Source organism: Kogia breviceps, chromosome 17 (assembly GCF_026419965.1).
Source record: "Kogia breviceps isolate mKogBre1 chromosome 17, mKogBre1 haplotype 1, whole genome shotgun sequence".
NCBI classification, from domain to species: Eukaryota; Metazoa; Chordata; class Mammalia; order Artiodactyla; family Physeteridae; genus Kogia; species Kogia breviceps.
Genome location: NC_081326.1, coordinates 17284522 through 17572879, shown reverse-complemented (window position 1 = coordinate 17572879; position 288358 = coordinate 17284522). Strand labels below are relative to the sequence as shown.

The 288358-nt window shown below is 41.3% G+C and overlaps 2 protein-coding genes and 1 long non-coding RNA gene across 10 annotated transcripts; 1 reads left to right on the top strand and 2 right to left on the bottom strand.

Moving 5' to 3' along the window:
- Nucleotides 1–94702: 94702 nt before the first annotated feature.
- GDAP1 (ganglioside induced differentiation associated protein 1) lies at nucleotides 94703–114524 on the bottom strand. Of its 2 annotated transcripts, none has more exons than XM_059042854.2 (6): nucleotides 114034–114524; nucleotides 112923–113115; nucleotides 103464–103637; nucleotides 101400–101494; nucleotides 98907–99021; nucleotides 94703–97914 (listed from the first exon to the last, which is right to left on the bottom strand). In XM_059042854.2, exons 1-6 carry the CDS (start codon nucleotides 114148–114150, stop codon nucleotides 97532–97534), a joined length of 1077 nt encoding a protein of 358 aa, XP_058898837.1. In that variant the 5' UTR covers nucleotides 114151–114524; the 3' UTR covers nucleotides 94703–97531. The 2 variants fall into 2 exon arrangements, with proteins under 2 accessions (XP_058898837.1, XP_066874256.1); XM_067018155.1 differs by having other exon boundaries at nucleotides 113068–113115; nucleotides 114034–114217.
- A 26565-nt stretch (nucleotides 114525–141089) lies between these two features.
- On the bottom strand, nucleotides 141090–144394 carry LOC131743765 (uncharacterized). 4 transcript variants are annotated; one of them, XR_010837605.1, is made up of 3 exons: nucleotides 144061–144394; nucleotides 143144–143289; nucleotides 141090–141825 (listed from the first exon to the last, which is right to left on the bottom strand). It is a non-coding gene; the product is annotated as an uncharacterized lncRNA (long non-coding RNA). The 4 variants fall into 4 exon arrangements; XR_010837604.1 differs by lacking the exon at nucleotides 144061–144394 and adding an exon at nucleotides 143663–143960; XR_010837603.1 differs by lacking the exon at nucleotides 144061–144394 and adding an exon at nucleotides 143707–143944.
- Nucleotides 144073–279102, top strand: JPH1 (junctophilin 1). Of its 4 annotated transcripts, none has more exons than XM_067018154.1 (6): nucleotides 144073–144759; nucleotides 149346–150105; nucleotides 204717–204835; nucleotides 215037–215677; nucleotides 222360–222455; nucleotides 279089–279102. In XM_067018154.1, the coding sequence occupies exons 1-5, from the start codon at nucleotides 144381–144383 to the stop codon at nucleotides 222438–222440; spliced, it is 1980 nt and encodes a 659-aa protein (XP_066874255.1). In that variant the 5' UTR covers nucleotides 144073–144380; the 3' UTR covers nucleotides 222441–222455; nucleotides 279089–279102. The 4 variants fall into 4 exon arrangements, with proteins under 4 accessions (XP_066874255.1, XP_058898907.1, XP_058898906.1 ...); XM_059042924.2 differs by lacking the exon at nucleotides 279089–279102 and adding an exon at nucleotides 223061–224912; XM_059042923.2 differs by lacking the exon at nucleotides 279089–279102 and adding an exon at nucleotides 222910–224912.
- The last annotated feature ends 9256 nt before the right edge of the window (nucleotides 279103–288358 follow it).

Sequence of the window (288358 nt, the reverse complement as noted above, 5' to 3'; positions counted from 1 at the left end):
TCCTTATAAACCAGTCCTCTTCTGGCTCATTTTTTTTCTTTTCATTTAATCTCTGTCATGAAACTTCCTCTTACTTGTTTTTCTAATTTTGTCTTTATCTGCAAATTCTCTTAGTGCAAACATCAGCTTTTCTAAGTTTAGGGTTTTACATTCCATTCAGCCTCTCATATACACAGTCCTCACTGTGAACAAAGAGTGACATGGGCCACTTCCTTGGACTTTTTGACTTTAGACAAATAGCCAGGACTAGAAAACTATCACCTGGAGCTCTACAGTCCCTTTTGTAGAGCAGGAGGCAGCCTGACCTATTCTCAGGTGTGCTTTCTCATCCTCCTCCTGCACTCAAATTCTTTCTTTTTCTCCATTTCTCCTGCCACCATTTTGAATTGCTTTCACTTTGTGTCTCCCATCTCACACTGTCACTCTTTTAAACTCACACTTTCATCCTTAACTAATGTGATGAGTCTTTTTCCCATTACACATATAGTCCATCAGCTATCTTCCCTTGCAAAGGGGTCTGTACAGATAATCAGAAGCTATTTTGATTATTTCTGCTTTCTGAACCTTCTTTCCTCCTACTTTTCTAGTCATAAATCTGGGCAATTAGAGAAAATATTGCCTTACAAAATTACCCAGCATATTTAAATTCTACCTATGCACATGTCTCACTACATACTTTCTATAGCCAATATAGCAACAAATTTGAGGTGCTTAATAAATATGTTGAATGAATAATATATGTTCACTCATAACAGGTATATGACTGCCTCTACTACCTCAGAAAAGTATTATAGGCGATAACATAAGATTTGGGCCTAGTCCCTCTAACTCTCTCACATTTACCTTTACACCTAAAATTTGCCAATATATTACTCAACTAAATTGTAATACTTAATTCTTTTAGCCAAGCCATCTCAAGCAGCCATTGAATTTCTGGATGAGGCAGTTTCTTCCCTTGGCCTGCACAGAGGTATTATTTCAAAGTAAGCCATCTGTTCTCAATTCCATTCCACATTTTTTCCATATACAGCTTTCACTGCCCCACTCTTAAAGTTTACAGCATTTACTTTATTCCTGACACTGGCATCATCTCATATAAGGCCAACCCCTGTGCATCTTATTGGCTAGCGAGCAGTCCCTGATAAGGTATTCAATCTTTTCTTTTTACCTGTAACTATTCTGTAAGGTCTGTTCCTCTTTGAAACTTCCTTTACTTTTTCTGATTACTTAGAAAAATGTGGTAAATAATCAGATACTAAAATGTTCCTTCTCAACCTATGATTTTAATTGCAATGCCAAGGGAGCCCATGTGCTTTAAATAAGATCAGGTGAGAGAATATAGGTAATAGAACAATTGACTGTAATGTGCTACAAAACAACAAGTTATAATTATTACCTGTTGGAAAGAAACCAAAACTCAGGACCTCAGGTCTTTCTTCAGGAACCATGGTAAGAGTCGTAAGTTTCTTCTAACACATTAGCATCAGGAATACCCACTATAATTACCTGTTATCTAATGGAGAGCAGGGGTTTAAAAAAATCTACCATTTGATGAGTATTTACTAAGTATCAGGCACTCTTAATTAATATATATACTTTTTTTTCTTGCTTATTCCTCCCCAAAACCTTAAGATGTAGGTATAATTTCCATTTTATAGTTAAGTAAACTGAGGGTTAGAGAAGTTAAGTGACTTGCCTAATATACTGAAACTGCTAAATGATGCAATTAAAATTTGCACCTATGTCTGTGTCTAAATATGGTACCTATTAGACCCTTACTCTTAATTACAATGCCATAATACTTTAAGAAAATAAAAACACATATTGATTAAATTTTTGAAGAGTAAAAAAGAAGAATAGAAAGTTAGACTGAGCAACTAGAAGGCACCAGGCTCCTGGCGAGCAGGGACAAGCTTACGGACTTGGAAAACTTCATATTCTCATATATAGATCCAATACTCATTTTTTTTTTGTTTTGATTCTCTAAAAATAAAACATCATTTTCAATATCCATCATTGCAAGCACTTTGTTTGGTGACCTAGTCTTTTGCTTTGTGCTTACTGGCACCATATTTGAAGAAGAGAAGGATAACATCTCATTGAAAAAACGGAGTTCATTGAATAACAAAAAACTTTTTTTGACGGAGTTCTTATTAGATGTAAAAAAACAAAAACACATTGAACATGGAGTAGCATGTATTCACAAGTTGGCTAAAGTATAACCCTATAAAATCTTATCTTCAAATGGCTAAAGGATGGAAAATGACTATTCTTGTTCTTTTTACAATACCTCATTGTTCCACAATATCTCTGTGAAATAAGATGCAATATGTGGATATCAAAGTAGAAATTCAAACTCTGACTCAGAAAAAAAGAATTAACATAGCTTTTCCTCTAGTAACTGCTTATCCTAGAGATACTTCATTTTTGTCCCAATTTTATGTGTTTTGAACTCACTGGACTCTGAAGACAGTAAAGGTATATTACTTTTGGCTCAGCATATGTAATTCCTGCTGCAGTAAGTTTTCATCCAACCACAAAGGCAGCATGAATAACTTTTAAATGGAGATTGCAAGGAATACTTTTTCAGGTCAAGATTTAATATTATCTTCTAACTATATTAACCCAGAAACCTTCAACCAATGTGAAATTCCAATTCATAATTAATTTAGAAAGCAAAGGTTTAGCTTAAATATCCTTTTTCCAGAGTCATTAACCTTGCAAACATAATTTCTAAAAGTAAGAATAATCTCCCCTCTTGTGGAAACCGTAGTTCATTTTTCCAGGCAAGTTGACTCTGTCCTGTAGTATTCTATTTATCCCTTCTAGTCATATCGAACAAGGGAACATGTCTATTTTCTAGTGGCATTCTTTAGTTTCTTTATCTTGAGAAAAGGAAGAAGTAATTTGAACTAACCAAACCAGCAGAAGAAATTTTTAAAGAAAATTACATTTCATTTATTATATCCTTGCTATATCTTAAAATGAGGCAGCCCAAATACGAGAGAACTGGCTGGACAGTATTCCCTAGACTGTAAAAGCAACATCTTCCATTTTAATTACTTTAATCATGAACTTTATTCATTATATTTTCTCTCTCTTCTCAAGTATCTACAATTTAAAAAATAAGTAGCCAACAACTTATTGATTTCTTTTTGTCATTGTTCTTTATTTTCCTTAGTGACTTCTTGTGCTTCAATTTCTTGGAAGCCTTTTAAAAACGTGTTAAAAATGTACTTTCCAAACTACACAATGTTATTTTATACCTTTCCAATTGGGTAATAATCCTTAGGTATTAAACTTTACACAAAAAGTAGCCTTTTCCATACAGAAAGACCTATTATGGTATGGCTGGAGCACATTTTAAGAAAACTTTCTGTTAAATTTGCCTCTTTACCTGTGTTCAGTTCAAGAAATGGAATTCCTACACACTCATATAACTGGACAAAAAAGTTTCTGCCCTGAGCCCAGACACAGTCACTTTTATTTCAATCATGTCAGCACAGAATTTACACATCTAAATTATTCCATCATCTATCCCTAGATCCTTCCTTTTTCTCACCTCTTTATTATCCAAAGTCAATTCATAAACAAGTCCTGTCACCTCTACCACTAAAGCAAGGAGTCAGTAAGCTTGAAGGGGCAAAAAATTACATCTTTATTTTCTGTATCTTCTAACCGAAATTTAAATATCCTTCCATTATGAATGTAGTCAACATAGAGCAGTGTCTTTGACTTCATCACCCAAAGAAATTACAGATATTTTCATATCACATTGCTATTATATCAGTTATGTTAGATTAATGTTTATGTTTATCACTACTTTGAAATTACAATGATTATCAGATTCACTGCTAATTCTTACCATTTAATGTATGACTAAAGCTGCACACATATTCATATTTCACAAATTTATTTTTTAATGTTTTGATAACTACATTTGAATACAGTTGATTTCCTTTGTATTGTATGTTATGCATTTAAAACCATTATTCTAAAAGGTTTTATAAGCTTCACCAGGCTGCCAAAGGGAGAACGAAAACTGTCTTGAATGACAACATTTTTCACCATCTCCACCGTGACCAGTCCATTATCATCTCCAGCCAGGTTCATTATGATAGCTAGACTCTGCTTCGACTCTTGCTCCCTCCAAAGGCTGTTTCCCACAAAACAGCCAGAGTCACATTTTAAAAATATAAATTGGGGCTTCTCTGGTGGCGCAGTGTTTGAGAGTCCACCTGCCGATGCAGGGGACACGGGTTCGTGCCCCGGTCCGGGAGGATCCCACGTGCCGCGGAGCAGCTGGGCCCGTGAGCCGTGGCCGCTGAGCCTGTGTTCCGCAACGGGAGAGGCCACAACAGTGAGAGGCCCGTGTACCACAAAAAAGAAAAAAAAAAAAAAAATATATATATATATATATATATACATATATATATTGAATAGCATCACTCTCCTATATAAAACTTCAAATGGCTTCCTATATACCGTATAATGATGTCCAGGCCCTGTAGTGATCTGACCACTGCCTACCTCTTCCACTTAATTTCAGCCTCTTCTTTCTCATTCACCTCTTGTGAGAGGTCTTCTCTGACCAACACATCACAACACGCATGCCACCCACCCACAGAGGTGCTGTCTCACTATAGTGTTCTCTTCTGCAGAACGCTTGTCTCTATTCTGAAATTAAACTCACTTGTTTGTTGTTTGGCTCCTCAAGCAGAATATAAACCAAACGCTCTGTGAAGGCAGAGATTTTGTCTATCTCTCTTCCTTTTCTCAAGCTATACCTCAACTTGTTGTGAACTCCATGCATGCATGTGTTAACTATGAAAACAAAATGAGGATATCCTGGCTGTAAGCCTTTAGGAGTAGTACAGAATTCTAGAACAATCAAAGCACAGAGCAAATCATGTCTGTAAGACATGACACTAGACTGTTAGGCATCTGAAATATAATCTGTGTGCATCTGTTTGTATGCTTTCCTTCTAAAGATACCCATAAACTCTAACAGCAAGTGACCTTATGTTAGGTCTTTTCAAACCTATGTGTTGGTGCACCAAAAACATGAACCAGTAGAGGGCAAGATAGAACAGGCTACAGTTCTGAACATATACAGTAAAACTCATCTGGGTGGCCAGAAAAAGAGAAAGCTATGTATGAGACAAAGATGAGCTCTGGATAGGCTTAGATGAAATTCACAGTAAGTGGAATTGTTAAAATAAATCTATAATATTATATGCTTTATTTTGTTTTAACTGGTTTAAACCATGTCTCTCTACTTTTCTCTCTCAAAGTGTTTTCATAATATGAATGAATATATAAAATATCTTTGCACATTAATTTCACAAAGTCACCTAAGTGTTGCATACAATTTAAATAGGGATTTCTCAGTTGTCTCCCTTAATGTAAGTGAAGAGTTGGGCCAATATTTAAACCTCATGTATATTACTCTTTAAAACGGAGGACATTCTAAATGGATGGATGTGTAACACATTTATTTTCCCAAGAAAATTCCATCTAAAGCCAATATTAAAATGTCATTATGTTCCTTATGCGCACATAGACACTGGCTGGGGAAGAAGGCATCTAAATGATTTCAGATAAAGTGCTAGATTTTTACTTGTAATTTTCAATTACAGTTTTTTAAATTCTCACAAATTCATGGAACATAGGTATAATTACGATTAAACTGAGACTCGTGGAAATTATTATGATTAAACTGAGACTTGTGGAAATTAAGTAACTTGCTAATGCTAGCCCTTAGGGAAGCTGAGATTAATATCCAATCTACCTATTCTTCCCACTATGGCATAGAAAAATACTAAAGTCTACTAGATTTCAGAAGCACTGGTTAGTTGTAGTAACATGAAAATTGAAATGATAGGGAAAAGACATAATTTATGGTTGATTTAAGCCAGAGATTGTAAATAAGTGCAACAAATAATCTCCCTTTTCTATGCCTTTTTCAAGCATGGCTAATCATTCACAACACTTCCCCACCCCCTAAATCCAGATACAGCCTTAAAATCTTCCAGAAGACTCCATGCAAAGTAACACATTACCGAACACTTGGAGATGACAGAGGAAAACTAAAATATTTGCCATGTGTCTTCTAGGTAGCAGTGTACATAACTGAATAAAATTTCACTGCAGCTAATTAAAGATAACCTATTTTCCAAAACAAAGATAGGACATGCATCAAACACACAATGGAACTCACTGCCACTTCACTCAATGTTGACTATTTCTCACCAACACCTTCAACTGCTTTACCTCACTCAACTTGCAGAAATAGTCCTAACTTTGTAATTAAACCATTTAGAACATACAAAATTAAAGTAATTGCCTTTCTTTTTAAATGTATAGTGTTATTTCCAGTCTAAATATTCAAGTTGTCTAGCATTCCTGAGGATCTAAGTACTCAATATAGACATATTCTCCAAAAACCTAAGGTTTATAATTTAAAGGACCAATATTTAATTTTTTTGAAAATCACCATTATAAAATATAGGGCTTCCCTGGTGGCGCAGTGGTTGAGAATCCACCTGCCAATGTAGGGGGACACGGGTTCGAGCCCTGGTCCGGGAAGATCCCACATGTCGCAGGGCAAATAAGTCCGCACGCCACAACTACTGAAGCCTGCACACCTAGAGCCCATGGTCCGAAACAAGAGAAGGCACTGCAATGAGAAACCTGTACACTGCAACGAAGAGTAGCCTCCCTCACTGCAACTAGAGAAAGCCCACGCACAGCAACGAAGACCCAACCCAGCCAAAAAAGTAAAATAAATAAATTTTTTAAAAATAAAATACATTATACATCCCCCAACTTATTTAGCAGAATGTATTGAGCATACTTTGTGTTCTTTGGGATGAAACAAAGTCAATATTATAAATTGCATAGTTCATTGTTTTTATGCACAACATCATTTGATTTTCTTTGCCATTTATCCATTAGCTATCAGGTCTTGCTCTTACTATTGTTTCTACCTCTGTCTTCTCTAGATGAATGCCTCTGACTTATTAAGAACTGTATTATTTAACACTCAATTACTGATTCAAAATGGTCCATTTACAGTTGTTGCATTCAAAGGAAAAGAAAGCTACGTATTCGAAGGTCCTTAGTAGTTTGAATTACCCTCCAAGAAAGCCCAGTAATGGAAAAAGATTATGAAAGGGCATCAGGGGACATAGAGTTGACTCCTCTATCTACTGCACAGAGAGAGAAAATTGGCGTGATTCCTCAGGTCTGGCAGAGAAGGAATAAAAGAGTCGGGAGGATTGGTTCAGGATCTGAAGGAGACTGTACCCCAAACTGGATACCTTCTACTTTTTGACCAGTGATGCCTGTCTCTAAACACCTTGATCTTTAATATTAGAATTTTTGCCTCTACGATATGGAAAATTGAGGTAACTTCCTCTGGATTTGAGCAGTCTAAGAAATCATTGTAAGTGTTCAAGCCAAAATGCCTGGGATTTTATCCCAATATTTAATATAAATGTGTGGATAATTGCACGAATTCATTATTTAATTCTTCTATACACAGTCAGACACTAGTGTATGGGAACACTTTGTACATGAATATCAAAAAAAAGCATAGAGTATACAGTCCTATCAGGTGGGGAGAGTTTGGGAAAGCAAGACTCTTCCCATGGTTAAACTGGAATTTCAACTTGAAGTGACACAGAAGTATTTTTTAAAGTAGTTATACAGGGTAAGCGATTTTCCCAGTGTGAAAGCTGAATTTAAAAAATACCTTTTACAGGGAGGAAATTTCTGACAGAACCTCAAGTTTAATCAAAAGTAATAAAATTAGTGAATGAAGAGCTTACTTTTCTTTAGGGAGAATTTGGCAAAAGAATGTATTTTCAACACAGGATTAACATGTGGTAAGGGAAAAAATGAAGCATTGTTTCCAGACAAAACTTTACATTTTAACACAAAATACCTTTATTGTTTTTGATCCAGCTAGTAAATTGCACTGTAGACAGATTTAGACCATTAGCATCAGTCAATAGTACATCATATGGAAACACTCCAAAGGCCAGGAGAGCAATAGAAGCCTTTAAGAAAACCAGGAATCCACAGACACACTTTCACTTCTATGAGGTACCATTGAATCAGCAAGAACTGTAGGTTGATAAAATAATTATGTTGTCCACAGCTATATTGTCCAGGGCTAGGTTCTTTTCCAACCTTTTTTTAATAAAACAAATGAAAATAGAAAATGGATTTCCGATGAATGGACTGATTTGTAGATTTGTAACTGTTCCACTTGCAGTTATATTTGGCATAACTTCATGCTTTCCTATAAGGTATACTATTAAGTTAATCTCTAACCTTACCCAAAACCAAGAAAAGGAAAGGAACACTGACTAGAATTAGGCATTCAAATAAAGACTTTAATTCGAATACATGTACAGCATATATCTGGCATCCTAGTGGATGCTGCCCCACCCCCACATTGTATGCCTCCAAGCTGGTATTCCAACTGGGTTTTCAGCAAACCTCTGAACTGCTGACAACTTCTGGGTGGTACGGTACGTGATTAACAAGTGAATCTCGTGGTCATGAGTCTACTCCACTCCTGTGCCTGCTTTTTTGCAAAGTGGGTCCCCTGGTCCAAAGCAATGTTCTCTGGGATCCCATGCTGGTGGATCAAGCACTCTATGAGTCTTCAGTTAATGGGGCAGGAAAGATAACTCCCCACCTGAATGTACCTATTTCTGGGAGAACACGTCACTAATACTTCCAGGATGAAAGACTCCATTGTAGTCAATTTGTCATCAGTGGTCAGCAGGTCTCCTCAAGGAAAGCTGCCAGATTGGGGGTTGAGGACGGTCTCTGCTGCTGGCAACGAACATTTCACAATGGCAGTGGCTAGATCGACCTTGGTGCTGGGAGTGTGTGCTGTTGGGCCCATGTATGCCCTCCATCTCTGCCATCTCAGCCCCTTCTTTCATGAGACCATCATGCCAGCACTAGATGGCCAATTACAAAGGCTGACAAACATCAGTTAGCCATGTGGTCTTGTCTGCTTTGTTGTTAACTCCCTGTCCTAAGAAGGATGTCCTCTGGCAGGTGTAACATGTACAAAGATCTCCACACTTCATGCCCACTTCCATACGTTAGTCTACTTGCCTTTACTCCAAACTTCCTTGGCCCTCATCCTTCCTTTTTTTCCCTTCCAGATCCCTAGCCAGACATCTATATATCTTCTAATTTCCAACTATCTTTCTTTCCCCACAAAGTGGTTCACCAGGAGAGCTTTTCCTTACCACCGTCTTGCAAGACCACCCCTAAAGCCTTAGTGCAGCTGCCATCCATTTTCACCTTATACCCACATACTGAGCCAGCCCCTCTATAAAATTAAGCTCAGGCTTTTCAGGACTCCCCATATGGCCATAGGCACAACCTGAAGAAAGAGCACTGGTGCAACTATGGTGGATGATGTCTGGGCTACCTGCCCATGCAGTTTGCTTCCCAACAGAGTTCGTGCCTCATTCTTCATGGTAAGAGGATCAAGATGCGCTCATTTGTCTTTTATTGCTAAGGGGATATCCTGTCATGACCCCCGCTGCAGATATGTAAACATTTTTTAAGAAATGGATGGTCCTGAGTCTTTGAAATATTTATCTCCCCACTTTCTGGAGCTCATGTTTCCCCTCAGGGTTTCCAGTGTGGCTACCTTTTGCTCATCTCACTAATCGACGTAAAGTCATCAATGGAGTGAATGGATATGATGATCTGCAGGATGCCAAGATGCTCCAAATAAGTTTGGACTAGGTTACAACAGAGGGGAGAAGATAGCCCTGAGGCAAAAGTGCAAATGTATATTGTCATTCATTCCATCTGAGTACAAACAATTTTCTGATTATGATTTAACAAGTAAAATAGCATGCATAAGCTCACATCGATGGCTCCATACCACTATCTGATGTCATATTAATCTGTTCTAGCAAAGGCACCAGATATGACTGGTATGAAGATCAGGGCTATAACTTGGTTGATCTTGCTGTATTCGTCAGTCAACCGATAGGATCCATTAATTTGCTCCAGGGGCCAAACAGGTGAAGTAAATAAACGTGATAGAACCACCCCCCCTGCATCCTTTAGATAAGGAGACTCAAATGGTAATTATTTTAGATTTTTCAGACCACATATAGTCTCTGTGACACGTTTTATTTTTTTTAACAACACTTTAAAATGGAAAAACCATTATTAGCTTGCAAAAAATAACCATGCACCAGTTTTTGCCCATGGTCTGTAGTTTTCCAACCCTTGCCTCGGATCTTAAAATTAGCACTAATAGCTGCCACCCCTTCACACTAGGATGTGATACAGTTATTGATTTACCACCTTGGTTCTTAGTAGTAGGTAGTTTCAGAGGCTTCCTGTCTGTGGGCTTCCCTACTATCATAGATCGTATCCCTCAGATCAAGATCCAATATGGGGATTATGACAATTGCCAAACATGTTAATCCCAATTTACATTTGAGGACTGGGGAAATGGTCGTTGGGTGGATCTTCAGACCCACTGAACTTTGTCCAGGATTCCATTTATTATCTGATTCCTATAATTTACTAACCTTGTATATTATTTGATTTTTAAGCTATGATTGTATATGTTTGATAAAAAATAAAAAAGTTAATTAAGGAAAAATTCAATTGTGTCTTTCAGTCAGTATTTGGCAAACTAGAAGTAAATGAGCAAAAATGCTGGATAGGATGTATACAATATTTTTTTGTAAATTCAGAGTCATTCTTGAAAAACAAAAAAGAAAATCTACAGGTGCCAGAATGAAGATGTGTCTCAGTGTCAGAATCATAAGAAAAGGCTTAAATAACTGGAATCCAAGCAAGCATAGGAACTAGATGTAAATATTAGGTGTTGGTGGATGGGATTTTTAACTGGCTTGTAACATTATACATTTCATGTACACAATATTATATTTTGATGTCTGTATACATTACAACTTGCTCACTACAAAAGGTTTAGTTTCTATCTGCCACAATACAGTTAACCACCTTTACCCATTTCACCCTTCCCCCACCCCCCTTCCCCTCTGGTAACCACCACTCTGTTCTCTGTATCTATGTTTGTTTCTGTTTGGTTTGCTTTGTTCATTTATTTTGGGTTTTTTTCTGTTTTTATAGTCTACATATGAGTGAAATCCTATGCTATTTGTCTTTATCCATCTGACTTATTACTTAGCATAACCTTCAAGTAGGTCCATCCATGTTGTTGCAAATGTTGCAAATTCATCTATTTTTATGGCTGAGTAGTATTCCAGTACTACTGGAGTATGTATCTACTGCATCTTCTTTATACATTCATCCATTGATAGACACTTAGGTTATTTCCATATCTTGGCTATTATAAATAATGCTGCAATGAACATAGGAGTGCACGTATTATATTTAATTAGTGTATTCATATTCTTCAGATAAATACCCAGAAGTAGAATAGCTGGACATTATAGTAGTTCTATTTTTAATTTTTTGAGGACTCTCCATATTGTTTTCCATAGTGGCCATACCAATTTACATTCCCACCAACAGTGTATAAGGGTTCCTTTTCTCCACTTCTTCTCCAACACTTATTTCTTGCCTTTTTGATAATAGCCATTCCAATGGGCATCTCTCTGTGGTTTTGATTTGCATTTCCCTAATAATTAATGATGTTGAACATCTTTTAATGTGCCTGTTGGCCATCTGCACGTCTTCTTTGGGAAAATGTCTGTTCAGCTCTTCTGCCCATGTTTTATTGCTATATGAGTTCTTTATATATTTTGGATATTAACCCCTTTCAAATATGTCATTGGAAAATTTCTTCTCCTATTCAGTAGGCTGTCTTTTCATTTTATTGACAGTTTCCTTTGCTGTGAAGAAGATTTTAATTTGATGTAGTACCATTTAGTTATTTTTGGTTTTGTTTTCCTTGCCTGAGGAGAGAGACTGATGTCAAAGAGCATACTGCCTATATTTCCTATGAGGAGTTTTATAGTTTCAGGTCTTATATTTGATTTGCTTTTTGTGTATGGTATAAGATAGTGGTCTATTTTTATTCTTTTGCAGATGGCTATCCAGTTTTCCCAAAACCATTTATTGAAGAGATTATCTTTTCTCCACTATATGTTCGTTGCTCCTTTGTCATAAATCAATTGTCCATATATTTGTAGGTTTATTTCTTGGCTGTCAATTCTGTTCCATTGTTCTAAGTATCTGTTTTTCTGCCAATACCACCCTGTTTTCATTGCTATAGCTTTGTAATAATATAGTGTGAAACAAACGAGTATGATACCTTCAGATTTGTTCTTTTTTCTCAGAATTGCTTTGGCTATTTGGGGTCTTTTGTGGTTCCATATAAATTTTAGGTTTTTTTGCTTTATTTCTGTGAAAAATGGCATTGGGATTTTGGTAGGAATTGCATTGAATATGTAGATTCCGTAGGTACCATGAACGTTATAACAATATTAATTCTTCCAACCCAAGAGCACAGAATATCTTTTCATTTCTTTGTGTCGTCTTCAACTTCTTTCAACAGTGTCTTATAGTTTTCAGTGTCCAGCTCTTTCACCTCCTTGGTTAAATTTATCCTAGATATTTTATTCTTTCTGTTGCAATTTTAAATGGGATTGTTTTCTTTATTTCTATTTCTGCTAGTTTGTTGTTGATGTAGAAAAACCCCAAATTTTTGTGATCAAAATTCACTGTATTCCTTTATTATTTCTAATGTTTGTGGGTACAACTTTATAGTATTTGTTTATTATTTTGAATGGTTTTTTGGTTCTTTAGAGGTTTCTATATATGAAATCATGCCCTCCACAAATAGTGACAATTTTACTTCTTCCTTTCCAACTTAAATGCCTTTTATTTCTTTTTCTTGCCTAGTTGCTCTAGTTAGGACTTCCAATAATATGCTGCATGAAAATGATGAGAGTGGGCGTCCTTATCTTTTTCCTCATCTTAGAGGGATAGCTTTCAGTTTTTCATCATTGTGTACTGTGTTAGCTGTAGGTTTGTCATATACAGCCTCTATTATGTTGAGATATGTTCCTTCGATATCCATTTTCTTAAGAGTTTTTATGATAAATGGATGTTGAATCTTGTCAAATGCTTTTTCTGCATCTATTGAGTTAATCATATGATTTTTATCTTTCATTTTTTATTGATGTGATATATCATGTTGATTGATCTGTGGATATTGAAACCTTATTGTATCTCTGGAATAAATTCAAGTTGATCATGATGTATGACATGGGTCCCCAACCCCCCAGCCACAGACCGGTACCAGTCCGCAACCTGTTAGGAACCGGGCCACACAGCTGGAGGTGAGCGGCGGGCAGGCAAGTAAGTGAAGCTTCATCTGCTGCTCCCCATCGCTCACGTTACAGCCTGACCATCCCACCCCCCCACCCCACCCGACACGGTCCATGGAAAAATCGTCTTCCACGAAACCAGTCCTTGGTGCCAAAAAATGTTGGGTACTGCCGATGTATGATCCTTTTAATGTATTGTCTTATTTCATTCGCTAATATTTTCTTGAGGATCTTTGCATCTATGTTCACCAGAGATATTAGCCTATAATCTTCTTTTTTGTTGTTGTTGTGCTTGTCTGGTTTTGATATCAGGGTAAGTTTTGCCTCATAAAATGACTTACGAAGCATTCCCTCCTCTTCAATTTTTTGTAAGAGTTTGGATACGTTCTCAAATTAAATCTTCTTTGGATGTTTGTTAAAATTCACCAGTGAAGACTTCTGGACCCGGAGGTTTTGGTGGAGATTTTTTATTATTGTTTTAATCTCCTAACTAATGATTAGTCTATTCAGATTTTCCATTTCTTCATGATTCAGTTTGGAAGGTTGTATGTTTCTAAAAATTTATTCATTTCTTCTAGATTGTCCAATCTGTTGGCATATAACTGTTCACGTCTCTTATAATCCTTTGTATTCTGTGGCATCTGGTGTTATTTCTCCTCTTTCATTTCTGATTTTATTTTTTCTCTCTTTTTTTCCAAGTGAAACTAGATAAAGTTTTATCCATTTTATAATTTAAAAGAACCGTTAGTTTAATTTATTTTTAATTTTCTTTTTAACTTCTATTTTGTTTATTTCCACTCTGATCTTTATTACTTTCTTCCTTCTACTGACTTTGGGCTTTGTTTGTTCTTCTTTTTCTAGTTACTTTAGCTGTATGGTTAGATTTTTTATTTGAGATTTTTCTCATTTCTTGATGAAGACCTGTATTGCTCTAAACTTCCCTCCTAGTACCACTTTTACTGCACTTTACAGATTTTGGTATGTCATATTTTCATTTTCATTTGTCTTTGGGTGTTTTTTTATTTGTCCTTTGATTTCTTCACTGACCCAATAGTTTTTCAATAACATATTGTCTATCTCCACATATCTGTGATTTTTCCAGCTTTCTTCTTTTTAGTAGATCTCTAGTTTCATACTATTGTGATTGGAAAAGATGCTTAACATGATTTCAGTCTCCTTAAGTTTATTGCAACTTGTTTTGTGTCCCAACATACGATCCCTCCTTGAAATTGTTCCATGTGCACTTGAAAAAGATATATATTCTGCTGCATTTGGATAGAATGTTCTTTATGAATCTCTCAAGTCCAACTGGTCTAATGTTTTATTTAAGGCCACTGTTTCCTTGTTGAATTTCTGTCTGGATTATCTCTCTGTTGATGTAAGTGGGGCTCTAAAATTTTCTACTAGTATTGTGTTGCTGTTGATTTCTCTCTTTAGGACTGTTAATAATTGCTTTGTATATTTTGGTACTCCTATGTTAGGTGCATATCTATTAATTACTGTTATCTTTTTGATGAATTGTCCCCTTTATCATTATATAATGTCCATCTTTGTCTCATTACTCTTTTGGCTTAAAGTCTATTTTCGCTGATATGAGTATGGTTACCTGCTCTTTCTTTTGGTTGCCATTTGCTTGGAAAGTCTTCTTCCATCCCTTCACTTTGAGCCTATGCTTATCTTTATGGTTGAGATGAGTCTCTTGGAGGCAGTATATAGTTGGGTCTTATTTTTTAATCAAGCCAGCCCTATGTTTATTGGTGAATTCAATCCTTTTACATTTAGGGTGATTATTGATAAATGAGAACTTGGTACTGCCCTTTTATCTTTAGTTTTTGGTTGCTCTTTATCTCCATTGTTTCTTTTTCCCTGTGTTTCTGTCTGCCATTTTAGTTTGGTGGTTTTCTATGATATTTTTGATTCCTCTTTCTTTATGTTTCATGTCTCTGCTCTAAATTTATGTTTTGTGGTTATCATAAGGTTTGTATAAAATGTCACAAATAAAATAGTCCTCTTTATGCTGATAGCATCTGTTCTTCATTTGCCTATTCTTGCCTGTTCTTCATTCTATCCTTTTCTTCTTTTATGTTTTTGCTTCTCAAAATATCCTTTTATGTTGTGAATTTGTTACCAAATTGAAGTAGCTATAGTTATTTTTACTGCTTTTTTTCCTTTAACCTTATGCTATAATTAAGTGTTTAACAACCTGTGATGATACAGAGTTGTAACTTCTGATTCTACCTGTCTATTTATCACCTTACTCAAAGTTTTGTGTACTTTTGCCTTTTCATTTCAGGTAGAAGAGCTCCTTTCAACATTTCTTGTAAATCAGATCTATTGGCAATGAACTCTCTGAGGTCGTGTTTGTCTGGGTAAGCCTTTATTTCTTCCTGATATTTGAATGATAACTTTGCTGGATAAAGTATTCTTGGCTGACAGTTTTTATCTCTCAGTATTTCAAGTATGTCATTCCACTCTCTCCTAGCCCATAGAGTTTCTGCTGAGAAATCTGCTAATAGCCTAATGGGGATTCCCTTGTAGGTTACCATACTTTGTACCATGGCTGCCTTTAAAATTCTTTCTTTGACCTTGACCTTTGACAGTTTTAATATTGTGTCTTCAAGAAGGTCTTTTTGCATTGAAGTAATTAGGTGTTTTCTTTGCTTCATGGATGTGTATATCTAGTTCCTTTTCCAGGTTTGGGAAGTTCTAAGCTATTATTCCTTTAAATAAATTCTCTGCTACCTTCTCCCTCTCTTCTTCTTCTGGGATGCCCATTATCCTCATGTTGACCTTCCTATTAAAATTGGATAGTTCCTGTAGAATTTCTTTATTTTTTTTTAGATCTTAATTATCTCTCCTCTTCTACCTGTATCATTTCTAGATTCCCATCTTTAAGCTCATTAATTCTCTCTTCCGTATGGTGTGCTCTATTTCCAATGTTTTCTAATGTGTTCTTCATCTCATTTATTGTGTTCTTCAGCTTCAGAATTTGTTTGGTTCTTTTTTAGAGTTTCAATCTTTTTGGTACAGTATTCCTTCTGTTCATTAACTTTATTCCTGACCTCATTGAACTGCCTTTCTGAGTTTTCTTGCAGCCATTGAGTTTCTTCATGACAGCTATTTTGAATTCTCTAGCAGTTAGATTACAACATCCCATGACTTTAATTTTGGTTTCTGGAGAACTGTTGTTTTCTTTTTGTGATACCATATTACTGTGGTTCTTCATGGTCCTTGATGAGTTGTTCTTCTACTGGTGCATTTGAAGTAGCAAACACCTTACTTCTTTAGGTAAAGCTTTTTTTTCAAAACTTGATTCTAATGATTCAATAGGTTAGTAATTAGAAGCCTTTGTTTTGTTTTCCAGTAGGTAGCGCTATAGCACCAGTTTTTTTATTTCTCTTACCTGAGCTGCCTCTGGTTATATTTGAGTCAGCACTTTCTACCCTCCACCCCCTCTGACAGAGGTGTCACCCAGTACCCTGGTTGTCATTGCTTGTGCCTCCAGGATTATTGGTGCCTTGCTGCTGTCACAGTCTGGAGCACTGGGATGAGAGGCACTTCCACTGTGTCTGGGGTCTCCTAGGTGACAGGCTGTACTGTGTGAGGAAAGAGGGCAGGGGGGGACACTGGAGTCATGGGTATTTTGGCCATGACTGGAGTTGTCAGGTTCACGGACACCACCCCGAGGGGAGTTGGGCAGGGGTAGGTGCCAGAGTCACAGGAGCCCCTGCAGCTGAAGAGAGTGTTGCAGGTCTCACTATCACTGCTAACCAGTTCCCTGTGGCCATGGATGCTGCTGCAGCCAGGAGACCAGTGTTGTATGTGCTGCCTCCCCTCATGCTATCAGATTCTCTGGGGCTGCAGGCATTACCTCTGATGTTCCCCCACTTCTGCCATCTGTATGTGTTCCAGATCACCTACCTTTAGCTGTAGAAATGTATGGAATCCTCCAGCATCCTGGTGGTTGAGCACAAGCACCTTTGTTGAGTTATGGATGTTTTACTGGTTGTAGATTGAAAGGGAGCACCTCATACCACCATGATGTTGACATCGCTCTCTGGTGGACGGATTTTAATAACCCTCTGGACATAAGAGATGGGGCCTCCAGGCTGTATATTTTTGAAAAATGCACTCTTGGTTAAGCTGGAAGCCTCACAGAAGTGTCCTCTTCATGAAACAGAAAAAGTCTGCTATCTCCGCAGTGCCCTGGGGGTCAGAGTCTGCCAAGAATTGTCTCTTTGATTGTTACAGTCCCATGAGATCCAGAAATGTAAGCCTCCCTGGCCTCAAGAGTCAGGCAATCAAGGGGCATCCCTTGGCTTGCAGCTACAAAAACCGGGTCACCAGATATTTTAAAAAACTGGGGCACCAGATGTGTGTAGAAGCTCCCCTGCAGCGAAATGCTTGTGCTCCAGAATGCAGTACAGAGAGAATATGAAGATGGCACCACTGGCTAGAGTGAAGCAAAAGGGGAGTGCAAAGATGGCCCCTGTTGATAAAAGGGGAAAAAAGACAAAAGAGAAAAAGAATGACAAAGAAAAAGAATAGTTTTTTTTTTAAAAAAAGATAGCATCCACTGACTTTAGCAAGGCAGGGTGAGAGCAGGAAGATGGCACCTACCAGCCTCCATCCCTGAAAGTGTATCCCAGCAGGCCTATGCCCCTCAGACCAATGCTTTAAAATTAGCAAATGAGTCTTTCTCACTTAAAGTCTGGGTTCTTTTCAGAGGGCTGCTTCTAGCAGGGCCTTTGTGTGGGTATGTCTATGTACAGGCCCTTAAGAGTTGTTTCTCAGTTTGCTACAGCTCCATGGGTCTCTGGGCAGGAGGTCCATTTGTCTTTAAAGCCAAATATTTGGGGGGCTTGTATTTAGGTGTCAGTCTTAAAAGTTGTGGTGGCTGATAAAGGGTATAAACCCTTTGCTCCTCTGGGAGAACTTCTGAAGTATTGGGTTCCCTCCCAGTTGTGGGTTGCCATGCCAGAGGTAGGGTTTCTAGCAAGTCTGTGTCTCAGCCCTTCCTATCCACTTCCATGTGGTTTCCCTCTTGTTTGCTTGATGGAAAGGGATTGCTTTGACAGTTTTTAGGGTTTCTTCAGAGGAAGTTGTAGCATATATAGCTGTAGATTCCATGTGTCCATGGGAGGAGGTGTGTTCGGGGTCCTCTTATGTCATCATCCTGAAACGGAACAAGAACTTACTTGTCTTATTAATCCCTTCCCTGATATAGCGGGTTCCCCATTACTGCTGATCACACAACATTTTTCCAGGCTCTAACACGGATCACAAAACTATTGTTAAATTAGAAAACCTCAACTCTGAGGGAGGCTTATAGGGATGAAGAGACAGAAAGTCATCAGACACTTCTCCCTCATATATGCAAGAGATGATTCTTACGCTGCATGCTTGTGGTATCATGTACCTGCATCTGCTGGCACATATGTGTCTTTCTAGACTGTATGCCACTGATATTATTATTAACTGTCATTTGACAAATGGATTTTGCTTTTCTGCTTTCTCTCAAGTCATAGAAGTTGGCATTAACTTGGTGGCAAGTTTTAAATTTTTTTCAGAAATTGTATCTTTTATATCAGATTTTGCCATGGTAAATGTAATTATGGCAACTTGGGAAGTTTGGGGTTCATCACTATCTTTAGCAAAAAAATTCTTATGTTTCTTACTGCAGATCAATGATATGTGTTTGTTTTGAACCTGAGAACCCATTCTACCCTGATTTATAATTATGCAAAAATTTCCAAGGCGTTATTCCTCTACTTGACAAAGGTTTATAACATCATTCAAGGAACAAGGGACAAATGGACTACTGCTGCACCAACATCCCATTTTTAGATATTTACCATGCATCCTATTTACATTTTTTTCTTGTGTGAAACATAACACTTGCAGATTTACTCCAGCCCATAAATATTCATATTCAATATTGATATCAAAATGTGTTTACTATTTATGTTTAAAAGTTATTATTAATCATAGTGTTTACTTTACTATCTGTATCATTACTTTTATACCTTAATGAACAGCTTTTGAGCCACCAATTCATTTTTGTGGATAAGAACTACTATAAAAACAACAGTAACAACAATATATATGCAAACATAACTAATAAAAATGAATACATTGCTTGAAAGTATTAAACAAGATAAAGTGACCAATATGATCTTTATAGTAGATCGGTATCTTAAAAGTGAAATGATTAAGACTTACAGTTTTTCTGGAAAAATGCCAATTCTCATGTTTCAAATATGGGCAAGGTATGTAACTAAAATTATGTAATCACCCTTTGCTCTAAAACTACTACTTTCCTTCAGAACATATACATAAATCATAAGCAGGGACTCCAGCAGTATCCAGACCACACTTTGAGCAACACAATTTTAAGAGAACAGAGGAACAGGATGATTGTTTAAAAAGTGTCTGTGAAAAGGAATCTCTGCTGTTGAATATATAAAAGCATTTAGTAGAGACAGTAATATCACCAAAGAACTTCTGTGATTCAAAATTTTGCATTCATCTAAGAAATACATATTCAGACTCCATTCTGTGCCAGCCCATGGGATTGGAGGTGAAAGAATAGCATTATGACCTAATAAGACAGCAAGTGCAGATATGAATGGTTCGATTAAACATACTTCAGTGGAAATTATGGTTTGGAAGTTGGGTCTTATTTCAAAATCAAACCAAGTAGAGATTGTTTAGTACTTATGCTTATAGGGACTCAAAAATCTTAAGAACTTTAAAGGACACTTGGAGATCATCTAGTAAATACTCTCTATGACTATTATATATCTACATATCTACACTCTTCTTGACTACCTCACAAGTAGTAATGAAAATACCTCCTGAAGCAGCCTAGTACAGTTTTGGACACATATAATTTTCAGGAAGTTACCCAGTATAAATATAAAGTATTTCTTTATATAAAGATAAATGTCGGTCTCCACTTCCAATGTCCTCTCGATCACACATCCACCCTCCAAGTGCAATGCAGGATACATCTGTTCTAACTTCTATATGGCAGCCCTTGAAATATTTTAAAACAATTATTATGTCTGCCTTTAGCCTTTCCATCTGCAGGCTACTCATAGTTTCCAAGCCTTCCTCATCTATTCTTTATCCTCCAAAAGCACTCTAGTCTGTCAGTATCCCACTTAAGCCATGATATCAGAAGTGAGCACCAGGTCCAAGTACGGTCTTCACTTTGCTTAGTAAAGTGGGAGTATCCTTTGCCTCTTTCTGGACAAAAATCTTTTCATTAATCTGTTTAGGATTACATTGCTCTGGGGCAGCCAGGGCTTCCCTGGTGGTGCAGTGGTTGAGAATCCGCCTGCTGATGCAGGGGACACGGGTTCGTGCCTGGGTCCGGGAGGATCCCACATGCCGCGGAGCGGCTGGGCCCGTGAGCCATGGCGGCTGAGCCTGCGCGTCCCGAGCCTGTGCTCCGCAACGGGAGAGACCACAGCAGTGAGAGGCCCGTGTACCACACACACACACACACACACACACACACACACACACACAAAATTCTTAGGCAAAGCAGTTGAGGTCAGCTGGTGTATCTTGAAGTAATAAATCCTCTGAAATATGGATGGAACACTAACACTAATTACACAGCTTGTAGTTTACTAAGGAGAAGTTAGAAAATAAACACAACACACTGTGAATAATGATACATGTGCATATGTATTTGGAAGTTAAATTTTCTGAGAGACCTGTTGAATATCACCATTCTGTACTCATTTTAAAGTGATCATCCTGAAATCATAGCTAGTAGTGTTTGAGTATTTATCAAGTAATTTACTTGGTCCTAGCTTTCTCCTCTGAAGTAATTAATCCATAGAGTATTTTCCTTTATCCCTATTATTAATATTCTCTTATTCTTTACTCCTAATTATGTCATTTTGCTGTATTTTGTGGCCATGTTAAGACACCATAAATTGTATTCTGAAACAGAGAGAAAGAGATTGCACTAGTGAGCAAATGAGGGAGGGGAGTGAAATTGGAAGAGAAAATAGAGAATAGAAAGAATAAAACATGTCTTTTTATTTGATGCAGTGGCCCTTTGAGAAGCAAAATATTGAATAGGGTTTGATAAAATCTGCCTTTTGCTTCCACTTGTATGGTTTCCTGAATTGGTAAGGAGATTTTAGAGGATTCTTTTTGCAGGGAAATATTTATTCTCCCCTTAGAGAGTGCCTCTTATATAAGTCATTAGAAAGTGGATGGACTTCCTAGAGTGGCTGATGAAAAGTTCATACCAGGTAGAAAGGATATAGAACGCTTTACAAAGAGTAAACAAACAAGTATATGAGTCATTTGAATGCTCTGGTTAGAAGTATTACATAAAAAGAGAAATGTTGAGTAGTGTTGAAAAATGGTTTCATGACCCCAGAAGGCATGATGATTGAAATAACAGACAGACTTGGATGAAGAGCTCTGTTCTCTTCCCAGAACCGACTTGATATACTTGGAGATCTGAGAGGAGTTCTACACGGAGATGAGATTTCTTTATGGAAAACTTGCAGGACTGATTCAAAGCATGTGCCTATTTGTCAACAATGGTGTCATTTTTCACAACTGTTTATGGAACTGTCAGCTAAGAGAGACAATAATGATTACAAAGAGAGGCATAACTAGAGAGTGAAAAAAGCATATCAGTTCAGTTAAAAGGCAGGTTCAAATCCCGGGACTACATCCTAGAAATATCTTGGTTACTTTGGGCAGGTCATCTCATTTTTCTAAGCCTCAATTCCTAATCTTTAAAATGAGGATAATCACAATAACTAGGATTTGGGATGACTGCAATAATCAAATGAGGTAAAAGCTACAAAATTAATCCAAATAATGGTTGTGAACAATTTCCACACTGTCAAATTAATCAGTGAGATGTTTTGTCTAGGGTCCTAACATGATTATAAGAGAATATAAGAAGATCTTGAATTATAATCAACCTTTTTATACTGTCCATATCTCACATCTATCTCTGTGAAACTATAAAGTTTTAACAAGTAAAAATAGATTCAGAAATAGTGGTCTTTCTCACACTGTACGAGCTTATTTTCTAATACCCTGAAATCAGTATAGTATTGATATCTGAAATGCTTCTGATGTTGGAAGAGGAATTTCTTTTCTGTCAGCTGCACATAATAAATGTGTTTGTTTATCATATACAAGGTGTGTGAGACCTTATATGTACCTCAACCTGAAGCATTGTTCTGTTACCAAAAAAGATGCTTGGCATGGCATGGCATAGTCTTATAAAAGACTTAAACCTACTGTAATGACATGTGCTTATATATGCCAGGACAATACATCACTGAGTATATGTAGGTCTCTATTCAGAAACAAGCTCTCTGGTTAATATTCCTCAAGTTACATGTATTACTACCACCTTTTCTCCTGAGCCAAATTGCTTCAGTTTGAATTTACTGTACATTTAGTAAGTCCTAATAACCAAGGTTTTCATGCTTGAGATCATTGGCTTCCTACTCAACTTTTTAAGTCACATCCATAACCTTCTATGTTTGGCCTGTAATCACAGTACAATTTGAGTCAGTTGTGAAGACTTATTGACTACTTTACTTTGAAAACACTAATATGGGATCAGAAAGACAGGAAAATTCCACACAATGTTGATTAAATAAAATAAGAGAGAGAAAGGGAGGAGAAATCTCCAAACCTATTTATTCATCATTGGCTAATAAAATTTTATTAATGGATTTGTTGAAATGAACCCAACTGTCAGGTGCCAGATCAGCTCTCTTGTAGATACACTGTCAAAGCACCCAGCTCTGCCAAGTCCTCTGTTACCTTGGGCACCAGGTGAGGTGTTCTTCTATTGGTATACCGGATGTAAGAAACTAGAAATAGAAAGCAAATAAATCAATTGGTTAACGACATCAAAATAAATCATGGTCTTCAAACATCCAATTAAGGTTTGTAAGAAGACATTAACCAAATTAAGTCTCAATGCACATGTAAAGAGAATACTTGTGTCAGTAGCAACTAACTCACTCTAGGCACAGAATTGCCATTACAAACCACAGCCATAGTGACTTTATTAAAGTCCAAGAAATGTCCTCCTTGTGCCCAGGTGCAATTAGAGAGTTACACTAAGAATTGATGAGTACAGGTTACTTCCCAAACTCCAGTGGGTAGGAAAAAGTCCTAGGAATTATATTTCTTAAGAGCTTGAAAGAGCTTCACAAAAGCAAACAGTGATTGATAGATAGATGGATAGATAGATACAGATATATATCATATATATATGCCTTAAGAGTTAAAAGTATATATTCTTTTTTCTAAATTGTTAAATTTTATTTTATTTATTTTTTTATACATCAGGTTCTTATTAGTTATCCATTTTATACATATAGTGTAAATATGTCAATCCCAATCTCCCAATTCATCACACCTCCACCACCACTCCCCTCCACTTTCCCCCCTTGGTGTCCCTACATTTGTTCTCTATATCTGTGTCACAATTTCTGCCCTGCAAACCAGTTCATCTATACCATTTTACTAGGTTCAACATATATGCATTAATATACATTATTTGTTTTTCTCTTTCTGACTTACTCCACTCTGTATGACAGTCTCAAGATCCATCCACGTCTCTACAAATGACTCAATTTCATTCCTTTTTATGGCTGAGTAATATTCCACTGTATATATGTACCACATCTTCTTTATCCATTCATCTATCAATGGGCATTTACATGGCTTCCACGTGCTGGCTATTGTAGATAGTGCTGCAATGAACATTGGGGTGCATGTGTCTTTTTGAATTATGGTTATCTCTGGGTATAGGCCCAGTAGTGGGATTGCTGGGTCATATGGTAATTCTATTTTTAGTTTTAAAGGAACCTCCATACTGTTCTCCATAGTGGCTATATCTATTTACATTACCACCAACAGTGCAAGAGCATTTCATTTTCTCCACACCCTCTCCAGCATTTATTCTTTGTAGACTTTTTGATGATGGCCATTCTGACAGGTGTGAGGTGATACCACATTTCAGTTTTGATTTGCATTTCTCTAATGATTAATGATGTTGAGCATTCCTTCTTGTGTTTGTTGGCAATCTGTATATCTTCTTTGGAGAAATGTCTATTTAGGTCTTCCGCCCATTTTTGGTTGAGTTGTTTGTTTTTTTGATATTGATCTGCATGATCTGCATGTAAGTCTTGGAGATTAATCCTTTGTCAGTTGATTCATTTGCAAATATTTTCTCCCATTCTGAGTGTTGTCTTTTCATCTTGTTTATGGTTTCCTTTGCTGTGCAAAAGCTTTTAAGTCTCATTAGGTCCCATTTTTTTATTTTTGTTTTTATTTCCATTTCTCTAGGAGGTGGGTCAAAAAGGATCTTGCTGTGATTTACGTCATAGAGTGTTGTGCCTATGTTTTCCTCTAAGAGTTTTATAGTGGTTGGCCTTACATTTAGGTCTTTAATCCATTTTGAGTATATTTTTGTATATGGTGTTAGGGAGTGTTCTAATTTCATTCTTTTACCTGTAGCTGTCCAGTTTTCCCAGCACCACTTATTGAAGAGACTGTCTTTTTTCCATTGTATATTCTTGCCTCCTTTGTAATAGATTAGTTGACCATAGGTGCGTGGGTTTATCTCTGAGCTTTCTACCCTCTTCCATTGATCTATATTTCTGTTTTTGTGCCAATACCATACTGTCTTGATTACTAGAGCTTTGTAGTATAGTCTGAAGTCAGGGAGCCTGATTCCTCCAGCTCCCTTTTTCTTTCTCAAGATTGCTTTCACTATTCGGGGTCTTTTGTGTTTCCATACAAATTGTGAAATTTTTTGTTCTAGTTCTGTGAAAAATGCCATTGGTAGTTTGATAGGGATTTCATTGAATATTTAGATTGCTTTGGGTAGCATAGGCATTTTCACAATGTTGATTCTTCCAATCCAAGAACATGGTATATGTCTCTATCTGTTTGTATCATCTTTAATTTCTTTTATCAGTATCTTATAGTTTTCTGCATACAGATCTTTTGTCTCCATAGGTAGGTTTATTCCTAGGTATTTTATAATTTTTGTTGCAGTAGTAAGTGGGAGTCTTTTGATAATTTCTCTTTCAGATTTTTCATCATTGCTGTATAGGAATGCAAGAGATTCCTGTGCATTAATTTTGTATCCTCCTACTTTACCAAATTCATTGATTAAATCTAGTAGTTTTCCAATGGCATCTTTAGTATTCTCTCTGCATAGTATCATGTCATCTACAAACAGTGACAGCTCTACTTCTTCTTTTCCGATTTGGATTCCTTTTTGTCTTTGTCTTCTCTGATTGCTGTGACTAAAACTTCCAAAACTATGTTGAGTAATTGTGGTGAGAACAGGCAACCTTGTCTTGTTCCTGATCTTAATGGAAATGGTTTTAGTTTTTCACCATTGAGAACAATGTTGGCTGTGGGTTTGTCATATATGCTCTTTATTATGTTGAGGAATGTTCCCTCTATGCTTACTTTCTGGTTGGTTTTTATCATAAATGGGTGTTAAATATTGTTGAAAGCTTTTTCTGCATCTATGGAGATGATCATATGGTTTTCCTCCTTCAGTTTGTTAATATGGTTTATCACATGGATTGATTTGCATATATTGAAGAATCCTTGCATTCCTGGGATAAACCCCACTTGATCATGGTGTATGATCCTTTTAATGTGCTGTTGGATTCTGTTTCCTAGTATTTTGTTGAGGATTTTTGCATCTATGCTCATCAGTGATATTGGCCTGTAGTTTTCTTTCTTTGTGACATCGTTGTCTGGTTTTGGTATCAGAGCGTTGGTGGTCTCATAGAATGAGTTTGGGAGTGTTCCTCCCTCTGCTATATTTTGGAAGAGTTTGAGAAGAGTAGGTGTTAGCTCTTCTCTAAATGTTTGATAGTGAAGCCATCTGGTCCTGGGCTTTTGTTTTTTGGAATATTTTTAATCACAATGTCAATTTCAGTGTTTGTGATTTGTCTGTTTATATTTTCTATTTTTTCCTGGTTCAGTATCAGAAGGTTGTGTTTTTCTAAGAATGTGTCCATTTCTTCCAAGTTGTCCATTTTATTGGCATATAGTTGCTTGTAGTAATCTCTCATGATCCTTTGTATTTCTGCAGTGTCAGTTGTTACTTCTCCTTTTTCATTTCTAATTCTATTGATTTGAGTCTTCTGCCTTTTTTCTTGATGAGTCTAGCTAATGGTTTATCAATTTTGTTTAACTTCTCAAAGAACCACTTTAGTTTTATTGGTCTTTGCTCCTGTTTCCTTCATTTCTTTTTCATTTATTTCTGATCTAAGTCAATTTTGAAAAGTTGTATGATTCTAAGAATTTATTCATTTATTCTAGGTTGTCCAATTTGTTGGTATATAGCTGTTCATAATATTCTCTTGTAGTCCTTAGTATTTCTGTGGTATCTATTGTTATTCCTCCTCTTTCATGTGATTTTTATCTCTCAGGGCCATCTCTTTATTTCTTAGTGAGTCTAGCTATCAGTTTGTCAATTATGTTTATATTTTCATAGCTTTTATTCATTGATCTTTTCTGTTGTCTTTTTAGTCTCTATTTCATTTATTTCTTTTCTAGTGTTTATTATGTCCTTTCTTTTGCTAACTTTATGTTTCGTTTGTTCTTCATTTTCCATTTCCTTTAGGTATAAGGTTAGATTATTTATTTGAGATTTTTCTTGTTTTCTGCAGTAAGCCTGTATTACTATAAACTTCCCTCTTAGGACCACTTTTTCCATATCTCATAGATTTTAGTGTGTTATATTTTCATTTTTCTTCAGCTGTGCTTGTGGGAGAAGGTGAATTCAGAGTCTTCCTACTCTGCCATCTGGGCCACACTATAGTTGTTTTTAATATTTTTTAAAAGTTATTAAACTAGAGCTGTAAGTGATTTATGCACCATCCTTACAATATTAAAGAATTTGTCTTTGACTACATATTTACTTTTACTGGTGAGAGTTACACACCTGTATGTTCTTATGGTATTAATTTTCATCCTTTTAATTCAGTTTAAAGAACATCCTTAAGCATTTCTTTTAAGGCTGTTCTAGTGATGAACTCCCCAGCTTTTTTGTGTTTAGGAAACATCTTTATTTCTCCTTCATTCTGAAGAAGAGCTTTTCTGGATATAGTTCTTGGATGACAGGTTTTTTTTCTTTCAGTATCTTGAATATATCATCCCACTTTCTGCTGGTCTGAAAAGTTTCTTCTGATAGTCTTCTGAGAGTTCCCTAGTATGTGATGAGTTGCCTTTCTTTTTTTGCTTAAAAATTCTCTTTGTCTTTCACTTTTGACAATTTAATTATAACGTGTCTCAGTGTAGCCTTTTTTGGGTTCAATCTGTTTGGGGAGTTTAGGTTCATGAATCTGGATGTCAATGTCTCTCCCCAGTTTTCAGAAGTTTTCATTCATTATTGCTTTAAATAGACTTTCTGTATTTTTCTTTCTCTGCTCCCTCTAGGATTCCCATAATATGTCATTTATGGTATCCCATGAGTCCTGTAGTCTTTTTTCACTCTTTTCAGTCTTTTTTTCTTTTTGTACCTCTGACTAGATCATTTCAAGGGCCTGTCTCCTTGACTTGATTTTTCTTCTCCTTGGTTGAACCTGCTGTTTATGCTCTTGATTGAATCTTTCATATAGTCATATCCTTCAGCTCTAGTATTTGCTTGACTTTTTATTGATGGTTTCTGTTTTTTTGTTGAACCTCTTATTTTGTTCATGCATTATTCTCCTAATTTTGTTTAGCTGCCTGTCTGTGTATTCCTGTAGTTCACTGAACTTTAAGAGAATTATTCTGATTTCAGACATTTCATAGATCTCCATTTCTTTAGGATCAGTTATTGGACCTTTATTAGTTTCCTTTGATGGCATCATGTTTACCTGATTCTTCATGATCCTTGTATCCTTGCAATGATCTGTGCATTTAGGTAAGTGATCTCCTCTTCCTGACTTTACAGGTTTGCTACAGCAGGGAAAGACCTCACCTTCACCAGTTGACTAAGCTTGGGGCACTGGATGGGTCAGCTGGTAGCATCTACAGGTAGGTGTGGCTTTATATAGGGGTCTCTAGTTGAGTGTGGCCACTGCCTGTGCTCTGAGCTTGAGGGTGGAATGTAGTGCTGCTGGCTGTGCATGGTTTAGTGAGCCTGATGGCTGAGTTCTGTGTTCAAGTGAGGCCACTGGATAGACTGTCTGATTTGGCAGGGCTGCTGGCTGTGCTGTACAGTCAGGTAGGGCCACTAGCTGGGCTCCAGGTTTGCCTCTGGCTGGGTAAGGTGGCAGACTGTGTTCGCTGGCAGGGCAGTGCCGGTGGCTGGAATCCACAATCGGATGCGGTGGAAGTTGGACTCCAGAATTGGTCTTGGTCAGGTGGATTCTTAAACTCTGCTGCCAAACAGGATGATGCCACCAGCTGGTCTCTCTTGTTTAGGCAGGGCCACAGTCAGGGCTTTATCATCAGACAGAGTCTCAGGCTGTGCTCTGTGATCAGGCAGGGTAACAGACTGTGACCCAAAGTCGGGTGGGGCCCCAGGCTGTGCTTTGAGATCAGGTAGGCCACTTGTTGTGCTCTGTTGTTAGGCAAGGTCACTGGCCAGGCTCTCTGTTCAGATGGGGCCTCCAGCTGTATCCCACAGTTAGGTGGGGCTGGAGACTATGTTCCACAGTTGGGCAGGGTCAGTCAGGGCTCCCTGGTTGGGTGGAATCATGATTGGGGGTATCACTGGCTGGGCTCCCTGCCTGGCTGAGGCTACAGACTAGGTTGGACTTCCCTGGTGGCACAGTGGTTGAGAGTCCGCCTGCCGATGCAGGGGACGCGGGTTCGTGCCCCGGTCCGGGAAGATCCCACATGCCGCGGAGTGGTTGGGCCCATGAGCCATGGCCACTGGGCCTGTGCATCCGGAGCCTGTGCTCTGCAACGGGAGAGGCCACAACAGTGAGAGGCCCGCGTACCACAAAAAAAATAAATAAATAAAAAATTTAAAAATTAAATAAAATAGTCTTAAAGTTATGCTTACTGTACTACATTAATTTGTTTCAGCCCACAATTGAGGACCAATCTAAGACATGTTATTTATTCATTTGCTGCAATTTATTGTCTTAATTATGTACCTCTTGCAATTACATTCGTCCTTCAGTATCCGCAGAGAATTGGATCCAGGACCCCTCCCCCCAAGGGATACCAAAATCCATGGGTGCTCAGGTCCCTTATATAAAATGGCCTAGTACAGTCGCACCTCTGATTCCATCCACGGTTGATTGAATCCACGGATATGGAAGCCATGGATAGGGAGGGCTGGTAGACTGTACTTGTTATCCACCATGTATAGCTTAGCTGTCACGTGTTATCCTGCAGTTCTCTTCCTCAATGTATCAGAACACATCGATATTTATGGATTTTCACTTTGCGTTTGATCTTTTGATAACTTGATCTCTTCTGAATGAATCAATCCATCAGGTTGTCATTTGTATTGATTTGCACTTAACATGTTATTAGCACTTTTATCACTCAAATCCTTGCTAATTTTCTAGAATTCTTGAAGACTTCTTTTAATATTGGTATATGCTTTGAAATTATACAAGTATAGAAGAAATCCTGTAATCCTCATTCTCTGCTTTTATTTTGCTCCATTTTCTCCTTAATGGTTTCTGTACCATATAGAAGCAGGAAGAATAAAATTTCCTTAAATAATCCCTAATTTCTATTCCATTTCCATAAGAATATGTTAGTAACTTTTAAATTTCAGAGTCTCAAAATATTAATAATTGATAATTAATTTCTATTTGGTAGGCACCATTTCTTCCCTACAGTGTATTTTTATCAAATTTCTTGCTTCAGACCAATATTCTCTAACTTAGTCAATTGAAATGTAAGGCTTTTCCGCTATTTAACTCTATGTCCCATGATACTAAGGCAAGTGTTCTTTAAATGGAAACAACTCTTTAAATGGAAACAACTCGGTCAATATTTGTTGAATTAAGTCATTAGACATATTGAAGAAAAGGCTTACAAGCCCAAGTCTCTTAAATTAAGGTGAATATCTCTCTGTGGTAGCTCTCAGGTCCCTAAATTGATCTAGCTCCATGCAGAACACACAATCAATTTAAAATGAGTAGCATAGCCCAGCTGGGAAATACTTGACAAAAAATTAACTCTAGGCAAACAGAAAGCGCAAAGAGTCACTATTTATAGTGAAAATTAGCCAGCCATTCTCCTACTTCTTCTAAATCTTGATGTGCTAAAGTAATAGTGTTTAGATATAATTTAACTGAAAGTACTTTTTAAAAAAATCTCATCCTCTTGTTCTGCCTTAAAAGAAAGAAAACAGTCAAGTTTTGATGTTTATTCTCAGACTTAGCAGTATTATGATTTCATGGATTTTTATTGTTCATTTGCTGGAATAAAGAGAGGAAAATTTTATTCCTTGGGGTGAAAAGCTTGCTGTTGGAACAGAATTATTTTTCTTATTCAAATCTTTTAGTACTTTGAGATTTAAAAGCAAGAAAATATCTGTACCTGCCTATTTGTGGGACTAAAAAACACGAGTGAAATTAAACTGTGTTTATGGGCATCAAATGGGAAAAATCCATTTGACACCATTAGCTTTGGGGTCCCAAGAGAACACATGAAACACATTGTATTTCCCTATCTGAAAACATAACCAGAATCTATCTATACAATGCCAAACATGTGGAATATGAACAACCTAATCAGTCACCTAACAATCTGCATGATGCCAAACATCTGGCCATTTGGAAACTTCCAGATGAATGAGTGAATTTTTCAACTTTCTTCTGAAATTTTTTGGCAGCATGTGAACACAGCCAAGTGTGGCACTTTTGATTGTGTTGTTACTTTCAACTATCAGGTTCCAAACTGTCATAAAAGTCCTAGCCCTTCAATATCCAAAGAAAACTTCTTTAGAATACAGATTTTTTTGTGATTCATTTTGAAAAAGAACTTATACTGAATGCTTTTACAATGGCAAAATTCAGGTCCATTCAATGAATTTGTATGTTTACTCCATAGATTTTAGAAAGCAGAGCAGTAATGTTCTACTTTCCAGGGAAAATATCTGTATTGACATAATCTGTCTTAAGCTTCCAACGTACCCCATTTTTAACTCATCATGTTATTGTGCCTCCTCTCATCCCTCCCTTACTGTCTGAGATGTTTCTCAAGGAAGCATGTGGGAAAGAAAAATACTTTGTGAATGGGAGCAGAAAAATGAAAAAGTTAAGGCTCAGACATCCAGAGGCCAAAATGGAACAAAACTTTGGCAATGACCTGAGACACAGAGGGAAAACAAATGACATCAGGTGCTGGCAGGAGATGCTCGTTAGGGGAAGTCAGAGAGGATGGAGATACCCTCCCTCCATACAAGGACCACATGGAAGCCATGTTGGGAATCCATTGAGAATTTAGATCAACTTTAAAGAAGGAAGAAGAGACTAAGAGTCTATGACTAGAAATTTCAAAACTGCTATCCTACTTCTCTTCCTTTTTCTTTTCCCTCCTCCTCCCCTTCCTTTGTCTCTTCCTTCTCCTTCCTCTCTCTTACTCCTTCCTTCCCCCGACCCTGTCTCTGTATATTCATATCCCTGAACTTAAAAATGCAATCCACAGATAGAACCTTTTCATGTAGTACAACCCCTCTTTCTAACCACCACTCCATCTCTTCTTTCTTCCTGGCTAAATGTCTCTAACCTCTCAGGCTCCTGTAAGCACTCTGCTGCCTATCCACCAGACACCCCTTTTTTGCTCTCTACAGGCCAGCTTCTGTTGCAGTTACTCAGTGCTACATCTTCCATTAAGCTAATGAAGCTTAAGCTTCAGGACCCCTTCTTTTTTATTATCCAAGACCATGCGTATATGTTTTGATAAAATTTGCAGCACAGCATGAAGTTGCAGGGTCAGAGGTTGTATTGCAGTATGGCACCTGACACCAGAAATATGTTGAGATGAAAGAGAATCAAGATTTGAAAAGCACACATCATCAAAAAATCTACAAACAATAAACTCTGGAGAGGGTGTGCAGAAAAGGGAACCCTTTTGCACTGTTGGTGGGAATGTAAATTGATACAGTCACTATGGAGAACAGTTTGGAGGTTCCTTAAAAAACTAAAAATAGAACTACCATATGACCCAGCAATCCCACTGCTGGGCATATACCCTAAGAAAACCATAATTCAAAAAGAGTCATGTACCACAATGTTCATTGCAGCTCTATTTACAATAGCCAGGACATGGAAGCAACCTAAGTGTCCATCAACAGATGAATGGGTAAAGAAGATGTGGCACATATATACAATGGAATATTACTCAGCCATAAAAAGAAATGAAATTTACTTATTTGTAGTGAGGTGGATTGGCCTAGAGTCTGTCATACAGAGTGAAGTAAGTCAGAAAGAGAAAAACAAATACTGTATGCTAACACATATATATGGAATCTAAAAAAATATGGCTCTGAAGACGTAGAGAATGGACTTGAGGACATGGGGAGGGGGAAGGGTAAGCTGGGACAAAGTGAGAGAGTGGCATGGACATATATACACTACCAAATGTAAAATAGATAGCTAGTGGGAAGCAGCCGCATAGCACAGGAAGATCAGCTCGGGGCTTTGTGACCACCTAGAGGGGTGGGATAGAGAGGGTGGGAGGGAGATGCAAGAGGGAGGAGATATGGGGATATATGTATATGTATAGCTGATTCACTTTGTTATACAGCAGAAACTAACACACCATTGTAAAGCAATTATACTCCAATAAAGATGTTAAAAACAAAAAAAATTTGAAAGGCACAGAACCAGAAGCTAGTCTGTGGAAAGTTACAAACTGAAGATAGATTCAGTTCTCACTAATGCTTAGTCAAAATGAATGTTCTCTTTTGTCAAAAAGTTCTTGATCACTATAAGAAACACAATAATAAATGCACTATATATTTTTTCCTTTTTTTTTTTTTTTTTGTGGTATGTGGGCCTCTCACTGTTGTGGCCTCTCCCGTTGCGGAGCACAGGCTCTGGACGCGCAGGCTCAGCAGCCATGGCTCACTGGCCCAGCCGCTCCGCGGCACGTGGGATCCTCCCGGACTGGGGCACGAACCCGTGTCCCCTGCATCGGCAGGCGGACTCTCAACCACTGCGCCACCAGGGAAGCCCCTATTTTTTGCCTTTTAATGGAGGTCATAATGAATGAAATTAATCAGAATTCCCATTTGTAGGGCACACATCTATAGCAAGACTACAAAGAGCCACTGTGTCTATGTTTAAATTAATATGATTTATGTATCCCAAATTATTAGATACCATCTAAGCATATCTGTACATCTTGTCCTGATAAAAGATTAGGTATTTCACTCAAAGCTACACATAAAATCACCACCAACACAGATACGTTGACTGAAAAAGCAATTGTTCCAATGACAAAATTCCTATACATGTTCATTGGGAAGTCATCCAGTGGTAGCATAAGAGCAATTTATTCACAGTCGTGTGGCTCAGCACGAGGTCGTGACAATGCTTAAATGCATTTGAGTGGCTCTTGAGCCATCTTAATTTCACATTAATTTTTCACATTTTTCAGAATCATCAATAATATTCAAAATCAAATATTTTTTGAAGATGTATACTAGTAGGAAGCCAAACATGTAAACTGAAGTAAAGAAAACTGGTAGAATCTTCAAAGTGTCTTTAAAGTTTGAGATAACTACAGTATTTAAAATATGTAATTAGTTATTTCTTTTATTATTCTCAATGAATATTGCCTTTGCTCCTAAGTTTGTATTTATAATTTTGCATTCCTTTTCTTAGAGAAAGCCCCCCAAAGCATATGAGTTTCAGGTTCCACAAACCCTGGTTTTACCCCTCACTTCACCATTTTAGCATCATTTCACTAAGTACAAGAAGCTCCTGCCTTGGAATCATCTGTCAAAACGCAGAGTCATGGACCCAAATCTACATGTACAGAATCAGCACCTGCAAAGGTGATTCTGGAGACTTGCATTTTTGACGAGGTCTGCGTGTGATCCTTCTGCATATTCAAGATTGAGAAATGCTGCTCTTTTAGAAATGTTTTCTTGGAAGTCTAATAAGCTACTTCTTGTCAACCCCATTTTCCTAGTTCTCATCTCCTCATCTCTTCCATTACATTTGACACAATTGAAGCTCTCCTTTTCTGGAAAGTAAAGCTTGTTTGAGTTATTTCTGGTACTTCCTGATTTTTCTCTCCTCCTCTCTTGGACTTCTATCACCTAAATGTTGGCATATCCAACAAGGTTCTGATCTTAACCCTCCACTTTTATCTACACTTTCTTATTCCATTAGTGGTCCAAGTCACTACCAGACCCAATTATCATCTGTATGAATTTCCTAGGGCAGGCATAACAAGTTACCACAAATAAGGTGGCTTAAAACAACTGAAATGAATTACCTGGAGGCCGAAAGTCTGAAATCAACATATCAGCAAGGTGTCTGGAGGCGCTGAAGAATTTGCTAAATCCCTCTCTCCTAGATTCTGTTGGCTCCCAGGACTCTTCTTCAGGCAGTCTTTGGTATTTGAGGCTTGTAAGTGCACCACTCCAATGGCTGCCTTCATCTTCACGTGGCATTCTCCCATGTGTGTATATCTAAATTTCCCTCTTTTTAAAAGGACACCAGTCATATGGGATTTAGGAGCAACCTAGTCCAGTAAGACCTCATCTATACTTGATTACATCTGCAAAGATCCTATTTCCAAATAAGGTCATATTCTCAGGTCCTGGGTTTGGGGGCAGGGACACTATTCAACCCAGTACATCATCTCTGTGCAAATGGTTCCCTACAACTAGAGAATTAGTCTTTGAAATGTCCCAATATCCCATTAAATTCAAATTGACCAATTCATCAAACTATCTATTTTCTTTCAATTCACCCTATAAAATAACTCTTTAAGTAGTGAACGAACCTCGTACTTCTTCCTCATTTAGACCCTGTTCATCTCAGCATAGTCAGATCGATCAGGAATCAGGACACTTATTCTACCCTAATGACAGAGTGTGTACATGAAACTGTGTCATGGGGCCAACCACTGTAAACACTGTCCTCACTTTGCATGTGTCATTTGTAATGGCCTCACAAAGTTAGATTGAGTGCTTTGGTCCTGAAATGATTTGGTCTTGATCATTTACTCTCAGCTTAAAGAAAACTAATATTTCAATATTATAAAATAATTTAATCTGCATTGTGGATTAAATTGCTAAAGTATAGTTACACATTGGAATTCACCATCTCAGTAAACAGTTAGCAATGCATTAATAGAATTATTTAATAAAAATAGGAGCATACAACATCAGTATTGTGTCTGTTATCTCCCCATAAAACTGTAGTGATATTCTCAACTCCATGTTTTAGAGTTAACAATAGCAGTTCATTTAGGGACAGTGAACAGTTAAATTTTTAAATAAAAGTGGATGTTATCATTTGAAGAAGGAATTATAATTCAAATAAGCAGTATACTGTTTCCAAGGAGTAAAAAGATTTTACAGATAATCTGGTAATCATGACATGTTTAGAAAAATAAATATGAAGAGACTGATAACTTAAGATACTGGTTTCTAATCACTGAGTTATAGTGCCTTGTAGCTAAAACACTACTCAGAATGAAAGTGAATCTGAGTAATTGTGGTCATTCTTTTAACCTTTTTTGTCAATTGCCAAGTAGCCATAAATTTTCTCTGAGTCTATTTTGGAAAAGAGACAAGATAAAAATCTCTACAAAATTATTTAAATATTCTTTGTTAAAAAAATAAAGATGCTTATCATATATTTATATCATATATTTTCCATTTTCTGTCAAGCAGAATAATATAAGCACTTCCTTAATTATTACATCTGTGGAAATCAATGTTTATTCTGCATTAATGAATTGAATAATGTGATAAATTGCTTGAAATAATGCGATAACATTCTGAAATCATGTTTTTCTTTCTCTCTATACAGAGAGAGAGAAGTTGAAAGCAAAACTGGAATTATCCAAGGTTGAATGGCTGAATTTTAGTTCAAAATTCAAAATACTATGACCTTTAATCTTGTGGTTGAATAGGTGTCCCTTGTAAACATTCTATATCTAAGCCACAATATTCCAAGCAATTACAGAGTTACAAGGCCATTGATTATATTAGATATAGCTCATTATATTAGAAATAGGATATATTCACAGGTAATTAAAATGGATTATGGGCTCATCAAAGGTTATTTTGAAATGGTCTGTGGAAAGGACATACTGTTCTGTCACTCACTCAGAAATTATTCCCTCAGACACTTGCCAGTTTTTTTTAAAGGCAATTCAAGAGCCAAGAAGGGTTCTCAAATGTAATTTTAAGACATAAAGAAGAATTACAGCATAAATTTACAATGAACAGATAAATTGTACTGAGCTCCCAAATTTGAACACAGAAGGGGAGTGGGTAGCCGTACGGCAGAGGCCACCCTTCTACAATACAAAAAGTTATTAAATCTCCTGGAGTTGACTATAGGAAACCATAATTATTTTCAAATGGAAAAAAGCCACAAATTTCCTTTCCTTCTCCTTATAGACCATTTTCTTATCCCAAATTACATATTTTCAACTTTATCACACATCAGAATGTTAGGTCAAACCCCCATCCTAAGCATATTAAAATTCTTTCCTACCCCTGAACCTGTGGCACAAACAAGACTACTATTTCAGTATCATGATTATTTTATAATTACCTCATGATTTCCCTATCAGTTGTTTATCAGTGTTAATATGAGCAATTGAGAGCAAATACACTATTCATTTGAATTCTCTCCAAGAAAGAGTTAAGGCTATGTTTCCTGTTTATATCTATTAATATTTCCACAAAACATTGTAAGTGTTTCTCTGTTATCTCTGATGATGTGTCAGCACCATCCAGAGAAGACATTTAGAAGTGAAGGGTGTGGAGAAAAGGGAACCCTCCTGCACTGTTGGTGGGAATGTAAACTGATACAGCCACTATGGAGAACAGTATGGAGGTTCCTTAAAAAAATAAAAATAGAACTACCATACGACCCAGCAATCCCACTACTGGGCATATAACCTGAGAAACCATAATTTAGAAAGAGTCATGTACCACAATGTTCATTGCAGCACTATTTACAATAGCCAGGACATGGAAGCAACCTAAGTGTCCATCGACAGAAGAATGGGTAAAGAAGATGTGGCACATATATACAATGGATTATTACTCAGCCATAAAAAGAAACAAAATTGAGTTATTTGTAGTGAGGTGGATGGACCTAGAGTCTGTCATACAGAGTGAAGTAAGTCAGAAAGAGAAAAACAAATACCGTATGCTAACACATATATATGGAATCTAAAAAAAAAAAAAAAAAAATTAGTTCTGAAGAACCTAGGGGTAGGACAGGAATAAAGACGCACACGTAGAGAATGGACTTGAGGACACGGGGAGGGGGAAGTGAGAGAGTGGCATGGATATATATATACACTACCAAATGTAAAATAGATAGCTAGTGAGAAGCAGCCGCATAGCACAGGGAGAACAGCTCGGCGCTTTGTGACCACCTAGAGGGGTGGGACAGGGAGGGTTGGGGGGAGATGCAAGAGGGAGGAGATATGGGGATATATGTATATGTATAGCTGATTCAGTTTGTTATGAAGCAGAAACTAACACACCATTGTAAAGCAATTACACTCCAATAAAAATGTTAAATAAATAAATAAATAAAAGAAGTGAAGGGGGCTTCCCTGGTGGCGCAGTGGTTGAGAATCCGCCTGCCGATGCAGGGGTCACGGGTTCGTGCCCTGGTCCGGGAGGATCCCACGTGCTGCGGAGCAACTAAGCCCGTGAGCCATGGCCGCTGGGCCTGCGCGTCCGGAGCCTGTGCTCCGCAACGGGAGAGGCCACAGCAGTGAGAGGCCCGCATACAGAAAAAAAAAAAAAAAAAAAAAAAAAAAAAAAAAAAAAAAAACAAGTGAAGGGACCAAAGTGAGTTTTTCTAGTGTAGGTCATAACCCAGTCTTCTCACAATCCAGATCTTCATTTCATTTACCTTAAAACGTCCTAATTCTCTGTACATGTACAATGGATACTAAGCAGTGGGAAAATCTACAAATTAATAAAAAGGCATTTTATGTTTCTGGTAGAGAAATTTTCTTAATTCAATGAAACCTCACTATAGCAATTTATGAACATATGGACCTTTCAGGTACAAAAGAAAATGCTTTATAAAAAATTCCAAAATTACCTCTTTATCAACCATCTCCACCTACTCTCTTCCAGGGACAGAATTTTGATGCACTTCAAGTTAGTTTCTTTGTATTTTGCAATGCCAAAAATTGTAACTGTACCAACTAGGGAACTTGAGCTACAATAGAAGACTGACCAAATGCCTGTCACTGGGGTAAAATACCGAAGTCAGTAGTGAAATACTAATGAGAAATGTTTAAGGATTGAGCTTGGAAAAGAGATTGCCTTACTTTCTAACAAATGTGGCAGAGATTTTCTAAAGAATTTCAGCAACTCTTTTTGAGAAATACTTGAGGAAATATTTAACAGAAATTTGAATTTCTCTTTCCTGTTTATGATCCCTAAACACATCCCCTGTTACACTTTAGCTTTTTTTTTTTTTTTTGCGGTACGCGGGCCTCTCACCGCTGCGGCCTCTCCCGTCGTGGAGCACAGGCTCCGGACGCGCAGGCTCAGCGGCCATGGCTCACGGGCCCAGCCGCTCCGCGTCACGTGGGATCCTCCCGGACCGGGGCACGAACCCGTGTCCCCTGCATCGGCAGGCGGACTCTCAACCACTGCGCCACCAGGGAAGCCCGTACACTTTAGCTTTATAGAAAGGACACTACGCTTGTGAACGCATCGAGCAGCACCAGGTCCCCCTTGCCAACGTTAAGAAGCACATCACATATGTTATGGTGGTTTTTACTTGGCTATTCATCCACTGAGCTGTGTATGTTTGAGACTACAGAATGGTTTGCATAGCTGCAGAAGATGGCAAAGCCAACTTGATATAGTTATCAAATGAGAAATGTCTAAAAATTATAACTTGAAAAACTTCAACATTTTAAGGAAATTTTACACTGGAAAGAATGAAGAATATGGGACATAATTTTATGTATCACTCAGAAACTCTTCAAAGCCTAGACTCAGGTACTTTGTACAATGAACAAATAGGAAGAATACTGAGTAATTAACTGTGTTAAGTGAATTAATCTTCTTTATTCAAATCATACACTATATTTCACAGATCCTTAGGCTTACATCTATATAGTTTCATATATTAAAAATTCTGATAGGAGGATGCACCTTATTACTGATGGCATGAACCATTATGAGGTGGGATGTTTTCCAGCTTAGTTGTGTCTAAAACAATGGATTGTCTTACAATCAACAGAGACGTAGTTTTGATGATGACATTCCTGTTTCATTTTGTAAATGCCCTCACGCTGTTCTGAAGAAGCTAGCTGTACCTTGAATTTAAATGACTTAGACTCACTTTTTTAATGAAGAGATTTATATAGGGTTATTTACCAATTTTCATTTTGCCAAGAAAGGTGATTAAAAATACACATACCAATACTATCTTTTCTTTTTCAAAAAGGATATTCTAAAAGCAAAAATATAGAAAGGTCTTAATCTCAAAATTAAGGTAAATCCTTTACTTTTAATAAAATTAACTCTATGAAAAAACATATTGTCCTTATTTTTCCCCCCTTTACTATGTGCATTTGTATAAATCTATGATCTGCAATTTTGGAATCACTCTTCCAGGATATTGTTGCACAAACTCTCACATTCATTCGCAGCCCTGTTCCTATAGATGAGAGACATTCAGAGCAAAACATGGCAATTATACTATCTAGAGAACGTGGAGACATTTCCAGAATATTTTTTTATTGATTTCAAAAATCAAAAAAACTTCTATCCCAGCTTCTTTTAAAAAGGCACAAGTGTTCTATTTGATCTGAATAGTATAAACTTGAACTAAACTTCATTCACATCACTATTTTAAAGCCCAGAGCTATGTCTGAGCACTGGCCTTTGGTTATGGTCAGTTTCATATCTGATCTCTCTGTTCAAATGTATCCTGAGTTGGCAGGAAATGCGTTTGGTAATATTATCCTGTGGATCTTTTCCGTCTCTAATGTCTGAAGTCGAAACTTAACTTGCTTTAAATCCTCACACTTTGGCTCCGTCTTCTCAACCTGGCCCCCTCTCTTCCACAGCCAATGGAAGCCAAACCCAAGTCATGCACACTTCTGATCCAAAAAGTATACTTCCATTTCTGACTCACCCGTCCCCAATCTTACTTCCTCTTTCACTACTCTGAACTCCTCCCAGGTGAACACATTTGGAAAGTGTTAAGGTGCACTTCTGTAGTTTATATTTTGGCAAACCTTTTCCCTGGTCCAACTCTTACTTAAAAAAAAAAAAAAAATGTTTAACCACAGACCCAAATAGCAAGTAAATATTTGTTAAAAAACAGAACAGGGGCTTCCCTAGTGGCACAGTGATTAAGAATCCGCCTGTCAATGCAGGCGACACAGGTTCGAGCCCTGGTCCCAGAAGATCCCACATGCAGTGGAGCAACTAACCCCGTGTGCTACAACTACTGAGCCTGCGGTCTAGAGCCCCCGTGCCACAACTACTGAGCCCATGCACTGCAACTACTGAAGCCTGCATGCCTAGAGCCCGTGCTCCGCAACAACAGAAGCCACCGCAATAAGAAGCCCGTGCACCGCAACAAAGAGTAGCCCCCACTCGCTGCAACTAAAAGAAAGCCTGCAGCAACGGGGACCCAACGCAGCCAAAAATAAAAATTAATTAATTAAAAAAACGGGACAAAAACAGAACTAGCTGATAGCTCCAGTAATTCGTACTCACGTACTGTACTTAATAAATATCCTGATTCCCAGGTTTGGCTTTAAAAGGAATTTTCCCTGAGGTCTTTGGAATACTTTCTTATGCTCACATTTTCTTCGTATGAGTAGATAGTAAGATAACAGGGACTGTCTGCAAGAGGATGACCACAATCCTTATCATCTAACTTCTCAATTAACATATTGGTAGGGTGTGGGACTAAAATTGTTTCTTGACATGGGACTTCTTCAACTTTTAGAAAATTATCATACTGTATACACCTATTATAATGCTCTCATTTTATAGATGGGAAACTGAGAACTGAAGCGAGGAAATGGCTTGTCACAAAATATACTGAAGAGAAGAGTAAGTGGCAAACCTGAACTAAAACAACTCTTGACTTCAATTTAGGTAGCTGGAGGAAAGTAAATACCATATACAAAATCAAATTGAAATGGCCTGGACTCCACCGAAAAGCTAAAACTATAAAGCTTCTAGAAGAAAATAAAACAAGAAAATCTTTGCCACCTTAGGGTAGGCAAAGATTATTTAGCACTGAACATTTTTTTAATTGCTAATTTGGACTTCATAAAAATTAAAGTTTCTACTCATCAAAAGATATAATTAAAAGTATGAAAAGGCAAGCCACACATTGAAGAAAACATTTGTAATACATATATCCAACAAAGAAATTGAGCTAGAATATATAAAGAACTCCTACAAATAAATAACAAAAGACAACTTAATTGTTAAAATGAGCAAAAGACATGAAAAGCCACTTCATGTGCCTAATAAGTACATTAAAAGGTTCTAAAAATCATTAGTCATCAGGGAAATGCCAAGTAAAACTATAATTAAGTACCGTTTCATACCCACTAGATTGGCTAAAATAAATAAGACTAATAAAACAAAATGTTAGTGAGGATATGGAGTAGCTAGAACACTCATTTACTCTGCTGGTGAGATTGTAAATTGATACAACACTTTACAAAATTATTAGAAGTTTCATCATAAATACCTAGAGAAATGAAAATATACGTCCACAAAAAGACTTGTACTGGAATATAACATAATAGTTCTTTTCAAAATAATTAAAACTTGTCCAAATGTCCATCAATAAGAAAACAGATTAGCAAATCGTGACGTACTCATTTAATAAAATACTCTTTAGCAATTAAAAAAGAATGAACTACTGATACACAGAACAACTTGGGAAAACATCAAAAATATTATGTGGAGCAAACTAAGCCAGACATAAAAGATGACATACTGTATATCCATTTATGCAACATTCAAAAACAGGCAAAACAAATATACAGTGACAAATCAGAACAGTGGTTGCGTATGAGAGATAATGACTGATTGGGAAATTTCTAGGGAAAGGAAGTAGTTTTAAGATCTGTGCATTTCACTGATATAAATTTTACCTTTATTACAAAAATGCAGGAAAGAAAAATATGCTCCAACTTATTTAGGAAAATAATGCTTTCCCCAAATAGGTAATATCTTTATTTCTACAGAAATTTTCACCTAAACATAAAAGTAGAAGCAATTGAAAAAGGACTCCATTTACCCATTTCTCAACTTCAGTAGTTATGAACTTTATGCCAGTCTCATGAAAGAGCTTTGTTAATGAGAAAGACATACTGGCACCTGTAATAAAATTATTAAGTGAATTAAAGACACAAGGCAAAAGGGGTTTCACCCTCATGATAATTAGCTTGGTCTACCATGTATTTAAGTTATTAATTTATACCTTTATCACCTATAAGGGCTATTTAAATTCTTAAAGGCATGGCTCCTCTCTGATCCAATTTTTTTCCATTCCAACTAATTTATTTAGTAATGTGAAAGAAGGCCCATGTAGAAAAATTGCATCTGCATTTTTAAGTGCATAATTCAGGGGTTGTTACTATGTTCACAAGTTTGCACTGTCATCACCACTAATTCCAGAAAATTTCTATCATTCCCCAAAATCCCAGTACTCATTAGTAGTCACTCCTTATTTCCCTCCCCCAGCCCCTTGCTATTACTAACCTACTTTCTGTCTCTATGGATTTGCATATTCTTGGCATTTCATATGAATGGAATCATTTAATATGTGGTCTTTTGTGTCTGGTTTCTTTCACTTAGCATAAGGCTTTCAAGCTTCATCCATGTTGTATATCTAGTACTTCATTCCACTTTATGACTGAATAATATTCCATTATACGAATATATCACATTTTATTTATGTGAGCCTGGCACAAAGCAATTGCTCAATTTACACTAGCTTTCATCTTCATTTTTTAACCAAAAGAAAAATTTTAAAGCTTTTCCAAAATTGTGACTTGGAAAATACAGGATTTCACTATGATCTTGTTTTTAATTGAAATATAATTAATTTACAACATTAGTTTCAAGTGTACAACATAGCGATTCAATATTTTTATAGATTATATTCCACTTAAAGTCATTACAAAATAAGGCTACATTTCCCTGTGCTGTATGGTATATCCTTGGTTCTTATCTATCTTATACATAGTAGTTTGTATCTCTTAATCCCATACTCCTATCTTACCTCTTCCTCCTTCCCTCTCTACACTGGTAATCACTAGTTTGTTCTCTACATCTGTCAATCTGTTTCTGTTTTGTTATATACATTAATTTGTTTTAATTTTAGATTCCACATAAAAGTGATAACATAGGGTATTTGACTAATTTCACTAAGCGTAATACTCTAGGTCCATCCATGTTATTGCAAATGGCAGAATTTCATTCTTTTTTGTGGCTGAGTAATATTGTGTATATAGATGTACATACATTTTCTTTATCTGTTCATCTGTTGATGGGCAGTTAGGTTGGTTCCATATCTTGGCTATTGTAAATCATGCTTCAGTGAACAACGGGGTGCATGTGTCTTTTCAAATTAGTGTTTTCATATTATTTGGGTATATACCAGGAGTGGAATTACTGGATCATATGGTAGTTCTATTTTTAGCTTTTCAAGGAACCTCCAAGCTCTCTTCCATAGTGGCTGCACCAGTTTACATTTGTATCAACAGGGTACGAGCGTTCCATTTTCTCCACATCCTTGCCAACATTTGTTATTTGTGTTCTTTTTGATGATAGCCATTCTGACAGGTGTGAGGTGATAGCTCACGGTGGTTTTGATTTGCATTTCTCTGATGATTAGTGATGTTGAACATCGTTTTGTGTGCCTGTTGACCATTTGTATGTCTTCTATGGAAAAATGTCTATTCAGATCTTCTGCCTGTTTTTTAATCAGGTTGTTTTGTTCTTGTTGTGGAGTTGTATGAGCTGTTTATATATTTTGGATATTAACCTTTCATTGGTCATACTATTTGCAAATATTTTCTCCCATTCAGTAGGTTGTCTCTTCATTTTGTAGATTGTTTCCTTTGCTGTGCAAAATTATTTAAGTTTAATTAGGTCCCATCTGTTTACTTTTGCTTTTATTTCTTTTGCCTTAAGAGACAGATCCAAATAAATGTATTGCAATGATTTAGGTCAAAGAGCTTTCTGCCTATGTTCTCTTCTAGGAGTTTTATGGTTTTAGGTCTTACATTAAGGTCTTTAATTTTTGTATGTGATGTGAGGAAATGTTCTAATTTCATTCTTTTACATGTAGCTATCCAGTTTTCCCAGCACAACGTATTGAAGAGACTGTCTTTTCTCCATTGTGTATTCTTGCCTCCTTTGTTGTAAATTAATTGACCATAAGTGTATGGGTTTATTTCTGGGCTCTCTCTTCTGTCCCACTGCTCTATGTGTCTGTATTGGTGCCAGTTCCATGCTGTTTTGATTACTGTAGCTTTGTAGTACAGTCTGAATTCAGTGACCATGATACATCCAGCTTTGTCCTTTTCTCTCAAGGTCAATTGCTTTGGCAATTTGGCATATATTGTGGTCCCATGTAAATTTTAGGATTATTGGTTCTATCTCTGTGAAAAATGTCATGGGTATTGTGATAGGGATTGCACTGAATCTCTGAATTGCTTTGGGTAGTATGGACATTTTAACAATATTAATCCTTCCAATCCAAGAACACCGAATATCATTCCATTTCTTTGTATAGCTTTCAAATTTCTTCATCAATCTTTTATAGATTTCAGAGTGTAGGTCGTTCACCTCCTTAAGTTTATTCCTAGGTATTTTCTTCTTTTTGATACAATTTTTTGATACAATTTTAAATGTGATTGTTTTCTTGTTTTCTCTTTCTGATAGTTCATTATTTGTGAATAGAAATACAACAGATTTCTGTATATTAATATTATAACCTGCAACTTAGCTGAATTTATTTATTAGTTCTAATAGTTTTTTGGTGCAGGCTTTAGGATTTTCTATATAAAGTATCACATCATCTGCAAATAGTAACAGTTTTACTTCTTCCCTGCCAATTTGAATGCCTTTTGTTTTTCTTTCTGATTGCTAATTAGGACTTCTAATACTATGTTAAATAGAAATGGTGAAAGTAAGCATACTTACCTTTTTTCCTAATTTTAGAAGAAAGGCATTCAGCTTTTCACCATTGAGTATGATGTTGGCTGTGTCATAAATGGCCTTTGTTATGTTGAGATATGTTCCCTCTATATCAAATATGATGATAGTTTTTATCATGAATGAATGTTTAATTTTGTCAAATGTCTTTTCTATCAAGATGATTGTATGATTTTTATTATTCCTTTTGTTAATGTGGCATATATATTGCTTGATTTGTGGATATTGAACAGTCCTTTCATATCTGGAATAAATCCCACTTGATTGTGGTGTATGATCCTTTTTATATATTGTTGAATTTGGTTTGCTAATATTTTGTTGAGGATTTTTGCACTTATATTCGTCAGAGATATTGGCCTGTAAGTTTCTTTTTTTGTAATATATTTGTCTGTTAAATTGTTTCTGTTTCATTATTTACTTTTTTCAGGGGCTGCCTCTTGCTCTTTCAATTGAGACACATTCCTCTGTCTTCATTTTGCTTAACTTTCACTATCTTTATAAAATTAGGTGAAACAGTTACCTATTGTGGTCTTAAAGGGATGTCCTTATGTGGGAGTGTCTCTATATGGTCTGCATATGCCCAGTGGCTTTGGTGGGAGAGCTGGATATGATGTGAATACAAGTGAGGTCTTTCCTCAGGGTGTGTTGGCAGCTATCACCTTGGTAGGAGGTGGGGCTGAAGATGGAGGAGGTAGTGCTGGAGCCAGGTGTGAGCTGGGGTTTCCCTTCTGCTTGGTGGTACTCACTGTCCTATCGGGGGCGGAGGCAAGTCTCAAGTTGCTGGAACAGATGTCCTAAGAGTCAGGTCTGAACTGACTCTTTTCCCTTTAAGTGTGCTCTCTGGCTCCCAGACCAGTACCCTTGACCCAGAGGAGAGAAGTGCTGGAACAAGAGGGGTTGGTGTGGTCACTCAGCTTGTTTTGGAGCATAGGCTGTGGTTTTCCATCTGGGGACAGAGATCCAGACTGCTTCTGATGTGCCGCCTGTGTAAGTGCCAGTAATGGCTGCCCCCACCCTGCTCAGATGCCACTTCAAGTTTGAGATGACTCTGTGTCTCACAGCGAAGCTCCCAAGTGGGGCTGAAGCATTTGCTTGGCTCAGATAGGGGCATGTGCTGGGGCAGACACAAGAAACCAACCAGCCAGTCATGCAGTTTTCAATCCATCCTTTCCACCCGGCTTCAGGTGCGAGCAAGCATGCGTGTGCCCCTCGTGAGCAGAGGCCAGGCTTCCCACAGCCCTCCTGTTAGTCCCACAGGCCCTCCGGCCAGCCAAGGGGACTCATCTCCCCTGTGTAGGAACCCAGGGCTGGGGCACCCAGTATGTGGCTTGAACTGCTCAATCCCCAAGGAGGATCTCTGCTCAAGCAATGTCCCTTTTCCTCTGAGTCCCTCCTAGGGACACAGGTCCTGACCTGATTGTTTCTTTTCCCTTCCTACCTGATTCCGTGTGGATCTTTCCTACAGCTTTGGTTGTACGGGAGTCTTTCTGCCAGTCTCCAGTTAGTTTTCAGTGAGAATTGTTCCACATGTAGATGTATTTTTGATGAGGATATAACTTTGATCTTTTAAAACAGGGGCTTTAATGCCAATTTCAGGAGGTTTTATATTACAAGCTAAACTGTTTCTAAGAGAAGATTCCTCAGAATAGTTTCTATCAAAGGATGCTTTGTGGTCTGAAAAAGTAGATACTTCATGTTCTCTGGCATGGTCTCCAGCACCCATCACAGATAGTTCAGCATTTCTACATTACAAATTCCAGATTCCTGCACTTTTCCGGCAGAGAAGAAGTACATCACAATAGAGGAAAAAAACGGATTGATTTTTTTCCATTGTTTTATTATTTCTCTGTTGATCATGTTACCCTAGGAAATACCCTAGGAAAAAGTGAGGGCTTTTTCCATGGTATTTTTATGTTAAAGCATAAAAGAAAAAGAAATTACTTTTTTGAAAGTCTCCAGGACATTGATGTTGCAATCACCTCTCTTAATCTACAACTTGGATCACAGTCTTCCAATAGTAACTGGCCCATGCAGGGTAGAAATAGCAGGAGGCTTATTTCAGGTCAGGCAGGTTTTTGCCATTTTGGGGGACAGATTTACTAGAAATTTAAAGTTCGCTTGAATCTGAAGACCAGCCTCTTTCCTCTAAAGGGTAACTGGTTGAAAATCCCTTTTAAAATTGTTCCTAATACCTCTGTTTCACTCAACATGAGTGAATGCGGCATTCACATTGAAATGCCACATTGAGGAGACTCTGACAGCTTGAGACTGTCTTTGATTTCAGAATAGTATCTGATTTGATGCCTTCTTAAACTATAGTCTGTAGTGACTATAAAGTATTTTGATCTACTTGTATAATGTTCAATTTCTGTGGGTTATAACAAATGGTATATGTCCTTTGCTACATTTTTTTGTCAGTTTAGAGAAAGTGAAAATAAAGAGGTAAATAATAACTGGAATGATGGAGAACATTTTGTTAGTCTTTTTAAAAAATGCTGTATAATTTAGCATGTGTGTATAGCATCAGTACCTAGAAGAAATTATAAATCATCTAAAGGAAAACTGATTATATATAGATAAGAACATGGACTATTCAACTACAGCAATGATCATATATTTTTAGGAACCTACTACTGTCTTTGGCTATAATAACACTAGCACATTGTTTTGCTAGATGGACTGCTAAAAAGTACCCAAGCTAAATATGTTAATTCTTAAATAGACTTATACAGTTTGCAAAAGAAACAAACAACCTCATCTATTTTTACTTATTGATCTTGATTCAGAAAAGGAGGTTATAAGAGATGAAACAATAACAACAATTAACTTTATGGTAAGTATTTCAATCATCTATCCTAGATTATTTTATTTCATTCTTTCATATTTTACAAACAGGGTAAAGCATGATTCTGATATCTTGCCTGGGAGTAAAGGATAGGATTAAATTACTTTTGGATGCCCTTCCAACTCTATGATTCTATGATTCATTGAGGCTTAATGGAGATACTTGCTTGTTGACTAAGACATTGAACTTGACACCCCCAAAATACACAAAGGAAATTTTGTTATGACACAGAAGAGAAATTTACCAAAATATGTCAGTTCTCTGGAAATCTGAAACCCCAGAAACAAACTAATAGATTTATTATTCCTGACTAGCAACAGCAAATTATGCTTTCTGATAAGAGTGAGCAATCGAAGCCTTTAAAAAACAGAGGAAATGGGAAGGATGTTCTCAAATATTTCTGATCTTTAGCACTAATTTAATTTGCAGTATAATTTAAGTATTTTCCTACTTCAAGTCAAAGAAATACCACTCATTTAAAATAGATAAACACTTTTAATTTCAAAATACTTCATACAAAACCATAACCCAACATATATTTTGTTTCCTGTTCTTTTTTCCCTTCAATTTTGTCTGAGTTTTTCTCACATTGTGTAGAGCTGGAAATTTTACAGATCTTTAATTGAAATAAACGTGACCAAAATTCAAGTCTGAAGTTATTTAGTTGTATAATCATCATTCTCTAATTCTTCTGTTTAATTCTTACCCCATTAACTGACCACAATTGTTGGTATTGGCTTACTAAGAACTCCTTCTGGACTTGTAATACCCAAGAACTCAAAGAAGTTCAATGAGTACTGACAACCCAGAGTTTTCATGTAGATTTCATCCTTAATCTCAAGAAATTTTCTGGCAATTTTATGCAAAGACTGGACCATGCTAAATGCCACAAGTTCTATATATGCTCAATGTATCTTCACTTAAAGGTGAAAATAGCCTTGTGTCAGCAGAGAGGGGAAAGGGTATGGGTGTGTATGTATATTAGGTAAAAATCTCTGGCTATAAACTCAAGAATGCAAGATGTGTACTTTTCTTTATTTTTTTTGTAATTAAATTACTTTTCTTTATTAAGATCCCTTTCCCCAGACAGAGGAAACTTAAATTTTGGTCAATTCAATGTTTAATCCCCTAATGAATCTGTAAATATATGGACTTTAATCTCTCCATTGAAATGTAAGAGACTTTGACTCACTCTTAAGGACTCTTCTAGGTCAGGCATTCTAATAATGTCATAGGTAACCCTCAGAGCAGAGCGGTCACTGGTGCTGAGAACAGGGCATTTTCCACAGACATTGCCACCAGAACTACATGGAGATATAAAATTATCTAAAGTCACTTGACTTTTAACCTTCATTGAAATTAACAGTTTCTCACCTTGGATGTCAAATAGGTTCTAAATGCAAGAACCTAATGGAAAGTATAAAAGGATGGTAAATCTATTATTTCATTTAGTTAGACTGAGCAGAATTTTTTAGAGACATTTAATTTAATGTTTAGGAAGGATATAATATATGCAGAGGGAAGAAGAAGAAGAAACACAGCAGTGTGTATGACTTTACTCCACATGTATTCAGAAATGTGAAAATAAATGGAATAGATGCAAGAGAAAAATCCAAGGAAGTGTAGAATCACCAAAATCATGGCAGGGAAGCAGTTCAGATAGAAAATGCCCAGAGTGACTGGGCATTGGTGACTCTGGTGACCATGGTTTTAATGGTGGGAGGCAAACACAAGGTTGAAATGGGTTAAGGAAATTTGTGACTGAAGAAGAGGAGAGAAATAAGTTTGAATGTAATAAGACTGAGAAAGGACAACAGCTAAAGGCAATTGTGAATGGCTGAAATTTGATGGGGGAGATTGTGAGAGCACTTATGTGAGGAGAAGGAGTGCAGAATATCAAGAAGAAATTGATGAAGTTCCAGGCCTGAAAGTTCAATCACAGTAACCAGTCCTGTGGCTGGGGTCCTTGATGGGTGGGTCTTAGACTAATATGATAAATCCTAGGTTTTGAATTTTATAGGCCGACCAAATTTAAAAAGAAATAGATCATCCAGATAGAGTTACCAACTTTTTTAATTTTTCAAAGACTTTTTTTCCTGGATAAAGTATTTTTTTGGTTGGCAGTTTCTTTCTTTCAGCATTTTGAATATATCATCCCATTTTCTCCTGGCATGCAAGGTCTCTGCTGAGAAATCTGCTGATAGCTTTATGGGAGTTCCCTTGCATGAGAGATTTTTTATCTAATTCTGCTTTTAAAATTCTCTTTATTTTTATCTTAGACAGTTTTATTATAATGATCTTGGAGAAGATCATTTTGGATTGAAATCTGGGAGTGACCTGTTAGTTTCATGAACTTGGATGTCCAAATCTCTCCCCAGGTTGGGGAAGTTCTCAGCCATCATTTCTTCAAATAATCTTTCTACCCTTTTCTCCTTCTTTTCTACTCCTGGGGTTCCAGTGATGTGTACATTGTTTCTCTGGATGGTATCCCATTAGTCTTGTAAGCTTTCTTTATTCCTTTTCACTCTTTTTTCCTTTTGCTCCTCTGATTGGATAATTTCAATTGGCACGTCTTCTGCCTCACTGATTCTTTCTTCTGCTTGGTTATGGCTGCTGTTGAAGCTCTCTATTGAATTCTTCAGTTCACTTGTATTCTTTAGCTCCAAATTTCCCTTTGGTTCTTTTTTACGTTTTCTATCTATCTCTTTATTGAACTTCTCAATTTGTTCTTGTATTGTTTACCTGATATCATTAAATTGCTTATCTGTGTTTTCTTGTAGCTCTCTGAGTATCTTTAGAACAATTATTTTGAATTCTTTGCTGGGCAATTCCTGGACCTCCATTTATTTGAAACCCAGTTCCTGGAAGTTTACTATATTTCTTTGGTGGAGCCATGTTTCCCTGATTCTTCATGATCCCTGTAGCCTTACATAGGTGTTTGCACATATGAAGTAGTCACTTCTTCCAGACTTTAGGGACTGACTTCAGTAAGGGAAAAATTTTACCTGCAGGTGGGAGCATGCTGAAGTGTGCTGTGGCACTGGGTCTAGAAGTACAGAGTGACAAGGATGAGGGTGTGTGACAACACCAGGTTTGGGAAGTGTGACATCTCTTTGGCTCAGGCCGCTGAGATCCACAACATCCACAACTGTGGGGTCTTTAGAAAGCACTGTGGGGTGTCCACAGTGGCTGCAAAGCTGTTGGGGTCCTCAGCAGTGGCTCCAGGCCCAACAGCTAGTGGCCAGGGCAGGCAGCAGCAGTATCTGGAACCAGTGGTATGTACACACTTAGCTGCAGGGGCCAGCTGCATGTACCTGTGTAGACACACACACAGAGTTGGAGGCCAGTGCAGGCAGCAAGGGCCAGAGCCAACTATGGGCCAGCAGATGTAGGGGCCATGGCTTTTGGCGTGTTTTCCCACAGCTGCACAGTCTCCCCTGAGTGTATGCATTGCAGTGAAGGCTGGTGACAGTGTCCAGCTGGGGGCATGCAGATGCACAGCTGGAAGGGTAGCTGCAAGTGGGTGCAGTGATGTAGGCCAGTGACACAAAACAGAGCTTAATCCAGGGCCACAGGCAGCTGCGGGAGCCCTGGCTATCAGTGTGCTCTCCTGTGGCTGCCCACCCCACAGGCATGTACACTGCAGTGGAGGCCAGTGACAGGTATCAGGCCAGCAGCATGCAAGTGCACAGCTGGAGGGGCACCAGCCTTAAGCACACACAAGGTGGTGGGGGTCAGCCATGGGGGTCTAGGCTGGCATCTTGCACTTGAGCAGTTGCAAAGGCCTGAGCTGGCTCCAGCAGGGATAGAGGGGAGCAAGTAGGGAAGGAGACTCGGGTGGCTGGCGTTTGTGAACGTGAATACCTGTTGAGCCAAAGCTGGAGAAACCTGCAGGTGTCCGTGGCTGCTGTGCTGGCCATGAGTTTCTTCAGCAGTGAGATCTGCTGGGTTTGCCTGCAGAGCTGGTCACTGTGAACCATGATTCCTCCCGCTGTGTTGCTGCTCTTGGCAGTCCCTGCTTTTCTTCCTTGTTCCCAGCTATCTCTATATATCTCACCTTTGCTGGTCTGAGTGGGGTGAACAAAAATGGGACCCTTGTGAAGTGTCTCACACTCGCTTTCCTGGTGAGGGGAAGTCTTTCTAGCTGGGAAGTTCCTTCTTGGTGCTGAGCAATGCTGGCTTTGAGGATGGGGTGATGTAGGCAAAAGGAAGTTGTCTTTCTTTTCTTCTTATGCAGTTATTCTTAGCTTTTTTGTTCCTCTGTGTTGCTAAAATTTCTCTAGAGTTCTCCCAGAGCTGTTTTATTTGTGGATAGCTAATTGTTGATCTCCCTCGGAGGACAGAGTCTGGGATCTCCATTTTGATGACATTACTCTCCTCAAAAACATTTTTTTAAACTGCCTATCACTATTATCTTTTAAAAAGTAGAAAAGACCTAATATCAGTGTGAGGGGGGAGGGGAGGCAGTTTCTTAAATCTGACAAAGTTCACTTTATGAAGCTGTCACCACACTGGACTAACAGAAAGTTCATTACAGTCTGCCCTTGGCCCAAACCCAGCACTTAAAATCCAACCCTCAATAATCATTATTCTGGGCTTGTTCTTGATTTGACAGACTAGTACTCCAGGCTCACTGGGTTCTGCCCTTCTTCCTGTACTACTAAACCTCTCCCTGGTCCCCTAGTCCACATAGGAAATTACGCAGTTTCTCTATAAAGGAATCAAGCCCTGCTTCCATATTCATTAACAGGCCTCTAAGCTCTTTGAGACCAAAAATTGCCATTCATTTTAATGTCTGGGAGACCCAGCTCAGATGTGGTGTTCTGTTTGTTTCAATGGATGAATGGACAGAGAATAGCTGAGTGAACAAATGGAATCCGAGTGTTGATGACTGCCTGCTAATCAGAACTCCATAGAGCACTTGCCGCATTTGTGCTTGGACATTCTGGAAAATACATACATTTTAAACTTTTGACTCTGCATGTTTGCATACAACCTTCCTTTGATACTACTCCTCCAATGGGTTTAGACTCTTCTTCCTATATTTAATCTTTACATTTTCTCTCCTGTGCTCATGCCTGTGTTTTTCCCAACCTTGACTATTTCAGTTATAATCATTGGAGAACTCACTGTTTTAAGAAGTCTCTTTCAGTTTTTTCTCTAAATGACTAATCATCCCCAAAGGTTTTTTCTGATTGGATTGCCACATATTGAAATTGTGTAAAGATATATTAGAGACTCATAAATCAAATTATGTTTAGTTTCAGAAACCAGTTAGTGAAAGGTTTGGGCCCTCAATCAAATTGTGGTCTCACGAATGGAGTGACAAGTCAAACATAAAGCAAAATGAGCAATAAAATGCTGAAGTTCAATACAGTAGGTCCCCTACATACGAACCTTCAAGTTGTAAACTTGCAAAGATGCAAACGTGCATTCCATCAACCGCAGGCGTGAGTGACATTGCAGCCTGCCCTACGTCTCCTGTTGCTGACGATCCTTCAGCTCTACCATCTCCCACCTCGTCTCCTCCCTCCAGTCAGTAACTCTTCTTGCCTGTTCACTCAGTGCCAGTCCCTGTATGCCAGCTGTTGTACTGTACTACTGTACTTTTCAAGGTACTGTACTGTAAGATTAAAAATGTTTTCTTTATTTTCTGTTTGTTTTTTATGTATTATTTGTGTGAAAGGTATTATAAACCTATTACAGTACAGTACTATATAGCCGACTGTGTTAGTTGGGTACCTAGGCTAACTTTGTTGGACTTACAGACACATTAGACTTACGAACGCACACTTGGAGCAGAACTCATTCGTATGTAGGGGGCTTACTGTATTGGACTACCCATTGGAATTGAAGAAGTGAAAGAAAAATCTAAAGATGAAGCTCTGCATGTTGATGAGTCCTCAGTAAAGTGAACAAAGGAGGGGAAGGCACCACAGTGTGAGACTGGAAAGGGAAGCCTGGAAGTAACCTGGGGCTGAGAGAAGAACTAAGGCTTTGAAAAGCCATGGCATGCCCCACATCCCTTCAGAAGTGACTGACTTCCCCATCCACTGACTCACCCTTTGGGATTACTATGGGCATCGTCATTTGCATTACTTTTGAAATGCAACTCTCTTAGCCAGAGGTAACACATTATTATGAAAACTATCGTTTAACTTAGTTTGCTCAGTTTTTTAAATCTGTGCTAAAAGTTTTAAAATGGTAGCATGAAAGTGCAGGATATGATTATGAAGAAACTTGAACAAAAAGAAAGAATTCTGAAATTTTAAATAGGAAAGTGTACTTCTACCACTTCGTATTTTGATCTGATAAATCAAGATATGGTGGATGGGTGTGAGGGTGTGTGAGTTTAAATAGCTGTTACATCTGTAAATGAAGGTAGCACAGCTAAAAGATTGTTAAATAGAGCTACTTTCCATGATGAGTAAAATTCTCATAGCCAGTCTTAAATAGTTTAGGAAGATGATTGATAATTTCCTATCAACAGAAATCCTATTTCAGAATGTAACTTTAACTTCAATTCATGCATTAAAATGTAAGCTATGAATCCCTAAAAACTGTAATGTTAAGGATCATTCCAACTTGGAGTTAGAATAACAAAATGTGGAAATTGTGACGACTCTACTGGTTCAATGGGAAACATTTAGAGTAAAAACTATAACAAAGTTTGTGCTAATTTTTTTTTACATAATGAGCCCCATCTCATTAATCTTTTCAAATTCCTTTGACTCATGAGCACATGGCCATAAAGTTCAAATAGCTCTCTCATTCAGTCTTTTTTATTTTATGCCCCAATAGTTCAAAGTTAGAACAAAAGGAAACCAAAAGTGAGCCAGCCTGTTTATCAGCTGCTAAATCCATATGCTCTTCATCAACAGTTTGATATCCATGGTACACCCTTACTAAATGAAACTCATGATAGACTTATAAAGCCATAAATCTGTATATTCATAAATCTGTCACATAGCAAAGTAGAAGTAAACAAAACGCACATGTCCTGAAGACAAGTGGCTTAAGTCTTTCATTATTTCATTATTTGTAGTTCATTACAGCAATTTCCTTGCATCAAATATCCTACCCATTGAGCTCAAACCCTGGACTTTTCAGGAAATACAAAGTGGTTGACTTGAACTCTAGTAAAATATGAATTTGAAGTTAGAAGAGTACTATCAGGATACTTTCATATTACTAACTTACTTTAAAGACTGGCTAATTAAAGTTTCTAAAGGCCAGATATTAACAATACAGATTTTCAATACAGAGGTTTTAAAGCATCCTCTTAAAAAGTACATAAACAGATGGAAAGATATACTGTTTTCTTGAAGTGGAATAACTGATATTGTCAAACTGACTATACTACCCAAAGTAATCTACAGATTCAGTGCAATCCCTATCAAATTACCAATGACATTTTTCACAGAACTAGAACAAAATTTTTTTAAATTTGTGTGGAAACATGAAAGACCCCAAGTAGCCAAAGCAGTCTTGAGAAAGAAAAACAGAGCTGGAAGAATAAGGTTCCCTGACTTTAGACTGTACTACAAAGCTACAGTAATCAAAACAGTACGGTACTGGCACAAAAACAGAAATATAGTTCAATGGAACAGTATTTAAAGCCCAGAAATAAACTCATGCACCTATAGTCAGTTAAACTATGACAAAGGAGACAAGAATCTACAATGGAGGAAAAACAGTCTCTTCAATAACTGGTGCTGGGAAAACTAGATAGCTACATGTAAAAGAATGAAATTAAAACATTCTCTAACACCATACACAAAAGTAAAATCAAAATGGATTAAAGACCTAAATGTAAAACTGGATACTATAAAACTCCTAGAGGAAAACATAGGCAGAACAGTTTTTGACATAAATTGCAGCAATATCTTTTTGAATCTGTCTCCTAGAATAATGGAAATAAAAAATAATAATAAACAAATGGAACCTAATTAAACTTAAAAGCTTTTACACAGTAAAGGAAACCATAAACAAAACAAAAAAATAACCTATAGAATGGGAGAAAATATTTGCAAATGATGCCCCCAACAAGGGATTAATCTCCAAAATATACAAACAGCTCATACAGCTCAATATCAAAAAACAAACAACCCAATCAAAAAATGGGCAGAAGATCTAAATACACATTTCTCCAAAGAAGACATACAGATGGCCAAAAAGCTCATGAAAAGATGTTCAACGTCACTAATTATTAGAGAAATGCAAATCAAAAGTACAATGAGGTATCACCTTACACTGGTCAGAATGGCCATCATCAAAAAGTCTACAAATAATAAATGCTAGAGAGGGTGTGGAGAAAAGGAACCCGCCTATACTGTTGGTGGGAATGTAAATTAGTACAGCCACTATGGAGAACAGTATGGAGGTTCCTTAAAAAACTAAAAATAGAGCTACCATATGATCCTGCAATCCCACTCCTGGGCATATATCTGGAGAAAACCATAGTTCAAAAAGATACATGCACCCTGATGTTCGTTGCAGCACTATTTGCAATAGCCAAGACATGGGAGCAACCTAAATGTCTATCAACAGATGAATGGATAAAGAAGATGTGGTACACATATACAATGGAATATTACTCAGCCATAAAAAGGAATGAAATAGTGTCATTTGCAACAACATGGATGGACCTAGAGATTATCATACTAAGGGAAGTAAGAGAAAGACAAATGTCATATGATATCACTTACATGTGGAATCTAAAAATATGATATAAATGAACTTATTTATAAAACAGATACAGACTCATAGACATAGGAAACAAACTTATGGTTACCAAAGGGGAAAGGTGGGGCAGGGGAGATAAATTAGGAGGTTGGTATTAACATATACACACTACTATATTTAAAATATATAATCAACAAGGACCTACTGTATAGCAACATTCTATAATAAACTATATGGCAAAAGAATCTGAAAAAGAATGGATATATGTATAACTGAACCACTTTGCTGTATACCTGAAACTAACATAACATTGTAAATCAACTATACTTCAATTAAAATTCTTTAAAATAATTTTTAAAAATTTTTAATTAAAAAAGAAGCATAATTTGGTACAACTAAAACTTTGGACAAAGTCTAGTTAGGTTGGAAGTGCTCCAAATCATTACTCAGTCCTTCTCTTCCTACATACCATAGAGTGACTCCCATATGTGTAGATAAGTGCACATGTACAAGAATATTTATTGCAGCACTGTGTGAATAATGAAGTACTGGAAACAACCTAAATATCCATCAATAGGGGAATAGAAACATTGTAGTATTTTAATACAATGAAATTGAATAAATGGCAGCTACATGTATCAGTGTGGCCAAATCTCAAAAATATAATGTTGAGTTATGGTGTGATTATATAAATTTTTAAACATGCAAAATGATACTATATATTTTATTGGCATACATTATACACATGTAGCAAAAAATATGTATCAGAAATGATAAATAGGAAAATTCATCATGGGAAGGAAAGATGTAAACAGAACTGGGGAGGCACATACAGGAGGCTCCAATATATTTGTAAAAGTTTATTTCTCTTTAAATTTTTTTCATAATACAAAAATAAATAATAAATCAATATGAATTTAAAACAAATCACAAAGCGAATCCTAATTAAAACCAGCCAACTAAGATAGCATGAAAACGTATAATTCACACAACTAAGTAAATAAAAGCACTGGACCCCTAATTTCACTGACTGATAGCTGTAGATGTTTAACAAGCAAGTCACTTAAATTCTTTGGGCCTTACTTCCCTCATCTGTATAATGAGAGAGTTGAACCAGATCACCTCTAAGGTCCCTTTACAGCTATAAAATTCAACTCGAAGCACTCTACAGGATTTGCAGTAACAAAAGCATGAATAATAATTTGGATCTTAAACAATAACTTGAAGCTGAAGACATAAAGTTATACTTGGATATTTCATGACTTCTTCTGCTGTTAAATTGTTCATCCCTAGGTTTGTGGCCATTATTGTGTCAGTGTCCTATTATTCCTTTATTTCAGCCATATCCACCTTTTATTCTGACTGGTTGTCAATAGAAAAATCCCCTCTCCTTCTGCTGCCACACCAATTATTCCCAGCCTGGGCAGACCTATCTTCTGCTGTATTATGAGGGATATTTAAATAATCTTTTACTTTTTGTGAAATGTTTAAGTCCAAATTTAATCACAGTTTAACGTTTCGGTTCTTTTGGTGTAAGAAACAGCAACCGATTCTGGCTGGATTCTGGGGAGTAGGAGCCAGGAGAAAGACAATTATTGGAAAGACTCGAGTATCTCTTGGAATCAGAGGAAGAGATAATTTAGAAATGGGAAGTTTCAATGATCTCTGCTTCAAATTTATTGGCTTTCTCCCAAGACTTCTACCATTTACAAAACTTAGTCCCAAATACACTCAGTCTCCTAGTCACTCTTTTCTATTCTTTAATTCTGGATAGAGGTGCTAATTGGTCCACCTTTGGTCAGATATATACTTTCAGTTTAATTGGTTGTGTGGACAGAGCCATGGAGTACAGACAGGGTCAGTGGGGGTCTACACTTAGTATTAACACCAATTTCCAGAAAGCAAAAATTGGGGGCATGAAGGCAATACCAAAAGTAGTCTTCTATGAGCTGCGTCATGGGTCACATGAGGAGAATGTGTTTGCTTGCTTTTCATTAACAGCTGAAAGAGCTTCACCCTGGAATCAGCACAGTGAGACGCATTTTGAAGATATTTTCAAATATTTCTTCTATTCTTGACATCCTGGGGATGTCTGGAACTCATTAATATTTATGTGCTAATACTGAGCCACAAGTTCGAGTATTTTCTCCCATTGGTCTCATAATATACTTGTTCCTTTTAAGGTCTAAAAACATTTGATGATTACTTTAAAAGATTACAACAAAATTTTCTATAGTCTAGCCTAACTAAAGAAAATGTGCAGTGAAATCGAAGAGATGATTTATGATATTTGGAGGAAGAGAAGTAGAAATGCTTCTAAAAGTCTCTTTTTGAGACATGCCACTGAAGATTTCTACTCTTTGATTTGAAAGCTAATGAATTGGCTTATTTTTCTAGAGACCCAGAATCCTTCTTCTGATACAACCTACTTTAATTGTATGATTTAAAATTCAGATGTGTTCCAGGAATTTTTACAACCATGCAAATTATCCTCTTTATAATTCAAGCTTCTCGTTTGAATTGGATGGAATAAGAAGCAAAGACAGGGACTGACCCTGTTGAAATGATTTCAACCCTTTCATCACTCTGTATATTGACTCTGAATTGCCACTGAAAATACACTCCTGTGTTTTCCAGTTGGATGTTTCTTAGTTCTCTTTGGAAAGAGCAGAGTCAGCTCTTGAGTATCAGTCAACCTCTGTCAGGATTCATATAATATTTTGTATCACTCCTCTCTCCGGCTTCAAACTGTAAGTTCCTTAAGACTACAGACTGTCTTTTTATTACTTAATATCTCTCAGTCTTGGGTTCCATGTATATCATACCAGAATGCTTTGAAGGAAGAGATTTCCAGGAACTTACTTCCAATAAGTGGTGTTCGAATTTTTTTATTTACAAGTAATTTTGTCTCACATTACTTTCATGTCAGGAGAATAGGAGTTGTATCGTGTAAAAAAAGTGACTGCCATTTAAGATGTTTTAAAAACATCTGATTTTAGGAGAGGTTACTAATGGTTGATCGTAAATATAAAAATATTTTTTTAAATCTTCATTTTCTGCAAACAGCAGAATGGAAGTTTGGATGCATTCTAGAAAAGGTAAAAACTTGGAATATCCATGTTTAAGCTCAAATCTATTAAAAGGTGAATGTTTCACACTTGTGTGAAGTCACCTTCTGCTCTCTATACGGAGTCACCCAAGTGTCACTTGCAAAGTTAACTGTCACACTGAAGACGTATCATGAGATGACTGTAATTCCTTATGGAACTAGGGATAATGAGAGCAGTTTGTAAGATTATGGTTATCATTGGGAAGGTTTATGGTTGAGGGCATGGTATGAGATCTGATTCCATCCATGAGCAGTTAACTCAAAAAGTTTTGGCCATTTTACCCATGTGTGATAAAGACCAGGTAGAATGAGAATTCGTGCCACATTTTATACCTAGATCCACTTCAAGTCCCATCTTCGATATTGATCTTACTTTGTAATAACAGGTCATAACACAGCATTTTCTGTACCATAGATTTTAGCACTTGATTACATTCAATTCAGTACTGCATCATAAACATTAAGTATATTCTGGTGGTCTAATCACTTTATGAGAGCAGTCCCAATGAGTATTTATACAGGTTAATGCAGAGAGAAAGTCTCTAGAGCTTAAGTAACTGATACTCTCTCAGTACCAGTATGTGACAATACAACAATACCAATCCAGGAAGTCCATCCAAGCCTTTGTTATCCAGACTTTTTATTAAGACTTGATTACATACTGCCTGTATGTCTGACCTTTGCCAGCCCTTTTTAGAGGTTGGGGCTAATACCTTTAGTCTCCCATTCCTCTGGAGTTTGGAACTGATAGGGCATGTCCCAAAGCCCCAGTCACAAATCACATTGTTAGACTGTGAGGTGTCCAAAGCCCCAGGCAAACAAAGACACTCCTATCAGGCAAGACATTCAAGACATGTACACATCACCTCCCAGGAGCCAAACGCAAAGGCCAGTACTCTCTTTAGGTAAGGTTAATTCTTCGGAAAACAGCTTAAGATTCAACCATAGGAAATTGCTGATATTCAACTATTTTTGATATACGAAAATGACAATTTCATATGGTTCAACATAATAAGGAAAATTTGTCTACTCATCTGATAGTCACAGTGTGCATGACCTATAAAAAGGATTATGATAATTTATGTAAACTAGGAAAACAGGCTGTGCCTTTGTTGGTACAGATAATCTTGTAAAGGGGTTTTAAAGTGTTCCTTCAGCAAATATTTATGAAACACCAATTATGTGCTAGCCTCTGTTCTAGGTGATGGAAATGCAGTATTAAGACCAAAATGATCCCTATTCTCATAGAAATTTTAATGTAGTGGAGTTGGAAGGAGAAGGGGGCAGAAAAGACATCCAAGGATTAAACAAATAAACATGGTAATTCAAGACACTTGAAAGTTCTACAGAGAAAATAACATAGTATAATACGATAGGGATTCCAGGGTAGGGGTTGGGCTAATTTAGGTAGGGTGAAGAGGAGAGGCCTCTTTGAGAGAGGACCTTAGATAAAGCATAAACGATGAGCAGAGCCCCGCCTTAGGAAGATCTCGAAGTAGAGTCTTACAGACAAATGGGGACGGCTACTCAATGGCAAGAAAAGCTGGATTTTCTGAAGAATATAAATAAGGCCTATTAAGCTGGGGTATATTGAGGGGAGACAATCATCTCATAGGCCATCAGAGAAGCTGGAAGGAGCCAGATCATGTGAGCCTTTGTACACAAAAGTGATAGGATTTTATTACAAGTATAAGGGGATTCATGATATCCTATGAGTTTTTTAAACATCCCAATTTTTAAACTAACTATAATATTAATACCAAAATATCAATGATGCATGCTGTAGAAGGAGTAAAGCAAAGGGTTATAAAATGTAGGACAGCCCTTCCAGCACCTAATAAAGCAAATTTTCAGAGAAGAGTGACATTTGCAAAAGACCTTGAAAGATGAGAAGTCACTTATTAAATGGACAGGCAAGGTGTTATATTCCAGGTGAGAGGCAGCCAAGCCTAGAGGCACAGAGCAGCATATTTAAAAACTTGGTCACTGCACCTGGTGGTCCAGTGGTTAAGACTCCGTGCTTCCACTGCAGGGGGCGCGGGGTCAATCCCTGGTCAGCGAACTAGGCAGAGTAGAACATAAAGCTGGAAAAGTAAATTTGGACAAAGTCAAAAAGGATGTTAAATACCAGGCTGAGTGGTTGGCTTTTATTTATTAAAAAACTAGGCAGTCTGTTCATATTTTGAGTAACAAGTATTATAAGTAGAGTCGTGCTTTAGGTAAAGGGTGGGACACTGTTTAAGATATATTTGAATGTGTGGAAATGACTAGAACAACTTCACTTGCTAGTGTCAGAAACCCAACTCAAATAGACTTAATAAATTATTGCCCCAGTAAGTGGGATGTCGGGGGGTATGCTAGCTTCAGGAATGACTGAACTTAGGACTTCAGTGTATGTTGCAATGGCTCTGCCCATCCAGTGCCTCTGCTTTCCTGAGCTATACCTCAGAGTCCCTCTGTCTTCCAGTTTTCATTTATTAAAGCTTAGAGAAAATAATAATAGTTAATGATGATTACTAACATTTCTTGTATACTTATTATGTGCCGGGATGTACCCCAATCACTTCACATGTATTATCTCATTTAGGTGGCTCAAGAATCCTATGAGGTAGTAATACTATCAGCCACAGTTTTCAGATTATGAAACAGAAAGGTAAAATGATTTACCTACCACCACTTATTTACTAAGTGGTGAGGTCAGAATTCAAACCCAGGTGAATGGACTCTAGAGACAGCGCTCTTATTATAATTTTTTTATAATAAAGAATTTTGAACACATTCAGGATTAGTCAAACCCATATAGTTTGATTTATTCTTCTACTTGAGTGAGCTCCCCAGCCAATCCACAGATCAATTGCCCCTCCAAATCATTTGAAAGCAAATTTCAAACATTACATCATTTGCATTTGTTCCTTATATACTTCAGCATGTATTTCTTCTTAACAAGACCACTCTACACTATCACCCTAAGAAATAAACAATACTTTCTTAATTTCATCAAATAACCAATCCATGTTTGCTTTCGCAATGGGCTCATAAATGTCATAAATCTTTCTTTTTACATTCTGGGAATGCAACAGCAAAATACAGACTCTGAGGAAAACTATAGGATAAACAGTATTTGTCAACAAGAACATGTCAGACAGGCAACGTGTTGGACCTTTTTTGGATCCTGAGTACTGAAAATGGTTTAAAATTCCTTTTTGTGCACCAGGGATGAACAGTCAAATTACAGTGTATTAAAGCCACTTGGACTAGTTCAGTTCTGTGAAGTTATATCCCCAACTGAATACAGAGGATATTTAGGAATTGATTTTTGTATTTTTTTTTGTTTTATAATTACGTGATTACATAAAATATTTACACAGTTCCAAAATTAAGTTTACAAGACATATTCAAAAAGTCTAGCTCCCGGGCTTCCCTGGTGGCGCAGTGGTTGAGAATCCGCCTGCCGATACAGGGGACACGGGTTCGTGCCCCGGTCTGGGAAGATCCCACATGCCGCGGAGCAACTAAGCCCGTGAGCCATGGCCGCTGAGCCTGCGCGTCCGGAGCCTGTGCTCCGTCCGCAACGGGAGAGGCCACAACAGTGAGGCCCGCATACCGCAAAAAAATAAATAAATAAATAAATAAAAGTCTAGCTCCTGTCCAAATTCCCTTTACCCTATGTCTTCCCTCCCTTTTTAAGTGACTCTTTTTCATTTTACAGTTTATCGTTCCATTGTATACCAGTACACCCCACTTTTCTCTGATAAATGATAAAATACACACTTTTCTCCACATTGCTTTCTTTCACTTGACTGTACATCCCAAAGATATTCCTCATTCCCTGTAACAGCCGCATAGAACCCTGCCAACACCTTGATCGTGGCAACAGCTTGATCTTGGATTTCTAGCCTCCAGAACTGGGAGGAAAACATTTCTGTTGTTTATCCCACCCAGTCTGTGGTACATTGTTATGGCAGCCCTAGCAAACCAGCATACCATATAAACTCTTTTGAAGACTGAATTTTTCATTCTTCTTTCTATAAGAAAAAAAATCACCATAATTAGCAATTTATCTATTCGATTTTCACCTGTTTCTGATTTTCTTAACATACATCACATAAAACATAGACATCCTTTCTCCCTACTCATTTAGGAGGTGTTCTGGTTCTTCTGTGATGGTCACGGAACTGCTGTGGATCAGCTTCTTTGTGTTTCACCACTGTTTGGGGGAACATCTATTCAAAGATGGTGATAATCTTTTCATTTTTCTTCCTAAGTGACTATTCCTTAGAGACAATTAAAAGCCCATGCAACAGAAGCATTGACAAATATTGAACTGATCTTTAGGTGCTCTTGCCTCTGGAGATTTAGAAGAAGGATTTCTTGAAAATGTTCTTGCCACTGGACATTGGTAAAGATAGACCAAATACCACAGACTGGGTTGCTTATAAACAACAGAAATTATTTCTCATGGTTCTGGAATCTGGGGAGGCCAAGGTCAAGACACCAGCATGGCCATGTTCTGGTGACAGCCCTCTTCGTGGTCCACGGCACCTTCTTGCTGTGTCCTCACATAGTGGAAAGGCAAGGGGTTTCTCTGGAGCCTCTTTCATAAAGGCACTAATTCCATTCATGAAGCCTCTGTCCTCATGACTCAAGCACCTCCCAAAGGTGCTTCCTAATACCATCATCTTGGGGGGTTAGGACTTCAACATATGAATTCTGAGGGGACAGTTTCACACCATGGCAAGCGTTCAAAGTGTAGTTGTTCTAACTGTAATGTGGTACCCTAGAACAGAAACTTTTCATTCAAAGGCTCAAATACAGCTCCACTTCTAATCAAATTAAATCCAAAATACTCAACCTTCTTATCTGACTTAAGCCTAATGTTCTAACTGCTCCTACCTGACCGACTTTCTCCCAGTGTTCGCATTAGCTATGTTTCCAGGGCAATGGCTTTATTCCTGTGCTTCCATCCACTTCCACTTTCTGTCTCCTTCCAGTTTGTCCCATCCAACTACAGTTAACCTTTTAACATCTGGTTTTTCCAAAATGTCTTTGGTGAGTTATTACAAGTTGCTATAGAATATCTCTTGTTGAACCCCAACTCAACAAATTAAAACACGGTCACCATTACCTGTCTTCACGTTCTGATTTGAAGAAGGCTAAGGCTAGTTACAATATTTTCTGGAGCAAATAAGAGAGGAATGAGATTACATATAGCAAATGGTACTAATCCACAGCAGCTTCAGAGGCCTCGGTGCTCAGAGGCCAAGGCAAATACGGGGAAAGAACAAGCAATGTGCTGTGCAGTTTGCTTTGGGAGTTAATATGGGACTTTATCAGGGTCATGCACAGAGCATCCTCCAGAGGACCCAAACCAAATACGTGTGCCTGTAAGGAATATACCATTTGACCCGCTGCTGGGGATATTCCAGCTAGTTTGAGCAGAATACAGTTTGCCTTTAAAAAAAGAAGGATCCAAGAAGCCAGTATTTATATATGCTTATGCTCATCATGCAGGATAAAGAATTCTTATGAGTATAAGACAATATAAGAGGGAAGTTTAAAGATTTTGAATGCCTATTGTAAACCTGTGGAAACTGCAAACTCAGTATGTGTTAGTGTGTGGTATCACCTAGGATGTGTAAAATAGATATTGATCAGTAAAATCCACAGACACAACGTCCAACACCTAGACCAGACACTCTTAACCATTTTTGTGTCATGGACACCTCTGGCAATCTGGTGGAGTCTATGAACATCTTCTCAGAATAGGATAAAATGAAACACATTGAGTTGCAAAGACAACTAGTGACATTGCAAGATAGCTATCAAAATATTTAAAACATAAATGTGATGTAGCAATACATGCACTCCTTTACTAGCACTTTAAATAACAAGATGTGGTTATGGGGTTAATAATTACCTTAGTGAAGAGCGTACATGATAGTAGATATCGGTAGATACCGGCCACTCCTGTCAGGAAGTGAATATGTGCATGTTTTCTGCATGGTTAGGGTTTTCTGAGCAAACCGTGCTGGAACCTAGATTAAAGGACAAACCTTGGAAGCTGAATGGTGACTGAATAAACAGTGGGGGAACTCAGGAAAGTTATTTATCTCCTCAGAGGGAGAGCTAAAAAATGGAATCATGAAAACGTTTCAGGGGTGTAACCCAGAGAGGTCTATTTTATCTTACTCCAAAGGGTGAGAACCCAGGGACTTTCCCCTCTCTTCCCAAGGAGGCTTCGTCTACATTAGAGAAATTCGGTTTCGCTTCACTCTCAGGAGAGGAGGGAACAATGTGTATATAAGCTCCTAGACTCAGAATTTGGGGATTCCTCTCCTGTGGATCATGAAATCCCTTTGGCACAAACAGCGTGTCTCTTTGACACTCATCAATTTACCCCAGAAGGGGGAACAACTGAAGCATGGATAAACAATGGGGTTATTGCAGTAAGTAATAATAGTAAGTGTGTCTTAATGCAGAAACCTCATGTTTACATCCAGGATAATATAAATAAATATAGATCAAAATCAATACTTATCAAGCTTGTATTGGGTTTATAAAAACCAGAAGGAGGGCTTCCCTGGTGGCGCAGTGGTTGAGAGTCCGCCTGCCGATGCAGGGGACACGGGTTCGTGACCCGATATGGGAGGATCCCACATGCCGCGGAGCGGCTGGGCCCGTGAGCCATGGCCGCTGAGCCTGCGTGTCCGGAGCCTGCCCTCTGCAACGGGAGAGGCCACGACAGTGAGAGGCCCGCGTACTGCAAAAAAAAAAAAAAAAAACAGAGGGATTAGAAAAATGCAGAGTTAGGTATGAGTCAACACCAGTGACAGCACCATCAATTCATTTATCAAACATTTGTTGAATATGTAATATGTGTAAAACACTGTATTAAGTGAGGCATTTATTCCTGAATAAAACAAACCTTATCCCTGTCTTTTGTAACTCTTACAAGTCGAGTGAGCCCAGGAAATGAGAAGTGAGAAGAAAAATAATAATAAACTGTTTTCATAACACAGTAGAAATTGTACCAATTTATTTTAAATTTAAATAGAGAATAATAGGATCAGAGCGAAAGGCTGCCCAGATTGGTAGCCAGGGATATATTTTTCCATTAATTAAGATTTGCTGTATGGCTGACTGCAAGAGCCATGGAGGCTAGGAATGGTGCTGGCTCACTAGTGGGCAGGGTCAGGTCCCTGGCACTAATAGACTAGAGAGAAGATTCTAAGATAGCACTTACCAGTGCTGGTGTTATCACGGCAGGATAAGCTCCCCAAAATGGACAGTGTCTCCATCTCCAGGGGGAATCCCAGTTGCCTCCTTCCTTTCTAGGAGGTTCTCTAAGATCAACAAGTGGGTCTTACCCAGGCTTCTTTCAAACTACTCCCTCTGTGCTGGGACTCAGAGTGTGTGAGATTTTGTGCATGCCCCTCAAGAGTGGAGTCTTATTTCCTATAGCCCTCTTGCTCTCCCAAACATAAGCTTCTCTGGTTTTCAAGCCAGATCTTCCCAGTGCAGGATCGCCAGGCTGGGGAGCCCAATGTGGGGCTCAGACCCCTCACTGCTTGAGGATGACCTCAACACTGTTGTGATAACACAACAATAACAGTTGTGTTATTTCTCCCATTTCTGGGTCATTGACCTGGGGGTATGGGTTCTGACTATGTTGAGTCTCCATCCCTCCTACCCATCTCATTGTGGTTTCTTCTTTATTTCTTTAGTGTGGAAAATCTTTTCTTCTTCAGGTTGTTCTCATAGGTAGTTTCTCTGTAAATAGTTTAATTTGGGTGTGTCCTTGGGACTCCTACCAAGTTCAGGGTCTTCCTACTCTGCCTTCTTGACCACCTCTTCCCGGAAGAAATGGTTTTAAAATGGTGTGAAAAATTTTGCTTTTAATTTTCAAAACTATTTTAAAGAACTCAATAGTTGAAGAATGGTATGAAATTTTTACCCAGATATATACTTTACTGCTGCTCTTCCATCATTCTTACTATTTCAGATTTCCCTCTGGTACCATTTCCCTTCTATCTCTCCAAATTTTTAAAGCAATTCTCTTAAAACAAGTCTGCTTTCAAGAAGTTCTCTTAGTTTTTCTTCATCTGAAACTATTTTTGCTCCTGGAGAATATTTTTGCTAGACTTAGAACTTTGAATGTATACAACAAAGGAGCCAAGAATATATGACAGTATCTTTAGTCATTTCTGGAAATTCAGGGGCATTATCTTTTCCAATATTGCCTCTCTCCACTCCTCTCTAGTCCTTCTGCAACTTCGCTTTGACTTTTATACGTTGAACTTCTTTATATGTTGAACTTCTTCACTCCATATTTCATATCTCTTTAATATTTCTCATCTCTATGTATCTTTGTGTTACTTTTGCAAAATTCTTCAGATATATTTTCCACTAATAATTTTCCCTTTGGCCAACTATAATCTGTTTTTCAATCTATCCAATGAGTATGACTCTGACACACGTTATATTGTTATATTTTGTAACTGTGGATTGTGAACTCATGTTCAATGAGGCTTTACCTGTAGGAATACTGAATGATAAAGAAAATTCCTTGGATTTTATCTCAATTTTTTAAAATGTTTAAAAAAGAAAAAAAAGAAACTCTCCCGTAGTGTTTCCAAATTCCTAACAGATATTAATGTTTCAGATTCAGAAATGAAAAATCAGAATTCTCAAAATCATAAATATTCTTAAAATACTTTTAACATTATCATGCTCTTTATTTACTGTTATGGATATATTTAAAATGTTTTAAATTAAGAAATATTAATTTTACAAGGAACTGTAGACTGTAGCAAACATTACTGAATAGTATTTTTGTAATATAACATTTGGATCTCCTAGCAGACTTAGCAGCACTACACAGAATCATGAGTCAAAATTACCAATATGAGGACTTATTTTGATTCCCAATTTGTAATTTCTTAGAACACCACTCACAGGAGTTTTATAAAATATTCTATGTGTAAAAACATATTAATATTTACTTAATTACAAGAATGGCTCACCATTACCAGTAGTCAGGGCCACAAGCAGATGCTTATAACATGATAACAGCAAGAAGCAAGCCTAACTCACTCCTGACCCCACTAAGCTGCTTCTTCCCTACATGCCTGCTCCTGCCCAGGTTCCCACACTTGTCCACTTTAACTTTAGGCCCTTCATGTCTGTAGGTTCCGCTCTTGTTTTTGACTTAACATCAGTGGATTTCTTTGAACCAGTAATGTTGTTATGTTGACTGTTAAACTTTAATTCTTGCAGTGAATTATGATACATTTTCCCCATTTCTCTACTGAGTTTTCTCAGGATTCTAAACAAAGATCATTTAACTATCCCAAGAAACTCTGGGGAGGAATTTCCAATGGGAAACACAATGTAGAACTATAGATATCTATTTTAAATTATATCCAGCCTTATTGGAGTAGAGTTGATTTACAATGTTGTCAAATGTTTTTGATAAACAAAACATAACCAGTAAATGACTGTTTCTCCCATGACTTCATGGTATAAAATTCACTTCTATTTCAATACATTCTTTGGCCATTATGGTCATATATGTATTTGTACGAAAATGTCTATTACTATATTATAGAGATTTTTCTATTCATGTTCATGTCTACATATCTATTAACTCTTTTTTCCATTAACTTTTGAAGAATGTATACATTGATACCAAAATTTTCTTTACTTAAACCAAGCTCAACAACGAAAGAATAAGGAAAGAATAGTGTATCTGTTCAGATAGATAATTTTATGAAATATTAATTTCTATTAAATTTCAGTTTTAAAGATTAACTTCAAGAATTTTCACGTGTGCAGAAGTCATTTGTTTGCATTTTTGAGGAAAAATTATTTTTGCTTTTAGTGCAAAACTTTTTAATCTTTTTAAAATTTCTATGAGATATGTTACATTGGAATTGTGAAAACTAATAATTGCATGGACTTTTTTTGAATTTGTCTGACATTTAAAAATACCTTTCTTAGGAATTTCACAACTAAAAATCTGCATGGGGAGATGGTCTCCAGTGCCCCAAAGATTATCATGTAAATTCCAGTGTTTCTATAGCAGAACTCCTTAAGCAGTGGCTCTTAAATTCTTTTGATTGTGATACACAGTAAGGAATCTCTTTTACATCATGACCCAGTACACACATGCATACATATAGAATGGGAGGTACTCTATTTATTCTGTTTTATTCTATACTGTTTCCTTTCTTTCTTTTTTAATGCCAATCATAACCAACTGAATTCATTTCATTATTCACTACTAAGTTGTTACCACTAGCTTGAAAATGCTGCTTTACACCTAAACTATGTCTTTCACTTCTTTTAACCAGGTTCTCTATCACTGTAAAATCCAAAACAGTGTGGTACTTATATAGATGCTAAATAAATATGGGTGTGGGTGTACGCACACGCCCGTGTGCATGTGTAGTTTTTTAAACAAACTTTCATGAAGCCTAAGACCAAATGACTAGAGTTACAGGTACAGACATGGTAAAAATTTGCTTTATTTAGGTTTCACTGAAGATGCAGTTAAACCCACTGCCATTGTTAAAGCATTGTAGTCCTATGCCCACATGCAATAGGGCATCAGGAAATGACCCAAGGCAATGTGCCAGTATCATTCATTTGAAAGCAGGATTATGTGACCCTAAGTTTCATCCACACTCTCAACAACATGGTCTTGGGACTGCTATACAGTGAAACTGTCTTGTGCACAAAACAGATTCTTTCTCCTCAGCCATGTCACTCATTGTTCTGCAAAAGAAGAGAGGACATGAAATTAAGATTCCTGTCTTCTGTGCATTTAACCTACCTCTGACTTTAGATTCTCCACCGAGACATACTGGGGCCTTTACATATAAATGAGATACAGTACTTATAAGGCATAACCAGGTTCCTGGACTTACAAGTAAGATTGGTAGACACTGAGTTGCTTCATGTTCTAACTAAAGTATTATTGAAGCAGTGTCCATACTCACTAACATGCTTAAAAGCTTTGACCTACCTCTAGGTTGATGATCTGTAAATTAAGCACTGTGAACAGAAGATGCAACAGAAGTTCACAGGCTAAAACAGAAGACAGATATGGTCAAAGGACACCCCACGGGGATGAAACAAGAAGCAAATCCCAGCTAAAGCAATATCTGGGCCCCACGCATGTGTTCTTTGCAGTTGATGCAACTTCAGGGATTCTTCCACTTTGGGTTTCATGATTTTACTTCCTGACCTGACCCTCTTACCATGACAGCTCCCTCTAGTTTTGAGCACCCTTTGAATTCCCATTTCCAGATGGAATTGGGCTCTTCTTCTGTCTTTTGGCTCTTCACCTGCAATACTTCTCCTGGTCCCCAGCTCAGTTTAACTCCACCGACCTCTCGGTGCCCTCTCTGAGTCATCACCTCATTACCCTCTTGTACTCAACCCTCCAGTCAATATCAATGCATATGTGTAACTGTGTGGATAACAGAGTTAAGAATCAAATGCTTTAGAAAGAAAGGGAGGAATAATTAACTCTGCCTGGGGAAGTCAAAGAGTGCACTTAACCTGAACATTGAGGCTGAGAAGAAGAGGACCTATAAGAAGACGCACTGGAGGGACAACTACTAGAAGATTCTATCCAAAGTGGTTGATTACCTCACATCACTCAAGGCAAACATTTACATGAGGATTATACCAGAATTTGCTATGGAAAGAACAGAGTCATAGAAGAATGAGGGAGAAGAGAGAATGTACAAGAAGGAGAAAAAAATAGGCTTCAAAAATATCCAATAGTGTGACCACCGTTTGATGGTTCTACTTTCTTCAGGTACATCTCTCAGTAGGTAAAGAGCTATTTCACACGTAAAAGTATTTACAAATATATATGTCTTGTTGAATGACATTTGCCCCCATTTAAGTGCACTTAAGTGTTAATTGAGAGGTTTATACTAATTTTAAAATTATCAGTTATGGTAATTTTTAATGATCTGCTTTTTGTTGATAGGAGTTTACTTTTTAATCAAACATACAATGTATTTTTTTATTTCCTAGATCAACATGAGGCACTTGAACAATCAAATACATGGAAATTTGTTTTTAATTTCTGCCCCATATTTTTTCTTTCCTTGGTACCAATAAAAAAGACCTAAAATAGTCCTTATGTTTCTTGGCTGTTCAGGACATTTTGATCCAGGATACTTTGCATAGTTTATACACATTAAACAAAAATTGGGGGCCAAGCTTTTTCATCTAAAATTCGCTGAGTCCTTTTATTCATCCCTTATGCCCATCATCCCTCATCCCAAACTTAGCTCACACAGCAAAAAAAAAAAAATAGGGAAACAACAGGTCAAGATCTCGAAGCCAGTAGTGGAGAAAGCGGAGAGCAGGAATTAAAAATAGGGTTTTTTCTCACCTTTTGTCTAAGCCAGAAAGTTGCAGGTTTTCTTTTGTGATTTTGTCAGTCTCTTTACTAGAAAGGAACCATTACTTAAATTATTTAAATTATTTAGCCCCAACTAGAAAATTTAAAGATGGTCTATGTCAGGACTTCCCTGGTGGTCCAGTGATCGAGAGTCCCCCTTCCAGTGCAGGGGACGCAGGTTCTATCCCTGGTCGGGAACTAAGATCCCACATGCTGCAGGGCAACTAAGCCCGCATGCCACAACTACAGAGCCCGTGTTCCACAACTACAGCACCCATGAGCTCTGGAGCCCCCGCATACCACAACTAGAGAGAAGCCCGTGTGCCGCAGGTGGGACCCAATGCAGCCAAAAATAAATAAATATATATATTTTTTTTTTTTAAATAAAGATGGTCTATGTGCTGTAATATAATTCTCATGGTTGGTAAAAATACTACCTTAAATGATGCAATTCTAAAGCACTGCTGATTATATATTAAATTTTCTCCCTATAAATTTAAAGTTCGTTTTAATACCATAATATTTTTGGTATGATAAAATAACACACATAGAGATTGAGTGTAAAATACCTTCTGTATTAGTAAGAATAATGCTAACATCTGCAACAACAACAAAAAAAAAACACCCAAAGGTTCATGTCTTAAGCCTGTAGATTTTTCTTGCTAATATAAGTTCAGTGTGGGTGTCCTGATCAGCAACAAATTTCCTCTGGCCTATGTAGAGCCTTCTGTCTTTTGACTCTGCCATTCTCTGAGTTTGACATCTGTGTCTGTTCCAATGGGAGGAGAAAGTATATGGGAAGGATCAGGGAAGGTTTGTAAGGGCCAAGTCTCTTTATGGCACAAATGACTTGGATTTGGTAATACCTAATTTCTACCTTCAGAAGTACCATGGTAAAAAAAAAAAAAAAAAAAAAAAAAAAAGAATTCCCTAAATCCCTTTTACTTCTATGATTCTAGGTCTTTTGGAAGTTGATAGATTAATATTTAGCTAATTAGCATCCATATCATTTGTCTTGTTAATCTTGTCATTCGAGTATGGTTTAGAATAGATCCATATCCATATACATGTTCTTTATTTAGTACACTGTTTTGTGTAATTTCACAATGTAAAGCCAATATTTGAATTTTATCTACAAATAAAATGTGCATAGTTGCATTTACTGCAAAACATTGAGTGGACTTCATTCAAGACTTAAAGACATAAATTAGTACCAGTATGCAATGATACATAAGCATGACATTTTGCTGGAAACAGATCACTCCATCCAGTATTGCTTAGTGCTTTTTTAATAAGGTTATATTAAATTTTTGTAGTGAAACTTGAAACCAAATGAAACTTTCTTCTTGGGGTTTATTTCTAGAGGTTTGGGTTTGTCTATAAACTCCAAATCCATGTGTGGTTCATAGAAAATGTTGGTAAGACTCAATCAACTTTTAGAAAACCTGGATAGAATTTCAAGCAATTAGGAACAAGAAGATGAATGTGCTTTGTTTACTTTAGACCAATTCTGTGGCTTTGAATTTAGAATTGAACAATTGGAGTTCAAGTTCCATTCACAGGGAAAACATGACTTCCTAGTGGAAAGACCTGGAGAAAACAACTTTTACTTTGGAAAAATATAAAAATTGTTCATGCATGGGCTCTGGAACAAAACATCGTGGTTGAAAAGAGGTCGCCTGAGAAGAATTTAAAGAAACTGTGTAATACAGTATGTTACTGCTGGTTGTTATTCTCATTACTGAAGTGAACTCCCAGAAGCCATAAGAGGTGTCAACACATATAATCTTCTTGGGCAAGAAAATGTTAACATAAGTCATATATTAATGAACAAAATTCAACAAGTTGCTTTTAAAATAAACAACAGAATGTTTTTAAAAGCAAACAGTTATCAGTGCATTGTCTGAATTCAGCTGATTGTATTCCAAATAATAATTCCTGGGAGGTAAATAAATGAAATCATTATCCTCATCATTTCAGAGGCAGGAAATCTGCTACTTGGTGTTAAGGGTTGAATTCGTGTGTGTTATGTGATAATGTGAGCCTTACAACCTTACTGCTCAGACAACTACCACCAAGACCTGGGTTGATTCACATGGTTGAAGAAAACTCTGTTATATTTGTGTGCTTATGCTTTTCCTTTTGGCCATTTTTAGATTTTGATTGGATAGCTTCATGGAAGAAGTGAATTTTCAAGAGATATAGCTAAAAATACTGGTAAACTGGAAAACTAAGAGAAAAAATAACTTCTTCCAATTATATAGAGTGTGGAAAAGAGATACATATCATGAATGTCAGAAGATGTACTTAAAGGGATGATTAAGCCCCAGACCTGGGGAAGATGAAGAGACAGACTTAAAAATGAGAAAACTTCTGTCATAGCTTGTATACGGTGTTGGACTCTCTTTTGCTAGAAAAACACATTTTTAAATTAAGAATGGAAATACTGTAAAAATCCAAAAACAGGCTATTAAATCTAAAATTTCTGAAATCAGTTCTACTCCTCGAAATTCAGCTGGATTCTTCTCTCCCAAGAGAAAAAAAATGAGATTTCTAGAGATAAGTTTTGGACTAACCTGGGCTGCTATTTGAGTGGGATCCGTTTGGAACAAGCTGGGGTCAATTCTAAAGTCAATGCAATCTGGTTTTCAAATAAAACTGGACTGAGTTAAAGGTTGGGATGAAAGCCAACAGAAACCTGCAAACAGGTGAAATTTAACAAAACAAGCTAATTTGAATTGATTTTAAGATTTCTCCTGACCCAGTTCTGGAGGGACCAGCCAAAATATTGAATGGTTATTCTGGATTTGGATTTGTTTAAATAAGTTTGTATGCAAACACCCAGGGAAACAAAATGTCACGTTTTGTGAAACTTTGCTTAATCTGAAAGCCATAACCTGAAAAGACCCAGACTTAACCCAGGTTTGTAAACAGCACTGGAAATTTTAGATTTTGCAAGCTGATTGATTTGTAAGCAAATTGAGGAAGAAGCTTATGTTTTTGTTTTGTTTCTTTTTTTAGTTGTTGTTTAAATGTAATTCAGATTCCATGAATTCTAAGTTTTTAATTCAATAACTGGGGGTAAAAACCTTAGAACTGCTGGAAAGGAGAGATTCCAAATAGAGAGTAATTCAAATAAAAGGTAAACAGATTTAATAATCCAAAATTCTCCACTTGGATAATTCACACTCCCAAGCAGATACGTACACAGAAGAAAAAAAGTAGAACTCTAAACAGAAAATATTTGTTACAATTTCATCTAGATTACTGATGACAACAAAACTCCAGCCTGCCATTTTCTCCTCATTAATTATTTTTCTAAATAAGGTCCCAATCATTAGTATAATCATCTGAACCCAGCACTGATGAAGAGAACTCAAAAGCAGTATTCACCTATAGAAAAAAAGGATGATAGACTCGGGATTAATTCAAAGCATGTTACTCAACATTTTTTTAGTTCTTAGGCAAAATCAGTAAACTCCAATTAAACTGTAAACTTACAGAGAACCAGTGACAGTATTTTCTATATCCTTTTTAAAGTACTCAAGATATCTAACAAGGTGTTAGCTAGAGAATAGGTCCTGTTAGGAGTTCATGCTTTTAGAACATACAAAGTTCTATCCACTGAAAAGATCTAGAAAAAAATATATCATCCCAATAACAATAACCAACCCTCACATCAATTTCCCATTAACAGGGATAAAGACTCTGAAAAAAGAGCTGATTCCAAGTCTGGGGCAGGAAATGTAAAACATGTGCTTGAAGCATTTTATCATACCATAAAGCAAGGGAGCTATCAAATTATATTATGCACATAATAACTCAGAAACCAACTTGAATAGACTTATAGTGGCCAAAGATAGAATAATATGAACATTAGTAAGATAATAAAGGCAGTGAATTGAAACATATGTAATATGTTTAAATGTCTGCAAAATATTACCAAAAATCCCTCATTGTTCATCTTTGGAGAATACTAGGAAACCAATCCACTATTTTGAAAACTAGAAAATAATAGAAAAGGACTAAGTCAATGTACACGTCAGCATGGTAGCCAATATTAGGAAGTGAAGGAAAAAGCAGAGGATAGAGATCGCAAAGATATGCAAGCTATATTGATTTAAACACAGATGGTAAGTAAAAAGTTCAACTCCTCTCCCTCACATACCCCTTCACAATTCCAATTCCCTCTCCAGATTCAACCACAATTAAGAGCTTTAGTGTTACATTTTTCATATGTGCTTACATATTTCTGTACATAAATGGAATCACACATAGTAATACACATATACTAATCTTCAGTTTACTCTTGACAATCTATCAACTTACTCTTTTAATTGCTACATATTATTATGGATGTGCAATAATTTATTTATTAATTCTCTTATTGATAATCAAGATGGTCTCCAGTTTTTATGTTCCAACCCTGCTACCATGCACATCCTTATAAATATGTCTCTGTATTCATATGCAATTGTTCTAATAAAATGGAGTCTTAAAGGTCAAATAATTGGGTCAGATGATACATGTAATTATAACAGCCTTATTTGGGTATAATTAATATAAATAAATATACAGTTTAATAATTTTGGACATATGAATACACTAATGAATTCACCACCACCCACAAACACATGCAAAAACTATCCATCACCCCCATGTTTTCTCATGCCCCTTGGTAATACCTCCCTCTCACACCTTCCCCAATCCCCAAGCCATCACTATCTGCTTTCTGTCACTCGTCAAAGGAAATTGCACTGGACTGAGTTAAACAAGCTAGGAAGACTTTATTCAAAACTATTGCAATAGAGGCAGGGGAGGACCTTCAAGATGGCAGAGGAGTAAGACATGGAAATCACCTTCCTCCCCACAAATACATCAAAAATACATCTACATGTGGAACAGCTCCTACAGAAAACTTACTGAACGCTGGCAGAAGAACTCAAACTTCCCAAAAGGCAAGAAATTCCCCCACGTACCTGGTTCTGTGGCTGAAAGGGTCTTGGTTTTCTGGCCGGGTGTCAGGCATGAGCCTCTGAGGTGGAAGAGCCAAGTTCAGGACATTGGTCCACCAGAGACCTCCCAACCCCACGTAATATCAATCATCGAGAGCTCTCTGAGAGATCTCCGTCTCAGTGCTAAGACCCAGCTCCACTGAACGAACAGCAAGCTCCACCGCTGGACACCCAATGCCAAAAAAACTAGCAAGACAGGAACACAACCCCACCCATTAGCAGAGAGGCTGCCTAAAATCATAATAAGTTCACACACACCCCAAAACACACCACAGGACATGGTCCTGCCCACCAGAAAGATGAGATCCAGCCTCATCCACCAAAACACAGACACCAGTCCCCTCCACCAGGAAGCCTACACAACCCACTGAACCAACCTTACCCACTGGAGGCAGACACCAAAAAGAACGGGAACTAGGAAATGGCAGCCTGCAAAAAGGAGACCCCAGACATAGTAAGTTAAGCAAAATAAGAAGACAGAGATACACAGCAGATGAAGAAGCAAGGTAAAAACCCACCAGACCAAACAAATGAAGAAGAAATACATAGTCTACCTGAAAAAGAATTCAGAGTAATGATAGTAAAGATGATCCAAAATCTTGGAACTAGAATGGAGAAAATACAAGAAACATTTAACAAGGACCTAGAAGAACTAAAGAGAAGACAAACAATGATGAACAACAAAATAAATGAAATTTTAAAATCTCTAGAAGGAATCAACAGAAGAATAACTGAGGCAGAGAATAGATAAGTGACCTGGAAGATAAAATAGTGGAAATAACTACAACAGAGCAGAATAAAGAAAAAAGAATGAAAAGAATTGAGGAGAGTCTCAGAGACCTCTGGGATAACATTAAACATACCAACATTCAAATTATAGGAGTCCCAGAAGAAGAAGAGAAAAAGAAAGGAACTGAGAAAATATTTGAAGAGATTATAGTTGAAAACTTCCCTAATATGAGAAAGGAAATAGTTAATCAAGCCCAGGAAGCACAGAGAGTCCCAACAGGATAAATCCAAGGAGAAACATGCCAAGACACATTTTAATCAAACTATCAAAAATTAAATACAAAGAAACAATATTAAAAGCAGCAAGGGAAAAGTACCAAATAACATAGAAGGGAATCCCCATAAGGTTAACAGCTGATCTTTCAGTAGAAAATCTGCAAGCCAGAAGGGAGTGGCAGCACATATTAAAGTGATGAAAGAGAAAAACCTACAACCAAGATTACTCTACCCAGCAAGGAACTCATTCAGATTCAACAGAGAAATTAAAACCTTTACGAACAAGCAAAAGCTAAGAGAATTCAGCACCAGCAAACCAGCTTTACAACAAATGCTAAAGGAACTTCTCTATGCAGGAAACATGAGAGAAGGAAAAGACGTACAATAACAACCCAAAACAATTTAAAAAATGGTAATAGGAACATACATATCAATAATTACCTTAAATGTAAATGGATTAAATGCTCAAACCAAAAGACATAGACTGGCTGAATGGATACAAAAACAAGACCTTTATATATGCTGTCTACAAGAGACCCACTTCAGACCTAGGGACGCATACGGACTGAAAGTGAGGGGATGGAAAAAGATATCCCATGCAAATGGAAATCAAAAGAAAGCTGGAGTAGCAATTCTCATATCAGAAAAAACAGACTTTAAAATAAAGACTATTATAAGAGACAGAGAAGGACACTACATAATGATCAAGCAATCACTCCAAGATGAAAATATAACAATAGTAAATATTTATGCACCCAACATAGGAGCACCTCAGTAAATAAGGCAAATGCTAACAGCCATAAAAGGGGAAATCGACAGTAACACAATCATAGTAGAGGACTTTAACACCCCACTTTCACCAATGGATAGATTATCCAAAATGCAAATAAATAAGGAAACACAAGCTTTAAATGACACATTAAACAAGATGGACTTAATTGATATTTATGGGACATTCCATCCAGAAACAACAGAATACACTTTCTTCTCAAGTGCTCATGGAACATTCTCCAGGATAGATCATATCTTGGGTCACAAATCAAGCCTTGGTATATTTAAGAAAATTGAAATTGTATCAAGTATCTTTTCCGACCACACTGCTATGAGTCTCGATATCAATTACAGGAAAAAATCTGGAAAAAATACACACACATGGAGGCTAAACAATGCACTACTTAATTACCAAGAGATCACTGAAGAAATCAAAGAGGAAATCAAAAAATACCTAGAAACAAATGACAATGAAAACATGATAACCCAAAACCTATGGAAAGCAGCAAAAGCAGTTCTAAGAGGAAAGTTTATAGCATTACAGTTCTGCCTCAAGAAACAAGAAACATCTCAAATAAACAACCTAACCTTACATCTAAAGTAATTAGAGAAAGAAGAACAAAAAAACCCCCAAAGTTAGCAGAAGGAAAGAATCATGAAGATCAGATCAGAAATAAATGAAAAAGAAATGAAGGAAACAGTTGCAAAGATCAATAAAACTAAAAGCTGGTTCTTTGAGAAGATAAACAAAATTGATAAACCATTAGCCAGACTCATCAAGAAAAAAAGGGAGAAAACTCAGTATAATTAGAAATGAAAAAGGAGAAGTAACTGACACTGCAGAAATACAAAGGATCAGGAGAGATTACTACAAGCAACTATATGCCAATAAAATGGACACCCTGGAAGAAATGAACGCATTCTTAGAAAATCACAATCTTCTGAGACTGAACCAGGAAGAAATAGAAGATATAAGCAGACCAATCACAAGCACTGAAATTGACACTGTGATTTAAAATCTTCCAATAAACAGAAGTCCAGGACCAGATGGCTTCACAGGCGAATTCTATGAAACATTTAGAGAAGAATTAACACCTATCGTTCTCAAACTCTTTCAAAATATAGCAGAGGGAGGAACAGTCCCAAACTCATTCTATGAGGCCACCATCACCCTGATACCAAAACCAGATAAAGATGTCACAAAGAAAGAAAACTACAGGCCAATATCACTGATGAACATAGATGCAAAAATCCTCAACAAAATGCTAGCAAACAGAATTCAACAGCACATTTAAAGGATCATACCCCATGGCCAAGTGGGATTTATCCCAGGAATGCAAGGATTCTTCAATATACACAAATCAATCAATGTGAAAAACCATGTTAGCAAGTTGAAGGAGAAAAACCATATGATCATTTCAGTAGATGCACAAAGAGCTTTTGACAAAATTCAACACCCATTTATGATAAAAACCCTCCAGAAATTAGGCATAGAGGGAACTTACCTCAATGTAATAAAGGCCATATATGACAAACCCACAGCCAACATTGTTCTCAATGGTGAAAAACTGAAACCATTTCCACCAAGATCAGGAACAAGAGAAGGTTGCCCACTCTCACCACTATTATTCAACATAGATTTGGAAGCGTTAGCCACAGCAATCAAAGAAGACAAAGAAATAAAAGAAATACAAATCACAAAAGAAGAAGTAAAACTGTCACTGTTTGCAGATGACATGATACTATACATAGAGAATCCTAAAGATGCTACCAGAAAACTACTACAGCTAATCAAGGAATTTGGTAAAGTAGCAGGATACAAAATTAATGCACAGAAATCTCTTGCATTCCTATACACTAATGTTGAAAACTATGAAAGAGAAATTAAGGAAACACTCCCATTTACCATTGCAACAAAAAAGAGTAAAACACCTAGGAATAAACCTACCTAAGGAGACAAAAGACCTGTATGCAGAAAACTGTAAGGCACTGATGAAAGAAATTAAAGATGATACAAACAGATGGAGAGATATACCATGTTTTTGGATTGGAAGAATCAATATTGTGAAAATGACTATACTACCCAAAGTAACCTACAGATTCAATTCAATCCCTATCAAACTACCAATGGCATTTTTCACAGAACTAGAGCAAAAAAATTTCACAATTTGTATGGAAATACAAAAGACCCCTAATAGTGAAAGCAATCTTGAGAAAGAAAAACAGAGCTGGAAGATTCAGGCTCCCCAACTTCAGACTATACTACAAAGCTACAGCAATCAAGACAATATGGTACTGGCACAAAGACAGAAATATAGATCAATGCAACAGGATAGAAAGCCCAGTGATAAACCCACACACGTATGGTCACCTTATCTTTGATAAAAGAGACAAGAATATACAGTGGAGAAAAGTCAGCCCCTTCAATAAGTGGTGCTGGGAAAACTGGACAGCTACATCTAAAAGAATGAAATTAGAACACTCCCTAACACCATACCCAAAAATAAACTCAGAATGGATTCAAGACCTAAATGTAAGGCCAGACACTATCAAACTCTTAGAGGAAAACATAGGTAGAACACTCTATGACATAAATCACAACAAGATCCTTTTTGATCCACCTCCTAGAGTAAGGGAAATAGAAACAATAATAAACAAATGGGACCTAATGAAACTTAAAAGCTTTTGCACAGTGAAGGAAACCATAAACAAGACGAAAAGACAACCCTCAGAATGGGAGAAAATATTTGCTAATGAAGCAACTGACAAAGGATTAATCTCCAAAATTTACAAGCAGCTCATGCAGCTCAATATCAAAAAACAGGCAACCAGGGCTTCCCTGGTGGCGCAGTGGTTGGGAGCCTGCCTGCCAGTGCGGGGAATGCGGTTTCGTGCCCCAGTCCAGGAGGGTCCCGCGTGTTTGGGGCGGCTGGGCCCGTGGGCTGTGGTCGCTGGGCCTGCGTGTCCAGAGCCTGTGCTCTGCGACGGGAGAGGCCGCAGCGGTAAGAGGCCCGTGTGCCACAAAAAAAAAAAAAAAAAAAAAAAAACAAGCAACCCAATCTAAAATTGGGCAGAAGACCTAAATAAACATTTCCCCAAAGAAGATATTCATGTGTTTCATGTGCCAACAAACACATGAAAAGATGCTCAACATCACTAATCATTAGAGAAATGCAAATCAAAACTACAATGAGATATCATCTCACACTGGTCAGAATGGCCATCATCAAAGAATCTACAAACAATAAATGCTAGAGAGGGTGTGGAGAAAAGGGAACTCTCTTGCACTGTTGGTGGAAATGTAAATTGATACAGCCACTATGGAGAACAGTATGGAGGTTCCTTAAAAAACTAAAAATAGAACTATCATACGGCCAAGCAATCCCACTACTGGGCATATACCCAGAGAAAACCATAATTCAAAAAGAGTCATGTACCAAAATGTTCATTGCAGCTCTATTTACAATAGCCAAGACATGGAAGCAACCTAAGTATCCATCAACAGAAGAATGGATAAAGATGTGGCACATATATACAATGGAATATTACTCAGCCATAAAAAGTAACGAAATTGAGTTATTTGTGGTGAGGTGGATGGACCTAGAGTCTGTCATACAGGGTGAAGTAAGTCAGAAAGAGAAAAAAAAATACTGTTTACTAACACATACATATGGCATCTAAAAATAAAATGGTCATGAAGAACCTAGGGGCAGGACAGGAATAAAGACACAGACCTACTAGAGAATGGACTTGAAGACACAGGCAGGGGGAAGGGTAAGCTGGGACAAAGTGAGAGAGTGGCATGGACATATATACGCTACCAAATGTAAAATAGAAAGTTAGTGGGAAATAGCCGCATAGCACAGGGAGATCAGCTTGATGCCTTATGACCACCTAGGGGGGTGGGATAGGGAGGGTGGGAGGGAGGGAGATGCAAGAGGGAAGAGATATGGGGACATATGTGTATGTATAAATGATTCACTTTGTTATAAAGCAGAAGCTAACACACCATTGTAAAGCAATTATACTCCAATAAAGATGTTTTTTAAAAAAAGGAAGAGCTTAGGGGGAAAGAGGACTTTAAAAATGAATTGAAAACAAACTCAAATGCACTGGACCTTCATTACAAGTTCCTCCTGCTGGGCAAGAGGCTGTTAAAATGAAATAACTAATTTAAGCAACAACAACAAAAAAAGAAAGTGTGTTCACATTACTCTATCATCATGTTGAATTAATTTCAAGATAGACTTGTCCTGAGTAAATTCAAATTAATTAATTTTAAATGTTAATCTTTTATGATTATAATATTAGTACATGCTCGTTCTAGACAATTTGTAAAGAAGAAAAAATGAACAGAAGGAAAAAATTGAAAAACAAATTCTGTATACTTTCTGATTAACAATTCCATCTTTAAGTCATTTCTCTCTTCTCTAATTTTACCGTAAGCAGTCAAGAGAAGCCAAGCCATGTCTTCAACACCAGGCCTAGAAATTTCCTCAGCCAAATATTCAATTTCATTGCTCACAAGTTTTACCTTCTACAAAACATGAGAACACAAACATAATCTAGCCAAGATCTTTGCCACTTTAGAACAAGGATGGCCTTCCGTCCATTGTCCAATAACATGACCCTCATTTCCACCTGGACCTCATCACATTGGCCTTCACTGTCCATATGCCTATCAAAAATCTGTTAAGATTACCAAGGTATTCTCTAAGATTCTCTGTAGCCTTCCTCTTTTATTTCTGGGCTCTCACCAGAATCACCCTTTACAGTCTACTCACAACTAAGGAGGCTTTTTCTACCATGTACCTCAAAACTCATCCAGCCTCTACTCATTACCCAGATCCAAAGCCACGTCCACATTTTTAGGTATCTGTTATAGCAACACCTCCACTTCTCAGTACCAATTTCTATCTTAACCCATTCGGGCTGATATAACAAAATACTGTAGACTGGGTGGCTTATAAACAACAGAAATTTATTTTACAGTTCTGGAGGCTGGGAAGTCCAATATCAAGACAGCAGCATATTCAGTGTCTAACAAGGTTCCATTTCCCTCTTGATGGCTATCTTCTCATTGTAACCTCACATGGCAGAAGCGACAAGGGAGCTCTCTCGGGCCTCTTTTATAAGGCCTACCCATGGGTAGGACTCTGCCCTCATGACCCAACTACCTCCTATAGGCCTCACCTCCTAATACTACCACATTGGGTTAGGATTTCAACATATGAATTTGGGAAGGAATATACACAATTAGTCTATAGCACCTGTTAAAGGAAAACCTTAAGCAAGGAAAAGACATTCAAATTAAGGAAACAATTACAATGCTTAGAATAGAAAATTTATGCTATGTATTTTGATTATATGAAATTATAAGTCAGGACTTAATATTTTAATTGCAATATTTTCAATCTCACAGACTTTAAGTTGAAAATATTTAAATCAAAATCATTCTTATTTTATCTTTTGAAAAATTTCCAATGACTTTAGACTTTACCAGAAAAAAAGAAGTAAATTAAATTGAAATACTTCAACATTGTCTTTAAAAGGATGAGCTGTGAGCCAACAGCTGCCATGTGTATACTTGCCCTATAACTTTTTTGTATACATTTCTATACTTTCTTGTAATGAAAAGGTGGACCTGGCCACAGGTCCCTTGGTGAAACATTTGTCAAAGAAATATTTGTGGCAAAGAAATATTTGTCATGTACTCTTGTGGTGAAACTGCAAGTTTGTTTCTCAAAGGGACATAGTATGGCCTTCAGACAACTCGGGGTCTGAGAATTTCTTTAGATCTGGAAGCTGAGTGAAGGATCATGATTTTCCATTACAACAACTGTTAGACTTCTCACCCACACTCAATTTTTTCTGCTTATACAAGCCAAGTAACCCCCTAGTGGGTTTTGCCCATATAGTGTTCCTCTGACAACACATGATCTGTTAGCTGCCCAAAGGTCCCTGTGGGTCAAGGATTAAGACTCCCAGTTGCTCCTCATTTTGGTAATTATGTGCCCCTTTTACTCTGTTGATTAAATGCTACCAACTAGCCTCTGTCAGCTCCGAATTCTTTGGAACTGATACCAGTTTGATGACACTGATAGTTTGATAGTATCTTCCACTGTAAAGACTGGTCAATCAAGATAGCCACTCCCAAACTTCTCAAACATCTCACTTGTCAGTATTGCCCTTAAACTCAAGCAAGCAGTCTAGGCACCTCCAGGGTACACCCCCAAGGCACCCCCTGGGATTGCCTGCACTTTAGAGGGATATGTTTACATTTTTCTAAGTTCTCCTCTGGTGCCTGGGACTGGCCATGACCAGCAATTCCATGCAAGTGGAGAACTTCAAACTTGGACCTGGACTCACATCCCTCTTTCTCCCATTTGGGACATTCTCCAACTACCTAGCCTACATGTAGGGTCACCAGATGCCCTGAGGAAACCCATAATCCACAACTATGGGACTCTCCGGATCAGAGCCCAGTTCTAGGAGAGCAGCCTACTAGGCAAATCATTCCTATTGACCAGTGCAGTTTTTCTTTCACAGGATCTCATGAGGTTGGTTCACCAGAATAGTGTTGACACACTGATTTGAGGTGACTCTCACTCACGTCAGACACAGGACAAGTTCAGGGCTCTTGGCTAGTGATGGTCACTCTTGGGTTTAAGTCACATGTGTGAACCCATGCCTTCTTTCACATAATGTGATTTTGAGATTCATCTATATTTGTGTATGTATCATTAGTTCATTCTTTTTATTGACAAATAGTATTCCATTGTGCAAATATAGCACAGTTTATCCATCTATGATGTACATTTCAATGGTTTCCAATAGTTGGCTAGTATTATTAAAGCTGCTATAAACATTTGTGTATAGGCCTTGTACATAAATGTGGATATTGGTTGTCAGTTCTTTGGAATAAATACCTAAGAGTGGAATTGTTAGATATGTTAAGTACCTGTTTAATGTGTAAGATACTGCAAAACTGTTTTCCAAAGTGGATGTAAAATTTACCTCTCACTGAAAATTTATAAAAGTTCCTGTTGTTCCATATCCTTGTCAAGAATCAGTATCATCGGTCTTTCAAATTTTGCCCTTCTAGTAGATACAAAGTAGTACCTCATTGTGGTTTTAATTTGGATTTGGCTTAGACTGTATAATGTTAATAGCTTCTATATTGGCATAATGATTGGTTTATTTTATTTCCAGTTGAATCCAACTATCTCATTGGATTTGATGAATAATGGTATTGAGCATTTTTCATGTGCTTGTTGACCATTTATCTATCTTCTTTTATGAAGTCTCCATTCAGTTCTTTTCGAATTGAACTATTTGTTTGTTATTATTGCATTGTAAGAATACTTCATATATTCTGGCTTTAAGTCTTTTGTTAGATACAAATATTGTGAATATTTTCTTCCATTTTGTAATTTGCCTTTTTATTTTCTTCATGGTGTCTTTTGGAAAGCAGGCAGTTATAACGTTGATGAAGTCTAATTTATCATTTATTATGATGAGTACTCTTCTGTGTCCTCTCTCTCTAAGGAGTCTTTGCTCATCACAAAGTAGCAAAAATTTTCTCTTATATCTTCCTCTAGAAGTTTCATAGTTGTAGTTTGTATATTTAAGTCTGTGCTATATTTTAAAGTAATTTTTGTGTACTGTTTGAGATTAGTGTTGAGGTATATATATTTTTATATAAATATCTATTTGTTCCAGCATCATTTTTTAAGAGACTGTAAAAAGATAATGTAAGTCCTGCCTCCAGCTTTGTTCTGTCTCAAAATTGTTTTTATTCTTCTAGGTCCTTTGTATTTTCATATAAATTTTAGAATAAGATTGTCAATTCCTTTTTCAAAGGGGAGCAGGGTTACTGGGTGTCAGCTGGCACTTCACTGAATCTATAGATAAATTTAGGGAGACTGGTCTTCTTAACAATATTGAGTCAGATCTTCGCTAACTTCTCTTATCAAATATTTGAGGTTTTCAGTGTAACTGTCTTGCACATCCTCTGTTAAACCTAAGTATTTTATCTTTTTGATGTATTGTAAAAGGAATTTTTTATTCCATTTTTCAAATGTATATTGCTAGTACATATCAATACATTGAGTTCTTCATATTGATCTTGCATTCTGTGACCTTGATAACTTCATTTAATATTTTTAAGTTTTTTTAGAAGATTCCTTAGGACTTTCTATATAGACAGTCATATCAATTGCAAACAGAAACAGGCTTTTTTTCTTCCTTTCTGATTTCATACCTTTTATTTCTTTTAGAAGTTGCCTTATTGTACTATTTATTCCAGTAGGATAATGAATAGAAGTGATGACAGTGACATCGTTACCTTATTCCTGATCTAAGAGGGAAAACATCCGTCTTTCACCATTAAATGATATTAACTTGGATTTTTTGTAGATGCCTTTATCAGGTTGAGAAAGTTTCCTTCTCTTCCTACTATGCTGAATGGTTTTATCTTAAATGTGTGTTGAATTTTACCAAAATCTTGTTCTGTATGTGCTGATTTGATCATATAATGTTTCATCCTTGTTCAGTTAATGCAGTTAATTATGTTGTGTGCTTTTCAAACATTAAAATAAGCTTGCATTCTGTAAACAAACTCTACTTGGCCATAATGTAGTTGCAAGTCTTTTGTATATATTTGTGAGTTAATTTGCCTGTACTTGTCTCTGATCTCTTCTCTTATAAATCTTTGTCAGATTTTGGTATCAGGCGTATACTGATCACATGATATGACTTGGGAAACATTCCTCTCTCTACTTTCTGAAGGAGAGTTTATATATGATTGGTATTATTTCTTACTTTGTGCATGATAGAATTTACCAGTGAAACTGTCTGGGCCTTGAGTTTTCTTTGTGAAAAGTTTTTTGATTATTATTACAAATTCAATGTATTTAACAGTTATATGGCTATTCCAATTGTCCACTTCTTCTTGAGTCACTTTTGGAAAGTTGTATTTTTCAAAAAACTTATCCATTTCATCTAATTGCCAAATTTGTTGGCATAATTTGTTCCTAATACTCTTTTATTTTCCTATTAAAATCGGTAAGATATATAATAGTATTTCTTCTTTTTTTTGTAATATTGGTAATTTATACTTATTCATTTCTTGGTTTGTCCTGTTGGGGCTTATTGATTTTATTACTCTTTCAAAGAATGAATTTTAAGCTTTGTTAATTTTTCTGTTTTTAAATCATAGACTTCTGTGCTGACTTTATTATTTTTTCCTATTATTTTTTCCTTCTACTTATTATTTTTCCTTCTACTTATTTTAGGTTTAATTTACTCTTTTTCTTTACCTCTTAAAGTGGAAACATGTCAAATTTTTTAAAGCTTGCTTCTCTTCTATTATAGGCTTTTAAAGCTATAAATTTCCCTCTAAGCACTACCTTTCCTGTATCCCACAAATTTTGATATGTTGTATTTTTACTATCATTCAACTCAAAATATTTTATTATTTTCTTGTGATTTCATCTTTGAGACATGGGTTATTTAGACATGTGTTATTTAATGTCCAAATGTTTTGACATTTTCTAAATAATTTAGTTATTGATTTCTGATACAACTCTATTGTGGTCATAGAATACGATCTGTAATTTACAAATCTTTGGAAACATATTGAGATAACTTTTATGATCTAACATATGTCTACTTTGATGAACTTTCCATATGCAGTTGAAAAGAATGTTTATTCCACAGTTATTGGGTAGAGTGTTTTGTAAATGTCAATTAGCTCAAGTTGGTTGAGAATGTGCTCAGATCTTCTATATCTAAACTAATTTTTGTCCACTTGTTTATTAATCACTGAGAAAGCGGTGTTCCAACACTTCCATTATTCTTTTCCATATGTTCTGTCAATTTTTTCTTCATGAATTTTGAAGCTTTGTAATTAGATACATATACATTTATGATTATGTCTTCCTAATGAATTGGTCCTCTTTTGACTTATAAATGTCCCTTTTATCCTTGTAAAATGCTTTGTCTTAAAGTCTACTCTTTCTAAAATTAACATACACCAGCTTTCTTGTGCCATTTGGTTGCTATATTACTTTCTGTCTTTTTATGTTCGATTTATGCATATATTTAAATTTAAAGTGCATCTTTAATAGATGCATATACTTGTGTCTTCCATTCTTATCTAATCTGACAATCTCTGACCTTCAGTGGGAACATTTTACATTTAATATAATTTATATTACATTTACATTTAATATAATTATTGCTATAGTGTGTTTAAGTCTACCACCTTGCTATTTGTTTTCCATTTGTCTCTTCTGCTTTGTCATTTTGTTGTTCATTTCACTGATATTTTATTTCTATTACTTCTATTGGTTTCTTAGCTCTTCTTTAGAATTTTTAGTGTTCTTTCAGGGCTAACAATGCATTCTTAATTTATTAGAGTCTGGTTAGAGTCAAAATTGTACAATTTCACACATTACACTTGACAACACTTCCTTCTTCACACTTCTCACTTGTTACTTGACACTTGACACACCCCTCTTCACATTTCGTACGTATACTCCACAAATCTAACAGCCTTACAATATTATAATTCCATTTATCCAATGTCCCCAACTTCTGTGCTTTTTTTGGTCATATATTTACTTCTACATATATTATAAAATCCACCTTATAATGTTATCATTTTTGTTTTAAACAGTGATGTGCCTTTTAAGGAAATTATGAAGTGATAAAAATAATCTTTTATACCATCCACATGTTGCCACTTCTGGCAAACTTCTTTTCTCTTTTGTGTAGATTTGGGTTTTCCTCTGGTGTCATTCCCTCATCAGTCTCAAGAATGCCTTTAGAATTTTATTGTTTTGCAGGCCTGCAAGATCCAATTCCCTCAGCTTCCATTATCTGAAAATGTCTTTATTTCACTCAGTTTTTAAGAGATATTTTCTCTGGATATAGAATTCTGAGGATTTTTTTTTCCCATCAGCACTTTCAGGACATCTCTACTCTCTTCTGACATCCACTGTTTCTGATAAAAACTAGGCAAACTTTCTTATTGTTGTTCACTGGTATGTTATATGTCCTTTTTCCCCTCTGGCTGCTTTCAAGATTTTATTTTTATGCTTAGTTTTCAGCAGTCCACTATGATGTGCCTAGGTGCAGCTTTCTTGTTATTTATTTTTCATTGAGTTCAATTTTCTTAGATTTGTAAGTCAATGTTTTCCATCAAATTTGAGGAAATTTGACATTATTTTATTATATATTTTTCCTGCCTCATTCTTACTTTCTTCTCTAAGACTCCTATAACACATATATTAGACCAGCTGATATTATCCATGTGCCCCTGAAGTTCTGTTCCTTTGTCTTTCCTTTACCATCTCCTATCTGCTGTGAAGACTATCCAATGAATTTTTCACTTCAGTTACAGTGCTTTTCTATTTTAGAATTTCCATTTAGTCCTTTTCATGGTTTTTATTTCTCTGCTATGAATCCTTATCTATTGACTCAATCAGACCATATTTTCTTTTAATTCTATTAAAAGAATTAAAAGATCTATTGGTTTTTATTTTTTCGAGCCTTCTGTTCTTAAAAAAAACAAAAAACAAAAAACCTTTCTGCCAAGAATATTTATCCATGCATTAACTTTGGAAATCATTGATTTGTAAGATGTATATGAAAAACAATGGAAAGTGTGGAAGTTGTGAGAATGGGCTGGCTTGTCTGGGGCATAGGCTTGACTATCAGATCTAGATGCAGATCCTGTATCCTGGCTTTCACACTTAATAGATGTATTAGCTTGCATCAGGTACCACATCTCACTGAGCCTTGGTTTTCTCATCTGTAAATTGCAGATGAGAACAAAGTTCTCTTGAGAATAAGAGATACTATGTGTAAAGGGCCTAGCATTGTTCCTGACACATAATAGGCTCAGTAAATAGTAGATCTATTGGTCTTTAGTTGCTTTAAAATCTATACTAAATCCAACATTTGAGTCATATCAGATTGTTTCTATTTACTATTACTTTTTTGATTGACTATATAGGCCTTATTTTCCTGTGTTTTTGCATGTTTGGTAATGTTTTTATACTGTGCACTGGACATTGTTAGTGATAAACAACAGGCTCTGGATTCTGTTATCTTTCCTCTAAAGGACGTTGACTTGTTCTGGTAGGCAGTTCATTTACTGGCTAATACCCTTCATATTGTGTAGGTTCGGTTTTATGCCTTGTTACAGAGGATATGTGGAAACCCAAGACGTTCCCCAAGCACCTCTAACTTGGCAGGACCTAACCTCCAAAATCTGTCTCCCCTGCAGATCTTGTCAGGGCTTGGTTTTAGGCTTTGTTAGGGTGGGTGTAGAGCAGTGGTCTTTGAAAGGAAGTGATTTTCTCCCCAGGTGACATTTGTCAAATATGAAGACTTTTTTTGTTGCCACAACAGGGGAGCAAAGGGGAGTTACTCGCGTTTAGTGGGTAGAGACCAGGGATGCCGCTAAACATCCCACAGCACATGAAACCCCTCCACGTAAGAATTATCTGTCCTGTAATATCAATAGTGCCAAGATTGAAAAGCCCAGGTCTAACTTAGGGCTTTCATTAGGGCATGGTTTTGCCTGGGGGTTAACGAGGTGTTCAGGAGGCCCTCCACTCAGCCTGGAATGGACTTCCAGTGACTTTCTTCACTCTCTGGTAGGTTACTCTCTGGTAAGCCTAATATATCATGCTCTGCAGATGCTATTTCTTGAAGGAAGATTGCAAGGAAATGAGTGGGGAAATGAAAAGAATTTGTGGCTATTTTTACAACATAGCTACCTCTGCTTTTAGTGCTAGTAATTTTTAGTTCATATAAGTTTCTTAATGCAAACCTTTAGTTTCTTTTGAGCACTGAACTTAATATAGAATCTCTGAAATTATATCATTATATTTTTGATATAATGCATATTTGATAATGTGTATGTGTGACTATTGACTATCAGAACCTTACATTCAAAAGATAGCTTAATCTGATAAAACTAAAAGTTATACCTGCTGGCCATATGCCTCAAAAATTACCTGACACTTTGAATTACATTTCATTAGCATCTCTACATTTTCACCCATATTATTGGCTTTTCCTAGTAAGGGAGTTCAATGACAGCACATTGTAATTAAGTAGCCAATATATAAATAATGAATAAAGGCTTAAGACAAAAAAAAAAATTCTATCCTTCCCAAAGGAGTTTTTTTTTAACATTTTTATTGGAATATAATTTCTTTACAATGGTGTGTTAGTTTCTGCTGTATAACAAAGTGAATCAGCTATACGTCTACATATATCCCCCATATCTCCTCCCTCTTGCATCTCCCTCCCACCCTCCCTATCCCACCCCTCTAGGTAGACACAAAGCACCAAACTGATCTCCCTGTGCTATGCGGCTGCTTCCCACTAGCTATCTATTTTACATTTGGTAGTATATATAAGTCCATGCCACTCTCTCACTTCGTCCCAGCTGACCCTTCCCCTTCCCCGTGTCCTCAAGTCCATTCTCTATGTCTGCATCTTTATTCCTGTCCTGCCCCTAGGTTCTTCAGAACCATTTTTTTAGATTCCATATATATGTGTTAGCATGAGGTATTTGTTTTTCTCTGACTCACTTCACTCTGTATGACAGTCTCTTGATCCATCCACCTCCCTACAAATAACTCAATTTCATTTCTTTTTATTCCCCAAAGGAGTTTTATGACAAGGTACTATGGATGAGATATGCCACCCTACTTGAATCAGAGTATATTAAGGCCCATAATAAGCATGAGCTGTCTCCAACTCCACATGGTGGTGTCGCCTTGCACCTCACAGCCTGCTCTACCCCACTGCCTCATGACACACATGTCAATCTTCTTCCTAGGACAAAATCCAGGGCTCAACTCAGGCACAAGTAATAAAGTCTATTGTTTTCATCAATGTACTGCATTTCTAACCCATAACGTGAGTTCGCCTTCTCTTTTCCTGTCCTCATTTTCATAATGTAATAGACAATTAAAACAAAACCATTATCCCCACTCTAGAAATTATACTTCTTCACTTGGCTTGGAATCTACTACCCTACTTAGTAAAACACAGGTGTTCTGGAAAATTAGAAAACCAAGACATTCTGGTATGACTCAGTAGAGAACAACAATATAAATGGGCCAAATATTTGGCATAAACAATATGAAGATTATGTCTAAATACTAAGTTATTCACAGTGTTAATTTGACTCTTCTGTCATTACCATAGTGCCTTTTGCTTTCTGAGCAGACTATAGAGTGGTACATGCACATGATGTTCCATGGTATTCAAAATTGTTGCCTTTTGTTTGCAAACTTAGGGAAAATGAGGTCAATTCGATTCTCATCTAGTTGGCTTTGTTCAATGTAAAACAGAAGTAGTACTCAATTTCTCTTTGATGATTAGAATAATGGCTAAGCTCACCAAGGCTAGAAATATGGATAGTAATTTGAATATTCATAATCCATGACTCGGTAAAAGGAAAAGAATTCGCTATATCAAAAATATACATAAATATCATAAAAAGAGTAGTATTTGAAACCCAGTGAACATGTAACAAAACTTTTGAAAAAAAAAAAAAATCTCTTGTGTTTACCATTTTCATGCTATATAACCTGTTAAGTGTCTGGCTGCAAGAGAACCCCTTTAATGATCAGGATCGATATGGTATTCTTTAAGCCACCATTCATTTTAACCATAAAATTATGTGTATTTAACTAAATCGAGAGTCAGTAATTTTTTTTTTTTTTTTTTTTTTTTTTTTTTTTTTTTTTTGTGGTACGCGGGCCTCTCATTGCTGTGGCCTCTCCCGTTGCGGAGCACAGGCTCCGGACGCGCAGGCTCAGCGGCCACGGCTCACGGGCCCAGCCGCTCCACGGCATGTGGGATCTTCCCGGACCGGGGCACGAACCCGTGTCCCCTGCATCGGCAGGCGGACTCTCAACCACTGCGCCACCAGGGAAGGCCGAGAGTCAGTAATTTTTATGTTACAAGGAAAATATGACATCCTATAGCTAAATATTTTGAATACCTAATTTCTGCTTATTTTATCTTAATTACAACATTATGCTTTGACATTAAATGGAAAACATAATCTGATTTATCAAAAAAGATTACAAAATTAGTACTTTCAGGACACATATTTATTTTCCAATTAATTTCATTGATCTTACAGGCGGAATAGTATCTTGATCTATTACATTCAACAACACCAAAAAGTCTACAACTCTGGTGTCAATATCAATAATTACTAAAAATCAAGCAAGCAATTTACAACTATCTGCAATTAAGGAAATTAGATCCAAAAGGCATGTAACAGCAACAACAATAAAATAGTATTTGTGTTAAGACATAAATAGCCAACATAAATTTAGTACCTCAGGCATTTTTCTAATTTATACAAATTTTGCAAATTGAGGAGCACATTGGCCAGGCCACCAATGATCATGAAAGAGAAAATACATAAATGTGCCTATTTTGCTAATAGTATATGTTCAGCACTTTAGCTTGACATTGTGTGGTACAGTTACCCCTTCCAAGCATTAGACGTCAATACTACAAATGCCTCAAGCTCTTTTACAGATGAATGATCTGATGAAGATGCCCTCATTTCAGAAACTAAGGTCATTAATGTTTTATCTTCACTTGTAACATTTCGGAAGACTTGCTGAACCTAAAGAAAGCCCAATCTCAGTCTGCTGGATGAACAGCGACACCTAGTGGTCATTTTACCCCTAAACAAATATCTTAAAAGTATAAACTCAAGGGTATCCATGAAACAAGTGAAATTGCCACAAATGCATCATCTTTGATAGCGACACAAGCCTATTTCCAATGAAACTGTATCTGAAAATCATAAATACTTTTAGTAGATTTTTCTCTTGATCAGTAGTAATATAAATTTAATGAAAAGCCAGCATTGGACTTTGAATCTTTATTCTTAATCAACAACCCTTATATAGGTAAATATCCTCCTTTGTAGATTTTTGTAAAAATCCAATTTCAATTTCTTCATGTCTGAGTTCTTGCTTCTAAATGGATGACATAAAGAACTCTGAAACACTCTGACCTACTGAATAATCAGTTTTGTGGCTCTTTTATGAATACATGGTTTGGAATGTCCCAGAAACAAATTCAGACACTCTATACAACAATGCACTAAGGTTCAAAATCAAGACATTATAAAAGCTGTCACTCTGTTCATTATTATTGGATTGAGTTTACACTGGAGATGTTCCTAATTTTTTGGAAGCAGAGAGTATCCAGTTCAATAATATTTTCTAACACAACTGATTCATGAATTATAGAATTCTTTTTCCATCAAAAAGTCATTGTTTAGTAGGTATGACTGTTTCCTGTTCATGAAAATGTTGGTAGGTACATTCTTTGGCCATCTGCACAGCCCATCTGAGGCAGTCCAAGCAAGCTTCTGCTGTTTGCTGGAACCTTAGCTCACCATTCCCCATACATACTTCTCGTCACACCTAACACCGCTCCCCACACCTTTCTGGCCAACTCCAGAGAAATTCCACCTTTCTGTCACCAGGAAAGATTCTTCCTGAGCACAAACTGCATCTTGCAGTTCCATCATTGTTCATGGGACACACAGGGGTTTTCCCTGCCAGATGGACTGAGGCACCCCCTACAGTGCCCGGACATACATGAAGGAATATGGGTGGAATCACTATCTATCGACTTATTTCATCTCCCCTAAATTAATTGCCAAGGATCAAGACTAGATCTTCTCCTTCCCTGTAACCTTTTAAGGCTTTGTTGATGATAACAAATAGATGCAAGGTTTACACAACAGTTTTTCCATTAACACACCAGCCTCCCTAAATGCAGAATGGGCCTATTTAACACTCCCAGACCAACAGAATACCCAGTCCCCAGCCACATGCCGTGCTAGCAGTTACCTGGAACATTCACCTAGATGCCACCTGTGGGCACAAAAGGGCTGGAGAGGCCAAGACTCCCAGTGACTGTTCACAACAGTCCATGGGAGTGATATCTCACAGGCACCTTCGAATTGGGGAACCATGAGGAAATTTAAGAGTTTCACGTAAATGCTAGGCAGACATGTTCCAGTAGGCGTCTCGTGCCCAAGTAGGTAATCGGTTAATTTTAGTAAATTAGTGACTGTGATTTATGTGCATTTAAAATTAACACTAAGGTCAGATTAGGCGCTATAAATGTAAAGCTCAGGGTTTTCTCCAGCCAACTCCCCACAGTAACTCCCCAGTCCTCTTTTTCCAAGGTCCTCAGTTACAGGAGGATGCATGGGCTGTAGCCACAAGTAGCCAAATAGAATGTTTACTAAGGGGACAGGCAGCCCTGAGTGGCAGGGGGCACCTGGAAGTTGCATTCTATTGTCCTCACTATACAGACTTCATTCCCCCTTTCCCCCCTTCTTTGTCCCTTTGCCTCCCTTATTTCTGCCTAAAGCTAACGGTGAGAGTATGAAGCGCTGTTGTGCCCTGCTGCTGTCTGAACTCCTGTGTTGAGTAACAAAGATGATTTCTGAATTCCAGGAGAAAATACTGCTAACTGTGCAATACTCAGCACACCCAGATAGCGTCAGATGAAGAGCTACGGGCAATCACAGGTTATTATTACTGTCTGCTCATAACAATAAAGTTCTCCCCCAAAATAACCCAGAACTTGAACTGACATTTTGAGCGAAAGGTCTGTTCTCTACCTGTCAGCATTCACGTATCTTGACTTTGCACATGTTTTAAGGATGAATTAGTTCAGGTTTGCAAATAAGTCCTCTCAAAGTTACCAGCCCACAAAAACATCTTCATTGCCTCCTCTCCCTGCATAAACTAGCCAAAGAGTGAAGTAAATTATGCTTTTTACTAGCTGCCCAGGGTCGTTCTTCACTGGGCCTGGAAGAGTGGAGAAGGGTCTAGTTGAATGGCTAGATGAGTTGCCGCCACTAGATCCCCACAAGCCTAGAAATAATTTGGTCTGGGTCTGAGGACGAATATCACGCTGCCAAGTCTCTTTCTGAAAAGCATAAAAGCAAAATATCCCATTCCTGCAAGGAAACCAACCACGAGGATGGTGCCAAGAACTTTTGGGGCCCTTTTCTTGGCCACCCGGAATGCGGTTGGCAACACCGCAGAGATTAATATATTGTTGACATGTCCTAAAACCTTCTTAAATGTTCTTCTCTTCAAGACACGCTCGTAATAGGTTTCCAAGTTCGGTCGCTTTCCATTTCCCCAGTTTCTCCTTGCAAACCCCAGGAACTTCAGTCGATGCAGTGTAACAGCAAGCGAGATGTCAGCCAAGGTGAAGGATTCCCCGCAGAGCCATGGCTGGCGGCCCTCTTCTAATTAGAGAAAGGGACATGGAGGATAAGGGACAAGCACTGTACAAATAGACTTTGGTTGGCATCTTTGGTCTTAGTCCTAACAGCAAGGGTGAGTGTAGCAAAAGATGAAGGCCATGGTACATTTTCTTGACAATACTCAGCAAGTAATTCTATGCTTTAAAAAAAAAAAAAAAAAAAAAAAGTCCATGCAAATGTATCCCAAGCTAAGGGAGACTTGCTTGACATCTGTCAGGCACCTGCGTCCCTAGGTGCCACAAGAGCCACTTGAGCTCAAAGCCTGTCTATCATTTTGAGGAGCTGAGAGCCTCCAAGCCAAAGGAGTTAACAGATATTTCCTTCTGGGTTAAGAAAATGACAGGTGTACTTTAGGAAAATCCATATGTCACTTAGTAGTTGCCGCTTTTAGTTACTAATTTAAAACAGAAGAAGTCCCTATTGTGAAGCAAGTTTCAGGTAAAATGGTCTTTAACTTTGTTGTCAATCAGAATAGTGCAAATGGTCCATATGTCTGCACCTGGGCTTCACCGTGAAGCTCGGTTCACAGGTGCAGCGGATGCATGTTCACCAGCCAGCCTGCACATACACACAGACTGGCTCCCATGTTATACTTTACTTCAATTTGCAGTTTTTCTCCCTGCCTAAGGAAAAAACTAGAGGGAGCATTCAAGCAGGTACTCAGGTTATTCAACCAAACTAACTACTTACAATAAAATTCGTGAAACAGGCCAGGTAGGAATCTATGAAGCATAACTTAAGTTGTGCAGAAAAATTCTTCACCAGTCATATTTCACATAGATGCAGAGTTACAATTAGACACCTGGGTTTTGCTGAATTTGACACCTATTATTGTTGCTATCATAATTTAAACTGCCCATGAGTACTAACAATTAAAAACAGATTACAGAATGTTTTTGGTGAAACCTAAGCATGTTCCCATAAATACTCCCGATGTCCAGAAAAAGAGAAAAAGGACACAAATGAGAACCTACCTGGGGTTTCTTCATTTCTTCTTTGCAACTCAGTTTCAACCTGATCCAAGACTTTCTCCAATTCATCAAGAATTTTCTTCAAATATTTGACATTGTCGTGGTCAAGGAGCTTTGACTAATTAACAAAAATAACGTATAGGTTATTTATGCCTGTAAAAGTCATCAGTGTAGAGCAGAGCAGATACAAACGCTTACAGAGTTGGAGCCTGTTTATTCTAGACAATGAGAAGAAATAGAATAACTTTGTTAAAGCAAAAGCAAACCTCACAGAAAATGCCCTGGCTGTGAAAATATCCCAGGGGTCAGACCCACTGTTCACTAGCAACTCCTGTGGAACCAAATGATCAGAGAGGGCAAAGAATATGAGAGGCACAAAGAGACTCCTCTCATGCCCAACTCCAGAATGGAACGTCAGCAGCCTTCAACAAATGAATAACTGAGGGCTCAGAGATGAGAGAGGAATCTGGATGCAGTGAGTTAAAGAGCAGGTGGAGAGTAAGGAGTGCTGTGTCTGCAGGCATTTCTCTTGGAAGCTCATTTATTCAGCTCATGTAGGATAAAGGAGGCTGGGAGGTGGAGGGAAGATTGGGAGTGCTGACGTTTGCTAGATTTTCAACATGGGAGCAGCTTACACAGTTTGTTGGAGCAAAGAGTCAGCAGAAAGAGAAAGGCTGACTCTAACTGATGAAGGAAAGACCTCCTCCTCCTCAGGAGGCAGACACATCCAAGTGGGTTAACTCAAAACGGATTTAAGACCTGAGAGTAAGACCCAAAACCATGAAACTACTAGAAGAAAACACAGGCGGTAAACTCACTGACTTGGTCTTGGCAATGATTTTTTTAATCCGACACCAGAGGCAAAAGCAACAAAAGCAAAGATAAACAAGAGTGACTACATTAAACTAAAAAGCTTCTTTCTGCACAGTTAAAGGAACCCGTGGACAAAATGAAGAGGCAACCTTCTAAGTGGGAGCAAATACTTAAAAATCATATATCTGATAAGGGGCTAATAGTCAAAATCTATAAAGAGCTCATATAACTCAATAGCAAACAAACGAACAATCCAATTTAAAAATGGGCAGAAGATCTGGATAGACATTTTTCCAAAGAAGACATACAATGGCCAATAGGTACAAGAAAAGATGCTCAACATTGTAAATCATCAGGGAAAACAAATCAAAACCACAATAAGATATCACCTTACCCCTGTTAGAATGGCTATTATCAAAAAGTCAAGAAATCACAAGTGTTGACAAGGTCGTGGCGAATGGGGAACACTTGTGTTCTGTTGGTGGGAAGGTAAATCGATGCAGCCACCATGGAAAATAGTATGGAGGTTCCTTAAAAAATTAAAAATAGAACTAACATATAATCCAGCAATTCTACTTCTGGGTATGTAGTCAAAGAAAAACAAAAACACTAACTCGAAAGATATCTGCACTCCTATGTTCATTGCAATGTTATTTACAATAGCCAAAACATGGAAACAACCTAAATGTTCATCAATAGATGACGGGATTAAAAAATTGTGATTTGTACATATAGAATGGAATATTTTTCATCTATTAAAAGACTGAAATCTTGCCATTTGCAACAATGTGGATGGACCTTGAGGGCGTTACGCTAAGTGAAATAAGTCAAGCAGAGAAAGACAAATCCCATATGATCTCTCTTACTGGTGGAATCTAAAAACAAACAAACAAATAACCAAGCTCATAGATGCAGAGAACAGACTGGTGGTTGCCAGAGGCAGGGTGGTGAGGGGTTGGAGAAATGGGTGAAGGGGATCAAAAGGTACAAAGGAAAAAAACTGAAAGGCATGTGGGGTATATATATTAAAAGAAAAAAACAAAAAAAACCTCAGTGGTAGCTTTATTGGTATAAAAAAGTCATAAACAGAGGTCAAGCTGCCTCAAAGTGGAAAAATACCTGAAATGACAGATTCCTAGAATATTTTGTTAACTTGCTTTTACATTTTTTAAGTTTCCTTGGCAACCAGCATGAGCAATGACTGCTTTTTAAGCAACTGTCATTACGTCTGAATATCAAATCTAATAAAGAAAAATTCTTTCTAAAAGCAGAGCATTCTTTCTAAAAATTCTTTCTAAAATTCTTTCTAAAAATTCTTTCTAAAAAATTCTTTCCAGGGCTTCCCTGGTGGCGCAGTGGTTGAGAGTCCGCCTGCCGATGCGGGGCACAGGGGTTCGTGCCCTGGTCTGGGAAGATCCCACATGCCGCGGAGCGGCTGGGCCCGTGAGCCATGGCCGCTGAGCCTGCGCGTCCGGAGCCTGTGCTCCGCAGCAGGAGAGGCCACAACAGTGAGAGGCCTGCGTACTGAAAAAAAAAAAAAAATTCTTTCTAAAAGCCGAAGGTAACATGTGTTCTGATGACTTGCGATATTTAAGATGTTCTTAAAAATAGTGATACTGTACAAAAAGTAGAACATTTAATACAAACAGTGGATGTCAATTGAGGACAGCCCGGTTTACCTACCTGAAGTCGCTTCTGTTTTGCAATGTACGCCTCTTGTAAATCTGGGTTTTCTTCAGCAAGTTTTTTCAGTTCAGACTCTGTGTTACCAATTTGGCCTGATAACAAAATCATTTTTGAAACAGAAAATTATTTCCTCCCTTCCATACAAGAAACAAAGAAAAGCAGGGAAACTCAATGGTAAGAGCATAAGCCCTGGGGGCCATGCCCTTCCTCTGCCTCAGACGCCCCCTCTGTGCCTCAGTTTCCTCACTTTTAAAATGGAGCTATCCGGTGCTTTGTGACCACCTACAGGGGTAGCATAGGGAGGGTGGGAGGGAGATGCAAGAGGGAGGAGATATGGGGATATATGTATATGTATAGCTGATTCACTTTGTTATATAGCGGAAACTAACACACCATTGTAAAGCAATTATACTCCAATAAAGATGTTAAAAAAAAAAACACTACAAAGTCTACATAAATAAATACTGCACTCTGTTAAAAAAAATGTTTAATGCATGAGACCCCCCCCATGCATACACGTTGTCTCTCTCTCTCTCTCTCTCTCTCTGTCTCTCTCTCTCTCTCTCTCTCTCTCTCTCACACACACACACACACACACACACACACAAACACACACACACACTGGAGCAACCAGTTGTTCTTTTCTTCCTAGTGACTCTCTACTCTTTTTCTTAAGATCCTCTCTCACTTGTAACATTCTGACTTTCCTGAACTATAAGGGTGACCTTTCAGCTATTATAGTACCAAGAAGAATGAATCAGGAAAAGAAGAAAACTAATCACCCATCTTGATCCTTTCATTATCCTCTTAAAAGGGGGTTTCTACCTCTACATTGTTCCTCTGCATCAAAGGACCCTGCCGCTTATCTCAGTAGGTGGGAGCTGCTAGAGAGAAAGACCGGGAGAAGCTTGTCATGGCAAAGCCCATTAACAATTCCCAGGAAATAAAAATAGAATCTGGGTAAATAAATAAATAATATAATAAAATGGAGCTCTCAGAGTATCTGCCGCACAGGCTGAGAATGAAATGGGAGGCACCGTGGAAAAGCACTGAACGCAAAGCCCAGCACATCGTAAGTGCTCGAGCAGGGTTCAACCTTTCAATACCTTCCAAGTTTTCTGTAATAAATTTCTATGTAAAGGGAAGGAAAAAGTCTTATTTAGAGAAATATTTACTCTAGGTAAATATAGTCAGAATACTTGTTTCAGATCATTTAATGATATAATGAGTATTTCTGAGAAGGAGGAGGAACAAGAGAAAGGTGAGAAACTGGAAGAGAGAGGAGAAAAACGGAGGGAGAGAGAGCAGGGCAGGGAAGGCAAGAGGAGAGGAGCGAGGAGGAGGGTATCCAAAAGAAAGTAAAATAGCCTAAGTAAGAGAACTGTAAAGGCGAGGTATGATGTAACAGAAAGAACGTGCTTTCTGGAATTGAAGCTCTGGGTGTGAGAGTTCCTGGTCAAACACGCCCCGGTCTGATCACAGCCCCTTCCCTTTCCTTCCTTTCCCATCCCAATCCCCTGGGCCATGGAGCACACCTCCTCCTGAACCTCATCCCATGCACTGACCCTTCCCTATCCTCAGGGCAGGAGGAAGGAGAGAGCCGGAGGTCACAGCTCCACCTCAGTGAATCTCCGATCACTAAACTCAGAGGAAGAGTAATGGCTAGACAGCCTGTAGCCCAGCTCTTCACATAATGAAACAAAAATTAAGGACCAGAAATGTGAACTCAGTCACCCTTAACTCCCAGCAGATCCCAGCTTTCCTTATTCCTAGTCCATTTGTCCATGAGAACATGTTATGTTCTCTACTTTTCCACAGGCCACTCTTCTGAGTTTTATTTAAGCTTGGCCCTCAAGGCCAAGAGCTGGAAAATCAGGTCCTGTAGACAATAAATGTCCACACAGATTCATCTGACTGGTGCGTGGATCGATATATAACACGCACGTCCATGAAGCAAACTCAACAACCCTGCCTCCAAGTCTTCCTGAGGTGTGCTAGGTCTCAAAAATGAATTAAAAGAAACTTGAGACAGAATTCCAGGTCTTTAAGATCTTTACATACTGCGAATCCTTGTTGTTGCATAAGCTGGGATCATGGAGTCCACAGTTAGCTCAGGATGTAAAATGCAGCCGTGTGTATAGGCGTCCATGGGCAAGGAGTCAAGTAGTTCTCGATAATGTTGTACCCGTGGGTAATACATGCTTCCTTTATCAGGCATTAACCTGGGTGTTTTTTCTAAAATACGCACACAAACACATACAAAAACATTGAAGGAAAAGTTACAAACAAGATGTTACATCCAAAAGCAAGAAACAAAAACTCCAGCCCCTCAACATGAACATTTTCAGTATTATATGAAGGCATTTAAAGGATGATATCTCTCCAGCCCAGACATTCAAAATTTGAATTGGACTGAGGTACCAGACCAGATTCCCACACGATCACACTTCTCCACCTTGTAAATCACTACCCTCAAGGTCTAGTTTTTTATGCCAACTCCTCTGCGGAAATTTCCCCAACCTTCCACAACTACCAACATCCGACTAAGTCAACTGTGCCTTCCTCTGTACACGCAAAACACTCTGTACATACTCCATTATAGCCCTTATCACCTTAATTAGTTGTTTGTATCTTTTTGCCCCATAAACCCCTTCAGGGCAAGAAACGTATGATCCAGAGTCTAGCATAGTGTCTCATACATTTTAGGCCCTTGGTACATGTTGGTTAAGTGAATGAAGGCTCATTACGGAAAGATGATCAGGGACCACACCTTCCCAGGTTCCAGTTAATACCAAGAGTGATCCCATTGATGCTATCTGAATGGGAATTGATAATCTTCATGGAATTCACCAGCAATTTATAATATTTTATCTCTGGAAAGTGGGTTCTACATCAATCTTCATTTGCTGGTTAAACTCTAGACTATAGACTCCTTAAGGGCAGGGACCATGTATTGTTCTTTGTTGAATTCCAGTGCCCAATATAATGTTTGGCTCATAGTAGGTGCTGAATAAATTTCAATTAATGAATTAATATATTCCCAAATTGCTAGTTATTATAGAATATTTGAGCTGCAGAAGCTCTGTAGCAGTGAAAGAGGACACTGAGATATGTAGGCTGAGACATTCTCCCAAGATCCCACAGCTAATTAGAGGCAGACCAAGAACCAAAGTCATTAACTCCTAATGCAGTGCTCTGCTTTATTACATCATCGCAACATCTGCAAAGGGTTTACTTCTCAGAGACTATTCAAGAAGAATAAAAATGAACCACGTGATCCAAAGGTCAGGGCTAAGTCCCTACAGAATCTATGCCCACTTCTGACTCTCAAACTTCCCCTAAAAAAAAATGCCAACAAGCTTATTAATCTAACAGGTGAAAAGAATGACCTCAACTCTATTCATTTATTTTTTACTTATTCATTTAGTTTGAGTTATTTACTTAATTTGGAATCCTTTTGAGCATCACACACACTCATTCATAAACATTGACAATTCAGAGTTGGTTGGAGAGTAAGATTTCAGGCAATATCTCATAATGCCAGACCAAGCAGTACAAGATTGTGAGCCAACAGGCTATTTCTGCCTCTCTAAGAAAAAGGAATACGGATTACTCCTCAAACCAGTGGGCAAATGCCTAATTCCCTGCCGGGAGTCCAATTCTGAAGTCTGCATTAGAACGACCAAGCATGAAGGGTCAGCTACATTCTGCTCGTCAAGCGTGGATTTGCCCAACTACAGCACACTTCCTTGCTGACTTTTCAGGATCTCCGAATATCACCAGGATCCCAACCAACGCATGGTAAACATTCCCATGAGGATAACAGACTGGAGGCCTTCTAAGGTCCTTGAAATTCTAAAGAGTTCTTAACCTTTCGTGAGCCACTGACCTCTTCTCAAAATAATGTTCTCAAATGCATAAAATACAAGACATAGGATTGCAAAGGAAATTGATTATATTAAAATAAACTATCAAAGTGATTTTAAATTATAAAATACTAATATGGGTGTATTTTTATTAATACACTAACAAAAGCTAGCAGCAGGTCTAATAACTACCATAATTTCAAAGTAGTGATGGGCATAAGTGATATGGTAAGATATCTGCAATAACGTGATATGCTAGGAACACATCACAGTCACGTGAACATACGAACAAAGTCACAGGCACTCCTGATATTGCTTTGGATTATGTCTACATTGGAAATGAAAGGAAATGATAAATTTCTGTTTGAAATTAGTGAAAAATAAAGATGTAATTTTTTTCCCCTCTAAGATATCAAATGTCCTAAATTCTATTCACAGACCCCTAGCAGTAAAAGTTCTCAAAATATGGTCTGAAACCCCTGGGCTTCCTGAAGACACTCTCAGGGGGTCTACAAGTCAAAGCTATTTTTATAGTAATACTAACATGTTAATCGCTTTTTCACTCTTATTCTCTCTTTGAGTGTATGACGGTATTTTCCAGAGCCTATGCAACATGTGATAACTCCATCACTCTGACAGTTAATGGAATGTGGTGTTGTATATTCTTGTATTTTAAACTTTCCTCAATTTTAATTTCCGGTTTGATAGATATTGATAGATAGAACACATAAACAAAAGCTCCCAAATATCCTTGTTAACTTTTAAGACAAAGGGGCCTTGAAAACCAAAATGTTTAAGAACCACTGTTCTGGGGGGTCCGAGAGCCACAGGTTAATAACCATAAATGACACGTCATTTTAAAATGCCTCTCAAGTGGTTAAATTTTTTTTATTTTTTATTTTTTTTTTGCGGTACGCGGGCCTCTCACTGCTGTGGCCTCTCCCGTTGCGGAGCACAGGCTCTGGACGCGCAGGCGCAGCGGCCTTAGCTCTCGGGGCGGCCCAGCCGCTCCGCGGCACGTGGGATCTTCCCGGACCGGGGCACGAACCCGCGTCCCCTGCATCGGGGAGGGTTGAGGCGGACTCTCAACCACTGCGCCACTAGGGAAGCCCTCAAGTGGTTAAATTTATAGCTGCTGGCTCTGGCTGCTTTCTTGTGCCAGGCCGGGGGCTTGTCTTTCAGAAGAGCATACAACTTCCTTCCTGGGAAAGAGAATAAAAGCAGGAAAAACAACATCCGATTGCTTTCTGTGGAAGGTCCATCTGGCCAAGTCTGAATCCAAAGATTTGAATGCATGAAAGTAATCTTCTACTCGGTGCTCCATTACTACATAACTATCTCCTAAAACACTTTGTCAGGCAGAGCATCAGATACCCACTGAACCCATGTTCTTTTCCAAGTTCACTTTCTCTCTTCAAGGACACCCTGTCCAGTATCGCACATCCAATGTGCCACCAGCACCCTCCTGACACCAGCACACAAAACTGTCCAGTGCCTCTGGAAAGAGAGTTTTTCAAAAGACAACTGGGAATTTCCTTTGAATTATACAGAAAATCTTCCCTCTCGTCCTCATTTTATTTTCCAGTCCTTCCATAAAGCATTTTTGTTACGAGACTAAAAAGAGAAAATCTTTTCTTGGTATTCTACCTCAATCGGGAGTGAGAAAGCAATAGAAGGGTTACAGGGTTTGAGAAACAGGCAATAAGAATAATTCTGGGAACTCTTCATTGGGGTGGAAGGTTGCAGTAGTGGAAGCCAGGATTAGTAACTAAGCCGGAAGAGTAAGTAAGTACACTGGCATAAGACCTGACGTTGTAGAACTGAGTAGGGACAAAGGCAGGTCTTGTACTGCACCGAAATTTAGGCAGCAAATTAGAAACAGGCAGATGGACATAAAGCAGAAAGATGTGATAAACAACAAAGAGAGAAAACAAAAGAACAAAATTCTAAATCAGGAAGAAACAATAAAAGCATTCTGTAATAATTGTTTTATTTAATGGGGACCAACAGCTCCATATATTCTCAAGTCCCTGTACTATTGGGTAGAATAAACAATGGCCTGGAGCCATTAAAAATTACATTCAGTTTCCCCAAGAGCAAAAACTAAAAAGAATCTAGGGGCTTAAGGGCATACGTTTTAATTATTTTCCTAAATTGGCTGCTTTGATTTCCTACACTCCCCAGTGATGGCAGATAAAGGAGGCATTACTATGACTGTTTTTAGAAGACACCCCCTAGGTCTATTCGAATAACGGTCAGGTCTTCCTTCAATGAGAATAGATTAGACTTCATTTCTATCTCTATCCCTCTGCCGATTTTTTATTTTACTTAGATCACTTAGTGATGACATTGTACATAAGATAATATGCAGCATGTAGCTGAACAAAACTGTACCCTTCAACTAGTCATACACCAGGCTATTAAAAATATAATAATGGTAAACAATTAAATTATGACCTGAAGCAAGAGATATGGTTACAAACAAACTGACTACAATTCAAGGCTGTCATAACTTCAGAGCTAGGAAGATCAAATCTAAACACAGATGAGAAAAAACACGATGTCAAATTACACAAGTTCATTATACACATCCAGAATTTTCTGAGACAGAGCCAAATTTGCAGCAAGATAGTCAATACATTTTATACTTTAAATGTTTAACTACTTTTTAATTGGTAGTATATTTAAAACTTTTATAGGAACATTCATAATTGGGGGGCAAAAATTCCTTGATCAGATAGTTTGTTCCATTATTGTATACACATAATATAGAACCAGGACTTCTGTAATTTTAACACCCCGTCCTGTTCACTAAAATTGAACAAATCAGAGAAAGTTTTTTTAAAAATTACTTATTAAAACCACGTTTATTGGCATAATCATGAGTTTTAAAGACTCATTTTCTTTTCCTTACCATATACCACATTTTCTCTGCACTCAGTTACAGTCCTTTGTGCTAAACTGCAATTTCAATAGATGTGCGAAAAAGTGTATAATGTTATTCAACTATATATGAGACCCTTTTACTAACAGATATAAAATTATTTATTTTATGACCTTAACAATAATTGAAAATTCCTTACATAAATAACTATATTTTAATATAACAGTAATTTCAGAATGAATATTATCTTTAAAATCCGAGTTGATTTTCAATACATATTGATAAAACTATATTTATAAAATAAATTTATATTTCCTAATCAGACTTAGTATGTGATACTTTAATATATACCAGAATATTTGGATTATTTCCAAACCAAATTCTTTTCCTAAGAATACTTAAAATGATATATCTAGACATAAGATATGGGACATAGTCTTCAGAGAACTGTTATAAAACATATTAAATTACCAAAATTCAGTATTCACCATATGACATCCTTGATTCCAGGTCACCACTTATTGGCAGTAATAAACAGTTATATTCTCATATTTTGTAGTTATTTCACGCTCTCTTTTTTTTTTACTTCTAAAAATCAGAATTTAATTGGGATGCCAGATTCCTAGCAATTTACATTTTTAATTTTCTAGATAATCTGGAGATTACATGCTCCCTTTTTTTTTATTATTTAGTGGCCAAGTTACACTTCACTAAAAGAGATTATGATATACCAAAAGGATGTAAATATGTAAAGAGTGATTATACAGAAAGGTTGAGAAAGGCGTACAGGTCAGCAAGCCATCATTTTTAGTACAATCCCCAGTTGATAGACTAATAAAGGATAGCAAATAAGAGCAAAGGAGATGCCAGTTGACTACACTCTGTTCTTTAGATGAATGGATACACTTAAAGTCTCTTATATAACCATGGGCAACTATACACCTCATGAAATCCATTCACTCATTATCACTCTAATTTATCACCTTTCCTCAAAGTTCCATCCATTGGTCAAAATGCTGCATGTTCCCACCAGTTCAAATATAGCAGGTCCCAATTTGCCATGTTCTAGACAGAATCTATACTTTTGAAACAACTTGAAATCACACTAGTCTTTTATTTCACTGTTGGCTTTTGTTGGCAACTTATTAGCAGGCCAGGTCTCCCAAACTTCATTAATGCAGCTGATTTTTTAAAACAAAATTCATATACTACTTTTAGCCTTGTTAAACTTTATCTTAGTTATTGTTCCATTCCATTGTTCCATGAGAAGCATTTCATAAGCTAGTCATCATTTTAACTATCACAGCTTACACATCCACAAGTATAATAGTGTTTCTTCGATGTCTTTATTCAAATCATTTATGGAATCGTTACACTCAGTCAGAGAATAGAAGCCTAAAAGAACACCAGTAGAGATCCCTGTCCAGGCTGACATCTGTTTTCAATAACTCATTCATTTTAATCATTCAAAAGTATTTATTAAGCTCCCATTAAAGAACAGGCACCATACCAGGCACTGGAAATACAGTTGTTTATGAAACAAGCACTGTCTCTGACCTCACGGTGCTTACAGTGGTCTACAAGTAACTGAAATAATTAAAGTGTGATAAAAATTATCATAGGATAAGTGAAATGAGAGAATATAGCTAAACAAGCAACATGCTATAAGAAATTCATAAATGAATATTCTTCATTACGGTGGTTTATTCATCGGAAAATGTGCATTACTTTCATCTAGCCATATATGCTCCTTCATTCCAGAGGGGTATCATATGACTTAATCTCAAATGCTCTGCCTAAATCAAGATACACTGTATCTAGAACTATGCCCAGCACCTAACAGATTCACTTTTTAAAGTGTCAAACACATTCTCCAGTAATGTAAAAGTTAAGCTGATTCCTTTTCATCGAGATACTCATAAAATATATACTTTAAAAATTTTTGACAACACATTCTAGAACTCTGCCACGCTTAAAGACAGTAATTTATAGCACTGCTTAAAGCTTAAGCAATTATTTAATGCACAGTAATTTGTAGTCGTGCTTCTCAAACTTTTGTGTATTTATGAACCACTTGGGAATCTTGTTAAAATGCAGATTCTGATTCAAGAGACTTGCAGTAGAGTCTAGAATTCTGCATTCCTAACAAGCTCCAAGGTGATACCATGCTGCTGGTCCATGGAATACGAGTTAAGTAGTAAGGATTAGAATTCAGCCTCCCCTCTCCTTAATGATTGGGATAACATTTGTCTCTCTCTTGTCTGGCCCTTTTCCTAATCTCCATGAGTTCTTAATGATAAATACAACTTATCTCAATGATCATTATGATAATGCTTACATGTTTGTTTTTCATTTTAACACTTTGAGACAAGCTTCATCTGGAGACTAGACTAGGCTGCATTTATATAACTGTTTTCTTACTGTCTTCATATCTACCTGGGTTTTAGTTCCCTTAGTCTTAATCTTCCTTTACCCCTTCCAGTTGAATGACTACTCATTCAACTGGAAACGGGAAAGAGTGAAATAAGGGTTGATTGGACTTGCTTTATCTCTGCAACTGATAAAACTATATCACCTAATCCAAGAGGACAAACAGAAAAGTCAAGTCACCCAGGACATGCAACCAGTTTGCGACAGCTTCAGACTAAGAGCTAGAATTCTTGATTGTCTACTTATTCTATTGGTACAAGCAGAATTAAAGTCCTTAGTTTCCAGATTCTCCTCTTAATGTTTAGCCCACTGTACCTTGTCCTCTGATTCAATAACTAGTTGTAAGAAAAGGTCAGTATTCACCTTGAGCAGGACTCAGAATGCATTTCAGTTTTGCTATTATACAGTCAAAGAAAAAGAAAAAGCCTGAAAAAAAATTTGATGAAACCTAATAATCATTAACATTACTATCCTGTAAAGTAACACTGTATATTATTGAATATCTCCCAGGAGAGATAATGTCAGGAAGAGGAGGAGGAGAATGGTAGTAATAGTAGTTCAAGGGATGCTAACAAAAGATTTAAACATGATTTTCATTTGCTATATCTTTTTAAAGTTTTTGATGATTTAAAGTAGAATTCGTATGCAATTATTTTGTCTTATTCACATTATTATAATCACTTCTCCCAAGAAATACAAATTATTACTCAACAGACTTGTCCATTTCCAAAAAGCTCAAGATTGAGGAAAATTGTCTTAAATCAATTAGCCCCCATTTTCTGTGCAGTCCCCAGCATTTAGACTTATAAGGAATAGCAAGTAATGATGGATGGAAAAGCAGTTTAGATCAGTGGCCTTTGGTTTAGATCAGTGGTCACCTCCAATCAAAATCTTAGGGAACTAAACACTTGGGTTAAAAATAAGGGAAGCCCATTGCTAATCTAATTCCCTGGGGTAAACTCCCCCCAGCCCCCATTTAGGTCCTATACCTATCTTTCTTCTAAGTACCTCAGGCTTTTGGGGGCCTTATAATTTCCTTTCTCAGCTTCCAGTAATTGGGGGTTATATTCTGGTTCTATCTTGCCCAATTAACATCCACATAACTGGTGGCAGGTGAAGAGTGACTGGGTCTCGTCGTGCAACTTCTTTTTCAGAAGAGTGCTTAGCTGATAGCTAAGAGCCCTCTGTTCTGCTCTCAGTTCTGTCAGTGATCAGCTGTGTAATCTTGGGCAAATATTGAAGCTACAGTTTACCTCAAAGGCTTGTTATTAGGAAGAAGCAAGACACTGGAAGTGGCTGGCAATGACCATGAGAGATGGTCCATGTAATAGGAAGGTTTGGATTTGAAAGGCTTGCATTCCAGCCCTAATCTGCCATAAAATAGCTATGTTACCTTAGGCAACCCCTCTGTTTCTCTTTCCTCATGTACAAAAGGGGAATCATTAGTCTACCATGCCTATCTCAGGTTGCTTTTTTTGGAAGACTGACTAGAACAGAAATTATAAAATGTCTGACACAAAACAGGCTGTCAATAAACGATTATTACTTAACAGCACTGTACTGATTGGAGCCCTATAATTCCTCACAAAAGATATAAAATTCAAACCATACAGATGTAACAAGGGCAAAGATCTCCAAGTATACCAACACTCTAATCCCCCTTGCCTAAGATTTATTCCTCTTTTTCCCTCCTATTGTTTTTAAGGTAGAACCATTTAGTAGACTAAATGAAACTGATTTTCTTTCATACTGTGCATTTAAAATCAATATTATGAATTTGACTTCAAGGCTAATAAATCGCCACCACAAACCATACACCTGCAGGGTTTTTTGCAAGTGAATTTAAAAGGGAAGCTCCAGCATTAAAATTGGTAGTTTAGGGCTTCCCTGGTGGCGCAGTGGTTGAGAATCCGCCTGCCGATGCAGGAGACACGGGTTCGTGCCCTGGTCTGGGAAGATCCCACATGCCGCAGAGCAACTAAGCCCGTGAGCCATGGCCGCTAGGCCTGCGCGTCCGGAGCCTGTGCTCCGCAACGGGAGAGGCCACAACAGTGAGAGGCCCGCATACCGCAAAAAAAATAAAAAATAAAAAAATAAAATTGGTAGTTTACGTGAAATCTTTTCAGTGGAGTTACAATGGCTTAGACAGAATTTATGCTATTGACCCATTTTATATTTGTGTGCTTATGGAAATGGAAAAGGTTGTTGGCACTAAACCACCATCATGAAACCAAAAAGAGGGGAGGAAGGGAGGAAAGGGGGGAGGAAGGGAGGGAGGAAGGAAGACATATATTTGTGTTGAAAGTAAATCCAAGAAATCACAAATAGCCTTAACATTACCATCCAGGAAAGTCTGTTCAAGATAATCAATGATCTGAGTGGCCTCACAAATAATGTTTTCCCCGTGGATAAGGACAGGCACTTCTCCAGTTGAGTTCAAACGCATAAACCAGGGCTCATTGTGCTCACTCAGGGGCAGACTTACATCATGTTCCTCGCACTTCAATGCCTTTTCAGCAATTACCAAGCGCACCTGGAAGAGTTCACACTGGTTACCACAACGCGTGGAGGCCTTTAATTAAATGACATCCCTGGATCCCACCATGCAGCTCTTTGGTGCTTCCCTGAGTTATTAATATTTTCAACATTCTTTTCAACTATTCCTATTCCTGGCATTAACAAGTGAGATATATTCTAGCGTCTTCCTCTTATAAGTGAGAAAAGACAAGTAATGAAAAGGATTCTGGCTATATTCAGTCCACAGTCACCCCCTTCATCACTACTACTTTCTCGGTGTCCTAAACCTTACGATGCGTCCTCCCCATAGTAAGGACCTGAAACAGATAGGCTAGGCCTGTTGAAGAGAGTGAATGCGACCAAGAGTAAAAGAAGGGAACCCTAGAGCTTCCCTAGGGCTTCCCTAGGGCTTCCCTGGTGGCGCAGCGGTTGAGAGTCCGCCTGCCGATGCAGGGGACGCGGGTTCGTGCCCCGGTCTGGGAAGATCCCACATGCCGCGGAGCGGCTGGGCCCGTGAGCCATGGCCGCTGGGCCTGCGCGTCCGGAGCCTGTGCTTCGCAACGGGAGAGGCCGCGACAGTGAGAGGCCCGCGTGCCGCAAAAAAAAAAGAAAGAAAGAAACCCTAGACGATGTGGTTGCAGGAAGGTGCTTCCCTCCTCCTCGCTCTCCACGGCCCCGGAGACAAGGCCTCCCGCCCAAATACCGAAAGCGATGCTTTTTTTGTCGCATTTCACGACTGGTAGTGCCTTTGCACCTCAGACTGATGCTCCCTGCTCCCCTACAAGGCGCACCCCTCCCCCTCAGGGAGCGCCCGCCGGGGGTAGGGCGTCGGAGGCCTGTTTCTAAGTGGGCCGGCTTACCCGGGCAACACCCAGAGGGAGCTGTCCCGGTGCTGAAACCCGATCCGCACCGCCCGCCCGGCGGAGGCCTGTACCTTTTGAGAGCTGAAGGAATGCGTCCAGTGGTACAGAATGAGCTTAACCTCCGCGTCCGACTTGCCTTCCGCCATCAAGGGCGCTCCCCCTCGCTGCTCGTTCTGCCTCCGGGCCATTTTGGGGATGCGCGAGCGCGGGAGGGCCTCGCCTGTCCGTCCTTTACTTCTCCCAGCCCTTAGCTTTGCCGGGATGCCACCCGGAGCCGGTAAAGATGAGTTCGCGCAGATGAACGAACAGACCGCTGGGAAGTGTAGTTTCGTGGGCGAGAAAGCTGCGGGGGGGAGTCTGCGCACAGAAGTCACCTGGGAGGTGCAATTGGACGTTTTTTAGGGAAAACGATCTCAACTATGAGTCCCTGATTATTTAAGATGAGTAATGGAAAATGTTGATTGCAAATCATTCATCGGTTTTGTAGATGGAGTAGAGGTTGCTCAGGCATAAAAGCATCAATTTCCCAAGATACTTAGGGTTCCTCTTGGAGAGTCTGTGCCTTTGGTGGAAGGGAAGTTTCCGGTTTACAGACAAAACAACAGGATAAAGATTTATGAGTTTTCATTAGAAGATGCTATTATGCGGTCATGTAATAACAACAACAATAATAATAAATCTCATAAACAATGGCGATTTAAAATAGTCTAGTTAAACACAGAAAATATTTTGCCCATTTTTAAATGTTTTTAAACATTTTATTGAAATATAATAAAATATTAATATTATAAATATTAAAACAAGTATAGTTGATTTACAATGTTGTGTTAGTTTCAGGTGTACAGCAAAGTGATTCAGTTATACATATACCTATATACGTATTCTTTTTCATATTCCTTTCCATTATGGTTTATTACATGATACTGAATATAATTCCCTGTGCTATACAGTAGGACCTTGCTGTTTATCCATTCTATATATAATAGTTTGCATCTGCTAATTAAACACGGAATTTTTAGAGCAGAACTACTTGGGTTCATTTCCTAGTTTTTCAATTTTCACAATTTCTGAAGTAGAGATAATTCTATTTCCCCCCATAAGGTTTTTGTGAGAATTAAATAACTAAATACAACGTCAAACACTCAAAACAGCCTAGCATGTTGTAGACACTCCATATCATGTACAAGTTCAGTTGCCTTATAAACATTCTCTTTATAATCATGGCCAAAATCATAATTTTATGCTAATCTAGTTGTTACCACTCACCTCTCAAAATTTAACATAATAGTAAATTAGCAAAATTTCTCTTTCAGTAAATATGTATTACTATGGCCATGAAATGAATGCTTGTATAATTCATCCAGCAAATGTTTATTGAGTACCTACTGTGTTCCAAGCATTGTACTGGGCCCTGGTAATACAAAGTTGTATAAGACCTGATACCCGGCACCCAAGATATAAGTCTGGTGGCAGAGACAACAAAATAAACAGACAACCACAGTGGAGATGAGAAGTATCAGTCTTAGAGTCAACACAGGTACTAAGAGAAAAGAGAGGCAGGCATCCAACTCAGGTCAAAAAAGGCCCCCTAGAAGAGACAAAAATCTCATGAGGCCGTTCCTGCCTTTTACAACACTTTATTTGTTGCTCTCTCTAATTCTTGTATAATTTTTAAAGATTTTTACAGTAACTCTTTATACCCTTCAGTTAATTCAAGTGCTACAGCAGAAGTGATCCTTACCAAATTTGTTTTATATCAGTTCGCTCTTCAGAACAGAAGAGGAAAAAGCAAAATTGCGACATCAATCAGAGTCGGGTTTAAATTCTAGCTCCACCCTTAACCTGAGCTCTCCTGAGCCTTCACTTCATCATGTGCAACACATAGACATATAAAAATATATGACTGGGCTTCCCTGGTGGCGCAGTGGTTGAGAGTCCGCCTGCCGATGCAGGGCACACGGGTTCCAGCCCCGGTCCGGGAAGATCCCACGTGCCGCCGAGCGGCTGGGCCCATGAGCCACGGCCGCTGAGCCTGCGCGTCCGGAGCCTGTGCTCGTGTGCTCGGCAACGGGAGAGCCCACAGCAGTGAGAGGCCCGCGTTCCGCAAAAAAAAAAAAAAAAAAAAAAAAATGAATAAACCCAATATTCTTGTTAGGTCCTCTGTCACTTGCAGCTGAAAGAGTCCTGACAATAAAGCCCAGGTCTATCCAACACTGAGCACTTTCTCCATCACATATTCCCAGCAGCCAAGCCATATAGGAATCCGTGAATTGACTGATTGATTACTGTATTGGTGTTTAATATTAAGTATTCATATATGTCCTTGGAAGTACAAATGCATACAGAGCTTCTGAAAGGAAAATCATCAATATGCATCAATAACCTTGAAAGTGGGCACAACTTCTATTAACTCCTCTCTTTGCAATTTAACTAAGGAAATAACTGCAGCAAATTCTGGTCCTAAATATCTATTTTCCCCTTCTTCAGTGGTGATAGAAATTCTAGCCAAGCACATGGCTGCTGAGAAGAAAAACTGCATTTCCCGGGCTCCGTTGTAGATAAATGTGGCACGTGACTATTTTCTAACAAATGGCATGTAATGGACATGCCAAAGGGCAAATTCTGGGAATCTTCCTAAAGGAGGCAGTTGGCCTTGTGCCCCTTCTTCATGCCATCCTCCATCCTGCTACCAGGAGGGTGGATGCTGACTTGCATTATGACGAATGGGGCCACACCCCAGGGATGGCGAGCCCTGAGCTGTCATTGGGACAGTGGGAAGCAGAACCACCTCATGAACCTCAGTCTGCAAACCTCCGAACTTCTACCTGAAAAAGAGATAAAGCAACTTGTTTAAGCCACTGTTATTTGGTGCTTTTCGGGAGCTATTATCTTAACCTATCCTCCCTAATACATCAATCTTGTAAAATATAGGTGGCCTTTATTTCTTTATGCGTCTATATTCTGTAATTTTTCTATCATGAATATGGGCTGCTTTTACTTCTTAAATATTTGAACATTAAAAGAATGTTATTAGGGCTTCCCTGGTGGCGCAGTGGTTGGGAGTCCGCCTGCCGATGCAGGGGACGCGGGTTCGAGCCCTGGTCCGGGAGGATCCCACATGCCACGGAGCGGCTGGGCCCGTGGGCCAGGGCCGCTGGGCCTGCGCGTCCGGAGCCTGTGCTCCGCAATGGGAGAGGCCACAGCGGTGAGAGGCCCGCGTACCACCAAAAAAAAAAAAAAAAAAAGAATGTTATTAAGTAGATGAGATAAGGAAACACGTTGGTGTTCTGTTTTGTTTTGAAATCACGATAGGGGTAGAAATAGAACTGCTACATCTACTTCGATTGATCCATAATCTCTGTTATTTTCCACCCTCATAAAAGCCATTCTTATGTGATATAAAAGCCTTACTATCCACTCACATGTTTATTCAGAGTGTCTACTAAATTGTGTGTGTATTCTGTAGCGATGTGTCTTTGTACATCATCACATTAGATTGTGGGATCCAGGACAACAGGAGCCAGATCCAGGTCAACTTGTTTCTTCAGTATGCTTTTGTTGAGCTCTACCTGTCCCAGGAACAGTGCTAGCTGTAGAACATAGGGAGTTAAAAGTCACAGTCACTGGGAACTCAAGTGTGGAGGGAGAAAAATGAGATTTCAACATAGTGTGGTAATTGCTTTGATATGTAAGAGATTATGATGGGATTATAGAGAAAGGCACCTAACATAGATAGGCTTCCCAGAAGAGGTGATGATCTGTACCCTAACTGGTACCGTACTAGAGTAATTACCAATCTACCCACTGCTGCCCCTGGCTCATACTGCCTCGAGAGTGCTGATTGTTAAATTTGCAGAAATTTTGCAAGCTGGATATTCAACACAGCCATTATTAAAAATTCAATAAAATTAAATTGCATTTAAGAAATTATTTTTAAAATACAGCTAGCAAATACTCAAAAGATCACTTTCAAATTATTTTACTATGTTTACCATTATCTATACTCTTGAGTTTATTTATGTCTATTATATTTGTATGATGGAAATCGTATATAGGGGTGGGTGCATCTCTTCCTATCTCCCTGTTCAGTGATATCATGTTAGTAGCTTAAAATTGGCTGTGGCAGGAGTATTTACACTATGGAAATTGACAAATGCTATCTACCATGCGTTCTGGGTTTTTTCTGGAGAGTTAGTTGTTAAATATTTACCAGCACACCATTGAATGTATGTATGTTATTTAGTATTCAAAAAATTGTCTTGACAATGATGATCAGGAGAACTGGGGGTAAATTCGTGATTAAGTTTGTATGTTAATCTCCTTTTGGTACCTTTTCCTGTCCCAACCAGCTTCAGTTCTCCTTCCCTCTCCATTTCTCAGACCCCACTATCCTTATTTCCTTTTCAGTCTCTTCCCTCTTTTTAGGGAGAAAAGAAATGTGCACACATCGACCTGCCCACAGTTAAACACTGAGCATTTTCTCTAGCACATCCTCCCAGCAGCAGAAGCATGAACCAGTAAACACTGAATGAATCGATTTTTGCATTAGTGTTTAATATTAATAATACCTTATAAGCAAAAGGCATAATGTAGGGTTTTTGCATCTAAAAATCACTGACCACTTTCTTACGGTCTCATCTGATCGTCATGCTAGCCTGTGAGGGAATTACCATCCATCATGACTGAGTGACTGGTCCAAAATCCTAGAGCTAGTAAGTGAAAGAGCTACATTCAAACATGACTTTTCTGGCTACTAGTCAAGTACTACTTTCTACAATACTGCTAGCTTTACACCAAAGAGACAAAGTTGTGGACTTTCAAGCTTTACACAGCCTGGGGTAGACTTTAGGGAAAATATAGCCACTTTCTTGTGTGTGTGTGTGTGTGTGTGTGTGTGTGTGTGTGTGTGTGTGTGTGTGTGTCCAGCCGCTCTGCGGCATGTGGGATCCTCCCGGACCGGGGCACGAACCCGCGTCCCCTGCATCGGCAGGCGGACTCTCCACCCCTGCGCCACCAGGGAAGCCCCTATAGCCACTTTCTTAAAAAGTGGTCCACGTAGATACTTCTATTGGAACACAAACTACCATATCAAACTACTGCTTATATGTCTTTCTTGTGCATTAGACTCTGAGCCTCTGCAGGTCAAAGACCCCATATTATTCATTTTAGTATCCCCAAGAATCCAAAATAGTGCTTGGCAAAGTGAGAGAGTGGCATAGACTATACACTAGCTAGTGGGAAGCAACCGCATAGCACAGGAAGATCAGCTCGGTGCTTTGTGACCAGCTAGAAGGGTGGAATAGGGAGGGTGGGAGGGAGGGAGACGCAAGAGGGAGGAGATATGGGGATATATGTATATGTATAACTGATTCACTTTCTTATAAAGCAGAAACTAACACACCATTGTAAAGCAATTATATACTCCAATAGAGATGTTAAAAAAAATAGTGCTTGGTACATAAAAGATGTTCCAAAACTGCTTATTAATTGAGAAAAAGAGTAGATAAACACCACCACCAACAAAAGCAACAGCAAACAATGACAACAACAACAGTAGTAATAATAAATTATAGCCTATTTAGCCCACTGCTCTAGAAATTCTATGTGTAAAGTGAATTTTATTTGACAAAATGTGATACTTACAAACCTGGACTGTGATTCATGGTTCATTAAATTGACTGTTTTTATGTTCATTTTTATTGAAATTCTTTATTCATTTAAGTGTTTCTGAGTGAATGAAGTTAAAATGGATTTGATTGATATTGTGAAATAACAGATCACATACGCTCTCTGAGCCTGAGTCAACTTACCTATAATTATGGTTAAAATCTACCAGATATGCTGGATACACAGATATAGCCAGTTTGGGAAAGTTCTCCAAGCTAAACAACTATGATTTCTGCACTTTCCTTTATGTCTTATGCTTCTGTCAACTTTTAATTTATCATAAAGAACTGTTATAGCTGAGTTATCATGATGTAAAGTCCTATTACTTATATTATCTATTTTGACAGGTATTTGGTAATTCATATTTTTTTTATATTTTTTTAATGTATATCAACTAAGCCAGAGATCTTGAAACCTTTTGACAAATTGAAATACTCTAGGTTTCTGGTTTTTTAAGTACTTTTATGAATGACCACAAGAGGTCTCTATTTTTTTAAGAATAATCAATCCCCTGCCATTTTTTTTTTTTTTCCCTTGACAAATTAGAAAACAGAAATGGTGATATTCTCCAGAGAATATATTTAACTAGTTAAGCTATCTAGTTCAAAACCAAATTTTCCAAAATTAGGGAAAAAAAATCTTATACATATGTAAAACAAAACAGAATATCTCCATTTCTCCTGATGGCAGCAACATTAATACTAAGCACCCAGAAGCTATTTGGCCTGCTGTGCCTGACACATGCCAGTTATCTGACCTATTTGAATTGCATAGGATTTGTAACTGGTGTATACATTAAAAAAGGGGGAGAGGTCCTTATTTAGAAATTATTTTTGAGAATTTTTACCTCAAATGTGAACAATTCCTGTTGTCTGATATTCTCAAACAACTACAAAACTAATTATCTAATTGAATAAGACAAAAGATAGCTCCTCAAATATCAAGACATTGATTTGGTTAAAATGATTGCGATGGTTTCAACTAGTTTACCAGAGCTCTAATCCACTGGACTCCTACACTTACCACTGTGTTTCTCAAAGTGTGGTCCCCTGACAGGCAGATCAATATCACCTGGGAACTTGTTAGAAACGCGCATTCTACTGTGAAGGTGGAGCCCAGCAGTGGTGCTTTATTTAAAAGCCCTCCGGGTTTTTCTGATGCGGGTTAAGTCTGAGAACTATCAATTTAGTGTGTAACTGATGAACCATCTCACTTCTCAGTCCCTAGTTTGCCACATCTGTAAAATTGGTAGAGCAGAAGAGTGCATGAAAACGAAAGGCTGACGGAAGAAAAGGTTAAATAATTTGGAACCACTTCCACAAAATAGCCAGGTAAAACCGCATGGTGCCAAGCCACCAGTTAGAGTTTACAGGTGCAAGATGCCAGGACTCCTTCGCTTTCCCCTCAGAAAATGTAGATTAATTACTCTCTGCGGGCTTCTAGGCAAAAGCCTCAATAACCCTAGAATAGCCCAGACTTGCTTTTGAAACTCCAAAATGCATCCCAGAGCAAAGAGTCATATTTAATACCAAGTGCAACTTACTAATTCAGGAGGCTCTCACTGTGAGGTTACTGTACACTTATAATAATTTTATTAATTCCCTAGCTTCTCGAAGAATCACTACTAACGTTGGTGATGCACTGAAGTCTATTTTTTAGTAGAGAATTCACTTCGAGCTGTATTTCTGGTGGAAAGGATTTGACATATCTGTCCACCCACTCTTACCCGTCTCTACTGGTGTACCTTTCAGAATAAATACGTGAATTCTGGACATTTCAGAATAAATTCATGAATATGGACCAGTATACAGTTAAAACAAAGACGCATTTGCGCTACATGGTTGCTAATATTTTTTGAAGTGTTTACTGTGTACCAGGAACTATTTGGAAGACTTGATATGTGGATTCTGTTTCAACACTTGCAAAATCCCTTAAGGCAGGGAGAAATATCATCCCTGTCTTATAGATGAGGGTACTGAGGCACAGAGAGGTCAGGAAATTTCCCAAACTCACACTAATAAGTAAGTGTCAAAACTGGGACTTAGCCCCACGTGTTCCTTTCGGGACTTCAGGCTGTGCGCACTGGAGTACATCACTAAAAGAATACTTTGGTGATTGCATTTATATTATGCAAATATCACTTATGGGGACAAAAGAAATTAGGGAGGAAGAAAAGGAGTCGCTTCTCAGTATGCTCTACTGGTATTTGAATAATAGCCCTAACATTTCTTTCATTAATGTTACAATAATAAAGAGATCTATTCATAAATGTCTGATGAAAGCCTCTAGGATATTTAGATGTGAAAAAAGTGTATTCCACAGAGAATACTTAATGCTTATGTTTGAAATTACAGCTTTTGATCAGTTATGTTTCCTAAAGTTAATGTTTTCCTACTAATTTACAGTATGCTTATGTACTAATCACCCTTTCATCAAAACCACAGAATTGCCATTCTCTTGGTGGAGGATACCTTTTTCTTCCTGTTTCCCCATAAATGATTCAAGTAGTTTTCCAGGACACCTTCTTTTTTTTTCATTGTTGTGGCCTCTCCCGTTGCGGAGCACAGGCTCCGGACGCGCAGGCTCAGTGGCCATGGCTCACGGGCTCAGCCGCTCCGCAGCATGTGGGATCTTCCCGGACCGGGGCACGAACCCATGTCCCCTGCATCAGCAGGTGGATTCTCAACCACTGCGCCACCAGGGAAGCCCTAGGACACCTTCTTTTATCACTTTCTTTTTATGTTTAAAGGAATCTTTCCAGGGATTTAAGATTATTTGGCATTTAGCCTGGTAATTCAAATTAGAATATTTAATAATACATTGGAATTTCTTTTTCCAATGTCCCTGCTTTTGTGTTCTTTTAGTCACGAAATAATAAGCAGAGAAGTTAATTTATGCCTGCATTGTCCCTGGCCACATGAGAAAAATGGCATTAAAACTCAGAATCATAAGCTTTAAAGAAAGAAAATGTTAATCTTGCAAGGATTGTTCTAAGTCAGATTTTGCTTTGTGAATGTATAAATAGGACAAGATAAGGTTCTGGGCAGCAACGGATACCAGGCACCAAACAGTCACCTCTGTTCCTTTGGCACCAACTTCAACACTCTGGCATGATTTTTCTTCTTAACCACCCAACGCCACCAGGGATGTCGAGAGAACAAACATGAGAGCTAGTGCTATAAAAACTACTTCCTTTATCTTGTTGGTCTTAATAAGATCCTAAAGAAGCATAAGGTAATAGTGACAATAAAACACAGTGCTGAAGTTTATATTCAGATACGAAAGTCCAAAGCAACATTTCCTTTCATTTTTCATGTGCTGTATTTTCCAAATGAAAGCAATATTGTGATCCATGGAGAAAAGATTCATTTAAATCCTAAGCATGTAACGGAAAGCGTGGAATCGAATCTGTGCCTGTTAAAGCTACATGAGGGAGACAGGTGACACGTGGCCACAGTGAACCTGTTTCCAGTGACCCCCTGTGTGACATTGGGAACTGGTTGGAGAGACCAAGTGAACCACAGAGATCTAGAGAGAAGGAGCTGGGCTTTATAAGAAAGTATATCCTTTTAGAGCAGGGAAGTTTAGCAGAAAAAGGAAAACCGGTCAAATTCAGGTGATGCTTTGGCTTTTGAAACATGGAAAAAAATCAGGTACACATATATTAGCTTAAACTGATTTCAGCCTAAAAGACTACTGCTGTATGCAAATTATGAAAATGTAAAAGCCCAATTTGACCAATTCCACGTGGCAAAAGAATGTAAAGATGGTAAATCCACAACCACCCAGGGACATGGCCATAAATTATATGAAATTGAAACGTGTCTGAAAAGGGACACAGGAAGATGAAGCACTCGGAATCACAGAAATGGTGAGAGCCCGGGGGCGGTGGGGGTGGGGGGGGGCTGGTCTGCAAAGGGCGACTTGAGGAGGTTTGAAGGGAGGGAGATGCCACTTCCTCCAAGACCTCCCGGAGCAAAGGTGCTGACTCTGTACAATGAAGGGGCTGAAATCCTATGGGCCCGCTTTAAATAACTGATGACCAACGAGAGCCCTCGTTTTCACCTTCCTCCTTACGCATGTGCCTTGATGGCTGTGGCAGCTGCAGATAACAGCAAGTTCTCAGGCAGCCATGCAGGGAGGTTCCGGGCTCAGCTCTGCAGAGCCCTGAGCCAGCTGTCAGGAAAGCCGATTTAGCATGGACCCCCATGTGGCCAGAAGGGTGCCTTCGCTCTGCGATGGGGTTTGTTCCCCCACTTCTTTGCGTGCTAAGTCGCAGCTCCGTCAGCATCAACTTTTGTGCAGGTTTCCTCCAAACCCCTGAGGCAGCCTCCCATAGCCAGCAGGCGTTGGGTGCCGCAAATGTGATCCTGTCTGTCGTTTCGTCCTCAGCAGAAGAGCGACATGACCATATTTATTGCTGTTGCTATTCTGGGGGCTGGGTGACGTTTTTCCTCCCCTTGTGGCTGAGCACTGCCCGTTCATCTTTCACCACGCCCTCCAAGTCTGCAAGGCTAAAACCAGTGATACAAATAGATTCTATCAGGAGGAAAGTTAAAACGAGAAGTTCTGAAGTATTCCCAAATCTCTTCGCTTATGGCTTGAAAAGCTATACGTTCTGTGGTCCTGTATTTTAAATGTGTACTGTTACCACCCCACTAATTATCATAAACTGCTATTGGTGGTATCTTTGCTAAGGAAAGAAAACATGCACGGGCAGGGGGCAGGGCGGCGGTGACAATCTGGCTGATAAACACGGCTTGGAAATTTGGCAAATGTTGAGTTTTCCACTGTTGAGTGTTGGGAGTGTCCAAATGTTACCAGAACACTTGAAGCTTTTCGCTTGCCTCATACTCTTCCTTACTAAGACACTCCTCTTTGTGACGCGAAAGGGACTAAATGACAAGCCACAGAAACTCCTATTAAGGATACAGTGGTGCAGGGCACCGGTGACACGGCTCCTAGAAAGTAACTGTATACAGACTTTCTAAATGAAGAACTGAGACACATAAATAACTGATAACCACATGCGTTACACGGTGCACCGAATGAGAGGGATTCTGACTTTACCACGGACCCCTGTTCTTTACCGAGTGGTCAGATCTTTGCCGTAGCTTGTAATCACTCCGCGTTCGCGCTCACCTGGCTGATCGTCTGCGCTCGGCAGCAGTTATGCCTCTAGCTTTGCCAAAGGGACTCTTCAGAGTCCATGAGCCCTGCTGCAATTCCACTCTGTGACATACAAGGCAGCAGACGGTTCTAGAGGGGGCAGTGGGTTGCCGATGTGGGCGCATGGGCTCTGGAGCCCGCTGCCGGGGGTTTGTCCTGGCTAGCCAGCGGTGGGGCCTATTTAAGCCTCCCTTTCCCTCTGCAAAATCAGGATGATAACAGGAACCTCCTCCCGGGGTATTGTGAGAATTAACCGGGAAAAAAATATATGTAAACACAGTTAGAAAAACGAAAAGGCTGAGGACAGGGGGCCTGCTGTCATCTTCGAGCAGGGACGGTTAACCTCCCTCCAGCATGTTTCTTTTGCCTCCACTGTAGTTGGTCTTCAAACTGTTCCCTCTCGAAATCACTATGGGCAATCGTGCTGCAGATTCAGAGGCTTCTGGCTGTCTGCCTGGGAAATACCTTTCCAGGATCCAGGGGGATATTTAAAGTGCACTCTCAGCCGGCAGCTCGGCTGATTTTCACGTGAAATGTCCGTAAACTATAGAAGTATTTCAGTAAAGGGCCTTACAGCAAGGCCTAGTTCTTCCTGTTAAGAAAGTTATATATATAAATACATATCACCACGATGGCTTTTTTGCCCTGGTATTGTCTTTCTTCCCTCTTCTTCGGTTGCATATTTCTGTACCATCACACCTCAGGTGTGTAAAACTGGAACTGTTTTATTTCTCTAGGACCAAAATTAACAGCTCTGGAGACTCATTTCCACTGATAGTGGGAAAACTCTTAATTTTGTCCCTTTCAGGGTAACTCAGCCACTCTACTATAATACAGATCTCTTTGGGGGAAATAGTCTGTCACTCTTCTCTTTCCTTCTGGTGGTGGTAGGGAGGGTGGGGAATGGATCTAATTTTCTGGGGGTTTACAGTTCACCCGACCTCAAGAGAGGGAGTTTGAAAAACAATCCCCTGGTCCTCAGCAGTCTCCCCTGAGATGTCTTGTCCAGCTGGATCTTCGAGACTTGACCCGTGGCCTTGCTGCACGTGCTGAAGGTTTCATAGCTTGCCAGTCCTTCCAGCATCAGGCACAGGTAGCACGGCCATGGTGGGAGGCCACCCACCCCTCCCCCGCAATGCTGACTCTGTCTTCGCTCTGACTGCTCACCCTCTGAAATTCAACCACACCTTCCAAGCAGTCCCTGCTTTCGTAACACCCGTCCAAAGCCTTACCTCTCAGCACGCCAAGGAAACCCACGAGCAGTCCACCTCCTCAAAATCCTCACCAATAGCAAGTCAGGAGAACTCGTCTCTGGCTTCCTCTGTATTCCAACCCCCCAGCCCCAGAGCTAGAGAGACCTAGGAGGCCTGTTGTAGCTAATGTTCCCCAGGAAACCGCCTTTGAGATTCGCCTATAAAAGGTTTATTGGCAAATGCTCTCCAGAACAACACTTGTAAGAGCAGAGAGAGAAGTTACTACTGCCATGCAGTTGCGAAGAAGCTGATAGGACTGGGAGCTTTGGAACTGGGAGGGCATTTCCAAGTTGTTCCGATAGAGGCAAGGGGTCTAGACCTTTCTGTCCCCGACAATGGACCAGTCATTGGATGTATGCTGCCTTAGGGAGTTCATTTGACCTTGGGCTAGGAGGTCTTCTTTGGCGAAGGGCAATGCTTGGAGATGGACTCAGCTGCAAGGCATCGGCTGCCAGGACTCACAGCAGCTGGGGAACGAGTACCTGACCCAGGAGGGGTATCTGGGCAGCACATCAATGTCCACTGCACGGCCATCTCAGGCCGCCTGCCCAAATATCCACTCCCTCCCCTCTGTCCTAACGTGCCTGTCCTATGTTGCTTCCAACTGTTGGATGAGGTGTTGCTAGCCTTCTCCCCAGATGTCCAAGAGGGAAGTAGAATATGCAATCCTCTGTCCTCAGATTCTCTGGGTATCTGGGAATATGTCTGGGAATTTTTCTTCCCACTCTTCCTCTCCCAGACCCCTCTAAACTGCTCTGACGTCATAGCCTACATCCTCTCTAATCCATGTTTTACCGTAAAAACCCTGGGCTCAAGTCTCCAACAGATGGCTTTGGGGAACCCCACAAATCATTTCTTTTTCTTAGCAAAGCCTGAATCTTACAAATATTTGGCTTGACATCTCGTATACCTTGTCTTACGTAAAATTTCTTTTCAAGCTGAAAGTTTCAAGTTTAGTCCTTTGTACCTTGCCCACCCCTCTCCCTGAAGTAATGGATATTATTGATGGATGGAAGACTAGTGACACCTTGAAACAGTAAAACCTAACCTTAGTTGACATTTCATATATATTAACCTAATCAACTTGCAATGATAGACGACATCATATTCTACCGTATCAGAAAATGCACACCTCTTTTCCTGGCTGCTCTTCGTGTTTGGTAAATTATACAAACTGTTGAGAGCTCTCAGTTTTACAGAGGCCCCACTCACACTTCCTTGAGAGCTGCTCTTCATATGTCTGAGATCAGGGCTCAGGTCTCCCAGGGCTCTTAATATTTTCTTCCCACATCCCATAGGTTTGTGCACCTGACTTGGGAGGCTAGTGCTATAAGCCTTTTTCAGCCAATTGACCAGAAACATCTGGGAGGCAGAGACATCTCAGTCGCCTCTTTCTAATCTTGTCTGTCCTGAGTACCATAGCAGGAACCACAGGGACTTGTGACCACACCCAAGTTGGTCTCTCCTTTCACTCAAATCTTAATGATCCCGCTTGACCCTACCAAACCTTGGATTCCAGTGATCCCTTTTTAGAATGTTAGAAGGAACAATTTATCCTGTCTCCATGGCTCTATGTGAGAAGAAATAAGTGCCCTTTTTTCTCCTCTAGGAAGTCTCCGGGAATAATCTGCTCTCATATTTAGAACTATTTTCCAAACAAAAGTCCACACACTTATGGGAGTTCAGCTATGTATTCTAAGGGGTCTGGTAATTTTCTCTAGATTTTTAATCTCTGTGGACTGTCACTTGATTTTGGTGGTGAATCTTGTGTTTATGCTCGAGCAGACTTTGCCATTGAGTCTTTCTACTTTAATTGTTTCTGACTAATGAGAAGAGAGACAGGTCTAATATGTAAATGATGTATATCCACCAAGCATTAGCCAAATGGTATACCAGCACTCTATACAAAGAAAGACTTCCTAAGAAATCCTATAGGGGAGTCTTCAGTGGCATCCAGCAGGATGCATTTGCTGAATCAGGAGAAGCTGTGCTTCCGTGGGCAGTGCCATAACTTCTTAAAATGCAAGCAGCAATTTTATTTCATCAAAACATCATGTCACATTAAATCAGGTTGTTAATTTCAAATTACCAGTTTTCAATTTATGTTGGTTTTATGTTATAAATAAATTATAAGCATACAGAGGTATACCTTATCTGATGGTTTATATATTTAAGTGCATAAAGAATGCATATTTAAATATATATAAAATTATTGAACCCACCATGGGCAAGAGGTCTGGATAACTTTTTGTTTTTCTTCAAAAGCTATCTGTGCATTTTTCAAGTTTGAAAAACACTATTCTGTAGCAGAGGGGGTCACATCTTGCTTCAGGGTGTGTATCAGAATCAATAAGGAGGGGCTGGTATTTAACACCCTTTTTATATTTTCTTTCCAATATTACACTTCTTCCTCGTTTCATTTCTCTGCCCTACCCCCAGTTATGGGGGAAGTGCCTAGACAGTCATCATTTCTTATGAGCTCTTAGAATAAGATCACAACCATATCCTGGTGCCTGCCTCCCTCCCCACCATCATCTCTTACCAAGATCCTCTCCCTTGATCAATGAATCCAAACACATTCCTGTTTTCAGTTACTTCTATGTGCCAAGCTGTTTCTAGCTCAGAGTTGTTTCCTCTTCTCCAGCTGATCTCCTCCTTACTTCCCAGGCCATCTCCTACTCATCCTTCAGAGCTTAGCTTATCTGTCACTTTATTGTAATTAATCCTAAAGTTCATATGGAACCACAAAAGACCCTGAATTGCCAAAGTAGTCTTCAGAAAAAAGAACAGAGCTTGAGGTATCACACTCCCTGACTTCAGACTATGCTGTATAAGCTACAATAATCAAAACAGCATGGAACTGGCACAAAAACAGACACATAGGTCAATGCAGCAGAATAGAGAGCCCAGAAATAAATCCACATACCTATGGCCAATTATTCTATGACAAAGGAGGCAAGAATAAACAATGGAGAAAAGTCAATTTCTTAAATAAGTGGTGTGGAGAAAACTGGACAGCTACATGTAAAAGAATGAAATCAGAACATTCTCTAACACTATATACAAAAATAAACTCAAAATTGATTAAAGACCTGAATATAAGACCGAACACTATAAAACTCCCTGAGGAAAACATAGGCAGAACACTCTTTGATGTAAATCACAGCAATATTTTGGGGGGATCTGTCTCCTAAGGTAAGGGAAATAAAAGCAAAAATAAACAAATGGGGCCTAATTTGCTCAAAAGCTTTTGCACAGCAAAGAAAATCATTGACAAAACAAAAAGACAACCTACTGAATAGGAGAAAATGTTTGCAAATAATATGACTAATAAGGGATTACTATCAAATATATATAAACCGCTCATACACCTCAATATCAAAAAAACAAACAACCCAATTACAAAATGGGCAGAAGAACTGAATAGACATTTTTCCAAAGAGGAAATGCAGATGGTTAACAGGCACATGAAAAGATGCTCAACGTCGCTAATCATCAAGGAAATGCAAATCAAAAGAATGAAATTCTGCCATTTGCAACAAGATGGATGGACCTAGAGAGTATTATTCTTAGTGAAATAAGCCAGACAGAGAAAGACATAACTGTTAGAATGATGGATGGATGGATGGATAAATGGATAAATGGATGGATGGATGGATGGATGGATGGGTAGTTGGCTGGCTGGCTGGCTGGATGGGAGGCCTTTCCTGACCTTGCAATCTAAACAAAAGTGTCCCTTGACATCCTTTTTTATAGCACTAATTTTTTTTCTATAGCACAGCAATTTGCAATGATATATTGATTTATTATCTATCCCCTGTAGTAATCTGTATATTCCATGAGGCCAGGTCATTAATGACTTCATACTCATTATAGGGCATTCCATTTAGAAGACACTCACTATATATATGTTGAGTCAATGGACAAAAGGAAATCCTGAAGACCACATTCTTATCACTAAAATAGCTATAAAGAGGGAGAAAAGACCTTTCCTAACATTTTAAAGTCTTTTAATTATTGGATTACATTAACCTGGTGCATTCCAAAGAAATGATAAATTTTAGGAAAAATAACATGGCCTTTGAGATGAAAGAGAATCACAAACTGAAAAAGCACTTGCATACAGTTTCCTAAGATACCAGTCAAAGACAAGACATATGCCATTATCAATATGAAAGTGATTCTAAAGGCTACAGATTTTTTTAGTTACTTCTTGGACGGAATAGCTCTTAAGATGTATATAATTCAGCAGTCAACAAGCATTTGCTCAGAATAGTAGAGCGTTAATGTCATTTATCTGACATTATTTTTTTAAACCTAGAAGTAGTCGTCCCAGGCTCATGGATACATTCTCCTGCTGTGTATTCGACTCCAAGCCCCTCCTATCTCAGTACTGCTCTAAACCCCCAGGAGTGATGGACAAGAAAAGCAGCTAATCCAGGTGACCCTTATCAGGAGCAGGGGGCAGGCCAGTGTGCCTGGCTGCCATAGTGCCCAGCTAGTCCAGGGCCATGTAAAATTTGCCAGCAGGATCAAGGCTACAATTCTAAACTACTGAAAACCTCAGGAGCTGGGGCTAGGGGTACTTTGCTGTGTGGTAACCCTAAACTCAGGCCCTATGCCCTGTCATTTATCCAAGATGGGTGAAAGAGATAGACCTCTCGAGGCCAATGATCTCTAAAGAAAGCACAAGTCCCTGAGTTCACACTCCAGAGACACTGGAAGAAATGGAGACTTCACAAGTCCACCCACTGATTTGGTCTAGAGTTATCAGATTTCTGTTAAGTTCTGGATTTCAAGGTCACCTCATTAATAGCTTCTTTTGTTGCACTATCTATTGTACACTTATCCTTAGCAAGCATGCTCTTACATAGCACTTTTGAATTTTGACTTTTAAATGATGAAGTGGATATAGTTTATAATTATTAAAGCACGTTGAGAGAGAATTCATGTGAGAAAGATAAAGTAATATTAGGATCACTAATATCAGGCAACTTTGAAATTATTTTATCAGTTTATGGAATCTAAGTTAGCCCACATGAGGCTACATAACCCTACAGTAATGTTTCCCTGAAGACTCAGAGTATTTCTTAAAATCACAGATTCCTGAGCCCCAAATAAACCCACTGAATCAGAATTCACCAGGGGAGAAACCTGGGCATGTATATAACAAGTGCCCCCTAGAGACTGTCATCAGGGGATTTTTAGAAATCGCCCTACAGAAATGATTCTTCATCAGAAATACATTAGGGGCACTTCCCTGGTGGTGCAGTGGTTAAGACACGGGTGGTGGTGCAGGGGACATGGGTTCGATCCCCAGTGGGGGGAGGTCCCACATGCCGTGGAGCAACTAGGCCCGTGCACCACAACTGCTGAGCCTGCACTCTAGAGCCTGTGAGCCACAGCTGCCGAGCCCGCGTGCCACAACTACCGAAGCCCGCGTGCCTGGAGCCCATGCTCCACAACAAGAGAGGCCACCGCGATGAGAAGCCCGCACGCGGCAACAAGGAGTGGCCCTCGCTTGCCGCAACTAGAGAAAGGCCACACTCAGCAATGAAGACCTAGTGCAGCTGAAAAGAAAAAAAAAAAAGAAAAAAGAAATACATTAGGATCTCTGGGGAACGTATGCGATGGGGCCTCTCTTAGAGATTTTGCCACGGGAGGGTTAAACCTGGACAGGCGTCTTTTGAAAATGCTCAACAAGGGATTCTTACCTGCGCTCTGATGAAGTATTTGTACTAAAGGAATATTTAGTATGGATCTGAGGTGTGGAAACGAGGCATAATTTAGCCTAGGCTGTAACATTCAGGAAGGAAACGGTGGTACATACTTCTTTCTAGAAGTAGCAAAACGTTGAGACCAGCAAACATGGCGGGACTGACAATAGTATACAGCTGGCAGTTTCTAAATGTCCACTCTGTCACACTCAGGTAGAGAGGCTATGAATTATTCAATCAGTTGGTGAGTTAGAAATCACTCGGGCCCTCTAGATCACCCAGACTATCTTTTTCCAACTGGGAGACTAAGTTTTAGGGGGTCCTTAAGTTTATCAGGTCCGCTCACTGCTGTACGTAAGTTACTGCATCAGATGCCAACAGGCAGTTATGTTCAATCACATATAAAGGATTGATTTTTTAAATAATACCATGCAAAGATGCTGAAGATTGACATTGCAATTTAATTATTAATAGGTAGTACAATTTCAAGGTGCAAAATAAAAACAAATCAAAATGTTCTTTACTAAGCATTGCTATTCCCATCTCCTTTATTTTTCTTTTTCTCTGTATCTTTACAGGGTTTTTTTTTCCCCCACCTCTCCTCCCCAACAGGTTTTTGCATAGATTCAAGTACAGAAAAAATCATCATGTTACATACACTATTCCATTCCATACATTGCTTTTTTCCACCTAATAGATCTTGGGGATTTTTCCACATCAGTACACTGAGAGCTACCTCATTCTTGTGTGTGTGTGTGTGTGTGTGTGTGTGTGTGTGTGTGTGTGTGTGTGTGTGTGGTACGTGGGACTCTCACCACTGCGGCCTCTCCCGTTGCAGAGCACAGGGTCCGGACGCGCAGGCTCAGCGGCCATGGCTCACGGGCCCAGCCGCTCCGCGGCACGTGGGATCTTCCCGGACCGGGGCACGAACCCGTGTCCCCTGCACCGGCAGGCGGACTCTCAACCACTGCGCCACCAGGGAAGCCCTCCTCATTCTTTTTTAAAGACCATGAAATCTGATTTTCAGTTCAATTTTATCAAGTTCTAAAGCAGACTTTCATCTCTCTTTGACCATGGCTCACCTGTAAATGTGTGTGAGTGTGTATGTTTATTTTTGAAAGATCACAGGGCGTGTCAGTTCAGGGCCTCCAACAAGCAGATGTCAGGACAGAATTAGACATATGAGAGATTTACTGGGGTGAACACATGTGAGGCATAAAGGCCAAAGGAAGTAGGAGTAGGTGGGCAGAGCCTTTGGGTCACAATGCAGGTCTGAAACCTGTGAAAGGAAGGAGGGAAGGAAGGAGGATTGGGTAGAGGAGACACAGACTGCAGAATAGCTCTAAGAAAGTTCCAGCCAGATCAATGGCGAGCACAGAAAATACGAGCCTGTCAGAGGAGGCCTGTGTTCAGAAGGCACGGTCCAGCTCTAGCAATCCCACTATGCTCAGCTACTGGCTGGAGACGGTCTAGGTAGAGTCCTGGGTTTTCGGTGCCCCTTCCATGGAGGCCATTGACATGTAGCACAAAACTCTTTACACATTCCCATAAGTTCATCCACATGCATCTACTCTGAATCTCCATGTCTCCCATCTTCCAGTCCTTTCCCTTCCAGGCCTCTGACCAGATGGCCAGGCTGTTGGCCACTGCTCAGAAATCTACATATTTTCCCACCTTTCACATAAAATAGATGACCAGGTTCACCACTCACAGCTCTGCCCCTTGGAAAGATTTTCCCTCTCTGCATACTTTCAAGACCACTCCTGAGTGTGGCTGTATTGCAGCCTCCATTCATTTTCAGCTTCATCCACATAATAGCCTGTCCATCGATAAACCAAGTGCAGGCTTTTCTTCCTCTTTAGCTGGTTGAATGGAACCCCAATCTTCCCATAGGTAAGAGCTGGGGAAGGAGTCCTAGTGCAATTCTAGGGGACATGGGGCTCTGGGCCACCTGTTCTTACAGCTTACTTGTGTCTTCTGGTTCTGCTCGGCTTGACCCTGGATATACCATGTTCATCTTACAATAGACTGCTTCTGGGTCTGTACAACTTTGTTTTGGCAGGTTCTATAGGACCCAGCTCAAAATAGGAAATTCTAAAGTAACAGTCATTTGGGGTCCCATGGTCAAGCAGTGGTGTTTTGTTTTTGTTTTTGCCAAAGTCAAGGAACTGATTGTCAGAAGCTCTATATTCTCTTCTGCAGACGCTATGGCCTTGCTTCAGATCTCCACAGACCTGCACTGTGATTCTTCCACTGGGGCCTGCCACAATCTTCCTATTGTATCTTTTCTCACCACTGACACCAAACGCCAGCGCCAAAGGATCTGCCTGATCGTATGGCCCAAGAGGCAGGGCTGCTTGTCTGGGCCTCCTGAAAGACTCTTTCCTGCTCTGAGCCCTCTCAAAGCTGGCAGCCTTCCATCCATGTCACTCAGCATATAGGCTGGAGCAGTTTCTAAGTGTGGTGCTGCTTCCAGAATCCAAGAGGCCTACTGGGTCCTCTGCTTTTTGTTGTTGTTGTTGTATATCAGAGGCCACGAGATGCAGCGATTTGCCTTTCATTTTGGAGGGGATGTCCCAGGGCAGAGCATGGCCTTGACTGCAAACACCACCACAGATCTGAAGTCGCCGCAGCTGGAGGCTATCCGCCAAGTACCCTCCTCGCCGCGGGTTCTCTTGGAGGGAGATCTCAGCAGTGCACCCCTGCAGCCTCCCCATGGGGTGTTCCTCTTTCTCAGTAAGCTTTGAAAAGCACTTGTTATGTGAAAGTAGTAAGTGAGATGCAAGCGATAACAAACATTCTAGAGTGTGTTTAAGGAAAGGAAGAGAAATTTGAGCTGTATTCAGAATGCAGTCAGTATCTGAAGAGTCCTCCAGGGCTCTAAGGTGTGTGTGCTGGGGTGATATGTGGATTGGGACTGCAGCACTTGGCAAGGATACAACAGTCCCCAGTGTTGCTCAATTAGAGGGAAGCCTTTCCTATTATAGGCCATTGTTTCAGATCCCATTCCAGAGCTCTTGGTACCATTCATTCCCCAATTATAATTTGCGTTTCTTTACTGCCTGATAATGGATTTGTTTTTTTCTCTCCTTTAGCTATCAGTCACTTGGCAACTACTTACTCCTTAGTTGTGCTTTCAGCAATACTGTGCACCTCCCTTCCTGCTTAAAAAAACATTTTTTATTGAGGTGTAGTTGATTTACAATGTTGTGCTATATTCTGGTGTACAGCAAAGTGATTCAGTTATACATATATATGTATACTTTTTCATATTCTTTTAAATTATGTTATTTCAAGATATTGAATATATTTTCCTGTGCTTTGCAGTAGGACCTTGTTGTTTACCTATTTTATATAGAGTAGTATGTATATGTTAATCCAATCTCCTAAATTACCCCTCCCCCCCTTTCCCCTTAGGGAAGTTTGTTTCTATGTCTATGTTTCCATTTTGTAAATAAGTCCATTTGCATCATATTTTAGATTCCACATATAAGTGATACAGGATATTTGTGTTTCTCTGTCTGACTTACTTCATTGAGTATAATAATCCCTAGGTCCAACCATGTTGCTGCAAATGGCATTATTTCAGTCTTTTTTATGGCTGAGTGATATTCCACTGTATATATGTACCACATCTTCCTTATCCATTCACCTGTCAGTGGACATTTAGGTTGCTTCCATGTCTTGGCTATTGTAAATAGTGCTGCTATGAACATTGGGGTGCATGTATCTTTTTGAATTTTAGTTTTGTCTGGATATATGCCCAGGAATGGGATTGCTGGATCATATGGTAACTCCATTTTTAGTTTTTTAAAGAACCTCCATACTGTTCTCCATTGCAGCTGCACCAATTTACATTCCCACCAACAGTGTAGGAGGGGTTCTTTTTCTATATACCCTCTCCAGCATTTTTATCATTTGTGGACTTTTTAAATGACAGCCATTCTGACCAGTACGAGGTGATACCTCATTGTGTTTTGATTTGCATTTCTCTAATAATTAGCGATGTGGAGCATCTTTTCATGTGTCTATCGGCCATCTGTGTGCCCTCTTTCAAGAAATGTCTATTTAGATCTTCTGCCCATGTTTTGATTGGGCTGTTTGGGTTTTTGTTATTTAGTTATATGAACTATTTGTATATTTTGGAAACTAATCCCTTGTTAGTCACATCGTTTGCAAAGACTTTCTCCCAGTCCATAGGTTGTCTCTTCACTTTGTTTATGGTTTCCTTTGCTGTGCAAAAGCTTTTAAGTTTGATGAGGTCCCATTTGTTTATTTTTGCTTTTATTTCTATTGCTGTCTTAGGAAATTGACCTAAGAAAACATTGCTATAACTTATGTCAGAGAATCTTTTGCCTATGTTCTCTTCTAGAAGTTTTATGGTGTCCTTGTCTTATATTTAAGTCTTTAAGCCATTTTGAGTTTATTTTTGTATATGGTGTGAGGGAGTGTTCTAACTTCATTGATTTACATGTAGCTGTCCAGTTTTCCCAGTACCACTTGCTGAAGAGACTGTCTTTTCTCCATTGTCTATTCTTGCTTCCTTTGTCAAAGATTAGTTGACCATAGGTGTGTGGGTTTATTTCTGGGCTCTCTATTCTGGTCCATTGATCCATATGTCTGTTTTTGTGCCAATACCATGCTGTTTTGATTACTGTAGCTTTGTGGTATTATTGTCTGATGTCTCGGAGTGTGATGCCTCCAGCGTTGTTCTTTTTCCTCAGGACTGCTTTGGCAATTCTTGGGCAATTTGACTGGGTCTTTTGTGATTCCATATAAATTTTAGGATTATTTGTTCTAGTTCTGTGAGAAATGTCATGGGTAATTTGATTGGGATCACATTAAATCTGTAGATTGCTTTGGGTAGTAAGGCCATTTTAATAATATTAATTCTTCCAATCCAAGAGCATGCGATCTCCTTCCATTTCTTTAAATCATCTTCAATTTCCTTTATCAATGTTTTCTAGTTCTCAGCATATATGTCTTTCACCTCCTTGGTCAGGTTTATTCCTAAGTATTTTATTTTTTTGATGCAATTCTTAAAGAGATGTTTTTTTTACTTTCTCTTTCTGATATTTCATTGTTAGTGTAAAGAAATGCAACCAATTTCTGTATGTTTATCTTGTACCCTGATACCTTGCTGAATTCATTTATTACTTCTAGTAGTTTTTGTGTGGAGTCTTTAGGGTTTTCTATGTATAGTGTCATGTATTCTGCATATGACAATTTTACTCCTTCCCTTCCAATTCAGGTACATTTAATTTCTTTTTATCATCTGATTGCTGTGGCTAGGACTTTTAATACTATGTCGAATAGAGGTGGTGAGAGTGGGCATCCTTGTCTTGTTCCAGATTTTAGTGGGAAGGTTTTCAACTTTTCACCATTGAGTATCATGTTGGCTGTGGGTTTGTTATAAATAGCTTTTATTACGTTGAGATACATTCCCTCTATACCCATTTTGGAAAGAGTCGAGTCTTTATCATGAATGGATGTTGATGTACTACCCTTCTCTATTCAACCTTTTTAGGAAATGGTTATCCCATCAATTTTCACAACTTTTACCATCTGAATAGCAACATTCCCAAGTATGCTTTTACAGTCCCTTGCCCCCACCCCCAATTTGTGTTATTTCAAATTCTGAGTTGCCTTTCATCCATATTTTCAGAATAAAGCATTATGATTTTCACTGTTGCATGAAAGAGATGAATGCATCCTCTTTTCTCCTTCAATTTCAGGGACCTCTTTTCCAGGAGGTCTCCTCTATTCTCCCAATCACAGTCATGGATTCCCCTCATTCCTTCCCTCTGTACAGTGTCTCTTAAGAAGACCATCCCTTTAGAGATATCTGGAAGGATGCCCCTTCTACATTATCCACAAAGCTAAACAGTACGCCCATGATTCCTGAGAATCGTTTCAACTATAGCAGCCCACAAAACTACTCCATCCTCTGAACCCTTATCACATTTGGTGCTTGTTTGCTACTTATAGTTGTCTCCCTTGCACTTTTATTATTTTTCGTTTTTATCTCCTGCCTCTTTAGGTATGTTTTATACCCTTAAGAGCAAGGTCTGAGCTACTTCTCTGTCTCCAAACCTAACCGAGTAATCATATATACAAGTGCATAGATATATGTACACACACACATATACACACACATAGAAATACATTTTATGGTTTGCTTCAGGTACTAGGTCTTCAATGCACAGACCTAGTACCTGAAACAGTCTACTCTGTGTCTTCAAGCTTACTGTCTCTTTTAAGTCTCCCTTTAACCGGTCATTTACCTTTTTCATTGTTAGAACTTTTCTGAAACCCCCTGTGAGCCTCATCATTGGACACATATGCTCAGTCTAGGGGACCACTGCTCATTAAAAAGAGCAGGCAGAGAGCCACAAGGGACAAGTCATGGGAAGAAACCAAAGAACTGCCCTTGAGACTTAAATAAGGCTCAGCTGGTGTTTTTATAACAGAATTAGACTATTTCTAAGTTAGACTCTCGGGCCCTAGGGCAGGATTGCCTAGTTGTATAAAGTAAGCCAACAAGTATCCAGTAATTGCACGAGATTTGGCTAGGATGAAGCTAATGTTTTGGACACAAAAGATAGTAAGGAGATTAGAAAGGGATGAGAAGAAAAATACACAGGGAATGAGACAGCTAAAGTGGCAGCAGAGGAAGAGGGAGAGGAGAGATAAGCTGAGAGATATGGGTTTTACAGAAGCTGCGGGAGGTTAAGTGTTCTAAGTGTTCGCAAATATCAAACTCTCGCAGCTGCCACGCCCAGCAGGATAGGAATTGAAGAGATGCCACTGTATCTGTCAACTAGGAGGTCCCTAATGGCTAAACAAGCTTCACTAGACTGCTGAGGATAGAACCCAAATCGAGTGACGTGAGAATGAGAGGTGGGGAGGAAAGACTTGAACGTAACCTACTCATTCAGGGAAGTCTGCAGTTTCCAGAACAGACAGGAGACTTGAGGTGAAAGCGGGACCAGGAAATGAGGGCTGTTTTAACATAGAGGACACACGAGCACCTCTGTTGGAGAGAAGAAAAGAAATTAAAGCATATCCAAGGGAGAAGGAATTGACCCAGAACGTGGAGAGGAAAAGGGACATCTTTTCCTCTGGGATGAGGTCGTGAAGAGAGGAAGAAAATGAGAACCAATCTGAAGAGAAGGAAGGCATTCACAGGGGTTAGCTCTTTTCCTCCATGAGGGAGAAGACAAGTAGGAAAGAAAGAGGGGCTCAAGGATGGTTATGGGCTTCTGGAAGTTGCCTGGGAAGAGACCGGCCATGCAGTGTGGAGGGCTTAGCCTGAGGCTTGCCACCCATGATTTGCAATGGCAACTGGTAAATGTGATTCTCTCCAGAAGGGGCCTCCTAGGAGCAGGGGATGAGAAACTGTGGTTTAGGCTTGGGGGCTGGGCAGACAGATGAACTAGGAGGTCACTATAGAAAGGACAATGCTGAGGAAAGGACGCATTAGGGTCTTCAGGCAGGATACAGGGAAGGGCCAGGAGGACGTGAAGGGCATCAAAGGAGTGGAGACTTGGCTAAGAGTCCACGGCTTGTTCAGGGAATGGGAAAGACCAGCGAGTGTTGTCAAAGGGTGAGACTGTCAAGTTCTAGTTTTCAGTGTTGGCCTACGTATGGGTCAAAGTAAGGGCCACGCTATGTGTGAGGACTTTAAGATAAAGGCCATGATGATGAGAAAGACGACAGATGGTGAGGCCACGATGAGGCTGCTTGGAACAATGGCAGGCAACAGCAGGTAGGGGGAGAGCAGCTAAGCCTTTGGTCCTAGAGAAACAAGGGGAGTGACCTAGAGAAGATGGATTTTCTGAAAAATACAGCACAGAGCAAGTTGCTTGGCTTCCTAAAGAGTGGGCCAGCATGAATGATACAAGTCTCAAAGGGGAGGGCTACTGAAAGACAGCTGTCAGAAGAGAAACTCAGGGATTACAGTTGGCCTTCCTTATGCTGCATCAGATTCAACATCCACAGATTCAACCAACCGCAGATTGAAAATATTTGGAAAAAAAAAAAAAGAATTCCAGAAAGTTTCAAAATGCAAAGCTTGAACTTGCCACGTGCTGGCAACTATTTACATAGCATTTGCATTGTATTAGTTATTATAGGTAAATCTCGATAGGATTGAAAGAATATGGGAGGATGTACAAAGGTTATGTACAAATACTATGCCATTTTCTATAAGGGACTTGAACATCGTGGGTTTGGGTATTGGGAGGGGCAGTCCTGGAACCAGTCTTCCACAGATACTGAGGACAACTATATTTACTTATCAACTACTTTATTTTTAGTCCTTGACCTGCATTACCAACTGCCTATTGAACATCTCTGAGATATATTTCTGGATCATCTTTTCCTATATGAACCTATCTTCCCACCCTCTATAATTTACTCTTCTTCCTCCATTTCTTTAATTCCAGCCAGTAGCATCTCCGTCGTCTGGGCAGCTATTCTAAAAAATAAATAAAAGTCATCTCCACCACCCCTTCTTGCTCTCCACCCAGCCTGCTTCCTTCCTCTGTTTGGAAGTTCTCACCCTCACTCTAATAAAGAGTGGTAATAAAGAGAATCAGACAGACTTGGTTTAAATTCCAGCTCAACCATTTCTACCTCGAATGGTCTTCGGCACATAACTGTTTTAAAGCTTATTTTCTTCTTCTGTAAAATGGTTATAACACTAGTACTACTCACGTGGGTTATTATGAGATTTGAATGAATTACTGCACGTAAAGAACTTAGCACATAATCTGGCATACCGTAATTTCCTTCAAAGTTGTGAAGATCATTAATTTCATAAGTCGCTTCCTCTTCTGACTTCATGGTATCTGCAAAGCTTACGGCCATATTTCTTAACTTTTATTTACTGTGGGCAAGTTTTTAAAATTTTTATGAATCTTTTATCACAAATATGCTAATAATACTCTTTGAAATTTTACTTAACTATAGTTGATTTACAGTTTGTGTCAATTTCTGCTGTACAGCAAAGTGATTCAGTTACGCATATATATTCTTTTCATATTCTTTTCCATTATGGTTTATCATGGGATATTGATATAGTTCCCTGGGCTATACAGTAGGACTTTGTTGTTTATCCGTCCTATTTATAATAGTAGTAAAACTCATTTTGACTTAATAATAAATCAAGTAATTTAAATTCTACTTGCTTTTTTACACTTTGAATCAACAAACACACTTTGGACAGCATACACCTCCAGATTAGCTTTCTGTCATTTGCAGCTTTATTAAAAATTCTCAGTAACTAATTCTAATATGTAAATAAAATGAAATCACCAATAAAATTTTAAACACATCTTCTATTAAAAAAAGATCAGATTCTAAGTAAAACATCCTCACCAACATGTTGTTACTAGACATTCACACTCAAATGGCTTACTTTTTGTTACAAAATTTTCTAGAATGGAAATCTACAAGCGCCGCGTTTTGAACAGTGGAGAAAAACCAAGCGCTAGCGTGGCTGCTGGCCCCTGGGCTTTAATGGCCTCCCGCGACCCACCTGTCAAACCAACATTCATATTCTCTTCTTACTAATCTCCTCTTAAAGCTAAATTCAACTCCGCCCTTATCCAGGGCAAAGGTTCAGAGTGAGAGGGAAAATAAGGACATTGCTAACCCCAACTAGTAAACTGCAGCGTTATTCCACTACCTCCTACGTGCTGTGCTACCATTCTCAGCACCTCTTCCTCTTCCTCTTCCTGGTTCTCGTTCCCTTGTCTCCTCCAGCCGTTACCATTGAACCTGAACACTGACGTTCATGAACACAATCAGTCAGACTGGGGGAAACATTCCACCGGGATGACAGCAGGTAAATGGAAGCATGGGTTGTATGCTTTGTATGTATGATTTTTTGCCAAAAATCTCTCAGTGAACTACCAAAAATTCAATACTAATTTTCCCCCCCGTGAAGAGAGTCAGTGGCAGAGTCGGTTTAGGACTGATTCGTTGAAACGTAATAGCAGACACCTGGTGGTGGATTCTTTCTTTTAATGAAGGGTCCCTCCAAGGAAGACATCTGTTCGGGATAGCAAGAGGAAAAGATTAAGGGATAAATGGGCATATCTTTCACTGTCCCCAAATCTCCATATTCTTCCCAGATGTGTTTGCACCAGCGCCCTTTGTCCATCTACCATAGATGGACTACACATCCATTACAGATCCAGAAATGTACTGACTCTGTGCTGTGTATTTCAGAAAGTCCATCATTTGCCTGAGAGCTAATTCGGAAGAGTAAAAAAGCATTAAATGTTTCCACCATGCTTGCAAACACAAGTTTATTTAGCCCTTAAATGTTCATATATGTAAACCCTAACACACATGGGTGGGTCAAAAATTAAAAGGCAAAGAAACAAAGGTTACCCTATGAAGAAATCCAGTTCAAAATGAGAAAAAAATATGTTGGCCTGAGCGGTCACACAGTTTCACGTATCACAAAGAACCCCAAAACAGATGGAAATGTGACTGTCTACACTAGCTCCTGATCCAGAACAATGGAATTATGGCTCAGCTGCAAAATCCTGGGCCCTCGTTTTCCCAGTGGCCTAAATCAATCCCCAGCCCAGGACAAGATGCTGAGCAAGGTGCATAATTATTTCAGGCCACTAGGGTAAGCACTATTCCTGGCAACTCTGCAGGCAGCGCCATGGATAAGGGTTTCTAATTCTCTTTGGTGATTTGGTTCTGTGTAAACTGAGATTTTTCTTTCAGTATTTCAGCCAGATAAGCAGGAAAGGCCAGCTCCAGTCCTGAGCTAGAGACAATCAAGGTCAGTTTCAGTTCCTTTTCTGTACAGTTTAGTCTCCTTTTTTCCTGCTGCCTTCCCTGACACCTGTCCTTATATTTTTATCTGATTATCAAAACCTAGTGAGAGAACCTTTGGCAGCCTCTGGTGCTACGTCATCCAAAAGCCTCTCAGCCTAAGGAATACCGTGAATACTCGGCAAAGCAGTGTCCTTGAGAGGCTAACCAAAGGCCCCTGGCTATGAACCACAGAGAAGTGTCTCCCATGGGTATTTTAAGGGTGAGGTTGAAACCAGTGCCTGCTTTCCCCAGAGGCAATACTGACTTAGCAACTTGCCTATTAACAAATCTCTGATGTTTGGCTTTACACTGCACCCACAGTATATTCAGTTATTATCTAACATAGAAAGTGAAAGGTAAATCTTGTCATTCCCATTTGGAAGTTGGTCAAATAGAGGTTTAAAAGTTTAAAAGAGTTGTCTAAAGTGAATTCAACAAAGCAGTGTTGCAGCTGGAAAGTAGATCAGCTGACACCTGTCTCCAGTTTTGTAGGTCAGGGACTCTTTGTAAGTTTAGAGCAGTGTTTTACTTACCATATTCCTCCTTGAAAGCTTCTATTTACTTTCTTAAACTGTGGAGGCCAGTGGAGCGGTACCAGGTGTACATTCCAGACACTTATACAACATACACAGACTGAGCCGTCTGCCCGTTGGGTACACAGCTCCGGGCTGAAGAATTCCTAGGGTTGTTAAAAGAATAAATGAGGCATTAGAGGGAGCAGGCTCTGAGGTAGAAGCAAATACCCTATCTCCCTGCAAAGACAGGTTAAAAACACCCTCTTCATTATTACAAACAAAAAACCTCACCAGTTTATTCTGTGCTTTTTCAAACTGCATTGCTCTCCCCCTGTATATTCATTAAATAAACGCAAACACATGTGCTTCGAAATGGGTAGGTGTAAGAGAACATTCTGCACAATTATATCTAGGCTGTGGCAGGCTTATCTCACATGCATACATGTATCTGGGGGATGTTAATTCACGGTGACAGCTGAGCATGACAAACGCAACAGTACATAAATTGGAAGGCCGAAAAAAAATGCAACTACGAACCCCATGCAGGCAAACACGCATATGAGTTTTCCCTCAATACACACGTGGCCGCACTTATGGGCGCTTCACCACATTGATAAACCCCAAACACAAACACCGGGGCTTCCGCCGCCCGCGAGCTGCCTCCACACACGCGGCCTCGCCTCCCCGCCTCCAGGCAGGCGGGGACTCGCGCACGGCCCTGGGCACAATCGCCCTCCCACCCGCCTCCCGGTGCGCGAACACACGCGCGCCGGCCGGTCCCGAGCCAGCCCGCACGCCGGGGAAGCGGCGGCTCCCGGGGCTGGGGGCAGGGCCCGGGGCGGAGGGGGTGGGGGGCGGTGCGGGAGCGCCGCGGGGCCGGGCCTCGGCGCCCGGGGAGGGGACGAGGGGCGGGCGCGGGGCGGCGCCCGGCTCACGTGGGCGGGCGGGAGCAGCTGAAGGTCCGCTCCGGAGCCCGGGCTGTCCTCTCGCGCGCGGCGCTGGCCAGGGCGGCGGCGGCGGCGGCGGCGAAGGAGGAGGAGGAGGAAGGCGGCGGTGGTGGCGGCGGCGGCGGCAGCGGCGAGAGAAGAGGGGAGGACGGGGGCGGCGTCGGACTGGAGCCGAGCGGCGGCGCGAGCTGCCCGGGGCGCTGTCGTGAGCTCGCCCGCCGGGCCTCCACCCCCGAGCTACACCCTGCCGTGCCCAGCTCTGCCCGCGTCCGTGCCCCCGCGGGGAGCGCGCCGGGGCTGCCCCCCGAATGACGGGCGGAAGGTTCGACTTCGACGATGGCGGCACCTACTGCGGCGGCTGGGAGGAGGGCAAGGCGCACGGGCATGGCATCTGCACGGGGCCCAAGGGCCAGGGCGAGTACTCGGGCTCCTGGTCGCACGGCTTCGAGGTGGTCGGAGGCTACACCTGGCCCAGCGGCAACACCTACCAGGGCTACTGGGCGCAGGGCAAGCGGCACGGGCTGGGGGTGGAGACGAAGGGCAAGTGGATGTACCGGGGGGAGTGGTCACATGGCTTCAAGGGGCGCTACGGGGTTCGGCAGAGCCTGTGCACCCCCGCTCGCTACGAGGGTACCTGGAGTAACGGGCTGCAGGACGGGTACGGCGTGGAGACCTACGGGGACGGAGGTGAGCGGCGTCGCTGGCGGCTCGGCTGCTCCGCGAGCTAGTGCGGTGGGCTTTGCCCAGACTGCGGGGAAGCGGGGAGGACGCGAGGCGCACGTGTCCGGAAACCCGCCAAAACACCTGGGGAAGCCTCCCACCCTCTTCCCGCGCCCGCCCTTCCCGGGAGGGTGCAGTGGGACGCGACTGGTGCGCAAGGGTTGGATCTGACCCGGTTCTTGGAGCGGGCGGTGTGTGCACACCCGGGGGAGCAAGGCGTGAATATACCTGGCCGGCGCTGCGCTGCCACCGGGAGGGAGCGCGCCCGGGAGGGTTGGGCTGGAGGGGGAACGTTGTCACTTGAGCCCGTCACATTACGTTCCTGATCCCTCCCTCTCCCGGGCGGGTTTGAAATCGCCACTCCCGTGGAGTTAGAGCGAACGCTCTGGGCTTGTGAGGCTGGCGGTCGCTGCGGACCGCTCCTGGGATTGGTTTCACGTGGAGTCGTATTTCGCTTCTGGTCCTCTAGTAGCCTAAAGATAGAAGCCAGAACCCCATTAACTAGGATGTTGGGGAATTGTTCCTTATCTGAGGTGCTTTTGGAAACATCCTAGTTACGGGAGTGGAGAGGCCACCTGATGCAGGTGGGATTCGGAGGATGTGGGGTTTTCTTTCTGTTTTCATTCGGTTTCTTGAAGTATTGGTTTTCCATCAAAAGAAGGTACTCATTGTTGAGCTGCAGATAACTGGACAAATTATGAGGAAAACACTTTAGAAATGAACAATGGAGTCTACGTTTTAAAAAAAATACAATTGAAAGGTATAGTTGCTAAGTTAACAGCTACTTTACTCCTGAGAATGGCCGTATGGAACCGCCGATTTGCATTAAGGTGTATGACTGAAATGGTATGCTGGCTGTGAGCAAAATTCACCTTGTTTTAATATTTAAACAATATTTGCAAAAGAAATTTTGTATATAAGAGGGCATAGTTCCCTTTTTTTTTCCAACCAGGAAACATATTATTGAAACAGGTATTTTCAATAATGAATTTCCTTTTGTAATAAACTGAGAAGCATGAATGTCTTATGCTTTGGCAAAATACATGTTCTTATACTAAACATAATCAGTTAATTGAAGAGGGTTGTAGGAAGCAAGGTCACATTTCAGAATTCTGCAGCTCAGAGTTGGAGGATATTAAAGGGATCCAGTTAAAAGTTTCTCCAGCCCACGGCAACCCGAGTCAGGCCACAGCTTATATAAAAGCTTATACAATTTGTACACTTCACTTACTCAGAACAGTTGGGCCGCGTTTCAAATGCAAAACGGCAGAACGGTAGGATTTGCTAAAAAGGGCATCTTTTCATCCTACAGTATAAATGAAGGATATGGTTCTCATGGATTAAAAAGGGGGGGACTTTCTCTAAAACTTGTATATGGGCTGCATGAGTTTCAAGTTGCCCAGTCGTTAATTAGGGCCCTTAAATGTTCTGAATGGGCATAGAGTGCCTTGGTTGACAGCCTTACAAACATGTTAGCTTGTGATTGGATTTTATTGGAGGCCCTGGGTCTACAATATAACTAAACTCCATGCTCAAAAGTTGGAATACAGAACTTATCTTTCAAAAGTGTGCATTATTTTATAACCTTTCAAGAAGGCCATGGATAGTTCTTTTACTTAAGTATTTGGAAGGCTAAAAATAAATGAGTCTTCTTTTAAAGTTACTACTCATTAAACAAAATCTCTTGGTTCAGAGTATTCACTATACCTAGCAATCAAAATATATATGTAGCACAGTAAAGGTCCTCTAGGTATGTGTTGTAGAAGCTCAAATAAGTGTCTAGCATGACTGTGGATAATCGGCATCTTGTTTTAAAAGTAACTTTTAAAAGAATTTTTTAAAAACCTCAAAATTTGGCATCACTGTAGGACTGTGGTTCTCTTTTTCTACCCAAAAAAATCTAATATGCTACCAATTAGGAAGGGGAGAAAAAACTCTTGAAAATCACTATTGAATTCCTACTCTGTGTTTTTCTTTCATATGCCAATCAGTTAATTAGAAAGTCCTGAATCATAATATGGGGGTCTAAATGGAAGTGTATTGCTACAACTTATCTCATACAAAGATTTTGGCCAAGAGAGGACATATCACTTCCCCTACTTTTACTTTTTGCCTCTGCACCACAAGTCCATCCCTAGCGACCCTTTCAGACCTAGAGAAAATCTGATTCCATGTATTTTGTGGTGACATTGCACTAGAGGAAGGAAGTCATAATTCCATTGACAAGTATCACTCGGTTTATTTTATTAGTGATGTGTGTGTGAAGTGTTACTGAAATAGAAACCCCCTGAATATTAAGAATAAATTAGTACCATACTCATGAAATCCAAGTGTAGGTGCGCAGAATATTTGGTGCAAATTCTGATCCTGCTGTGGTTCCTTTTTTCACCTGTCATGAAACTATTGAAAATATCTAGGAAGACACATTGTTTTGTTAATTATATGCATACTTGCACATGCACATACCCATTCACAGCATGTAGATTTAAGTTTGGCATAATCAAGTCTAAATTTGACTGGAATTCTTTCTGAACTGGATGCCTTCCACTACAAGCTTATTTAGTGAAAATGGCTATATCTAGAAAATCAGCTCACAGATACAGAATCATAGAACATAACTTCAAACCCTTGAAAATAATTTTTAAACTTGTGAACTATGCATCTATATTTAAGGGATTGTGAGGAACTAATTAGAACTTTATTTGAGCAGCAGGGAGCAGGTGGAAACCACCTGCTTCATAACGAACTAGAGGCCCTTTTTTTTTTGCTAGGTTCATTGACTAAACTAAACCTGTTTTAAATTTCAGATGAGCCACTCACACTTTGACTGTAAATTGGTTTCTAGCAATTCTGTGGAGGAATTATTCTTCCATATACTGTTTGTTCCTCAACAGGATGGGAATATAGCCAATGCCATTGTTCTGCTTCTCAAAAGCAGCAACCTAAACTTTCTAATTATTGCTGTTGCCTTAAACCGCTTAGATTTTTCAAGCAATATGTCGTTGGTAATTCTAAATGCTTTTTGGACATAGCAGTTTAAGGAAACTGGCTGTTAATTTCCCCTCAGTGTTAGGAATTCCTAAGACAGTATGGTTGCATTTTAAAAGTGTGAATACTTCCCGATATCAAACAGTATGTTGGAAGTTGTTTCTAGCAAAATTAACTTGTCATTATGTAGAAAAGTTAGAAGGATACAATTATAGCATTCCTTGTTTATTTTAAACAAAGTGTTTAAAAATAAGGTAGTTTTGGTGCGTGTAAGTCAGGTTGTATAACTTTTAGAACTTAAAATTTTATCTATCAGGAAAAGGGAAAGTCCGTTGTAATTTCCTAATAATTCAATCTCCTTCCCTGTTAAAGAAATAATTATTAAGGAAATAATTTCCTTCCCTGTTTGGAGATGGCTAATATTCAGTAGAAAGCTTCTTGACCTGAAATGTTCTATTTGACTATCTTATCCTTTGGGGTTTATGTCCACCTCCTCAGAAGTTCTTTGGTGTCAGGTTAAGATGTTAAGACCTACCCAGAATATGACATTCACAGTACCAGACCCATTTCATATTTCATTGTCTCCCTGCTACTGTCTATTTATATACCAAAAATATATCAGAATGAACAGAAAGAGATGGTAGTCTTGAAATTAGTCAAAACTTTTGACTTTGGAGCTATTATGGCTTTAACTTTTAAGTGCAATAATCAGCCCTTGTTAACACAATGATATAAAACTATGAGCAGCACTTCCCGGTATTTTAAAAATAAATGTATGCCATGCAATAGAAACCTTTTCACGGCAATATAAAATGGCAAGGTAGCTCGGTATAATCAGAGGCTGAACGAAGTCAAGACCGACTGTTATCATGATTGATTCTGTGCTACTGTGAGTTAGGAATAATGAAGTAATTACATCTTAAAATTTCTACATAGCTTCTTTGGGGGGATATTTTAATTTAAAATTTTCCTTTAATAGGAAACGAACTTGATGTAGACGAGAAAATTCTAAGTTCCCTAATCTTAACATCAGTTCCTCCTAAGGTTATTTAAAAAGCTGCTCCTGATTAATTTTTAAACGTCTCTGCTAATTTATTTAATAGAAAAACTTACTGAAAACCAATGCTTTCGATTAGAGATTATCCTTTTCCTGAGAAGGCATAATATTCATTGAAAAAGTGATCTGGTGTCAACAGAGTTTTAGTGGACACTGTCAAGCACACCTTTGCCCTGAGATAAATTCCATAATGCTAAGTGTGGAAGTTTTCCTCGGGCCTTATCTCAGTTTTCCCAAAGGTAAACAGTGCACGCTTTTTAGCCACCACAGCTGTATACAAAAAGCCTATGTACAATTACAGAAAAGGTCTAGGCACAACATCTCAGGGACGGGATTCACAAATGGAATTTTAAAAGCATCCCTAAGAGTTGACTTGGCAATGTGCGGGATTGCGCCTTGGGCCGCCGGGCCTGCGCGCAGGGCTCTCGCGGTGCGCGCCCCGCGCTCGCAGGCGCCAGCGCCCCCTCGGCCCCAGACTCACGCTGTGCTCTCTTGCGGTCTCTCGAAGGTACCTACCAGGGCCAGTGGGCCGGCGGCATGCGGCACGGCTACGGCGTGCGCCAGAGCGTGCCCTACGGCATGGCCACGGTGATCCGCTCGCCGCTGCGCACGTCGCTGGCCTCGCTGCGCAGCGAGCAGAGCAACGGCAGCGTCCTCCACGACGCCGCGGCCGCCGCCGACAGCCCGGCCGGCAGCCGCGGGGGCTTCGTGCTCAACTTCCATGCCGACGCCGAGCTCGCGGGCAAGAAGAAGGGCGGCCTCTTCCGCCGGGGCTCCCTCTTGGGAAGCATGAAACTGCGTAAGTCCGAATCCAAGTCCTCCATCTCCAGCAAGCGCAGCTCGGTCCGCAGCGACGCCGCCATGAGCCGAATCAGCTCCAGCGACGCCAACTCCACCATCAGCTTCGGCGACGTAGATTGTGATTTCTGCCCGGTGGAAGACCACGTGGACGCCACCACCACGGAAACCTACATGGGCGAGTGGAAGAACGACAAGCGCACCGGCTTCGGCATCAGCGAGCGCTCCAACGGCATGAAATATGAAGGCGAGTGGGCAAATAACAAGAGGCACGGGTACGGCTGCACCGTGTTTCCCGACGGCTCCAAGGAAGAGGGAAAATACAAAAATAATATTCTGGTCCGTGGAATAAGGAAGCAGCTTATACCGATAAGAAATACAAAAACTAGGGAGAAGGTGGACAGAGCGATCGAAGGCGCGCAAAGGGCAGCTGCCATGGCGAGAACCAAAGTGGAAATAGCAAATTCAAGGTATGTACGCACAGGATGGGTGGTTCTGCCCGGGTCCTTCGCAACAGTGGAATGTCAAATAATATGTTTGTCAGTCCTTTGGTGACATCACCAAATAGGTTCTACAACTGCCGGAATCAAAGGTGGAAAATGATTAAGCCCAATAGAATGAGTCAGAAATGTACCTGCACTCTTCTGAAACTTTCCGCCCTCAAAAAATGTCGAAGGCACATTGCGGTTCCCTTCCTCATACAAATTACTTCCCTAATACTGAATGTGATGGAGTTGACTCAGAGCCTGTGTACATTTCCCAGAGTCCAGAAAGTTACTTTAAAAAAAAAAAAAAACAGTACCCCTGAAATACTTCCAGAGGGAGCGCAGTGCTTTTGTGTGCCGGAAAGAAAATACCATCCACATGGAAACCTATCTAGTGTAGGTGAGTCCCTTTGTTTTAATATTCAAGTTGGAGGTGTGTACAACTCCGCCTTAGAAAATTATCCTAATTTATAACATTCACATTCTGTTTATTGATGCCTTATAGGTGAGAGTGGTTTTGAGAAACTCACCAGGATTCAGATAAGGCAGAAATGTAAAGTTACATGACAAAATCCGGCAGACATTCTTTGAACCGCAAAGCTTACCTACATGGGAAAGGCAGAGTGACTGAGGTTCAGCAGGATCCCCCCATTCTATGCAAGAACGACTAGATCACTGGTATATTGAAAGGAAGGGGGTGGGGAGAGCCTGACAAAGACAGATGGACTGGCAGTGTGCCAAGGTTAAAAGAACGAGCAGCAGAGGAGGGCTGGAGGGAGTAGGACAAAGTGGTGAATAGTCGATTGAGAAGTGAGGTGTATGTGGGCCCGGCCCCTGAAGTTCTACACGTGATAGCCAGGTTCCGGCATCCAACCAGCGCGTGGAGAAACCGACTGGGAATAGAATTTTACTCGGGTTGGATGTCATATGTTAGCCAAAGAAGAAAGTGGGACGGTTATACGTGGAAAGTTTTATTCTTAGGCTCATTTGAGCAGGTACTGACTGGCCCTAGTTTTGTGTGATTTGAGACATAACGTTTATCATAGAATATTAAAAATCCTTTTCCTGCTTCAGGACTATTCTCGCATTGAAGTAAACCTTCTTGTGAAACCATGAACTCTGAGCATGTCTTCAGGTTTTTATGCTTACCATTAAATTAATGAGCCTCCCTTTTCTTTGGTGGAACCATGTGAAAATTCTGACGTTCAAACTTTTCAATGTACAAAAAATGGCGATTTCTTATTGTTCAACTTAATACTTCTAGACTTCTGAAATTCTTTTTTTTTTTTTTTTTTAATGCCCCTATTTTATGGCTGCTGTTTACTTCTGAGTGTCTGAAACACTAATTGGAAAATGGAGGCGGTCTTGGTTTTTGTATTATTTTTAGATACATATGATATTAAAGTGTTCAAGATTTCCATCTTTATCCCAAACTAACCCAATTTTAAAGTTAATGTTGCTTGTTAATTGGCGCAGACTTTCAAGAACGGTCTCTCGTCTCTTATCTGCTGAGCATCTTTTATTTTAGATCATGGTTTTCTCTGATCACCAAGCATTGCATCTACTTGCTTTTTACTTTGCTTGTAGGTAGGATACTTGGCACATCTAACCTTGCCAGCTTCCATGGCCCTCTGATAACTTTTAGAGCTAATTGATATACTTTTCGTTAGGCCCTAGTCTCTAATTTGAAATGTGCTCTTGGATTCTTCCCTTTTCTTTTCACCTAGTGATAATACTAGAGGTAATTCAGTCTTGGCAGGTGGAAGGTAAAGCTATGCGGGACATTCTAGCAAATAACTTTCTTATGCTTGCTCTAATTATTGACTTACGATTAAATTGGAGGAATCTACATAATGAAAAGCTGTGATGCAAAGATCTCTGATTTTACTGGTATCGTAAAACTCTTATCCAAGTTCTAGGCACAGTCTCTCTGTCAAAAGTCTTTTGGGATGGTATTATGTAGTTTGGGAGTAGTGTGTTAGAATCGTTTATAATTAACAGACATTTAGCTTAAGAGCTTGTACTTCTAGCCAGTTAACTCCTTCATAAAGATTTCACTTAGCTGTTTAAAAAATGCTCAGTTCATTATGCTTAGTGACATAAGCCAGTCACAGGACAAATATATTGCATGATTCCACTTATAGGTGAGATCTGTAGTGGTCAAACGCATAGAAAACAGTAAAATGGTGGTTGCCAGGGGCTGAAGGGAGGGAGAAATTGGAAGTTGCTGTTCCAAGGTATAAAGCTGCAGTTAAGTAAGATGAATCGTTCTAGAGCTCTCTACAACATTGTGCCCGTAGATAACAATACCGTAGTGGGCGCTTAACGTTTCAACAGGGTAGATCTCATGTTAAGTGTTCTTACCAGGAGGAAAAAAATACTGTTTTGATGACAGGATAGGCAAAAGATATTTTTAACGCTCGATTAACCTTGTATATTTCACTTTCACTCGTTTAGTCTCTTTCCAGATTCCTTGCTTTAATGACTACTTCAGATACAGAGTTTTGCAACTTGCTCAGTCCTTCCTGACTCTTCTAGCAGTTGTTATTAATGGTTTTTGCTTTTAAAAATATCAAAAATTTAAGAACATAAAGACACTCTTCCCCTTCCCCTGCCCCAGTGATGGCAGAATAAGAACTAGAAAGTAAGACTCCTAGCAGCGGCCACTGTTGAAATCACTAGTTCAACATTAGCAACAAAGGGAGATGATCTGTTAATAGTTATTGACCACTTCAGATTGCCTCCCTGATAGTGTTAATTATTATTGTATCACTGTTATTTTTTATGCTACAGAGATTTTTGTTTCTGAAATCCCAGGGAAATGGATCTGCTTTTGTACCATCACCTTATTTTATCTGGAAACAAAGCCTAGCTTTGAGGGAAAATAATTACCTTCTCTGAAAATGGCTCCTCAGGGAAATCAGGAGACATGGAACCAACCATCTTTGGCCCAAAGATTCAGGAAAACATGGTAGATCGGTGGATCTTTCCTTTACTTCATTGAAGACGATGGAGTGGTGTGTCTTCCCAGTAAACACAGGAGGCTTATTTCTGAAGGCTTATTATGGACCCCTGTCTAATTCTTATAGATCAGGGAATATGAGGATGACAGAGAAGAGGTAGTAGATGGTAGAAATAATGCACCAGAATCAGTAGTTACTGAAAGTTTCCTCGCAGGCTAGCACTCAAAGAGTTAAAACTTTATAAAAATTAAAGAAAAAAAAGATTTAAAACTTTAAGGGATGCTAGTAATTTGCCGACTCCTATAACCTTTCTTTAGGTGTCTGTTCTAATTCCAAAAGTTTATATGGTTTTATGTTTATAAGATTTTTTAAAAATGTTTTGTTCTCCTCTTGTCTTGGCCCAGAGGGTAAAAATCATCACACGGAATTGAGCAAATGTCTCCTCCTTGTTTTTTAAGAAATGCGCGAGAGAAAGGGGGAGCAACTCTGAACATTTCAAGCTCCTCATTTTCAGAGGCTCTGCCCAAGGTCACCCCACTGTCCCTGTCATTTCAGTCATTTTTCTCATTTGGTCATTTTTTTACTCCACTAACTCTTGTCTCCAATAATTGCTTAAGAGAGAGATTCAAATGACTGTTCCTTGAGAAAAATATTTTAAGGAGGGATTTTAAGGTGAGGCATTTAAGTGACCCTTGGAGAACCACACTTCCATGGCAACGAATAGATAATTCAGGGAGGGGTGTAGACAGAGGACGAGCTTTGTAGAATCTGGGCCTTGGAAGGAGTCCTTATGCTAAAGGGTGGAAGAGGTATGGTGAAAAGGATGGGAGAGCTCTGGCCTAAAGCATCCGAGTACCACAGGTATTTGTGTATACTAGCTTCGTTGTTATCGGATTCGAAGGAAGAAAGCTGAGAAGGGAGGATAGAGCGGAGTGGGGTAGTGACCCTTCCTCACTAACTCTGTGGCCAGCCTCACTGCAGCTAGTTGGGTGATGGGCTGGGAATCCCCCAGGACCACTGTGAAGTGTCAGTGGTGGGTCAGGCTCACCAGTGGGGGTGGAGCTGTCTGCTCCCAACCTCTCCCCAACCATCAGTGCCACTTCGGGTGGTAACGGCAGCGCTAGACAGGGAATGTGCTGTCCCCTGCCCAGCCCTGCCGTGCTTGTCACAGGTGTAGCTAGCTGTACAGGGGGATGGAAGCAGCCAGATAGCACGTGGAGGACTTCAGCATCAAGGGATCTGGTGAGCTTGCTCTGTCCGTTTGCAGAACCGGAGATTGGATTCCCCCCGTTTGCCAATTTTGGACTTAACATATTAAAATGACAGGTTTTTTTTTTTTTTAATCCTACAGGAAAAACATATTTCCCGTACTTCTCTTTTAAAAAGGTACATTACAATTTCATGCCACTCTCCCCCTTTCCTCCGTGCCCAGAATGACTCAGCCACTACCGCTTTCCTTCAGGGAAGTCTTTCTGGCTCACCCCTCCCTCTGGCTGGTACCCAGGCCCGGCTCCCCTGGCCAGCCCCTCGGGCTGCTTCCCACTCCGGTTTAGACATAGAGCCTCTTCTTCGCAGAGGGTTTCCCTACCCCTACCCCTCCCACCCCACCCCCTCAGTCCAAATCCCCCCGTCAGTCGAAATCGTCATTGTATTTCAGTATGTCTGTGTAATATCTCTTTCTCCAGCTTAGATTGGAGAGCCAGGCCCTGAAGGCAGCTGGGTTCACTTCTGTATTACCAGCAGCTAGTTTAGATCAGGGCACTTTTCTAAGAGCTCTAGTAAATATTTGATGAATGAGGGAATCACATCCTCACTACTTTGGGTACGTACACTGCCAGTGTTTCTAATTGCGTTTTGCTGGACCTTTTTAAACCGCAGTTCTCAGGCAGGGAACCTGGCTCTCACAGTTCATCACCCTGTAATCTGGCAATAGTCAAGGAAGTGCAGAAAATGCAGAAGTATGCGTTAGAGGTGCCCTTTTCCCTAATTACGTCAGCATCGTTAAAGTGTCAGAACTAAAGCATAGCCAGGGAATGACAGCTTCTGGTTAAGCCAGACTGTTAATCCCATTCTTCATGAGCTGGTCCAGTGATACCTGTGAGTGTCCGAAAAGAAATTTCCAGGAAGTCAACTTTTACTAACTACAATAACATTGGCCTATCCTACTTAGTCGATATCACCAAAATTTGTGATAAGGCAGAACATAAGAGCTTATTGTCTTTAAAAAAAAAAATCTAAGTTTGCTGAATATTCAGCTATTTCCTTTTGAAAGGTTTTCTTGTCCTGCCATTTTTTTTGGTCATTTTTCTTCAGCTCAAATAACAACATTCAGGGGAACAGTCGCTCACAAGATTACTTGACTGCGTTCACACCTATTAAAGCCCAGAGTCAACCATGAGCCGGTGCACATCATGGATCCAAATTAAACTTATTACCACCAATTTTAGGAAAAAGCTCGATCTGCCAAGTTACTGTAAAGGGCAAGGAATTTCAGGTTCTTAAATTCTGTTGGGCAAAAGGTTTCTCTTTCTCTTTTGAAAATCGATATTATTATAGTTTATATTTTATCTTTATTTCTTTTCTGTAATATTAGTGGCTGTATCACATCTTTAAAAACAATTTTAGGTTACCTTTTCCATGAATTTTTTTTGTTTCTTCTACTGGGACTCTAGTTAATTTTCAGCTATTAGCATAAGTGATTTTTCATAGGAAGGCGGATTCCTTGTAACGCTTCATAAGTCATTTTAATGAAGAGACTGTTAAATAAGTAAAGAAATTTGAGGGGCAAATCACCTAAAATGTGGGAATTGATGGCTGAGAAGAGCATTCGTTTCTTTTCAGTTGTGTCTCCTGTGTTCTTCCATATCTGCGTTTGCTGTCTGTCGCCCTTTTCCACCTGCTCTCAGCAGCCTGGGAGCAGATGCCAGCGGCTTGGTTAAAACACTCAGGCCTTGAGGTGCGGAAAAGCTTCTGTGTGTGGGGACTGATATTTGCCTTTTTCTTCACAGGAGGGTTGTCTTAAGGGTTGAGTGAAAGAGTGGGTGTCATGGGACTCGAACCTGTAAATCCCTACATCTAGTTAATGTTTTAGAAAATATGTCGATCCTACAAGTACCCTTCCCAAAAGTGAAGATTGATAGAGGCCCAAGAAGCCAGCCCGAGATGGAGGTAAAGGTGGAAGCAGGAAGGGAAGGAAGGCTTTGGGAAGCAGAAATAGGGTTAAAGCAAAAGGAACGGAGTGAAGTCCACCAGGCTTGGCCACCTGTGGGCAGACGTGTGTGGCCAGACCACCCCTTTCCCAGGCTCAGCCGGTGTGGAGTCAATATATTGTCAACAGGCAGTTACATTTTTTTAAGACTGGAGAGCAAATGAGCAAGGAAATGGCCCCATGTGTTTCTATGAAGCTAGGCTGGGGTCCTAATCCTGAAGACAGTGGAGGATAACAGAGACTTCATCTTCATGTTGTCTGGATGTATGAGTGTCGGTCGCCATTATCCTTTACGTGTGTTGTGGTTTCTGTATCGCACATCAAAGTTTTAAGTACGTTTGCCGTTTTTGCCAAAGGTTGCCCACTTCCCATGGGAGCCAGCGAGGCACCCGCTCTGATTTCCCCCACGTTCTTCTCCAGGCTGTTGAAAGAAAGACATGCTTCTTCCTATCACGGGGCTCAAGACTTCTTAAGGGGCCGAGCAGTCACTGAGAATTCTGCGGGTGCGTGGAGGGAACAGCTGAAACCACAAAGATAACCTAGGCGTCAGCCCTGTCCTGCCCCTAAGCCGGGGGCAGAGCTTGGCTATAATGCTAGTCCAGAGGCCGAACTGGGAAGCACAGAGAAAGCCCTTGCGCTGCTCTTCTCCTTCAGCTCTGATGTTGTATCACCTGGTGGCTTAACAGGTCATTAACACCTGACATGGGAACACATTGTGTCATGGACACCTTATAAAACATTCTTAGGCCATCTCGTTTCTAAATATATTTATTTAAAAAAATTCTTCATCCAGCCCTCCCAGGGCCAGGCCCCTTCAGAAACCCTGAGGCATCGAGGTGAGCCTGAGTTTTCATGGTTACCAGGTAGGTCCAAGCAATACGGATTTAATGAAACTCCGTCTTGGGCCACCATGATGGGAGGACCACCCAGTTATCCAGGCTCTAGGGCCATTAGAAGCATTCCTTTTTAAACCCTGCATCGTGTAGGCGTGGCTCTCCGCTTTGCACAGGGAGGGCAGGGAGAAGGTGCCGTAGTGGTATGGGTGGCACGTGAGGTAATAGTCAATTCTGCAGAGACCTGCTTGGTGGAAACCGGCTGTGAAGACTGGAGGGAAAAAAACCGTCCAGGGTGGTGATAACCTCGGCTCGGGGGACACACGTTGGCCTGGTTTTAACTGCAGAAATCTGAGTTGGCTCCAGACGGTACGAATTTTGGCAGATTCCATCTCGTTTAGCTGTGAGATGTGACACTTTTCCTGATTCAGTCAATGTGGAGCATTAAGGCAGCAGCTCCTTTTTAGCACAGCTTCGTTGTAATGGGAACCACCCTGCTAAACTGTTTTCCGGAAAGGCGAAGGTGTGATTGGGTTCAGGCTCCATCCTGTGTGCTCCATAGGAACTTTGGCTTTGCCCTGGAGAAGCTCTGTTGTGGGGCCGGCGGCAGAGTTCTCTGCGTTTGCTAACCTAGCGGGCAGGTGCCTGGGGGCAGCCGCTGCCAGGCAGCCCGAGCACCCTGCTCGCAACTTTCCATCATGGATTAAGCTGACTCTACCAATCTCACTTTACTCAAGACACCCAACTGGACGCTTGCAAGACTAGTGCCTTGCAAATCTTTGAGATGCTTTTCTTATTATAGATGAAATATGAACATTGTGTTTAGGAGCAGGATCCAACAAATGCCAAAGGTATTTATGTAAGTCACTCAGCTTTAGTCCAACGGCCTCTTGGGAGTACAACCAAATCAGCTTTTAATAATTTTGCCCTTCTGTTGGTGTTTCACATTTATTTGTATAATACGCTCAATTCAGAATAAGCTGCTTTATCAGAAATTTAATTAATGTGTAAGGAATCAAGATTGCCTCGAAAATAGTACAGCTCTTTGAAGTCAAATCTTCTTAGGATTTCCCTGTGCGCCAAAAGAAACTTATTCAAGCCAAGTACAATACAATTAATTTTTAATTCACTTTCTAGTATTTTTAAAATGATCCGTTATGCCAGAGATTAACACATCATTTTGTTATATTTTTTGTTAGTGTCTAAAAACTCTTAAATGAGGTAAAATTTTTTGCTAAATTTTACAGTATCAAGTCAAATCAATTTTGAGCTCAGCTGCTTGGTCTAAGTGTCCCTCTGTTTCTTTTTTTTTTTTTTTTTTTACATTGGTGAGGGAGCATTTTGGAATTAGGATTTCAAGATTTCATACGTATACTTCCATCTATTAGGGGAAAGGTCTGAGACTCATCATAGGGGGAGCCTCTTAGTCAAAACTTGTTGAGGAAATATCCCATAGAAGCTAAAAATTTAGGGTTCAAGAGCAAGGATGGTGGGTTGTCAGATGATGGGGCTCCACCAGCCCTAGTCACTTGTTCACACCCCCTCCGGCTCATCCCAGTGATTTCAGAATCAGTTGAGATACGGACTGACAGGCTACCTTGCAGAGATGCGCATGCCCTGACATGGCGGTACCTTTAGCCCTTAGCTGTCGTCTGTTAACAAATTAGTTAACAGTCTGGCCTGGATTCCCAGAAAAGACAGCCCGTTTTATCAGGTTTGCTTCTTAATCTCAGTGAAATATTAATTCCAGTCACTCACCGATTATGTACTATGTAAATGTAAAATTATGATTAGGACCTAGTCCTTTCTGTCATAGCATCTGGTTGGTACAGATTGAAAAAGCAGTTACCTGTCGGATGATAGGCACCTTGCTGTGAGTTTTAGGTAGCACACAGGAGGAGCGTAGTCATAGGCTGGGGCTGGAGGCGAGATTCTGCAGGTGGTATCGAGCTGGGAACCAAAGGACGGGTAGATGTTTTCCAGAAGAAGGTGGAGGATGGTGCAGAGGACAGTGGCACTCGGGTGTTTGGGAGGCTGTAAAATGTTTGGTATGGCTGGCAAAGAGGCGCTAGGTGGCGGTTGTTGGGAGATGAAGTGGAGAAGTAAGCAGGGGCTCACTGACCTATAAGGAATTCAGGTGTTATCCCGAAGACAGAGGAGACCCACTGATAGTTTCAGGCAGCAGAATTACGTGATCAAGTATTAGAAAGATCACTCTGTTTGCAGGTGGTATAGAGATTGGGAATTGGAAGGGGCAGGCAGTAAAACTGGAGACAGATTAAGTAGTAATCGGCGGGCCAGTAGGCTAGGTAAGAGCCCACGGGGTGGGCTAAGCAGTGGAAGTGGAGGTGGGAAGAAGTGAATGTATGGGCGAGAGCCTCCCAGGCAGGCTCAGCGGGACTTAGTTGATGGCGTGGTGAACCCAGAAGAGTCAGTGGCTCGGGTTTCTGGCCTGGACAGCTGAAAGGATGCTGGTCCTGTTTGTTGAAACAAGGGACCAGGGAGGAAGGTACCGGTTTAAAAGAGGAAGATGAGTTTGGATTTTTGAATTCTTAAATTTTGAGACGCCCAAAAGACAAAAGGGGCCGTGGGCCTGGAACTCGGACAGATTTGTACTGTATGTCGAGAGCTCTCAGACAGTAAGCCGGAGGAACAGGGACAGTGAGGAGCCCTGCCACGAAAGAGGAATTCCATGGGCATGATACTAGACACAGCTGTTTTTTAAGAGGTCCCAGTAAAGCAGTTCTCACATTAAGTGCTTGGGAATCCGTCGCCTTCTGACAATGCAATTCAGGTATCAGAATGTCCATTCTTGCCTTTGTGAAATTATGCTTTCTAAGATTTGTGCTCAAGGGACATACCCAGCGAGCAAGATAGATCTGTTGGCCTGTTTCTTTCTTGGCAACACACGGGAACAAAATATCACTATCAGAAATTATTATGCTGAGGAAACATCATTTGGCAAACATTTATTTAGTGCCAGCTCTGTCCAGACGCGGCACTAGGCCCTAGGAATACAGAGATGAATAAGAAACAAAACGTGTTGTGGAGACCAGATACGCTGGCGGGTTCCTGTGCGGTAGAACGGCAGCTGGGGCGAGGCAGGGCCGCAGGCTGGAGGGGGCCCGCCTGGAAGCACGTAACCCAGCCTGGGTGGTTTGTTGCAGACCGTTTCCCGTGCTCTTTGCACAAGCGGCCCCCTCTGCCTGGAATGCCCTCCCTGCCAGGCCCCTTTCCTTTGCCCACAACCCCTGTGAGTCTCTTGTGACCACTCTCAAGATGCACAAGCAGGCCCGGACTAAATTAAGAACACTTAATAAAATGTCTCTTCAGATATGTAATGTCACCCCCAACAATAGGAACGTAAAGTAACAGAAGGATGTAAAGTACAGGAGAATTTTATAATGCAGAAGGGAAGATAGCTAACTGTGCTTTCTTTAAAAAATATTAAGCTGTTAAAATACTTAAATTATTTTCATTTAAATCACGTTTTTAAATTTAAATTAAGATTTCTGCATAGAGTCTGTAAGATGATTTTTTTATATATATATATAAATTTATTTATTTATTTTTGGCTTTGTTGGGTCTTCGTTGCTGTGCGAGGGCTTTCTCCAGTTGCGGCGAGCGGGGGCCACTCTTCATCGTGGTGCGCGGGCCTCTCACTGTCGCAGCCTCTCCCGTTGTGGAGCACAGGCTCCAGACGCGCAGGCTCAGTAGTTGTGGCTCACGGGGCCAGCCGCTCCGCGGCATGTGGGATCTTCCCAGACCGGGGCACAAACCCGTGTCCCCTGCACTGTCGGGTGGATTATTAACCACTGCGCCACCAGGGAAGCCCCTGTAAGATGATTTTTGACGGTAGCGGGAATCTCATTAGCGGCCTTTGGATACAGAGACACCAAAGGTAGCTGTTTAGCAGTGAATTTTTTGGCAGTGTTTCCAGATATGGAAGCAGTGTAGACACTCTAAACGGTTCCCCCATGTATATCACGCATCAGTAGAAGCGCCCTTCCCCTTTTGCTCTGAGGATAGCAATTGGGGCGCTACCTTTTAGCCACGTGCAGACAGACATGTCTTGAGTGGTTACCTGGTGCCTGGACCTGTGCTGTGAGCTTGTCATCTGTCGTCTCACCTAATCCCCACGGCAACTCTGTGAGTAGGTAGGCGACTGAGGTATAGAAAGGTCACAGAACAAGTAGACGACCTGTCACGGGAGGATCCCAGGCAGCGTGGCCATCGGAGCCCAAGGCTTTAACCTCCACGGGATTTTGAGAATTGGGGTAGGATTTTTTTTCTTTTCTTTTTTTTTCTTTAACCCACATCGTCTCTCGGTTCCTAAAGGAAGATCTGTCTGGAAGCGGAATTATTTAGTCACATACTTCATTTGCCACTGTTTCCTTTAACAGACATTATTCATTCAACAGCCACAAACCTTGTGCAGGAGACAAACGTAAACAGATACTGTCAATATAGTATCGTAGATGCTGAGGTAAACCTGTGAGCGTGCATAGAGGAAGAGGAACACCACGTGTGCGTGGGCTTAAGGGAGTGGGGCTGAGCCTGAGCTGTGGAGCAAGGGTGCTCCAGACCAGAAGAGCAGCCTGGGAGGCCGGAGTGGAGTGAAGGTGCTCGGGGTGAGTTCCTGCAGGCAGTGGGCCTGGAGGGCAGCACTCCCCGGGCGTGCCCCATCCACCCCGAGGGCAGATTCCCCGAGGGGGGCCGAGAAACTCCTGGTCCTCCACCGGGTGCTGACTTCACTCTTCTTTGGCTGAGGCCCAGAGGCCTGCATTTCACAAACTTCCCAGGCTACTTTCAGGCGCGCTGAAGTTTGCCTCGTTGACATACGATGGGAAACGAGGTGGTGAAGGTTTGGGAGCTGGGTTTTCCACTGCTGGCCTTGGGGAGTCTTTGAAGGAATTTGATCAGGAAACCATCTGCCTTTGAGATGGATTTCAGTGAGGCCAAGACTGGAGGCCTGGTCTGTGGAGTTGCCAAAGACCCGGTCGAAGCCTGGGGTGGTAGAGAAGCAAGGGATAAAATGAGCAGAAACTGATGGACTGGAAGCGGGGGGTAAGGAGCAGAGGCAGATCTCTAGGCCGTCGTGTGTCTGAAACTCTAATGCCCCTAAATCAGGTTGGCAATAAGTTTCGTTCATTCCCGGAATATGGGTGATTTGTTTCTGACATACTGAACGAGTAATCGTTCCAGGTCTCTCTTTCTTACCGATGCAATGGGATTGAGGAAGTGGGAAAAACTGGACCAGGCAGTCACAGAAAGCCCCGGTCTGGGTCTCTGCCATCCTGTGAATTCACCTCCTTTGCCTGTGTTTGAACCTTGACTTCACATAACTCTGCCGACGATGCGTCACACACACAAACTACTCCGTGAGTAAATCACTCAGTGAAACACACTGACGTTTTTACTCTTCCAACTCTAGACTTGTCTGCCATCAGAAGATGGTGGGCTAAAAGGGGAAATGACCTGCCGTGTAAACTGTTAGAAGCAGGCTTGTAGCGAGGAACATCGAACCAAAATCACAACGGTTTTGAAGCACCCCTGACATACCAGTCAATGTTGATCACGTCAGAGGCATTGTCAGCTGCTCACACACTTAGGCCTGCACTAGCCCTGAAAGGGGGAGGAAGGCGTGAGCCTGACCCCGTGGCCCCGTGCCCACGCACGCACAAGCTTTGAGTTGGTGGGAGGTAACTTGTACGCATAGAAGTGGTTAAATAATAGCACAAAATAATACATTCAGTCAACTGTTAGCCCTCTGCCCCCATTCCATACAAGTTTTGAAGAAGATTAAAATGTCTAAATGGTCAGTCTTTTAGGTATTAAAAAGAAATAAATTGATCGTAAAACAGGTCCAAAGAATTTTTACTTGGCCACACATCGTAGTAATATTTTGGGTTTTGGTTTTTTTATTTTAACGTTAGTGGATAAACCTGACAGTGAAAGTTCTTTTCAAAATTATGCTATTCTTCTTACTCCTCAGTAAATCAGAATAACTTTCCACTCATTGTTGGAATGATTAAAATGTGGTTCTAAAGTGAGCAGTCAGTAACTCCATAAATGAAAACAAGGGGAAGGAGAGCTTATTTAAAGGTTTTTCCCTTTTTTTTTTTTTTGCTTTGGAGTCTTCAGTAATGCATTAATTGTGTGGCGTTAAAGTTCAGTCACTAAACTTGATTGTTTAAAAGTTTTCTTTAAATTACAGTTGCTATATTTGTAATCGTTACAGGGCCTCCACTGTGTTCGGTGCCCAGTAATAAGACCTTAAAGATATTTCCAGGGAAGTAGAAGGCGTAAGCCAACAAAAGAAAGAAAACAAAACGAGTCTCAAGCGTCCCTCCCATAAACGGTGTCTGCGAGAACATGTATGTATAGCAATGCTGGCCCTAAAGAAATGCCCAGTAATGAGTCAAGGGAGAAAAATTAGACGGCGTGAATAAAGAGGGGTTCTTGGTATAACGGGCGTGTCTGATGCCAGGTGGAATTGGTCTGGAGTGATTTCATAGGGAATTTGAGGCTTCAGCAACTTTTTAAAGGGAAGCAAAGGCATGATTTGTCACAGAGGCAAACAGAGATTTTGCTAGGTGGGGGAAGAATAGCATATCTGATGACTCACAGCCTGAAGAGAAAGAAAAACCGCTTAAAGGCAGTGAATATCACCAGTGCTCGTTATCTGTGGGCAATATCGTCCCTGTGGCTTGCTGGAGTAGATCTTTCTTTTAGTTTCATGGCCTTGTTAATCATCTAATGTTCTGTGTTGACGTTCCCTAATGACTCCCATTTTGCCGGTGAAACCTGAAAACAAGGCTCTTTCATGGGCAAGCGCTTCCCTCATCCTACCGCCAGGAACAATGACCCAGAAAGTTGGTAAATCTGGGGAGGGCAGTCGTGGAGCTGCTCTGAAATTCCTGAAAATTAATGCTGTTGGTTTGTAGGAAAGAATAAAAATACTAGGAAAGTAGGAGGCTGGAGGCGCTGGACAGACCCCCTGCTGTCAGATTCAGACTCCGGAGCTTCATCCCCTTTTGAGGAATCTTACAAATGTGTGTACAAAAATGTACTCAAACCCCTTCTGGATCTTGCACCACCCACTGGCATGTGTAATCTAAGCCTCACAATGTTCTGCTCTGCAGTGGTGTAGAGCACAGCTGAGTCATGTCGGGAGAGGAGGACAATTAGATAAGGGGTGCTGACTATTAAAGGATCCTAAAAGCACTAATCAGGTGTTATGCAACACACAAGTGGAAACTGTTTCAGAGTTCTGAGGAAGTTAGTGACATGAGCAAAACAACATGTGAGGAGAACGATTTTAGCTGCCCTGCACAAGGTAGATTTCAAGCAGCAGAAGTTAGGACAGGACCATCGAGACATGAAAAAGCCAATCCAGGCATAAAAGACTGGATTCTTGAAATTTGTGAAGGAGAATTCATCTTGTGCACACGTAGTTGTGTACAGGAGTTGAGGCTCTGAGGATCTGAGTATAGGTAGCTAAGAGCGCAAGCAGACCATGAATGATGATGGAGCCGCTTTGGGGAGGAGCTTTCAATTTATGGCCCTTCAAGGAGGAAGAAAACAGAGAGATGAGATTCCAGTAAGAATGGCACTTTGAAGCCTTGTGCATTTAAGAGCTTCCAAAGGAAATGAAAACATCAAAGAAAGATATGCATTGTCACTTATAATAAGGAGTTGCTAGGAAAATGAGTAGAGAGGGCTGGGGTAGAGAGGTTGATAAGGAAGAGTTAGAGATAGTGGCCCGTATGTGGAAAGAAGCAGGGAATTATTTTATACTAAGATAAGATAAACTAAGACAAGATGCTGATCAAGGTTTGGGTGTGGTTAGAGCTAACATCTCTATTTGCATAATTCCACTGTCTGAAATCAAATTAGCAAATCTTTTTTTTTTTTTTTTTTTTTTTTTTTTACTCTATTAAGAGACTAGGGCTTCCTGGTGGCACAGTGGTTGTGAGCCCGCCTGCCGATGCAGGGGACACGGGTTCGTGCCCCGGTCCAGGTGGATCCCGCGTGCCGCGGAGCGGCTGGGCCTGTGAGCTGTGGCCGCTGAGCCTGCGTGTCCGGTGCTCCGCAACGGGAGAGGCCACAACAGTGAGAGGCCTGCGTACCGCAAAAAAAAAAAAGAGACGAGCCATCACACCATCTAGGTGATTAGCTATACTCGAGTCATCGCTTTCGTCAACACTTCATGCTGCCTAGTGTCTTTGACTGAGTCCACGTAAGAGAATGAAATTAACATCCATGACTTACTTTCTTTGCCTAAGATGCTTAGAAAAGGCACCTTTCTTTTTTTCCCTATTTAAAACATGATTTTTGTCATCAGGTTTACTGGGAAAACTACATTTAGTACAAAATACTCAAATCAGTAGGTTTATACCTTTATAAAGCCAATGAAGTAAACCAAGGATTCAAAAAAAAAATTCTTGTAAATAATGTACTAATGGCTAATTAACGTACATGTTTCAGGTATTTTTCCTGATTAAAGTGATAGTTATATTCGGAAGTGTTTCTAAAACTATATTAAAACGTGACCTGCATTACAGAAAAAATGTGTACAAAATGAAGGGAATAAGGACATGACCTGCGTGAAGGTAACATGCCTGACTAGTTAGAGGGTGTGAAAACTCTGCAGTGGCTGATTTCAGGCCCCAAAACCGTATCATGCAGGGTGTACCTCTAGAAGGACATGAGTAGACATTTTCCCTACGTGGAGGAGGTAGGACGGTGAGCGAGTTAGGAGTCCCAGGAAGAGCACTTGGGTTCAGCTTAGGATCAAAACCATGGCGGTGCTAGGGGTCTGTTTTGTGCTTATGATGTTCCGTGATACCATCTACGTCTTTTCTTTCTCTGCCCTCCCCACTCTAACTCATTGCAGGTTTGTTCTGTTTGACCCCCTCCCTGGCTTGTAATAGAAAATCCACCTGGTCTCCAAGGGCTGGCATGTCCAGGAGCCCAGGGCAGGCTTCATGCAAATCCTTAGCCAGCTCCTGCTGGCTAAGGGCCGCCTTCTCAGCAGGATCTGACCGACCACCTGAGAAAACACCACTCCTGCTGGAAAACGGGCAGGTGTGGGAGTGCTCGATGCGGTGCACGGGCCTCTGTCGAGAAGTCTGATTTTTCCATTAAGAAGAAGCTGGTCACTGCTTCTAGTCTGTCAAGGTTTTTCTTGCCTTTAAAACAGGAAAATATGAAAAGAAAAAATATTTTTAACTAAATGATGACTGCTGCTTAAGTGAATCAAAATGTAAAGTTGTTTATAGCATAAACTCTTCACATGTAAGTTGCTCTTTCAACACCATGGATTACATTGAATCGTGCTTTATAATTTTTGTCTCTATGAGGACTGTGAATTAGCCAGAGATGTAAAAGTTTAAGCTTTCACGTCATGGAGATTAAGAAGGGATATCTTTGCAGGAAAAAAAAAAGAAATGAAGTTTTTAGGCAAATTGGTATATTTACAGTTCCTGCACTAAAGAGGTGTAAGGACCTTTAGGAACTGAAGATAGTCTGTGCAGAACTGGATTCTCTCATGACATTTTCAGGGGTTTTTTCTCCTAGTTTTTCTTTTCCTCCTTTCGCCCATCCATTTCATCTCTGATTAGTATGAAATTCTGCTCACTTAAATTCTAAATAATCTTTAGAAGTCTGAATTAATAAACACTGAACTAATGAGCTATAAAGCCATACAGAATTACTGAAAGTTTTTCCTAATAATTCAGCCCAAATCTAAAGCTAGCTAGAGCCATTTTCAGTAAGAACTTGGAGGGTTGTACGCCGAATGAAATGTTTACTTATACTGCACACCTGGAAAAAAAATGATCATCATGAGTAGGTCTTTTTTAGACTTTAGAGGCCTATTTGATGCTTATTAATATACACTGTATAGCTGATAAGAACAATTCAGTTTTATACCTTGCATGGAACCAAGCACAGGTGTCAGTCAAGGTGATGTTGGCGCTCCAAATACTTGGTTTTGATTGATTTGTCGTCTTGAGGTTGGTATTCTTCCTTAGAGATTTAGAATCCACAGCACAAGGCTAAAATCTAATCAGGTTTCTGACAGTTCCTCTATCAGCTCAGTACTACATATATGTATCTTTAAAATCTCTATACTGAGATTACTGCATAAAAATGGTTCAGTTTAATAGAAATGATCATTCATTACTAAAAGGTCTTTATGGTTCATGATGCTGATTTCCTAGGGCTCAGCTACATAAACTGATACAGCCAATAGTTGTTGAATACTTCGACGTGGAGTGTTGTGAGAAGACAGCCCTTGCCCTCAGAGAGCTCTTATACTAGGGCAGGAGGTTGAGGAGAAAACCATCAGGTATTACCTGGTGCGATATAGCAAAGGACAGTATGCGTAAGAGCCCAACAGAGGGTCTTTAAACACCCGGGGGAACCACAAGGGACTTTGAGGGACAGCTCTTGAGAAGACAAGTTGGCCTTTCCAGGAAGAGAAAGGGGAAGAAGGGCTTTCCAAGCAGAGGGAACCACAAGGGTGAAAGCGTGGAGGCCGAAGAGCTCTCTTTTGTTTCTTCCCTGCAAGAAACCTCTATTGTCATTTATATCCACGTGGTTCCAGGGTACAGAGAGGCGGTCTAAACTGTTAGTGGCTAAGAGCAGACACTGCAGCCCCAGTCTGGGTTCAGGTCCTGGAGCTGCCAAGGATGTGTCCTAAGCAAGTGGTTCGAGCTGTCCAGGCCTCAACGCCGCTTCAGCTGCACATTGGGAATGTGATAGCTCCTCAGGAGATTGGCATGAAGGTTAAACAAGGTAATCAATTGAAGTGGAAAGTGGATGATAACTTTCTCATGTTAGAGTCAATTTTTTTTTAATTAATTTATTTATTTTGGCTGCGTTGGGTCTTCGTTGCTGCGCGTGGGCTTTCTCTAGTTGCGGCGAGCCGGGGCTACTCTTCGTTGCAGTGCGCGGGCTTCTCATTGCGGTGGCTTCTCTTGTTGCGGAGCATGGGCCCTAGAACGCGGGCTTCGGTACTTGTGGCACACGGGCTTCAGTAGTTGTGGCTCGCAGGCTCCGTGGTTGTGGCGCACGGGCTTAGCGGCTCCGCGGCATGTGGGATCTTCCCGGATCAGGGCCCGAACCCGTGTCCCCTGCGTTGGCAGGCGGGCTCTCAACAACTGCGCCACCAGGGGAAGTGCCTAGAGTCAATTTTGTAATCATGTCCACCCTCTCCCGAACGTATGCTCTGTGTAGAGCAAGGGAGGAAGGTTGGTGCCCTGGGAGAAATCAAAATGAGAATGACAGGGACTCATCCTCCCGGAAAGTTTATAACCAAGTGACAGAGAGATGGGTATGTAAGCGACTAGCAAGGCGGCTGGAAATTAAGTAAGAGCTACGTGGAGGTTGAGGCGTGTGTGGAAGCATCACCAGATAGGAGGTTTGTTCCAAGGAAGGGGAGGAATGCTTGGGAAGAGAGAGGTTGGTGTAGAGTCTTCGCCTGCTGTTCTCTTTGGCTTACTTGGGCTCAGTGGTGTGCGAATCAGGGCAGGTCCGCCCGGGCCCGCTCTTGGCCCCGTTTCACTCCTTGTGGCCGACTTCCCCTTGGCTCTTCTCCTGTCTACCTGGACGGCGTTCAGATGCTTCCCTTAGAACTGAAGCTGGAGAGGTGAGTCAGGTAGGCTTCTGTGAGTGGCCTGAGAGAGGTACAGAAAGAGCCAGTGCCGAGGACTCTCTCTCCAGTGCTGAGAGGTCATCTTACAGGTGAGGCCCCGGGCTCTGGAGCGCGCTCCCAGATTCCCCTTCCAGCCACTTGGCTGCACCTGTTTCGTTGCTGTTGGGTCCAGTGGCTCCATCAACTCCCACAGTCAGAGAAGCGCCCTCAGATCTGCAGGTTGCCGTCCCCATCACTCCCCCAGGACAGACCGGAGTGAGGCCTGCATTGTACCTGGGAAGCCTGATTTGCAAAAGCAGAGGGGCGAGCGCAACCCCTGCCTGCAGTGGGGCACCACCGTTCTGTGCTCTGCAGGAGTCCCCGTGTCTGCCAGGGTCTGCCAGCCACTGCTGGAGGGGGGGGGGATGTCTACTGCCACAGCCCACCTGCCCACTGTCTTCCAACAGTTGGGTCCCGACTGTCCTATTTCTGGCAGAAATATGTCGGGGACGGTGGTGTGTGCCTGGCTCTGAACCATAGTTTGAGCTCTGAGAAAACGCCATCCCCTCTTTTTGGTCAGTCTGGTCTTGGGAAGCGAGGCTCGTAAGTCAGCTCCGAATCACCGTTGTCGGAAGATCAAGGAAGAGGTGAATGTGATCTGGCTGTGTCGCAGAGAATCTCAGGAGAAAGGGGGAAGCAAGTCACATAAATCTTTAACACGACAGCCTGATTTCTGCCCAGAGAAGTTTAGGGAATTCTTTTGAAATCTTTCTGCAACATGGTATAGCAGTGAAGAGCCCAGAGCAACTGCGAGTTTGGCTTTGTCCCTTTTCAGCCGAGTGGCCTCCAGCAAGCAATTTCACCTCTCCAAGCCTCAGTCTCCTCACCTGTGAAGTGAGCGTGATGATTAACGGTGCCTCCTCGTGGGGTTGGAGCCAGTACTCCCCTGAGTTGTTACCTGTTAAGTGTTTGGAACGGTGTCTGGCACCAGCAAGTGCTCTGCAGGTGTGGGCTCTTACCATGGGGCACAGAGAGAGGTTTTGGGTGAAGTTCTCTTGCTGCCTCGCTGGGCATATCCAACAAGGACGTGATGCCTTTTGAGGCAGTATCCAGGGTTCTAAAGAAGTTCAAGTATCATAGACATGTTCAGTTATTGGGTGAGTAGGAGTGCGTTGGCAGTCATAGGTCTCTGAGAAAGAGGGCTGTGGAGATTCTCCCTCAATTCTAGAATAGGACGAATGATTTTCTCCTAATACGTCACAGACAAATGTGAAGAGAGACCCCAGCCTGTTGTGTACACGGCCAGGCCTCTGGGTGAGGTGCCTGAAGGCTGCCCCAGGGTATGTGCAAACCCGTGGCCATAAAGACAGTTTTTTTGTGATGCGGGTTCCTTTTCTGAGACCAGCCTGATTCACCGTTGTGTTTTGTCTGCCACGGAAGTTTAAACAGCTTTAAGCTAAACACCTGTGTCTTTGTCCCGGTCTCGCCTTGCTAAACGGGATTTGATTGGACTTCTCTTTTCAACACAGTGGCCCACCTACTTCCCTGCATTTCTGTAATCCCACCTCATATTGCTTCAGTCAAGCTTGTTTAGAAGCAGTAGCCAGACTTGAAAGTATGAGAAAATAACATTAAAGTCGGATCGAAAATTCTCCTATATTATTTCCTCCATTTAATCAAAGAAAAAAGAGTGCGCAGCGTCTATTGTAAGATTATTAAAACATCTTCACTATATTCTCCTCTGAGTGTGTCTGCTTAGGCTTTAGGGAAACAACTGAAACCACTCTTCTCTCCATATAAAGTTGGGCAAATTTGCCACTTGCAAAATGACATCAGAAGAATAAAGTAAAAAATAGGGAGAAGTTAGTACAGACCACATGCCACTCGTATTGTGAAAATTCGTGGAACACCCAGGACCACCCCCCCCCCACCCCGTCCATCTCAGTGAATACTGTTGGTGCTTCCGTGAAGGAGCACTGCTAGGAGTTTGCAAGTGAGCCCGAGATAACGCTGGATCCCCAGCTGCTTAGAGCCGCGTGGTGGCACCTGACAGGCCACCGTGATCCAAGGTGAAAAGTGCCCGGAGAGAATCCGTTTTTCAGAATCTTCAGTTCTGGGTAAAGTTTAAAAGAACAAAGTGATTCATCCTTTTGGAGCATCAGGAAAGGCTTTATGGGGAGAGGGTTAGAGTTTGGTTTTGAACTTACTAGAAGGATTTGGGCAGCAGAAATGGGGGGGAGGGGAACGTGTTCTAAGCAGAGCAAAGAGCATGAGAAAAGGGCACAAAAGCAGGTGTGAGGGCGACAGCATATTGGGGAACCCCTTGGAATGTACCTGACGCCTGCTGTGCGACGGAAGGTTTGTATTGTGCACGTTTCAGTGAAATACCTCCGGGGTTATCACCTTTTTCAAAAATCAAAGCTTTAATTACCATTATAAATCTGCTAGACCATCTTCTTTTTTAAATATTTATTTATTTTTGGCTGTGTTGGGTCTTCGTTGCTGCATGCGGGCTTTCTCCAGTTGCGGTGTGCGGGCCTCTCACTGCGGTGGCTTCTCTTGTTGCAGAGCACGGGCTCTAGGCGCGCGGGCTTCAGTAGTTGTGGCGCGTGGGCTCAGTAGTTGTGGCTCGTAGGCTCTAGAGCACAGGCTCAGTAGTTGTGGCACTTGCGCTTAGTTGCTCCACGCCATATGGGATCTTCCCGGACCAGGGCTCAAACCCGTGTCCCGTGCATTGGCAGGCGGATTCGTAACCACTGAGCCACCAGGGAAGTTCCTAGGCCATCTTATTGTTCTTGCTAAGCAAATGTGTGTTAGCATCCTTCTTTAAAGAGGACCGTGCTCTAGCTAGTGGCATACCTGTGATGGATACAGACGCCCATTGCCATGACTGCAGTTATGTTTGGCCCTGGTGGTCATTTATCTTTTTAAATCTGGAAAGACAATGACAATCGGATCCAACTAAACAAATACACCATCTTCTCAAATAAGGTTTCTATAGAAAATCTATTTCCTCCTTATTGAAGCTAGCTTGGTTTAATGGATCCTGTGGTTTTAGAATAGATGGATTTCTTTGGGTTGGTTTGTTGGTGTCTTTCACAGTTTACACAGCAACCTCCTTTCCAGTATCTCATACACTCCCTTCACTGAGTGAGTCTGTGTTTGCCAAGCAGCGAACTCTTAGGTAACATTTCCACTCCGTGCACAAAAGAAGTGCATAGTTTGAAAGTCATTTTTTAAGGCCAAGTCAGCTCTACACAGCTAGAATATTTACTAGGTCTTATCGGAAATGTGGGGGGAAACGATTGTTCAAACAACCTAAGGAGTGTCTCGTTTCCTGACCTGTTTATTTAGTGTTAACTAAGAATGACACACACATTCATCTCTGTTGAGAAATTGTCCACGGGTTAACTTTCTTTTCGTTTCGCCTTCCTCACAAAGCATTTCCTTGAGCACTCACTTGTTCCTTTAACTATCTCTTGCCTTTTAGCTCTTGCTTTTCCTTGCCTCCTGTTCACATCTGCATTCTCCTGTTTCCCATTTTTCCTACTTCTCCACTCAAAGACAGCATCCACCATCCTTCTGGATTGGCCCATTTTTACCATTAAGTCATGTGTAGATCCAGTTCCTTTGATGGATGCTGACCGAGAGCCTACTCCATGCTGACCTTACGTACGGTCAAGAAATGGGTTTTCAAAGGCGGCCCTTGCCCTTTGGGCAAGCCAGACAAGTAAACAGCCAATTACTGGGCAGAAGTGCTGGTGCAGCAGAAATTCTGCCAGGGAGGGTGGCAGGAGGCTTAGCGACCCACGGAGGAGGGGGGGGACGATGAAACCTGTCCCTGCGGAAGTGCCCCCCTCCCCGCCCCCCCGGCCTGCCTTCTTTAGCTCCCTCAGTCTTCCTCTCTCCGCCCTTGGCATTGGGTGCAGACCTCTGTTTCAGTACTTAACAGGCTATAGGTGTGTACTTGTTTCTTTAAATAAGTCCAGCCAGTTGTTCTTGATAACTGCGTACCTCAAAGTGCACAGCAGATCGAACACATCCAATAAACTGTGACTTCTCTGGACTTGGTTTTTTCATCTGTAAAGTGAGAATGGTGACTTAGAATTCTGACCAAGGTTTTTCTGGCTTAAAGAAAAAAAATTCAGTGATTATTAGTTACAACAAGTACATATTTGTATTGAGAACTATTTAGGCATTCTGTCTTTGTCTTGTGATTACACAGACATGGTTTAAAAGTGAATTTCTTGGGAATTCCCTGGCGGTCCAGTGCTTAGGACTCGGAGCCTTCACTGCCACGGGCCCAGGTTCAATCCCTGGTCGGGGAACTAAGATCCCACAAGCTGTGGGGCATGGCCAAAAAAAAAAGTGAAATTCTGTAGTAGGATTAATTTACGAGGATAAAAAGGAGAGAAAATACGGTTTCTGTTTGGAGTGGGGATTTCAAAATGGGTTTCTTTTTTTTTTTTTTTTAACATTTTTATTGGTTTTCTTTTTTTAATAAATTTATTATTTATTTTTGGCTGCGTTGGGTCTTCGTTGCTGTGCACAGGTTTTCTCTAGTTGCAGTGAGTGGGGGCTACTCTTCATTGCAGTGCGCGGGCTTCTCATTGCAGTGGCTTCTCTTGTTGCAGAGCACAGGCTCTAGGCGCCCGGGCTTCAGTAGTTGTGGCACGTGGGCTCTAGAGCGCAGGCTCAGTAGCTGTGGAGCATGGGCTTAGTTGCTCCGTGGCATGTGGGATCCTTCTGGACCAGGGCTTGAACCTGTGTTCCCTGCGTTGGCAGGCAGATTCTTAACCACTGTGCCACCAGGGAAGTCCCTCAAATGGTTTTGAATGCAAAGGGTTGTTACCAGTGCCAAAACAGTAGACTTGGATGAACTGTATAGAGGCAAGTTTAACTTCACTGGATGGAATTTTACTCTTCTTAAAAAGTCTCTGCTGAGTCTTAGAAAAGGAGAAACTGGACTAATTGTTCAAATGAATATGTGTACTAATGCAATTTAGTGACCTTTTCAAAAATCATTTTGAAGTGATTTCAAGGATTCTAAGATAAGGATTGGGGTTTTTTCTAAATTTAGAAGTCAATGATTTTTAAAGATTCTGACTCTTAGTTTAGGTCTTCAGGACTCATCACGATTAGTAGATAACTTGCTTCTTTAACTCAGAGCGTGTCTTGTTAGATCGTTTCTTCTGTATGCAAGAGCACCAAAACATAACTGAGTGTTCTCCACCATCAGGGCCTGTGTCAGCACTTGGAAATCGTAAATTCAGAATGGTTCCCTGTCAGCCCAGGGCTCTACCTGCGATTGTCATTACAAGTGGTATTTGAGTCTTCAAAAGCCTGCCTTGATTGGTTTTTCCATTTTATTTTCATTTTAAAGCTTTCCTGGGAAGTAATTTTTCTTTTCTAGGCTTAATTCAATTTAGCTGATATTTATCACTATATGAGCAGGCCCTAGAAGGCTCATTAGGAAGACCAGATATACACACAGTATCATTGACCATCCGTGTAAGAAAAACTGCCAAGTAAAGTTTTTTTGTTTTCCGGTTTTTTTAGATTGATTCGTTTATTTATTTTTGCCTGTTTTAGGTCTTCACGGGTTTTCTCTAGTTGCGGCGAGCAGGGGCTACTCTTCGTTGTGGTGCGCGGGCTGCTCATTGCAGTGGCTTCTCTTGCTGCAGAGCACGGGCTCTAGGTGCACGGGCTTCAGTCGTTGCGGCACGTGGGCTCAGTAGTTGTGGAGCACGGGCTTAGTTGCTCCGCAGCACGTGGAATCTTCCTGGACTATGGCTCGAACCTGTGTCCCCTGCATTGGCAGGCGGATTCTTAACCACTGCGCCACCAAGGAAGCCCCTCAAGTAGAGTTTATAAAGCCAGATATTTTATCCCTACTTTCATGAGATTCCAGTGTAATAGAAAAAACAGGACCAATAAGTAAGCATATATCTGGCCAACTACATGAGTTTTAGAGAGTTACAGACATAATTGAAGTAACCGCAGGCAGGTTAGGGAGACAAAGGTTTCATTTAAGAAGCAAAAGGCAAACAGTATTTAGAGGAAGAGGGGAACGCACTGGAAAGATATGGATGTGCTCAAGACGAGATTCGAAAGAAACCCGAGTTCATGGTGACTGAGGGAGTTTGGTCAAAGGGACCCACTGACAGTGGGTGTGAAGCGTTGCCTGTCAGACTTGTTAACAGGATGGATTTTAAGTAGATCGGGCTCTTGTGGTATGCTTATAATTTGTGGTTTAAAATTTTTTTAATTTTCTTTATTTTGTGAACGTGTGATACACGCTCATGGTTCAAACTTTTAAAGTTACAAAATGGAATAGGCTGAGTAGTAAATCTCTCTCCCGCTCCTGACCCCCAAAGGCAGCCAGTGTTATTAGGACTTTATAAAATTTTTCTGATATTCATACATCCAGATACACACTTTATTCCCTTTGACACAGATGGTTACATACCACAAGTCCATAACTGCTTTCCAAAACCTTTTGGGTGCAGATTCATTTTAGAATTCAGTTTATGGGATTTTAGAAAAGCAATATGGTGCATATAGCGTAAATTACATAACAACCCCCAGGGGGTCTGAGCAGCGCTGAGTAATAAAAGAAATGAACTCTCCAGGGAAACTGAATATTCATACCAAGTGGGATAAATAAGAACCGTAAATAGCCATAAGAACCATAAATGCAACTCAGTGTCAGTTGCATTCAGGTGTTACTGTCAAATAAGTTTTGGCACTAAACTTACAAAAAGAAAATTATGGTTTTTAAAGGTTTTTAGGTCTTGGAATTGTATGTGTAGGATTATAACCGGAATCCACACTATTCTGTACTCTGTGCTTTTTTAAATTAACAGTACGTATTGGAACTCATTCCTTATCAATACATAAAGAGCTTCCTCATCCTCTAAGCAATTAAAACTGCTCATATGCTAGATTTCTTGCGGAAGATAATTTAAATACATATAGTGGTTTATGTACATACACGTATGTGTGTATACAGACGTACAAGATTCATATATATTGGTGCAGTTAAGAGCACAGTAAGGTCTAGGTCAAATTATTGACTTCTAATATTAGGCTGTTTACAACACTATGCTTCTTTTTAAAAATAATATAGTTAGAAATAGTAATAATACTAGTTTATGAAAAAAAAGAGCAGTTGAGCTAAATAGAGTAATAAATAATACACAACACTACAAAAACTAAGCAGTTTAGCCAATAGAGTATTAATGTATAACATTATAATTTGTTCAGTGTTGGGGTAAAGGGGGTGGAAAGCCTTAAGAATTCGAGTTTAATTTTTAGTGTTCCTTATGGGAATTCTTTGCCCAGTAGACATGCTCAGGCTTATTTGTAATACCATTACCTGCTGGGAAAGGCAAGAGGCTGTCTAAGTAATGGAGACACTTTTTGTAATTGGTGTGTCAGCACCAGTGACCAAGAGGAGAAAAGACTGGTAACAGCATGTGCACTTGTCACTGTGCACCGGTGTTTGGGCACAGAAGTCTGACTAAATAAGGCGATGCCCAAGTGAGCCTTATCAGCGTTTGACCAGGATGCAGACTAGCAGCTGATGCACGGTGCCCAGCCGTTCTCTGCAGCTCTTGGCAAATGTGCATTGATCACAGACATCAGAAGCTCCTACCTACCGCGCTCAGAGTGCTTGTACCTGCATTTTATTTCCTATAAAGATGAGTGTGAAACGTTAAGTCCCTAGAGAGGAGAAAAGAGAGAGTTCAGTGTACCGTTCCAAAAATGTGTCACGCATGTAAGCATACTTATTTTTAGTGATGTGTCAGTGGCGAGTTTGTTTAGGAGTTCATTCACCATTCCTGGCTCCTGACGGCTTTTCCCCCCACCACCCCAGTGCCTCCCCACCCGGCCTGAGGTTAAGAGACAGGGGGACGGACTCTCCAAGGCTGGGGTCCCAGGGAAGGAGAGGTGGGGTCACTGCCACCGCCGGATTCAGTGTGTGCAGGGGGAGGGGAGGGAAGGGGAGGGAACTTTCAAGTCACATCCAGTTGTGAGCCCACCTCTCTCTTCATTTCCTGGCTCTCTGCGCATTGCTGTGTTTATACTCTGCCAGTCTGTGTATTTATAAAAAAGAAAATGGAGCATTTTTTATAGGCATCAATCCAAGGGTTCAGTTCTCATGCCAACAGTTGCCATCTTCAGTTTACGTTAGTATTGCAGCCTGCAAACTGGGTCCAGGCCATGCTCGGTTGTACAGGGGTCGGGGGGTGAGCGTGTGCACATGCGCACGTTGAACGTCCCCCAGAACTGATGACGGAGCATCTATTCCACCACGGAATAGAACCGTGAGGTTACAATTATCATGTGGCAGCAAAGCTCTGAGCTGGGTTCACAGCTTGTGTCCACCCTCCCACTGTCTCCTCTGTGTTCCCTCTTGCCTCCTCCCTTCCCCTCCTCCCACCCCTCCCTGCTCCCCACCCCCCCGCCTTTGCTGAACCCCTTAGTGTAGAAGGTTGAAGTAATCACATTCCTCAGGTCCTGGCCTTCTGTATGCAGGGCCCCCCTCGTCCCCTTTGTCTGTTTACCCAGGCCTGTCCCCTTCCACTCGAGAAGCACTCAGTAACAGATGTTTATTATGTGTCACTGATCCTGTATAAAGGGAAAAGTGTCGTTTTCTATATTTTTTTGAGTTTATATGAACGGCACCAAGTCACACGGCTCCTTTTCTTCTGTTTATACTTAATAGATTAATAACGTTCCTGTGTAGTTTTTTCAGTTTTGTTTATATTTTTTGCCTTTCAAGACAGCGTGTTAAGATTTATCCTTGTGGCCATAGGTACACCTGGGCCGTTGGTTCTCAGCTGCACGGCGTTCCAAAGTATGCATGTACTGCGGTTCACTGACCATTCCCTTAGTGATGGACTCTTAGGTTGCCTCAAACACCCCATATCACAAGCAGTGCTATAATCAACATTGCGTTCTTTTTAAAAAAAAACCAAGATACAGTTCAGTAAAGTACCTCCAGTAAAATATTGTGGTACCTGTTTAAATTCAAAGGTATCCATTCTAAAGTTTTGCATTTAAAATCTTTTTCTGGGCTTCCCTGGTGGCGCAGTGGTTGAGAATCCGCCTGCCGATGCAGGGGACACGGGTTCGTGCCCCGGTCCGGGAAGATCCCACGTGCCGCGGAGCGGCTGGGCCCGTGAGCCATGGCCGCTGAGCCTGCGCGTCCGGAGCCTGTGCTCCGCAACGGGAGAGGTCACAACAGTGAGAGGCCCGCATACCGCAAAAAAAAAAAAAAAAATTAATTAAAATCTTTTTCTACAGTCTGGAGTACTGCTGGTACCCACCACAGCATGAATATTCTTGGCATCTCTGGCCTGGTGACACCGAAATAATTAAAACTTCCTGATAGAGAGTGGAATGCCTTGCTTGGCTGGGCAGACAGCCTCTGGGTCTTCTGTTTTAGAATAAAATATTCACACATCTTCCCAAATAATAGTTGGGGTCTTTGACAGGCAAAACTTGGGGGAAGATTGTAGACTAGTAAGAAGGACTGGTCTTATGCACACTGTAATATAAGGCCCTGCAATGTGGGAAAAACACGTGCTTTGGAACCAGGCAAAGTCTTGACTCCGCCTTGGGCGAGTTATTTAACCTCCCTTAGCCTTGGTTTCTTCATCAGTAAAAATAGGATTCATTATGGAGCTCTCCCAGAGGGACAGCAAAAGGATTAAATGAGCTAATGTGTGAGATGGATCTTGTGTTAACACCTGACGCATATTGAGCCTTCCATAAGGGGTAATTGTGGAACTTCGGGGAAAATGTCCTCACCTCCGCTCACGTTAGACAGCTTCACAGACGTGTTTCGGAGGGTTTCTAAGCTTGGTCACCTCTGTGTCGCCTCTCCCCGTCTTCCAGTCCGTCACGAGGTCAAAGACGGCTATTGCCGGGCACCCCTGGGAAGGCCGAGGCTAGCATCGGGGTTATAAGAAAAGGACAGGGGGCTTCCCTGGTGGCGCAGTGGTTGAGAGTCCGCCTGCCGATGCAGGGGACACGGGTTCGTGCCCCGGTCCGGGAAGATCCCACGTGCCGCGGAGCGGCTGGGCCCGTGAGCCATGGCCGCTGAGCCTGCGCGTCGGGAACCTGTGCTCAGCAACGGGAGAGGCCACAACAGTGAAAGGCCCGTGTACCGCGCAGGAAAAAAAAAAAAAAAAAAAGAAAGAAAAGGACAGGGTGTAGGAGCGCGAAATCCAACGGTGTTTAGGAAGACTTCCCACGGCCTAAGAGCATCGAAGTAGGAGTATGAAGGGATAATTGTGGGCTGAGTTAGGTCAGGGCTGGGGTAGGTCCCACTAACCACACAGGACAGATAGGAGTGGATCTGGTATGGAGAGCCGGGCCTAGACACTTGGATTCCGGTAATCGCAACACTGAGCACCTTTTACAAAGTCTCATAAAAACAGAATGTTCCTCCATGAACCCTTGCTTCCAAAGAAGAATGGGGCTATTTCAGTGTGTTGGGTACCAAGGCTGGGTCTGTTGGCCTGAAATAATTGCATAAACGCATCTGTCCACTTAGTATTTTCGGCTCTCTAGACCAGATCGGCTCGCTGAAGGATCAGTAGGAGTTTTGCTCCTACTATATTAAGGCAAGCGTTACATGCCCAAGTGACCACTGGTAGCGTTCTGATCCTGGGAGGACAGTGGTAAGCAGAGTTGGTTTAAGGATGCCGTTTAATTTCCCGTTTTAGTTTTGTCTGTAGCTCGCAGAATTGACAAGAATCTTTATCCGGGTGATCAACTTACTGAAAGTTCATTTTATCAGGATGATGCGTGACTTAAATACAAAAACCAGTATAATAAGCAAACAGTTATCACACACTGGCAGTTCCCCCCCCCCACACACACACACACACAACATTTTAATTATTTTCTTGAGGAAAGAAAATGGGCTTTTTTTTTTTTTTTTTTTTTTTTTGCGGTATGCGGGCCCCTCACCGCTGTGGCCTCTCCCGTTGCGGAGCACAGGCTCCGGACGCGCAGGCTCAGCAGCCATGGCTCACGGACTTAGTTGCTCCGCGGCATGTGGGATCTTCCCGGACCGGGGCACGAACCCATGACCCCCACATCGGCAGGCGGACTCCCAACCACTGCGCCACCAGGGAAGTGGGCTTTTTTGTTAAACATACCTGGGTTCAGTTCTGATTCTGCTGTTTTCTGTCTACTTTCCATAGACCACCACCTATCGGAGCACGATTCCTTATACATAATGGAATATAATAACCTTGAAGGATTGTAGGAAGAGTCCAGCGCAATAATTTTGTTCATAAAGTGTTTCGTAAAGTTCCTGGAATATGGATGTTTAGTGGTCGCAGGGCAGTACTGTACGTTCATTATCATTATTGTGTGTGTGTTTGCATCCACACACACAATACAGTGGTCTATAAATATTGAAATCTTAATTTTCATGTTTCTCTCGGGGATTTCAGTTTGTCAGTGTGAAGCGTAACTCTGGAATATTTGCTGCTTCGTCGCCCTTTGCTGTGTTGAACCCACGGTAGCCAGGGCGCCGCCATCTCTCTCTTGCTCTCCTCCTCGCTTTCCCTGTCCGCCCGCCTTTCTCTGGGCTGTTGCTTCCCTCCCTCTCCTTCCTCCCATCCATAAGAAAAGTGAATGCAGTGGTAGTATAATTAACTTAAAAAAAGTATTTAGGCAGCATCGAACATTCTGCTTTGCTGAAGAGTAGCCCAGTTCTTGGCAATCGAATTGAAAAGAGCCATCCCGGCCCACAATGCGCCCCGAGTCCCAGGAGATTGGCGCGTCCCCCAAGTTTCGCCACCTCGTGGCTGGTGGAATGATACCTTTTGTCCAGCTCGTTAGGAATATTAGTACTTTGCTTCCTGTATGGTGCTGTTCTCATGCCTCCTGCCATGCTGTCACCATGGGTGCTGGCCCTGGGGAGGCTGGGGTCGTATAATGCAGACATCTCTGTTGTGGACCTGAGCGTGTGTGTGTGCGCGCGCGCACGTGAGTGTGATGTCACCTTAACTGCTCCAGGCCTGAGCTGCCTGGTCTGCACAAATTAGTTAGAACTAAATGATCTCTGAGGTCTTTCTCAGTTTCCAGGTTTTGCAACGTATGTTGATATCATGATTAATAATTCCAGGTTTAGTTAGAAGATTACAGGATGTTTGAAGACTGTGACTAGAACTAGAGATTCACTTACAGAAATAATCAGCCGTGAACCCTTGAGGATGTTTAGGCTTTATGATCATAGGTATAAACCTCTGTTGCTAGGATTTTGGATCCGTGTTGTTGTAAAAGACATACAACTTCACTTTTCACTGTCCACAGATGATTTGATTGCTGTGTACAGGCCATCGTTTAGGGTGCTTTATCATTCACGTTATAGGAAAGTTTTAGTTAGAAGGTATATTCGCCAGTCTTACTTAAATCTGATACCTCTAACTTTATTTACCAAAGAAAAATAATTTAGATTTAGTAGGAAGACGATTATCACTCTAAAAAAAAAAAAACATTAAAAACCAATAGAGGCCTAGATTTTACTTATATATAATAAGCAAGTTTCCCTAGAAATAAACGTGTAGCTACCACAGTTATTGAATATTCAAGTTGAAAGGAACTTTAGAACTCTTACTTTCCCAGGGGTCTTCAGGCTGTAGTTTCAGACCTTGGAGTTCTCAGGTTTTACGGAAGGGCTGTCAGTAGGAAGCAGGGGAAAGCCGAGGAGGTGGAAACGGGCCATTGCAAACCAGGACATAGGCACACTTATCTGATTTCATATGGGTGGGGAAAATATGTTAAATTTTGTTATAAGAATGAATTAGAATTCTCATTCTAACCCCTTTGTTTTATTGATGAGGAAGCTAAAATATCACAGGGAGGTGAGAGGCCTCTGGTCCTAAGTAGTAAGGAATCAGCAATAGAAACTGGATCTCTTAAACCCCAGGCAGAGCTTCTATCCACCGGTGCCCAGAGCCCTGAGGAAGGGCCGGGCTGCAGCCAGTGTCAGGATCGCAGAAGGGCCGGGGCCCGTCAGCCATGCTTTCGGAGGACCGAGCACGTTTAGCTGCTTCTAAGGACGTGGAAACTACCAGAGTCTTCGGGGTCATCTCTTCTCCTTCCCAATTTACCTCTCATTCATCTCCAGACCTTAAGCCTGGTGTCAGGTAAAAACTATTGTTGACACAATTTTAGAACAGCTCTCAGAGAAACCGGATCCACGCTGAAAAAGTTGGACAAGGCAGATCTAAGGCCCAGAGCGCAGGCCATGCCAGCTCTTTGTTCCTCAAGGAAATGTAGACCTTTGTGACCCTAGACAAGGAACATCACCTGGCCAGCCAGGTCACCGGGTCAGGAGTAGAGATGTCATCTTCTCCACATTCACCCGCTGGTGTTTCTAGAGTGGAAAGAGTGGCCTTATGGGCTTTGGTAGCTTCTAACCGGTGGTAATGCTGTGTGTGTGTGTGTCTGTCTTCAATTTTTCATATCTCCTAGTCCCACAGCAAACGCGTTGACAAGCCAATTCTGTGCCTCCAGGACTTTTAAGTAAGCTGCGCAGGTTGGCACAGCTTGCAAATGCTGGGACCAGGACACAAATACAGGTCTTCTGACTGGACCTCCCAGCACCCCTGCTTCCCCTGGGTAGCTGCACTCACCGTCGGCCCTCTCGAAGGTCAAGGGTGCAATCATTTGGCACACTGGTATACCTAGTGCTTGGTTTGGTCATGGTTTTCTGGCTGCATTTCACTAAGGTACAGAAGTGTCGCATATATTGCTTCCTGTTGTGGAGAAAACAGGGACTTGTATTCCTTCAAGAAAGTCTGAAAAAATCTTTTTAAAAAGCAGCAACACTGGGGCTTCCCTGGTGGCGCAGTGGTTGGGAGTCCGCCTGCCGATGCAGGGGACGCAGGTTCGTGCCCCGGTCTGGGAAGATCCCACGTGCCGCGGAGCGGCTGGGCCCGTGAGCCGTGGCCGCTGGGCCTGCGCGTCCAGAGCCTGTGCTCCGCAACGGGAGAGGCCACAACAGTGAGAGGCCCGCGTACCGCAAAAATTTAAAAAAAAATAAAAAATAAATAAAAAATAAAAAGCAGCAACACTGGTTAGCTGTGCTGGGTTAGTACCAGAGTGAGTAAGGAACAAGGGAAGAGGCAGACTTTCCTTGTTTTTTATAAAAATTCTATTGAACCATTTGAAGATGTTGCTTATTTAGAAACCTAGTATCTGTTTAAGTTATTCAGTTAACTAAATGGATAGACAGTGTCTATAATGATGAGTATTCTGTACCCAGCTTCATCTGCATCTTCTGTTTTTAGGGCTTTACATGTATCCTCTGTAATCCTCACAATAACTCTGCAAGGTTGGTTCTACCCCTGTTCTCAGTTAACATACGAAGAAACAAAGGTGTCACAAGGCTAGGTCACCTGCCCTGAGTTGCAGGCCGGCGAGTGGTAAGAGCTATTTCACGTCCAGGCAGTCTGATTCTAAACCTCATGCTTGTAACCACTATAGGAAGGGATTAGACAACCAGCAAGAAACTCAACTTTGAGTGCGTTCCAGTATGACGTCAGAGATATTTTTAGTTTGGCACTTTCGAAGTCTGTGAATCCTAAATAATGTGTCTACATTTATAGAGCAAGTCCAGGGAGACCGTGCAGTTTCCATTATGCTAATCTAATCCAAGGATTACATTTATGCTGTAGTTGTAACAATATGCTGTAGATTGAGGTATCGGGCTTTCAACGCCAACGAAAGTCACAAATGCTGGGACACCTAAGGACACATCGAGGGCAGTATTGGGGACAGTCAGAGCCTCCAGAGGAAGGGAGACAGCGGAGACCAGGGTGGATGGCATGGGGGCCTCAGGGCAGCCCAGCAGGCAGGGGCTTCTTAGGCCTCCACCACGGGGGTCTGGGCTGCATCACCCGCTGAAACCCCAGTTAAAGACAGCAACACCTCAGCGTCTTACCAAGGTCTGAGGGAGGTGCTGATAGGAAAAAAAATCCCTTATCTTGGAGCAAAATCACAGGGAAAGCTAATGCAGCTCATAATCACTTGTTGCTTGACAGTGTTGATTATACTTTGGTTTAAACCAAGACTTGTTTATCGCTTAAAGGTTGTTATGTACAACGATCGAGTCATGCAGAAGAGAAATGTATATGTTAATTCAGTCATATCTGGAAGAGAATGTTCCTCTTTTAGTAATTCAGAGGATGAGAAAAACCAGGCGTTCATGGAGAGGATGAAAAGACCACCATACGGAAAGTCTGCAGCCTGACTAGGATTGGGGCGAGGGGTGTGTGCACAATTCTGGCCTGCAGTTCAAATCAGCTCCCACCATTCACCAGCTGGTAACCCAGGGTAGGTTGCAGGACCTACTGCACATAAAGTTTTTAGAACAGATAATGCAAGTTGAACCCGGCGTATAAAAAAAAAATCAGTCAGTAAATGTCAACAGTAATTATCATCATCATCAGTACTTGCTAGCTTAATAACAAATATATCCCAGATATTTGGATTTTCCCAATGGTGATACGCTATAGATTACAAGTCATTGAATTGACTAAGAGGAACCTGCACCTCTCCTTGGTTGTCCTGTCATATTGTGTAGTGACCAAAGGTAGGGGCTGACCTCCAGGCCACAGAGGGCAGAGTTCACAGGTCACCACCCTGCTCACACCTTCCCAGCCCCCGTTTTTTAGCCCGTTGTTGAGGCTGTGTGAAGCATGCCCACCGCTGGTATAAACTTCTGGGACCTGTCCCATTTAGTCACCCCCTCCTTATCCTCGGAAACCCAGACGTTGGCCTGTGCCCCCTTTGTTTTCAGCTCCTACCACCTCTGGTTTTATTTGTCTGCTTAATGTTCGTTCCTCTCCCAGCTTCCTTGAGAAATGTGATAGAATTTCCCTTAACTTCCCCTTTACTCTGTCATTCCTAGAAATAATGTCCTAGTATTGTCATCTTGGAGTATGTGTGATCTATATGTGTGTCTTTTAGTTGGTAATTGTCCCAGAGAAGCACATAATATGATAAAAGTTGAACTGGTAATTAGGAAGTTATTAAAAATAGGTCTTCGAAAGTGCTAATAGTCCTTTAAATTAATTTTTTAAGGCCAGAATTGGTCTCTCCTACCTTGATCCTGACCTAAGAAGATGTCTTATCAAGACCTTTCCTTCCCTCTGTGCTCAGGGCAGGGAGCGCTGGTTATAATGACTGTTGGAGCAGCGACATTAAAGGATTCGAGGGTCCTTTAGGGACACTATACTCCCGTTCTCTGTTGTGATGTAGCCAAAATTATACTCCCGTTGGCAGCGTTTCCATGGCAGGTCCTTGATCCAGTCTCATAACTGCATGATTGATTCTAAGTAGTTGTGTGTAGTTGTGGTGGAAGAGTCCCTCACATTTTTTTTCACTGCCATGTTGCCTTTAAGAACGAGCTTGGACAACATTTTAGGAAAAGAAAAAAACACTAAGAAGACCTTAGGTTATTTTATTACCTGAAAGAATACCAGGGAGCCTGGGGGAACGCCTTTGGGAAAGAAAATGGCACTTTATCTGTTGAAATTGGGAATTAGCTCTCCCTAAAGCTTAGAGCACGAAGGGTAACATGGGATTTATTTTGAGTTGTGTTTCCATGATATTCAGAGCGTAATGATAGTAACACTTGTGTGCCTTCTAGTAAAAACAGGCATCTCTGTTTTGTTCCATTTTCTTCATCTCCGTTTTGCTACTGTGTAGATACATCTGAAAGCTTGTAGCCCTGACTACGTGTAACCAAATAGTCTACAGGGCCCCTCCTTTGTCAGGGACATTTAAAAATGGTTTTGTATTAATTCATAAGTCTATGGGGGTGAATGCTTTTTTAACACGACATTTCTCGGATGGTTTTCTTGCTCATTCCAGAAAACAGAAGTCTGTTATTGACTACCTGCTTGGGTAGTCACGTTTATTCAGCGAAAAATCAAGTCGAATCGTGGCTGACTACAGGCGAAGTCTAAGGGCCCAAGTAGTAAAAGTAAATATGAAAAGTAAATAGGCAGAAATCCTGGTTTCTGTACTTCAGCTCCCTAGATCGGCTTAGATGAAGAGGATCTTATAATTAGTCTGGATTGTAATTCCACTGCCAGCAAAATGAGTATGTCCATGCAGCATTGGTACGTTAAGGTCTCGAGGCAAAAGCCTTGGACTTGTAAAATATTCCCTTGAAAGTTAACCGTCCTCAGATTCTTCATAATAGATTTTGGCTTTCGGCTAGCTTTGAACTCTGAAAGTTTACAAGACCTCAGGTGCAGTTCTCTAGAAAACTGTATTTTACATTTTATTTAACTTTCAATGATTTTACGGGGACGTTTCCGGCCTATTCGTCTTCTCTGAAGCACGAGCATGACTCCAGTAAGGACGTACGCCTTCTGTCTAGCACAGAAGTGTATAAACCAGTGGCAGGGGATGGAGGGGAGGCCAGTCAGAGGGACCGGTTAGAATCCAAGTGTTTCTAAGAATGCCCACTTTATCTAAAAGCTCAGCAACCTGAGAAAGCTGGCTTTTTATGGGCGCGCAGTTTCTCTTAAGGCTCTCTCAAGTAGGTGCATTTTGTTTTACGAAAATTCCTATCTGCAGATTGGCCTTTGAGAAATTACTCTGCAGATACTCCAGTCACACGCAGCCAGGAGCTGGGGGGCATCTTTTCTTTTTCTTTCATTGTTGTTCGCGTGTCTCAGAGTTTTTGGTGACTGCTCCCTGGGTCCCTGCCATGTCTCCTCCCTCCCAGAAGCCCTCCCCCACTGCACCTTTTGGGTGGTAAACACCTGGGAGGCCAGGAGTGGGAGCTAAGCCAGCATGTATGACACAGAAACTCATGCAGCTTGTGCAAAGCCAAAGCACAACTGGATTATGTCAAAAAGGGAAGAGGTGCTGTGTGAATTTGCCGTGTTTCTTCACAGAGCAGGCCAATTTAAATATAGCCTACTACCACAGCTTGTCCAGCATTAAAATAGCCCAGAACAAGTGGCAAATGGCAGGGAGCAGGGCTGTTTGCCAAGAGATGGCTAAGGGATGGGAAAACGGGCTTTTGAGATGGACTGTACAGGCTCAGATAACAACAGCAGATTGGACACCCTGGGATCCTACTTCATAACTTAAATTTCAGGTCAGCGTAAATGCCCAGAGTGCAAAAGAGAAGACTGGTTAAAACGCTCGGCAACTTTAGAAGGCTCCTTCAAATGTGCTATATTATTATTATTTTAAAATTAAATCTGAAAAAAAAAAAATTGGTCCCTGAATTCCCCTACAGTGATTTCTCATCAGAAGTCAAGGACAGTACCATTGCAATTAGGCTTTCCAGGCATAGGAGACGTTTTGAACCCATGAACTGAATTACATAATAACCCTATAACAAAGCCTTATTTGAGCCTGGTGCTACACATGATGAAATTATCATTTAAAAATATGAACAGCCCTGACTTTACTAGTTGCCAGAACAGTGACAGTAGTCAGTACAAGAGTTTTAGCTACTATTTCAGTTAAATTATTCATTCCTGAAATTTTTTGCTTGGTTCGTTGATTTTTAGTTTTTCTTGATTCCAGCTGTCGTGTTCCCTGGGATTCAACAAAACCAAAAAACATTTTATTATAGGATAGTTAAGTATTTGCCCCAAATGAGAACAAGCAAAAAAACACACTCAACAGTGGTTAACGTTTGATGGTGCAGATATATATTTCAAATCACATGTAATATACACATACTAAAATGTGTGTATATTATATATTTATGTATATTAATGTATTCTTCCCCAAAAATTCACTGTCCTATTAAACCTACCAAGCAGACATTTAGTGCTACTTTAGAACATTTTAATGATGTGAGGGATTCATCATCTGATAGCATTTAAATTTCAGACTTTGAGAACCAAGCTCCATGAGCTGGTTTCTCAAATCATGCTGGCACCACAGAAAAGGTATTTTATTTAATTTATTTATTTATTTAATGTCTTTATTGGAGTATAATTGTTTTACTATGGTCTGTTAGTTTCTGCTGTATAACAAAGTGAGTCAGCTATACGTATACATATATCCCCATTTCCCCTCCCTCTTGCGTCTCCCTCCCTCCTCCCTATCCCACCCCTCTAGGTGGTCACAAAGCACGGAGCTCATCTCCCTGTGCTATGCGGCTGCTTCCCACTAGCTATCTGTTTTACATTTGGTAGTGTATATATGTCCATGCCACTCTCTCACTTCGTCCCAGCTTACACTTCCCACGCCCCATGTCCTCAAGTCCATTCTCTACGTCTGCATCTTTATCCTGTCCTGCCCCTATGTTCGTCGGAACCTTTTTTTTTTTTAGATTCTATATATATGTGTGTTAGCATACGGTATTTGTTTTTCTCTTTCTGACTTACTTCATTCTGTACGACAGACTCTAGGTCCATCCACCTCAGTACAAATAACTCAATTACGTTTCTTTTTATGGCTAATATTCCATTGTATATATGTGCCACATCTTCTTTATCCATTCCTATGCCAGTGGACACTTAGGTTGCTTCCATGTCCTGGTTATTGTAAATAGTGCTGCAGTGAGCATTGTGGTACATGTCTCTTTTTGAATTACAGTTTTCTCAGGATATATTGCTGGGTCGTATGGTCGTATGGTAGTTCTATTTTTAGTCTTTTAAGGAACCTCCATACTGTTCTCCATAGTGGCTGTATCAGTTTACATTCCCACCAACAGTGCAAAAGGGTTCCCTTTTCTCCACACCCTCTCCAGCATTTATTGTTTCTAGATTTTTTGATGATGGCTATTCTGACCCGTGTGAGGTGATACCTCATTGTAGTTTTCTTTTTGTTTTTTTTTTTTTTCTTTTGCGGTATGCGGGCCTCTCACTGTTGTGGCCTCTCCCGTTGCGGAGCACAGGCTCCGGACACGCAGGCTCAGCGGCCATGGCTCACGGGCCCAGCCACTCTGCGGCATGTGGGATCTTCCCGGACCGGGGCACAAACCCGTGTCCCCTGCATCAGCAGGCGGACTCTCAACCACTGCGCCACCAGGGAAGCCCCTCATTGTAGTTTTGATTTGCATTTCTCTAATGATTAGTGATGTTGAGCATCCTTTCATGTGTTTGTTGGCAATCTGTATATCTTCTTTAGAGAAATGTCTATTTAGGTCTTCTGCCCATTTTTGGATTGGGTTGTCTGGGGGTTTTTTTGATATTGAGCTTGCGTGAGCTGCTTGTATATTTTGGAGATTAATCCTTTGTTGGTTGCTTCATTTGCAAATATTTTGTCCCATTCTGAGGGTTGTCTTTTCGTCTTATTTATGGTTTCCTTTGCTGTGCAAAAGCTTTCAAGTTTCATTAGGTCCCATTTGTTTATTTTTGTTTTTATTTCCATTTCTCTAGAAGGTGGGTCAAAAAGGATCTTGCTGTGATTTATGCCATGGAGTGTTCTGCCTGTATTTTCCTCTAAGAGATTTATAGTACCTGGCCTTACATTTAGGTCTTTAATCCATTCTGAGCTTATTTTTGTGTATGGTGTTAGGGAGTGTTCTAATGTCATTCTTTTACATGTAGCTGTCCAGTTTTCCCAGCACCACTTATTGAAGAGGCTGTCTTTTCTCCATTGTATATTCTTGACTCCTTTATCAAAGCTAAGGTGACCATATGTGCGTGGGTTTATCGCTGGGCTTTCTGTCCTGTTCCATTGAGCCAAATTTCTGTTTTGGGGCCGGTACCATATTGTCTTGATTACTGTAGCTTTGTAGTAGAGTCTGAAGTCAGGGAGCCTGATTCCTCCAGCTCTGTTTTTCTTTCTCAAGATTGCTTTGGCTATTCAGGGTCTTTTGTGTTTCCATACAAATTGTGCAGTTTTTTGTTCTAGTTCTGTGAAAAATGCCATTGGTAGTTTGATAGGGATTGCATTAAATCTGTAGATTGCTTTGGGTAGTAGAGTCATTTTCACAATGTTGATTCTTGCAATCCAAGAACACAGTATATCTCTCCATCTGTTTATATCACCTTTAATTTCTTTCATCAGTGTCTTATAGTTTTCTACATACAGGTCTTTTGTCTCCCTAGGTAGGTTTATTCCTAGGTATTTTATTCTTTTTGTTGCAGTGGTAAATGGGAGTGTTTCCTTAATTTCTCTTTCAGATTTTTCATCATTAGTGTATAGGAATGCAAGAGATTTCTGTGCATTAATTTTGTATCCTGCTACTTTACCAAATTCATTGATTAGCTCTAGTTGTTTCCTGGTAACATCTTTAGGATTCTCTATGTACAGTATCATGTCATCTGCAAACAGTGACAGTTTTACTTCTTCTTTTCCAATTTGGATTCCTGGAAAAGGTATTTTAACAATTAAATCACAAGAAGTTATTTATCATGTTAAAATGTGTTACTTACAGTGATTTACTATAGTGTCTCAGAGCTCAGGGTGTGACAGAGGCCTCTCTCAGACCAGCGTGAGAACCTTTTTAATTTCACTTTTCCATGCAGGCTCAGTCGTTTGAGTTGCTGTGGCTGTGATGTCTCAGAAAAACATTGCAGAGAAGTTCCGTATTTACAATTAACGGTTGCCAACAGTGATCATCTGCCAGAGGGAAATTTAAGGGAAAAAAAGCTTGAATTTCACCCCCAGAATTACAGAGGGGTCAGAGCAGGATGGTGATGTGGGGCAATATAAATATAGTAAGTAGGGGAAGAAAAATGACCATGGGACTTAGATTTAAGTAGACTTATGTGTGCTGCCCAGAGTAGCAAATAATTTGAAAGCATTTCTGGATGTTTGTCAATCACTAAGTACATTGAGGTTTTGTTTGAGGTAGCAGACATTAGGAGTTGGTCATGAAATGACGATTTGGACATCAGTGAAAGGAGACAGGCCAGGGGTGGTTATTTTAGAGAACACAAATTTGACAAATGATCTGAAACCCGTAGGGACATGTCAGTAGAAAGACAAGGGACAGCAGGACATTAATAATGTCAGTAAAAGCTCCTAACAGCAGAGATGTGAAGCAGGAAGCCGCTCACCAGCTTCCAGCTTCCTTGTCTTGCATGGAAAGAGGCTCCTTAACCTCCTACTCTGTGGAACAAATGCCATTTTCCAGGGCATTCCAGTTCTTCTTGGGAGAAGCCCTGTCTGCAGGGCGGAAGGGTTCCCACATCCTCCAAAAGGAATGGAGGCCTCTTCAGAATGGGCTTGTTCTGGACTTGATGATTGGCTCTCATAGGCTTCTCCTCTCCTTGATGGCCTGTACGTTTTCAGGGTAACTGGTCGACCCAAAGGGACTCCATATGAAGCTATAAAGAGGGCTTTCTGTGCCCCATCTCATTCATGCCAGAGCAGAGTGAAGAATGGGAAGTGTCATCCTCCATTGTGCCCATTTGGGACTGCAATTATAAGAGTCCAATTATATATATATAATTATGTGTATAATTGGTCCAATTACAAATATATGTTACACGTTTCCACCAGAATCCTCCAGAGCTTCTCATGGCTCTGAGGTTCTCTGCCTTCAGTACAAGTGGATTTTTAACATTGCTACTCCCAAGCAGCCATCCGACAAGGGCACATCCTTTTGTTATCAAGTCTGTTGTCATTCCAGTAGATACCTGTGATTCTATTGAAAGGGAAAAAAGAACTACCTCCAGTACTCCTGCCATTGCCTGAAACTTAGCACATGCAGGTAATCTAACTTGGGAAGCATAGCCCATGCTACAAGGTAAGCCTGGAGACCTTTAGAGCAGCTGTCGGAGACCAGCGAAGCAGCAGGGTAGGCCCTGGACCTTTATGCTAACGCTGGGCAGCTCTCAACCAGGCGGTGGGCAGACTTTGGGGTCTGGCAGATAACTTCCTGTCCCTCCAGAGTTCAGTCTGCTTTCCCCATTTCAAGATGGTGGTCAGCAGATTTTGAGTTCTTGGGCCTCAAAGGTGCCGATGAGAGCCTAAATTTCTGCCTTGTTCTTGGGATGTGCAGCATTCCCTCTGTGCCTGGAATTCTTCTCGACATTCTTTGGAGTTGGTCTGAACCTCAGACTGGTGAGGGGTACTTCCATTTGGGTCAGTGCATTTGTCACTAAGGAATGGAGTCCAGGAAGGCACACCCCACATTCCCCAGTGGCTGCAGCAGGAGTTTATCCATCCCACCAACGGGCATGGCATTGCATCCCAGGCCCCCGAGTCAATTCATTCCACTCTGAAAAAAAAAATAAAGGTTAAAAGTTCATCAGAGTGTGTCTAGAATAGAAACTCAAGCCAGCAACAGGCTCCTGGTCAAGAATATTCCACATATTGGAATATTATAAGTCCCATAAGGATGTATAATAGTATTGAAGCAGGTCATTGACAGTCTATCAGAACTGAAGGAAAAAGGTTCCTATTATTTGAGCAAGAATTTAACATGATTCTTTTACTTATTTTATTTGAATTCTGCCTTGCGTTTCCAGCACCATCTCGAACGAAGGAGAAGCGCACATTTTTATCTCAACATGCATGTGTTCATCTTCAAAACTGCCTTTGCCCCCCGCTCTCCAAATTGTACCAAGTGTTATTTAAACGTACTAAACAGAAAACCAGTCATCCTGGCTTATATATTTGTCTTAGCCTCCATTTTTCTCAGTGTCCTTGGGCAAGCTATTACCTTATACATTGAGTAGGGGATGAAAATTTTCAGTTCTCAGTTTAACACAGCAAATGCTTAAAAACAGATAAAATCACAAGAAATTTTTTAAGATTCTCGTGAGGAAAAAGAAGACAACTTTTTAAGAATTCAGGAAGAACTGGATGATCTTCTGATATTTCCTTTTAAACTTGGAGGCGTTAATTACTAATTTGGTGATTTGGGGAAGGCAGCTATGAGTTAGATGAATCTGCAGTATTTTTAACACCACCTTAAATGTTCCCGCGAAAGAATAACCTTGATGAAAACCAAATCTTTCCTATAGTCTTTAGTAAGATGTTTTCTAAGCTGTATTTCATTTGAAAGTCAGCCAAAACTGGTTTTAAAAATATGTAGGAAAAGAAAGCTCAACATTTGCATTTTTCAGTGGAAGTTAAAAATCTATTAATATTAAAGATAACTGAATAGAGAACTAAGGAGGGCAGCAGACTCAATGAGGTGAAAGCATGAATATAAGAAGATAGAACTGTGGTTATGAAGGAATATTTATAGCAGAAAGAAAAGTTTATAACTAGAAAATGAAATAAATCACAGAGCATTTGCTAAAACAAAATCTGCAGACAGTAGTACAGAAATCTCTCTTGACAGCAGTTAGCCAGCTTTGCCCTAAAGGTTAGGAGACCTGGCTCCTGCCCGTTCATCCCACTGAATTGCTGTGTGACTGAATATGTTCCCTGGTTTCTCTGAGTCTTAAATCCCTACAGAAGGGATAGTAATTATCTGACCACAGGGGAGGGACTTCGTAGACTCTCCGAGGCTTGTCTAGCTCTAATTGTGCTTTTTAATTTGTCTGGTAAAGCAGAACTTTCAAGAGTCACTTCCTCAAATCCAGAGGGTGAATGTAAATCAGAGCAAACCCTTTGTGCTCATTATATTGGTGTCCCCAATATCTGTTGCAGCAAAACACTAAAGATTTAAAGTGAAAGCAGTCAAGGACTCCTTAACTGAACTCTGGAACGAGTCACTGTCACGGACCAGGTGTAAAATAAGTGGAGTCACCGAATTACAGTTCCTACAAGGAAACATGAAGTGAATAAAACTAGTTTGCCGAGAGAATAACTGAACCCCTACCATCCTGGCTTTCCTCGCAAAGCAGTCCTGTCATAACCTCAACAACTTCAGAAACACGTATGTTGAATATGATAAAGCTCCAGATGCAGAACGGCTTTGCGGAAGCCAGTCCCAAGCGAGTTCACGTGCGTACCGTTCAGCATCACATGCCCAGCAGAGGAATGGATGCCTTTACTGTTCACTATCTTGGCAGGTCTAGACAGATCAAAGTGAAGTGGTAACTGCTAGATTTGGGATCTTTCAAGAGCCATTTTAGGTAATTTACAAAATGGATATTTTACTACCTAAGAGACTGTTTCAACTAGGAGTTCTACATGGTTTCTGTCATTTTAAAGGCATGAATGATGTCTGCTTATTTGTTCTAATGTTTAAGTATTTATGAAATGGGATTGTCCACTGGGCATTTGCTGCAGTAAAGCGGAAGTTAAGTCTGTCCGTGACCCAGTCACTGGAGTCCGTCAAGTCACCCGGCTGAACACCGCTAGTTGCCATCGTGTGTTTCGACCACTAGGTAGTCTTACGTTGCTTTTAGTCATACTTTAATCTTTCGCCACAGTGACCATTGGTAAAGGGCAAAAAGCATAACAGCACTGACATGGAAATAAAAACAGCCTTGACCTGACAGTTGTCGTCAATTCTCATCACAACCCAGATCCCGAAGGTTGTAAAGTTCTTCTTAGGCACGTCCAGATGTTTCTGTTACAGCACTAAAAAGAAATGTAGCCATGATTATATCTAATTTCGTTTTATATTAGAATATGCATCCATTTTGAAATAATTTGACCTGCCTTTTGTTACCAAAAGGCTGCTGGCTGATAACTTGAACTAAAGATACACCCTTTAGTAGTAAGCCAGATTTAGTCAGAGTAGGCCATTTCTGTGAAGTTTGCCATAGGAAAGCAGCCTTACTGCAGGCAATTAAAAAGCACCTAAAACTGTAATAACTAAATAATAGTCTGTCTTTATATGACTTTACAGTCATCAGATTAACTTCACATTGTTCCCTGGATCCTAACTTAACCCTTTGTATTTCATCTGGTCCAGCGTCCGTCACTGGCTATGTGCCCTTCCTCCTACCCAAAGCTCTGTGATGGGTACATTTCCATCCTCCTTGCTCAGATCTCTACCCTGCATCAATGGCCCCTTCTTCCTTCTTTGCTTCTCTCAGAAAAGAGACCCCTGCCAGAGGAAGATGCAGAATCATGTTGGCCTGAGATCAGGTCTTTCCAGCACTGTTCAGCAATTCCAGTTTTCCTTTCTTCCCTTCCTTAGAACTTTTGTGCAGTGCTGATTCCAAATCCTCTCCTCTTTAAGCACCCAGATTTTCCCTACCAGCCCTAAATTTCAGCCAAGGACTAATAATGGCCATTTATCAACTAAATACTCTCTCTACATTAGTACTCAGTACTTCATATAAATCAGTTCTGATCCAGAGCAACTATACAAGGTAATATCATCCCCATTTTACAGGTAAGGAAACTGAGGCAAAAGTGACACAGCCAGGATGTGATGAACGGGGGTGTTAAACCCAGGTCGGTCTGGTTTCCAAAGCCCAAAGCACTCTCTGTTTCTTTCAAGCTTAGAATCCTTTAAATAATTTTAAAACATTGGATCAACCCATCACTGTCCTTATGTTTTGTTGTTGTTTTTTTCCTGTTTCCTTTCTTTTGCTTCATCTAGGACCCAACTCCAATGGTTGTTACCTTCTCAAAGCTCCTTCCTTCCTTTTCTTCTGTTCTCTGAGCATCTTTCTTCCCACCTTCCAACAGGATCAGCTCTCACCGATACAAGTAAAGTGTCTTTTTCCCTTGGCCCAGCTAATCCTCCTGGTTACTGTCCAAATTTCCTCCTTCCTTTCTGGGTCAGAAATCACCGGCGTGTGGCCCACACCTGCTTCCTGTATTTCCTCTGTTCCTTCCTCACCGACCCCCTTCGGTCTGGCTTCTACAGTGGCCTTCTTGTTAGAACTGCCCTCCCAGAGGTTCTCATCAAATTCAGCAGCCTCTTCTCAGCCCTCGCTTTCTCCAGCACATCACAGGATTGACAAATGATCCCTCTCTCAGACTCTTAGCTGCACTTGTTAATTCTGTCTGCCCCAAAATCAGCCGATCAGTGCATCTGCCCCAGAGAAGAGACAAATTCAGATCTGGCCCGCTTAACTCCTAAGAGGAGCACAGGATTTATCCAAGAACAAGAACTTTGAATGGTTCTGTTGGAAGTACGCCTTCTACCTGTATGCCACTGCCTCTCACCTTACTTATTTCCTTCAGCGGACACTACTGGCTCTACCCTCGGTTCTGTGCTTTTCTGACTCATGTATTTGATGGGCTTATCCATCTGTGAGCTCATCGTCTGTGATCACGATGCCCACGTTCCTGTTGCTAACCTTGACCCTTAACTTTGCACAGCAGCCCTGTGTTTCCAGATCGCAATGCTTGTGTCGTGTAAAATCCTACTGGTCTAAAACTGAGCTTGTCATAACCTTCAAACTGTCTCTCCTTCCCACCTGTACAATTTCTTTCTGTAGTAAAGCCATTCACCTGGACACCAAGTTAGCAACCTTGGGGTTATCTTTTATGTTTCTCTCCTTCTTACCTATGTATTTATTCCACCAATATTTGTTGAGGACAGACTCTGGGCCAGGCTTTATGTTAAGAGCTGGAAAAACAGATGTGGAGGCTGCCCTCATGTTTCAAAGTTCTGACACTTCTTTCCTTAAAGTGTCCTTCGGCTCTTCCTTTTCTTACCGCCGTTCCCCTCACTGGACTCAGCTCACCCTGGCTGGGATTAGTGAAGCAGTTTCTCGTCTGAGAGCCCAACCTCTGGTCTTTTCTCCTCACTTCCTCTGGACACATAGGATGTTCTAGAAATACTTGTTCATGGGTGATTTTTTTAAAAAAATTTTAATTGTAAAATAGACATAACAAAATTTGCCATCTTAAACCATTTTTTTTTTTTTTTTTTTTTTTTTTTTTGCGGTATGCGGGCCTCTCACTGTTGTGGCCTCTCCCATTGCGGCGCACAGGCTCCGGACGCGCAGGCCCAGCGGCCATGGCTCACAGGCTTAGTTGCTCCGCGGCATGTGGGATCTTCCCGGACCAGGGCACGAACCCGTGTCTCCTGCATCGGCAGGCGGACTCTCAACCACTGCGCCACCAGAGAAGCCCCATCTTAAACCATTTTTAAGTGTACAGTTCCATCGTGCTAACTGCATTCACACAGTTGTGCAACCAATCTCCAGAACTTTTTCATCTTGCAGAGCTAAAACTCTATACCCATTACATAACAACTCTCTGTTCTCCCTTCTCCCAGCCTCTGACAACCACCCTTCTACTTTCTGACTCAAGGAATTTTACTGTTCTAGGTTCCTCTCATGAATGGAATCATACAATATTTGTTCTTTTGTGACTGGCTTATTTCACTTAGCATAAGGCTCATCCATGATGTAGCATGCATCAGAATTTCCTTCCTTTTTAAGGCTAAATAACATTCCATGTATGTTTATGCCACATTTTGTTCATCCATTCTTTCATTGATGGACGCTTGGGTTGTTTCTGCCGTTTGGCTATTGTGAATAATGCCACTATGAATATGGTCGTACAGATCTCTCTCTGAGACCCTGCTTTCAGTTTTAGGGGGTATATACCCAGGTGTTGAATTGGTGGATCATATGGTAATTCTGTTTTAAATTTGCGGGGATCACCGTACTGTTTTCCACAGCAGCTGTACCATTTTGCATCCCCACCGGCAGCACACAAGGTTTACAAGTCGTCCACATCCTTGCCAACACTTATTACTTTCTGGGTGGTTTCTTTTTTTTTTTTTCTAACATCTTCATTTGAGCGTAATTTCTTTACAATGGTGTGTTAGTTTCTGCTTTATAACAAAGTGAATCAGCTATACATATATCCCCATATCTCCTCCCTCTTGCGTCTCCCTCCCACCCTCCCTATCCCACCCCACCCTTCTAGGTGGTCACAAAGCGCCGAGCCGATCTCCCTGTGCTATGTGGGTGCTTCTCTGGGTGTTTTGTTTCATGGTAGCCATCCTAGTGGGTGTGAGGTAGCATCTCATTGTGGTTTTGATTTGTATTTCCCTTATGGTTAGTGATGTTGAACACCTTTTCATGTGCTTAATGGCCATTTATATCTCCTTTGCAGAAGTGTCAAGTCCTTTGCCTATTTTTTTAATTGTTGTTGTTGTTCTTATTATGTCGTAAGAGTTCTTTATATAATCTGGATACTAAACCATTATCAGATATATGATCAGCAAATATTTTCTCCCATAAAATGAAGTTTTAGTCTTATTTCGTGGTAATGTTTTTGACCTGTAGAATAACCCTCATTAAAAGGACTTTTCTCTAAAAATTATTTCAAGAGTAAAACATCCCTTAAATTTGTTTTTACATCAGGTTTTTCTCAATACATAAATTATATGGCAAGGTAAATTTTAGATAAATTTTATAAAGCTCAGGATAAAGTAGAAGATAGCCAATTATTTGGCATATTCCAGCCAAGGATTAGAAATGTACTTTTGACCTGGCCTATCCAGAGAATATAGCCTTTAAGCTTATTAAGTTTGATAAAATGTTAGGGAATAAAGCCTGTAAAGTACTTAAGAATGAGGACTTATTTTCCAAGCTTGAAAATGTTCTGAATATAGAAAAAAAAATTCTGTAAAGGAAGCTGCATAGTAGGCTCTGATGTCCCCAAGTTATCATATATGTCCCTAAGCATTCACACATTATGAGGGGCTGAAGTTCAGAAGACTTAGTATAACAAGTAATTTTTTTCAATATCCTGCCAGTTTCCAGAAAGGATTTTCAGGGCATTATAAGTCACATACATAGTAGCATTTCTTACCAGGGAATGTTAAAGCCATGTCTTTAGAGAAGATAACCATGCACATAGATAATTATACTCCAGGTATCCTGGTAGCTGTAACAGAAAGAGAAACGATAGATAATGTGGTTCTCATTGTGCAAAGAAGCACACCATTATATCATCATAGACCAGGTTTTTCCTGGCACTAAACTTTGAGGAATGTATCGCCCAGATCTTTAGGAACGTGGCAGTGATACGCATAATGGACAGCGTTTCACGTTCTTCACATGAATCTTGGTTCATATCCTATCTTGGATATCTTGGTTCATCCTCTTATCTCCCCCTGAAAAAATGCCAAGGGCATGGTATGAATGATGATTCTAAGAATGCATATCTAAGATTGCTGAAGTAATGTGGTTTAACTTCTGATCTCATGGGCAAGAATCATCTGTGACTAGACTGGCCTCAGCCTGGTCTCTGGCTGCCCACACTTTCAAAGCCTGTGTCGTCACACCTCTGCAAGAGTTCGGGCCCCTGGAAGGTCAAATACCAGATTTCAGTGGGGATACCATGCCCCTAAATTTACATTTTATATCTAAATAACTTGATAATGCTTTTAGAAAAGGAAGCAATGGACCACCCCGGCAAAAAAGACAACTATTTGCTGAAGCTGTGACTTGTTTTTAACCAGGACCTAAGAACACAGTCTTGAAGTTACTATTCCAGGTCCTGTCTTTTACAAAACAAAAAAGCAACTTAGGAAGAAAATTAACATTCAAGAACTAATAAACGTAAAGATTGGACCTGCAAGAAGTAGTCTTCCTAAACCAAATTTACTGAGCTTTAGCTGAATCACTGCCCATTGCAGATTAAAATCTTCTTCAGCTCTGCCAGTGAATAGGTATATGTATGAGAGATGGAAAGTTAGAAGTCCGGAGAGGCAGCTAAGGGGGGCCGTTTGTGCCTTAGCATGAGGAGTGTATGCTGAGTCTCGTGGGGTTGGTCTGACCAGAGAAGCTGATCGATACTGAGAGACCAGTTTCTTTCCGGTACAGGAACTCAGACATAATGCCTTTGCTTTTTAGCTGAGAGCTGTGGAGACACCTAGTTCTTGTTCATATCGAGAGTATTCCTTGCTTAACAGACAGATTTCTTCTTTAGAAGGGCTCCCACTATATACACAAGATAGTTGGTTTTTGCAAGTCTAGGTCTCTCAGAAGTGAATAATGTCGCAGTCCAAAAGGAAGGCTAATAACTAAGGTCATTTTTTGGCATTTTCTTGCCCATGATGCCATAACCCAGGAAAGGATTGTGGTTATTGTCAGGCAATTTCAAGAAAACCAGAAGGGAAATAGAATGGCAGCCTGCAAGGACAGAAGCAGGGAGATCAGTTCAGCCTTTGCAGGAACCCGGTGAGATGTGACCTGGGCAGGAGCGGCGATGAGAAGGAGACATGCGGGGTCGGGTGTGTATTTTGAAGGTCCTGCTGGCTGCCTTGCTGACCGTGGACGTGGTGTGTGAGAGAAAGGGAGGCAACCAGGATGACTCCCAGGGCCTGGGCTTGAGCAACTGGACGAATGCGGTTGCCGTTAACTGATGTTTGGAGTGTTACGTACAACTGCTCTTTTTTTTTTTTTTTTTTTTTTTTTTTGCCTGCACTGGGTCTTCATTGCTGGGCGCGGGCTTTCTCTAGCTGCGGCGAGTGGGGGCTACTCTTCATTGTGGTGCGCGGGCTTCTCATTACTGTGGCTTCTCTTGTTGCGGAGCACAGGCTCTAGGTGCGTGGGATTCAGCAGTTGTGGCACGCAGGCTCCGTAGTTGTGGCTCACGGGCTCGGTAGTTGTGGTTCTCGGGCTCAGTAGTTTTGGCTCGTGGATTCTAGAGCGCAGGCTCAATAGTTGTGGCGCATGGGCTTAGTTGCTCCACGGCATGTGGGATCTTCCCAGACCAGGGCTCAAACCCAGGTCCCCTGCATTGGCAGGTGGATTCTTAACCACTGCACCACCCGGGAAGTCCAATTGCTCTTATTTTTAAATGTGGCTAAGAATTTTCCTTAAATATAGGGGTATCAAAGCAAATCACATGTACAGCCCCTGAACTAACTAGATGACAGCCTCTGCCATCAAATTTTCAGAGTCAGGTCAGGAAACTTAACTTTGACTTAATAAGTAACAAATTTTAAAAGATATCAAAAATCAGCATATTTTTTGAAGCAGTTTTTTGTTGGAAAGAAAATATGTAAGAGGTAGAAATAGAAAAGTATAAGTATTGTATACAGTTTTACCTTTAGCAAAATCCTTGTCCATTCTAGATTAAAATCTTTATCAGCTACGTCAGTGAATAGGTATATAAAAGATTGAAAGAAGTTGGGACAGACGTCTAAGGGACTTGCATCTACCTTATTAGCAGTAGGCCTATGTGCTGGGCATGTTCAGTGTATTGTTTATATGCATTTTTTTTTTAAGCACTGTTTTGTTTAAGAAAAACTGGGAAAGCCAGACCATTTTGTTCTGAGTAAGGTGACTTGAGAGTTCGTGAAAGACCATTTTAGTCACTAAAGAAAAAAACACTCAGATTCTCATCAAATTACTGATTGGAAAGAAACAAGTTGTAATTAAATTCTTAAGTACAGGTGATGCCTGCCATTGAGAAATTCCACATTGGGCTTCCCTGGTGGCGCAGTGGTTAAGAATCCGCCTGCCAATGCAGGGGACACGGGTTTGAGCCCTGGTCCGGGAAGATCCCACGATGCCGCAGAGCAACTAAGCCCGTGTGCCACAAGTACAGAGCCTGTGCTCTAGAGCCCACGAGCCATAACTAATGAACCCACGTGCCACAACTACTGAAGCCCGCGTGCCTAGAGCCCATGCTCTGCAATAAGAGAAGTCACTGCCTACGCACCTCAATGAAAAGTAGCCCCTGCTCGCTGCAACTAGAGAAAGCCCACGCACAGCAACGAAGACCCAGCGCAGCCAAAAATAAATAAATTAATTAATGTTTTTTAAAAAAGAAATTCCACATTTACTGTTTCAGCTGTTGCCGAGTGACCTTTGCAGGGCTGATGTCCAGGAGGGGGTCACCTACCTGCTGTACCAGCTTAGACAGTTGCCCGGGCCTCTCTGTATCTCTTTATCCCAAAATAGTAACTCTCTACAAGTTAAAATTTTGGTTTATTTGTGATAGGACCCTAAAAGAAAGTCTACCACTGATGCCTAACTGAAAGATGTTGCTTTTCACTTACTTTTTGCTGCATTATATGCGAGAAAGTACAGATGATGATAATGGTATTTAGAGATTCCTGAGGGTCTGAAGATTTATGGATGTCAGCAGTCTTTGGAGCAAATGAAGGGCTTCTTGGGCATGCAGGCATGCTCCTTGTTGGTGCATATGTTTTCCATGCGACCAGCTACATGTAGCAGCCAGGCATCCACTTTTGAGGTTTTTTTCCACCGGTCTCCCCAGAATGACTAGCCCAAACCTCCCTCCCCGCAAGCCACGAACGATGGCATGTCTTACCCGTTGGGTGATTAAAGGCGTCGTGTGTTGCTCCAGAACTGAGCCTGGGATTGGAACACATGAATAACGTGGACCAGGGTCGAGCCCAGATTTTTCCCTGGGCCAAATCAAGATGTTTTAATGGGCTGGCCGCACAACACTTTTGATGACAGCAAACTCAGATGTCTTCCTGTTCTCTTCTACTTCTTGTTATCAGGTCCAGGGCTACCAAAACCTCCTGAGCAGATACCTAGTTTCAGGCTTGAATGTGATTTTGGCCATCGTGCCACAGCCATGCAGGAGCACTGACACAGGGAGGGGTGCTAGATGGAAAAGTCCCCCCTCCTTATCTTGTCTTACAGGAAAAAATACAAGTAAAAAAGGAAAGGCTTAAGGCTTCCCTGATGCTGTGCTTCCAAAATATATTTGCAGAAAGGTTAATCTACATTTGTCTGTTCTCCAGTTTAGCGTGTTGTCAAAAGGGGTGGAGATACTACTACCATTTTATTCCACTCCGTGGTGGTGGGTTGTGATTGTTTCCGAATAAATGGTCCTTGAGTTTTGTAAGTTTATCGTTGACGGGCTATCAGGTTTTATTATAGGGCAGGGTAACTGTACTCTTGTGGCTTCATTAATTATGGTACCTAGACATAATTAGGCTCTAGCTAAGAATAGCAGATAAAATGGAAAATAATTCTGGGAAAAAAAGAGCTGGGATTCTGAGAAACGGAAAGAACATAAGAGAGAGGGCATCCACTGGGTCTCAGCACAACAGGTGGGACGGAAGCACCGTCAGTGATGGCTCCCACTCAGGCCGGGGCTACCACAGCCAGGTTTTTTAGGAATATGTTCTTACCCCCTTGATTTTGCCTCTGTACCCCATACCCTGTAGACAGAGATCATCTAAAATGTCCTCCATGATTCATAAATAACAATTTTGATGATTCGACTTTGATTCATTCATTTTTAATTAATAGACTTTATTTTTTAGAGCAGTTTTAAGTTTACAGAAAAATTGAGGAGAAAGTACAGTTTCCATATACCTCCTTTGCCCACACCCAGTTACCCTTTCTATTAACATCTTGCATTAGTGGGTACATTTGGTACCACTGATGAACCAACGTGGAACATTAGTATTAACTATAAAGTCTAGGGTTCACTCTGTGTTGTACAGTTCAGTGGCTTTTGACAAAAGCCTGATGTCACGTATCCCCCATTAGAGGATTATCCAGCATAGTTTCACTCCCCTAAATATCCCTTTTGATCTACCTGTTCATCCCTCACCCACTTTCACCTTGAACCCTTGGCAACCACTGGTCTTTTTACTGTCTCTGTGGTTTTGTCAATCCATTCATTTTTAAGTAACTACCCAGCTGTTCCTAAGGACATTCCTTTATTTACTTACCATTCCTTTATAAAGTGGGCCCTCAGTAAATACTATGTGCCAGGCCTTGTTCTGTGCCTTGGGAGTATAGTAGAGAACCAAAAATTAAAAATTTTAAAATGCCCAAAGTAAAACATCTCCCTTACACTTATATTCTAGTACAGCAGTCCTCCAGGCTCAGCTGGGTCCTAAGTAGGAGTGAAATGGGACCTCCCCCAGTTGGCCCCACAGTCTAAGGTCAGACCCCTTTTTCCCCATCTTTTCTGCCTGCAGTCTAGTTCCAGGAATCCTGTCTGCTGGCCTCCTCCAGATGCCACCTGGGTTTTCTCTCCTAAGACCAGCTAGGGCATGATGCCATTTCCCAACTTCCTCTCCTGCTGTCTCTGAAATGCCTGCAGGGACACCTCTTTTAGACTCCCCTTAAGCTTGTACCACTAGTTATCTATAGCCCTGCCTAGCGCTAATAAAAGAAAATAGTTCACAAAATTATAAGAAGCAGGTGCCCATGAAAATTGTCTAAATACTAGCCGGACAAGATCTCCTCCTTTGGAAGAGGATGACCCAAAGTCTCAGCCTCCAAATGCCCCCTTCCCGGGCAGGCAGACATCAGTCCCCCTGTCTTGCCATAAGGAGCCCCATTCTTATCCCTGCTGCCCTCTCCCTAGCCCTTGTCCTCTAGAAAGATAAGTGGTTTCAGTGGGTGAGGACGGGCGGGGGAGAAGGTGGAAGACTGAAAGAGATCACTTTGCTCTTTGCAGCTCCACCTCTCTGCCTGCTTTCGGTTTCACACAAGACACATGCTTAAAGAACCACTAAATGGACTCCTTGGAACCCTCGTGAGCACATTCTTCCAGCAGACCACTGGCTCTGCTCCTACGGGCTGGGGGGAGCCCACGGTGTGCGTCTGTTCCCAACTACACATTCAGCAAAGTCACGCCAATGGTGTGAACTGGCCATGTTGGGAGCACGTACACCACGGAAATCAGCCAGTGCTACAAATCAGTTTGACTGTTTTTCCCCCCAGAGAGCTACTTTACCAGCACACCACTGGGCAGATCTTTCTTAATCAAATCCTTGTATTGATTCTACCATAGAAATTAAATCCATGCGCGCTGTATTAATTCACATGCTCTAATTCTGCTCTCCATGGTTGGGGGTGGGGGGGCGGGAGGGGGAATGCCAACCAAAGTCAACGGGGCATTTCATCCTCTAAGTCTTGAACACCAGGCTTTGCATTAAGCTGCGCAGAACTTGTTATACTTTCATACTTCCAAATTAACCGGTTATACTTCCTTTAACCTTGAAAGATTGAGGCAATTCACAGGTGGTTTCATCCGCTTGATTTTCATTGATGTCTCACAACTTTCTGTTGCAGATGTGGGGCGAGGATCACGGTTATTAGCATTTCTTTCCGGGCCCTGCCTGCCCCGGAGACCGTTTGCCCGGCCTGTGTAATTAACTAGGTGCCGCCCCCGCTGACGCGCCCTTTGTGCTCCTGTAGGACCGCGCACGCGAGAGCCAAAGCTGACGCCGCAGACCAGGCTGCTCTGGCCGCCCGCCAGGAGTGTGACATCGCGAGAGCTGTGGCCAGAGAGCTGTCACCTGACTTCTACCAGCCAGGTAGGACAGGTGACCTGTGATGGGAGGGGTAGGAGCATTGCCTCTGCTTTCCTTTTTTCCTTCTTTTCCTTTTAATCCAGAGGTCTGTGCCCCATGAATTTCAGCAATACTACAAAACAAGTGGGAGCTTAGAGTAACACGTGCCTGAAGCCTGAGTGTTAGCGCCGGAGATTTGGCTTCTTCCCCGGTGCCTACCCGGTACCCCACTTCCTGCCTGCCCACCCCCCAGCAACAGACATTGAGCTGATAGCAGTAAACAGGACAGGAATCCAAAAGAGAAGTATTTAAGAAATTGTGTTAGTGTGTTGGGACCATCTCAGGTGCTAAAACAGATATCTCAAAATCAGAAGCACCTGGAACAATCACATCAGCAGTAAGAGAAGAGCCGGTGACTTTTTTTTTTTTTAAATACACCTCAAAGGAATTTGGTTAGGATGTAAAGAAATATACCACTTAAAGACAGATGAATCTGCACAGATTAAGAGGAGAAAATCCAGATCATCTGGCTCAGGTGTTATAAAATAGCAGTGAACAAATATTTACAGTGGGTTTTAAATAGTTAACTCACTTCTTAGTGGTCTCCTAGTAGACTGCTTCCATCCCTTTCTTTAATATACTGGTGTTAATAAAATGGCAGTCGCCACCTTTTTATATATGTTTCTCCATTGTTTTAGAAACAGCATCTTCCTGTTGATTTGCAGAGTCAACAGATTTCTAGGCAAGAGAGACTAAAAGAAATGTTCTAAAGTCTAAGTTTCGAAATTTATATTGTCTTGGTAAAGAGTGTTTTCACATTGGTTTCTGTTAATCAAGCTGGATATGTAGCACCCTGCACAACACATGTGTCCAATACCTGTTTGGTTCCAGTGAAGGTGATATAATATTGGAACCTACAGGGCATTAGTCTGACTACATGAACAAGGTAAGTCACAGTGAATAGAAGACCCAAGTGTCCATGTATTCTAAAAGCTAGGAACTGGGCTATAATAAAGGGTGGGAGAATGAAAAGGAAATGACAGGATTTTTTTTTTTTTTTTTTCTGCAAAGAATGAAGACAGTAAAAGGCTATGTTAACAAGACTCAGTTTTTAGGAGTGAGAGCTTAGGGAGGGGCCCAGTCCAGTTGCTGAGCGATTGAGTTACCACAGAGTGACTTCTGTGCTAGTTCAACTCCAAGGGAGGTAACCAGTGATAATGGGTGTCTTCTTTTGTGTGCATCCTTTCTAAACCTCTGGGTGGGATTTAAATCATTGAATACGTATGTGTATTTTATTAGGAAAGGGAAGTTTTCCAATTTTTGCAGTAGGAATAAACGCCCTTCTGGAAACACACACACGTTAGTGGCTCCCTGTTGTAGGGTGTGAGGGCTGGGGAGGGGATTCAGCCCCCCAGGAGGGATCATCTTTTTCCTCCCCAGCAGTGAAGCTACCGGGAGCAGCTCAGCAGTCGGGAGACGGTGCAGCTTCACGTAGCAGCCCTGGGCTTGAGCTGCTTTGGAAGCAACCAAACCCGCTGTCGTCTGCAGTTGGTCATTTCTTGATTCTGTTGTTAATTCTGTTGGGGAATAGGGTCCCTGTAGCTTGCTATTAGATGTTAACAAGAGGTAAATGATATGGGAGGTCATCTCAATTTTCCAGGCTAAATGGTTTTAAAAGCTTTTTATGATGTGAAAGCATTTGAGGGGGGGAAACATATTGTGGGAAAATGTAATTCCACCCTTTCTTAGCTAAAACAGCTTCATATGCGCAAGCTGTCTGTCAGTAATGAATATATCACAGTGGCACGAGATGACAAGGGGTCTGTTTGAGACGGGAGCTAAGGGCAGCGGCTGCAATCCCCTTTGACCCGCAGCCAACACTCCCTTCGACAACTGTATAGAAAGCCTTTTCTGTACCGAGTATTATTGATCTTCTCACAGGAGCATAACTCATGCTTTCCACTCGGCATTTACAGGGTGATCCGATCAGACAGACGTTTCTGAAAGGGCTTTCAAGTACTTTTTCGGAGTCAGGCTGCTTGTTTAATTTACATATCTCAGATACAGACGTTCCCTTTGTTTGGAATGGATGTGTCTTATATAGAAGTCGCTAACCCTAGGGAAACAAGGGTGTCTGTCATAGCTTGTATTTCGAACACTTTCATAGTAAGTTACCTCTTTTCAGGAGCTGGCGGTATTTTCAGATATTTCCCATCTTAGTTCAGTCTTACACTTTGAGTTCAAAAGTGTATTCTTCTATAGTTTAGTTTAAAACTGCAGAAAAAACGTAGCCACGTAGAATGGCTTTATCACTCAAGGGGCTAAGTCGTAACGTATAAGAAAAAGCACACAGATGGATGTGTATGAATGTGTATGCAGATAGTTGCATAGTACCCAGAAACCTAAATTGCCAAGAGCATGTGCCATGACACGGTGAGTTGTCCCCCAAGAACTTAGAAATGCGGTCGCCCTCTGGGGGTTAAAATGAGCCCTGAGACTGCACAGAAGTGTATAAAGTGATCATAAGTGATAGCATGGCTGTAGTATAGCAAGATTTCCTTGTAACCTGATTGAGTGTACGGAAACCTCTAAAGACTTGGTCACCCAAAGTAGTATCGAAAAAAGAGTCACAGAGGCAAAAATAGGCAGTGCCCATCCCACTGCTATCTAGAGGAGAGCAAACCCATGGCCCAAAACCTTGGCGTATTGCAGTTGCATTGGCAAGGACGTTTCTGTTACGGGGAAGGATGCAGGGAACTGTAGCCAGCTGTGTATGGCTTTCCTGGCAAGATCATCCGAGCGAGGAAATGGATGCATCAGGTTAGCTCAGCCTGATGCCATCAGATACCTGATTCATCTCACGCCTCTGTCTTGATTCCACGTCCACCGCTAACCTCCTCATTTGCGTTGAGCTGCTCGTGGAGGTCTGCCAACAGGGAGAGCACGCACTGGTGCTTATCAGCGCAAGTCTCAGGCCTTTGTGACTTTTACCTCGCTCATTGTAAACTGATGAATCGGTCTTCTGGTGTCAACCATCAGTCTTGTGAGCTTTGGTGATGTGAGTCTGCCCCAAGGGATGGCTCTACTTCAAAGTGCTGATGAAATCGGGTTTTTAAGCCAGGAGAGCTGAGGTGAGACTTTGGATGATCACTGAGGAGGCAGTGGAGAGTTGGACATGGTGGAGAATGATTGGGAAACTATATGTATGGCTCATTTCCCCACTGTTTCAATGTCCTTTCCATCAAGATGCTTATTTTGTTTTTTATTTCCAGTGATGTTCATCCGTTGTGGGGGTCACTGGTCATGGGTTAAAAAAGAGAATGTGGTAAATGTGTGACTTAGGGCCCTCTTGCCAGGTGGCCTAGGCAGCATCCTCGACGAGCTTTGTCTTTCTGTGTTTAAGCGTGTGTGTTAGTCAGCTTGGGCGGCTAAAACAAAGTACCATGGACTGGGTGGCTTATACGATAGACATTTATTTTCGTGGTTCCGGAGGCTGGGAGTCCAAGATCAGGGTGCCAGCGTGGTTGGGCTCTGGTGATGCCTATCTTCCTGGCTCACAGATGGCCTTTCCCCAGTGCATGCACCTGGAGACAGAGGACTCTGGTGTCTCTTCCTCTTTTCATGAGAGCATTAAGCCCATCGTGAGAGCCTCACCCTCGTGAACTAATCTATCTCCCAAAGGCGACACCTCCAGTAACATCACATCGGGGGTTAGGCCTTCAACATATGAATTTGTGAGGGGCAGGGAGACAAACAGGGTGTAACACACACACACACACACACACAGTGTGTTGATTACTTAAAGTGAAGTCTTTTAGTATAGATATATTGAGACAGTGTTAAGTAAGCTCACACTGCTGGTATGGATTAGAAGTCTTAGGGACTGTCCGTGCCTATCATTAATATGTAATACTTTTGGTTAAGAAAAAAGAAGCATCCTGGAATAGATGCCTTCTCAACTCACTTTCCAGACCCAAATTCTGAATAACTTTTTTTCATAGAAAAAGGAAAACTGAATAATCCACTAGCTGACGTGAAATTAATAATTCATGGGTTTGCTGGTTATTCTTAGCCCTTACGCATTCCAGTGTATCACGTTCCACACACGTGTACTGAAAGCCCACCGTGTGCAAGGGGCCCTGGGCTGGGTGTCCCACGGCTTGCAGACAAGAGTGCTGTGGCCGTGTTCTCAGAAGTTGCGGCATTGTTACCGACGGGACTCGAAAGTCCTATGGGAATGTAGCATTCTTTCCACATAGACTATAAAAGGGATCCTGCTATCGGTTATACAATTTTTAAAAAATCTTTCAATCTGGTCTTCTCTTACTGATCGGCAGTCTCCGTAGAAAAACCCTACTTTCTATTTAATGACTTCTGCTGTTGCTACAAAGCATTTGCCATCAGCACTGCCCTGGCAGGCGTTTGTTTGGAGGAGTCTTCGTGATGCTTGCCCTGCCCACAGCCGTTTCCCTGAGGCTCACCTATGAAGAACCAGCTGAACGCCCTGCTGTTGCCGTCCCCCGTTCACGCCAGCCGTAACGCGTAACCTTTCCGTGTGGGTGCATGACACGTGCTCAGCGTTGTTGTTTCGTGTTGTGTGGCATTGTCAGTGAGCAGGTGACCCGTCTCGGACTTCTTCCCAATACAAATCCCCAGGGGGAAAAAAAAAAATCCCTTAGGATTTAGAAATACTGTCTGTAAAAACAGACAAAAATGCCGACTGCAACAACTATCAACACTTCTCATAATTTCCCTCCTTGGTGATACTCTGACTAGTCTTTTTTTTTTTTTTTTTTTTTAATTTTTTTTTTTTTTTTTTTTTGCGGTATGCGGGCCTCTCACTGTTGTGGCCTCTCGCGTTGCGGAGCACAGGCTCCGGACGCGCAGGCCTGGCGGCCATGGCTCACGGGCTTAGTTGCTCCGCGGCATGTGGGATCTTCCCAGACCGGGGCACGAACCCGTGTCCCCTGCACCGGCAGGCGGACTCTCAACCACTGCGCCACCAGGGAAGCCCTGACTAGTCTTTTTAATGAACTGCATCTCATCAACTTTATGCTGCCTGCACTGCAACACTGACACACGTTAGTACGCAGACAAGTAGTAGTCACACCGTGTGCCTTCCGAGAAGCTTGTCCAGGAAAAACTCCTGCCCTCTGCATTATACTAAATATCTTATTTTAAAAGCACTTAATCTTACTCTGTAAAATCTAAGTGTATATCCTCATTTAGCCGGCCAGTCCCCCGTTGACTACACCATGTTGGAACCATTTCCAGCTGGATGCAGGTAAGGAAGGCTGGAGTTGGGTCTACCTCTAGTCAACAAACTTTCTGCCATTTTTTTTTCTTTTTTTTTTTGCGCGGTACGCGGGCCTCTCACCGCTGTGGTCTCTCCCGTTGCGGAGCACAGGCTCCGGACGGATTCGCAGGCTCAGCGGCCACGGCTCACGGGCCCACCTGCTCCGCGGCACGTGGGATCCTCCCGGACCGGGGCACGAACCCGCGTCCCCTGCATCGGCAGGCGGACTCTCAACCACTGCACCACCAGAGAAGCTCTAATTTTTTAATTTATTTATTTTTTGAGTCAGAAGTCTTTATTTTGAGGTCTCGCCCAGGTGTTTTTTTTTTTCATTTATTTTTATTTTTAATTTTTATTTTATGTTGGAGTATAGTTGATTAACAGTGTTGTTAGTTTCAGGTGTACAGCAGAGTGATTCAGTTATACATATACATGTACCTATTCTTTTTCAAATTCTTTACCCATTTAGGCTATTACAGAATATTGAGCAGAGTTTCTTGTGCTATACAGTAGGTTCTTGTTGGTTATCTATTTTATTTATTTTAATTTTTATTATTTTTTTATTTATTTTTGGCTGCGTTGGGTCTTCGTTGCTGTGTGCAGGCTTTCTCTAGTTGTGGTGAGCAGGGGCTACTCTTCGTTGCGGTGCGCAGGCATCTCATTGCAGCGGCTCCTCTTGTTGCAGAGCACAGGCTCTAGGCATGCAGGCTTCAGTAGTTGCAGCATGCGAGCTCAGTAGTTGCAGCACGCGGGTCCTAGAGCACACGGGCTTCAGTAGTTGTGGCGTGCAGGCTCTGGAGCGAAGGCTCAGTAGTAGAGCGCATGGTCTTAGTTGCTCCGGGGCATGTGGGATCTTCCTGGACCAGGGATTGAACCCATGTCCCCCGCATTGGCAGGTGGATTCTTAACCACTGCACCACCAGGGAAGTCCCTGGTTTTCTGTTTTAAATATAGCAGTGTTTACATGTCAATCCCAAATTTGCCATGCTTTTAAATGCCAATACTGGGTACTTGAGAGTTACCTGGAGCATTTGTTAAACATCAGTATTTCTAGGCTTCGATTCATACTTCTTCAATTCTCTGGGAATCGCACCCCAGGTACCTCTGCTGGGCAGCCAATGTGGAGTGACTGCTTTGGAATGCCCTTATTCCCTTATCCAGCCAATTTTTAATGCATAATAAAGCTGGGAGGGATTCTTTCATCTGAAAGGTGGTGGTAGTAAATTCTTTGAGCTCAACAGATTTTGAATAGCATTAGAAGCCCAGTAAATAAATCTGAATACGCCTGAAAACCATGTCTTAGGAGATGGGCACAAGAAATGCCTTTCCTAAGACATTTAGGACAGGAAAACTGTGCAAAGGAGCAATGCATGAGATTTCTAAAGATCTAAAGGAGTGGTTAGACCGACCGGTATTTGAGAGTTAATAAACACAATAAATACATTCAATGGAATGCAAAATAAAGCTTCGTAAGTCCGTTACTACAAAATCCTCCAATGGCCAAATCATTCTCTGCTTGGCCTATTAATGATAGCATAAATTAAGAGGTAGGCAGAGTTGTACTTACTCTTTACAAAGAGCATTTGAAACGGTGCTTTGTATTCAGGTATTGTAAGTCTTTGTTCTTTTTCCAGATGACTAAAGCATATCGCTTTTTAAAAAATTATTTTTCTTGGACCCGCTGTTACTGAATTGCCTGAGTTTCCTCCCAAATAAACGATCTCTTGTCGCTGTTAGCGTTTCAGCAGTCTCATCCTTTGCTGGCAGCTGTCACTTGCTGGGATCTGTCAAAGCAGCTCCCATTTCAGCTTCTAATCTGCTTTCTGCAGTAAACGCAGGTGAGACCAGTGGTTACCCAGATAAATCCTGAACTTGTAAGCGTCACTGTTAGGGTCTCATGTTTTCAAAATGGAGCACATAGGCTTTGTGACAGCTTTATTTCTCGTGGTTCAGTGACTGTCTTCTCCTTCCAACGTCAAGAATGTATAACTCATCATGTTTGCCAGAGATTATTTTTTCCCGTTCTTTCCTGTTGTGTGTATTTAAACATTAGCTTTTAATATGACTTAATCAAGAGAGAAGGATTTGCAAAATTAACTTCTGCACTTACACCTTAGATCAAAGACATTACAAGTACTTTGTAATTTGTGTTTCAGAGTTAGGTGGCTTAAATGAAAAATGACTGGCTCTAAGAGTCTTGACTATTAATTACCTTTGCACGGAACACTTACTACCATGCCTAGATGGGTATTTCAGTAATGCTCTAAAATTGGATAACAGGGAAGCACAAATGAAACCAAGTTCTGATGAAATCTGGGGTAGAGGGGTGGGAGAAAAATATGTAAACAGCACACTGCAGAGGAGGGGTTGTGTGTAGATGAGGGCCTTCTCCACGGAAGGCCAGTATAAATGTTCTTCATGGGTTTTTGAAAGTAGGGGCAAGCCTGTTGATGAAGAATGTCGCTTTCTGGTGCTGCTGATGCTTCTTTCTCTTGGTGGTTTGTCCCAGTCACAACACCAAGGAAGAATCCAGAAACAAAGACAGCACCTTTTGAATAACTGCAGTTGCCTCTCTTTCTTCACTCAAGTGAGATACACGTCTCTGGGCCAAGAATGCATACTGCCATTTTTGATGGAGGATGTAAAAGAAAATTGCCAGTTTTTTTTAAAGGGGGTGCTTAACCAAGTTTAGAAAAGGAAATCTCAGTCGTCGGCGATCTTGACCTGTTTGGGAAATGTGAACCGTCTTTGGCTTTATCTTCTGGAGGATGGAATGTGAGATAATGCTCTTATGCTTTTGGCCCTGAGTGCAAGCTATAAATGTGGGTCCTTGGGGATTCTCATTTCTGGGCTTAGTATATGCCATGTTGCATTATATTTTACCTTAAGGATACACGGGAGCTTGTGTGACTTTGGGTTTTTCAGCTGCTACAGCTGTCTCCACGTCCGTAAAGTCGGGATATTGCCTGCTTCCTAAGATTTTGGTGAGGCTTTACATTTTGGAAAACGCCTTGTATAATAAATGGCAGTCTCACGACAGTAAATTATTATTCACACCATCATGGGAAGAGCAATGACAAGTCGGTAGTAGGTAATTTTTTTATTTACCTTTTTGAACGTTTTTATCTTTACACAATTTTTACAGGTTACTTTCTATTTACAGTTATTACAAGATCTTGGCTGTACTTCCCTTGTTGCACATCACATCCTTGAGCCTCTCCTACACCCCGTGGCTCTTCTACTGCCCCACTGTATGTTGCCCCTCCCCCCTCCCCACTGGTACCCACTAGTTTGTTCTCTGTATATCTGTGAGTCTGCTGCTTTTTGGTTTTATATATATATATATATATGTGTATATATATATATATATATATACAGTGTGTATATATATACAGTGTATATATACAGTGTATATATATATACTATATATATATACTGTATATATAGAGAGAGAGTGTATATATATATATATATATATAGTTGGTTGTATCTTTTAGATTCCATAAGTGACATCATACAGTATTTGTCCTTCTCTGACTTATTTCACTTAGCATAATGCCCTCCAAGTCCATCCCTGTTGCTGCACATGGGACATTTTCATTCTTTTTTATGTCTGAGTAGTACTCCACGTGTGTGTGTATAAAACCTCTTCTTTATCCATTCATCTGTTGATGGAGGCAGTATGTATTCTTCAGCCCGAGAGGTGGGAGTAGAGACAGGAAGGGAAGCAGACAGATGCAGTGCTCTGGAGTTGACAAGAGCTGGTCAGCCCCTGTAAGCAAGTTGGTGGTTGGTGGGTGATTTCTTCCTTGAATGCCCCAGAGATGGCACTGTCAGCTCCTGCCCATTTGTAGAGAAGAGGGCCAGCTGGACTGTGTGACCTTGACTTGACTTCCTGTGATGAAAAAAATAAATGGCTGATGGGTGAAGTGGTGGCCAGAGGATGCACAGGACCTGGTTACTGGGGAGGGGCTGAGGGGCAAAGTGCCTAGACAGAAGGGCACTGCCTTGGAGCATGTCTCTGAGGGCCCCAGAGAGGCCCTTTTCTGGATCACTGGCCTCCTTAAGCGCTCACTCTTGGTACCGTCTTGTGATGCACTTTCTCCTTACTCCCCACTCCCCCCAAAATCTGCCCAGAAATAACAATGGCACCAGAGTCCCTTTTTTAAAGTGAAATTTTTTTCTATTTATGAAAATAACATATGATTGTTACACAATTCTAAAGTACTCAAAAAAAGGAAAAAAAAAATCCTGCGACTACAGAGCCAAAGACAACTGCCTTGTCTTGACTTTGATGCCTGCAGAAACGCTGCTGATGCAAATCCAGGCTGTGAAGGGAGTCCGAGTAAGTTCTCTTATAAAGTGTAACCTAAAGCTCAGAAGTTACTCCTAACTAGGCAGTTTAAATGCTCCTTTGATGAAGGGTCATTAAAAATACGTTATCTGCATGTTCTCCACCTACAGTGTAGATACTTTATTAAACATTAATATATTTAAGTGTTCTAATATATTACACATTAAACATACAAGTCAGTTTATTTTTGTATATGAGTGTATACTCTGTACTTTAGTCGTACCATGTAAATTTGAACGTTCAGATTAATTATGGTGCTGTCTCCAGTGCTCCATCCATATGAATTCTGCCTCTGTATTCTACCAGCAGCAAAAATCAGGACTGTTTAACTTTTGTGGCTATCACCATAGTGTAAATAATGGTATATATTAACTTAAAAACTTTTCATCAGTAAATAATCTTTTCTCCCAGGGAATGAAACGTCCTTATGCTTAGTCAAAGCCTCGTAAGTATGTTTAAAACAAAAAGAGAAAAGGCTAAGCTGATTTAGCAAAATAATAAATGAGTAGCCATGAGTAACAAGCCTTTATGCCTTATTATATCACCTTCCCTTGTGTTGTCCCCTTTCTCCCCAGGCCCAGATTATGTCAAACAGAGATTTCAGGAAGGTGTAGATGCTAAAGAAAATCCAGAAGAAAAGGTCCCGGAAAAGCCACCTACACCAAAGGAATCTCCTCATTTTTATCGCAAAGGCACGACACCCCCAGGGTCTCCCGAGGCAAGTCCCAAACAAGGCGGCTCTCCCTCCCCAAAGCCCGTGAAGAAGCAGAATCCCAGCTCAGGGGCGAGACTCAACCAAGACAGAAGGAGTGCAGCCGAGGAGCAGGTGACGGCCACCGTCAATAAGCCCTTGACCTCCAAGGCTCCCACGAAGGAGGTGGGAGCGGTTGTGCCCCACTCCAGGTACTCTGGCCGTCACCACGTCCCTAACCCCAGTAACGGGGAGCTGCACTCTCAGTATCACGGCTACTACGTGAAACTGAATGCCCCTCAGTACCCCCCGGAGGACGTGGAGGAGGAGGAAGGGCCAAGCCAGTCTTCCTCGGCGCTGGTGCACAAGCCATCGCCCAACAAGTGGAGTCCCCCTAAATCTGTGACAAAACCAGTTGCCAAAGAAAGCAAAGCTGAGCCAAAAGCTAAGAAGTCTGAACTTGCTATACCAAAGAATCCAGCAAGCAACGATTCGTGCCCTTCTTTGGAAAAAGAAGCCAATTCGGTAAGTTGTGCGAGACGTGTTTTTCTCTCACTTTTGCTCCTTTTGGTTCTTTCGGGTGGCAGCGTGGGGCATCTGCGCCTTGATGACGATTTGCACCTAGGCCAGCAAAAGTGCCCGGGGAGCACCGGGCTGCGTAGAGCAGAGCCTAGCACTGGTAGCTTGAGCCACAATGGGCTCTCGGGCAGAAATTCCTCTGTGCTCACTCGGCCACCCTCAGGCTTCATGCAGGTAGGCTGACGTGGCTAGCTTGTTGCAGCTCCACTTTTACAAGCCTTTACCAGCACTTCTTGGTGAGCTTCATGGTAGCTGTTGAATTCCCTGGCTGTCCAGTGGTTAGGACTCTGCACTTTTGTTCCCGGTGGATTTAAGTTTCTTTTCTTCGTCGTGAAAGAATTCGGAGACAAAGTGATAGATTTATATTTAGAGAGAAACACACTCCACAGACAGAGTGTGGGCCATCTTAGAAGGCGAGAGGCTTTGAAATATGGGGTGGCTCATTTTTATGGGCTGGTAATTTCACAGGCTAATGAGTGGATTATTCCAACTTTTGGGGAAGGGGCGGGGATTAACAGGAATTGGGCCACTGCCCACTTTTTGACCTTTTATGGTTGGCCTCGGAACTGTCATGGTGCTGGTGGATGTGTCATTTAGCATATGGTAATATATTACAATGAGCGTCTAATGAGGCTCAAGGTCTTCTGGAAGTCAAATCTTCTGCCATCTTGGACCTAGTTGGTTCTAACCAGTCTTTGTCATGTACTATGGCTATACCATTCTTTTAAAGGCTGTGCCCTGCCCCCTTCCGTCCTGTTTCACTTTCATTGCCGAGGGCCGGGGTTCCATCCCTGGTCAGGGAACTAAGATCCCACAAGCTGTTAGGCACCACCAAAAAAAAAAAAACAAAACAAAAAAAGGACTACATGGTAGAGGTCTTATTAGCTCTGGCTGCTATAACAAAACTACCCTAGACTGGGTGGTCTAAACAGCAAACATTTATTTCTCAGAGTTCTGAAGGCTCAGGAGTCCCAAGATCAAGGCACCAGCAGATTCAGTGTCTGGTGAGAAGCCACTTACTTCCTGGTCCATAGAACACAGGCCATCTTCTCCCTGTGTCCTCACAGGACTGAGAGGAAACAAGCTCTCTGCCGTCTCTTCTTGGAAGGGCGCTAATCCCATCCTGAGGGCTCCACCCTCATGACCTGATTCTCTCCCAAAGGTCCCACCTCCAAATACCATCGCATTGGGGGTTAGGGCTTCAGTGGATGAATTTGGGGGCAGGGGATAGATCCAAACATGCAGTCCATAACAATAGCTAATTCTGAGGGCTGGGAAGGAATCACAGCCCACCTGCCCCCTGCCCCTGTGCTCTAACCAGGAGGAGGGCTCCACTGCCATTTGCCAAGTCCTTACCTGCCTTTTGACTCTGCACCCACAATGGTCAGCATCTTTAGACAAAAGAACATCTTTTCTAGCTATTATGAATTATTCTCATAAATAGTGTGCATTTTATTTAATGGCCAGGCTTTGCAGCTAGAACTTTTTCTTTCCCATATGAGAAGTGAAATTTTTCAACTGTTTAAGAAAATCACTTGGGTCTTCTAACTGCTCCGAGTGTCAGTGCTCCTAAAATTTCAGTTTTCTGGTAGATGCTAGTTTTATTATATGAGTCTGGAGCATATTCAACCAGAAGGCTTTCAGTTATTGATAAATATCAACATCCTCATTCAATGAGATTTGTTAATGATAAAAGGAATTAGTATTTTATCAAATTCTGTAGAATTTATAAAATCTGAAGCTAAGTAATTTTTGATAAAAAGCTGACTGATCCGTTGACCTAGTCACATGCCTTTGGAAAAGATTGTAATTTAGGGAGGAAGCCATAGCCGACCCAGTATTTACTAGTAATTTCAGAAACATATTTGCATAAGGGTGTGGATTAATATTTTGGCCAACAATACATCCAGCAGTTTCTTACCTTTCAGAAAAAATTTTCTTACTGTTCTGTCTACTCATAGGGTTAAACATTGAAATTCATTTTTAAAAAATTCTCACCATTTTAATTATCTAAATATAAAGAAATCAGGTTAACATGATTAACTTTCTGAGAGTCAACCTCCATATAGGTAAACGGTTTTCAAAACAATAACTTTGAGACTGTTCAGTGAGCATTCATCTTTTAAAATATTTTAACACCGGTAGGTCAGTATCCTGATATTATAACTGTCTGTGCTAATATCATCACTACTGAATTTGTTAAATGTGATAACTCACTTCTCATTTGGCTTTCAGCATTTATAGCCATAGGTTAATATATAAAGCCTCACATACGTATTAGTATTGGTTTGCCTGATTTACAAAGGGGAGACTCAAGCAATGCAAGGCTATTATCGTTTTATACCTTTGGGTACCCAGTAGTGGGGTTCAGTTGCTTTCCAGACCTCCCCAAGGGGAGGTGTGTGCCCCAGTATTCCTCATTATTAGATGAGTTACCTAGTAGTCTTTTGGCAAAATTTTACTAATAGGTATATTTGGTAAATTCACAGCCTTCTTGTTTAGAAACAGCATCTGTCTTATGAATGTGCAGAACAGTCGGATTCTGGGAGTTGGCCAAGCATCGTGCAGCTCTGCAGGCCGGTCTCTAGGGTTCCCCCCTAGACACCCCAGGAGAGAAGGGAGGCCGGCAGCTCTGCGCCTCTGTCGGGAGCGGGAAGGCAGGACTGAGCCGGCACCTTCATGCGGAGAGTGTCACAATTAACCTTCTCTTCCTTAATAACAGGAAGCTGCCTCTCACACCCCTCGTGACTGTGTTTTTTCTTCACAGAGGGTTAGGAAGTGACAAAATCCTCCTAAAGGTAGGCAGTGAATGACCTTTAAAACAAAAGAGCACTGCATACAGTTTCGAGGTAAAAAGACACTGTGTCAGTTAGACGTGTACAGATGACAGCGTGGAAATTCATGGATGAGTTCACACTAAAGCAGGCATTTGAGGGGAAGCAGACTGAATCCATGTTTGTGAGCAGCTGGGAGAGATCCAGCGTCACCATTTGTTAGGGCGGCTTACCAAGCAATCCGCACCGCTTTGCTCAGCCCGCTTACGGAGACGGTGTAGGCTCGTGGCTAGCGGTATGGCCTCTAGCGCCAGACTTCACAGGTTCACATCCCAGCTGTGTTACTTACCAGCTCGATGACCTTAGGCAAGTTTCTTGACTGCTCTGTGACTTGATTTCTTCATCTGTACCTGTATCAAGGGTTGTGGTAAAGATTAAATGAGTTGATACTTTATAAAGTTCCCAGCACAAAGGAAGTCTGCAGAGAGCACTGTTACTGAGTTTGCCTTAACACTAGCTGGAGCATAAATAGCTCATAAATATTCCAGTAGGTTTTGACCCACCCTCAGGATCACCCTGGAGATATTGATCTCCTAGAAATCCAGAGACTCTCCGGGTCCACAGGCTGACACTGAGGGGAAGGGAAGCCCTGGCAAGGATCACTCCGCAACGTCCCTCCAGTCTGTGACTCCTGTGGACTCAAGTCCCAGGAGAGCACGTTCTGCGGGATGCCAGAGTTTTTTGTAGGATTTTGCAGTGTGGCAGCTTGGCTAGGAGGCAGTAGAGGTATCTCTAGAACCGTATCATCAAATAGACTAGTGAGGAGTCTTCTCTTTAGGAATCTCAGCTCCTGAAAACTACCTGCACTTTTCTCTTAGCAATTACACCGATCAGCCTCAGAGTTTGAGATTTACCCGACCTTTCTTCTGAACTGTCATAAAACCTAAGGCATCCCTATCCCTGTTAGATCAGTTTTGAAACACACACACACACACACACATTCAATAAATACATATAAACTTTGCTTTTTCCATGTTTTTTGGAGAAGTTTGAGGTTTAACATAAACAGACTATACTAACTTCAGAAAATTCTTCACAATTTTAAATGAGCGATAGTATCTTGAAGAAAAAAAATGTGAGTTAGAACGTCTTTCCATATTTTGACTTCCTGCACTTTATTTTCTAACTGCCTGAAAATTTCTTCCAAACAAGACTCGCACTTTGCCCTGCCACAGCTTCTTTGATTACACCTGTCCCAGTCAGTCTTGAAAATCAAGACTGATTTTTTTTTTTTTCATTTTGCTATTTTAAGCCACAACTGGCCACCACAGTCATATTTATGAGACTTCACCTTAAAGCTTTCCACCCTGTACCCAGCCCAGGTAACTGAAGAGCACAGAGGTCACGTCTCGGTATCTGCCTATTGAACATAGCATCCCAGAATTTATTTTTTACCTGGTTGCTGTTTGAGTCTTTTATTGCTGGTTTACCGTCATTCATCTTCACTGAGTCATCTTTAAAAATAGCTTTATATAATGGAGCTATACTAGTAGGATAGATACACGTGTATTTGTATATTAGAATATATACGATAAATACATGTTCAAGCCCCCAATACTAACCAATTCAAAAAGGTTAGATGAATTCATAGAACCTTATAGAACCTTATAAGGATTTATGAAAGGGGAGTTAAAGGTCCAGGCACACCTTAAGCCTTTGAAAGTAGCTTTACTGAAGGTATTCTATTATTCTGCTTTCCTAGGATCCGTGTAAGTCACTGAACTCCACATTGTATCACTCTGACCCTGTTACTTTTCCTCATCTTCTTTCATATCACTGTCCTTAGGAATTATGAAATGAAATCCACTAACCCAAAAGAGCTGAGACAATTCCAAAATTCTTAACCCATTCAGGAGCAAGATCTAATCAGTTTGTGTAGTAATAGCATTTCCTTAATCTCCATGCTGAGTAATAATGTTGAAAGATCATCTCAATTATTTTCTGAGTTATAAGAGTTTCCTACATTATTTATATGTTCTAAGTTAACCATAATTGAGGAGTTACATAGGTTTAGAACGCAACTATACTAAAAGAACCATTGGTCACTAGCAAGATTTGATGTTTTTCTGATACTACAGTATCATAGGATGTAGATGAAAAAGCCATTTTAAAGAAGTTGATGGGAAATTATTTTTAAACTAAGGCCTGTGGGTTTAATAGAGATAAAAAGAACGTGTAGCTCTGAAGTGAACAGACTAAAGTTTAATCCCAGTTCTAATGTGTTCAAACTGGCTTGAGTGACCTTGGGCAAGACACATACCCTCTCGGAGCTTTTGTAAAATGGAACTAATAGTCACCGTGAAGAATTAAATGTTTGTTTTCCTCCCGTTTACTTGGGGTCTGGGAACTAGGCTTTTTCTTCTTCCTAACAGTTGCTACATCAAGGGCATCCATTTTTATTCCTCCTCTCTCACACCCTGATTTTATTAATCACCCTGTTCCTCATTTAATACAGTGAATGTATCAGTTCAACCACCACCTCCATAGCACTTGGAAAGGTACCAAAAGATTGGTTTCCATTAAAATATTGGTTGCCTGGATGAATTGGGCAGCCCTTACGTGTGGGTACACAGTGGTGAACAAGGCAGTGCCCCTGTGGAACTCAGTCTAGGGGGAAAGATGGCAGTTAACAAGAAATGACAAAGTGTGAAGCGTTAGGGTAAAGAACAGGGTACTCTGACCTCTACCAAGGATGTTGTGACCTCCTCCAGAAAGGAGGCGTCCTTGAAGGATATGAGGTCCTGCGAGATGAGCACTGGACCAGTGGCAGTTCCAGTCTCCCTTACTGACTTACCCACCCCTCCCCGCAAAAAAAAAAAAAATCACATCAATGAGGACTCTGACCCAGTTTCTCTGTAGTCTCATTGAATAGTCAAATATAGTACAACTGTTTCCTCATCTGTAGAATGAGAATAAAACTACCTACCCAACCTCTCTTATATGGCAAGTTTTAGAACACTCTTAATGCTACTTAAGAATTAGACACGATTTTAATAGTAAATACCAAGATCGCATCTTTGAAATAAAGATGGCCGAGCACGGGCAGATCTACAAAGATGGGTCATATAAGGTTTCTTTGTTGTTTTTTTTTTTTTTTTTTAAAGTAAATTTTGGGTACCTTGGGCTATGTGGTATTTATTATAGCAGTATTTGGCAAAATAGGACTCCGTAATTTGTTAAAATGTAACCTGATTTCTGAAATGTTGTAGCTTTAAGCAGAGGAATTAAAAATTAGACCTGCACAGTAATTTCTGAAAGGGCTCAATTTCCCACTTGCAGCTTTTACCTTAAGGAAGGGATAGTATCCAAAAAGAAAACCAGAAAAAGCAAGAGTCAAAGAACCTCGTTTTGAGTTTTTCCTAAACTTTTCCAGTGCAGCCTCACTCTCTAACTGCCTTTATGAGGAAATGATTCTTCCTTATCCGACGACTTACACCTTAACAAAAATGCGTATCTAATTCCCATCAGTTTTTAAACCCTTTATGGTGAGCTGTGTCTCACCCAGACTGTTGCCCAGTGTTTCGAGGTGAAGTCGATTATTTTTTAAGTCGTTTTTTAGGTCTAATCAAGACTGGATTCATCTTTAAGTGAAAGTTCAGAGATGGCTCCATTTAAATACAGCGTAGCTATATTTTAGTTTATACCTTTTGGAACTGCCATCATTCTTCACATCTTATTTACTGCAACTGTGTTGGGTCTTTTTAAATATTTTTGGTAATTGGTTTTGTGAGCTAATTTATCTACTGCTAGTAACATGGAAAAGTGACACTTGTTTTGTTCTATTTCGTTTCCAGGGCCCTAATTCAATCATGATTGTCCTCGTCATGCTGTTGAATATCGGGTTGGCCATTCTTTTTGTTCACTTTCTAACTTGATTGGAATTAGGAAAGGTAAGAATAGCCTTAATTTCTCTATAAAATCGCGATATATAACATTTTTTTCCCATATTCAAATTTTTTTTTTTTTTTTAACAACTACGTATTGTCCTTCACTTTAATTTTGGCTGTGCCTGAATGTGATTCAACATAGTTACTTAATGATATAACTGTTTTGACCCTTCAGTGAAGTCCTGACAACTAGTGGTGTTAGCCCACAGTTCTCTGCGGTGGTGTCATCAGCCCTTTAAATGGCACACCCCAGTCAGACTCAGACACAGGGAAGGAGGCTTGGAATTAGGATGGGATCACCAGAGAGAGAGAGAGAGAGATGAAACTTGGAAAATTCAGCCGGAGGACCTGTTCGGTCCCTGTGGGAATGCTTTGGGGTCCTCTGGGAGCTGAAGCAAGCAGCCATGTTGGAGAGCAAAACTTAATAATCATTCTTTTTTAAAATCTGCTGAAGCAGCCCCATCCGGCGAAGTTCTTGGCATTGGCTACTCCATCTGTCCTAGCAGAGTGTGACTAAACTGGAAATGTATGGAGCTGCATTTTTTTTTTTTTTTTTTTTTGATGGAAGTCAACAGCTGCCTTACTATTTTACCATCTGACGTTTCTAGAAGGGAGCTGGGGAAACAAACGACTGCCGGAGGAATGTGGTCGGAGGATTGTGTTGCTGTGGCCGTGGTTCCAGCATTCACTCCTGTCTCATTAGAAGAAGTAGGTAGCAGCATCACTCACCAGTCTTATGCCATGACCTGCTGCTTTCTCATCTCCTGGAACGTCCCGGGAGAGGAGGTGTCGTTGGCTTGTGCACGATTATGTTCATTTCTGCTGTTTATTTAAATCCGACGTATAGCCATCTACAACATGCGGTCCTGGCTGGCTGAAGCACATGTGTCGCATCTCAAGGAAAAGAAACAACAGAATGCTAGAGAAAATGTGTTTATTTTGATAGCAATACATCACTCTTCATGTCGTTTAGTCTTCCTAAACCTGTAAAAGGCTGTTTAAAATTTAGCAATTTGAAGGCATTACACCTACCTAAAAATAATTTGACTTTAAACATTTTTAACACTACTGAGATGAATTATTTACGCACTTAGGAGGTGCTAGATTTTAAAAGCTGAAAGACAACAGAATTCTAAGAAGTATAGTCAAAATGTTGCATGGATTGCAGTAATCGGTGTTTAAAGGATTCAGTTTCATTGCTGACGTACTTTACCAACCAAATAAAATCTTGTCAGTAGCTATGTTAATTCCCATGAAAGTTAAGCAAGATGCTATTAATAACTGCTCTTTTTTTTCCCCCCAAACTTAAATTTTTGTTGAATACATTCAGGTAGAGCATAAAGCTTTGTTAAATCAGTGCTTCTCAACTTTACGCCTTTCATGTTTTTCAAAGTCCTTTTGTAATTGTATTTCACATTTTAAAGGCTTAGACAATTTTTAAGTATCTGTCTTTTGCAGTCCTTTGTTATTCTGACATAATCTGATTTTTTTTTTGCTGTTTTATAATTTATTCTTTATTACTCAGAAGCATGCTTATTTAGAGAAACTACGTGGTCTTTATACAAATAATTATTTAAAAAGAAAATCAGGGGAGGTAAGTTATCTGTCCAATCTTGGTAAGACGTTATTGAGGAGAGGGAGCTATTCCTAAACATTTTCACGATCTGCATGGTTTAATCAGATTCTTTTTACCTTATCTGCTACTGTTCCGATGCAGAAGAGACAATTCCCATATTAGCACAGGTGTGGACTGAATGCTTTGTCACCTGCAGGGCAGTAACGCAGTGGTGGTTTTTGCAGAAAACCTGGGTGTGACCAATATGGAATAAAGAAGAAAGCAGAGAGAGAGCAAATGAAAATTACAACTTGTATATTTATTTATTTTTTACATTTTGCTTTGACTTTTAAATTTAGGAAGTACACGTTTTTACCCAAGAAACGTTTCGGTTCCTGTGTCAGTCTCAATATTCTCACTGCTCCTTCCTAACCCCATAGCTCTTGATGCTGGGAAAGCTGATTTTTTTTAAAAAAAATTAAATAAAATATTTAATCTTAAGTGTTTATTTCGAATGTGTAATGCTTTGGAAATAATGGGTAACAGATAATAAAGGATATGTTTATAAAGTGAGCATGTTGGTTCCATTTATAAATGTATGTATGATTTATAAGCTTTTTTAAAAACAAAGCTCAAATTGTTGGTATTTTTCTAAAATGTGCACAGCTGTATTTTACATGAAAGGCTCTTTCTAATGGGTTGTTATACTGTACTCTACATTTTGGACAGCACATGAAGTCTGCCAATGTACTTAATAAAACATGACTTTGTTTATTTAAAGTTTCTTGCTGTGAAAAAGAACTCCCTACCTGCGAGTTCCGTTATTTATAATCCTTGAAACCAAAATGTATAATGTACAGTTTTCACAACTGTATCTGCTCTAATAAAAACAAAAGTTGGTTATTAATAAAGTTGCAGGTGTGTTTCCTTTATGAGTAAATTACTGTCTTGAGTTATGTGGAATTTTTGGCTGGTGATGGCGGTGAAAGAAAGATCTGCTGAGAAATTAATAATAGAAATGAGGGGGGGGAGCAGTGCTCAAAGAACGCACCTGGCAGAAGGTCTTACGCTGCACCGTTAAGTTTTTTCTTCGTCTCTTTCATCTTAGGCCTTTGGACTAATTTTGCAGAGTAAGATTCACCGCTCAGCTTTACTGCCTTCATTAATTGAATTAGTGCCTTATCCCGGGTTTTGAGTCTGCTGCTGTTTTTAAGAAAAATTTAAAGATGAAGTAAGTCTCTCTCTCCTGCATGGGCACTTTTCAGTTACAGTTTTTTGACCATTGTGGCCCAACGAAATTACTATGTTGCTCTGGCCCCTGCTGCTTAGGTCCAAAGTACAGCTGAATAAACGTGCTGCCACTAGAACCTGCAGCCTTTGAAGCCATCCTCGGTGCTGGCCTCGGCTGGCTCCATGCATCAGCAGGCAGCCTGTGAAATACAATAAACGGACCTTCTCCAGAACAGCTGCCACGGAGCTGCCACGGCACTTTTAAATTCCCAAGTTAGCCGCCACTCCTGTTGAGGGCTGAGGTATCGAAGACCCCCACGTAAGCAATGCCCAGTTATCGCCTCTAGGTGTTAACAGATTTATCAACTCACATGATTCATCTCCTAGCAAATCCTAAGGGAACAGAACACAGACTACTTTGGAGCAGCCAGGAGAAGCACAGGGTGCTAGAAAGATTACCGACTCCAGATTCGTGTCCAAACCACATGTTTTATGGCTGAAGCCAAAGCTAGGGTGAAGACCGTGTGGTTGGCAAATCTGGAAGATATTCTACGTGCCCTTTTTGTACAATAACGATTTCAAGAGTCGTGGTGAGCAGCTCCCGGGGCTCAGGCTGTGCACTCGCAGCCCTCCCCCACGCTTTGGAAAGCCGCGTAGGCTCTTCTCTCCAACTTCATAGGCAGCTGTGGACGTGGCATATTCTGCCAGGACAGTGTAAAGATCCGTCAGGCCGTGTTCGATTATCCCAGGTGTATCAATTATCTATGTCCAACATTTCCTTCTTACCCCCAAAGTACCAGAAAGGACTTAGGATTGAGGCTGTCATAGCCTCTACAGGGGTCTGACATATGGGAATAGGAGAAAATATCAGCATATATAGAATGCAGGTGAATACTGACGAATGCAGTGAATATGGATGAAGTTTTGGCTGTGGCCATGATTGAGGATTCTTCTCTAATCTGTGTCCCTGGTTTCCTCATCTGTAAAATGGGTATAACCATAGCACTGACCTCATAGGAGGAGGAAATGAGCTTATTTACCTTAAGTGCTTAGTACAGTACCTGGCACATAGGAACCGCTTTGTACATGTTAGCCTTTACTAATTGGAAGAACTAGGGGAAAATTTAATTCCTGTGTCTCAAAACACATTTAAAAAATATAGTAAGATCCCACTAAAGGCCTCTTTATAAAGGTTAATTATGCCATAGGCCATATGATGTTCTTCAGTGGTAGTCATTGAGTCTCTCTCACTGTGAAAATCGAAGGCCACACTTACAGAGCTCCATCTCTACAATAAATGTGATTTTTAATATAGTAGGATATGAGACATTTGCTTTACACAAACAACTTTCTTGGGCTTCCCTGGTGGCGCAGTGGTTGAGAGTCCACCTGCCGATGCAGGGGACACGGGTTCGTGCCCTGGTCCGGGAGGATCCCAACATGCCGCGGAGCGGCTGGGCCCGTGAGCCGTGGCCGCTGAGCCTGCGCCTCCCGAGCCTGTGCTCCGCAACGGGAGAGGCTACAACGGTGAGAGGCCCGCGTACCACAAAAAAACCCCAAAAAACAAAAAGAACGTTCTTGTCTCATTAGAGTCTTACAAGGTCCCTGTGAACGATTTCCTGCAGGTAAATGACTTGCCCAAGGTCATGTAGCCAAAAAGTTATGAATATTTGTATCAGAGTCCCAGATACGACTCTAAATGCTGTGCTTTTTCATTTCATATATTGACAAGCATTATTCCAGACTCATACTGATCAGCCATGAAAAGGCAGAAAATATTATGAAATTCAAGGTAAAGTGTGGGTTGAATGAGCCCATTTCCATAAGTTCCTGAATGCTACTCAGCTGATGTAACTATAACAGAGTCTATCAAAAGTTCTGAATAAGGTACTTAAAATCCTAAATGTTAAGTGTATTTAAGTTTCATAACTTTTAGTTAGGTATTTATATAAGATGTTGATTTTTGAACCTTAAAAAATACTAAATATTAATAAACGTTTAGTTCTTACGTGCTATCTTGCTTGGTATTTTGGAGTAAGAGGCATATTACAAATGAACTTGGTGTGGGTTGTGTTTGAACCTGATCTCTAGGATTAACCCAGAAACTGCACATAGAAGGCCTAAAAGATTTAGATACATATATATCATGATGTGCTTTTGATACTTTATCTTAGTGTTCCATAGAATTGCCTTGGTATTCTCTTGAATCCCTAGTCTGATTTAGGTAAACTATTAGTAGAATTAACACAAAAAGTGAGGGCCAGAGATTTGGTCAGCTAGTGATTGATAAGGCTGTTTGCTTACTGTGGTGAAGAAAGAGTATTATCCATCTTTGAAAAGAATTTTGGGGAGAAGGTGTGAAGGCAGAGATAAAGTCAGTGGAAGATGACTGCAGTGTTGATGTACAAGTCTTTCCTTGTCCCCAGCCTTGCCCCAAGCACTCACTCGTGAAATAATCAAGAACAGTACTGAACATTCCGTGGAATTCATGATGATACTTGCTTCAGGGAAAGCAGTGGAAGAGGGCTTTAGTTTAAGACTGTATGTATCACATTCCTGCCACTTATTGCACATATTTAAAAGAAAAGAATCTGATAGTTAAGTATCATGTCCCTAATTCAGTAAAAGTGGAGGCAAAGGTGAGAAGCCAAAAGTCATCTAATTTTCTCATGTTCTAGGCATGTTTTGACAATCGCTCTGACCACTAGAGCAAATACCTAGAAATCAGGTAGCTGTTTCCGAAGGTGATAAAGGCCAAGAAGATGCTCAAACGTAGCATCATTGCAGAGCTAAGGGGTGGTGGACCCCATCACCTAAGAACTAGACGTGGCATTTGAAAAGCAGTTTTATATCAGATAATTGAGCCAAGCAAAAGTTAGGAGAGGTTAGAAACCTACAAATCCCTACAATATTCAAAAGGATCAACAAGTATCACTTAAATCTGTCGTTACTCATCAATCCACTGAAACCAAGCAAGAATTTGGGAAATAATCTCAACCCAAGAAAGCACTAAAGGGGCTTCCCTGGTGGCGCAGTGGTTGAGAGTCCGCCTGCCGATGCAGGGCAGGGGACGCGGGTTCGTGCCCCGGTCCGGGAAGATCCCACGTGCCGCAGAGTGGCTGGGCCCGTGAGCCATGGCCGCTGAGCCTGAGCGTCCGGGGCCTGTGCTCCGCAACGGGAGAGGCCACAGCGGTGAGAGGCCCGCGTACCGCAAAGAAAAAAAAAAAAGAAAAAGAAAGCGCTAAAGAATGAAACATATTTGTGCTTCAAATAAAAGTTTGGTGTTAACTACATCCAACAGGTTTTGTCAGGATACAACAAGTAATGTGAGGAATTCTTAATTTTTCTTTTATTTCTCCTTGTGCACTATTTCCTTACTTTGCAATTTGGCTTTCTTCTATTAGAATTTTTGTGCATTGAATTATCTTTCCATTTTTTTTTAATAATCATGTCCATTTTTTCCTTCACAAGAGTATTATTAACCGGAATAGATCCTAGCAGACTATATGTTTAAGTTTTTATTGGTTTACTCTATAAATTTACCTGTATTTGTGTTGACTCCCAAAGACTACCTGAGTAAATTGGAAAGGAAGTACTCGAAACCTGTTTGCTGCCCGGCTCCAGGCCCTCAGGAGTTTTCACGCTACCTGTGCGTTCAGTACACCGCCCAATGCCCTGTGCCCCGGGGGTCCCCAGCTCTCCACCTCACCTAATCGTAGCATGGCTCCTTCTCAGGCTCCCCGCACCAGGGGCAAGCTTGGACACACACAACGCACCAGTGCAGTGTGACAAACGGGTCAACTTAACTGAGGATATTAATTCAAACAGAGAAGCATAAGAAGGCCTCAAAATCAGGCACATCACTTTCTCAGATGCACTTTTATGAAACCAGCGACACACTTCCTTTTGAGTTGTACCCATATTCACTGGATATGCCAACACCAAACACCTCGTGTCCATTTTGGGACCCTCTATTTGGGGTCTGTAAAATGGGAACAATGATATCTGCCTCACAGTGTTTTTTGTAAAAAAGTAGGTAACTTCAGTCAGGTTCTTGGCACCTGGTAGACTCTCAACATATAACAGGTACGATTACACGTAACACTTTCACCTTTGTTAGCAATGTTTACTTATTCCTTCATTAATAAACTTCTAGGCCCAAGATGGACTCTTTCTTGCCAAGGGTGCCAGTTCAGCAAACCAAAACGTAGATAACTTTCTCGTTCCTGCTCTGCTTGACCAGAAATGCAACATATACAGTCAGCCAATCAACCCCCAAACACCAAGCCAACCTAGACCTTCTCACCCCAAACGAAGCTGACTCTGTGACTCCAGCCAATTAGATATGTTCAATTTCTCTTTTCCCTGTTCTTTAGTCTTTATCTGATAAAAGCTTCCTACCTTCTGCCCCATTTTGCAATTCTCCAAAAGAAAACTATCTACTTCATCAACTGTAAAATAAAGTTTGCTTGTATCACCTAAATTATTTTTTTTATTCTTCATGATTACTCAATTCATGTTTGTTTACATTCACTGAAATGAAATTCTTTGGCTATTAACTATCAGGTCCTGCCGGAAGAAATGTATCTTCAGAGAGAAACAGTTGTATTTTAAATCATTTAAATGAGTTCCTTATCAAAAGCAAAGGGCAGACAGTTAAAAATCAAAGCTTGTAATGATCATCAGGTTTACTGGTGAGTATTGATGCGTTTCTCCTAAGAAGCTTAGGAATATTTAATAATACAGAACACTCATTATATACACTAGGTACAACTATTCATTAATGTCTATTAATCACAGAAACTTTATAATAAAAGGTACAGTTAAGGTGTACTAGAAACTAGTTTGACAAAGGCTTGCCAGAGTGATGACACTCTTGGCTGTAGCAGCGAGCTTCCTGATCCACGAAGAGCGTCAAGATTTTCACTGATACACAGAAATGTGTTAATGGGCCCCGCTATTATGTTTAATCTCTGTGGTTATGAACACAGGCAAGTGGCTGTGCCTTTAAATTAAAATATATTTAATCAGAAATAATAGCATGGCAAAAACAGCATCATGGCAGATCTCCCAGAGCTCAGTAGTTAGTGTAGCATCCATTAGTTTATACGTTCTGTCATTAACATTTACAGAAAAAGAACGGAAAAGAGGGGAAGAAGGTATCTGCTCTAGGCCGGTGGAGAGCCACGTCCAGATAGCTTATCTCCAACGCCGCCTTAAGCTAAAGGTGGTTGCTTTTCTCCAAAGGGTAACAGGAAACAGTTCTCCTTCTTGAAACACTGTCTTCACTATTTTAAGGAAAACCTCATGTTAGATGAAAGTCACCTTCTGGGACTTTAAATAGCTTTTATATCATTAAACACACTTTTTTTCCCCTCTCACCAAATCTCATTCTGTATCGACCACAGCAGGAAGGAGACCTGCAGTGGTTCGTAAACTTGAACGAGACTTAGAGTCACCTGGATGTCAAAGGCTGCTGAGTCCCACAACAGTTTCTGATCGAGTAGGTCAGGGTTTTTGCATTTCTAACGTGTTCCCAAGTGAGGCAGATACTGCTGGCCAGGGGACCATACTTGGAGAACCACCGCTGTATGTAATCAAGCAGTACACATGTATGAAGCACCAACTACAGCCAAGGCCCTTGGCTTGGCTGTGTGTGTGTGTGTGTGTGGTGTGGCAAAGAGAAGAAAGAGGAATGAAAAAGAATACATGCAAACCTAATGTGTGTATAGCACTCATGTTATTTGGTCCTTAAAATAACTCTGGGAACTACAAAGCACTCTCCCCATTTTGCCTACGAGGAAACCAAGGCCCAGAGGGGTGGAGAGAATTGTTTAACAAAACACAGCTAATAAAGAGCAGAGCCAAGACTCCCAGCCAGGTGCCTCTGGCTCTCACGTCCTGGATAATCCCTCCCCTACATCTCAGCGGCTCTCTCCTCTGGCCACCAAGAGATTAGAACACAGGGCGCGGGTGGAGGGCCCTTCTGGCTGCCGTCAAGCGAGACAACAATGGAGGTTGAGTTCTCAGGATTAGCTGGGATGAACCACTGACGTCTCAGGCATTTTCTGTTACTTGAATGAGAGTCATTCTCAGATCCATGCGGTAGTTTATCTATAGATACCTCTCTCAAACCAGACATGAAATTGGACCTCATTCTCTAAGTTGTGCACACTCAGCACTTCCGTTTTATCTGACAGAGCTCACATTTGCAAAACCACACATAACTCTCTCTGTCCATCTGTGTAGACTTTCTCCCCTAGTTTTAACAGAAGAGTAAAGCTACGCAGTTAAAGGTGACAACAGTGTCTGCACTTACAGATTCTGTCATGTCCAGATGACCTTCCTCAGCGACCACCAGGCTAGAAGAGGAAGCTCAGTTATCAGAGAGAAGACAGATATTGGCAGGAAGCAGGGGGGATGGTTAAGAAAACATCCTGATCCTTATTTTTTGTCAGGAGATGTGTGTAGGACTTAAGAAATCTGTCCTACAATCAGCATCAGACAAGTCCCCTATCTGCCTCCGAGTTTATTTTCAACGTTAGGATTTTCCACAAATGGCAAAAATAGACAATACACAGAAGGGAAAATACACACTGTCAATAAACATAAAAAGATGCTCAACCTGACGGACAGCCAGGAAAATGCAAATGAAAATAAGGAGATTTTTTTAATCCCGTGCCTGCCACATCGATTACATTCTTGGCTGAAATGGAAAAAGGGCTTGATGTGGAGGCAGCACTGGATCTCAAATCCAGATCTTCTTTACTTTCCAGCTCTAGGAAGCTTTCCCGGGGTCCATGGAATGTCCCTCCTCAATGACTCTAGACCACCTTGCTTGACTCTTAGTACTGCATTGCATAAATCATCTGGTTTTCAAACCTGTCTCTACTGCTAGGCTGTGCGCTCCTCATGGGTGGGGAATTTGTCCTGTGTCTCTGCCCCAACAGTGCCTGGTACACATATATGTCCAATAAGACTGATAAGTGAATTAATAAAACTAAAATCACCTTGCCCACTTGGGCAACTCAGACTAGTCTTAAGATAGCCATCTTCCACAACTTGCCCTGAAGATATCACTCCCCCCCTTTTTTTTGTCTTACAGTGTTAATATTACTATGCTAAATGGGGGGGGGTAAATATTTTGTGGAAGAGTAAGAAGTTTTAGAGAGTTTTAGAAGTTTACATGTCACTCATTTCCATTTGGCAAAAACCATGGCTGAGTGCCTATGTAAAGTTTGCTAAGCAATTTGATGATGTTTCCAAGAAAGCCAACAGATCATCTATTGGTTAAGAAAATGATTTCTTTTTTTTTTTTTTTTTTTTGCGGTACGCGGGCCTCTCACCGCTGTGGCCTCTCCCGTTGCGAAGCGCAGGCTCCGGACGCGCAGGCTCAGCGGCCACGGCTCACGGGCCCAGCCACTCTGCGGCATGTGGGGTCCTCCCAGACCGGGGCACGAAGCCGTGTCCCCCGCATCGGCAGGTGGACTCTCAACCACTGCGCCACCAGGGAAGCCCAAGAAAATGATTTCTAATCAACAGGTATGAAGTTTCAGTAAAGCAAGACATTCTAGAGATCTGCTGTACAACATTCTATCTGTAGGTAACGATACTCTATTTTACACTTAAAATCTATTGAGAGCAGATCTTATGTCAGGTGGTCTAACCACAATAAAACGATTTTTTTAAGTGTTTCTTAACACCTTGAATGTTTTTCAGACATTAAGATAAGTGGATGGCCAAATGGATGCTAAGGGCTCATTTGGAGAGAAGAGTTCCTGATTCCTTATTTACCTTAGAGTAGCAACTGTGGAGGGGAAAAGAAATGGACAGATTAGACCAACACTGGGGAGACAGAATGGACTCGAAGTGGTGTTTGATTGGGTGTGGAGGTTGAGGGAAAATGTGGATTCAAGAACAACACCCAGGTTTCAGGCTGGAGCAGTTGGGTGCTTCTTAGGCCCCTTAACTAAGACAGGGAAGGTGGGAGGAGGAACAGGTGTGCACAGGTAAACTGAAGACACTGAATTCAGTTTGAGATCGGAGGTGTTGGGTGAGACAGGCCAAATGGAGAGAACGCCACTGGATGTACAGGTCCAAAGCGCACGAGAACACTCTGTGATCAAGATACGTACCGAGTGTAAAGAGAAAATATCCACTGGTATGCAATTATTTGCTCTTCTCTTTACAAATTATTCTACCTATTCATTAGAGTAGGTCCCTCAACAAGACTACGTTCAGATTTTTTTTATTGTGGCAAAATATACATAAGTTTACCATTTTAACCATTTTAAGTATACAATTTAGTGGCATTAAGTATATTCACATCATTGTTCATCCATGGCCACGATCCATCTTCAGAAGATTTTTTTAGTTGAGATATTTAAAATTTGCCTCCCTTCAAAAAAATAACTATTTTGTCAATTTCACTAATTTGAGGTTTTTGAAATACAAAGGTGTTTCAAGTTACTATAATAACTTGTTTTATCACTGAGTCTGCGGTCCCTGAATATCACATCAAATGAACAATTTTTAAATCGATTCTATAACAAGGAATTTGATGACTAAACTACTATAAATATCTGTGAATGCTTAAGCTATCTTCCATGAAGGGTCAAGAAAGTTTGTCTTTACAAGGCGGAGCCTAGGCTTTGCCACCGAGTCCAAGGGCAGTAAAGGGGCAACTGCTAATCACTACTGCACAAGCCCCTTCCTGCACGAGGTGGAATTGGCTTCTTTGTCCCCCTTCCTGTTGTTTCAGCTTCCTGTGCAATTGAGCCCACTGCTGCACTCACAGATAAATTTAAAAAGCAACAACAAAAAGCAATTTAAATTTAAAGTCCACCAGTCATTTTTAATCATTATATAGAGAGTGCTACTATTTATTTGCTGAAATTTAAAAAGAGAAAAAAAGGAATGCAAAGAAAGGGAATTAGGCTTCTGTAGGCCCTAGGATACCAAAAAGGCAAAAACATCTCTTCTAAAATGGTCTTTCATTTCTCTTATCCCCTAGAAAACAGAGAGACTACCTACTTACCTGTGAACATACCTACTGATCTACAGTTAAATAATAAATCACCAGATAAACCAGAATTCTAAGTTGCCAAAAACCTTATTCCAAAACTTCAGCTGCTTAAAAAATCTCCCACTAGGGTAGGGAATGATTATCAGGCAACCTTTCTCCTCCTTGCCAAATTTTTGCTTTCTTGGCCTTTTTTAATCCTTGGAGGTGGCCATGTGATATAATTCTGGCCAGTGAAACTGCTGAATCTTCTGGAAAACTTTTTGCTTTCCTGATAAAAAAAAAAGATACATAGCAGAGAACTCAATGGTGCTGCAACACGCGCTTTTGTTCTGTCTTGGGTGTAGATGTGATGTTATTTGCTATGGCAACCATATTGCAATCATGAGGGAACAAGCATAAGAACAAAAACTCAACGAGAACAGGGGAGCAAAGTTGGAAAGAGCTTGGATCCTTAATAACACTGTTGAACTTTTCTTGTTAAGTAAATGGTAAATTTTCATTATCATTTAATTCTCATTTAAAAATCTCAGCTACTATTAAAATGGTAACAAAAAATAATTTCAACCTTACATATATGAAAAGATAAAGTTGACAAAGGTTTAGCAAGAGGACTCAAAATCAGAAGTGAAGGAGGAAACCACTGATACCATAGAAGTACAAAGGATAAGAGATGAAATTTATAAGCCAACCATGAAAATTACATGCCAACAAATCTGACACCCTAGAAGAAATGGATAAATTCCTAAAAACATACAACCTACCAAGGCTGAATCATGTCGAATTAGAAAACTTGAATATACTGATTATTAGTAACAAGATTGAATCAGTAATGAAAAACTTCAACAAACAGAAGCCCAGGATGAGATAGCTTCACAGGGGAATTCTATCAAACATTCAAAGAAGCATTAATACCAATCCTGCTCAAATTCTTCCAAAAAATTGGAGAGGAGGGAACACTTCCAAATTCATTTTAAGAGGCCGGGCTTACCCTGATACCAAAACCAGACAAGGAAACCAGAAGAAAAGAAAATTATAGGCCAATATCTCTGATGAACATAGGCACAAAAATCCTCAACAAAATATTAGCAAACAGAATTCAATGATACATTTAAAGGATCATATGCCATGAGCAAGTGGGATTTATTCCAGGGATGCAAGGATGATTCAACATCCACAAATCAATCATTGTGATACATCACATTAACAAAATAAAGGATAAAAATCATATGATCATCACAATAGATACAGAAAAAGCTTATGAAAAAATTCAACATCCATTTTGGTAGAACTCTTAACAAACTGGGTATAGCAAGAACGTACCTCACCATAATATAATACAAGGCTATATATGAGAGGCCCACAGCTAACATCCTACTCAATGGTAAAAAGATGAAAGCCTTTCCACTATGATCAGGAACAAGACAAGAATGCCCACTTCTTTTTTTTTTCTTTTTTTTTTTTTTGTAGTACGCGGGCCTCTCACTGTTGCGGCCTCTCCCTCTGCGGAGCACAGGCTCCGGACGCGCAGGCTCAGCGGCCATGGCTCATGGGCCCAGCCGCTCCGTGGCATTTGGGATCTTCCTGGACTGGGGCACGAACCCGTGTCCCCTGCATCAGCAGGCAGACTCTCAAACACTGCACCACCAGGGAAGCCCCAGAATGCCCACTTCTTGCCACTTTTAATCAACATAGTATTGGAAGTCCCAGCCATAGCAATTAGGCAAGGAAAAGGAATAAAAGGCACCCAAATTGGAAAGGAATAAGTAAAATTATCACTGTTTGCAGATGACATATTATATATGGAAAACCCTAAAGACTCCACCAAAAAACTGTTAGAATAAATTAATTCAGTAAAGTTGCCGGATACAAAAATCAATATACAAAAATCTGTTGTATTTCTATACACTCTCAGAAAGAGAAATTAAGAAAACAATCTCATTTACAATTACATGAAAAAGAACAAAATTCCTAGGAATAAATTTAAGCAAGGAGGTGAAAGAGCTGTACACTGAAAACTCTAAGACACTGATGAAAGAAACTGAAGAAGATGCAAATAAATGGAAAGATATTCTGTGTTTATGGATTGGAAGAATTAATGTTAAAATGCCCACAGTACCCAAAGCAATCTAAAGGTTCAATGCAATCTCTATCAAAATTCCTATGGCATTTTTCACAGAAATAAACAATCCCCAAATTTGTATGGAACCACAAAAGACCCCAAATAGCCAAAGCAATGTTGAGAAGGAAAAACAAAGCTGAAGGCATCACACCTCTTGATTTCAAAGTATATTATAAAGCTATAGTAATCAAAATAGCATTTTATAGCATAAAAAGAGCAACACAGATAAATGCAACAGAATAGAGAGCCCAGAAATAAACCCATGCATATACGGTAAATTAATTTGAGACAAAGAAGGCAAGAATATACAATGAGGAAAGAGCAGTTTCTTCAATAAATGATGTTTAGAAAACTGGACAGCCACATGCAAATGCATAAAACTGGACCACTATCTTACACCATCCACAAAAATTAACTCAAAATGGATTAAAGACTTGAATGTAGGGTTTCCCTGGTGGCACAGTGGTTGAGAATCTGCCTGCCAATGCAGGGGACACGGGTTCGAGCCCTGGTCTGGGAAGATCCCACATGCCATGGAGCAACTGGGCCCATGAGCCACAATTACTGAGCCTGCACGTCTGAAGCCTGTGCTCCACAACAAGAGAAGCCGCGATAGTGAGAAGCCCGCACACCGCAATGAAGAGTGGCCCCCGCTTGCCACAACTAGAGAAAGCCCTCGCACAGAAACGATGACCCAACACAGCCATAAATAAATAAATAAATAAATAAATTTTTTAAAAAAGAGACTTGAACGTAAGACCTGAAATCATAAAACTCTTGGGAGAAAACATAGGTGGTAATCTCCTTGACATCAGTCTTGGCAATGGTCTTTTGAATTTGGCACCAAAAGCAAAGGCAAAAAATAAACCTAAAGCAAAACTAAACAAGTGGGACTACATAAAATTAAAAAGCTTCTGCACAGCAAAAGAAACCATCAACAAAGTGAAAGGCAACCTACTGGATAAGAAAAAATATTTGCAAATCATATATCTGATAAGGGGCTAATATGCAAAATATATAAATATATCAATTCAACACAATAGCAAAAAAAAAAATCTGATTAAAACATGGGCATAGGATCTGAACATTTTTCCAAAGATGACATACAGATGGTCAACAGGTATATGAAAAGATGCTCTGTATCACTAATCACCAGGGAAAAGCAAATCAAAACTACAGTGATATATCACCTCACACTTGTTAGAATGGCTATTACCAAAAAGATAAGAAATAACAAGTGTCGACAAGGATGTAGAGAAAAGGGAATCCTTGCGAAGTATTGTGGGGAATGTAAATTGGTGCAGCCACTATGAAAAAAAATATGGAGGTTCCTCAAAAAATTAAAAATAAAACTACCAATTCCACATCTGGGTATTTATTCAAAGAAAACAAAAACACTAATTCAAAGATATATGCATCCCTATGTTAAGTGCAGCATTGTTTACAATAGCCAAGACATGGAAATAAACTGTCTGCCAACAGATGAATGGATAAAGAGATGTGGTATCTATATACATACACGTATACATACAGTGGAATATTATTCAGCCATAACAAAGAATGAAATCTCACTATTTGCAACCATCATGGATGGACCTTGGGGGCATTAAGCTCAGTGAAATGAGCCAGACAAAGACAAATACCATATGCTCTCACTTATATGTGGAATCTTAAAGATAAAAACAAAAGCCTCCTAGAAACAGACCAGATTCGTGGTTGCCAGAGGTGGGGGTGGAGGTGGACAAAATTAATGAACAGGGTCAAAAAGCACAGATTTCCAGTTATAAAGTAAATAAGTCATGGGGAATATTATGTCCAGCAGGGTGACTATAGTTAAGAATACTACCTTATAGTACATTTGAAAGTTGCAAAGAACAAACCTTAAAATTTCTCAGAAGAAAAAAAAATTGTACCTATTAATGGTGACAAATGTTAACTGGACATATTGTGGTGATGATTTCACAATACATATAAACATCAAATCATGATATTGTACACCTGAAACTAAAGTTATACATCAACTATACATCAATAAATAGCTAAATAAAAATCTCAGCTGCAAAAAAAACCCCAAAGTTAGCAGAACGAAAGAAATCATAAAGATCAGATCAGAAATAAATGAAAAAGAAATGAAGGAAATGATAGCAAAGATCAATAAAACTAAAAGCTGGTTCTTTGAGAAGATAAACAAAATTCATAAACCATTAGCCAAACTTATCAAGAAAAAAAAGGGAGAAGACTCAAACCAATGGAATTAGAAATGAAAAAGGAGAAGTAACAACTGACACTGCAGAAATACAAAGGATCATGAGAGATTACTACAAGCAACTATATGCCAATAAAATGGACAACCTGGAAGAAATGGACAAATTCTTAGAAATGCAAAACCTTCTGAGACTGAACCAGGAAGAAATGGAAAATATGAAGAGACCAATCACAAGCAATGAAATTGAAAATGTGATTAAAAATCTTCCAACAAACAAAAGCCCAGGACCAGATGGCTTCACAGGCGAATTCTATCAAACATTTAGAGAAGAGCTAACACCTATCCTTCTCAAACTCTTCCAAAATATAGCAGAGGGAGGAACACTCCCAAACTCATTCTATGAGGCCACCATCACTCTGATACCAAAACCAGACAAAGATGTCACAAAGAAAGAAAACTACAGGCCAATATCACTGATGAACATACGTGCAAAAATCCTCAACAAAATACTAGCAAACAGAATCCAACACATTAAAGGATCATACACTATGATCAAGTGGGGTCTACCCCAGGAATACAAGGATTCTTCAATATATGCAAATCAATCAGCATGATACACCATATTAACATATTGAAGGAGAAATCCCATATGATCATCTCAATAGATGCAGAGAAAGCTTTCGACAAAATTCAACACCCATTTATGATAAAAACCCTCCAGAAAGTAGGCATAAAGGGAACTTTCCTCAATATAATAAAGTCCATATATGAGAAACCCACAGCCAACATCATCCTCAATGGTGAAAAACTGAAACCATTTCCACTAAGATCAGGAAAAAGACAAGGTTGCCCACTCTTACCACTCTTATTCAACAGAGTTTTGGAAGTTTTAGCTACAGCAATCAGAGGAGAAAATGAAATAAAAGGAATCCAAATAGGAAAAGAAGAAGTAAAGCTGTCACTGTTTGCAGATGACAGGATACTATACATAGAGAATCCTAAAGATGCTACCAGAAAATTACTAGAGCTCATCAATGAATTTGGTAAAGCAGCAGGATACAAAATTAATGCACAGAAATCTCTTGCATTCCTATACACTAATGAAGAAAAACCTGAAAGTGAAATTAAGAAAACACTCCCATGTACCACTGCAACAAAAAGAATAAAATATCTAGGAATAAACCTACCTAAGGAGACAAAAGACCTACATGCAGAAAATCATAAGACACTGATGAAAGAAATTAAAGATGATACAAATAGATGGAGAGATATACCATATTCTTGGATTGGAAGAATCAAAATTGTGAAGAAGACTCTACTACCCAAAGCAATCTACAGATTTAACGCAACCCCTATCAAACTACCACTGGCATTTTTCACAGAATTAGAACAAAAATTTCACAATTTGTATGTAAACACAAAAGACCCCGAATAGCCAAAGCAATCTTGAGTAAGAAAAACGGAGCTGGAGGACTCAGGCTCCCCGACTTCAGACAATACTACAAAGCTAGAGTAATCAAGACAGTATGGTACTGGCACAGAAAAAGAAATATAGATCAATGGAACAGGACAGAAAGTCCAGAGATAAACCCACGCACATATGGTCACCTTATCTCTGATAAATGAGGCAGGAATATACAGTGGAGAAAAGACAGCCTCTTCAATAAGTGGTGCTGGGAAAACTGGACAGCTACGTGTAAAAGAATGAAGTTAGAACACTCCCTAACACCATATACAAAAATAAACTCAAAATGGGTTAAAGACCTACATGTAAGGCCAGACACTATCAAACTCTTAGAAGAAAACATAGGCAGAACACTCTATGACATAAATCACAGCAAGATCCTTTTTGACCCACCTCCTAGAGAAATGGAAATAAAAACAAAAATAAACCAATGGGACCTAATGAAACTTAAAAGTTTTTGCACAACAAAGGAAACCAAAAACAAGACGAAAAGACAACCTTCAGAATGGAAGAAAATATTTGCAAATGAAGCAACTGGCAAAGGATTAATCTCCAAAATTTACAAGCAGCTCATGCAGCTCAATATTAAAAAAACAACCAACCCAATCCAAAAATGGGCAGAAGAACTAAATAGACATTTCTCCAAAGAAGATATACAGATTGGCGACAGACACATGAAAGAATCTCAACATCATTAATCATTACAGAAATGCAAATCAAAACTACAATGAGATATCATCTCACACCAGTCAGAATGGCCATCATCAAAAAAACTACAAACAATAAATGCTGGAGAGGGTGTGGAGAAAAAGGAACCCTCCTGCACTGTTGGTGGGAATGTAAATTGATACAGCCACTATGGAGAACAGTATGGACATTCTAGAAATAGAACTACCATACGACCCCGCAATCCCACTACTGGGCATATACCCTGAGAAAACCATAATTCAAAAATAGTCATGTACCAAAATGTTCATTGCAGCTCTATTTACAATAGCCAAGACATGGAAGCAACCTAAGTGTCCATCAACAGATGAATGGATGAAGGAGACGTGGCACATATATAGAGTGGAATATTACTCGGCCATAAAAAGGAATGAAACTGAGGTATTTGTAGTGAGGTGGATGGACCTAGAGACTGTCTTAGAGTGAAGTCAGAAAAACAAATACCGTATGCTAACACATATATATGGAATCTGAAAAAAAAAAGAAAAGAAAATGGTCATGAAGAACCTAGGGGAAGACGGGAATAAAGACACAGCCCTACTAGAGAATGGACTTGAGGACACAGGGAGGCGGGAAGGGGAAGCTGGGACGAAGTGAGAGAGTGGCATGGACATATATACACACCAAATGTAAAATAGATAGCTAGTGGGAAGCAGCCGCGTAGCACAGGGAGATCAGCTCGGTGCTTTGTGACCACCTAGAGGGGTGGGATAGGGAGGGTGGGAGGGAGGGAGATGCAAGAGGGAGGGGATATGGGAACATATGTATATGTATAACTGATTCACTTTGTTATAAAGCAGAAACTAACACACCATTGTAAAGCAATTATACTCCAATAAAGATGTTAAAAAAAAATCTCAGCTATCCTTATAATGAAAGTAAAAAAAAATAATTTCAACCTTATGTAAGTATGAAAGAGATTATCAACAGTATTCATGCTTGTCATTTGTATCTACTCTAAAAAATAAGAGACTGTTTTCTAAATCAATTCATTTCTGTGCTTGGGAAAGTCGAGCCCCTTTAATATCAAAGGCCTAAAGAAACACCAGTGTAAATTCTTGAGTCCTCTTGTGGGTCTTCCCTTCCCCAAGCAGCTCAGCTAGAACTGTCCTCTCTCCTCGACAGGACGATCTCCCTGCTACAGCCTCTACCCAGTCACTACCATCGGAGAGTGACGTGTGCTGGCCTACTGTAAAGGCTTCGTGATATTTTCTCACTCCATTTATTCTTTGCAATAAAAAACTCTATGAAGTGGTCATTGCTATCCTAGATCTCACAAATTAAAAACCGACAACAAATCAGACTTGTCTATGCGATGGTTCGCACACAGCTAGGAGTAACAGAGCTAGAATTTGACACCAGATCTATTTTGAAGACTGTCTCCTCGGGTTTGTGAGAACTAACTTCCTAGTTTCTTTTCACAGCTTTATCAGCCACCATTCCCTCGGGGCTGAAACAGGACTTCTCTCTGTTGGAGCCACTGTTAGCTACCCCCCACCTCTGCCTCCCGCGTGTCTCAAGGATCCTCTCTCCCAGTCCCATTGCCACCCTTCCAGCTCGGCTCCTCATGACCACTGGGTGGTCAGGCGGATGACAAGGGCATCCGAACCGGCCTCTCTGCCCCCAGTCTGCCCTCTCTATCGCTGCTGCTAGGACTCGCCAGAGGTACAAAAGCCAAAACTTTCCCCAACTTAGCTCTGAGCCTGTGACCTCCTTATTAAAGAATGTACACCAGCTCCTTCACTGCCCTGAAAATGAGAAGAGACGGAAACAAGCCCCCGTGCATTCATGGAACCAGGCCAGACCCTTTCGATACAAGGTTCTCGGCATCTGAAGAAGAACTGGCAGATGATGGTACATGGGAGCCAGTCCCCTGCTGGGTCTTGACTTTCCAACTGGCCATCACTGGAAACTGGAAACGTGTGTGTGTGTGTGTGTGTGTGTGTGTGTGTGTGTGTGTGTACAGCCACAGGCAAGACAGGCAGCCCGGAGAGATTTTGTCAGGCATGTGCCCTCCTGTCACTAGTGTGCAAGAGGGTTCCTGGGGTCCCTGAGTCCCAGGAGCTGCTCAGCACCAATGGGGCACCCACAGCCCCAGCCCATCAGACGTTCCGGCTTCGTATCGACACAACCTCAGGCTGCTGTGCTCTACTAAGACAGCGCTTCCCGTGGGGAGTCTCAGTTTTACAAATTAGAATTTTGTATGCATAAAGCTTCTTTCATCATCCAAACGACAGAGAATCAATCCCAATGGAACTCTCCTGGTTGGAGATTTGCAGATGTTGGGTCCTCTGTCCTGCATATCAGTGATCCTTTCCAGCAGGTATTTTTTACATCCATCAAAAGTGGGCACAGGTTAGAAAGATTGAGACCACTTAGGTGTCCTCCCCAGGCTTCAATTTCCCTTCCCACTCAGCACGGAACCTCATTCTCAGCCAGTCCCTGCTAACTACCCTCTCCACGCTCTGCTCCTCTCTCCATGCGACAGAGCAGCTGCAAAGGCATTTAGAAGGTGGTACCTCCCCCCCCCACTTGATGCTGCCCCCATGCCCCTGGGTATCCCCACCAGCCACTGTCCACCACCCACACACACTCAGCTCTGTCCCACCAGGCATTAAGGAATGTGTCCATCCCAGACAAGAATTTTAAGGGGGGGTAGGTAGAAGGTGGGGGGCAGGGACAGGCCCCAGGTCCTAGAAGAGCACGCACTGCTGGACTCTTGGGACCCATCAACCTTCTACGTGGATCTCTGCCCTCCCACCACACAGCACCCGGGGAACGTCTGAATCATGCAGCCTCAGCTGCAGCCCAAAGCTACGAGTTATCCTCTGAACCCAGATGTCACAAATGGGGTTCTCCAAGAAGCCAGCGGAGACAAGGATTAGCAGGCAGATGTCTGTTAGGGATGCTCTTGGGTCAGCACCTGTGGAAGGACCAGGAGAGGAGGAGGAGGAGAGGGGGAGGCTGAGCTGTGATGCAGCCCCAAGGAGGACGTCAGCAGACCGACCCTACAGAGAGCTTGAGCGCTGAGCTAACCTTCCAAGTTGTCCCAGGTTGGGGAAGAGGACAGGTCTATCACCCGGCCTTGGTCAGTCACTGAGCAGGGCCTTCCTCGGGAAGGAGACGGGACCTTGAGGGAGTGAGGCCATCCCCAGAGGGTGACAGCTGAGGGCCATCTTCCCGCAGCCCGTCCAGCAGCTGAAGGCGTACGTCCCTCCGTCCTAAAACGGGTTCCGGGCAGCACCTAGGCGCACCCACCACCCTGGAGCTGCCTCTCTTCAGCCAAGTCCACAGGGAGGTCGGCTGCCTCCAGGAAAGCACCCCCCAATCACCACAGTCTCTCTCAGGGACTGGTCCTCCTCTGATTTCACTAGCACCACAGCCCCGAGGCAGCTTCTGCTTCGAAGGCCAACTTCCCGTGTTAGAGAGGCCGGATGCTAAACTCCTCGAAGACTGCAACACACACGGGTTATAAACCCCTCTGCGTCGGCCTCTGTCTCCACAGAGCAGTGCTATTCAAGGGGCAGAATGTGGGCTCTGGGACTGGCTCAGGCAATGCAGACAAGCTACTTGCAGCCTCAGATACGCCAACTATAACCCGGCTCTATCATACCCGAGCCTCTCCCTGGGTGGTTTATTCAGGCAGCAGAGCTACACCGAGAGGCCACGATGTACCAAACACACTTTATATATATATGATTCCTAGTTCTCAGGACACTTCTCTTTTTATACCAGCAATGCCAGAACAGGAGGGCCACCAGCTGAGAGGGAGACAACAGGCCTTGAACGCTGAGTGCGGCCTGAACCCAAGTCCGGGTCCTTCACACTGTCTCTACCCCTGCAAAACCCCTCAGGGGTGGCCAAAGTCTTGCTTGGTTCGTCCACCACCATGGCCCTCAAATTTCTTAATATGGCATCCGAGACCCTCTGCTGACTCCTCACCACCTTCCAACCTCATCTCCACGACACCCCTCGGCCTCAGCGCTCGGCTCCCAGGGCCCTGCATTCACTGACCTGCCTGCCCGCCCTTCCATCTCCCACCGACCGGCTGCAAAATTGCTCCCTCCGCGAAGCTTCTCTCATCTGCCATTTAGAACCAATGGCTCCTTCTATGTGCAAAAACACTTTATTCCGACTTCATATAAGCTCTCATGTCACCCTCCTTTGCACCATGTCTAGTTACACATAACTTTTTCTTCAATAGACTGTAAACTCCCTGAGCAAAGGGGTAATCTCCGTCATCACTGTATTCCTCGTAGCACTCAGCATAAGACTTTTATGTTTTTTTGTTTGGGGGGGGTTTTTGCGGTAAGCTGGCCTCTCACTGTTGTGGCCTCTCCCGCTGCGGAGCACAGGCTCCGGACGCACAGGCTCAGCGGCCATGGCTCACGGGCCCAGCCGCTCCGCGGCACGTGGGATCTTCCCAGACCGGGGCACGAACCCGCGTCCCCTGTATTGGCAGGCGGACTCTCAACCGCTGCTGCCACCTGGGAAGCCCTAAGAGTTTTAAAACAGTAGTAAGAGTTTGAAATACATCTATTGAATTACATTTCTTCAAAAACCAGAGTTCCTTAGTTCCAGAAAGCCTTTTTAAACGTCTAACTGTATCTCCTTAAGAATTTTCATGATTCTTTTTGGTTAAAGTTCTTTCTTACCTTGTCTGTGGAAAGAGCTTTGCTTTGGACAGAGCCACCTTGGCTTTTGTATCCAGTGGCTGCGGTTCTTTCTTGGCCTGTTCCTGATTTTGTGTCCCATACCCCGACCCCAGCCCTGCAAGCAGACAAGCCAAGCCGTTGTGGGCTCTGGTACACCAGCAAACCAATTAAGGGTTGAACGTGGGCCTTCGGTGAACAAGCCAGCAAATCAATACCACCCACATGAGGCTCGTTGGAGGGGGTGTTCCCAACGGGGCCATCAGGACCTCCAGGTGAGAGAACTCCTGTAGGTAGGAGTCGTCCAACTTCAGACTCCTGGGCAACTATAACATGTCAGCGTTCGTCCCAGGCCCCGTGGCGAAGCAGGCTCTCCCCTCTTCAACTAGTCGCTCAGCCCTCCCCAGATACCAGAGAGAAGGCAGTCCTTTGTCCGCTGTGTCCAGAGATCCCGGAAAAGTGACGGCCCAAAGGCCTGCTCCCAGTCCCGCAAGCTCACCTGAGCGTGAGCCTGGAAAGAGAGGGTCAAGGATGTAGCCAAGCTGCAGCCTTCCCAGAAGGCACTTGGGGGGATGGCGTGACCTACCTCTTCTCCTGGAAGAATCCTGCCAGGTGCTACGGGAAATACAAAATTAAATTCCACTCCCCTCACTTCCAACAGCTTGCACCCGAGCAAAGGAGGCCAACCTGCACTGACTCCCCGCTCCCCTGGCTTTCTCGGGCCCAGAGGATGAAGCGCAGGTGCCCATTACCTTGCCATTGAGAAGTGGGGTCACAGCAAAGTAAAAGCAGCGGCAGGAAGCTGGCTCGCTCACCACCCTGACGGCCCCATCGACTGAACTCTCAGACGACATATGCAACGGGACTGTTTTTAGCCGTCAGCTTTTACAGCTCCGATCAATGTGTTTCTAATTCCCAAAGAACAGACTCTGCGTGCTGGGAGCCACAGCTGCACTGCGGAAAAGCTGTGCTCCGTGGAGGCTCGTTTTCAGGGCAGCACTGGCAGATGAAGGAAGCATGCCAATTATCCACGTTTCCTATTCCAACGACAGCTTTTCCCCCTTACGAGGCATCTGCTTGTTCCATGCAGTGCTCTTACCAAGGGAACCGGCAGGAAAGCAAATTCCTTTGTACCCAACTGGGATCTGGTGTACTCCCCAACATACAGAGGAACCGCAGTCCAGCGAGCAGAAAAGCAGTGCCGGAAGGTCCTGGGTTCTTTCTTTCCCCTGCCTTCGATAGGCTAGCTCGATACAAACTTGCAAAAAGAGTATTGGAAAAGGAAGGGAATTAGGGGAAGAGGGAGGGAGGGAGGGAGGGAGGGAAAGGAACGTGAGCCTGATCCAGTAACGTGTTAGCAATGGCTTAAGAAACTCCTTATTCGAGAGCTCAAATGGAAGAAATTGAATTGGGCTTTGAAAGAAGAGTAGAACACTTAAGCATCTTTGAAGCCTTTTGAAAGCTTTGGACCTGGCCCAAGTTTACTTAAAATGTGGTAGATGTTTACAATCCATATTTAGGTCCCTAACTAAATTCATCATTTCAGTGAATTAACTGCACCCCTGTGCCCCCAGTTTCCCAGAGCTATAATGCTAGGCCTCTCTTCCTTTTCACTGGCAAATCTCATCCATCATCAATTCTCATCAGTTCAATATTCTGAAATAGTCCTTGAATCTACCTCTTGCTTCATTTTCACTGCCTCTTGATTATGAGAGTTGAGCCTCTCATAACTTCTTATCCATATAATAACAAAGGCCTCCAGGAACAAGGTCTACTCACCTTTGTGTTTTGCTGCCAGAATTGTAATACAGACCCCTAAGATGGTACTTTACACAATAACAACCTCGTGTTCGTGTGTACCACAGTTCCTCATGGGCTCCATGACTTTCTTTACATGTGCTTTCACTCTACCTGGAATGTCATCTTCTCTCCTACTGCACTTCTCCCCTGACAAGCTTGACCTCATTCTTCAATGCTCAAGTCAATCATAATTTCTCCAGAGAAACATTCCCCCGACCTTCTCAAGATGAATTAAGTGCCCCTCCTATGGCCGTAGCATCCAATAATTGTTGGTTGCCTTGTCTGTGTTCCTTCTCCACTGTTAGCTCATTGAAAATAGAGACTAGTTCTTATTTCCCTTTGCATTCTTCTATACTGGAGCCTGGCACAAAGCAGTTGCTCAATAAATATTAGTTGAATACGTGAATGAATGAAGAACTCTCTACTGAAGGAAAATGAGCTAAAGCTAAGGGAGGATGTATACCATTTAAATGCAATGAAGAACTTCTTGTTTTATAAAGATGATTTTTAAATTGTTTCACCCCAACCTCACATCATATATAAAAATTAACTCAAAATGAATTAGAGACTTAATATAAGAGCTAAAACTCTAATCTTTTAGAATAAAACATGAGAATAAATTTTAATGATCTTGGATTAAGCAATGGTTTCTTAAATATGATACCAAAAACACAAGCAACAAAAGAAAAACTAAATAACTTGGACTTCATCAAAATTTAAAATCTTTGTGCATCAAGGATACCATCAAGAAAGTGGAAAAAACCACAGGATGGGAGAAAATATTTGCAAATCATACATTTTTTAATACATTTTGCAAGTGACTTCTATCCAGAAAGATAAAAAACTCTTACAACTCAACAATTAAAAGACAAATAACCCAATTTAAAAATGTGCAACAGGGCTTCCCTGGTGGCGCAGTGGTTGGGAGTCCGCCTGCCGATGCAGGGGACACGGGTTCGTGCCCCAGTCCGGGAAGATCCCACGTGCCGTGGAGCGGCTGGGCCCGTGAGCCATGGCTGCTGAGCCTGAGTGTCCGCCGGAGCCTGTGCTCCACAACGGGAGGGGCCACAACAGTGAGAGGCCCGCGTACCGCAAAATAAATAAATAAATAAAAATAAATAAATTAATTAAAAAATTTAAAAATGATAGAAATGAACTTATTTATAAAACAGAAACAGACTCTCAGACATAGAAAACAAACTTATGGTTAACAAAGAGGAAAGGAGTGGGGGGGGGAGATAAATTAGGAGTTTGGGATTAGTAGATACACACTACAATATATAAAAGAGATAAACAGCAAGGTCCTACTGTATAGCACAGGGAACTATATTCAATACCCTGTATTAAACCAGAATGGAAAAGACTATGGAAAAGAATGTGTATATATATATATGTATAACTGAATCACTTTGCTGTGCACCAGCCACGAACACAATATTGTAAATCAACAATACTTCAATAAAAAAGAAATAAGAAATGATCGGGCTTAGTAATACAGCACATAGGAGAGAGAAAAGTGAAAATCGACTCACAAACTTCCAATGAGCGTCTGAGAAGGTACCATTCTCTAAGACTGAGGAAGAGAGGTTCGGGGAGCAGAGAAGCTCATTAGCTGAGTCGAAACACATGAAGTTGGAGATGCCAGAAGGCCATCTAGGTGGAGAGGTCGGAAGGCAGTGGGAAATAGGAGTCTGGAGCCCAGGAAGGAGGACTGGGAGGGGCCTGAGGTAAATTTTAAATCATCAATATACCGACGGCAGCTGGGGTCCTAGGTGTGGAGGAGATAACCCAGGGGACACACACAGTAGCAGAAAAAGAGAACAAGGCCAAGGACAGTCTTGAGGAGCAAGGCATTCCAGAGGTGGAGAAAAGGATAAAGTTAAGTGTGCAAGGGACACAAAGAAGCGGCTAGGCATGTGCTGATGGAAGAGTGGAGTCACAGAGGTGGGGAGAGGGGGGAAGAAAGCAGTGCAGCCAGCATTTACTGTGCTCTGATGAGGTCCCCAGCCTGGACCAGGACTCTCACATCTATCCTCTCACTTAACCCTCCTGGAAAAGTCTCATGAGTGAGGTATTAGTATCCTAACCTAACTAAAATGGAAACTGTGACCCAGAGAAGTAAAAGAACCTGCTCAGGATTACACAGCTGCTAAGCGGTGAAACGGGGTCAAAGCCAAACCTATCCGGCTCCAAAGTCTATAATACTCTTTTCATAGCATAAATTGCTTCAGAAAGTCAACTAGAGCTGAAAAGGGCTGCATGAATGTAAGAAGTCATCATCTAGCCAAGGGTGCGGCTTCACTGCGGTGAGTGGCTGTGAACAGAGGTGAGGTGAGTGTACAGTGAAGCGACAGGACTTTTTTGAGAAAACTGCCCTCACCTATTCAACGAACATTCCAAAATATTTCTGACTGTCCCTCTAATTCCACACACTGTGGAGATATCACGTAACTGTTCTCAAGGAGCTTTCATCGGGGTGATGGGACAGACACACTCAGCTATCATATCAAACACACAACACATGTCAGACAGTAGGAAGAGCTAGGAAAGGAAAAACAAAGCCAGAAAGAGGGTACCAAGTAAGAGGCAAGGCAGGGAGGAGGGAAGGTGGTATGTCAGGGAAGGTAGTCTCTGATAAGACCTTGGAACAGTCACTTGAATAAAACACTTGAACAACCAAGGCTTGCCAAGGACGCCAAGGTATTTGCCAAACACAAATGCCTTGAGGCAGGATTACTCCTGACTGCATCCAGGATCCACGACTGACAAAGAAGCCAGCTGGGCTGTCACAGATTAAGCAACAGAGGGAGGGATGGAGGGGAAATTCACAGGGGCTACAGCGCACAGGACCTGGGAGGCCATGGCAAGAGATCTGGGTTTTATTCCGAGATGGGAACCCTCTGGAGGCAAGAGGGGCTGTCCTTCACCATCCATCCCAAAGGGAGAGGTTATGGGTCAGGATTCCCAGAAAAATCGTGCTCCCGTCCTCACGTCCTTCCTGGCTGGAGTGGCAGGAAGAGGATCTGGAGTGGAAGCACAGCAGTGATGAGCAAAACGGCTGGTGGAGCAGGGGCAAGCCCAGAGCTGGACCCCAAGAGGGCTCCCCAGCCCCAGCCTCAGTCGTCAAGGCAGAGTGCGGTATTTATCAAAACCACTACGTGGGGACTTCCCTGTGGGCACAGTAGTTAAGAATCCGCCTGCCAATGCAGGGGACACGGGTTCGATCCCTGGCCTGGGAAGATCCCACATGCCATGTAGCAACTAAGCCCGCACACCGCAACTACTGAGCCCACGCTCTAGAGCCCATGAGCCACAACCACTGAGCCCGTGTGCCACAACTACTGAAGCCTGTGCTGCGCAACAAAAGAAGCCACCGCCATGAGAAGGCCGCGCACCACGACGAAGAGTAGCCCCTGCTCGCCGCAACCAGAGAAAGCCCGTGCGCGGCAAAGAAGAACCAACACAGCCAAAGATAAAATAAATAAAATAAAAATAAATTCATTAAAAAAAAAAGAAAAAGAATCTGCCTGCCAATGCAGGGGACACAGGTTCAAGGCCTGGTCCGGGAAGATCCCACTGCCGTGTAGCAACTAAGCCCGTGCGCCACAACTACTGAGCTCTGCACTCTAGAGCCCATGAGCCACAACTACTGAGCCCACATGCCACAACTACTGAAGCCTGCGCATCTAGAGCCCATGCTCCACAACAAGAGAAGCCACCACAATGAGAAGCCCGCACACCGCAACGAAGAGTAGCCCCCCACTCGCCGCAAGTAGAGAAAGCTCACGTGCAGCAACAAAGACCCAACACAGCCAAAAAATAAATAAGTTTATTTTTTAAAAGAAAGAAACACCACGTGTAGAGTAACCCCTGGGTGAAGTCTGTATCTGAGCCCACCCCTGCCACCCAGAACTCTCTCCCAAGCAGATGTACTTAGACAACAGAAACCAAAACAGAAATGGAACTATTTAAAGCCACCACCTTGAACAACCTCAGAGAGAGGCTCCGTCCCAAGGCACCTTCAGAGAATTAAAGCCTGATCCTCTGATCAGAGGGTTCACTGGGTGTGTGAGTTTCGGCCCTGCCCCATCAGCTCCTAAGGCAGGGAGTTAATCGTAACTGTGCATAAGACACGAACTCCCCAGCACAGGGATTACCAAGGGCATCCCGCAACAGGGCCCTGAATCTGACCACAATCAGCCTTCTCCACACTCCAGGAAGGTTTCCTGTAGGGAAGCAACAGACTTGGGGGCTGCCTTGGCCTAGGGGGCATGTTAGAGTTTGGGAGGTAGTCTTCCAGCAGAAGACCATTTATCATGATTTTGCTGTCACCCTTTATATTTTTTCTTCTGAGTCCATTGGAAGTTAGGAGCGCCAGTTGAGGTCATATACTAGTTACAGCCTCCCTGCCATCTCTTTACGGGTAACAGAGGCCAGACTGCAAAGGAAGAAACTCATTCTGGGGGATTTCATGGACTGACTCTCAGAGAAGGGTTTTGGCAAACACTGAGGGCCTCCCAGGCACAAGGGGCAGTGGAGGCCCTTGTAACTGGTGTGACTCTTAGTCTGTTTGGGCTGCTATTAAAAAAAAAAAAAAGGCACCACCCGGGTGGCTTATAAACACATAAATTTATTTCTCACAGTTCTGGAGGCTGGAAGTCCAAGATCAAGACATGGTCACATTCTGGGGAGGGCCCTCTTCCTGGATCACTTTCATGTGTCCTCACATGATAGAAGGGTAAGGGAGCTCTCTGGAGCCACTTTAATAAGGGCACAAACCCCACGCGTGAAGGCTCCACCCTCATGACCTAAGCTCCTACCAAAGGCCCCATCTCCTAATACCACCGTATTTAGAGGTTTAGATTTCAACATATGAATTTGGGGAGACACAATGAGACCACAGCACCCAGGCTATTAGCATACACTGGCATGCCCCTCCTCCCATCCTTAATTATGTCTTGAATTGAACATCTGATTGTTGTTTTTTTTTTAATTGAACACCTTCACGATGGGATCGGTGCCCTTGTCAGAAGAGGAAGATACACCAGAGCTCTCTTTCTTTGTCATTGGAGGACACAGAAAGGAGGAGGCCATTTGTAAGCCAGGAAGAGACCTCACCAGGAACTGAAACTGCTGGCCCCTTGAACTGGGACTTCCAGCCTCCGAAACTGTGAGAAATCAATGTCTGTTGTTTAAGCCACCCAGCCTCTGGTAGCAGCCTAAACTGATAAGCATCATTTGTTGCTATCTCTCTATTCCATGAGACTATGAACTCCTTGAGATAAAAAATAAAACTTTTTTGTGTTTCTGGCATCATTACATTTCTAGAACAATCCACAGGTCATAGGAAATGTTGAATCAATGCACTTAATGGATGAATATGTGTCACACACAGGAATGGGGGTCTTTCCATTTGAATGTGTGGCTCTTACGGTTGGAATTTCAGGAATGAGACAAGTGAGAACCTCTGGGCCCCTCTTATATCCTGGAAAGGCAGCTGCGTCGTTGGCTCTGCTGGGTGAGCCCTAAAAATACTGGTTCTCCTTTCTAGCCCTCTCCTCACTCCCTCCTTAATGAGGCCTTAAATTGAGCCCCATTTTTCTGCTTTACCCAAACCAGTGTGCTCGAGTTTTCTCCACGTAGAGATTCTGTTTTATCATTCACTTTTCTACTCTGGGCTTCATGCTTGCTACAAGTGATGTGCAGTTTGGAAGAAAATCACTAAGTGCACAGAACTCTGAGGCTAAGATCGCCTGTAATACAATGATGCGGAGCCTTACGTGTCTTTCTTATCAAAACTCCTCAAATCATTTAACTTGCAAGTGGCTGCAAAATCCGCTTATGTAGAAAGCCCTGTTTTCTCCACTCACTCCAAATGAGATGGACTCCACCTTTCTGAGTTGGTTATAAATTATTTTGTTTTCTTTCGTCTTCTACATTTTTTTTTTTTTTTTTCCAAGAGAAACATTCACTCGCTTTTTTAGCTACCTGGTAGAGTCAGGCTGGAAAGTGAGATGAATCATCAAGTTTCCACAGCAGCTATAGGGAACCTGAGCCAGGCAACTGGACACTTGTGTATGGAGGGCTGGTAACACCCATTCTACCCAGATGGAGCTCACTTATTTTCCATAGCATTTTAAAACTGGGCTGGGAACCATTATTCACCCTATTTATAGTTTAACATGCCACATAATATTTACTCCAGGCTCCAATAGGAATGCTTCTTTGAAATGTCAGTGGATTATTTACTATGGTAAACTAATTAGTTGCATAAAGACTTCCCTTTTCAGGGTGGGTGAGGAGGAGGCTGTTAATGCTTATTGGATTAACCTAGTATTACTGTCATTTGAAGTTCTTTTACATATAAGAGAGTTGTTACAAGACTGTCCAACTTTGCAATGCATAGTACATCTGTTGCTTAAGTGATGTGAAGCTTTTTTATTTCAACTCATGTGGGTGAAATACAATAACAATATGAACGCCATACACCCTGAATTAAGAGAGAATCATTGCAATCTGAACGTGGAGAAAAATCAACATTCCGTCTTCTTGGCTGGCAGTTTTAATGCACACTACTTTTATGACAATTAGATCAACATGCAAAATGGTTATAAAGGAAAGAAGCGTTGAAGGTCAATGGTCCCTAAGGAATTATTGCAGTGGTTGAAGGCAGTTTTCCTCTCGGACTTCAAAGGAATTCAGCTCAATGATGAGAGTAAATAGCAAATGAGATCTATGTGGGGGAATTGTCATGTACGAGTATGTTTCATCTTGGGGACTGGGAGGACATGTTTTTCCCAGTCCTGATCACAAAGGGATTATCAATATGGAAAAAATATGTAATGGAATTTAAAATATGGTGAAAGGGAAATTTTTTTCAAAAAAGAAAACAGACGTGTGTGTTTAATACTTTACACCTCTGTGCCTTATTTTTTTATAACAAGAAGATTTTAAGTAGGGGGTGAATTCCTCACCAAGGAAATACATGAAATTAAATCCTCTATATGAACAATATCACAGATTAAAAATAGTCATAGGGCTTCCCTGGTGGCGCAGTGGTTGGGAGTCCGCCTGCCGATGCGGGAGACACGGGTTCGTGCCCTGGTCCGGGAAGATCCCACATGCCGCGGAGCGGCTGGGCCCGTGAGCCATGGCCGCTGAGCCTGTGCGTCCGGAGCCTGTGCTCCGCGGCGGGAGAGGCCACAACAGTGAGAGGCCCGCATACCGCAAAAAAAAAAAAAAAAAAAAAAAAAAAAAAAAAAAAAAAAAAAAAAAAAAAAATAGTCATAATCAACTTCTGTATTTAAAAATCATACTAATGACTCTCAAGTTTTCTCTACACAGGCCTGGCTGTAAATGCATCACATGAATTGTCTTTTGATCCTCATAGCTACCCAGGGAGATAAGTACTGTTATTCCCTCCACTTTAAAGATGAAGCAATTCAAGCCAAAAAAGCAAAATGACTCTCCCAAGGCAGAGTGATGAGGCTAGAATATGATAAGGGAAAGGTTCTCAAACTGTCATCTGGGGACCCCTGGAGGTACCTGTGACCCTTTGAGGGGGGTCCATGAGGTCAAAACTATTTTGTAATAATGCGAAACTGTTATTTGCCTTTTTTACTCTCAATCTCTTACAGGTACACAGTGAACTTTTCCAGATGCTACACAATGTGTGACACTGCAACAGTGTGACATTGCAACAGAATTCTCACTCTCCAGACATGAGAATCCAGCTGGCTTCTATTTTTTTGTGTGTGGTTCGCTGGCCTCTCACTGTTGTGGCCTCTCCCGTTGCGGAGCACAGGCTCTGGACGTGCAGGCCCAGCGGCCATGGCTCATGGGCCTGCCTAGCCGCTCCGCGGCACGTGGGATCTTCCCGGACCGGGGCTCGAACCCGTGTCCCCTGCATCAGGCAGGCGGACTCTCAACCACTGCACCACCAGGGAAGCCCAGCTGGCTTCTATTAAGCCAGACTTCCAAGGGATATGCAAACATGGAACAATGCTACCCTTCTCTCTAAATTCTGGTCTTGTTTTGAAAAATACACTTATTTTCATAAAAATTATGTTGTTTTTGTTAATGTGTAATGGGCTTACTGTTCTTATTTTTAAATGAATTAATAATAAATGTTTACATTTCCCTGGATTTAGTTTATACTGTAGATGTATGTAGATGTAACCCATATGAACAAAAGGTCTTTGGGGTCCTCAATAATTTATAAGAATATAAGAGTCCCAAGATCAAAAAGCTTGAGAGTAACTGAAGTACGGTCTTTCACATCCTATAAAATGAGTATCAAGTTATCATCTACATTAAAAAAAAATCAAATACACTGATGACAAAAGAGGTTGTGATAACACAGCAGGATCTACATGTTGTCAAAAATCTTGATGGAAAAACAACAACAAAAAAACCAAAAATCAACCTAAGGTCCAAAAGTTTTCAACATCTGAATATTCTGATACCTGACTTTGGAGCTGAGATTTAAAATTTGAATCTAAATGTGTCATTTGGTTTTTAAGAGAACAACTGCCTAGTGTTCCCTCTTCCTGGAATGTCTCCAGTTGTCACAGGCCTCACTTGTTCACTTCATTCCAATCTCTGCTTAGATGACCAAGCCATCCTACCTAAATCAGCAGCCTTCCCCATCTCCTCCATTCCTCCCCATCCCTTAACTTGCCTTATTTTTCTTTATAACAGTTCCCACACCTAACATATACATTTTTTTACTGTGCCATTCACCATCACATGAATTGTAAGCTGTATGAAGGTAGGGGTGTTTACCTTTTTGTTCACACTGCAACCCCAGTACTCAGAGCAGTGCCAGAAAAGTAGCAGGTAGTTGATAAATAACTATTTGAATAAGTGAACAAATGTTTTATGTAAAAGAATAATATAATGGAAGAGCAAAACCAAAAATAAACTAGGTGTTTCAAGCATAAGTTATCCAAACAAATCACCAATATTTAGCAAATACTCAAGTGCCTGGTTGTCACAGAGACAACACAATATGTTTACCACATTTTCTCTCCCTGGTCTCACATTTCCACCTTCCCTTGCAGTTGGGTCTTTGGGACTGAGTTCTGGCCAGTGCTTCTCAATCTCAAATGTCCACACGAATCATCTGGCATTCTTGTTAAGCTGTAGATATGAATTCAGTAGGTCTGGGGCCTGCAATTGTGTATTTCTAACAAGCTCTCAAATGAGGATATGCTTCTACTCTCTGGACCATGCTTTGAAGCCTCTTCTACACCAAGCCCTTAAAACTTGTGTCTTGTAGAAACAATGACACCCCATTAGCAATGAGTACACCTAACACCCAAATCTTGGTTTCTCCAATAAAAGGAACCAGGGCTCCTTGGAGAAATGGCTGATTCTAGGATTGGGGCAGAAAATATGAACCTGAAGGATATTGTTGTACCAAAAAGTAAGGAAGTGCTTACTTATGTCAAAGGGACACAAAAGCCAACTGAAATAGTCCCAATGGCCAAAGCTGGAACAATTTGAGTCACAAAATAAATAAGGAAGTATTGAATTATAACACAAAACATAAAGCAAACATCAAGAGTCCATACTTATAGGACTTCCCTGGTGGCACAGCAGTTAAGAACCCACCTGTCAATGCAGGGGACACGGGTTCGATCCCTGGTCCGGGAAGATCCCACATGCCACAGAGCAACTAAGGCTGTGTGCCACAACTACCGAGCCTGCGCTCTAGAGCCCGTGAGCCACAACTACTGAAGCCCACGTGCCTAGAGCCCGTGCTCTGCAACAAGAGAAGCCACCGCAATGAGAAGCCCGTGCACCGCAACGAAGAGTAGCCCCCCACTCACCGCAACTAGAGAAAGCCCGTGGGCAGCAACGAAGACCCAACGCAGCCAAAAATAAATAAATAAATTTTTAAAAGAGTCCATACTTATATAAATGAAGTACTGAATAAATTAATAAATGGGAAAAAAGAGAGAAGCCTCCTGTGCAGAATTCCAAATAATTTATGTACATACCCCGCGCCCAAGGAGGAGAAGCATTAACCCCCCACTACTTAGGCGTGGGCTGCACATCATAACGCATTCCAGAGTATAGCATGAAAAGGGGGAAAAAGAGTAATTTTATAGTGGAGACACCTGACAAACACTACCTCAGCTAAGTGATCAAGGTCAACATCAAGAGTGATAAATCATGTTGAGTGTATGCAGCCTTGCTATGATGTGATAAAAATGGCATTTTACCTCTGTGGTCTTCCTCCGCAAAAACATATAAAACCAGTCCAACCATAAGAAAAACACCAAATTCCGACGTAGGGGCATTTTACAAAATACATGGCCAGTACTCCTCAAAACTACAAGGTCATCAAAAACAAGGAAAGCCTGAGCAATTGTTGCAACCCAGAGAAGCCTAAGCAAACATGAAAATGAAATGTCATGTGGGATCCTGGAATTTTTTAAACAGGATATTAGGTTTAAAAAAAAAAAAAAATAGGAAATCTGAATATAGACTTTAATTGATGATAATGTATCAATATTCGTTCATTCATTGTAATAAATGTAGTAAAAATAAATAAAACTATACTCATGTAAGATGTTGATAACATGGGAAACTGGGTACAGGGTTTATGGGACCTCTCTGTACCATCTTCTCAATTTTTCTGTAAATCTAAAACTGTTCTAAAAAAATAAAGGCTTTGTAAAATCCCCAGATCTCCCTTTTCCCTTCCAAAACGGATCTGCATGATCCTGAGAGTAAGGGTCGCTTAACTTTTGTCCCCTGGGGACTTCACTTGCCTTCCAATGCCAACCCTGCTCTGAGGCAACCTTTGAGGATGGCTGGTGCAGATCTAACAGCTATAAAATGGAGGAGGGCCACGTGACCGGGTAGGTGTGAAATATACATTAAATGTGTTAAGCCATTGGGATTTTCAAGTTGTTTCTGTAGCACAGCTCAACCTACCCTAACTAAATATAATAATCTATATCAGGGGTCGTAAAGGATGACCCACCGGTCAAATTCATTCTGCAGATTATTGTTTGTCTGGCCTTGTTGCTAAGAATGATTTGTACATTTTTAATGGGAAAAAGAGGAGGAGGAGGAAGGGGGGGTTGCCTCTGGAAGGCAGGGGGAGGGAGAGGAACAGAGACCACGGGTGGCCCAAAAAGCCTAAAATATCTACTATGTAGCCCCTTATAGAAAAATTGTGCTGATTCCTGATCTACACCCTACAGACTATCCTATTAAACAAAATTTATATCTACATAACTGAACTCTTAAAAGAAGTTCCTGTTATCACACAGACCCTGCCAAAAGAGCCCCGAAACCCACGGCGCTCCCTTTATTGCTGAAATCTATTCAGAAAGGAGCTAGACTTTATGAGGTTTCCAGTGATTACAAATGCATATCAGTTATACCTCTCTACAAGAAATGCCTTGAAAAATGAAACATGTTATTAAGCATCTAAAAACACATTTATTAAGTGAACCACATATATTTAATTCTATCCATATTGCAGTCAAAAGATATTTTATTTCACTTTTACTATAGAAATGGGTCCTTTAGGGCTTCCCTGGTGGTGCAGTGGTTAAGAATCCGCCTGCCAATGCAGGGGACACGGGTTCGAGCCATGGTCTGGGAAGATCCCACATGCCATGGAGCAACTAAGCCCGTGCGCCACAACTACTGAGCCTGCGCTCTAGAGTCCACGAGCCACAACTACTGAAACCCACCCTCCTAGAGCCTGTGCTCCACAACGAGAAGCCACTGCAATGAGAAGCCCGCACACCACAAAGAAGAGTAGCCCCCACTCACTGCAACTAGAGAAAGCCCGTGCGCAGCAACAAAGACCCAAGGCAGCCAAAATTAAATAAAAATAAAATAAATTTATTTTTAAAAAAGAGAGAAATGGGCCCTTTAAAAATGATACATTACTAATTTCAAAAAAAGAAATTTCAATCCCCATAAGTCCAAGAAAGAAGGCGCTTCATAGGTGAATGTGGTTGTCTGACAAATTTTCCAGTTAAGCATTCATTCTAAAGAGTATGAAATTAAAGAGAAATGCCCCAATTTGACCATGTTTTCATAATTCTTCACTGTGAGATACTTTAGTCTGTGAAATAAAATCCCAACAAGTTAAAATCAAACTAAGAAAAGAAGAAACTCAAAGTTAATGAGGAAAACAAAAGAAGCTGCATTATGGATCTAAGGGAATCTGAGAATTAGTGCCTACATTTTGATTCAGCAAATTATCAATTACGAAGTTATTAGTTGCGCCCTTACTCTGCACCTTACACTCTACTAAGAGACTCTCCCTTTAGAAACGTGCTTGACTTAAAAGACATACACAAAGTAAAAAGCAAAGCGAGGGCTTCCCTGGTGGCAGAGTGGTTAAGAATCTGCCTGCCAATGCAGGGGACGTGGATTCGAGCCCTAGTCTGGGAAGATCCCACGTGGCGCAGAGCAACTAACCGTGCGCCGCAACTACTAAGCCTGCGCTCTAGAGCCCGGGAGCCTCAACTACTGAGCCCGCGCACCTAGAGCCCGTGCTCCACAGCAAGAGAAGCCACTGCAGTGAGAAGCCCCCACACTGCAAAGAAGATAGTCCCCGCTCACCACAACTAGATAAAAGCCTGCATGCAGCAACGAAGACCCAAAGCAGCCAAAAATTAAATAATAAATATATTTTTTAAAAAGCAAAGCGAGATGAGTTTACATATGTATGTGTGTGTGTGTGTACCTACACACAGTCATGGACAAACAGCCTATGGTTCAAAGCTGGGTTTGTAAGCGATTTAGGGGAGGCTTAGAGTACATTTGTTCATAAAAAAACAATATTGAAAATGCTGGGTAGGTTCTCAGCTGGTCCACAAAAGACAGATTTTGTGCTGTTGGTAGAATCTCAGGTGCTGCATTAGAAATTCTTAATAAAACAATGGCGCAACTTCCTCTAAGATACGGCCCTGGATATGCTGACCCGTGAGCACTGCTGTGCATTCCCATGTTTTGTGCTCTGGTCTGGTTCAGCCAGAGAGCCTTCTCTTATCCTGGGCCCACCCAAAGTTGGCAGGCTTTCAGAGCCCACAGATGTGACCTACACAGAGGCAGATCCAGATTTTGTGGGACCTGCACTTAAAAATCCTGGAAGAAGCCTCTTTATGAAAAATAGTACAAAATCACGAACATATTAGGTATGATCACTATACAAATTGCAGTTTTTAGAAAGCTGGTAAATATCACAAATATCAGAAAATTCAAAAAAACATGTTTTATTAATTAATGCCTAACCCACCTCTATAATATTTTTCCCAAGGTTTCTGGCTACACACACTTTTATGACTAATATTTCCTAAACAAAAAAGAAGAATTCGTTGTTTTCTTTTGCATGGTTGACCAATTTTTTTTTTTTTTTTTTTTTTTTTTTTTTTTTTTTTTTTTTTTTTTACTATTGGTAATTTAGAAAAAACTTTTTGGTTTAACTTTCAAGATTGTTGTCAAATTTAGGAAAACTTTTATCAAGCTTCTTTCTTAATTCCATGGTGAGATTGGGGGGCCTTTCAATTTCCTTATGCAGGGATTGATTCTGTACAATATAATCTTTGAAGTTTGTGGGCCAGTATGTAGGACATCTGCTGGGCTCCACGTAAGACCACTTTTTTCTTCGTATCGCCTGCTTTCTGTCCGGGCTTCTCTGCCTCTGTTGGGTCTCCTGCAGGGACCTGTTCAACCACCTGCCTCACACCCAGCCCTGGAACGTCTGAGGAAGCGCCAGCCTGTGGGGTAACCCTTGGCCAGTGAGGATGGTAAGCGGGGATGCAGGCTGGTAGATAAATCTTCTTCACCTGTTTGTCTCAGGCAGACGATGCTGCATTAAACAGAATGTCTTCACACACAGATTTCCCAAGTTATGCCCAACAAGCACAGGAATTCTGATAAACCATACGGTGTTTAGGGTACATTTATAATTATATATATTGAGTTATTAAGAATATGCCTAACAAAAGTGAACTTTCTATTTTTGACCAAACATCTGTGAAAACTGAATCCTCCACTTCTAATTATTACACATCTGATGACTGAAGAATTTTCCACAGACGAGCTTCTAGCTCCCTATGGAGCTCTGGCTCCACTTTAAACCCTGGTTCCCTCTACACATCCCACGTACTTCCTGGACCGGGGTCCATCCTGTATGTTCATAGGTGGGTAGAACCTCTGGCCCTATCTATGGCTTAAAACCAAGATAGTAGTGTCAGTTTCACCATACTAGGTGTGAGTGAAAAATATTGCCTGCGGTATCAGTAAACAAAGGATGTTGCAGCCATCAAGCCATCACATTACAGCCGCCCTGGAAAGTGAGCCCTGAGGGAACTCAGGATGCAGACGAAGGAGCTATCCACTGCCAAGCCCATCTAGCAGTCAGCCGCTGCAGCCATCCCCGACAGTGCCCCCTGAGGAGACTCAGGATGAGAAAACACAGGATACTGGCCCCAGATAGCTGAGGTGCACATCAAAGGAATGATTTCAGTGAGCCCGGACTCCTGCATCTTCCCATAGAAAAGTGCTAAACTCCTTAAGTTGAGATGTCTGGCTTTCTTTAATTAACAGTAATCTTTTGATGTTCCAACTACCTGGTCTTTGTTGCAAAAGCTCCACATATCGTGGCTCCCCTCCCTTGCCTCTTTGGAGCAGTTCCTCAGAGTGATCTGAGAGTCCTGTCTCCTGGGCTTGAAGTCCTCAGAATGTCTGCCGAATAAAACAACTCTCAACTTTCAGGCTGTGCATTTTTTCTCAGTCGACATAGGTAAGTCAGCAGAGCAGCTGTAAACCACACAAACACATCCCATTAAACTAATCTACATGAATCCCCAACTCAACTTCCCCTTAGCCAGATCCCAAGAATGCACACAGCCCCTCAAAAGTCACCTGACTCGAGGGGACACGAGATCCAGAAGCCAGAGTAAAAAGTCAGCGGTCATAACGAACTGCAGTTAAAATATCTGTTTTTGCAAATTTTACAACATATGACCATGTAAGTACATCTCTAGGGCCCTCCGAGGGCCTCGGAGGGGGTCCATGTAGAAGAGGGTCTTGAAGCTTAAGTTTCAATAGCCTCATGGCAAATCCACCTCTGGGCAAAGGTTGCCTCCAAAATCAAACATTCCTGTGGTATAGCATGGCCTCTGGAGCCACACTGCCCTGGGATAGCATCCTAGCTCCACAACTTAGTAGCTGTAAGATCTTGGGCAAAGTTCTTAACCTTCATGATTCACTTCGCTCTCCTGTAAGATGGAGAACACGAGAGCCCTACGTCATAGTGTTGGGAGGATTCCATGACCATTGCATTAAGTATTCAATAGATATCGGCTATTACCTCTCTTTTTAATGACAGGGGTGTAAAGGCAGCAACTTATCTTTCATTGTGAAGGAAATAATGCTGCCCTGCCCCCGCCCATCATTTAGCAGGTAAGCTCCAAATTCTCAGTTTGCATTTGGAAGGGGCCTCTTCAAACCCCTCATCTTGCCATTGAAATCAGTAATCCCATTTCAGTGACATCTCCATAAGCAATTCTGGCCTTCAGAGAATAGTCACTAAAGAGCTTTTCAAAGATCCAGGGCCCCCTGTCAGCTGTTTCCTTTCTCAAGGTACTGCAAAGGGAAGGTCCCCTGTGCCTTCCGGAGGGGGGCCTAATTACCTGGTGGTTGACAGATTGATTACACAGGATAAGTTCACTCCAGGGTTCCTCACTCTTTGAATTCCTTCCTCTACCTGCTTACAAAAGAGTTGTAGCTCATCAGTTTCATTTGATGGGAGCTGCTATTGAAACCAGCTTTTTTTGGTCAACTAATCAAGCTAAAAATTGAAATGATTCTCAGCTGCTGAAACTTGTATGCTGATTCCAGGATCTCCCATAAACCCACCCTTATCAATGAGCTCAGTCTGATTTTGCATTGGATTTCTCCCCCTTTGGTTAGGAAGCATCTCATCAGAGTTCATTTCTACATATATTCTCCAGGATTTTGATGATAGAAGTTAACAAAGTCCTCTAATTCTTTGTTACGGATGTCTCCCCTTCCTGGCTTAACTTTTGTTGTCAGCCTCCTGGAGCATGCTTGGGTCTGACTCTGGTTACAGATTTAGAGACAAAGATAGGTGGGGTGGAGGACGGTAAATGGCTGAGAGCTGACAAGAATTGGCTTCGCATCGGGAGGGAATTGCATTTCAACAAGGGTCTGTCCCCTTCCTCCACAACACAGGTAACTGGGCTGCTTTTACCAATAAGGAAGTCTCACTGGGGGTCTGGGATTCCAGCTACCTCCTGAGTCCATCAGATCCTCTTCCACTTCCTCATTCTAATTCTTACTGTAACACAATGTTTTTCCAGTTTGGTTGGTTGCAAGCAGAATTTTTTAAACAGAATAGAACAAAAAACAGCAGAACACTCTGCATACAATAAAGGTAAATACCGTTTCATGACACCTTTGTTTCAGTTGTATTGAGGCGAGGGTGGGGGTGGGGGTGTGTGTGCGCACACGCCCGCGCTGGATCACGATATAAAATATATTTTTTATAAGGGCTGTAGCCAAAAACATTTGAAAGCCACTTGTGGAAGAGACTTGACAAAGCTGTAGCTTCAACTAATGTAATTCAGCAACTTAAACTTTGAATTTGGTTTTGGGCGACCTCAACCATTTAGTTTCAGGTGGTAAGAGATTTTTTTTTTAGTGAGGTCCTTTCAAGTTAAGGGGGTGCCATCTTCCGCTAAGGGTGTATACATTTGGGCTTATTGTTTGTTCTCTTTCTTTAGGTCTTCTAGTGCTGTTAGAAGAAACCATTTCACCCACTACTCTGCAGTTCTCATGACATCATACTGTACTGTGTCCGTAGTAATGGGATTCCCCAAATCTTGCCTTCAATGAGTGCTTCATTTCAGGTGACAAGGGACAACAATTCAATAGGTATTTGCCACTTCACATCAAGGATTGTCAGAATCCCATGACTAATACGGATGGAATTTTCACTGCCCTAACTCCCAACTTTAGCTTTTCTCATCTGAGGATCTGTCTGCATCACACTCCTCATTCCTTATTTCTCTTTCAATTGATTTCAAGCAAAAATGAAAAAACCAAAAACACAAAAAACAAAACTCTGAATAACTTGAGAGGAAAATAAATATACACTGGAAAATACTGAGTGCCTGCAATGCTAGAGAATATTGGTAAATGGGCTGAAACTAAATGCAGTTTCTGGATTCCGTGCCAAGGTTACCACCTTAAAAACATTTCTCAATAGTCTCTGTATCTTCATCTCTTTCCATTAGAATCCGAAATCCTAGGCAGGAGCATTAGATTGGCTGAGCATGGTCACACGGCTGCATCTTTATTTTGGGGACGTGAAAGAATTCCTGTGGTTTATAAGAGGTGAAGGAAGGCCCTGCCCAGCACGAAGATGCAATCTTTGGCCGATCCTCAAGAACATAGAGGAGGTCTGGATGTAGGGTATCAACAAATGTCAAATGTCTGCCCAAGCTTTTGCCTCACTCTTCTGCAACTCTACGGGGTTTTGTCCCTCTTTCGTACTGAGCTATGAGCTACTCTAGAAATTATCTTGCTTTCCTTTGTATGCCACACACTATGTAGCACAGTGCCTGGATTAAAGTAGGTGATTCAAGGGACTTCCCTGGTGACGCAGTGGTTGGGACCCTGCGTTCCCAGTGCAGGGGGCCCGGGTTCGATCCCCGGTCAGGGAACTAGATCCCACATGCATGACGCAGCTAAGAGTTCACATGCCACAGTTAAGGAGCCCGTGAGCCGCAACTAAGGAGCATGCCTGCCACAACCAAGACCTGGCACAATCAAATAAATACTTTTTTTTAAAAAAAAAGAGTTAACAAAAAATAAATAAATTTTTGAAAAAGTTAACGGAACTTTTTTTAATTAAAAAAAATAAAGTAGGTGATCAAGCAAAGTGTTCAGTTATCGTGTTTGTTTTCTCTTGAATAAGAGAACTTGTAGAGCTCTTGACAACCAGAGTCAAGCTGACATACTAAACTAACACAAACAAAAACAAGATCAAGAATAGTTAAATCTCCCTGGACCCAGCAGCAGGGTCACACGGAATCCATAAGGGACAAAACCCCAGGTAGCTAAGACTAGCATCCACCCCAGGCTGGGCTGCACAAAGGAAAAGGATGCAAGAAGAGGTGCCGAGAAACTGTGGTTAAGCAAATCTGTGGTTAAGTCAGGATCAAAGTCTAGAATCTAGAAATTCAACTGCTTTTTAAAATCTTATCCTGTATTATTTTTTAAATAAAAATTCCCACTGAATTACTGCATTTTTTTCAACTGCACCAAAAGGGGTCTAGGCTAGTGTAGATACCACAGTGAGGCTCCCTGAGGGATCGGTGAAGCTGAGTGGCTCCGTGGAGATCTCAAGAAGGGCCAGCTGAGCTAGAAGGACTAGGAGGTCAATGAGGGTTGATGGGGAGCCCAGATGATTCTTTTTCCCTTGGGATCACTGACCCGGGCGGGGCGGCGGGGGGGGGGGGGGGGGGGGGGTTGGAAGGAAGAGGAAAAAGATCCAGGGAGAGAGGCAAGAAAGTGAAGTCAGTGGGGATGGAGAGAGTGGTGGTCACAGTTGGAGATGAACTGGAGGGACAGACACCAGGACAGCCATCTCCAAGAGAAAGAAATGTGCCTCCGTTGAAGGTCATGTTCTAAACTGAACTGTGGGAAACAGACCAAACAATGGGTAGCATAGTGAAACTGTAGGATTAGACAATCCACAATTGGGATGCCTAACTCCTAAAGGACAGATGTCTGCAAACTCCCCCCGTGTGCTTAAACATTTATGGTTCCTTTTAGATATGTCAGAATTAGTCTCACTAATAATCGGAACATTTCCTTTGTCTCACCTCCTCTCGGTTCTGGATGTTCCTATGAGGTAGAAAATATGAGCCCAGTTATTCAGAGACAGGGATTTGGGATACTGAGAAGGTGGCCTGGCCAGAGTCACACTGCAAACCCTTAGGGCATCCAAGTTTAGAAGTCAGGCTGCAGCCACTGCTTCCTGGTTTGTTGACGAAGATACATGAATGATAGCTTTTTATAGATGTTATGACTCCTTCATAAGTACCAGTCATTTTAAATTCAAAGAACCTTTCTAATTTCAGTCATCCACTGGATGCCTTGGACGTTCTTGCTGGAAAGTTAGTATCTCTTGGTGGATGGCCTTCACACCAGACTATTACATCTATTAATAGTCATTTTGGATCTGTCTCTGGCCAAAGGCAAGTAAATGTGCCAAGTTTAATTTGCAATATGCAGAGATGGGTACATCTGCAAACTAAAATATTTTAAGTTTTTTACGTCTCAAACTTTCACCCAAATAAGAGAATTTTGAATAACACCAGTGACCTGCTACTTCTTAGCCTTTAGGTTTCATTACAATTTTACTGAATCTAGAAAAGAGGCCCTAAATAAGCCAGGTGGCTAGAGATATCAGAGTATGAGTTAACATCAAAGATCTTTTGACTTGCAGTAGAATTTGCTATTTGTCGGGCTTCGGGGGAAGCTTAAAAACTTCTGCGAATTGAATCGTGTCTTGAAGAGGAGCAGCTTAAATCAATGTTTATAGTGTTTCTTTACACGTGTGAATCTGATCGTCTGAATCACCAATATTTTCTAGCCAGGTTCCCCTTATGATTGTTATGGGCTTGACGTTATTTTATACTATTGACATTTCCCAGGCCTATTTTAACCTGAAACATGCGTCTTCCTCCAATTATAGGCAGAGCCTATAACTTAAACTTCTTTTTATTTCTCTAAAATATCTGGTCCAGTACCTTGCATTAAGCGGGTGCTTGATAAATATCTGACCATTGATTGAACCAGCAGAACCTGGAAATGTGGAGGAGATGACAAGCAATGGAAGAGGTGAGCAGAGCTGCAAGCCCAGCCCCCAGAGGTTTCCAGGGACATCGGTCACGAGTCATCAGTCACCCCAGAGAGGGTGACACCCGCTCCTCATTTGAAGATTGGGGCTTGTCTCCCACCCCTTCTAATTTCGTCTGAGAAATCTGGCCACTCTACGATTTGTCCTGCTCACCCCTCCTCCCGACTCTTCTCTGTCCCACTCCCGGGCTAACAGGATAGCAAAGTCACTGAAAGGAAATACACACATACAGTTGTCATGTGTGCAGTCGGCTCACTCTCAGAAAAGGCAGGCCAAGTCCAAAGGGGTGCACACTGTAGAGACCCAAGTCACTGATGCTCCTTTCTGAACTGGGGCTTGGACAAGAAAAACCTGAGTCCGGTCCTCCAAGGATGTCTCTGATTGTGATTCATAATAAGAAATGTATATTGGGTCTTCATCCCCATTTCTGGCACAGAACTCCTGAAACCCTTGGAACTGGTCTTTTGTTATGTCAGTGAGGTGACTTCTGGAAAGCTCCTAAGCTCCTAAGGTTGGGGGCATCGATGGGGAGTCAACCACACACGATTCGTAGTTGGAACCTTCGATCCCATCCCACTGACCTCTGGGGAGAGGAAAGAGGCTAAAGATTGAGCTTAATCACCAATGGCCAGTGATTAATCAACCATGCCTATGTAATGAAGCCTCCATAAAAAAAACCCAAAAAGGATGGGGTTCTTCTGGGTTGGTGAACATGTGGAGATCTGGAGAAGAGTGGTGGGCTCAGAGAGGGCATGTAAGCTCCATGCCCTTGCCCTATGCAACTCTTCCATTTGGCTCTTCCTGAGTTATATCACTTCATAATACACCATTAATCTAGTAAGATGTTTCTCTGAGTTCTTTGAGCCGCTCTAGAAAATTAATTGAACCTAAGGATGGGGTCATGGAAACCTCCGATCGATAGCCCGTAGGTCAGAAGCACAGTTGACAACCTGGACTTGTGATTGTTGTCTGAAGGGGCAGGTGGGGCGGCGGGGTGCCGTCTCTTTGGGGACCGAGCCCTTAACCTGTGGGATCTGATGCTATCTCCAGGTTGACAGTGTCAGGATTGAGCTGACTTGTAAGACAGCCAGCTGGTATCAGAGAATTGCTTGGATGTACGAGGAACCCCCCCACCCATCACCACCACGTTGGAATTAGATGCAGAATCGTTAATGTCCTAAAAGCTAAAGGCTGGTCCCATATTTGGCCTGATTTATAAAAGATCTGAAGAACACCTTAGTTTCAAGACCAACCCTAGATTTAATTCCAACACAGAGCTGGACCAGTGAACTTAGTCTGGTCTAATAGTCCCAGCTGAACTCAGAATTAATCAATTTAAAATATTTGCTCAGGAGTTACACTGTCCAAGACATGAATGAGGTGTATACAAAGATGAGACAGGCTCACAGACACACTCAGTATACTGTCTAGCGGAGGCGATAAAAAAACATTCCTGACAAATTATAAAACAACCTAAAATGTGGTAAATGCCGTAGAAGAGAGACACAAGGAAAGTGCTGTGAGAATTCTAAAGAAGTGAGATTTTCTTCTATGGGGACACCCATCAGGGCAAGTTTCAAGCCAACGTAGTACAGACATAGTTGGGTTTGGGTCTGGGCCAGGGCTAGACAGGTGTGAAGGGACATAGCGAGAGATGGGGTTGAAAAGGGATCTTATGGGACTTTAAATTACTAAAGGGGCCTTAGGGGACCTTACATTCTTGATCAAGGAACTGTGGGTTTCCTCCAGGGGAAAGAAGGAGGCATTCTAGGTTTATAAGCAGAGGCGTTGAACTGATCCTGAAGAGATTAATCCAGCAGCAAGAAACAGAAAGGCCCAGCTTGAGGAAAAAGTCGACACAGACATAGCTAAGACGCTGCTGGTCATGGGATGAGGGAGTGTGTGCAGGAAAGGTAACCCCAGGTCTGGCTCTGCTTGAAGCTGCGGAAGAAGCTACAGCACCCTGGGGCTCTGAGCTGGGATGCACGAGTTAGGGCAGTGTCTTGACTTCAAGACTGAACACAAGTGGAGATCAGAGGACAGAGGGGCAGATACCGCACTGAGACGAGCAGAAATATAATTTCAAGAGAGTATAGTGAACAGTGCCAACTCCGGGCTTTTCTAAAATATTTCTAAGACCCTTATAACCAGGAAAGGATATGGAAAACATGTATTTTTTTTAATAAAATATTTTTTCTTAACCCAAGTATACTTCTAGTTTGCCTGTTACCATCCTTTTTGATATCATTGCCAAGGTAGAGGAAGTTTAAATTTGCAACTAATCTTCAGATCTCCTTTCTTTCTATCATCCTGTCAGCCCAAACCAATGGACAACTCCCACGTGTTTTCAGGACAGGTCTGTGGATGAAGAAAAGTCGACTGCCACGTCAGAAAACAAAGGATGTCGGGCCATCAAGCCATCAGCCAACGCAGCGCCCCCAACTGCGCACCCTGAGGGGATTCGGGATAGGAAAAAATACAAAAAACGCGATACTGGGCCAAGATAGCTGGGGTGCACATCAAAGGAATGATTTCAATGAACCCGGACTCTTGCATCTTCCCACAAATAGAAAAATGCTAAATTCCTTGAGATGTCTGGTTTTTCTTTCTTCTTTTTTTCTTTTATTTATTTTATTTTTGACTGTGTTGGGGCCTCACTGCTGCGCAGAGGCTTTCTCTAGTTGCTGCGAGCGGGGGCTACCCTTCGCTGTGGCATGCGGGCTTCTCATTGCAATGGCTTCTGTTGCAGAGCACGGGCTCTAGGAGCGCAGGCTCAGTCACTGTGGCTTGTGGACTTCTAGAGCGCAGGCTCAGTCGTTGTGGCGCACGGGCTTAGTTCCTTTGCGGCATGTGGGATCTTCCTGGACCAGGGATCGAACCCACGTCCCCTCCATTGGCAGGCGGATTCTTAACCACTGCGCCACCAGGGAAGCCCTGGCTTGTCTTTAATTAACAACGATCTTTTGATGTTCCAACTACCTAGTTGCAAAAACCCCTATATATCCTGGCTCCCCCCTTCCCTCTTCGGAGCAGTCCCTCAGAGCTATCTGAGAGACTCTCTTCCGGGCTTATGTCCTCAGGACGTCCTCCAAATAAAATATAATTCTCAATTTTTAGGTTGTGCATTTTTTTTTTTCAATCAACAGGACGAAATCAGTGTTGCCTTCGTATTTCACTTATTAAAGTTGAAACTTTATTTTTTAAATGTCTACTATGTTTTCCCAGTATTTCTAAAGAAACTGTATTTGGGAGGGAAGTTTTCATTATCTCTAGGTGTCTATTCCTCCCCTCAGGTTTACAGGCTATTTGAAATGTGCATGTTTTTCACTTCCCTCACCAAGTGGGTGAGGGCCTTCTTCCTCTTCATTGGCCTCATATTATTCCTCAGATACTATGTGATGTTTATAAGAGTCTTCAATACTTCTTGTTCTTTTTTTCTTTCGTGCAGATCAATCCTGTTTTTTCACTAAGGGCCAAAAGAAACTCCAGGCTAAGAACTCTGGTAGCTGGTATCTCTATAGCAGTTAAGAGAAGCTAAGAATTCTGGATTTGTTGCTTTGTTTTGGCTGTTAACATTTACCAAGCCAAATACACAAAGCCAAGTGAAAAAAGAGGTTTGTTTATGGATTTCGGGCCTAAAGGAAGCAAGCCTCACTGATACATTGTCCATGGGTTCATCTAAGAGCAGCTGCTATAACCTGAGAAAATGTTTTGGATGTTGAATTTCTACCGGATAGTTGTCACCCCGTTACTTCCTTGCCCACTGGGCTATTGACTGGTGATAAATCCCCAGGACTTCTCCTTTCAGAAACTCTTTTTGTCTATCTTATCCCCTCTCCTCTTCTCCTGATAAAATTACAAGCATAGATGTATACATGAATAGCTACTGTCTTCCTATGTGCAGGTAACTCCGCTGTCAATCACCGTTACCTGTAGACATGACCCTCTTAACCCCACTCTGCATTTTGGAAACTCCAGTTCCCTGCAAAGTTTTCCTCTATCCCTGTACCAGTCTGTGTCTTGGAGTGATCAAGAACAACCCCTCACAGCCATCGCCCCCCTCCCCTGCTCAGGCAGCGCTGGTGCCCTCTGCTTTTGAGGTGTGCGTTGCACTCAAACGCGAGAGGGTCCCTCCATGTTGGGACCAGAGGGTCCCACTGGCCTGGCATCAATGCCAAAGGGATAGACCTGAAGGACAGCAGAATATGCCACCCAAAGTATGACGGCAGGAGTTCAGGACACGCCTCCCCCCAATATACTGCCTCTGTATATCTATTATTTTGTGCCATAGGCATTTGAAAACCAGCAAACGCAGGGGAAAGCTTTCTCTGAATTCCCTTGACCTGCCTAAAGACAGATCCTCTAAGAGGAACTCGAATGTCATAAATCCTCTCCACAGGAGTTTCACCAACCAGGGAGCACTGACCTTTATCACAGGGGAGGAGACTAGAAGTTGACACCACACTCAAACTTTGTCACAAACTGTCATGCATCACGTGTATCCTTCTAAGGGCCCGTTCACCTTTCCTAAGTTATTTACTCTCCCCTGAGAGACCGATATCCCTCCTCCCTTTCCCCCATTAAGATGGTGCTGATATTACGCTAATCACTTCACAGTATGTGCGTGTCAAATCATTACACTGCACCCCTTAAACTTGTACTGTGCTGTCCATCAATCATATCGCAATAAAACTGGAAGAAAAAATAATAAAATTTAAAACTTTTTCAAGATGGTGTTGAATCCTGAATTCTCAGGCACCTCACAAGTTACTCACTTCTTCCCAAGTAGTCCCTTGCATACCCCAGGTATACAAGTCAACAAACATCTGCGTAGTTTTCTCTTGTTAATCTCTCTTTAATTACAGGGGTCTCAGCTAGGCACTCAGAAGGACAGAGAGAAAATGAGCTTTCCTCCCCTACATACCAAAGCCACGGTGTTGTGACAGAAACCAACGTAGCTGACACTGGATGCTACTTCCGCCCCCATCTGAGGGCAAGGGCATTGGTACCTGGACCAAGGGCATCCTTTCCCCATTGCTTCCAAAGCTTTTGATGCCCCTCTTTGCCACTGGCGCAGCCTTCGTCTCCTCTCCCTGCTCCTGCTGCCCTTGTGGAAGAAATCGGTGGCGCTGGGCGCCGCCACCAGAACTGGAGAACCCACTGGCGTGCAGGAGGCCCCCAAATGCCAAAGCTCTGACAGCGCAGTCACTCTGCAGGTGCAGATGCCTCTCTCTGGCTTTGTTCTTCTGTTGCCTCTATTATTCTCCCAGCCTCTCAAAACAATGCTGCCTTGTACTCCCAATGTTTCAAAGAGAGTTTGTGCAGAAACAGCTCTTCCTTTGTTATTCAAATCTCTCTCCCCACCCCCTACCCAGGAATTAAGGGCTTCCCTTCTCTTCCGCACCTGAGGTGTAACTAATTGACCACAGCCTGCCGCCTGCCTCAATCTCTCCTCCCCTAGATGATTTATTTCCAAAGAGGTTCAGCTCCTCAGGCCGACAGACACCTTCTTCCAACGTGCCCTGACCTTTCTGAATCCTGAGGAGAGATTCTCCTCATCTCAAGCTGCTCTCCGTGCCTCCCAACCTTCTTCACTCACAAGACAAGGGAAGGGGTTCCAGGGAAATGACCTGCAAATTTGCAGGAGCGTGCAAGAAGGGAAAGTGATTTTTCATTCTCTGGGTGGGCATCAGCTGAGCTGAAGTGGCAGCTGAACCACTTACTTCTTCCCGCAGAGAGAAACAGGACCGGATAAACTGGGGGAAGAGCTTCACGTGAGGTCCTCAGCATTCGGAAACACACCCAAACTTAGCCAAATCGGCTTCCGCCCAGCAATTCCTGAAGTTGAGAGGGTTGGAGGTGTTACCCGCAACAACAGGATGAGATGGAATCACTGTGAAGTTAGTGAGCCTGGAAAAAGGACGGGGGGGGGGGGCCCTCCACCCCACCCCGGATGCCTGCAAGTCTTCAAGGGGTGAGGAAGAGGGAGAACAGAAGCCCTGGAAATGTGCCCGAGGACATGGACGAGGGGATGTCCCATTTGGAAAAATGCTTAGGTTTGTGGACCACCGTCAGGGACCAAGGAGAGGCACAGCTGGCCCCTCAGCACCGGAGGGGGGTGGGATGCAACTGAACTTGGCAGCCACCACCCTAGTTGATTGAAGGCACGGGCAGCACAGGAAGGCAATTGGGCCAGAGTAAGACCAGGGCTGCCTCCCTCCTCACGCAGCCTCTCCCTGTGGAAGGTGACCCCAGCCATCACGCTATGCCTCCTCCCCACTGTATGGGAGTAGCTAGAGCCTGGAACAGCAAGGGCACGGGGAGGCCCTGGAAACAGACCCGTGGCTCACTCACACACACGTGTACACACACGTACATGCACACACATATATGCACACGTGTACACACACATACATGCACACATACCCCTCCAACGTACGGGATTCAGAGGAAAGATGGAAAGGTGGACCCACCCCTCCCCCTTCTCCAAGTCCCCTCAACCAAAGCCTGGATGGGGGGGGGGCAGAGATTCAAACTGTCGATAAGACGGAGCTTTAAATTAGATTAGGCTGTCCTGAGTTTAAATAACTGAAAATGACTGGGAAGCTATCAGATCTGCCCAAGACGTATTTATGGGTTCTGTACCAGGGAGAAGCAGAGATCCAACCTCGCACAGTGGCGGCAGTGACTGGAAGAAAAGACACCTGCACCCGCCCAGCTCACAGCGCTCAATAAACAAGTTACACGTGCGAGACCCTCTCTTAAACACACCTGAAATCGAACACCTTTCTTTGAATCTTCTTTCCGGGGCTTAAAGTTGTTGCACAAGGCTGAGATTAGAAGGAAATACAGTAAAATTTTCAGGAATTTTTTTTTTTTTAAGTCTCGACTTGGGGCTTCCCCGGTGGCGAAGTGGTTAAGAATCCACCTGCCAATACAGGGGACACGGGTTCAAGCCCTGGTCCGGGAGGATCCCACGTGCCGCGGGGCAACCAAGCCCGTGCGCCACAACTACTGAGCCTGCGCTCTAGAGCCCGTGCTCCGCAACAGGAGAAGCCACCGCAACGAGAAGGCTGCACACCGCAACGAAGATTAGCACCCTCTCGCCACAACTAGAGAAAGCCCGCGCGCAGCAACGAAGACCCAACGCAGCCAAAAATAAAAACAAAAACAAACAAAAAGTCTCAAATTGATTTGGCTACCTTTTATATCCACAAATTACCCCAAGATGGTATTTCGCCCTTGCCATCATCTCTGTACCTTCTACGTGGAAGCTGTGGCTGTGTTGGGATAAAAACTATGCATATGGAGAAAATATAAATAGTGCAAAGTATTCTTGTTCCTTCGTCCTCCCACTTTAACCACTGCTCCTGCCTCTGCCTCAAAAACACACTTGGAAAGAATCAAGCCTTCCAATAACAGTTACTAAGATTACCTAGACATAAGGAAAAAGAGTTACCCTGATAATCATGAGTGACCACATCAATCTTCCTAGGTTACTATCTAGGGAGATTCTGTGAGTCTAAATTTGTACGAGAAAGAGCATTTGCCACAGAATTTTTTTAAATAAAGGATTTTTCGGGCTTCCCTGGTGGCGCAGTGGTTGAGAGTCTGCCTGCCGATGCAGGAGACACGGGTTCGTGCCCTGGTCTGGGAGGATCCCACATGCCGCGGAGCAGCTGGGCCCGTGAGCCACGGCCACTGAGCCTGCGCATCCGGAGCCTGTGCTCCGCAACGGGAGAGGCCACAGCAGTGAGAGGCCCGCGTACCGCAAAAAAAAAAAAGGATTTTTATTTAATGATGTACTTATGTGTAAAAGTTACAAAGACTTAAGTCAGAACTCCTTACTCTTCTTTTTTACCCATGGCATTTATCACCTTTTAAAAAATCACTTTATACTGAGGTATAATTGACATACAAAAGCAGTCTATATTTAATGTGTACAGTTTGATGAGTTTGGAGATAAGTCTACACCCATGCAACCATCACCACAATAAAAGCCATAGGTTTCTCCATCATAAAAAAATTTTTTAAATGAACAAAAAAGACACTTGGAACATCTAGTCAGCGATGAATAGACCTCTATTCATTGAAATATTGTCTTGCAGCATGATCTGCTTGATCAACTTAAGATACAAATGAAGTCGCATCACACTTATTACTCTAATTAACCCCCCAAAGCCCCCATCTATCTTTTTTCCACCCCAGGAACTCCCTCTTCTCTGAGATTCCCAAGAATCCAGGGATTTACTTAATCGGAAGGGAGTGAGTCTAGATAGAAAGTGAGAAATGCAGTCCCCACTGGGCCCATGCTCCTGCCCACCACAAGGTGTCGCTGTTGAAGACTGGTCCTGCACAGTCCGGTGCCCACAACGGTTTACCAGGGCAGTGATGCTCTGCCTGAACGGGGAGCTCCCTATAACCTTGCTTTAGGGCTGCTCTCTTACTTCAGACTCACACGCTAAGGCACTGTCCTCCAGAGCCAGAGTCAAGCCAGTGGGCTTCCAGCCTCACCCACACATGCCCCAGCCTTCTCTCAAAATCCTGTGAGCCTCTGTGATGAGCAGGGCACCTAATGCAAACTGGTCCACCAAGACTCCGAGAGCTCTACCAACTGAGTGGCCTTGTTAAGCCAAACAAAAGATTCTGTTACACTCTTCAGAAAGGTCCTGCATTAAGCATAATAGAGAGCTTCACTCAAATGACCCTTTTCTGAACAAAGATCTACTCCTAAATTGTTTGCTGTAGCCACCTACAGAGTGAATTACTGAGAATTTCTCTTGCTAAAACTACTTTTACCAGACACCCTGTTTTGCACTTCAACTCTTGATTAATAAAGTTGGTACCACTGGGGAACTTCTGGAGGGATACTGAGCTTTAAGTCTGAAGTGACAGTCATATTCTTCCTTGACTGAACAAAATGGTAATTTGGTGCCATATTGGTGAATTGTAACCTGATATGCCAGTGCCCTCTAGATACACTCTCCCCCTTCTTTGTGCCTGGAAATCCTTTTCCTCAGTTCACAGTTGGGCTTGGCCAAGGAGGGGCACCCGTCAGAGGTAAGAAGTGACTACCGCAGACCCCTTCCTCCAGTTGGGTGGTCCTATCCATGTAGCTCCTTCTCTGCTTCTGGTGCCATGGCTTCCGGTTCTTGCTAACCCCCTGGGCACCGCACTAGTCCTTGTTGTTTTCCCTAATCCTGCCCATGCCTTGAAAAACGTCCCTTTGCTAGATTATCTTCACATTTCCAAGTTTGCAGGTGCCATCTGTTTCCTTCTGGAACCGGGACTGATATATCAGGAGTAAGAGGAGAAAACGGTCTCGGTTATTTAAGCAAACCAAGCTTCTGATTACTGCCACTTTGTATACAAAACACTCTCCCATGGCCGGCCAGATTCAAGAGGACCAACCACAGCTATATCCCTAGGCCTGAACTTCAAAGGGGCCCCTCTCCTAATACCAACGTTGTTCTTGTGGAACCTCAGAGTGAATTATTTCTGCCAAGCAACAGTCGGCATCTCAGAGCTAGTGGCAAATTGATTTTCAATGAATTGGCCTTTCGGCATATTGAAGATTATTTTGGCAAGTTGGTTTTTGGTAGAGTGACTTGCTTCCACACTCAATACTCCTGCACCTCGCATGTGCATCTCCTTGCTGTTTTGGTTTCAACTTAATGTCTCTCCCAATACATTGTAGGATCATGTGCTACCCATCTTTGTGTTTTCCCCAGCCCTCTCCCAGGACCCAATACAGTGTTTTGCACAAATAGCTACTCCGTAAATGTTTGTGAAAGAAAATGAATGAAAAGAAAAAAGATACAGTGAAATACTGAAGCAAAGACAGAATCCATCAGAGATGTACAAACCGTTACACATGGACAGAGAGTGTTTCTATCTGCCTGTGAAACAGTCTCTGAGAGAGAATGGAAGGGGCAGGGCAGGAAAGGGATAGAAGGAAGGTTTCAGAAGAGAAAGGAAGGAAAAGAAGAAGGGAAGGGAAGATTAAGAAGAAAAGGAAGAGAAAGAAAAATATCCTTTCATAAATCTAACTTAAGTAAAAAAAAATATGCATATATACATATCTCTGTATAATCATTGACATACATGGGCAAGCTCACACCTGAAAGGATTCTGTCGCTAAGACATCTTGATTATCTCTAATAAAGCCTTTCTTAAAAATCATTAGTAATGACATAAAGAATGCCCAACACGTAGTTTGGATTTAACAGGATTTTCCAATTTTGATGCTCAAACTCTATACAGATTATTTTCACTCTCCCCAGAAAAAAAACCTCTCTTGAAATGTAAAACTCAAACGAGAAGTCTGACCAGGATCCAAACATGAATATGGTGGATCTGTCTCTGATTTCTAAAATAGGACCAGAGAAATGACTTTCCCGGCAGTATTTTTAGCAGTGGGGGGGAAGGCGTCCCCTGTACTGCTTCCTGGCAGGCTTGCAGTCTGCCACTCCGGAGCCTGTCCCCTGAATCCTCCTGTCACTCCGACTTCTGCACCAGTCAGCATCTGCACTCCTGCCTTGGAGCCCACGAAGACATCCGTGCAGCTTACTGGGGTTCCTGTGTAGGGCCTTAACTATACTTACACCCCTACATCCCTATCGATACTTTTGAGCTTTGAGCTTTTTTCGGCTGGCAATAAGATACTGGAATGTCCCCCCTGGGCAGAAACAGTTCCGAGCAAACAACAAAGGCCTGGAAAACAGGACATGTCTGAGACATGCCCTAACCGCGAGCAAACAAGTATGGCGGGGGATAAGACCTCGAGCAAACAAGTATGGCGGGTGATAAGAATGATTAAGCCAAAGAGTTTAAAGGTCGCCCCAGCCAACCATAACTCATGTGACTCAACCCCCCACCACAAAAACACGAAAATGTAAAGTAGGCATCCGACAGCTAACCAATCAAGGAACTAGAGCCAAGACCCCACGCCGGTAAATGTAAAGTAGGCATCCGACAGCCAACCAATCAAGGAACTAGAGCCAAGTCCCCACTCCGGTCCGGAACAAACAAACCAATGAGAAAAAAACCCTTGATATATCCACACTTTGCATAATGAAAAATGAAAGCTATAAAATGTATGTGATTCCGCTTGGGGGGGGTTCCTCTTCGGCCTCCTGCGTGAGGACCAAGGAACCCCGGTGCACCGGCTCCTAATAAACCTCTTGCGTGTTGCAGCGACTCTCGACTCTTGGCGGTTCTTGGGCGAGCTGGGATCCCTCGTAGACCGTTCAGGTCTAACACCTGTGCCTGAAGTGGGGACACTTAAGACAGCAACCCCTTGACAGCCGTGCTGAGAAAAAAAGAATCCGTTTATCACCAGGTACAAAGCTCCAGGAACAGCCCAACTTAAAGAGAAGCTAATTCACGCTCTATATAGATTTCTTTGGTCCCTGGAGAAGCAGATGAAATTCTCCTCTTTCTGCGGTCAGGAAAAGGGAGGCTCGGAGAGGTGAAATAACATGCCCAGTTCCCCAGCTAGTTAATAGTCAAAGCAATACTTAATGAATAACCAGCATTTGTATCCTGTGAACTGTTTCTCATGCCCTTCTGCACAAGGAGCCTCACCGCAAACCCAAAAGGTAGACTGAATGGGTATCATATTCCCATACCACAGACTGGAAAACTGAGGTTCAGAGAAGAAAAATAAATTCTCTAAGCTGGCACATCTGGAAAGGCTGAGCTCGTGACTTGACTTCCTTGAGCTGGTACAGCTGTGCTGCCCCCTGACTTTGACTCCACAGTCAGCACGCTCAGGAGAATGACTATTCTGCATTGTGTGTCAAGGAAGGAAAAGCCAGGACAGCCTGGTGAAGATGTCAGAGCAGTAAAACAGTGAGTGAATGGGATCTCTACATCTAGATGATCCCTAGATAACTGAGTGGCTCATCTTCCGGGGAGGTGAAGGGAGCTGGGGTGGGAGGAGAATAATAGACAGCACGTGGCATTCGACTTGTAGAAACCTCTTACTTGCAAAGCATGATTCAGGCAATCTGGGTGAACATGTGTCCCATTTCTCCGGGACAGTCGCAATCTAGGCTGCTGTCCTGGAATAACTAGGCATGGTGCCTTCTTTTATTCTCAAAAGCATCCTGGCTTGCACAATAAATCATATAGTCACCCTACATACATAAGTTTGTACTTCATAATGTTCTAAAGCCAAACGCTTCTCCCGCCCTCTTTGACACTCCAAAACGTAACTGCAGCACCCATTTTAATCAAACAGGTGCATCACGATACCTGAACGTCAGGAACCCACGAGGGCAGAGGCCAGACTGCGTGTGGAATTTGCACTTTCTCAATACTTTTCAAGTTGGTGAACAAAACGGCAAATCATATTTTTTCCCAGGTGCACTGTAGTCAAAGCTCCCTAGAAATTTTCTCAAAGCAATGTCATTGCTAGGAGACAGCAAAAAATATCTTGCTGCTGGAGCTCTGTTGCTATAATAATGAGACTAAATTTGGAGTAAAAGAAGCATTCACTTTTTAAGAATCACACATACACAAAATATAATCCAAGAGAATACTTTAAATTTTTAAATCCTAAAAAAAAAAAAAGAAAGAAAGAAAAGAAAAAAATACTAAGTGTCATTTTCTCTAGCATTACAACTACATGAGACAAGCTGATCAGAGCGGTTGAAATGCTTGGACATTTTAAAATCAGCGCATAAGTTTATAGTTTCCTATGCAGCCTTTCTGTCTTCCAATTCCCTTTAAAAGGACCAACAGTAAAAGCCAGAAGTCTTTCCAAGCCCCTGGGCTGCACCCCAGGACAGCACATCGCATACTTTCCTGCATCAGCAGATCAGGTTACACGTGCCTGAGAGCGCTGCCAGCGCTTCAAGGATCCATTACTGTGTTTTCCAGGCACCTATGGGACTCCGCCCCCCAATTTCTCACTTACTGGTTTCAAAGGCCACTCTCAATGTCATCAAGATTAAACCAGATCTCAGGGAGGCAACATAATGCTGGAGTTAAGAGCTTGAGCTTTGGAGTACAAGCCCCAGGTCCAAATACCAACTCGGCCATTTACGAGCCTTGTGACTATGGTCAAGTTATTTACGTCCTGTCTGTAAAACGGGGATGGTCATGGTGCATAACTCACGGGGTTGGTGTGGGGACTCCGTGAAATAATTCAGGTAAACCACGAAGTGCCGGGTACACAGTATGTGCTCAAAACATATCCATTATCCATTCTCAGAAATTGAACATGACCTAAAACTTCAGTGTACGTAAAATCATCATGGTAAGGGAGAGGGGGATTTTCAGAGAAAGAAGGCAGAGTTTGGAATCAGAAAATCTGATTCATTCATTGGCTTATATGGTTCTGAATTGTTTAATTTCTTTGAATCTCAATTATTTTCTCCCACCCCTGAAACAATGATAAAAATATCTAGAGTCATTGAGAGGCTCCAATAAAATAAGGAAAAATGTTTTGTAAGCCCAACAAATATTCTTTATTAGTATTATTAATAATCAAAATGAGACTCAGAACATATCATCTGCACAAACCTGAGGGCTAACCTAACTAAAATGCCCAGTTTCTTAGCTGGAGAGCTCCACATCTCAGGACCAGGCTGGATGGCTGCGGTGGACTCTGAAACCTGGGAGTTCCCTTCTCATGATACACGGTATTCCTGCCAACTCCCCTAGATGGAGAAGGGTGACTAGAAGGAGGGTGGAGGGTGACATGCATTTCTATGCCCACAAATCCAAACCAGAAGCTAGAGATGAAACTGTAGACAATCTCCCTCTTTTGGGGTTCTTTTAAAGTATTTATTTATTTTATTTATTTGGCTGCACTGGGTCTTAGTTGCAGCATGCGGGATCTTCTAGTTGCGGCGTGTGTGATCTAGTTCCCTGACCAGGGATCGAACCCGGGCCCCCTGCATTGGAAGCGTGGAGTCTTAGCCACTGGACCACCAGGAAAGTCCCTAAGAAACACTCTTGACAGTGCATAGTGAGCATAGCTCACTGGGCAACCGCTAACCACTTTGACATTTTCAAACAATGACTCCATCCACCACCACCACCACCCCCCCGGCCCCCATGCTTTTGGGGACGGGGGGATGGAGTCATTGTTTGAAAGAAAGATGAAGAGGAGCAACACAGTTGTTGGTATCCTCATTAAAGGCCTAAAAGGAGGGCCTAAGAAAGTAATCACATCCGTAGCAATAAGCAAGATATGACACCCCAAAAAAAAGTCACCCCCAAAGAAATGTTTAAAGCCAAATGCTTTTAAAATTAACATTTAGAATTTACAAAGTCTTGGGACTTCCCTGGTGATGCAGTGGTTGAGAATCCACCTGCCAATGCAGGGGACACGGGTTCAAGCCCTGGTCCGGGAGGATCCCACATGCCGCGGAGCAACTAAGCCCGTGCGCCACAACTACTGAAGCCCACGTGCCTAGAGCCCACGCTCCGAAACAAGAGCAGCCACCACAATGAGAAGCCCGCGCACTGCAACCGAAGGCCCAACGCAGCCAAAGATAAAATAAAATAATTTATTTTTTTAAAGTACAAAAAAAAAATAAAAAGAATTTACAAAGTCTTTCATATGCTACCTTATGAAAACCTCCCGTTAAAGTATTTCCCTTCTTCCAAGCAACATCAGACATCTGTAGATAACTGCTTTTGTCTCTCTCTCTGGGGGAAAAAAAAAAATGTAGCATTTATTTTGCCAACAGGAAACTGAAGCACAGAGAGGTTAGGCTATGACAGTCCTCTCTTCACCTAGCAGTGTCACCACAGTAGTTCTAAGCCCCTCTCTGTGTAATCAACAAAATAGCATGTGAACAGCATAATTGTAAAGAACTTTGTCGATTTCAGTTTACCTGCATTTTCCAGGCAACTGGCCTTGTGGAATATGTCAATTCTCATCACTAGCTCTTCTGTAGCACCTCTGGGAATAGCTAAAATATCTACAGACAACCTAACTATAGAGTTTTTGGAAAATAAATGCAGTAAGAATTTAGAAATAACAATTACAAAGCTCAGTCAGTATTTTACAAGGAACCCCAAATTCTCTGGGTAACCAATCATGTCTGTCCTCTACCTCACGTACAAGGCAGAAGAATTCAAATATCTTCTTGGGGCACCTTCCTCAGGATCTACGTTGGATCATCATCACCAGAACAGTCCATCTAGGAACCCACAGGAACTTTTTTTTTTATGGCTTATCCTCCACTCAATATTTGGTATGTGATCTTACTTTTAAATCTTCCACATGTACCTCCACAGTTTTTGACAAATGGAAAGCAGACAAAAATGTGTGCTATGACTTTCCTCTAGCAAAGCAATAGTTTTGGACCATTGCACCTTCCTATCTATTCTCCTAACTTCTTATGTTAACACTGAGGGTCACTGCTGGGTCTCCTTGGGGAGGACATCAAAAGGTCTGGCTGTTCTGTCAGTGTTTGTTCCTTGGTCATTCATTCATCGGCTATAGTCTTAGCGTATCTGCAGTCAAGTCCCTGTTTGAGTGTACGTGTCACCATATATACAAAACTTAGCAAAGATCTCCTTCTGTGCCCCCTGGGAAGAACATCAACTACGCTAACAGTGCTGGCCCATCACCCTCGTCCTCACCCACCCCACCCCCTGGAGAAGTGAACTGTGTCACTGATGACTTTGGAGAAAGGAACTAGGTGTGCTCCACTCATCCCGTTCGGGGTTCTCATTCGGAGCCAGCCTGGCCAAGGGCACTTGGGGCTGCTCTCCTGGGGGCACGGTAAGGAGCCTATACATTCAGATGAGGCCAGCTATAGCCCTGCTGGTCCAGTGACTGGTGAGGATGTCTGTCTACTGCAAGGGTGCCTCTTGGGCTCTGCCTTTCTCTTGCGTCCATCCTTCACTCAGTTTGGAACTGGAGCTGGGGTGGGAGGGGGAAGAGTCTTAAATGGTAATCTCTTTTTTTTTTTTTTTTTTTTTTTTTTTGTGGTACGCGAGCCTCTCACTGTTGTGGCCTCTCCCGTTGTGGAGCACAGGCTCCGGACGCGCAGGCGCAGCGGCCATGGCTCACGGGCCCAGCCGCTCCGCGGCACGTGGGATCTTCCCAGACCGGGGCATGAACCCGCGTCCCCTGCATCGGCAGGCGGACTCTCAACCACTGCGCCACCAGGGAAGCCCTTAAATGGTAATCTCTTAAAAATTCCTAGAATTTTATTAGCCCCCAATCACTCTCTTCCACTCTCACTCTTTACTCCATTCCAGCCCAATAGAAGTTGTCATTTGGCTCACATGCCTGTCTTATCTCACACTGTACCCTTTATGATTTCAGCCTCTTCCCATTAAATGGAGGGAACTGAGCTGAATGGGTATCACTTGACTCTTCAGTCTGGGAATTAGGAGATCTATACAAAGTTGACCCTCCCTACTCTCATTAAGCCAACAACGTGAGCTGTTTTTCCAGTAATGGAAATGGGGGTCCTACGAACCATTCTCACCCTCCCGCTTTGGCTCTCGCGGTGAGCAGAGACCCAGCCCTAACAGTATACACAAAGGCTGCGGAAAAGCATGACCAACACACAGGAGGATTACCCTCACGACCCTGGCGCCTCGAGCTCAGTGCTAGAACAACACGAGCAAATATCATTTCAGGCAAAACGGTTAGCAAAAGGGAGGGCTATCAGCTAGGAGGTAGCTCTGGTGTAGTGGAGGAGTACGTAAACCCTGGAGCTGGCAGCTCAGGTTCAGATCCCAGCTTCTCTACTTACTAGCTGCTTGGTTTCAGGTATGCAATTTTACCTTTCTGACTCCGCTTCTCATCTGTGAAATGAGGATAGTAATAGCATCTATTGGGAATTCCCTGGCAGTGGTTCGGAACCCAGTGGCTACGACTCCACCATTTTACCGCCGAAGGCACGGGTTCAATCTCTGGTTGGGGGAACTAAAATCCCACAAAGCCATGTGGTGCAGCCAGTAAAATAATAATAAAAAAAAATAATAGCATCTATCTCTCAGGTTTGAGATAAACAAACTAACACTTGTACAACATTTAGACAGTGCCAAGTGTGTAATTAACATTCAATAAATGTTGGCCATCATTATTTGAGTTCGAACACGATGGTACATACAAGCATAAGCATTGGGTAAGATTCAATTTTGTCATTGGTGGTAACAGACAGCAAAACATCTAGTTGTCTCATAACAGCCTAATTGTGGCTCCATCCTTCATAAAAAGTTCAACGGGACTCTTTTTGAGGTTATGTGCTCAGCCTCCTTCGTTTTAATCTAAATAATTATGTACATTTAACATACATTTTAGTTGATTGGTGAATTACGTGCTGAATGTTAGCTCAGCTGCCAGCTACAGGTGTGAGAGCGCTGGCTGCCCCAGGCAACTAGAAAACGCTGGGAGTTCATTAGCACTGGTCTCAGAGCATCGCCTGCTGTGTAATCTGCTGAGTCACCTCCACATCATGCCAGCTCTGCAGGCAACATCGTGCCTGTAGCACTGGGTAGCAGCCTCTGTCCATGTGGGATGATACCACACAGGCTAGCCAAAAATAAGTGTGGCAAGTGGAATAAAGGGAACTAGGCAAGAGAGTTTCAGGGTCAAAGGCGTCCCTCAAATCCTCTAAAGGCCCAGAAAAGCAGCAAGGTAAGCAGTGATCAATTTCCTCAAAGAGGATATTTGCAAGAAAATGAGCTGAATTCCCATAGAGTCCATCAGAATTCAGGTTTCATCTTTTCTTTGAGCTCTGCACACAATAGAGCCCATTCCCTAATTGCTATGTATGGCTTCAAATGTGAGAAACAGTGTGTTCTGTTTTTATGGTAATTGATGGTCTTGTTCAGAAAATGTAAAACTCCACCAGTTGCTGAACCAGTTGTTCAATTAAGTGGTCGCTGCAATTTCCCAGGCAGGTGGGGTTCAACTGGGTTACAGGCAGCATCCTTCTTGCTCTCACAGCAGGGGCTTATTTTCACTTCCTCACATGATGTCACTGAAGACTCCCTGTCACCGCGGAAGAATATGACTTCCAGCTCATGTACTCCTGCAGAGCAGGACTCTGCAAATCCCAACTCCAACACTTAATAGAGGGCAAACAGAACGACGTTTTTAATAAATGCATCTGTATATGTGGTGAAAGCTAAGAACTGCTCTCAACTCAGGGCTTGGTGGAAAGCTGAAAGGCATTTGAAAACGCTAGGAAACGTGTGCATGGAAAGTGGATTTTGCAGTTATAAGTCCAAGTTGCTAGACACTTGCTTGACCTGGCAGCTCCTGCCTGCAAGTCTCTGCTGGGATTAGTGATGCATCCGCTGGGAAAGCATGAATACATCTCTCCTGACTTCAAGGTGTAGCTCACAGAGAACGCCTCACATTTCATGTAAGTAGGCGGCTAAAGAACTCTGTAAAAGTCCTCCGACTCCAAACCCTCTAAAAAGGGTTGGAGGATCTCTGTTGTGACATAGACCCCCACCAGTAAGAGCATACGGGCAGTTTTCCAGCTTCCATAAATACAGTTTTCAGTAATATACAGCTCTAATTACAATTTGCCTTGGGTATTGATTCTCTTCCTTCACAACAATGAACTGAGGAAAACGTCAGTGAAATCAAGAGAAATGTCTTGGATCAGTTCTGCCCAGATTGTCTTATTCTTTAATTACCTGGTTCTACATCCGCATTGCAGTTCTATGCTAACAGACCCAGCTTTATGAACCTCTGACTCCTTTCTTCAATACATGCCAAGGCAGTAGAGAATATCTACCTCAATTACTGGACACTAATGTTGTTTTCAAGCTTCGAGGGGCCATCCCATCAGCACATGACAACCCGCTCCAAGGTACCCTTGCCAATATACTAAATGCTGCCCCTTGTCAAACACTCTCTCTTATATTCTGCCCTCCCTGGTCCAAACTCTCAAGATCAATTCCCAGACTTCGTCTTCCTGTTCTTGCTGGTACATATGAGGCCTATCCTCCAGCTTTTCCGGTGAATACTCCTTTGCTTCTCATCACAGAGAAAGTGTGCCCCTACTTGGTCAATGCGGAAATGTCATCCTAGTTTCTGGTCTAGAAACAATAAGGAGAGGCAGATCTTGAGAAGGAAAAGCACGATCTTGTGGACCATCCATCTCAGGTGAATCTTGTATATGGTCTCCAGATGGTGCAGATTGAATTGTGTCCCCTCAAAACTATGCTGAAGTCCTAACACCCAGTACCTGAGAATGTGATCTTATTTGGAAATAGGGTCTTTGCAGAGGTAATCAAGTTAAGATGAGCTCATCCTGGATTCGGATGGGCCCTAATCCACTATGAATGGTGTGTTTATAAGAAGAGAAGGGGAGGGAGATGCAAGAGGGAAGATATATGGGAACATATGTATATGTATAACTGATTCACTCTGTTGTAATGCAGAAACTAACACACCATTGTAAAGCAATTATACTCCAATAAAGATGTTAAAAAACAAAAAAAAGAAGAGAAGACACAGGAGGGAGAATGCCACGTGAAGATGGAAACCAAGAACGGCATGATACATCTAAGAGCCAAGGAATGCCAAGGACTGCCAGCAACCATCAAAAGCGTAGGAGAGAGCCATGCAACAACTTCTTTCTTAGAGCCTGTGAGAAGGAACCAACGCTTGATTTCAGACTTCTAGCCTCCAGAACTGTGAGAGAATACATTTCTGTTTTCTTAAGTCACCCACTTTGTGGCAACTCGTCTTGGCAGCCCTGAGAAATGAATGCACCTGTCAATAGAGGCTACTCTTTTCCACTTTTGCCAGCCAGCTATGGCAGTCAAGGGGATCTGGAGTTTACACCCTCATCTCCTCATCCCAGGCCTCAGGGTCCCACTTCTTCCCTACCAGAGCCCTATTTTAGTACAGGAGACTTTTTAGGGTTGTAACTCTATCACATTTACAATCAAATCTTGTGCCTGGTTCTCAGCACAAGCTACCTTCCAGCTCCAGAAGATAAGGGCCTGTTTAAATGCTGCCATAAAGGCCTTCAATCTTTCATACTGTGCCTCTAGTTGATGGTTGGCTGGTTTGAATATGCCATTTTCCTCCCTCAGGGTTTCTGTGCCACGAACACCAGCCAACCAATAACCATTACCCCACATTTTTCAAGCACTAGGACCATTATGCAAGCCATGCAACTCCTTCCCCCTACACCCCACCCCAAGCCAACCCTGGTTAAGAGTTTGAGTAAGTGTGAAGCTACAGGACACCAGGAGTTATCACCACCACATAAACCCCAGCACTGGGGCCCTGCTGTCATCTGGCCAGAGAATTATACAACTTCAGGATCTCCTCCTACGAATCTGCTCCCTGAGGATCCCTCCTTACATCAACTGCCTTAGATTGGAATCTCCTAGAAGAAGAGCCTGAGATAAGGATCGATTACAAGGAGTTTGTTTGGGAAGTGACCCCAGGAAGTACCAAAAGGGAGTAGAAAAATGAGACGGAGAAGGGGAGGAAGCCGACACACGTATGTTATGAGCTGCTCATCACAGTGGGTAAGTGGAGCTCAATCCCCGCTGGAGAGTCCGGGAACTGCACAGATCTCACCTCAGGGTGTCCCACCCGAGGGAGGGGCAGGGACGCCTGGGTATCTATACACCAGCTCCCACTGTGCTCCTGCAAGCGTTAACTTTCCAGCACTTCTGGTCTGCCCCATGTATGGGCCAAGCAGGCTCCTGTAGCCAGAGAAAGGCTCACACAGAGAGTTACGGGTGTTTTGGAAACAGCAGCTGCCTGTTTAAGAACACTGATACTGAGGGGATAGAGGCAGAGTAAGGACCGCACCGCTACACTCCCAACGTAACACGCTGAGAGACAGTGGAACAGCACATCCCAGCCCTTGCGGACTTGAGTTGGGGCAGAGGTGAGGCGAACTCCGCAGCGGGAGGGTAGGAAGAAAGCTGATGCCACTTTTCTTTAGTCACGGCCCCCAGCAAGCAGACCTTTTTTCTATTCTTAAGTACTCAGGGCCAAGAAAGCTAAGAGGCCATTCGCTCAACTACAGAATAATGAACTATTTATTCCATTAAAGTTATTCCAGCCTTTTCTAGCTGCTGGACAGAATATACAGTCTAAGCTGGAACAGAGGGAGGCGAGCTTTTCTTATGTGGGTTCAGTGCTGGCTCTGAAGGTATTTGCTGTAGTGGCTCAAGAATGTCTCCTTGCTGCTGCCACAATACTAAAAGAATTTTCCTTTGACG

What these genes read in the sequence shown, in the direction of transcription:
- GDAP1 (XM_059042854.2), bottom strand. Translation starts at nt 114,150, where the DNA reads ATGGCCCGGAGGCAGAACGAGCAGCGAGGGGGAGCGCCCTTGATGGCG. An exon ending in TGCAACAACAAGGATTCGCA is followed by an intron (nt 101,495 to 103,463) that starts GTATGTAAAGAT and finishes TTTTGTTATCAG; the next exon opens with GCCAAATTGGTAACACAGAG. An exon ending in CAAAACAGAAGCGACTTCAG is followed by an intron (nt 99,022 to 101,399) that starts GTAGGTAAACCG and finishes TTTGTTAATTAG; the next exon opens with TCAAAGCTCCTTGACCACGA.
- JPH1 (XM_067018154.1), top strand. Translation starts at nt 144,381, where the DNA reads ATGACGGGCGGAAGGTTCGACTTCGACGATGGCGGCACCTACTGCGGC. An exon ending in GGAGACCTACGGGGACGGAG is followed by an intron (nt 144,760 to 149,345) that starts GTGAGCGGCGTC and finishes GGTCTCTCGAAG; the next exon opens with GTACCTACCAGGGCCAGTGG. An exon ending in TGGAAAAAGAAGCCAATTCG is followed by an intron (nt 215,678 to 222,359) that starts GTAAGTTGTGCG and finishes TTTCGTTTCCAG; the next exon opens with GGCCCTAATTCAATCATGAT.